We start from the raw sequence: 246,731 nt of genomic DNA on the forward strand, positions 1-246,731 counted from the left end.
CGGTGTCCAAGTCATTTCAAGTGTCAAGAGAGAAGACATGAAGATTTCAACTGTCCCTCTCCGCTAATCGATAAAACCTCTTAAGGCATCACAAACTGTGCATGGTGAGATAAAAAAAGATCATATAATCTTACCTTGAGTGCTTTTCCCTGAATATTGAGGAAGTGTTCGCTGTCTGGGAGGGGGCCGTTCATGCTCTGGACCTCCTGACAGCTGGAAGGCAAATAGCCTTGAAGACAAAGAAGAAAAGTGGAAATAAACACACTGGTGTATTATGAAGAGATTTAACACAGAAGAGACACTGCAGACTGCACACGCACGCGTACACACACACAGGCACACATGCACACTCAAATTTCAGCAGCTAAGTCAAGTGTGGCAAATCGCTGCATCGAATCAAAGAAAACGAAAAGCCACTCACTCTTTGATGTCCCATCCTACTGTAGGGGAGTAAATACATTGGGCAGTTAAATCTTTGATGTTTGCCTTGGATCATAAATATTTCACTGAAGGCCGAATCTCAGAGATGACTGGATCAAGTCGAGCAATACCTAACGCTGGAATTTGAGATGCATTCAGTTGGCCTGCGTGTAACCCGGGTAGCCTTGACCGTCAAGAGCAGCGCTTTGCTTCCAGTACTCACAGCTGGGTTTTCTGCAGACTTGTGTGGCTTCTGGCTTGAAGTCGAGAGAACACCTTCTGCCTTCCTGACCATCTGCTGACACGCACTGCACCGACCTCTCCATTACTCCGTCATCACAGCTCACTGAGCACTGGAGGGGAGGAGGAGAACCGTGACAGGGTGAAAATAAAACTTGTGGGTGATGGTCTGTCAGCACTTTTCATCTGCAAAACAGCCATTTAAAGAAATTCTACGTCCGTGTACATTTTCGTGTTTTCAAGACTTCAATTCAGTTTTGACCCAGGTTCAAGCTGAAGGTACGGTCATTTCTACGTTGGCCTTCATTTATGCAAAACTATGAAACCTCCGTTGTACCATATTCAAGGCTGATTTATTCATTTAAGCAATTACTGGTGACTAATGTACTACATTATACAAGGGCGAATTTAGAAAACAATGAAAAATGAATAGTTTCAGCTTTTAATTAGTCTCAAGAACTGGAGGAAATTGGTAAAAATTTACATTTATTAAGATTACAGCAGTTTTTGACAATTCACAACTCAAAAAATGAATTAGTTTGTTTTAGGAAACCGAGACTACAAACACACATGTCGCATCTTGATGAAACTCTGATAAATGACTGGACAACAAACACAGACTCACTCACCGGTCCCCAGATTCCAACCCTCCACTCCTGTGGCACTGGGCATGGGTCCAGATTACAAGGCATGTAGCTCTCAGGGGGGGTCCCGGGGCAGTTGGACAAAGACTGATGGCCGTACTCATAGTTGTCATTCTCCACATGCACCTCGCTGCAGGAGATCAGGCGCTGGCGGTAGCCCTGGCCACAGCTGGCTGAGCACTGGAGGAGAGAATAAATCACCGGCATGAACGGTATCCCTCACAGGAAACATGGGTGATTTCTGTCATTTCCGCATCACTGGATTCAAAGATGGTGATTTACATCAATAGTTCTTTTGAGGAATAAAGTTCTGCCCTTTTCAACACATTCTGACTTTTCACTATGAAGATCTCCGAGGCTTTGGTAGATGATACGCAGCCTCTTGTGGCTCTCACCTCGGTCCATTCCCCTGTGATCCAGATGAATTCACAGGCGTGAGTGTTGCAGCTCTCTATGGCTGGAGGTCTGATCTGGTTCACACAGTACATCTCATGGACCTCCTGTTGGTTGTGGTCCACACACTGCAGGGCTCGTCGCCTGTGGCCTGATCCACATGACTTACTACACTGTAGTGGAGACAAGACAGAGACTGATGTTTTACAATGATCCCAAATCAAAACAATATGACATTCATTCATTCAGATGGATGGTTCTTTCGATTAAAGTGGACCCCATTATTTATGCACATACAGTATGCAGCAGCACATGCAATAAGGACGCTTCAGTTCAAGAAACCTATCATTCCTCAAAAGTATCAGTGCAATGGAACAAGAACTGTCAGAGGTTTATGTCGTCTTGTTAAAGCAGGACCTTCACAACATGGGGCGACGGGGGAAAGATGTCAAAACAGTGGATGAGAGGCGAGTGCTGTGTTGTTAAGTAGCAGAACCTGAGCTGAGGACATGGCTAAGTCCTGACAAGAGATTATATAACAGCAGTGTGTCTGCTGAAAGATCAGAGCTGAAATTCACAGGCAGAGAGAAACTGCCTGAAGTCTCAGCATCCAGAAGACGAGGATATCGCTAATAAAGTTAGTTTTCGACTAATTAATGAGCTACTCCCTGAGCGTTACACACCCACTATCTTGTTTTATTGATAAAGAGCGGGACCACACAGAGTGCCCTGTGGAATGGCCTCAACATCTTGGGGGATAGACTAACACGTCTCTTGCTAAAAAGAGCTGAATTTATCTAGGATATAAAAATCCTATAATCATTTGGAAAATGGCCACTTTCTCTGGAGTGAATTGAACATTTCTACATAAGAAATACAAAAGAGGCAAAGTAACACCATGAAAATGTTGACCTGTGTTTTCTTAAGCCAAACAGACTTAAACAAAGATATAGGTAAATGTTATCACTAAATTAGAGAAAGTTATCTTATATTTTCTTAAAATCGTACTACTATGAAAACGGTGCCTAAAGCATTTATCTGACTGGAGGCTAAGTTCTGTGTATCCCGGTCCATGAAGGACATCAGCTATTACGACATCCAAGTCTCTAGTATAATTCATGCCCTGAACATTTCAGAGAGAGCTCAGTGAGGCTTTCACTTGCGTCAGAAACACTCGGTGTGTTACGACTACAGCCCATTCCAGCTGGACTTTATCACTCTTAATGCACCGAACACTGTCAAACAACTGAAATACCTGGAACTGCTGTTATTAGTGGTGCTGTGCTGCTGTGCAGTAGAGGAACCTCAAGTTTCAGTATGTTTTTGTACTGGTGTGAGACAACGCTACAGGTAAAGAATCACATCATTTAACTTGTACAGTATGTTGTGCCTGTAGCAACAAGCTAGGCTATGGGAAATCACTGTAAGTGCATCAAACGCGTAGGCATGTTAACTCCTGCCAGGTGAAGTGCTGTAATTACCTCCAGCTGTTAATTCGGACACTTGGGGAGGGAGCTCCAAACACTAATTAGACTCTCCTTTCAGAGAAGACATTTCATGCTGATCAGTGACCCAGATTCAACATCGCTCGAACACAGTCAAGAACAAACTCAACTGCAGCTGCCTGCTTTAATAATCCCAGCTCTCAACAAGGATCTGTAGCCTCTGGCCTACACAAAATTGCTGAATATTATTGAGCAGGAATGCATCCATTAAGTATAGCCTAGGTATGACTGCAACCTGATATTAGGACTCATTCACCCTGAGCAGCCTGAGATTCAAAGCGGCCGATAGATAGATAAATTATATTATGCACAGACTACAAGTGACTATCCTTTTTACCATTCATACTTGTTGTTGGTCCCCCCAAAGATGTGGTTACCCATCAATTTCTCAATAACGTTGATATCAAAATGTAACCTATTGATTGCTTCATCTAGACTGTACCTATATGTGTGTGTGGTTTAAGTAGATTGGATTAATGACCCTGGAAACATGACCAACAACCAAACCAGCCAACATTTACTGAATGTTGAATGTTGATAAATCCCCATGATATAAAAGAATAATCAACATCTCCAAGTCATTACAAGAAATAACTGAATGTAGCCTACTGTAGTGTGTGCTCATGTAGGACCACTTCCCTCATAAAAAGAACTTGGCTGAGAAATGGGTTTTCATAGCCTTTAATCTGGCTTTTAAGTAGCAGCATGTTGAGTACTCTCTTTAAGGTTTAGATAATTAATAGTCATTCCTAACAGGTGTGCATTTACTTTACATTTACTGCCTCTAAAATCCAGTTATTGAATCACCATCGGGGGGCCAGAATTATCCATTTTACAACCAGGCTTAGGCTGAGTTAGAAAAAAAAAAGAAAAGAAAAGAAAATGCCTGATCATCTGATTTTCATCAGGGGCACGCACCACCTCGCCTCCTCCCCTCTGGCCTCCACTGGCTCCGACTGAGACATCAACTCACTTGACCAGAAATGACAGAGTGAGCAAACTCATCCCCTTGGTCCGGTTCAGACAGGTCTTTTGTCTCGGGCACATTGTGTTCAACCGCTCTGGGCTGCGCTGCCTTCCTCAGCTTACCGTCTGCCAGTCTCCTTCTTTCCAGCGGTAGCGGGAGGGGCAGTCCGCGACCCGGCAGCTCTGACTGGACGCCGGTCTGGAGCGCTGCGAGCAGCCGGTCTCCGCCGGGCTGCGTCGGTCCCCAACCAGGCAGAACACCTCCCGTTGCTGGACGCCGTCGCCACATGATGCAGAGCACTGAGAGCAGCACAGGTACGAATTTAGTGTGAGTGAGAGAGATTATTCAACCTTTATAAACACCTTTAATATGTATTACCTCCTGTATTACTGTGTATTAAACCGGATAATCACCGTTAAATATTCCCGCAATAATTGAACCATAGCGATAGACAACGTGCCTCGTGAGCTATAGCCACGTAGTTTCTACTGTACGTTAACCATCTATTCATACAGCTATTTTGTTCCTATGTGGTGTGAAGATTGTAATATATTTAATATAATATAGTAAGATACTTAACTATTTTTAGTTTTATTCTACTCTAATTTAGTTTGCTTTATGCTAATTCTGAAAGTAATTTTAAATGTTTGTTTCTCTAATATCCTAGCATTTTTGCATCAAGCTTTCACATCTGTTTCTATAATGATAGCCTACCTAAATGCACATTATTAAGGAACTAACCAAGCTTAGAACTTTTTTTTTTATAAAATGTTGATATTACATCAAATATTTCTTGGTATTCATAGAAAAGTGAAGAAATATGAATCCTGGAGCATAGAAAGGTGGATTTCCTAATCTGTGCTGCAGCGATGTGTTTAATAAAAGTGTTTTCCTCTCCGCTGTAATACAGAACACATTTCTACAGAGAACACAGACAGCGAGAGAGGGACAAGGAATCTCTTTTGTCTTCTCATACTTCTGCTCTGCTGCTCGTCTAACCCACCGTGGAAATAACCGCACCATATAAACCATGCATGCACGTTCAGATTTTGAATTTTAACAATTGTGTTCCTGCTTTTAAGAATGACATTTTAAAGTAACAATTTTTTGTCTTTTGGTCTTTTCAAACAGATGCTGTTGATCATTGTGGGTGATCTCCTCCATAACGAGGAAATGACAAATTACAGACATAATAATGGTAAATGTGTATGGTTTTGAAGGTTGTGTTTGTGTTTGTGTGCACATGAACACAAGTAAGACCACCATCATACAGCAACTGCTCATGTTTTTTCAGGGTTTAAAGAGCAGGAAATGGTAAACATATCCAGATGACTAACCCTTACCCAGTGGTGAGAAGAGAACCAAAGACTGGGATGTAGTAATACTTTAAGAATTCTACCTGAATCTATACACATATTAATCTGTAGGAGAAATGTACAACATTTCCTATAATGTGTGATGTGACATATTTTACTGCACGTTATCTGTCCTTACATCTTAGCCATTGCACCACTATAGGCAGCCTGTAGCGCCATGGGTAATCTTGCTGTACTTGGCTAAAAGCCTTGTGTGGAGTCTAAGTTTCTCCTGGCATGTGTCCCGCTGCACAGCTGTTGAGAGCACACACACACACATCCTCTCTGACGTATGGAGCACATATGTGGCTCTGTACTCTTGGACACTGATGTGAATACAGTGAAAGAGGACGTGATAAAAGAGAGAGCGTTGGGAGAGAACAGCAACATAGCGAGTAGTATTAGGTAAAGAAAAAGCGAATAAACACAAGGCAGGCTCTCCAGCTGCCCAGGTGCATTTTGTGAGTGGCAATGATGACGTTAGTGAATTGGCTCTTTAGTACTGTAGGTCTTTCAAAGACAAGACCAACATGTGGTTTCCATTGGGGAGGCAGAAGATAGGGAGAAAAAAAGTGAAGGAGTATAGGGGGGCTTGAAAGAAAAGCAAAGGAAAAGAGCAACAGGGAGAGGAAGGATAAAAGGGACAGAGGGGAGAGAAAAGTGAGGGCCAAAGGAAGAGAAAATATAGAGATGAGAGGAGTAGATTTACACTTGGCTGGACCTCAGATCAAAGAGGGGCTGAGGTGTCACAGTCCCAGCATTAACACCACACTACCTCAGACCTCCGTTTGCAGCCGCCCCAGGCCTGTGAACAAACCACCATGTGATGTGTAAAAGCACCCTGCCTTAGTTAGTGGCCTGGCATGGTGCATAAATATAGTCAGGTTTAGCTGCAGATGTTTTCACACATATGCGTGTACTTGCCTGCAAGCTGATAAACATTAAAGTGGAATGAGAGAAGAAAAAAAACAGGCTTAAAGTCTGGCAGCGTGAGAATAAGAGAGGTAGAAGGGTGTTTTATAGCAGGGTCAGAGAGTCCTACCTCTCCCCAGTCACCAGTCTTCCACTTGGGGCATCGTAGACCTCGGCAGCGCCTCCGCTCGCCGGGTTTGGGGGACTGGTGCTGGCAGTTGTCCTCTGGGACTGGACGGCCCGACCCGGTCACGCAGGTCACCTTTCGGGACTTGAACCCTCTTCCACAGGAGGCCGAGCACTGCAGGATGTCAGAAGAAAGAAGCGGTTAAACAGAAAGGTATGTTATGTGGGTGAAAAAAGACTGTAAACCAACGATATTCAGCGAGTGGATGTTTTTTTTGTGTTGTCAGCATTGTTCAAGTCAAAACAGCATTAATGAGATTCATAATGCATGTTTTATTAAATGTCAGGCTTGACTGAAAACACATAAAAGCACAGCTTTAATTGAAAACAAGTTGGGTATGTCGATCATTTTGAAGCTGAACAAAAAAAAAAAAAAAAAGGAAAGAAATGCCGGCAAATAGACCTAGTTCCACGTGGGTAGCTACCAGACCAATGGCAAAGCGTGCCCCATCACCCCAGCAGCATTTTGAATCACGTCCGGGTTCACCGAGTTACCGAAAGTCTAACTCAATGTGACAGGCAGAGACACACACACACACACACACACACAGCAGCAGCAGCATTACAGGAGGGAGTGGAGACGGGCTGGACTGTGCTCGGATAATCAAAGGGGGCGTTGCATGTGGGGATGGATGGGAAGCGACAGGCTCAGAGTTGAACGAGTACGTGGCCCAGCGTGTGGTGCTGTCCTGACCAGCAAGGGACTGTACTGGACAGGAACACGCTGTGACCTCTCACCTCATTCAGGGAGGAGGAAGGGTGTGTGTTGGAGAGGTGTGTGTGTGTGTGTGGGGGGGGGGGGGCAAACTCATGAAAGGAGGGGCTAATAAAATGCTTATTCCCCTTTTCAAATGCAGACATCCTTCACAATCCAGTTCGTTTTGTAATACACTAGATTAATTGAAATCCAATATTGAGTTGTGATTGATTCGTCAATTATTAAACTAAAACAGATGATTCAGTTTTGGTTTTTTTTGCTGAAAAATAAAGAAAATTACACCTATCAACATTGTGCGAGTCTTGTGTGGATATCGTTGTGCATATATTTGAATAAAAAGGACAATGACTGTGTTTCTTATATGTTTGTTCTATGACTTCACTGACAAACCACAGCACAAATGAGTGGCAAACTGACTTCACGATTACTCCTAATGTCGAAATATCAAATGGCACCAATGACCGACATCAGAGACCACGGTTGTTAATGTTATTGTCTGGCGTTAAGACCAGATACAACACATTTGTTTTAGATCAACGGTGGAAACCTGTGTCATCACAGGGGTAAACTGAACGTCCCAGTGAAGGTTCAAATAATTAAAGGAAAACATTTACAGTGCTGCGCTCAAATGTCAGGTCAGTCCTCAAAGGTTTATGTATGTTTTTACAAGAGCTGTCCTGCTGTTGTATTGTGCTGACATGCCCTCAGAATACCTTGGGAGTCAGTGTAAGTGGGGCAAATTAAAACACCATGTATTTCATCAGTATGTGAATGCACACCCCCCACCCCCCCATGCAGGGTTCATTAACTCTTCCCACAAGTTCTCTGAGATTCTGTAATTATCCAGAGCAGTGCACTAATACTTGCTTGCACACACTTGACCTTTACATTTCCAACTTCATCGTGTCATAGTCAGCAGAATTTTATTGACATCAAATAGTGTTACATGCCACAGTGATCTGATCACATGGAGATGTATCCTAACTGCGGTTCGGATGATGAGGAGTTTCAGACATAAATACAGTAACTCATATTTCAAATACAACTTTATTTTTAATATTCAGGGGAGGCACTATGTGAAATGAACCCCTCCTCTAAATGCGCTACTTGCCATTGTCAGCAGAGTGTTAGGGAATCCTATTGATCTCCTCTTTTTGTTTTGTTTTGTTTTCTATCCCTGGATCACAGGCAATTTCCCAGAAGTCTGTCTGTGCTGATGGGATGAACCAGGAAGGGGCCCCTCCCCAGATCAAACGGGACCCTTGACCTGCCACTACACCACTGCATTGTCTCGCTGAAAGCCCCCCTTATTCGAGTCACTGTCACTGGCCCCGGCCCCCACATCGGTACACTGTCATCAACCCGCATTAGACCAGAGTAGAGGGGCCTGACAGAAAGGGGCAAAGGGCGCTGGCAACTTCATAGCCAAGCACGCGTCACCAGGCGTCCCAGAAAAAGCCGCCGGGGTAGGCATTAAGAGTGAATGAACACAGTAAATGAGATGGGAGGTATATTGAGGCATTGTCATCCAGGACAAAGATCTACCTTGATGGAAAGAGCTTTGAACTCCTGACACAGACGGTAAAAGCAGGGTCGCTCAAAGAGGTCAGCAGAGGCCCTGACCACATAAAATAACAAGGATATTGCTCAGTGATTTGTGCATTTTCATTCAGGAAAAACAGCCCATTGAAAAGACTGGCAGGGAGGAATGTGTTATAAGCTATTTGCCAGGAACCTCTTTTTTTTTTTTTAATCTTTCATCCAAAGTCAAAGTTAAAACACTAAATAATATAGGACATTTCCTCTTCCACAAATTCACTGTAATTACCATAAAGTCGGAGATGTAATCTCGAATGAATGTTGTTAACATTTGGTGCTTGTTATTTCAGTTTCTGACTTTTTTGGACAACCAGATGCCAGTTTGTTTGATTTTTTTCATCCTTTTCCTTACTTTGCCATGACAGTGGCCTGTTCACTGCATGTGACAAAAGAGGTTTCGCTCAAATAAGAATGAAAAAAAGCCTTTGATGGTACCTCTACTTCACTTTAATCGTAACCTTTTCTGGAAATGAACAGAAATCCAACAAATCCATAAAAAAATTAAATATTGACATAACATTATAATGAAGTAACAATAAATACAAGTAATTACATAAATATACAGAAATCTTCTTGAAACACAGACTAATACTGCCATTTGTGAATAAGAGACATACAATATTCTTATTTCAAGAGCCTGTTGATATGGTGTTTATGCTGTACTGCTATTTGCATCAGGAGGTTGACCACAAGGAGTTAAACTGCCAAGACTGAAAGAAGAAACTAATAATGGGATGTGCTGTGTTAATACTGTGTCCTACTTTCACTGATTTGATTGTATGCTGCCTTACAGTCACACATGTGGGAGTCATTACAAGCGATAGCTCTCATTAGTAAATTATGTGTGGTAAAAATGTACTCACTGCTGAGTTAACAGGCCCTTAAAATAAGGTGTGATGTCAGTACAGACATTTATGACCAGGAAGAGTCAACTGGGTGGGCTGCAGCCAAAAGTTGCCCCTAACCACAGATTCTGGATCAGTTTTCACTGTCCTCAAAAGAATGGTAAGCAACATGGTGGGAGATGACACACACCTTGGATCTGTGTTTAGGGCCATCAACTGCACTGGGTAGCCTCAACAACTCATGCTTAATCTTAGCCAGCCAAAATCCCTCCAGTGCAAGGGAGAGAAAGATACGGCAGGGGGGCAATCATAACAGAGACTGAGGTAGACACATTAGGTTGGCTCAGAGTAAGAGCTCTGGATACAAAACACTATTAACTTCCCCTGTGGTCACAGGTGTCACGTGTTCAAAATACAACATTTTAACAGCCCATTCTCTTAAAGGTCAAGCAAGTTGTTTGATGGACATTCAGAGACAATTCAACATTGTTTCAACACTTTGCATTTAGCTGATCAATCTGATCAATCCACTAACTGCTTGTGGAAAGAAATAAAACATACAGAAAAGGCAGCATCAAAAAGCAATGTGCCACAATAAACACCTAACCGACCAAAAAAATGTGATGGTTTATTTTTGATATTTATATCTTATATCTCCCTTGTTTGGCCAAAGCACCGTTGTAGTGTAGGTTATCATAGTTTAATGGCTAGTTGAGTTGTGTTTTGTTCCAAGTGAGGTATTGTTGAGCATAGCATATTTAGCAACTCCAAGTACTTACTGTACAAAGCAAACATTAACTAACACAATATAAATACACTCATATCAAGCACCTTTGGAGCAGAGAGCTTTAAACCTATTGTTTTGGCCACACTAAAGAAATCTGGGTCAAAACCCTCTGCCAAACTGGAATACAATGGCTATTAGTTCTAATTACCACAAACTCTGTGAGACACTTTATTTTACAGTGCTAGTACAGCTGCTGTTTGATGGTGTTTACTACTGATACTGGACGTTTCGAGAACTTTTGAGTCAGCAATTTCCTGCTTCAATATCAATGTCATTTTGGGGCAACACCGCCGCTGGTTACGTAACAGAGGGTAAATGCATAAACTGTAAAATAAAGTGTCTAAATAAAATTAGTAACTTCTCTATAAAACCACATGTGCCTTGAGACAAATTGAATTCTTAATACAATAGCCATTTCAAAGATGTATATAGTACAAAGATGTATATATAGTACACAGCCCAAATACAGTCCTATGTAAGTTGGTGCTTTTAATGTTCATAACAGAACACCAAACTATAATATGTAGCACCACATATTTGGAGATTATGGGCCATTCTTTGGATAATATAAGAACAAGGCATCGTACTGTATATTCCTGATATACAAAAACATTCATCAGCATTTGCATATGAACAACGATTGGCTAAATGTGCGAATACAAAGAGCTAAGACACAAAATAAATCACTTTTTAAAGTTAATGCTATATACAAAAGATAAAAAGGAAAAATATCTTAATAAATTATCTTTAAAAACAATATTTTACAAAACTAACTTTGATTGTGATACAAAGTGATCCTGAATTTTTCAAATACTAGTACAAGGCTCATCAACAGTTTTATGGTAACTAGGACTGACAAAAAATGTTCTTATGGTCACAGCTGTCACTGAAGCATTTTGCAATGATAATGTTGTACTTTTTTTGGCGTATTGCAAGTGAGCATATCTTTGCCATTCAAGTGCAACAGAAATTAACTTTCCGAATGTCTTGAGGAAACGTTGACCAATCGCGGGCACCAGAGAGGGCGCAGGAAGTGGAGGGGGTTAAAAGTAAAAGTAGAGAAGTAGGGTGTCATTTCTCCAGTGCGAAAGCACTATATTCATCCAGCCCCTTTCAGATTGTTTATGAAAGCGTAAGACTACAGGTATTTGAAAAAATGTGAGGTTGAAAAACAAGATATAGAGTATTTTTTATGAGCGTACCGAGCTCCATGGGTCTGTGCTCCAGTGGGGACTAGACGGGCATGGCTGAGTATTGCACTGCTCACGATCTGGTGGCTTGTCATGGATCTCGCAGCTCAGATCATTGAAACGCTCTCCGTTTGGACGCTGACACACCACCAGCCTTGTCTTTATTCCACCTCCACATGGCTTGGTGCACTGAAGACAACAAGAGAGGTTGTGTTTTACAGATGTATATGGGGAAAGAGTTCACTGACACAGAGAAACTTCTGCATTAGTCAAAGTAATTATTCAAACACAAATGTGTATCAAAGAGTTTACAGTTTTCTACCTAAGCTAAACAATGAGTCGTCTATATTTGCGCATAGTAAACTGTAATCACATGTACAGTAAAGTGTTGTCTGTCTTACCTCGCCCCAGTTGCCATAGATCCACTGTGGACATGGCCCTGACTCACAGGATCGTTGCTCATTGGGCCGGCTGCGATCCTCACAGCTGTTGGCAGGGTAGCCGTTCTCATCCTGGCACACTACTACACGGCGCTGGAAGCCTCCTGCACATGTGCTGGAGCACTGTTTTTACAGAGAGAGAAGAGTGTGCACTGTCAAATAGATGGTTCTCACAAACAGATTCTCAGTGTATGGGTGTAAATGAGTCCCAGAGGGACAGAGTCCACATTAGCTCCATTTCTATCTACACATGGTGACAAGTAAACACACAAATGTAAAGCTCCCAGCTGCCAACTCATAAATCATTGTGTGTTTTTGTTTTTATAGACACACTGCACACATTTTTATAAATACATTGGCTGTACACGGTATATACCGTACGCACACAGCACACACTCAGAAATTCAGACAACAATTGTTAAGAGACAACCAACGTCAAATAAGCAATGTCTGCTAGTATATTTAAAACAGGACAGAGGAAGGAAGAATCGTCAGAAATAGCTTTGATTACTTCCCAGAATTATTTAAAGGTCAATGTTATTTTTGGGCAGACGTTATCACTAACCCAGTTTTTCTTTCAGTGCTGAACAATACACAGACAGGGATGCACGGAAGGGGGAGCCTGTGGCTCTTTGGTCACACTTTCCTGTGGATTACATCACAAAGGCTTCGTCCTACAGAGGTTACAGCTCTTGGAGCATTGAGCCTCACTTCTAACGTCCAAGTCTGCATCAGTGTCCAAAACACACTGTAGGATGAAAATAACCAACCTTCCATGTTTTTGGAACTATGGATATTCGCTTCACCCTAGAGGAAGATCTGCGCCATACTCTTATGTTCACTAATTAATGCCCCATGTTTGTTTCATCTCTTAACAAAACAAACCAACTACCCACTGTTGCATCATATTCACCATCCAACATGAGAGGGGTGTCAATTGTCTCAATAAAATAATGTACAATCTCGCAATGTTTTCCTTTGATCATTTGGTTTAACTGAGACAGTGATTGTCTGAAACTATGGCAGAGTATTGCTGTAGTGCAAGAGTCATGATTTAAGGTCATCAATGAACTTACTACAGTTCACAAAGAAAATATTGTGCTTGTGATATGAACAGACATGAATAGAATAGATATGGACAAGTAGTTGTTAATGGTTGGAGCATTTACAAAAACAGCCTCAGAGCTGCTTCAGCTCAGCAGCCCTCTCATTTTACCAATTTCCCAGATTTCCTCTACTGCAGTTTAATCTGAGGCTTTAGCCGCACAAATGTCAGGCTGCATAGAAATGGCAGTGTAGTGTATAAAGACGCCTTACCGCGCCCCAGGGTCCAGTCCGCCATTGGTGTGATTGGCTACGGGGCAGGTTGTTCCTGGCGCTGGAGTTTGGTGAGGACGGCAAAGGTCGGGAATCACTGGAGCGGGATGGGCATTGAGACATAGCACAGTCCTGCTCTGTGGTAGGACGATCGTCTGGGTCACACTCACTAGCATTCACTTCTTGGTCGCTGATGACGCACAGTACCTGCCGTGTCGTCTTCCCCTGGCCACAGGTTACTGAGCACTGGAAAAACACACACACACACACACACACACACACACACAGAGTGGATAAAGACATCAGATGTCAGTGTAATACATGCAAATACAAATCCACACACAAACAAAGAGTGTGTTTGTTTCCTGCCTTCCTGAAGGTGTTGATCATATTTACAGCTGTTTGACACCAAACTGGCCAAAAAAACCTCCCACAGCTTGCTCAAGGCGAAAACCAGAGGCAACCATCAGAGCTATGTTAACAACATACAGATGTTAATGTGATGCCACTTAAATCGAAACTCTTCACTCCTCAGCTCATCTTTAAAAACTCCAGAGATTTTATAGACAAAAACAACGACAAGCCACATCCTAACCGAGCTCCTAGATCAGCAGAATGCGAGACTGACTTGGTGTTGAGGATGTCGACACAGCTCTCCTTTTAAATATTTTACCAAAGACCCAAGTACAAACCTTTCTTTTTAGGAAAATAACACAAGGCAGATCCTCCACCAAGCGCTAATGGTGTCTCCCTCAGCTCCTCCCTTTGCATAAAGTGATCTATTATACTTATGCAACAGCTGTCTACTCTAAAACCTCGCCTGGGATTATACTGCACAGAGGTTTACACTGCTCTGTCACAATGTTATGGATTTCACATGATTATAGATACTGTAAGGAGGGTCCACATATATAAAGTCAGTGTGTATGATGTAGCACCAAATTAAGTTGTTGGATAACATGGGTTGTATGGGCTGTGTGGACCCCGAGAACAATAACAAAAATCTGTCATGACAGTGTTCTGACACTGCAAGATATAGAAAGCCATTTTGCCTAGGGTTACTAGATCGAGTGTGTGTGTGTGTTGTGTTTGTGGCTAGGCTAGGCCTCTGAAATCTTTTTTGGCCTTGGGATGAACTATTTCCTTTTCAGGGGTCAATGAGTGTCTTTGGCTTGGTGGTATATGCGTGGGTGTGTTTGCATGTGTGTGTGTGTGTGTGTGTGTGTGTGTGTGTATGGTGACCAGACCTGCAGTCTGGCTGTACTGTATCACCAGGACTCTGATGAGAAACATCTGTAAACAAGACTGGAGCCCCTCACTGCAGCCCCTCGCATCTCCCAGCTCCAGAAACTCCAATTCTCTCTCTCTCTCTCTCTCTTACACACACACACACACACACATGCAGACACAAACACACAGACGTTTTCTGGTATTCCTGTATTTGTGAGGACTATCATTGACATAATGCAGTCTATAACTCCTTACCCAAACCTAAACCTAGTTCCAACCACAACCCTTAAGTCAAGTCTTAACCCTCATGTTGTGAGGTCCGGCCTCAACGTTCTCACTGTGTTGAAATATCTTCACCGCAACGATTTCAAACACACACTTGTCTGCACAACCATAGAAAGACATGTACTGCTTCTCCAGCCTTATTCCACCTCCAGTCTTTGCCTTGCAGCTGCCACCCTGTCTCCGCATCGCTGCTGCTCACACAAACATCTACATTGTGTGCAAAGACACTAATTGTCTGCATAGGTGAAAAATAATGTGGAATATAATGAAATGCAGAAGAAGAAAAACATCTGGATGCTAATATTGATGACACAATTTTTGGTTAATCAATAGTGGTGTCAGAGTAATTAGATGCAGATCTGAGGGGAAATGCTTTATGATTCAACAGGAAACATTCTCCAAATTTCCACTTGTTTGAAACTGTCCTCTACAACACTGGCTGAACACATGTCCACTTAATATGAAATTCATGCGTTTATTATTGTGATTTTGAGATTTTGACAACCGGGTCAGGAACAACTGACTAAACAATGATGACGGGTGATTTCCTTACCACTGTCCATTCCAGCACTTTCCACTGTCCGCAGGCCACTGCTGAGCACACTTCTCTGGCAGGGGGCTTTGGTAGGTGGGCACACGCCGACTCCTCTGCCACACCACCCTGGTTGTCACGGCAGCTCACATAGCGCATCCGTGTCCCTTTGCCGCAGCTGGCAGTACACTGTTGTAAAGACGAAACAGATTAAGAAGCTGGAAACCAACAAAAAGATAAATGGATTGAAGATGTGACAGGACAACCAACCTGGGTCCAGGAACCAAACCGCCACTGGGTTTTGTGGCCCTGGTGGGAGGGGACTTTGGTTCCTGGGGGAACAGGGTGGCTGCTGGGACACTGAGCCAGTTCACAGTCCTGTGCAAGGGAGGACACAAACACCCGTTCATGCAGTGATTAACAAAATGAATATACTGTAACAACATCTGTCCCTGACTACAAAATACCATGAATATCAGAGATAGCTCCTCTGACATGGGACAGTCATTAACAACTTAAACTATATTCCTTCAGCTCTAAGTTTGAGAGCAGTTGTGTTTCCCATCACCCTTTCCCCCCACCTTACCAAAACAACATTAACAGGGTCCGCCCCGTCAGTTCAAACTATGGATTGTGGCAGTAAGCCACTCAGCATAAAGCCCTGATCCCTGTCATAACAGGTCATAGTGGAGTGGTATTCAGGGCTCCAATGCCCATGCTGGCGTGGTTGTAAACTCCACCCCTAATCCACCCCCTTGCCCCTCACCTTCCGCCCTCTCCCCCCCCATGCCCTCTGGTGCCCTCTGACCCCCAGTCCCTAGGAATGAAGGCCCTAATCAGGTCGCACAGGATCTGAGCAGGCTCCACATTCCACACTCCTCCGCCTAACAGAAACAAATAGGCCTCATGGCAGAGCTTAAAGTAGCTCCACGCACACATCACGTCAGTGACATTTGAAATGTTTTTACTCATAAAATATAACAGGCTTTGTGATGATTCTGTGTAAGTGTGTATACTGCTCTGTTACAGCTTTTACAATTACATAGTAGGTCCAACCAGTGTCCATAACTGTTCAGCCTTTCTTCAATCTATGTGAGGACGTGTGCAGCAGCACAGCATCTCTTGCCTCCACCTCTCTCCTCCTGGTACTCAGACAGACCTCCATCCAGCTTTCTGTCCCTCATTTTCAAGTGTTGCCTGGTGGCTGTTGGTGGTGGGACAGGCGGCCTGGTGGCCCACTTCATGGCTGGCTGGTTAGAATCACAACGAGGTGGGGCGACTGCTTCAGGGTCACTGGCTCTGCCGGCCCAGGCACCGGAATTAAGAGCCGCTTCGACTAGAGGGGGCCTCATCCTGAGTCTGCATGCTCAGCCCTCTGAAATGGGTTTACGCCCCATGCTGACCAAACAAAACTCTCATTCAGCTCAAAATAGGTTTCTTTGGGTTTTCTGTGCCTCTTTGTGTTCGTGTGGAACACTTAGCAGATGCGCAAACCGATTTTGACGACACGGCCGTTGCACACTTCAACCCGAGCAAAACAGCACACTTTCTCATCCTGCGTTTCCAAATATTTGAAACTGTAGCATGACTTTTCATACCATGAAGTGATGAAATGTGTGTTTAACGGGGTCTTTTTTCAGGGGCAGCATGCATGAATGTGGATGCTTTCTTCTCTACTTAGTATGAATCAATTCAAGACTAAACCATGGAACAACCGTCGCTGTTACAACAATGAAACCATAAAGAGAGACGATATAAAACAGAGATGTTACAAGGAAGACGAAAAGATGTGAAAAAGATAATGATGACGGCCTTCTTACCTGGGTGTCAGTGGGTCTTGTGGCAGCATTACATTCTGTGTCATCCATGACAGCACCATAAGAGCCAACCACACACTTCACCGCTCGCATCTGGTAGCCTGGCCCACACGAGGTAGTGCACTATGTTCAAAGAGAGGGAAAAAGGGGGTGGTTGGGGAACATTAGTAACAGTCAGCTAAAGACCAAACCGAGAAAACGGCATGGCAAAAAATAGACGGTTCATCTGAGTCTATAAACCCCAAACACAAAGTACACCAAGACACTGTAAACCAGACTTAACGATTCCCTTCCCACAGGAAACATCGAAAGATCTAAGTTTCAAAAACCAAACTCGTGAGGAACTTTTGTTCATATACATTGCATTGTCCTTTTTCCACTGTAGCCAAGTCAGAGCGTACTACCCCGCGTTCTCTTCTGCCTCATTGCCTCCACTGAAACAGGGTCAAACTTGTGTGGCGGCAACTTCAACTACCATTTGACAACGCTTCATTAAACAACTTCAAATATACCTTAACATGCGCACATCCTCTGGTGGGGGGCACAAAAATGTTTCGCATTTTTTGGGTGGCTGTTCAGTCCTCCATGCACACACGAATGGGGCTGAGCACGCACACTCACACACACACAGACAGCATGTACTGTATACATAAACCTATGCAAAGATTTGTAGAAGAACACGCCTACTCAGCTCATCCAACGTTTTTGTATATTTATTTTTGCAGGATGTGCTCAGTGTCCAAACAGGGAAAAGGGGGAAAAAATTAGGAGCCTAGCTTATCTGTGTCCTCCCTTTGGTTTACATCATGGGAGAATTCATCAGAAAATAACCTCAGCCAGTTGATATACAGTATACGGGAAACAGGACTTAGACATTTGGACCAAACTGCATCTTTACTTAACAGTGATATTCTGTCAAACCTCTCCTGGAACATAAACCTAAGATTATCTAGTATAATTTCCATCACAGTGATGAGCACTGGGCACAATAGTGTCTACCGTATACAGGAAGGTGACTCACCTGTCCCCAGGGTCCGACCTGCCAGGAGGCACACTCCTGCTGCTGGCACGTCTGCACAGACTCAGGTTTAGATGAGCCACAAAAGTGATCGTCGAGGCGGTCCTCACCAAACTGACACCACGTCTGACGGTGCTTGTAGCCTTTCCCACAAGTGACGAGGCACTGTAAATATTACAGATTTTTAAGTTCCATACAGTATGTATAAAGGAAATAACATGAATACGGGTATACTATACTGTAATACTGGTACCATTGAGCCTGCTGGAATGTACAGTTTATAGCAGATTAAGATCATCTGGCATTGTGTAAAGCAGAATATGCAGATTTCAAAACCAAGGGTGATTGTAAGGAACCGAAAAATAGGGCAAGTGTGTTTATTTATGTGTGAGCCCAGTGTACACAGTGGGTATACAGTAAAGTGTAGACGTCTGTATTTAGCTGCACCACATGGGAGATTTAAAATATTCCTGGAATGCAGCCCAAAGCTTTTCAAGCCCCTCGCTTCACAATGTGTAACCTGTACGACAGTTAAATAGCATCTTAGCCTGCAATCACAAGTTTCCCAACATTCACTGCAGTGGAAGCAGGGGAGTAACTCTCCCACAGCTGAGACATGCACAATCAACTCTGGGATTTTACATTTGACCCAGATCATCGCTGGCTCAAAACTACAGTATTTACACTAAAGCCTGTGTCTCTTGATACTGAGTTAACCAGGCTCCATAAACACCAGTGCCTGTGTGTGGATCCTCACACATAAATGTGCATAAGCTTTATGTAACTAAATGTCTTAACACAGAGGACACAATAACGTTTTTTAATTACATAATTTCAAAATGGAAACATTTTAAAGTAAACATTAATTGCCTCAACCTCTCCACTTTCATGAGACTGCTAGGTATCGGATTTTCCTCTAAGTGCACAGAGAATCAAATGAGAACTGAACTGACCTCAGACCAGTCACCAGTCTTCCATTGTGGACAGAGGAATTCATTGCAGGGTTGGACGGTCAGCTTGTCCCTTTGACTGCATTTGCTCTCATCACCGCCAGCCTCAGCTGCCTTTCGACACACTGCCCCTCGACGGCGGGTGCCCCCTCCACAGCTCTTGGAGCACTGCAGGGGCAAAACGTTTGAACATGACATCAGCAAGTGTAAACACACGTACACAACCCACAATAAACTTTGACAAACAAGGGGATCGCGCTCGCACTCAGAGCCCACACTCCTTAAAGCAATCCTTACCTCCGACCAAGGAGAGTACTCCCAGCCACCTGGGTTACAGTCACCATGGCAACCTTCCTTGTCATCAGGTTTGCGCTGACCGCTGCAGTATCGGTCATCAACCTTCTGGGTCTTGCCATCTGCACGGCTGATCTTGGCACAGTATATTTCCAGGGTACGATATCCCAGGCCGCACTGAGCCGTGCACTCACTCTTACGGGCCACGTGCCACCTGCGTCCAGGGTGATACATTCTTGTCAGTGTTTTTCAACTAAGTGAAGAATTGGTTCTTCACTGGTTAGGCTTCATGATTGGGTCATACACGGACTAAAGGTCGGTTAAATTGGCAAAACAAACCTGAGTTCACATTCAGTGTTGCAGGGCTCAGTGATGACAGCAGGTCTGGCTGTGCCGTGACACCTCTGGTCTGACACCACCACCCTGTCCGACTCCCTGCTACAGAGAATCTTTCGCTTCCGCTCTCCTACGAAAAGAAAAAATGATGCAGTTCGTCAGTCACAGTCGTCTCTCTTAAAAATCTTAAGCACAATGCATCAAATAAAACTGAACCCGCAGCAGCATTTTTCTGTGATTGTCTCCATTTTATTTTCAAGGATATTAAAGAAATGGTTGCACATTTATGCCTTCAAGTAAAGAAAATTGACTTTTTTCCTTCTGTATGTTGCTCTCTGAAAGGCGATTTACAAAAAAGTATATGCAGGAATTCGTGACTAGAATTACAAAATCTACCTTGGCTTCTGTGAGATCCTGCAAGTAGATGCCTGAGTGAATGCAACAGCTTGCTCAGGCACAATATAGATCACCATAGCATCACTATGAATACTAACAGCTTTGTGTGTGTGTGTGCTTCACCTTGGCTCTTGTCTTGACATCTCTGCACTGAATCACAGTGCACCTACTGTACTGTAGGGGGGGAGAGATTTAAACCTCATGTGGCTCCAGGAAATAGATTCTCTATCAGTACCTCAAGTTATTAAGTTTTGCAGCTCGGTGCTGTGAGAGCTTAGTGTGTCCCATAGTGTCAGAAAAGCCACATAAATCTGAGAATCAAAGGTGCTGAGGGAATTACTTGTTAGCCGTTTATCCTGCCGTGTGAACTCTTTGGTTTCTTTTTGGAATTTTACTGCTGGTTGTTCAAGCAGGGAAGTGTCAGAAAGTAGGGAAAGAGATTCTCAAACAAAGTGTTCGAGTCATAACACACAACAGGTTTTCGAGTTTACCTGCAATCCTCCTCTGCACACCCCCGCACTCTTGACATATCCACTGTCATGCCAAAGAAGGTAAAGTGCCAGAGCATACTATGAAGTTGAGCTTTAATCACTTGTTCCAAAACCTATATGTCTAGCATGGGCTTGTCAAGTTTAGCCAGACAATCTGCTCCCCCTTATGCCTCTGGCTCTGTGGTTCCCCTGTCTCCTCTCTCTGTTCCTTCTCATCTCTGCCCTCACCACTCCATTTATCATCTACTGCTCCCATCGCCTCGCCCTGCCAACCCCGTGTGCCTCCCCCTCACCTTGGCACAGACGGCTGCACTCCTGCCAGGGCCCATAGGCATCCCAGAAGAACTGCTGAGGTTTGTCCTCTATAGGGATATTGAAGGAGTACCTGACATCTGGGTTGTAAAGGTTCCCCACAGACAGCACCTGGGGAAAATGCAAGCAATGTGATATGTGTTATAAGACTGTAAGAGTATCTTTTTTTTCCTACATCAGCGATTTTCCATTTCTTCAAAACTAAAAGCAAAGACTTTTGGGGCCAAGCCTGCAGAAACATTTAAGTTACTGCATCCTAAATATCCTCCAAGTTATGTCTTAGGTTACAGGCTGTATGTTTGACTTGTTATAATGCCTCTAAAATAGTCAAGATTTACACTTCCTGCATGGCAAACTAAGTCACCATGATGCTTTACCTGGACAATGATCTCCTCTTCGATACGGTCAGTACAGTTGATCCTCTCAATGACATGGTCAGAGCCACTGTACTCGATGACGGCATTTCCTACTTTGATTTCCCTTTTGAACATGCTGACCACAAACTCTCCATTAAGCAGGAACTCTCCACGGCTATTTGATATGGCTGCAGAGAGACAGAAAACAGCAGTCACTTTCTGTGCTTGGTCCCACCGGAACAGAGGACAAGAATGAGACGTGTTTGATATCAGATCAAACTGTCTTTGCTTAATTAGTAACAAAAAACAAAAACCTCAAACCGCTGAAAAAATGAGAGGTTTTCTGAGGATGGCTGTTCGTGTGACACAAACCAGCTCACATAAACAAAACAATAGCTTGTTTGCACATGTGACAGTGCAGCTTGGCAACACTGCGGCTCAGATTTTCATTTACAGTAAGGCCACGTGCTGAGGGTTGCAGTAAAGCCTTATTGGGGTAAAATAATCCTCTGTTCCTGGAGAAGTTCCATCCAGGGGCATCCTGTTCTGTTCAAGAGCCAGTCTGCTGCACTCATTCACCCTAATGCGATTATGGAGCTAATTTCCTGCCTTTACTTTCCTCGCCATTTCACACATTGCACTAATATGAGCGTGGAGAGCGGCCCTCATTCCGACAAAACCGTCCCCACTTCGGGCCTCTAATGACTGTACCCATACACAAATACATACAAGTACACACACATACACACACACACACACACACACACACAACAGAGGGTGATAACTGAGAAAACAATGTTCAGAAGTTTGCAGGGTGACATATAGCCAAGCAAACAAACACAATTGGAGAATGGAAGAAATAACAACAAGACATGCAAAACGCACACTTACTGACCTTAATGGAATGGTACCCAGAGGGCTATCTGAGCTCAAGTATTAACATGCTCATGGCAACAAGACATGCACACTATTAGCTGACAAAGCAGCCATATCCAGACCGACAGACAGGTATATTGTATGATACAGACAGACATGCATTCACAGATTAAATGAAAAAAACAAAAACGCACATGAAACACAAAAGCCTGTAAACTACCTCCTAACTGGAATGGTACCCACAGGCCTCGTTCTGGCACACTACATGCCAGCACCTCTGCAGTACAAGACTTCACGCTACAGTCTGAACACTGTCATTCACATAGACAAGCAAGGAGATCTCAAACATGCAGGTCGTCAAACAAGAGGCATTTCCAATAAAATACAACAAAATGTTGGACATCTTACCGAGGTAGTTGTCATCCTCTGGTTTCCCTGAGTAGCTGTGTTGACGCACATCTATATTTGTAGCACCACTGGGTATTCGCACTACTTCATTATAGCCTGCAAATGGTACGAGTGTGGTGTTTAAAACATTAACATACTGTTGGTGCTATTTATTCTGATGTCTAGGCACAAGTTAACGTGTGTTGAAGCAATAAAACATTTGCTGAAAGTTTAAAAATAGACTGTGGCTCACCATAGCGGACAATGTTGAAGGTGCCTGCAACAGTTTTGCAGGAGGAATTGTCACCTCCACACACGCCACATTTGTCCCTCCTGGCTTTAGAGTTCAATACATGGTCACAGCCCGCTTGCTGCTCAGTAAAGAGGTAAGAAAGGAGGGGAGGGTAAAATACAAAATGACAGGAAGAGGGATGGGATTGAGGATAAAGGCGAGAAAGAGGACAGGGATAAAGGGAAAATGAAATCAAAGAGCAGTGCAGTGATAGGCTACAAAAAACAGGCAACTCTGGCTGATTTTTCAAAACAAAATTAAAGGAGTTTCTTCAGCAAACACTTTTTAATTCCAGGCAAAAGTTCAACACTGTGATGTTAACATGTGACAAAAATCCACTTGGCCGTGACTTTATTTCTTGATGATATATTGATCGCGAAGGAATTAAATTAAACCCACTGACCCTTCAAATAGTTACACAAGAACTTATTGAGTTACAGCCATATTACTGACACCCATCTGAAATAAATTTTCCCCGAAAACCACACCAGAAATGGCACGGGTTTTTCTGCTTGTAATTGGTTGTAGGGAGAGACATTTTTGATTTCTACCAAAGATGAAGAGCTAAGTTTCAGTGCAGCAGCACGGATCAAAACTTGCCAAGGCTGGAAGGGAAACTAACTAAACCACAACCTAACCAAAACACTGTGTGTGGTTCAAATTGTACACAGCGCAGCCCACTGCTTCTTTCGAGAAGCATATTGATGTGTATGGTGTGTTAGTAATCAAGCTCTCAAACCAAATCTGTCACAGGGGTGAGGAATATAAACACAGTCTGGTTTGGCAATGCACTGCGTTGCTTTTTGAAAATATTTGCTGTGTTGATGCAGAAAAGATGATATCAAGTTTTTGCTGCCCATATGATTTTAAAACCACAAAGCCAAAGGTTTCTTAAGTGAATAAGCATGAGGAGGCTTACCCTGCACAGGCCCTGGACACAGATGTCGTTGGTATCAGGTCCACACGGCGTGCCATCAATGACCCTGTCCCTGAGCTGATAGTAGGCCGTGCTGCCTGCCACCCTGCAGAACAGCTTACACCTGTCTTTCATCAAGACTGACAGAGAGGGGAACACAGTCATAGATTAATACTTAATACTGATAGAAAACAATACAAAACTTATATTATATCTTCTAATTATGAGCTCAAAAAAAAAAAAAAAAGATCCTCACTTCCGCTGTACTTGGGCACCCAGCGAACATTTGGAGGTAGACCGTTGATGTTGAAGTGCCTGCCATCAAAAGCAGCACACTGCTCCTCCCTGAAGTCCTTCTTCTGCTTGGAGCAGGGCTCAGAGTTACAGGAACGAAACTTCATCCGGCGACCAACACAATACATTCCTCCATTCCTGGGCCTGGGAGTGAATTCGAAGAAGGGAGTGGACAATCATAGGTCTAATTTAGTAAACATTTTAAGTGGATGCTTTAGCGAGCATTTTTTCCCCACTACTGCCTACTTATAGAGATTCATTTTCATCACGCCCAGTTCTTTTCTATCTGTCCATTAAACCAGGATGAAAGGCAACATTCAAGAAGACTCAGTGATCTCTGTATTTCCCAGGAAACAACCAACTGAGCCATCTGAGAGCCTGTCTTGATGAACACTAGCTATGGAAAGAATCCCCTTAAGGAAAATTGATCTATGGAACATTGACTTTGGCAGCTGAGATGGAGACAAGGTCCAGTGGGCATGCATGACTACAAAGAGAGGGACTACTCACACGGGTCGGTTGCACTCTCGCACGGCAATCTTGATGCCCCCGCCACATGTCCGTGAGCAGGTACCGAAAGGGCTCCAAACTCCCCATGCCCCCTCCACAGGTGTGGCATCATGCTCTTTGGCTATACACAGGCCATGTTTGCAGTGCTGCAATGGGAGAGAGGAAGGGAAAAGAGAGAAGACAAATGAATGAAGGCAAGTGAAAGAGAGAAAGATTGAAGAGTAACACAGAGAAAAAGTAGAAAAATAGGCCCAGGAACAGACAGAGTGAGCAGATGAAATCTTATCCATAAAACTGGCAACACATCTATCTGCTTTCCCGTGCTTTGATGCTAATCTGGGAGAAATTATACTCTGAAGCAAATGGAAAAAAGAGTAACCGAAACAGACATTTCATGCCTGGGTCTGGCTGGACAGGAGACAAGAAAACGTCACACATAGAGTCAATAAATGTATCTCAGCTCATAACAGGAGGATATTCTTACGCTGTTCAACAAACAGATTTAAGCTTAAGTGATTTCAGTGTTGTTCACTCTTGTAAAGCATGGGATGAGAGGTTGGTGTAAACACGAAAAGGTTCCAACATGTGTGTGTATCTTTGGACTTTGACGCTTTCATGTCTGCTCAGTCTTTGTGGCAGGAAGCGATGGGGTTAGTAAGAAAGTCCTAATTAAAAGCTACACTAAGACAGTTGCCTAAAAAGTAAGTATCATTCACAACTTCACACCACCTACTTACACCACCAGCCACATGCAATTACTAAAGTTTACACATGTGTCAATAGTGCTCTTATTTTTGGCAAATGTTAGGAAACATGTTTTCTTTTGTCATCATGCACTCTAAGTTAAAAAGCCTGTGAACAATTTAATGGTCATGAGTCACTGGAAACACTGAAAGATCAACACAAGGAGGTGCAGTGAGGATTGTCAGATCAGAGCATAGAACCATATGACGATCAACCCCATAATGTAACGGATAAAAATGTGGCATCCCCATGAAGTACTGCAACGCTTCACAAGCTTTCCACATTCATCCCAGACTTCTGCTCTAATAAAATCCAATCTCGTTACTTCTTGCTCCTGAAAGGTTTTTTTTTATTGTCTAAAATAAAAAGTCTTTCTCCTTTTCATTTTTTTTTTTTTTACTTCACAGTGCTCATGAGTGTATGCCTAGGCATCCGTCTTTATTTCCACATCACACTTACCTTTCCTGGGGAGCAGTCAGTGCCATCCGCCCATGGCATGTGCTGAGTCCTGCAACCCTGCTGGGCACCCTCTGGACTGGTGCACCATAACCTCCGACACTGTGTCTAATAAACACACAAACACATCCACACACACACACACACACACACATACACAAAAACAAACACAGTCAATGCTTCGATTTGAGAAAAATGAACAGGTCACATGTCATGTTAAATAACCTCACTGTAGACATGAACTCAAGTTGGCAGAGATTCCGATTTATCACACATTATCAAACATTAGACTCAGTGCACTAAATTTGCTGTATCAGCCGTCTCATGTGCCAGGTGTTTCTCAGTCAGTCCCTTGCATGCCCTTTTTGTCTGGGCCCAAAATGTGAGCCAAGAAAACTATTTCACGGTGCCAGGTGTTGAGCTTATTATGGAAACACTTCTGCACTGTGCCTCTACAATTCAAGATAAATATGTTATAACTGTGTTATGCTATGGTTTCAGCCTGAATCAATCTTTTTTCTTATTCATACTTTAAAGAATTATTGCCAGTATTTATAGCTGCTGAGATAATTTTACATTTACCATCACTTGCTTAAACAGCAAGTGACTTTAAAGGCTTCGGACTCAGCTGAGAGCCTCTTCAGCACATGATCATAACACAAAGAGCTTCCCTCAGAGACCCACACATGTTACATGACAGTTTAGCTTTGCACAGCGACTCCACTTACCATATAAGGGCACACCTGTGTTCCTGGCCCAAATATCAATTCACACTGTTTATTGACATTGTATATCCGTCCAGGCAGCTGCTGCGAGAGACTGTATGGCCTAGAAACGGGTTCGTCGAGCAAGCATTCACCATATCCTGTGCTATTAAGAAATAAAAATAAAATGACTTAAAGAAAAAAGAGAAAAACAAGAGACACAGACAGAAAACACACTCAGTACAGCCGGAGAGGACAACTTTCTGTGCATATCTAGAACCTCTACTGTACAGACTGCTTATGTGTCTTGACAGGTTTCTGTTTATATGCAGTCAGCTATATGTAGTAAGTGGTGCTGATGTCAGGAGTCGGGCGATAAAGAGAGAATAGTTGGAGGGTATGGAAAGGGGTTTTGGACAGTTTCCAGATTCACTCTTTCCTACAAGAGTTGGTCTCTAGTTTTTTCTCAATGGGTTGAAAAGAGAGAAGAGACTAGAAGCTGCAACAACCTAGAGAAATGATAGCAGTTTGTTTGAATATATTACCTAAAACTTTGGCTGTGGCCTTGAAAAATGGGGGGGGGGACGGCATACTTGTATGCATGTGTTTGTGTGTTTATGGAAACATACTTGTGATAGCTCTATAATACAGCAGCGTTAAAGGATATTTGCCTGCAGCTTTTGAGGTTGTGTTTACTTGATCTCGCAAGTTGGCATATCATGTTTCATTCTGGGCTGTTAGAGTTGTTCAGAGATGTCTCCATATCACTAGTAAAAACATCTACGTGCTCTAATGTCCATGCAGTTTTTGGAACAATGCTAAAGAAAAGAGTGTGACATACTCGAGGAACTCTGTGATGTACTTCCTGCTACACTTGGACCACATCCAAGGATTTGTGTTGTAGTTAAGTGTGGGAGCCATCACATGTTGCTGAATCTTGACGCCATCCTCCTTACACTTGTTACTGTCGTCATGAGGCATGTTGAACCTAGCAGACAAAAGAGAAAAAAATGGGTTGAAGATTGGTTCTCTTTACTTTTTCCTCATAAGAATGATGTTGGATGTTGGTCATTTAGGAGACAAAAATATACTGGTTGGTAAAACCACTGTTTGACTGTGAAAAATGTAAAGGAAGATGATCTTGCGGATACAATGCAGATTAGTGGTTGACAGGTACAGCCTCAAAAAGCCACAACTACTCAGTGCCCATGACAGGTACCATAAAACACTGAGCTCTGGGGCTAAGCACCTATCAAGCATGTTGTCATCACTTGCTGTGGATAAACATGGAATTCAACAATTTAGTGGCTGCAGAGTTAGAGATGGGGGTAGTTAGAGATGATGAGGGCTGTTAAGGTCTGTAACAGTCACCAGTATCGCAGCCCCTCCCCCCATCCCCCCACCAAAGTCTTTTTGGCTCAGGACTTTGGACAATGCAGAGTTTGCTGACAGTCAGTGGTCAAAAAACTGTGTTTGTTTAACTTAAATTATGAGAATTGAATTACAGACTCTTTTCTCTTAAAATGAAAGGGGGGAAAAATAATGAGAGATGTGATCAGATACAAACAAAGGCATCAGAAATTACTGAGAGAAGAAGGAGGAATGTACAAGTGGTGTGTGGTCCAAAGGCGCCAGATACCTTGATCTCCATCTGCTGGTGAGGTATTTTTGGATTCTCAGAAAGACTTTTGAAGCTGTACCAGTGTCTCACTCGGGCCAAAGCTTTCACTGAGGTAAACATTCAGTACCAGCTGAGATATAATGTACTTACACATGGCCAAGTTCATGGGCAATAGTGAAGGCAGTGCTGAGTCCATTGTCCTCACTGATGCTGCAGCTCCTGTATGGATCACACACCGTCCCCAACTCTGCAAGCCCTAAATAACAACAGAGCCATTTCAGTTTCCTGTTAACATAATCACTCTCCATCAGTTTATCAATCAATTTCTTTAAAAACCCCCACTTACCCAAGGTGTCACACTTATCTCTCGCTCTGCAGATGTCCTGCCTGTGGAGGGGACAAAGATAATGGGTCATGGTCAGTGGCAGTAAACAAAAGAAGACCCTCAGGCTGTTTTCCTTATTTAGGTTATTTCCCCCCAAAAAAAGCAGTTCTCCACTCATCAGGCATCTGGACCCCATTTGAAGTCTTTGATGCCATTTATTCTCAAAGTCATTCTATATTTATTGCAGAGCTGAAATCGGGAGAAAGCTTTGATGTCTTTTTGCACCTGGTGATGAGGATTGCAGTGTCGTGGTGGGAATGGTGGTTATCATCCAGGATGTTCTGACTCTGCTGCCAAATGCAGAAGTTCTTTAAAGTGGTCTGTGCATTGAATGAAATGACTGGACCATCCTGACAAAAAGAAGTGAAAACAGGGATCATTGATTTGACAAGTGTGTACTGTACATCATTTACTTGTTGGTACGCATAGAGATAAAAGGAAATGTGGTATTCTTACCAGCTCGTTGTTTATTATGACTAACTTTACAATGACAATGTTAATCAGGTTGCCAATGCTGGGATCCTTGTAGATGGAAGACACCTGAATAGAGGAAACAAAACACACGCTCAAACCTCTGAACCAAATAAAGTAAACGTTCAATTTGAAGACTAGTCTCAATATGTTACAACACTTTCTTTAGCTTAATGCAGCTGAAATCTGACCATCTCTATCAAGGACTACCTTCCTGCGGTTTCAAGCAAGTACAGGAGAATTTGGTTGATTGGAGAATCAAGTTGATAATGGCCTAAGCCCCTGCGGAGAAGGCAGCTTTCGCCAAGAACAAAATATAGGTCATCTCGGTCTCCCCCTGAGGACTGTCGGCCCCAGACGCCTGCGGAAGTTGGTATTTGAAGTGGCCGAGAGTATGCTGCCTATGTGACATACCTGAGCTTATTTTTTAACATTCATCACAGCTGTCAGACAGGCTCTCCCTCAAGCTGCCCTCTCTTCCCCCTGGCTGTTTGAAAGTGGTGTTTACCCCTGCCCTAGGCTGCCCTTTTCCCTCCCATGGCCCACCTCCAAGTGCTGCCTAACTGACTTGCAGCACAAACACCAAAGCGGGACAGGTACATACATTGATCTAACCAATGTGCATATACGTAGCTACAATCCATTCATGTGTGAACAGGAATAAAGACATGCACTGCTCTATCTCCCAGTCAACCACTTCTGCCAGCCAAACAATCTACTAGCAGCCATGAAGCCATTGGCCAGAGCAGAACTTACTATGGACATTAATGTGAGTATGTAGTGCTGTAGGTTGCTGCCATGATGCTCCACCATTTTGCTGTCGGCCACCAGCATGACTTCAACGAAGCGCGGGTAGGAGAGAAAGCGTTTTGATCTCCTGTGAGGTCCTGAGTCACCACTGCTATCATTTGATGGTCTAGCACCAGCGCTGTCACTCTCTGATCTGAGTAAAACATTGTTGGCCAGGCCAGAACTCAATGACTCCACATCACTGAATATACCAGCGCTGACGACAGGGGCTGCGTTGGACACGGTGGTCACCCCAGCTGCTGGCCTTCTCTTCAGCTTGTGCCTCTTATGTCTGTGTTTGTGTCCTAGAAAGAGAAGCCAGAGGGAACGGAGCATGTGTAAATATACAAAGATGCAGTGCTGAGGGGAAATTCATTCACTCGGAAAAACAGACAAGGTATAAATAATTGTTTGTCATGATGAACGTGTTTACAGTAAAGCTAAAGTTGTGGCTTTAAATATGGAGATGCATGAGGTGAGACAGCTTTCTGAAAGTGGGTATTGTTAATATGCTGTTGCCTTTTTCTCCCTTTTGTTTATTGTTACTCAAAGAGTGGGTTGACAAATGAACATGGCCTGGAGTGCCTTTTTTCTCTCTCCCTCCTCTTTCAGAAGAGGGGAGAGAAGAGGGCAAAGAGTTCAGGCTAGGTAAACCTGGCACCCAGCCATAAAAAAATGGAGCACACATACCAAAAGAAGGCAGCCCAAGAACTGAGCAGAAAAACTTCTCAACACTGAGGGGAATTAAGCCTGATTTTAATCGTGACATGGCAACAAAAGTGCTGAATGCTTAACTTTGTTTTGTTTTCTCAGCACATGCAAATCACACTTTCTGGACCACCAGCAAAGCCTCAGTGCGTTTTTTTTTAGTTTTGATTATTTGACAGTTTCAAGTTGGCATCACCTTGCTATTATATTTACACAGCATGTTCATGGCAGTGGGTCTACCAAACTTTCTTATCAAAGAGGCAGAGGAAGTACAAGAGTCAACAGGAAGTTCCGCCAGTAAACTGAGATGGGATGATACAAGGGTGAACTTCCAAATGATTTTTCCTGTGTGTGTGAGAGTTGGACAGCTTCCTCACTACTGTGCTGCAGCTGAAGGTGCTGGGCTGTGCAGGCTATGACATGACATGTGAGGCCAGATAGTTTCACACCAGTCTTTCATTTTAGTCATTGCGTTTCTATTTGTAGCCTACTCATGGGAAAAATGTCAAAATGACATGCTGCCATTTCACAATAAACAGTGCAGATCAACCATATGCGTTAACTATGATATATTATTTTACAACTATAACATTTCCTTTCAAGATTTCCTCATTGTTTTCAGCCTCAATCTATTTAACTCTACAATAAAGAATCCAGCTCTGCAGAGGAATATTCTTCTTCTTTTTAATCTTTCTTTCAAAATCTACCTCACATTTAATGGTTTTGCTTGTTTAAACCAGATAAGCTGCAAATGAATGTACAGTACTATGGTACAATTACAGTAATAGCTCAATAAGGCCAGTTACTATTACATAATCTGTTCCTGTTGTAACTGATAGCGGATACTTTGGGGTGATGCAATGATTACGCCTGCTTACGTCTGTGGGAACCAATTTAAAGGTCATTTAATGTATGCGCGCGGAGAACAATCTCTCAATCCATGTGTATCCCATGAAATCACTCACCCACTCACATGCACATGAACCATCCATTTACACACTGCTTTACAAATATGGGAGGGCTGCTGAGAAATAGGTGGGAAGAGGACACTGGGTGTGACATCTAGACTGATGTCAGCTGATTGGTTAGAGCTCCTTTTTGAGGTGTGAATTTTGGTGGCATATACAGTGACTGTGTATATGTGTGTGTGCAAGTTTAAGTGTAGAGGGAAAGTTGCATCAATGTTCTATATGTGCACAAAATGTATTTGTAAGTATGGTGTCTGTAAATTACATGCATGCATACTAATATCATTGAACACACCATACCTGAAGTGTCACAAGCTGAGTCCTCCCCAGATGACTGTTTCTTGGGCGCACTCTTCCTGTAAACAATATGAGGTTTTGTGTGTTCCTCTTCATAGTGTTCTCCTTGATAGCTATGTAGGGGCTCCACAAAATACTCCCCTTCTGGAGACCTGAAAGTGCCAAGCTGCATAGCAGAGAAAAATGCATAGCAGTTAGTCTTCATCCATCCATCTATTTTCTGTAAATGCTTATTTTATCTTGGGAATCAACATAAACAAACATCTGTAGAACTTGCAAAACCTCCACAGGCAGCACCAATATACTGCAGTTAATGTGTGTGTATGTACATAATCAAGTAAATGTATACTTTATCTAAAGAATATATGATATGATAAGCAACAGTGGAATGTGGCCTGTTAGACTCCAGGGGACTTCATAAATAGGTGAAATAAGTGAATTTGCATGCATGTAAGAATGGTCCCAAAACAGGAGGAAAAGGAAAACAGTGAGACCTGTGATGCCTATCAAGAAACAAAGTAAGACTGCATGCTTTTGGCAAGCATGCTGAAAGACTCATTATGAGCATTTCACATTGCATGATTGCATGTTGTATGTGTGTGAATGGCTAATTTGGATGGGTAATTTGAAGGTTTGTGATGCCAAGCACATTTGACTCGTTGCTCATCAGCTGTGGAGAACCGTCATGGCAACCTTGAGGGCTGATACAAGTTTGGCACAATCTTATCTGTCACAAGTCATATTAACAACCCTGGAAAATACAGTGGGAGAGAAATTATCATTTGGGAAACATTTCTTTTTACTACACGAACAAAACTGTGAAGTCTGTTTTTTTCTTCAATAGCCTGAAGATGAGAAGACTCCTGCTTACATTCCCTTGAGTAAGACACTATTCCTATTGCTGCGCTATGACCTGCACTTTGATTGACCTGTAGAGAGTTGGCAAAGGCAAAATAAAATGTCTCTTCACTCTTTGTCACATTGGTTACAAAGGAATAAAATTGAATTGTGGCCACCAGTAGTAGTACTGCCTGTCTGGCTACAACTGTTCCCTCAGACCTCAGACAAAATATGGTTCATAAATGTCATCTTGGTTTCCCAAACCAGTGGCTTTAAAACATTTGAATTGGATTTGTCATTTGGTAAGAAATTGGCCCTTTACTCGGAGCTGTCACTTCATTGTGGTTTCTATGTATAAACTCAGAGTGCACTTCTGCTCCACTCTAAAACTCATGCTTCAGCAACCCAGGGAGTGGGGCCAATTCGTGATGACGTCAGTACCACCCGCACTCCCGCTGTACTAGCGTGCGTAAAGACGTAACCGACTACCAGGAGACCAGAGAGAAGCATGGGAGTAAGATGTAGTGTTCATTAAACTTGACTGTGGGCAATGGAACTGGGATCCTCACAAGTCAACACAGTTCACTGCTCTTTAGAGATTTAGATCACTTGTATCTGAAAGCGCCCAACAAAAAGATCCTACCACAAATATAAACTTTAAAAAGTTATGCACATAGATAGTTAAAATAAAGATTTAAAAAAAACTGATTAAATATATTGTGTGTAAAATATTAAAATTAAGTTTTACACTAGGAAAGGGCCAGTTCTCTCGAAAAACATGCTTAAAGATGCGATTATGTGTAACTTTTGAAGTTACATGACACATGCACGGCCAATACAGAAAAACAGGTGGCGCGCGCAAGTTTGCAAAACTGGGGGAAAAAAACACACATTTTTAAGGCAGCGGTGGGGCAGCCTTTCAAAGCTTGTGTAAGCAATAATGGCCCCTAAATGCCCATGGTGGAAAAGTAAAACACCCGGTCGTAAAGTCATCACATGCATGGCTGGTCTAACCGTGCGTAAAAACTCACCAGTCCGGAGCACAAACTGATGACCGCGGCGTGTTCTGCTTGTGCATTTACATGTCCTTTATAGAAGCAGTGCCTTAACTCTGTGTCCTCCTCCTCCTCCTCCACCGCCCCATCTGTTGCAAAATCCGTTATGTTATCTTCTCGGGGTACTCCAAGTATTGTCACAGTGTAGAAAGGTGCGATAAATCCCGAATCCAGCGTGAGGTTGAGGTGATAGTTCTGTCCGAAAGCAGATATCCTGTAGTGGATATTTGGCGAGGCCCAGTGATCCGTAGTATTGCCGGTGCTCTCGTCCAAACTTCGTCTTTTCCTCTTGAAGTGCACACTGGTTGGAAACTTGTCACCGGCTTCATTCACTCTCACCGGTGTTACAATCTCATAAGCGCCGAGCTCCTCTTTTACTAGGGAGAAGAAAAAGACAGAATAACAACCATAAAAATGATGCAGTTAAGGTTTAAGTAGCAGTCCGATAGCATTGGTGCAAATCAATGAGCCCAGATGTGTTAATCGAAAGGTTAGAATGTAAATAACAATGTCTTCTTTGTGAAAAAACAGCATTTTTTACAGCATTGCAAGGAAATGATAGTCAGTGAACTTTAGGAATCCAGAAAGCGCTGCAAGTCATGTGCTTGGCTGAATTCAAAACTCATTCATTCTGCGCCCTGGGTGTTACAAAATAACTCCATGAGGGAGACATGCGAGGGTCGTCGGAGCGGATACTTTACCTGTGCTTGAATTCAGAAGCAATCTCCCTGTAGATGCGACCACATTCAAGAAATCAGGGAATAGTAGGAACCCCAAGCCCCAGAAGAGCACATGCATGATTGTCCACGTTCAGAGGAGTGCGGCAGCCTGCGGTCCTGTAGTAATACTGTATTCCTCCGGTCACTCCGGGCTTTCCGCCTCCGGTCCGCCTGCCTCATCCAATTTTATTATCCTCGACTCTTGAGTAGATGGTCTCTGGGCGGTGAAGTACACTGCTGGGACATGAGCGCTTCGCGGAGTCCCTGGCGAACATGCATACTGCTGCTCAAACAGTCAACTGCGATGGGCTCCGCTGTGCACCAGCTCTCTCCCCGACTAGGGGCGGGATCAGCCAGGCAAGGTACACTTGTGCTACAGTGAAGCCAAGCCACTCCCGTTATATACTGTAGTGACAAGGGTGGTCACATACGTCCACTGTGGATGGCATGATTATGATCTATGACTAACACTAAGAAAGTTCATTAACTACTTTGTGCTCCAAATACCTGACTTCATGGAGTAAATAGACACATGAAGTGATTTTTAGGCACCATTGTGCAATTTGACATCTAGTCCACTTTCTATAGCTTTGGGTTAATCAAGTTTCAGAGGAGTGGGCAGTTTGAGATTGGTGACCATGACAGTGAGGTGTGACCCATATAGGAAGTGCCTACCCTGGGGCAACAAGCAAGATAATGATGGCACAGCCATGTACTTAGAAGTTCAAGGGATCACAGAGTGACAAAATGCAAAGTGGCACGCTGCACAGCCATATACTGTGGTGATTTGAGGTCTTGAGTAGGTGCTGTAAAAGGTATTGTGTTGGGATAATGGTAATGATTTTATGAGCTGTAGTCTCCTCAGCAGAACAATGCCACAGACTGTATGGAAGTCTTGTTGGTGTCTTTGTTATGTGGAGGATTAAAGAGAGAGCTTCCCAGTCTACCTCATGCCCCACACGCCCTCCCAAACACACAGCTGAGAATACACAACTTGTTCCATTAACCTTTTTCAAAAAGGTTTCCGGTGGAGCTACAGAGATAAATTGTCTAATGTTAGCATAATGCAGATTTAATGGTGACTGTATCAAGAAATTGTAATTGTGTTGTTGGTATAAGTTTGAATAAAGCATTGTCACTTGTTTGTCTGCCAAAGAGGACCAACAAGTGTATGCTAAATCGTCCTGCTTGGTGCACACTGTTGTTATGAAACAAATGTTGCGTTATATAAAAAGTAACTTCAAACCAAGTATTGATATTGATATTAGCTCAAAACTGTTGTAGCATATACTCACCATAGTATGAGGGCACAATGGAAACATGACAGTTGTCTGGACTTGGCGTAGCAGTAAATGCACAGGTGCAACTAATAATGTTGTTAACGATGTCTTTATTTCTGTTAAGCTTCCTAGCTAGTGTCAATGGACATCAACTGGACCCTGGAACTGGCCAACACGAATGAAATGCAGCTGTTAATTAACGTTATTACTTACACCTGTGCTTTCCCAGCTATGACATAGTGGCCCGATTCATAAAACCATATGAGCCGTTCTTTACAATGATGAACTGATTAAAGATGAGAGCCTCTAAATTAAAGCAATGAAGGCCAGTGAATCATATTTTGATTGACAAAAAATATAGTCTACTGCTACTACTTTTAAGTCAATCCCAAAGTGAAATTGGCTATTTGGTGATTTCGTAACACTTCTGTTAACACTGCTTTAGCTATGCTTGGACCTTAAGCTAACGTTTAAGCCAACTGCACCCACTTAATGGCAGTGTGTCATGTACTTGAAGTTTTTATGACATGTGGCTCATTGGTTTTCATCCTTACAGCCTCTTCTCTTGTAAAAGTTAAAAATATTGTTTAGAAAGTATAAATCTCATTTCCAAGAAAATGAGAAACCAAATGTTTGTGGTGTGACTGGTAACAGCATTAGTTCTTTAGTTCTGTCCATCATCCTATTTGTTCCTGTTTAAAGGCTCAACACAAACATTTTATTTGACTATCAACAGTTTCAGACTCTTTGCGATCATCTTGGCCACTTTTTTGTCTATGCTGTATTGTATTGTGTTGTATGGTATGGTTTTGTATTGTACTGTGTCATAGTATTGGGATGGGTACAGATAAATTCTATGTAGTATGTCTGTTGTCATGACTGTATACGTTGTATGTGATTGGTGTTTTATGTTGCACCCCCTCGAAAATGAGATGGTTGCTCATCTCAAGAGGCTATCCATAAATAAATTGAATTTGACTTTGAAGGGGATGAAACAACAACTTCTATTTCTATCACTTATTTTCTTCTACTGAAGTTAGCGTGTTAAGTAGCTAGCTCCAGCCCAGTTAGTTGTTGTTACCTAGCAGGATTTTCTTAAGTTAGAGTCACCGTCCACATGGTACAAAAAACTCATATGTACTGTATCACTGAGTTAACACATATCAATTACATATTTTTTACAGAAATTACTAATATTCCCCAACATCAGTAGCACATACTGTAGACAACAACTAATTTGCCGCTCTGGTCTGTACAGTCCTGTTGTTAAAACAGTGGTTTGCTCAAGCCAAACTGAAAACATCTTGGATGAGTGGGAAGTGGATGATTAACTTTGGATGGATGTTGTAGTGACTAGATAAATGAGACAGACATACTGTATCTACTGTGTTGTAACACTATAACAGTGTAGGGCAGCGGGTGGCTAAGAGGTTAATAATAACCACAGCAAAGGCTTCAGATCTGCTCATCGTCAACAAAACAGTGTATGCTGGCGCTTTACCCTGCAATACGTGTGTCTGAAAGTATGAACAAAAGGATATAGCCTATTGCTTAAAAAAAAAATTAAGTGCACACCACGGCAAACATACATCGTGAGTATTATCTTAAAGATAAGATTGGGCCTGTTCTCAAACTAACAATCTGACAAATGAAGAAAACATTGCTCACAAATGCAGTCTTGTTCTTAATGATAGTGTGTAGCCAAAACATTTTCACAACTGATAGCTGAGAAGGAGCAAAACTCAGATTAATGTGAGGTTATGACATAAAAAACATTGATAATACAATGATGTATTCTGGTCTGACCTGTCTTTTAAGCCTGTTAGGATTCACTATTAGGATTTATATTCAGATTATAAAATCAATTTTTCAAAAACACATTTGTCTTGATATTTGTCGTCTTAATCTGAATCAGTGACCCTTGACTGTGCACACACAGAACTGGAACCAAAGCAACTGAAGGACAGTTTTTCCAATGCATAAAGATAACCGGTGTTTCTGTCCTGAGTTGTTCTCAACTGGCCTCCATGTCGTCATACAGTTTAGAACCACATCATTGCAGGCATCTGTGGATGTTTCCCGCCCCAAGAGCCGTTATGTGGTGATAAACACTACCAGCTGGCACATGACTGGACAGTTGTGTACAACATGCACCGCCATTAAGCTGGCAAACTTGGATTTGCAGGTGCACATCTAAAACAAAGCCTTGTAAAATATGGTGGCAGCAGGTTCTGCAAATACAAAAAAACTAAACAAACAAAACAAAAAAGCAATGTCTGTAGGATTCTTATTGAGCAAAAACAGGTCTATAAGGTCTGTCACTTGTCACTGTAGTCCATACTATGCAGGCCTATTGTGATGCCAAGAGTCATAATCAGGAGGGAATATCATTTTTATAAATTTCACACCAAATCTTGATTGGTTGCTTGGGTCACTGAAAAGTTAGCATTTGAGATCAATGGTTGTAATGTAATACATACATTTGAGGTGCTCAAAATAGCCTATGTAATCACTGAGAAGAACTCCCAAACGTGCTAACCTTTGCACAGGAGCTGGTTTTCTTCCAATGCTCCTCTGTTATTTGGAAAGTCTTCCCCCGGGTAGAACTTAAACATCCATGCGGGCAGCTGTAGGTCACAAGCCTCTTTAAATACAACCTTTCATTCACAATTAGTCCCCTTTTCCCAGAACTCTCCATAAAACATTTTTACAGCAAAGGGGTCACAGGTAAGTAAAAAGAAGTAGGGAGAAATTGCCCCTTGGCTATGTTTTTATGTGCAGCGACTACAACTTTAAGTGAACCGTATACTCTCTAATGTGTTGTCACAGTAGCTGTATAGTTTATACAGGCACCCCTCATTTCTAACTAAGAATAACTATTTCAAGTTTCTCAATGAAGGGCCATTATACGCCGTGAAGCCAGTGCCAACATGTGGCAATGAGAATGTTTTCAAAAGCTACATCTCCACCTCCATAATCTTCAGTCAACTGAACTTTTTCGATGTTTCTCAATGAAGCAGTCACCGCAGCTGTGGGCATGTCTGTGTGTGTTCTCATTGGATGGTCATTGAGGTCATCAGAGTCACCCTTCCTGAGTTGTGCGCAGGCAGCATCGTTGAGAGCAGCTATCAGCAGAGTAAACTTCACTTCCCCTCCAGATTAGATCACAGGCCGATAGGGAGCGGAAAGCTTGAATGAAGTGGCCAAGCCTGGCCTGGGATTTCAAAGAGATGCACTTTAATTGTGGCGCTTTCAAAATCTCATTTTACTCTGTCTCTCCCTCGGCCCCCACCCTGAAAGACTTTCTCAAACCAGTGAATTTGTCTTCATTACAAGGCAATATCCATGTGCAGCCAGTTGGAAAGGAAGCAAGCACTGGATTTTAAAATGCATAAACCGTTTAGCCATTTGAAGCCATTTGTGTTGTGGTGCTGTATGACACAATGAAGAATAAATGATGGACACTGTGAGAGGAATACTAAAGGCAACGAAGTGGAAGACAAAAGCAACACACAACTGCAACAAGAATTTGCATTTTAATCACAAACACGGAAGGTACTGCTGCTAGCATGGCTAAAAAAGAAAAATTGATCCATCATGTGCACTGTAATTATACTGTGCCAGATGTTTCGCGATGCCATTAATAATGTCATGTTCAGAGTTTTTGTGAAAAAGCAAGTCAAATCTATTTTTTCTGCAAGACGCCTGGCTTGGTAAAGCTTGTATGATCCCTGCCGTTTCATTGCAACAATTTTGTCTCTGATTTGTGAAATGGAAAAACCTTTCTTTTGTAATTACCTCAGAGCCTTTGTTTTCTGCACAGCACAAGAAGTTGAACAGTTTGGCTGCCTGCCTTTTAGTACTGTACACTGACAGAGATTATTTTGTAACACAACACTCAGTCCATGCTATGAGGGGCTTTTCTTATGTGTTGTAAAACACTCGTGTGCGTGTTTGTGTCTGTTTATAATACTTGGCATTGTAACAAGTGAGCCCTGCAGCATTTGTTTCCCTGGGAGACAAAGTATGATTTCTGTGGCTACTCACCTCTTACGTCTTTCAGCATGGGACCACTTGGACTTCCAGCAGTAATTGGGTAAACATCCAGACGCATGGCTCTTTTAGACCTGCAGGCATCCACGTACAACCACACACACATGTTCAAACATCGAGCTATGTCACATGCCCTTACTGTTTTAATTGGTGAAGCAGACAGCAGGCATTGAGAGCTTTAGCAGGAGGGGGGTTGATTCTGTAAATGGGCTTTTAGGATGGTCCTGGGCAAGTTTATGTTGGGTGAGAGCTAAGCAATAACAACACTGAACATCTGAAGTGCAATTAAGGCTTTGGAGGAGCTTTCACAGACCACAAGATAGGGGTCTGGATTCTGCCCAACTAGTACAGCAGCTGTCAGCAGGTCTCTCCAGAATCAGAATGCTTCCCAGATTCTCTGGCTCTCAGTGGAATGGCAACAATAGACTTCATGCCAGAGACCAAATTAATCAGACCCCAGATTGAAGAGAGGAGGAGGAAGAAGTCAGCAGAGGTGTAGTGGAGTGTAGCCTGGATACCAACGTGACATAATATATGCCAAACACTAAGGAGACCCGAAACTCTTTGGCCCTCTGGATTCTGAAAAGCTCTCAGGGCTTCCACGAACTCCCTTGTTTACAGAGGAGTAGGCTAAGTGACTCATTCTCCCTTCACTAAACTTTTGTGGAAAGGCATGTATTATTTCATAACATGATTATGATGAGGGCAGTTGGTGAAGGGCTGGGGCTCCATTTGGTGGGGTTAGAGGGTGGAGGGCACTGTTGGGGGAGCGATAGCATGTGTTTTCAGGACCTCTCCCAGACTGAATGGTGGTACTGATGTTGTGTGGTAGTGATCTTGTTTCTCAGAGTCCTGATGTCATCACTTTGCAGCCTTACCCTGGGCCCCAGCACGTTCCCCCCATCAGCTCACTTGGCATCTCGGTCTTAACAAAAGGACGGCTCGATGACCTAATCACTCCGCGCTGCAAGAAAAGGTGGGAAAAAAAACAGAGAGATATCATGACACCCGTTAGCCACCTGACATTTTGTGTGGACGCAGCACAGCTGGGGCGGCGAACTGACTGTAGAACAGAGGGGGACGAGGAGGTGCGTGGGGAAGAGAGAGACGATCAGTTTCCCTCTGATAACTTTTATTTAAAATTCCTCATTAAATGCGACAGGCATTATCCTCCTGTGCTTTCCGTCCGGGTGTCCCACGCTGTATGAAACAGACGTGTTTAATGAAGGTGTGGGTAGAAGAGGCTAACGCAGATATAAGAACCCATATGTTAATCCAAAACACATGTGCGTTTTCATCACGTGTTGGTTCTCAGGCTTGAACATGTGAAATTCCGCAAAGCATATGCAATGAAAGTGACACTGCCGCTCAAATTTAATTACATGCTACAAAAAACAAGAGCAGGTGGCAATGTGAAAATATATATTCCAAGGGCATGATTTCCCCCTTTATGGCCTATTGAGCAATGCTTGAGCTGAGGTCTGCATCAACTGGAGCAGTTTTAGCTACAGAGCCGGGATCTTTACATTCTCAACCCACACGTCACTGTACTGTAAGAGCGGTTTCTCCTCTGCTCCATCTACCCCTTTGTCATATTGTGTAGTGTTCTGGGTCAAGGACTCTATTTTGTGGCTGTCAGGGCTTGTAGAATAGGCTGGCCCAGGTCCTGCTGGCAGGGACACTGTGTAAATGGGTCGTCTGGGACCAAGAGGAGCCAGAGAGCTGACAGGCGCACAGCAGTGTGCACCGGGACCCCAGCTGGATGTGAGGGGGAAATCTTTACCACAGGGGAAGGCCCGCAGTCACACAAAGGTTGTTAAAATGAAAACGTGTTGTTTTTTTCTATAGATTTCAATGAGATCTGACTACGTCCTTAGCAGCAGACGGAAATCTTTTAGCATCAGGTGGGCTGTGATATAAAAAGAGAGGCATGCGTCTTCCAGAGGATAAAACATTAAACTAATATTGAGGTTACCCATGCTGTGCAGCTCCAACGACCGGAGCAATGACTTCAAAAGTGTCACCTGGAATATTTCCATTGCTGTGAGAGCAGCCGAACGGACGGCTGTGTTTCATTGGTGAGCTTTCGCTGTCTGTCTCAATCTAATCTTTCAGAAGCTACTTAGGATTATCACTTAACAAAGACATTATATTTCACCAAATCTGATATTATGAATCAATAATCGCATTATGGTTTTAACTCAGCAGGGTGAATGGCACTGGGTAATGACTGTGATGGCTCTGACTGACAACATACCCTGTGCAAATAAATATCTTCATATGCACAAGAATCACATGTCTGCATTACACCATAAGTAACACAATGAATTTTAGATGAAGCATGACTGAGACTCTTTGACGTAACCACCTCGTCTAATTAGAAAAATGTTAGAAATGAGATGATCAAGAGCAGTTTATACGTGTTTATATGTGATCACATCAAGTCTGAAACAGTTGTGAAGGGAAGGATTTTGCTTTAAATATATCGCAGATTGGTTTATGTGCAGCTTCAAGCACAGAGAACAAGGAACAGATGAGCTGTTTCTCACAATATGGAAGAACCACAGGAACCTTCTTCTAAAACTGTAAACAACACAATATGGTGTATGCCATAACTATAATCATGAAAACCAACAAAATGTAGCAATATACAATAATCAAGCACTGCGGCCTGTGAAAATGCCGGCTGTTTACACATAAAGGGAAAAAGGATATGAGCAATTTGATGTTAGCTTTGTCTGGCCTCATCATATTGACTTCATAAGCAGATCCTCTTATGAGGCACATTCGTAATCATTTCAAGCTTTTCTCAAACTCAGTGTAAAACACAGCGAGCGAGGCCATAGCTTTGCTGCAACTTTTTTTTGCATCTACTGTAGCATGTCCACGCTTGATTAAACATGTAACATGTAATTACATAAACCTGGCTATATTCAAATGAAATTACACCAGCCAAGAAACCTAAAGTTCAAGTGTCAGATCTTGGCATACAGTAAAGGGAGGTAATGACAGATTGAATGTATGTATTAAAAAAAAAAAAAATCCCCATTTAGTTTGGAAAATGCAATATTCTTGACTGTTGTCATTTGTGTCATGCCAAACAACAGGGGCAGCAGATTAACTTCTTATCCAGCTGTTTATGTAGCGAGACAGCAGAAAGAGTAACAGATCTGACAGCATGTGGACCGATGAATTGATTTGATTCCCCATGACACAGATCAAGACATTTTCTTTTAACTTTTTTTAATGCTGCATTCATGCTCCTGGTCTGGGCAGTCCAAAAACAAAATCCTCTAAGTCAGCATTAAATTAATTTACTATTTGGCTGCAGCAGTAAATTGGACCATCACTCATTGCTCGTCCCGGCCGTGGTTACTTGGTTCATGCTGTTTTTAGTGGTGAAGGTTTGTGCTGCGTCACGCTGTCCTCACTGTCTGTGTGCCTTTGGCCATTCAAACCATACCGTGAGTCTCTTTCTGTGTACATTTCTGTTTAGGAATGGATGCCTTCAGAGGTACAGGAAATATCCCATGTCAGATGGTTAGGATTCCTTTAGATTAAATCCCCAGGAAATAGTCATTCCTTGGTCAGATATAAAAGCAAAGACACCAGTCTATGAGGGGACAGTACAGCCTGAAGTTACATGTCAGTGTTCTTGCTTTAGAATAAAACATTATGTCTGTCAGTGTCAGACCGCAGCAACATTACCCCGCATTTTGTCATTTTTGATAAGGCCTGTGCAGTTCTGCTGTCCATGCAGTTTAAGAGAAATGTCCAGGCTCTCAGTGATATCTCTGGAGTTTCATGCTTCATGGTTCCTTTATACCCAAGCCTGCAGACACATCGGGGAAGGCAAGAAAACTAAAAGAGATCAGCTTTTCTCGCACTTGCTCTTTCTGTCATGTTTTTCACATTTACTCCCACCCAGGTCACCCTGAGGTTCAATTTCAATCCAGTCTGAATCCTGCGTTGGCATCCCACAGCCAAGGTCACATCATCACACATTAGTATAGAGTTTGTTCTCGCCTTCTTTGAGTCACCCATGGGACTTGAATTCTCTGTCGCTCCTCTGGTCAAATGTTTGGATGGTAATTTAACCTGAGCCTCGGTATAAAGTACCTCTTGTTTTTGTAGTGATCCACAGGGCTATTATCAAATCCAGACATTTTGAGTAGTGTGATTTTCCCTTTGACGCTTATACAGCCTCTTTACAGATGATATACCTGCAATAAGAACTGACCTCTGCCTCTGAGCAACAAATACATGATCCTTATCCAACTCAGTGTGGCTCAGATTACAAAAAAAGGACACAATATAAATCAAAACTCCTCTTATGTATAAAAAAAAGACTAAAAACAGACATAGCATAGCACCCAGTGGAGGAGTCAAAGTAATTTCATAAGTGAGCCAAAATGGCGGAAAATTTCATCACGTTCCTCTCTTGTGGCACCTCATTGTTAATCACATCCTCTCAGGTCAGGGTTGTACAAGAATGTTTTAATATTACAGGAATGCCAACTTTGACACAAAAACAATGCTAAAAGTAAAAAGCAGCATGTGAGTCTACTGAGTTAGTGGAGGCAGAAAGCCGCATTGTTGCCTGCGTAGGAGGACTGGAGCTCTGTTTTTGACATTATACAGTAAAAAGGGGTAACACATTTCATATGCAACGTTCATACTCTGAAAATATTACCAATGTATGAAAATCAAAGTTTTGACCCTTCCACAGAGGCACACCACAATCGCCTAAAAGTGGTCAGGTCTGGGCTGGCTTTTAATCAGTGTGGAATGGCAACTAAGGTCTCTGCACAGCTGGGTTTTAACAATGTCTCGCTCAGAGAGAGAAAGAGAAACAACTGGACTGAGTCGCTGGAAAAACATGAGCAGTGAATTTCGTCGGCTTTGCAGACACAAACCAATTCACAGACAATTTAATGTGAAACCCTCTGAGGCATTCAGGACCATAAGACTTCCATAAAGCCATAAGTTGGGAGAAGTGGAGCGTTGACAAAAGCCAGTTCACAAGTGAGATAAAATACATTTGCTAGGTGAAAGAGGATACTCTGCCTTCCTTCAAACGCCAATGTCAAAATGGCCTTGGACTTACTAATGAGTTTGCTGTTTAATGAAACACTGTTGGCTGGAGCTGCCGCAACTCTAAACACTTGTGTGTGTTCCACTTTTGAGTTTTTTCTAAACCTGTAACCTCACAAAGTCATGTACTAGTTAGCTAATGATACAGTCTTGGGTTTGGAGGTAATGCTACTATTCTATTGGTTAATTGGTTGCAGGATAAAAACACACTCTTAAATCCATTTGTGAAACTTTGCTCGTTATTTTTTGTTCATTTGGTTTTGGAAATGCTAAAAAAACACATAATCCCTTGAACTGTAAACTAACTCTTTATTCACTGAATATTGTTCTTGGTGGAACCCGTTGGTTCAGCATGGCAAGTAGGGATGCACATGATTAACCATTTAACCCTTAACTGATAACAATAACTTTGATCGATTAATGCTATAGGCTAATTATTTTTTTTAATTGGCTCCTTATGTCGTCAACTCATGGGGCTGTGTCGATACATGCAGACTTCAACTTGTGTCTTCAGTCATATTTCGCAGCAAAAGGTTACATGGGAGGACTTACAGTATGTGCCAGTTATGCAGTGCAGTTCCCGTGTGTGTCTCCTGTAAGGACGGTGCCGCAAAAAAAACCAAAAAAACGGCTCACCTGCAGCTCGCACAGACGAGCTGTGAGAGGAGCGCTCTGCTGTTCTTCTCTCGTTAGCCTGGTGTTTGGCCACACTTTGTATAAAAAGAGTTCAAAATGTTACGATCTAACCTCCATCTGAGTGCCTATCAGCTGAGAGAGATCACAGTGGACGTGGCACTGTGTGTGTGTTTAACGGCAAGAAAAAAAACATTGTTGATCATCCTCTCAATCGCCGATAGAGCATCGGGTTGGCAATCGCCACAAGCCAAGTCACAGACACTCAGATCTTGTTAGTTATTAATCGCTTAATGAGCATCGGTTATCAGTCACAAAAAATAAAATAAAATGTGCATCCCTATAGTGGCAAGTAATCAAAAGCTGGACAGTCAAGCTATGCTTGGGCAATTGGGGAATCAGGTCTGGTAAATGTTCGACTGATACAGTAGCACCACTGGTGTATAAAAAGAGCTGTATACAGCCGGCAGCTCAGACTTGCTGCCAACTTGTCCCTATGGCCATTCACGGTACTACAAGACGTCTTTAAAGTGGACACCTCAAACGGCAAGCAAATGCAGTTATTATTCTCTGTTGTATAAATGTGTAAACTATAAAGGGTTGGTATACTAGAATTGCCTTCTAGAAGTGCATGTAGAGTGCCATGCCTTAGATTGCCGCAGGGATGATATATTTTTTATAGGGCTACACTGAAATTAGTGTCACCCTGGTTCACCTCAACAAAAAATAGGATTTTGACATCAGCTTTTGAATTAATGCAGGAAATAAGCTCTGACACAAAGGTTTAGGATCACATTCATAAATGAACACCGCTTTTAGTATTTTGGGGGGCTACATGAGGCTAAAAATGAACCCCACTGCCATCTCATGACTTCAGTTAACAGTGCTAAACTTCCAACGCAGCCACAAATAAATTAACGTATGGAAAACAAGTGCGCCGTAAAAGAGACTCGTACGGTCCGTTCAGCACTACAGATGCTAGAGAACTTTTCTGACTCATACTCAGCAAGAAACTTTCATTCAAGTGTCTGGCCACCTTCTTTGGGTCTGGGATCTGTTTATCATAAAACATTAATGATTGACACAATAGATGCCAAGATGGTGGTCATTCATAGTGATTTAACCAGTTTCAATGGATTCATCATGAATGTCAGTTTATGGTCAGTTACTACACTGTTTATCAAACTAACAATTTTTTTTTTCTTTCTATAATATCATTCATTATGGAGGAAGGGGACTCAGTAGTGTATTAGTATGTTCCCTTCTCCTTCATATGTCGGTTTTTGTTCTGCTCTCTCCTCTGCTTGCTCGCAGTCTGTTGGACATCCTGCTGACACTATTTTAGCCCCTTTCACAAGGGTGTGCTGACCGCAGCCTGCCTTTGTAGTTTGTATACTAAATGCACAGCAGAGAGGGATCCCTTTTGGGCCCGTGGTTTCCTGAAACAAGCCATCTGCAACTGCTCCGCTCTCTACTTGGCCTGAGGAAAGAGGACAGGCACAAATAAAGTGGATTCATATACTGTACGGACCTCAACAAAGAATTCATTCATTTTGTTGTCCTGCTGTGGACAGAATTACTTCGACCCATAAAACCTTTTTATGGGTTCCACTCATGCCAATTAGCTTTACTTTTTGATGTTTCATAAAGTCCTCTCTCTCAATTTTTTTTTTCCTTTCAAAAAGAAAAAAGGCAAATGGATTATCACAATCACCTCTCAGGTTTCACTTCTGTGGGCTCTTGTTTCCTTTTTCCTTCCTGTCTTAGTCCTTCATGCTTTCTGTGCATTTAACCTAATGACCCATCTTTAGTATTTACAAGATGGAGTTTTTGGGCGTTGGTGCTGAGGGAATACGATGAGTGTTTAACCTCCAGGAAGCTCCAGGAACAGCCAGATCTCTTTACGAATGATTATCAACAGTTTCAGTAGCTCACTGATGAGCTGCAGGACAATAGCTAACAAGGGTGTTCCTAATCTTCACGTCAGATACTGAGTGTGCTCTGGGAAGTTTCAGTTTGTGATGAGAAGGGAACAGGAAAGACCAAAACGTGGAAGGAAGGGAGAAAGTAGGAGAGGAGAAAAAAGAGCGGAAATTCTATCTGGCAGGACAAGTGCCATTTCACCCCAGAGATTTCCAACGCAACAGGAATCATTTGGAAATGTTATGTGTGAATTCTATGTTAAATCTTTCATTTCCTGAAGCCTGTAATGCTGGAGAGCAGATATTGTTCAAAGTAAGTACCAAATGCCAACAGTAATGCATGCTGTACATAAAATTGCATTGGTTAAAGATGCACCCGCTGTGCAGATGTGCCTCAGGCTAGTGCAACTGCATTTACCATTCAATTTATCATATGCTTTTAACCACGACTTTTACTCCCATTATTTCTAAAGCATGAACACAAACTTGAAAACATTTTTAAAATGTTAACGTATGTTAATGTAAGGGGATGAATTTCACGCTAAGAGCCCCACAAAGCATGATGTAAAATGCAGTGTGCTTTTTAACAAAGCCATGACTGTGAAGGTTTTTGATTCACTGCCACGCACATGCATTAAGTGCATTATGCATCAAGGTCTTTCACACAAGTGGTAATTTATTTACTCGCTACATCAGTTCAAACAACTATACTGTCCAGTCCATTTTACGACTCTGTATACATTTGGCAACAATCATTTCAACTGCTCCTTGAATCCAATGGTGTCACTTTTTATTCCCTTTAAAAACGATAGACAGAAACCTGAACCTTGAGGAGCACAAGAATCACAAACCATCTCATTCTGGAGCACTCAAATGGGAATTTCTTCAAAACCACAACAAAACACTTCAAGCTGACAAAAAGGGGCTGCATTCAGTATCTGCACGATGCTAAAGCCAAATTCCTTTCAACATTGTGGAAATCAGGGTGTATTTCAATAAAGCCAACATACAATTGTAACATAGTAAAATGGCAAAGTCATAAACATGTCATCCCATCTTCCATAGCTGGCTTTACAAAAAAAAAACCAACACACAATATTTTATTATTTTTGATTCGCTTGCCAAGTCAGGCGGGTCTGAACAAGGCTGGAGCTGCTGGGGGGAGACACTGCTGTTCTGCATCAGTGTCAAGAGACAGACTCCAAGTGACCAAACAATCTCCTATAAAGATCTTGTAAAGCACTGTTTGCATGTTGATGATCATGTAGGCTAATAATTGCAATTCACAGCTCAACAGAAAACAGAGTGCATTCTCACTAAATACGAGTGCACATTCAGTACGTTTACATCACACTTAAGAAAACCGAATTATTGCCTTAATCCGACTGTAACTGGACAACTGAGTGCTAAATGCGTTAGTCCAAGTAATACCGAAATTCTCCAACTCCGATTAAGACACCCAGATAATGTGATTGGAATTCGACTTTCTCCGGCATGTAGATGCCGTAATCAGAGTTTAACTGGACAACGCATGTGTGCATGCTCCACATTCCCGCGCTGGTGTAAGACCCCAGAACAAAAAATCCAGGAAAGCCGGTCGCAGAAGCTATTGTTGTAGCGTTACTGTGTTTTTGTCTGCCTTTCGAAATCACCATGACCACGAGGGATAGCGTACACCTTATCTGCACAATAAGTAACACGCACATTACGTACGAGATGAACAAAGCTGTACACTTAATCATCTTGCTGTTGTTTGAAAATGCCGGTCTGCCACCTGGCTAATAGGTGAACCGGAAAAGCACAATCGCCACCTGGTGTTGAGGAGGAGGACACATTCCTCGTCAGTTATTTGATTTTCTCAGTTGAATGTAAACTGGGACAAAGACAGAAGTCCAATTAGATGCCAAAATCGAATTTTGAGCATAGCTCCATTAACTGACTGCGTACCTCAGCACAGTCTGCTGCAGCCTTTTCCCTCTCCCCAATGGATGCAAACTCCACTTCGTCCACCCCACAGAGCCCGAGTGGCTCCACCCCAGGACTGGGCATCAAATGAACAACAGATGAACCTAATTACATCATTTCCATCTCATTAGTTTAAACCTTTTAACCTGATGATTCCTTCAGTTTTTCGTTTTTATCTGATAAGGCAGCCTCAAAGTGCCCTGCAGGCTAAAGGGCAGATTTGAGGCAGCCACACACCCTCCCTAAGATTACCCAGCTTGCCATGCCCTCCCTCGGACATGAAGGCATCTGACAAGAGTTACTTAAATCAGCAGTAATAGATATGTTATGATGTTTTTTTTTCTCATGTTTTGTTGTTGAGGGGTGAACTTGTGTATTATGACAGTTGTGGTGCCACAAATAAGGCTTTAATTACAGTTTTCAAATGTTCATCTAAGGACTCTTTCACACATTTGTTTACCCAAATTTCTGATGGAAAGAAACACACACTAAATAGTAAAAAGATGTTCCATTAATACATTTTTTTTCTTTACATTTTTTCCATCATCATCTTACATAGCCCGTAACAACATAATAAGGGTTTTGCTTTGTTATTTTCCAAGATGTAACATCAAAAGTATGAAAGTCAATCATTGTGTTTAAACAGGAAAAGAGGAAAAAATGAACACTGCCAGATGAAACCACACATCTCATACTTATGTTTGCAATAAAACTGCAGAAATCAGGTCAGCAGTGCCCTGTGAACCTGTGGCATCTGTTTTAGATGCTGAGATAAGCACAGTCTTTCTCTGCAGGCTTTGATGGTGTCGACAAAATATAACACATACTTCTCTTTGGGAGTTTTACATTTTGAACACATAGGAGAGTTATCAGTGGTAAAGATGGAGGAAATAATTATTTCAATTTCTTGTGCCAAAACGGAAGAATAAGAGAATTTTAGATCAGGTATAACAAATGTGATTTTCGCTTAAAATCAAGAAATAATTGCCTTCGGAATAGAGTTTGTCTTTACTTGAAGCTTGTCCTTCATTGTGTCACTTCATCCTGCTGGATCTTGTCAGCATCGGTTTTTCAGTGGGCAGCCATTTCCAGTGTTTTAATCAGTGTTTATAAGAGAGTCCGCCTGACCCTGATACGGGTTGGATGTGGTTGCCCAGGGGAGCAGGGACCGGCACCCTCCCATCCTGCCCGCTCAATGGAAATCAAATGGGAGATTACATCTTCAAACACAACCAAGTATCATACTACTACACACTGAAATCGTAAAGCCAGAGGAACTCTGTATACTCACCATATCCTTTCACAGGAATCATCACCCACTGCCCCCCCCAAACACACACACACACACCACCACCACCACCACCACCACCACCCCTATCCCACCCCCCCACCCCATTGCCTCTTGGCAGGAGTGACAGCACTGCCGGTGAACAAATCGTTTCCAGCTCAGGTCACATTCGGGATGTTTAATCTGAGACAAGTCCAGATGTGCTTCGCCAAAAGCCCCACAAGCAAATGGCGCCTCTTATGTTCACGAGCATCATGATTTTGTTGGAACCTTTCAAGCTCAATGTCTGACTCCATGAGCAGAGATTATTGTTGTTATTGTTGTTCTCGTTGTTGTTGTTGTTGTTATCATAAAAAGGGAGGGAAATAATCCACAAAAACCTACATAGCTAATCTCTACTCACAATATAGTTTGATCACAGAGATAGAGTGTCTGTGTGTATGTATGGTAGGGATCTGTGTGTGTCTGTGTGTGAGAGTGAGAGAAAGAGAGAGGAGACACAACACTATGAATGCTCCAGTGGCAGTGTTTCTGAATGGACCTGGGATCAGCGCCTAAGTGGAGAAGAGTTGAACCATATGGTGTGTCACACTAAAACAAGATATTATGGAAACACAGCCACTCAGGATTTACGCTGCCCACGGGAACACAACAGGCTGTGCCACTGCAGAGACATGTGAATGTGTTGGCGACAGATGTGTGCGTACAACTAGAGCCACCATCAAGTCAAACCTTCAACTCTATCACAGCTCCAGAAACCTCTTGGCTCTATTACTGACTATATTACTGTAATGTCAGGGGTTCAAATGTGGTGAATTGTATGACTCTTGATAAAAGAAACAGCTGGATAAGGACAGATTAACTTTTCAAGCAACACCTTTACTTCTCTCCACACTTCATCAACTTCATAACAACACCTCCTGTCTCTAAGGTCACATGTCCCTAAAGTAAGAAATCACAGGGAAAACAACAGAGGTAGCTTCAGGAGGTTTTATGATAACAACTTTTTATCACAATAATATAAAATCGAATTACGCTGTGGATATATTTCTAGTAAATTAAGTCAAATGCATGAATTAAAACCTGAATCTCACATTATGTCAGGTTTTGTTGGGATCTAGAATTGAAACTAATAACCTAGTGCTCCTTACACTACCATGGTTTCATTGAGGTTTAAAGCAATTTAGGTAAAATAATGGAAAACTTGGTGGCACTCATTTCCTCACGCCTCTGCCTTAATTCCTCTTACATGCTCTACAGGAAACACAATCTTCAACAAAACCATAAGTTTGTGCAAACCTCTACCAACTGATACACAACAAGGATTTACTGTCCAATTACAGCACTAAGCCACTGTGGATTTTTAGATGTATTTTGAGAATGAAGATTGATGACGGCATGTAGCCTGTTTGTCTAAAACTGTTTATATGCAACTGCCTTTTTAACTTCCACTGTTTTGGATCTTAGCAAAGTTAATGTGCCCTACAGTTGGGGTTACTGTACATATGTAAATACAATAAATAAGATCATCTGACAAGGAAAGCATGAAAATAAGAGAGGAAAATGGAGGGATGGCAAACAGGATGCAATTACAATAATAGAAGGGAGACCAGAAGAAAAATAATTCTGCTCCTTAGAAAGGATATAATGCTGGGTATGTGGCATATGACCAGTGAACAACACACAAACAACCGAGGGCGTAAGATGGATGTGTGACATTTTCTGCATCAAAACATTCCAGATTTCTGTCTCAAACAATGTCAAGCACTGGGGTGGAAACATAATAAATTCTAAGACAAGAACAACAAACCTCTGAGAGGGGAAATATAATTTGATTTCTGTGGGTGAGTGGACACCGATTTGTTCACAATCGTAGCGTAGAATAGGTCAGGCAGTGATATTTAGAAAGATTAGGAGAGAGTTTGACCTTTTCTAAAAGACATTTATTTTAGTTACTTGGTTTTATGTCAATGTTGAATGCTGATTATATTTACTTGCTGAGCACTTTATTAGGAACGCCAGACTAAAAACTGAATATGAATCTCCTGTTGTCCTCAAAACAGCCTCACTTCTTTGATGTTGTGAAATCAACAAGATGTTGATTCTGCTTCATGTTAACATGAATGCATCAGCTGCACATTAATGATGCCTTGTGGCGTGTCATAATTGAGATTGGCACAGGTGTAAATACTTTTCTAGTTGCTCAGTGTACAACTTCCAGCCTGCAAACTGGCCTCTGATCAGCACATTGGGACAGCAGCACCATTCATCTGCACCAACATAACAGCCTCCCCTGGACTCAGACCACCACAGCCTGATTTCTCCACCCAACATCCAAGATATACAATTCACCTAACCAACACTTACAAATCAACACAATGTTAGCTTAGCTTATTCAGTTTCTCGGTAAGCACAGAACAAATCGCCCACAAGAAAAACACAACACAACTTATCATAGGAACTGATGACGAATGATCACTTGCATCAATGTGGTTGAGTATCAATAACACAAGGCCACATGTTGTCACACACAGATAAACAACCGGTATCTGCGAGTTCTCCAACAGAGGAGACCTGATAATGGCATTGTCAGGGATCTAAACCCCTGGTCGGGCTCCATAAACACAGAAACCTGTACTCACCCATTAGTGGTTCACCCATTGGGCCTCCCTTCACTTAGAAAAGTCATCCTCAACACCGCTGAAGTCCAAACTGCGGCCTCTGCTGCTCTCTACTGGGAGAGGAGCTAACCCAGCTAACGTTAGCCTCCGGCTGCGCGTAAACGGTGCTAGCTTTCAATGAATTTTACAAAGTTATAACTCGTCCTCTTCTTTTTAGTTCTTCCTCTTCTGAGCGTTGCTTTATTTTTGGGACCTGCTGAACATTTTAGCTGCTGACTGAACCGTCCACTTCCTGAAGAAAACCCGCGTCTTCGTCTTCTTAAAACGTCAAGGGGAAAAAAACAACTGACGTTTACTCACGCAAATTATGTGACGTGACAAGGAACGAGCTGATTGGTCAGAGTACGATTTCCCAGGCAGGCCTTATTTCGTAATTTTTAAGGACAAAGTAACTAAATTAAACAAAATCGTATAGAGAATATTTTATTTTTTCATAAAACATATAGTTTTGTAGTTGTTATGCCGTAAATATATATTTTTAATGTTATGGGGCCTCTGACAGCAAATGGGCTCCTGTTCATAGGGCTGTGTAGCCTATTGAATATGGGGATGATGATGGTGGTGGTGATGATGATATGATATTTTGGGCCACTGTGAACTAGATATTGATATGGGCTATTGCATTTTTATTTCCAAGAGGTTTTTTTTTTTTTAGAAAATAAGAACCCATAATACAGTTGATTTCAGAATTGAGAACAGTTGCACACCTGTACTTCACTATTCCTGTAATACCCAACATCACAGTACCACTTGATGTGCATTGAATTGCCATCAGACAGAGGCTCAAATACAACCCCATCAGCAATGGTCAATAAGATAACTACTGATAACATATTGGCACAGCGCTTCAAAGAATCGATGCTGTATCACGCTGTGAAATATTGTGATATTTTCTTATAGGCTTAATGGGTATCAATGTCTTGTTAACCATTCCTTCTATTAAGATCTGGAGCCAGGGAAGGTCGATTAGGTTCAGTGAGTTCATTGTCATGTTCATGGATTTAAATGACTGAGTTTCAATTTGTGATGAGGTGCATTATTTGGCTGAAAGTAGCCATTTGAAGATGGTATACTGTTGTCATAAATCAATGCAAGTCATCAACAATATTTAAACAACATCACTGATTAGCTACACAGATGTATGTTTGTGATGTAGAGGTATTCATTTGACTTTATAATATGTCTCTGCTTACAGTCATTCTATTCACACACACACTCGTGTCAATAAATCACTCTATGGCTTTGCATCCAACTGAGAAAAGTCAGTGTGACAGCGAGACAGCAGAAACAATCTGATTTCCACCAGATTTCTTGTGTCACCACTGAAGACCCACAAGAGCATTGGAAGCACAAAGAACATAGCTTGAGGTTACAGAAAGGCTCAGCAGTGGTATTTGGCTTATAAACTGCTATTGATGGCTGTCACTTGAAAGCTTCACAAAACTGTTGTTTTGTTGTCTCCAAAACACTGAACAGATTTGAAATGTTTTTAATTCTCAGAGTTCATTTTTAATTGTTAAGGCAGTAAAAGTTTGACAAACCGTGAATGTTCTAACAAGAGAGCATTTGTGGAAATACCATCCAATGAATTTTACTTGCTTCTTTTGTTTCAACTAGTCTCTCTGGTCATGTGCGCGGTGATTTGATTCACTGTCAGATGAGGCTTTCATAAAACCATAATTTTTGGCCATGAATTGATACTGCGTTGGTGGACTACCACCATGACACACTAAATAAAATAAGGAGAAGTTGTATCACCAGATGTTAATTTTTGTTTTTGATGCCTGTCCCTGTCTATCAGTGGAGGCTATAGCACAAATTATGAAGTATCTGGTGTAAACATAGTTGGTTTCTTAAATCTCTTAACCTTAATCAGGCAGTTTTAGTTGCCTTAAAACTTAAAACTTACTTTCCTGTTAAAGCTCAGCCATAATGGTTGGTCTCCACCACATTGCTTGGTGAAAAAGTGCCTCCACAGCTTTAATCTATAACTGAGGTTGTTTATTATAAGATGATCGATCTTCAGTTTATTTTCATTACCTGCTGCTGACCAAGGCAAATGGCTAAAATCTGCTCTGTTACAAAAATGACACAAATGTCAACAAGGATACATTGAAACAGGTTTAAAACACTCACACACAAACAGTCACACTGTGGACAACATTAACATCTATCCCTTTGCCAATAATTCTGTGGTTTCTGCAGTAGTGCTCGGTGTTATCAATAAGTCCTTGGGAATTTATGGAATAGACTAAATAGTCTAGTTCTGTTTGATATACACTGGTTCTTTTTTTTCCTGTTTCTCTACTATTTGATATGTCTAGTCAATGGCCTCATGGCCAGGCGGATGATCAAACCACAGACCAATATTCATCTTTGGATCTGCCCTTATTTAACAACCCACAGCTCCCACACACAATCTTCAATGATGTTACTTTGAATATCAAATTACATGTTGCAGCACTGGTAGAAAAGAAAGAGTCTTAAATTGATTGAGTGAACCGATGTTAAACACTAGAACCCAAAAAACAGAAAGTGGCCTACAAATCACGGAGTCTTGGAACAAGCTCAGTTGAATCTCCACTAATCACACTGGCAAGAAGATGAAAGACAAGTGTCAAAGGGGCAGTATGGTGGAATCTTGTTTGCAATGGCCTGGTATCAATCAATCAGTCTATGTTACTCAACCCCACACCCTGGTTTTGCAAACCCAACATGGTTGGCTTCTGATATGCAAGACATCCCATTGAGCTTCATGTGTTGTTTACAGCCTCAAAACGACTGTGGGCTGCTATTCTCTCATTATCGAATCCTTTTTTTCACAGAAATTCCAACTTCCTTGACAAATACTTTGGTGCATTGCTGATTCAGGGATTTGCTTTAGCCTGCGTGTTGTTTGCATGTGTTTGCAAATATGACTTAAACCACAAAAAGGGTTCAAACAAATAGATTTTTTTTTCAAAGGATCAACAGAACCGAGCCAACCGTTTTATCTTTTCGGACAATCATCGGTGCTAGCAGTTGTCCACATGCGAATGAGTGTGAGCTGAACTGCATTTTAACAACGGCTGCATCTATTTTCGTGATTAAGATGTTTTAATTGGGGTTAGCCTTTCATGTTGGGTTGCATGACCACAGCTGTGCCTCTCACTGTTAGAGTGCAGGCGAGACACAGGATTTAAACAGTGCCAGAAGAGCTGCGGTCAACCAACCACTAACCACTGATGTATTTTATCTGTCTGCAACACTCAGTGAGATCATCCTCAATGGGGTCAAAAGACCACGCTGAACAACAGCCCATCTTCAACCTTTTCTTTGCCATTGAGCATTAATATCACAGCATCCTCTTCTCAGGACTCAAGCTAGCCCTTCTGTCATTGTTGGTGGGCCATGTGAACAAACATGCCTGAATATTAGTGAGCCAAGGAGTGTGGAAAAGCACATAAAGCCCCTTGACTTGCGGTGATAAATTAACCAGGCTTAATTGAATAAACGGATGTGTTATGTGTAACGATACGACGAGCTGGGCCGGGGCTTTCGTGTGGAGGATGTGTTGCTAATTCTTCCTTCCTGGCTTCAGTCGGAGCTGCAGCATTGTGTGAGAGCGGTTTTCATCAGCAGAATCTGGCTTTCACTACCATAGGTGGAGGTATGTGACACATGCCTGAACTGAAGCCCAAGGTCGGCCATAGCGGGTTTGACAGGCTGTACATCGGCCTCATTGTGAGAAAAAGTTCATACAAGCTACAGGCCGCCCTCTCAGGGTATACAGCCTGAAATAGCTGGACACTCTCATTAGTGCCGATAAGTTTCCTTTACCAGGCTGCAAAGAGAAGATAATGATTTGACATTCTTGACCAGCCTGACTGGTCCAGCTGACGCAATCAGAATAACAAATAGACATATATAATACAAATGATATGTTTTAGTTTAAAACATCAGGTGTGACCTTAGAAAGCCCAAGCAAAACATTAAGTCTAAGATTTAATAATTTGACAAAACAAGCAATGTATTGAAAATAAGCTGGTTGTTCTGGGAGTTTCATTAGTTACAATATTGTTCATTTTTACAGTGTTGGCAAAGACATAATGTTACATCTTTACTGGTTCAACTTATCGAAGTGGAAGAATTTCTGTAGAAACTGAAGTTATATTTGCAAGTTCATGATGCACTGATGTATTGCATTAATGATCTGAAACCCGCTTCACATCATTACCTGAGTTCGTCTCAGTGATATCCACTTCTAAAGCGTGTAAAACTTTATTCTCCAAGCCTGTTGACAACTTGTCAGAAAAATCAGCAACAAGGGGAGGCAGATGTGTTCCTGGAGGAAAAGTTGGACTGATAAGAGTTGGGGGAAAACAGAAAGATAGAAATGGGATGTGTGAGTACTAAGAGTAGATTTATTTACCGCTCCAATGGAGGAGGTATGACCTCACAGACCAGCTGCATCTTGTGGGGAGAATTAAAACAGGAGTAAAGACGGAGGAGAGAGGGAGGGAGGGATAAAGAGAGAAGTCAGACCAAAGATCATGCACCATTCCCCAGACTCAGCTTCAAAGTCCTGCAAACACAGCAGGGAGGTAAAGCCACAAAGACAGCCACGGACAGAGGCACATCAAGTCGGTTCTGTACATATCTGCAGCAAAAACACGAGTGTGCACAGTCAGAGGAGCACATGTGTAAACATGCAGACACAGCTTGGAGTCATACACAGGCAGAAACTGGAAGTGTTCTGCTCAGTCTGTAAAATGAGCTCTCTGGGTTGAGATGTGAAGACAGTGGAGGAGCAAGACGGGAGAGGAGAAAGTCAGTATTTGGGAGACTGTGTTATTAAGCGACAGACGATTACACAACCAGTAATTTTCCCGCTCTCCTTGGAGAGTACCTGTTGACAGGTGCCACCTGGCAACTCAGGTCAAAGTGAGTTGCTCTTTATCGCTGGTTTATGGAGCCAACAGGGCTGACTGCAGTATAAAGAAATAGTAGACAACAAGTGTGTGTGTGAAAGTATAAGCCTCAAAACAGACCAATAAGTCGCTGCATGGCTTGGGCGTGAACGGGATGTCTTATCTTAGCAGGAGCATGAAAAAAGCACCTTTAATGGATTGACACGGTGACACATGTTCTGCACACATAATGTAATTGTGATATACTGCTATGCAAACCTTGTAAATGTGTTCACTGCAGACCCCGCCTATCTCCATGCCAGCTTTCACTACAAAACCTGAAAGTAAAAAAAAAAACTCACACATTTTCAACACTGGCAGGAAGCACACAGCAAAAGCTCTTATTTCTAATGAACAGTCCTCCTCCTTCCTCTGCCCCTGTGTAATATTCCCACAGTACATTGTTGTTATTTCGCATTCCACAAAGGTATTGTCCCATTTTTGTGCCGAGGTATACACCAGAGGTTTCCCAGTAAGTGGTGTAATGAGCAGGGGTTGACAGGGGTTGACAGAGGAGAATTAATGCCCACAGAGTCCCTCAGTTGGGGGCAGATGAGGGCCAAAGCCGAGGCCTTTTGTCTCCACCAGCAGCAGGTCCCAGTCACCAGGACCGAGCACTAAGGCAAGCAGCAGCGTCCCAAGCATCGTCTTTATGCTCCGTGGATGGCAGTGCCAGAACAATCCCATAGTCCAACAGGGTTTTTTTCATGATCTCCTCACAAATCCTGGGTTGCGATTAGCTGCGTTTAAAATCTGGATCCCATCTGAACACTTCCTTCTGAAACCCAGTGTGGAGTGGGAGCAAAACAGTTACGCTAACCTCAACCCTTTGCACAAACACAAACACACTGGGTACAACCACAAAAATGTGGCGAGCTTTTTCAGGTTGTTTGAAATCTTCTTATCATAAAAAATGAGCGTTGGAGAAAACAGGGCTGCAAACAGGATTTTAAAAAGTGAGCTAAATCGCAGATTTTGCAGCCCAATTTACGCTCATGTGAGCTAATAACTACGGACTATAGCACATCTAACCTCTACTCTCAGACATTGTTTCGACCCAGATCTGAATGTCCACCCACAAAGATGAAAGATAATTCCTCTAAACAGCTTCGCTCCCAGGGTGGGAGGCTAAACGAGAACCTGGTGGCGTGGCAGAGGACCAGAGAGGCAGATGAAAAGCTCTGTAGGCTGATAAGGAAGCCAAGCAGACTGGATGATGAGAAACCAGAAACCTGGCCTGTAATGGGGAATTGGCGATTTACTGGGTCTGCCTGGCTGTGGTTGACAAGACAGGGCCACCAAGAGAGAGAGAACGAGAGGGGCAGGATCAGAGGAGGGGGTATCTCCATAAGCTGAGGTCAGAGGGAGCTGCAGGGAGAGACTGGTCAGTTTGAAGAGGCAGCTTCACCTCAATGCAGCCTCTGGATTTTACAGATGGATTTTGTTGTTTTTGAAATGTTCTTTTTTTATTAGAAAATAAGACAGAAACTGTAAACGTACAATGTTTTCCCAAAAAATAACTGTGAAGCAACTGGGGATATGTGGTTACGGCTGAGAGACACTGGCCCAGATTGAACAGACTGGAGGTTTATAGACAGATCTGTCTCACCTTCAAAGAACCTCTCAGCGCACTCCTCGTTTCATCACACCTTTTCATACCTTATGGCTGAAAATAAGAGCCAAGTGTTCACACCATATGCCTGGGAAAAAAAGATAAACGTACAGAACAAGCAGGTGTCAATTTATGAGGGCCAGAATAAACAAGAGCACATGTGTGTTCTAAAAGTCCACTAATGAGGGTAGAAGTTGTCAAGATGGTTGCATTATTTTCCTGGAGAGACCATAACACTTTAATATGAAGCCTCAGTAGATACAGAACAAAAACAGAAAAGCGGAAAAAGAGGACGAGGGAGAGAGGGAGATAAGGAGGGAGAGTGGGGAAAGTAAAAGACAAGAAAATAATAAGGTCGCAGCATCTTCCCGGTAAATTCACCCAGAGTTTTCACTCTGATCACGTCTCTATACCTCCACTGTCTCCTCCCACCTCGCTGCGTCTCTGTCTTCACCATCACAGATCTTCAGAGTCTCCTGCCTGCTCGCTCACACACACACACACACACACACACACACTGAACCTCCCACTCACCCCCTATGGCTTGTGCTGCTGGCCCCATTGTACCAAACTGATAGCTTGAGCATCCAGGGAATGTGCCTTCATCAAAACACTCTGCCATCTAATTAAGAGGAAAAGGATGAGATGGTCTTTGATTCCCCCTCATTTTTTCCCCTCTTCTCTGCCCTACCTTTCCTGCCAGGCCTTGTGGAGGATGAAAAGACAAGGAACTGAAACAGTGGCACTGGTAATGGCTAAATGATTCGTGGGATCAGACATCATGAGTTGGACCTAGAGCTACAAATGAAGTCAAAGTCTTGCATCACTGAAATGTGTGGAACTTATAATGACATTAAATGGAGTTTAAATTCTGAATTTTAGATTAAAGTTGATGGTTTCATGCAAAAGCCTGAATAAACTACATTAAAAGTCTTGGCAACACAGCAACGAATATGAAACTTTGGAAAATGGGTGCAAATTATATTTGAAGTGTGAATTTTTGTGTTTTTTCTTTAAACATCCTGAAATTTATGCAGAGTTTGGTTGGTTACTTTTGGGAAAAAAACTTTTCTGATTTGGACTCATGACCTCAGTGTTTCTGTCTACAGCTCTGCCTACAGACAATTAGCAGTAAACTGAAATCTGGAATATAAGAACTGTTGCTGAACATTGGTGAAAAGAGAGAGTTTGTCGTCTTTCCTGTGCTTCTCACAGCCATCTTCAGTTTGCTGATTTGTCACGGAAATATCATTATACTAATATGTTGTACTGTGTTTTTGTTTTTTTGTTTTTTTAATTGAATCACACATTCATTAATCTATTCATTCTTTACCAAGTTGATGTACCGGTATTACACAATCTGATCACAATCTGTTTGAGCCTAATCTTTTTCCTTTTTGGTTCTAAGAGGTTGATAAATGTGCCAATAAATGCCCTTACGGAGTTAATCTAATCTAATCTAATCTAATCTAATCTAATCTAATCTAATCTAATCTAATCTAATCTAATCTAATCTAATAATTCAATCTGCAACTTTCATAAATGCCTCAACGCTAAACAGTTAAACAATGCTCTTGTTTTTCAGTGAATGATTGGATTTGAAACTTCAGAGACCGCTCTCTACAAAACCTGAAGCCCCTAAGAAACCTTAACAATCTTTCTCATAAGCCCTCTACAGGTTTACCAACCAGGCCGCAGAGATGACAAACATCTGAGAGGACTCCTGGAAAACATCATCAACTCTACAGAGACCCTGCTTACATGGAGTTACAGACCAGTAAGGTTAAAGGTCAAATGAAAAAAAAAAATCTTGAGTAAAGTTGACTGCAGACCCTCCATACACACAAACATACACAAAAAACATCTGGGCTTCAGTCTAAAGACACAAAATCTGGAGCTCTGCAAGTGCTCAAGGCCAACTTCATCCCATGTGTGGGTGTGTGTGTTTCTGTGTGTGTGTGTGTGAAGGAGGAAGCTGAGTCAGCGTGGAGTGGCTTATATGACCACTGTCAGTCTGATGGGAATGTTCAAACACTCAAGGCCCCAAAACCGCTCTGATAGCTGATCACGATAACCTATGATGACCTCCGTGTCTGACATCATCTCTGCCAGACAAAGGTCAGCTGGAGGGTCAGACGGGGGGGGGCACAGGGGTGACCAACTGAATATACAAAAGCGAGATGAATGTGTGTGTGTGCGTGTGTGTATGCGTGTTAGAAAAGACTGAGTTAGTATTGCATTTGTAAAGTCACAGTGCCAGGGTTAGCACATGTGTTTGCTAATTCTTATGAAACGTTCCATTGGAAAGTACAGGGAATTCTCTAACAAATGGTCTGAGTCAAATGTCCAAGAACAGTAGCTCCAATAATAACACAAGATAATTTGGCAATCATAAACCCAGTGACATCACACTGATGCTGGACGTGTGTGTCAGACCCTCTACCAGTGGTGAAACCCAGAGCGCAGTTGTAAACTCACAGAGTACAGCAGACGTCACAGTACTTGTGTGCCAGAGAGCGTTCGCAGGCCTGTTACATCAGCAGGATGAAGTATGAGCAGGAAAAACTCGGACATACGCAGCCTCGTGCATGTTGCTGTATAAGAGCTGAGGATCACTATGTGAGTCATACAACTCTGGGAAATATCATTGTGAATGTATTTGTTCAGAACTATATGTTATGTTTGGTACACAAACACGCAGCCACATTCACAGCGTTGGACAAATAAATACAATGAACTGTGAATACAACAATTACACCTCCAAAAAGCATCAATACATCATGCATCGCAAACACACTACTTCTTGAACCGTAAGAATGACAAACTTAAGAATTGTATCTTTTTGAGGAGAACGCTGTCTGAGAAAAAAAAAAGGCGAACGAGACATTGAGGTTTTTTCTTGACATTTCTTTCCTTTTTTTTTTCTCCATACGCAGCAGGCGAAGCCGTGGAGCATCCTCTGGGGTCTCTCCTTGGAGAAGTCCCTTCCAGACTGTGGGGAGGCAGATCAACAGGGGTCACGGAGCATGCTCGGTCCCATTTTCCCACAGAACTGGAGTCGTTTGCGTCTTCGGTCCCTGCTGTGTGACCAACTTTTACTACATACTGTGTCATGCTGCACTGTAAAAAATGGCTGTGAAATCTACAGTTATTTACTGCAGTAAACACAGTAACATTACTGTGTATGATTTTTACAGTAGAATGCTGTACATTTTACAATAAAACCTTGTCCACGTGACAAAATCACAGTACTTTAAGTATTACTGTGAAAATCACAGTAGACAATGGTTACTGTAAAGAAAATCACAATAATACTGTAAATAGTAAAGTAAACTACTGTATTTTTCATTTAGATAAAAAAAAGTGTCTCATAATAAAAAACAATGCTTATCTCTTTTTTTATTATTATCATCATAAGTTTGACCCTTTATATCATAGGCTATTTATGTCTTCTTATCTCATAATTGTGACTTTGAACTCATAATAACTTATGGGACTTTTATTTTCTATCAGTTTTTCTTCTTCCCCTTCACTTTCAATTCATCCAATGAGAATCAAGAGAGTTCAACGGTCGTGCTTCAAATGGGCCAATCACGTCATTGCGAAACGGAAAAAAAAAAAACCGCGAACACAGCACCTGCAGTTCTGATTCCGACCGTTATTGTCAGGAAAGCTCCTTGACTTATCAGAAGCACTTAGGTTCGTTAGCCTACACAAAGCTGTGTTTTGTGCTGGTGTTGATTTTTGTTGCATTTGTGTGCGTTTGCGTCGTCTGTGTTACTTTTTGCCTGAGCGGAATTCAGTGGAAACGTCTCCGAGACAGCTTTTACTAGGATGTCTACACAGCCATTACAGGTAGCTAACGTTAGCTTAATATGTAGTGATAGCCTAGCTGACCAGACGGTCCCTTTTTAGCATTAGCCGAGACAGAGACCTGTTGAAAGCTTGCTCCTGGAGAGTAATGTCGTTTTTATTTTTTTTATTTTTTATTGTTTGGCTGCACCGGAGAAGAGTTTTTTTTTTTTTTTTTTTTTTTCCCCACCCATGGCCTCTGCCGGACTTTCCGTCCTGGAATCGCGGGTCCGCACATCGGAACATCCAGACAATCGGTAAGTAGGATACCATCATTAGCAGCAAAAAAAAGAGAAGAAAGTTTTACACTCCTTGTCAGGCTGTGATGATGAACCACATGTATCCAGCTAAGTATTAACCAGTATAATACATCCATGGTATTAACCAGTTAGCTTGCCATCAAAATGAATTACTCATGCAAGCACTGTAATTTCACCACAACTTAGCCTAACTGCTGCTGCAGCTGACTGAGAGGAACACTCCACGTCGACCTCGTTGTCGTTAACGAGCCGAGCCAGAGGCTCAGCCAGCTGCTGCAGCATGACTGTTAGCTGTTAGCCTAGCTGTTAGCTGTTAGCACGTCGTCCCCTGCAGCATCAGAGCTCCGGATTTAACGTTATGTGAGCCCAGGTGCTTTTATCAGATGTGAAAATGGTCCATTGTTTCATTTTTCAGCATGTAAGGTTCGTGTTCACACGTGTGTTTTCACTCTGGTCCAAAACAGTAGATCAGTGTGACGTTTCCATGTTTAATAGGCTACGTGTTCTCCAGATTGTAAAAAATCTCTGAGGAAAAAAAAAATCTCTGAGAAATTATGCTTGTGTTTTTTTGTTTGTTTTTAGCTGTTGATATTGTTATCATTATTTTTTTTGTGGTTGGTTGAACAGCATTTCAAGAGTGCCTTTCTGTAAGACTCTGCTATAGCTGGTGTTTAACATGACTGTCTTATAATAACACATGATTATGATAATATTTTCAAATTCTGCTGATCCATTAATGAATCTGTTACGTATAGGTCCCTGACATCAGTCAATGGTTATGGTCAGGCCCCGTCACAAAAACAAAAAATAAAAAGCATGCAGTGCCACCGGGCTTAGCAAGTTTTCTGGGGGAATCTATTATTAAAAAAAAAAAGATTTTTGTTTTCTCTGTAAACAGTTATGATTTGCTACCCGGTTACTTGTTAATATGTACAGTACATATTGTCCCACCCTTAACTCCTATACTCTTTTTCATAGGTTTTTAGTCAGGATCGATCCTGACTCCACCAAGTAAGCAGCAGATGAGCCGGAAGACTGGGAGAGTGGTGAAATGGAAGACTTCAACCCCCACGTAACCTCCTTCATCAAGGCCTGAGTTCGACTGGCAAACTGACTAGATACAGGTGAGGTTCTATCTTTGCATTGAAAGTTCAAGATGGTTCATTTAATCATGTTATCTCAAACATTTTATTAAATAATGTGTGTTAAGCAACTGGTGTGTCAGTGATTGAATGGTGATTGAGACTATAATGGTTCACTGTTGAAGGCTCTTGAGTCGACCTCAGCAGGAAAAATCAAACATGCTGTAATTCATGGTCAATTAAAAACATGTTAAAAACACAGTTAATTCAACATCTCTTTAAGCATTTTAACACATTGTTAAACTCAATTGCATCGTGAATCAAAATGTGGGCTATCTTTAACTGAATGCAGCACTGTCATCTTTTGATATTAGACACACTTTCTATCAGGAATAAGTATCTTGACACAACATCACCATCTTAGACCCTCATCACATACGTGGTGCATTACAAAGTAATTGTAAATCAATTTAATTGTTAATGTGTTTTCTTCTTTAATTTCAGGGCTCCAACCCGGATCTGGGTCTCCAAGTTCAGGGCAGGCAAGAGGCCATAGACCTTTAATAGAGGAATGAGAGGATTTCTCTTCTCAAAGAAGTTTATTTTGTGTCCAGATGCATTGTTCATGCAAATCTTAAGTATTTTACATGATATTGCCATTGTGTTTTTAAAAAAATGTATAAATGTGAAGCTTGTCTGTTAATAGTTTGAGCTTTTGGGCTGTTTCCACTCCACTGTCCCTGTAACAAGCTACAAGTCGTTTATCGAACATCACAATTGGTCCGAAGCTGTTTTAATGAAGGTAAAAATGAAATATAAGGTAAATATCCTGCATAGTTCTTCTCCTCTATGTCATCTGATCAGAGCAGCGTCCCCTGGTATCTGAAGTGGTAATTTGTTTTGGTACATAGTGGTCTGAAAAGTTTGGTAACCTGTGCTTTATCATGTTCCTCTTCACCAAATGTCTTAAATAAATAATTGTGGAAACCATTTTCTTGTTTTCTGTAGTTAATTGAAATATTTTAGAATATGGGTTATTATATTGGTGATACAGTATTTAATTTGTACAGTGATGAACTGTTACCTTCTGTTACTGTATTTCCATATACAATACCATAGAAAATAACAGTGCTTAACTGTTTTTATTTGTACAGTAAATAAACCAGCACTGTAAAAACAACTGAAATCACAGTAGTTAATTGGTATTCACTTTACAGTTAAACACCCAATACTGTAAATACAACTAAAATCACAGTAGTTAATTGGTATTTACTTTACAGTTAAACAACCAATACTGTAAATACAACTGAAATCACAGTGTTTAATTGTTTTTTAATTTACAGTAAATAAATTAATACTGTAAATGGAAGTACAGTATGTCTACTGTAAAACATATTTACAGTAACTTGTTGGATACTTGTTGCCAGTAAGTTACTGTAAATTTTAAGGTAATTTTGTTACAGTGTGCCCAGGGAGCTGTCACTTCCTTGAGACTGCTGGGTCAGCCCTGCCCCATTGTGTCGGCCAGCCAAGACAACAGCTCAGCTCTTTTATAACATGTATTTGGCCTTAGTTTATTGAAAGAATACAACCAACAAAAGAGAATTCATCATAGATTCATATTTGTATCTTTCTAATTTAGGGTTGGAAGCTATAAATTAGCCTTTACTCTATTTTATTTGCTCACCCCCTCATCCCCACCCCAGTCTTTTGGCTCCATGGGTTCCTCCAGGATGCACGTCCCCCTCAGACTTCCAGTCAGCATTCATTCAACTCAACCCATCCGGCTTCTCCAGGTATGAGACAACCCCTGTTCTGACAAGACACAGCCCTGTCCTGTTAATGACCAGCCCACCACCCCTGCATTGTCCTACAAGGGGTGGAGTGAAGGTGTTGGTGGTGCTAGAGGAGTGGATGTGAGTAGGGTGGGGGGTCACCTTTCCCCTCACACACACTCACACACCCTTGCATAATCTTCATTCATCCCTTCGGTGTTTAGACGTCAGATCCTGTGTACACGCATGCACTTACTCACACTTACGCTCAGAGGATGCAGAACACGACAGCGAAGAATTCATGGAAGGAACACAGATCACAGACCGGACCAGTCAACGCGGCTCAACACTTGACACATCTTGACTCTAGTCCAGCACTCACGCTCATACGTCATCACTTATTAAATTTAATTGCTCAAGAAGACGTCTTATGAATCAAAGATTTTTGGCTCAAGATACGAACTAGTAAACAGAAGCAGGAAACGCTTCTGTTTGTTCTTCCTGTCTTTGTACATGCAGCTTTTTAATATTTCCCAACTGAAAGAGATCAGTCAGGATTTATGGTCAAAGCTACCCCCACCCCCCACTAAACCCCCCACCCCACCACCACCTCCTCATCCCCCCTTTTCCAGTTATCTTCCAACCCTTTAACACGAGTCAGCCTTCCTTTGGCGATATTAACATACTGGTACAGAAATAGATCAGGGCTTATCTTCACATGCACTATGCAACAACTTTGTAGGAACAACTACTACTCACATTTATCCCCTAAAGAAACCTGAAATATGAACTTTATCTTTTCTCCAACTCCATGACTGTTATTCTGCCTTCCTGCTGTGCCCTTTATTATTGTGCCTCCACAACAACACCCATGACTCCCCATGTAGGAAGAGTAATAAATAGACCGCAGATACTGTTCTGTTGGAGCCCAAGGTGGTAAAAGAGACTCATAATAATGATAAACTTATCAGCAAATGTGGACATAAGCAGGGAGGCCTCATGTATTTTTATGGGGCTTCGGACAGTCTATTTAGTATTGATGATAACTCCACTCCTTTTTTATCTCTTTAATACAGTGAGAGAAGCACAGAAAAACCAAAAGGTCACCTGGCTGTTCTTCTCTGGCAAACACAGAATAAAACACCACACATAATGTACTCAAGGATATCTAAATTCATTGTGCTGTTTGCAGCACCGAGCTCACAAATCACATTGATTGAAGATATTCTCGGTAGCTGCAGTCAAGCAGAGTCAAGAGAGGAGGGGAAGATTAATGAGGAATGTCAGGTTACTGCAGTATCTCACCTGTAAAACTTCTTGACTTCATCCATTCCCCCCAAGAGAAATCAAACCTGCTTCTTCTCTCTTTGAAGCTAAACTGGTGTACTTAGGCCATACCTTGTACCTTGGTGATATTGGCCACTACATTTATTTAGAGATGGACTGATTACAGTAAAAGATGTGTCTGTTGATAGACACCTTGCGCATTTTGACCATTTAAAGATTTAAAGACTCCCTCAGTGTCACATTTTCTGTCACATCTTATCCAGGCAGCATGTCTGTAGTTCCCACCTACAAACATTTGATATCACAGCTGGCCACTTTCTTTAAGGGAAAATTATGTCCCCTTAATATCTCAAGGATGCATTGGCCAAATAAATTTACGAGAAATTGAAAAGGTCAAATTGGAGGTGGAGTTGAGGATTGATCTGAAAAGGCAAGACTTCAGCTCGAAGTACCTACCTGAGAAAGATCAACGTTTCCCCTAAATGTGACATATGTGAGTCAGAGGTTTTGCCTATAACTCACCTCTTCTGGACATGCTCCAAAGGGCATAAGTTCTGGGAAGAGACATTTCAATAGTGCAGTGTAATGCTTGGAGGTAAGTCATCCCTGACATTGGGCATGGTTGAGACAAAAAGGTTTATTTGGAAGGGGATGAAATTACCCCATAAGGACTGAGTGATAAACAGTATATTTTAGAGCAGGGTGCATGTGTAACAAATGCACAGATGCAGGTGTGTGTATATGAGTACACCACACTTTCTTTCCTCCAACTTTCTGTAACTAACAGACTCTGTTTGTCTCTCTGTTCCTGTAATGTTGGTCTCTCTTGGTGACTGTTGTTGGTTTCCTGTGGGATCTGAAGATGTTGTGGATATTGCCTACTCAGCTTTTTAGCTGTGCATTAAGATTCTACACCACTGTAAAATACTTTATATATTCTGGCATTTTTTTTATGGTTGGCTGGGTTGGTCTCATAAGTTGTTTGTTTTTCCTGTTCTTTGTCCTCCTTATCTTCTTGTATGTGTATTTTGCAGATGGAAAAAGCTGTGTATTTTTTGGCCAATTATTTAACAACAAGCTAAACTGGACACACGCATTTGACATATTACGGCTTAAATCTTATGGTAGCAAGCAATTAGCTGGGATGAGCCTGGATAACTGTGTGGGAAAGTTGGCAGAGTTAGTGAGTAGCTGGTAAAGAGCGTGGAGCATTAAGAGGCTAATTAGGCAGGAGTCGGTGGAGACCAAAACAGAGCTGCAAGGAGAGTGAAGACTGGACTCACATTCATCACATGAAACAGATAGAAATTCAACTGGGTACTAATGTTTCTGCTAAGTATCTTTCTGATGTTTAATAGGGAGAAAACTTTATGAACATATTAACTACCACTTCATGAGGTATTTATTGGTCAGTAGTGTTTTTAGAGCTTTTTGAGCTGACCCCAAGGAGACTAACTCATAATGGTTTGGTGGGTTTTGGTGGGTGGCTTTGGTAGGTTTGGTGCCAACATGCACAACTACTGTCATAAATACAACACAAACAGTTAATAAAAAATGTAAAGGAGATGGTGTAGCAGCTGTAGCAGTTATGGCAGTCTACCTAAGAATGAAGCCTGAGTCATCCACCCAGCAGGAAGTTTACGGCCGCCACAGTCCACCCAAAACGTGCCTGTCTTTGTTCATGAGGTCAAACAGCCTTTGTTCTAATAAAACAAAGAAGAAACCCTAAAACAGAGAGCACAGAGAGAGTCTCGGGATTGTTTAGTGCCACTATAGGAATAAGTATCATTCAGAAAACAAACGTCTTACAGAGACTAGCTCTCCACAGCTCAGCCATGCTGACAACAATCGGGCCACACAAGAAAGCTATTGTTTGTAGAAATGTTTATTCCAAATGTACCTTCATTATTTGTACTTTGTTTTCTGCCACAGGCCAGTGCTGAGGTCAAAACACAGATGTATATCTGATTTATGTTTTTCTTGGCAGGCTGGAGGCTTATTAACATGCTGTGGATCTCCTCGCAAGTCCCTCAGTAGTGGAGATCGACAATGTGTGTGTGCCATGCCTCGCTAAAGCAATTCAGGTTGTGTACATTAGATAATGTCGCGGTGGCGTTAATATGCCAAAGACGCGCCTCTGGGACTGAATTAAGTGGGTTAATTTCAACAATGGCCCTATGTTTTCTTGACTCTGTGTGGAATGTACATAGTAACACAGCCACATTGTGTTGTAAGGTGCTCTCTAATAGAAGCTGTCGCTCAACACAAATCTTTGTTGTTAACTATAGCTTATCCAGTTGTTACAGGATGGTTATTACAGAGGAGCTGCTACTAAAAGAGGGGAAAAACGGGCCATGAGAAAACACTTAAATTGTGTTGGCTCAGCATATTTCTGTGCCTGGTTTTGCTGATGACTCTGTGTCCAACCCCTGCAGCTGCTCTTTAACACCACCATGCTATAGATGAGTTGGCACTTTGATGTATTTATGGAAAAAGGGCCAAGAAGAAAACACCATGCAGTGGTCAGATGAAAAGTCAACTTGAAAGTAAACCATGTGTTGTTTGTGTGTTAGTGCGTGTTTGTCGGATAAGACATACAGCGCATAGGGAGGGATGTGAGTCATTCTTTTTCATGTAGTAAACACTGAATCGGCCCACGCACGGCCTCCCATCTTCTCTGCGTCCTTGCTGCAAGACTTTTCATGTCACTCACTAAATCATTTGTCAGTCTCGCAGGCCTCACCAAACCTTTGGCAGTGGGTGAATGTGTGTTTGGGAGTGCACAGAGCTGCCTTAAAAAAGAGAAACAGAGTGTGCTTAACTCCACTGATAAGAATTACCCACTCATCTCCAGCATAACAAAAGAAAGCACTCAAAAGTTTAGTGCTTACACAATATATCAAGATAGAGTGTAAAAAAGAAAGCATTTCTCTTATTTGGATAAGTACTGCAAATGTAACCCCACACACCGATGGGCATGTGTCATTGTGTAAACCCCTTAACCTGTTTAATTCAACAGCAGAGGGCATTTTACCACAGCATCAGCGTGGTACTGTGTGACATCAGCTCACTCTCTGCTGGACTGAATCAATACCACGAACAAAGAAGCTTCAGACCATCATCTCCTCCTGACCCTGACTGTAACAAACGCACAAACACACACGCACGCACAAAGATTCCTCCACCGACACATTGATCGATCTCTCTCTGACAGAGTCCTTGGCCTCAGATGTTGAATGTGTGACACCCTGGCGGGAAACTCGCTGCTTTATAATGGAGAATGTGGGCGGGAAACACAGATTGCTCTCATTTTAGAGCATCGGTTATACTCGAGCTTGTGAGTTATGGCTCGGGAGCTGACAGTTTGTCTGCCACAGGAAGTGGTTTGTTGAATCTGCGAACTGTCTGTTCTCACAGCTTCAAGGCAATCAAAGCTGGAGCTCTGTTGACAGTGATGATGCTCGTGAGGGAGAGTGTGATGTCTTGATCTTACCAGCAGGTGACACTATGGGACACACATTATCTGATATTTTTCCACCAACAATGTGCTGCTGACTCACTAACACATGCTCTTGTGCCTTTTTTGTGGTTTTCTTTTAATATCTGATGTCTGTATTTTAGGAGAATTTAAAAAAAGAAGTTTGACCTATATGAATACAAATGCATCTTTGAGATATCATATTTGATAAGTATTTGTGGTAAGATGTGACCCCCTTTGTTTTTATGCTTTTTAAAGTTTAAAAATGCTACATTTCTCTTCTCACAGTAATCACGGTCTGAATTAGCTTTATATTTCTAAAGGAGTCTTATCATCAATTTAGTATTACACCTCTAAATGCAGACAAACAGTAAATGCTGATCCTTTGGCCTTTCACCATAATGCAGGCAGCATAATTTCACCAAAAGCAGTTTTCAACCCTCCTTGCCAAATAGATGTCCACATCCCTCAAACATCTTACATTGCAGTTTTTTTAAACAAAGGTTTTCCATCCAAACTCTAAAATCTTCTAACACCAACCAACCAAATAAACCTTGTGGCAATACCAGGGTTATTTCTCAGACTGGCAAAGCTAATTGTACAACTGTTTTCACAGGTTTCTTATGACAACTAGGAGATGAAACATGGTGAAAAGTCATTTGGCTTTTAGAAAATTTTGTGCGGAAACATCCTAATTAAATGAAGCACTAATTTAATCTTTTAGCCATGTACAGTAACATACTAATTGAATTTACATTATGCAACTGATTTCAGGGAGGACTGAAATAACGAAGAAGTGGTGAGGATGTTACTTGTTTCTCTCAGCAGCTCATCCAGTAACAACAACACAGACAACATTTCACTGAAGTTTAAATGACAACAACGCAAGATGTTAACATTTACACATAGTCAGTACAGTACTGATGAAAATCGTGAATGTAATTAATCTAGTATCTAATTTATTCTGCTAATCAGTCAAGTTCTGATTGCTGGAATTAAAAGGGTCCTTGTCATAACCTGTGTTAAGTCAGCGTTTTACTTTTCACCTGACATTAGTCAGTACATTTTGTATGTATGTATTCAACCTGCCAGGCTGTCCCAGTCAGACTATAATTTGAATTTAACAGAATAATATAATTTAATGAAGTGTCTTTCCTAATAGACTCTGTACAGCGGTTTCAAAATCTTCACAGTTTTCTGTCTTCGGTTGGTGCCCTCCCCAGACCGGCTCCTCTTCTCCTGCTCTGTCTTTGAATTGTGGCACAAGAATTCTGTGAGTTAAGGATCAAACCTCCCCTCCTCTGCCCCTTCATCATTAAAAAAGAGAACGAACACTCACCCACTCAGGGTGACAATGATGAACCTTCCAGCTGAGTCCTCTGCATCAGCCAGATCAAACTGGAGGGCTTTTATTTTTTATTTTTTACTGTCTTTACTTCTTTGGCCAATCAGAGTCACTCTTTCAGTCAAGGGACCAATTACAGAAGCATCAGTCCACACAGTGCTCTTTTACTGAAAGGCCAGTAAATCAAGAAGGTGGCTTCTTTACCACCATCACATCACCAGACACCCAGTGGCTGTTACCACAGGCCAGCATCTATCAGAACCAGTGGACCACATATTTTGCTACATCTCCTCGCAGCCTGCAGCAGCAGCAGCAGCTGTCTACTGCAGTGCTTACTCCTGTTTACAACCACCATCCACTGCTCAAACACCTGTGAGCCAAAGGCACTTTTCCTGCCACAGTTTTAGCCATCACATTACCGCTGTGCACCAGAGATGCTGGCTCCATTAAGGTGATTCTTCTTCAACATCTGAATGAGAAACAGCAAAGGAAAAGTTGGAGAATTTCAGGTCTGCAAAGCAAAGCTGAGATAATGTTCCTCAAAACAAACTATATTACATGCACATACATGGAATGTGTTCATTTCAATAATTTGTGAATACATATTCGACACAATAACATTTTGGATCTCCAATTGGAACTCCTTTGTTTTTTATTGGGCCTAAATAAATATACAGGTTGCGTCATGGGTCTGAGGGATTTTATTTATGTATTGAGGTTATTTGTGTACACTGTGGCATTGAGCCGTCCAATACTCATCAGGTTTTGTCTGACTACTCAAGTGCTCAATCATTTTTTGACCTTGAGACGCAGCCTTATGCAATATGTTTTTAAGAAGAAACTTCTCTGCTTGTACTTGTGAATTCAGTCCACATCATTTAAACTATACAAGAGCTAATATGCAAGCACCACAACCTATTGCGGTTATGTAACTCTTAAAAGTAATAGATCAAATTTAAAAGCATTAGTTGGCTATGATTTCCTTTGTAATATTTCTGTGAGAGTATAACAGTCCAGGCCTTGATGTGGTAAAATGATGATTGGTTACGTGCATTATCTAATGTCTTTTTCCACTCTTTTCTAAATTACTCACCCAGTTAAGAACATCTCCTTTTGTATGTTGCCAAAGTAACACTCTCCTCCCTCCCACCTCGACTCCTTTGAAGCGACTTCAGAGCATCAATATTTAACCTGACATTGTCAAATCTAAAAAAAGAAATGATGCTTGAAAGGGCTTTGAAGCATGTTTGCCTGAAGACCTCTCTGCTCAACACACGACTGATTTCCTCCTTGAGTTTTACGACAACACAGACACACCGATTACACAGATAGCCATCGCTGCATACACAGATGATAAGATAGGAACCATTGGGAGAGGGCACGAACCTGACGGACAGGTGCAGAGCAGTACTACTTGACACAGGTAACAGATTATCACTATGTGGGCATGCATGGACGACACAGAAGGACCTGACCTTTAAATCCCTTTTTAAAACTTGGCATCGTCTGGCATCGAGTGGAGCCCCGGCAAGCAACCACAGCAATACTTAGCTGAGGATTGTGCTTTTTCTCTTCTGGCTGCATTTATGTTCTCCCTCATTGTAGTTTGTTTTCCTTCTCATTTGCTCACCCTTTAGATCTCTGTTCAGAAGAAGAAGCTCTGTATGCTGCAGAACTACATTCTGCTGAACCAGGAGGATATAATCTATTCATGGACTTTGGAGGTTTTACCACAGGTGCTTTGTTCTTGGACATCCTGGCAGCAATGCAGAGGGTCTCTGACCCCTAGTGTGTATGGACATGGGTGATGTCCATTTTGGGGAGAATGATGGCATTGCAGGGGTACCCATCACTTAGACTGTAGCATTCTCCTGCTCTGTGCCGCCTCTCATCAGTTGGTCTTGCCACATTCCTGCAGGCATGCAGGGATCCTGTGGTGTTCACTGCTACACCGAGAAGTTGTTGCGCTCTACATTTTTCATCACCCTCTTGTCCATTAAATTCTTCTTCCACTGTCTACTGCTGTGCACACAGAGGCAGCAGCCACCCAGCAGGGATCACGGCCCAACAAGTATTCCTTATTAAATAACAAATGAAAAAGAGAACCGTTCTGATTGAATGAAGACTCAACAAGGGTACTGAAATTAGTTTCTACGGCTTTTTGTTGACTGCAATTATTAACATATCGTGAAGAATGGGGGGAAAAAAGCTATTCAGAGGGTCTGTACAGTATTTTCTTCTTGAAATAACCGTGACCGAATGGCCTCACACATAATTCAAAATGAATCATTCAACAGTGCAACAGGCAAAGCCGACATTTCTACATGCATTTCTTATGACAGTATAACTATTTTATTGGCTCAGTCTGACACAGCTTTCAGAGGGCCATTTCTTTTCTAAGAGCGGATGAGTCACTCTTAAAACACAGTCATTCCTACCAGGAGGTGTACAATTTGCCTGTGATCAAGAGGACCATATGCATGATAGAGGATGAGGGATTTAGTTGTCAGACACAGACCTGATGAGAGGAAAGACACTTTCTGAATCCCAACTCCGCATGCAGCACAGGCGGAGGATTTGCTTCCCTACCTGTTAGACATGCTTACATTTCAGAAGAAGGGGAGAGCCAAGAGTGATACCTCTGGGACAGGCAGAAGTTCAGTGTATATAAACCCTCCCACCTGTGGAACAGATCGAGCCACAAGTCGTCTTTTGCTTACTAAACCGCTACTGAGAGGGAACTTGCTTCTGACACATGCCCAGATATCAGAGTTCAAGGTCAAATGAAAAGGCTTGTTTTCAAAGAAGACATTTTGACATGTCACAGCTGTAAATAATCAAAATAATGTTGGCTACGTTCCATTTTGCACTTACAGTTCCTGGCTCCTGTGCGTGATGATGTGCTGTTATGGCCTGTGTGGACATTTGAACAGAACAGAGCCACCATTAATTAGCAACACATGGGCATCTCCAAGTGTGACAAGCCAGAATGCTCGCAGTGGAAAAGGCAACAACAAGCACTAAAGATGAAACACTGATGTGGCCACCGTCAGCAAAAAAAGAACCTATTTATATATCCAGGGGGCAAAGTGTAATATTAGCATTCATCTAGAGTTGTTTCCCAGGCCGTCTATGAATGTAAGTCCAGCAGTCGCTCTTCTTTTGGCCTCCAGTGGAGGAACAGTTAGCTGCTATCTTTCCATCACATGATGCTTACTAGACTCAAACAATGACGATACATGCTATTTGCAAAAAATGCTAAACCAACTAGTACTGAAGGGAACTATAAAGTGTGTGTATTATTTTTCCCCACAACATTGATATGACACAACCACAATGTGACAACCATGTTAGTAGCTGTGCATAGACGCTGTAGCCTACTGTAGCTACATGATGTGATGTTTGCAATGATGTTGACATCCTGAACTTCATCAGGTAGGCTGTTCCCTCTAACACTTGCTGATTGGCTACAAACTGTGTGCAAATACCTATTTTAAAAAAACTAATGAATGGGCCGCAAAACCCCCAATGTCTACTTAGGAAGTGTAAAACAAGCACAAATCTACCAGCTGTTAAGGCTACAAGTCTTAAGTTCTTTTGGGAGTTTTAAGAGGCTTGCCAAAGTTTTATCAAATTAGCACAGGGATGAAAAAAATCTGGATGCTCCAAGAACTGAAAGAAAGACACAGTTTAATTAAAAATAACTAAGCTTATTAGACACTGTGCCTGTGGATTTCTTTCCAGCAGCCGCTGATTGATTAGTGTGACAACTGAGAGTGGCTGGAGCCATTAATCTGCTTAACAAAGCCATCCACCACAATAGCCTCAAGTGTTAAGATTTACATACACCATATCCTATTGATTAGGTTCCTGCTATTGTTACCATAAGAAAACACACTGCATGAAAATGCCATTTGAACAACAGCATATTGCTCCTCTTCACCCCCCTCCTCCCCGGGATGGCAGATTTCCATGCACAGCCGAGCACGAGACAGATTCAGTATTACTACGAAGATCAACCACTACATGACAGCAGCAGCATAGATGTCTATAACATGACAGCAGTGGGAGCCACAACAGGCTTGTTATATAGGATGCTGAGTCTTCTGTGAGAAAAGTAACTTGAAAATTAAAAACTTTTTTCTTCTCTTGAACGAAAGTATCTCAAAATCCTGAGCACACAGCTAAAAATAACCCAGCGCGCTTGTTTTCTTTTCATTTACTTTTCTCCCTGAGCCTTGTTTGCGCATCTCCAACTCTTCTCTGCTCCAGTCAGCTTGAGGAAAGAGCCCCTTGCTTTGGTGTTTCCATGGCAATAAGGGAGCAGGAGGTCTCCAAGGTCGCAGCGAGAGTACCTGGAGCTGAGCTAGTGGGAGAATGGAGGCTTGACCCAGCAGGGCTGTCGTCGGGCTGCGCTCTAGTCATGTTGTTATTGGAGATTTCATTACCGCCTCTCTCGCCTGCCTGGCACTGACATGATAAATTGTCACCAGATATGGGTTGTTAATCATTTCTGGGGTCGCACTAGCAATAAAACATGGAGCTCTGTTCCTGCATTTGATGATGAGACGGAGTGTAGTATGTCCTGATAAAGAGGGGGAGAGAGATTTAAAGAGAGGGGAGGAGAGTGTTTTCGGTGCTGGAAAGTGGATTACATCCATTATTTAGGTGCAGCTTCCCCTTCACTGAGAGAGGAGAGAAAGGAAAGGGGTTTGCAGGATACAAATATCTCCTCCATGTCTCTTTGTAGACTGCAGTGGATAAGACCCATAATAAAACAGTACTTTTGTAAAACTGAAATGATAGTAACATATATACTGATATACTATATGAGTGCACCTGAGAAAGTGCACTCTCCTTGTACTAACAGGGAGCCAGTTTCATAAATGTAGCTGCGTAAAAACACTTTCAGATCATTGCATCAAAAGCAGTGTAATGCATTGAGGCCCTTTTGAATTGCAGAGAAAGTGGGCCAAAAAAAAAAAAAAGCTCTGATATGTTACTGTTTGATCGTGATGCTTCATCTCTGCTTCTTATTTCCTCTTATGAGCTGCACAGATTGTCTCCACAGGGTAATCTTGAATGCACACTTTTGAACATATGGTATTAAGTACCTTGGCATGTTCTGCAGCAACAAGACGAAACTTAATGTAAGCACAGGAACTCTTCACAGTTCTTTGCATTTAAGAGGTAATGCATGCATCCGGTGTTTAAGGGAGACTGTGAGAAAGATGCTGTCAGTGTAAGCTGAACAGACATAGCTGTAAGCTCACATGCCTACTTTGGTTGTATAAGTGCCAGTATATTGAGACAGACATACTGTAAGTAAATGTTATGGAAAAAAGGAGTAAAAAGAGATAAAAATGCAGTTTTCCCGGAGTGAATTCAGCAACATCTCATGCTGCGCCTCATCTCTCTGAACATCAGCATCAGGCAACAGCAAGACAAAATGTTTCATTTTTCTGCAGTATAAAATCCCTGCAGGCGTTCACAGGTCACCAGGAATGACCACTCTGTTCTCTGCTGTTTTTCTCTCATCTTCTCCTCCATCGCCTCCATTCGCAAGTGTAATAAAAAAAATAAATAAAAAAAAACCTCAACCATACAGCCTTCCCCAGCGTCATCACCCACCTACCGCTGTCACTGCCCAGAAATAGGGACACAGCTTCCCTGCTGTCTGTTCTCTGTCAAACTAAAAATCTCTCAGCTAGGAGAGCAGAGAGGATACAGGAGGAGGAATAAGATGGGGAATGGAAGGAGTGTAGAGGACAACAAGAAAAAAAGGGGCATAGATGAAACACAAATCAAAGTAAGCAGTGAGAGGAGTAGAGCAGGAACAATTTTTAAGACTGTCCTATCCAGGCTTTGATGTTTTGAAAAGGATGGAAGCTCTTTGCTTTACTTTTCTTCAAAGGCTTTACCTCCACACACGTACTTTTGGGAGGCCTGCGATAACAATGTCAGCCTCCTCGGTCTTTTGTCTTTTGTTTGTCCAAATGGGAGCTCAGTACCCAGCAGAGTTTTTAGGACACACTCTACTCTCTCCCTGCCACCCAATATCTTTCTTCTCATGACACCACATTTAACTCTAGGGAAATTTGAATGAGCCTCTGTTGTGCTAACCAGATACAGTATACCAACCGAAAGACAAAAAACAAAAACACACACACATATTTGTTCATTTGTTGAATATATTATTTTATTTTAACATCATCATCATCATCATCATCATAGTTTAACTTTTAATTTCCCCTTCATTCATTTAAAATGATCACCTCTGAATGTACACATACTGCAAACTGTCAAAAATATACAAACAAATGCAGGCTTGTGCTATAGTCTGGTCAAATGTCTAAAAAACAGTGGCACTGGGGAGAGAGAGAGAGAGAAAGAGAAAGAGTGAGAGAGAGAGAGAGAGAGAGAGAGAGAGAGAAAGAGAGAGATAGTAAGAGTGAGAGAGAGAGAGAATGGAAGAGGGAGAGAGAGAAAGAGAGAGAGTCAGAGAGAGAAAGAGACATTGAAACCGGTAAAGACATGCACAGCATCATTGTGAGCACCGGTTACAGTGATCCAGGTGCGCCGTACTTCCATGGGATCCTTGTGGAAAAGTACATACATTTCATCATCTGACAGTGCGGCACAAAGTGCCTGGCACATATCAAATCAAAAACAAAATGTCGCTCATTAATGGAACTGTTAGGCACATCATTGTTTTTTATGGTTTTACATTTTCTGGAAAAGTTCTGAGTTACTGTAAATGTTGAATGCTTAACAAAAAACAAGAAAACAAAAATGAAAATAAAACGTACAATAAAAAAGAAAGAAAGAAAAAAAAAACAGCTTTCAAAAGTCATTTTGGAATCACTGTCTTGTTAGTAACTCAACATTGTTACATGATGTGTGTTAGTGTGTGTGTGTAAGTTTGTGTGTATGTGTGTGTGTGTGTGTGTGTGTGTGTGTGTGTGTGTGTAAGTTTGTGTGTGTGTGTGTGTACAGCTGGGTGCATTTCTGTAGAATCAAGTGGTGATGGGAGTGAGTACTTGAGGTGTTCTGTGGGTGGTTGCTGTGATTGGCTGACAGCTGTCCAATCAGATGCTCAGGTCTTTGGGGTTCTCCTTGTAGGTCTTCATCTTGGGCTCAGGGAGCGTGGGCTTGGGCGGCTGGCTGCTGTTGCTCTTGAGCGTGCTGTAGTACTCTCTCACCTTGGCCGCGACGAAATTGTCATCGTCCTCTTCGTCCTCCGAGTCGTCTCTTCTGAAGCTCCTGATCGGGGAGATGTCTCGTCCCAGGCTGCGGGCTCGGTAGTGCGAGGGCTCGGGGGAACTGTCTCGGCTGGCGTAGCGCCCACCCTGCTCCATCCTCTCCGTCGACCGCCCCCTCAGCAGCGAGCTGTACCTCTTGTAGGCTGAATCGGACTCGGGGGTGCGCACCCTGGGCAGGGTCATGTCTCTGTAGGCGTCTCTCTGGCCCCGGGAGGCCACGTCCCTCAGCAGGCTGTCCTTCAGCAGGCTGTCCCCCCTGTAGGCCCTCTCCATGGAGGAGGCTCTCAACAGCAGGCTGTCCTCCCCGTACGGGCGCTCCTCTCTGGGCATCGGTGGCAGCGTGGCCTCTCTGGGCATTGGTAGCAGTGTGGCCTCCCTGTTCAGCCGGTCCAGGGCCGGGGGCTCGCGGAGGACGCTGTCCTCCAGAGGGAAGCTGGGCTCAGGAGACTTGGGTGGCTCCTTCAACAGGGCCTCGGCCCCGTTGGGCTTGTCGTTGCTGCGGCCCTGTCTCCCCGGGGAGCCGTACCTGCGGTAGGGGTCAGAGGAGTGGGCGTGGCGTCTGGGAGAGTGGTGGTGGTGGTGGTGGTGGGGGGAGCGGTGGGGGGACCTGGTGCGGCGAGGCGAGCGGTGAGGGGAGGAGCGGCGTGGGGAGCGGTGAGGAGAGCGGTGGCGGTGATAACCGTGGTGTCTGTCGGGGGAGCGGCCGTGACGGTGTCCCCCGTGGTGTCGACTGTCCAGGGTGTTCTCGGCACTGCGCGACCTGCCGTGCTTCCTGTCCGGGGAGCGATGGCGGCTCCGGTGGTGTCCGCTGGAGTGGTGGCGGTGGCCGTCGCTTCCCTTGTCGTCTTTCTTCTTCTTCCCGAACAGCTTCCCCCCCGTGGACTTCTTCCCCTTGTGTTTTCCGGTGCTGGTTTTCTTGTGAGGGGAGCGGTGGCGGTGGTTGGAATGGTGTTTGCCGGCGCCCGTGGAGTTGTGGCTCGGCTGCTGCTTCTTGCTCCGGGATGGTTGGTGGGTTTCTGGTGGGTAGCTTGACTCCGATGGTGCGTTGGTTGGGGGCATGGTGCTCACTTCCGCAGCGTTTTGTAACCCTGAGGTTGGGTTGGCTGTGCTGCTGCTGTCGTTGGGGCTGCCGTCTGCAACACAATGTGACATACAGACGAAGGGCAGTGGGATCAAACAAACATGTCACACTCTGAGAGATCTGTTTTCCACATTAACCATGCTGCTGAACCACTCAGACATGAAGCTGAGGACATTTCCAATGGAAGCCATTCTGATGTTAAAGCCAGCAGAGATGGCTTGTTAGATGGCACAGCAACAGCCAATGGTACAAAGCATTATTGTGGCTTACACATGAGAATAAAAAAAGGAAGAGACACAGTTGTGAAGCAGCCATTACTTGAAGAGACTTGTTACCGACAACAAACCTGCTCCCAGTTCTACTTGGGGTCGCCTCTTTGAAGCAGAGTGGGACGCCGCCGGTCTGGAGGCTGGTTACAGTCAGTACCAACGTGCTGCATGTTGGTGATGTTGCTTGATTGTACTGATTAGCCATGCTCTTTCATGCGCTGTCATGATGCCTTAGACACTTTGAAAATGTTTAAAGCAAATAAAATGCTCACAATGAGATGCAAAAACCTTTGCCTTATGGCAGCAACATTGCAGTTTAGGTTGTAGGCTACCTACTTTACTAAGAAGCGGACGAATCAAATCTCCTTCATGATTTTACATTCACTCTACCTGCTTTCCTTAAGGGATTTGATACCTTCACTCAACTTATTCAGCCACAATACTATGTCTATTTGGAGATCCCTAACCTTAAACCTTATCCCAGCTCGGTGCCTACATTTTTAGGGAAACTGCAGTAGGAAAAATGATCTTCCCTCACAATCTAAAAGTAGCGTAGATGTCTGAACCAGTTGACTGGAACAATCTAATACTGTGGATTTCACCTTGGGACCTGTTGCCCAGACGCAACTGGCGCAGACATAGACTATGCATGAAGAATCCATAACAACGGTCACGGCAGCGGCGACATTGGCAATGCATTTCGAGGGTGAATGGATTTGTATGCATGGAGTAGAGCACGGGCACAGGTGATTTAAGGCCACACCACACACACATCAGGATGGAGAGAGACGGACAGGGCGAGAGAGTTAAGAGAACGAGAGCCAGACGACAGGGGAGGACAGTTACAAACCGTGGTCTGATTTTGGAGGACAGAGGCCTCCCCCATCTTGTCATTTCTCATACATGCAGTGAGATGGGGAGCGACCATCCCTGAAGGAAGACAAGAGCCCAGCACAATACGGGAAGAGGAGAAGATACACAAAAAAAGAAAAAAAGAGAAAAGCACAGTAGTTTAGAACGCTTGGAACCAACTTGAAGGAAGAAAAGGAGAATTATTGTGTTGATTTTTCAATGAAAAAAAAAGTGTTTATTTGATCATTGAATCATTCAGAATAAGGAGACAGTCCAGGAAATTGCCCAAACCCTTCAGTGGAAATCATCAGTTACAGAGAAAAGCCCTGGAAACAAGCGCACAGACACACACTTACGCACGCAAAACCAACCCCCGCCCCTCCACCACACACTCACACACCTAAAGATGTGGACACAGAAGCAGCAGAAACCCGAACCCAAAAAATAAAGACAGTGAGACTCGCACACCCACAACAACAGCATATGAAGCAGTTTTACATTGCTGACAGAAATCAAAAGAAATACTGGCAAGACTGTCAAAAGGTTGTGCCAACTAAAAAGTACAAACAATGATCCAAAAATATACAAGTTCACATGATGTGGCATCGGTGCAGGTAAAGACAGCACATTCTTAGCCCAAAGAAAAAATTACATTGATGAACTTTTCAAGACAGGCAAATGCATCTCCACTCAAAAAAAGTACAAAAAGAAAAAAAAAACATTAATGATGACTTGTGACTATCAATCAAAACTGGTCAATACGATAAAAAAACTAAACAAACAAAAAAAAAAACAGATGTTCCATAAATATTATGGAAAATAGACAATAGAAGGAAAAAAAAATCCAATTTACACTTTTGACAAGTTCATGCAGCAATAGACTTTTATCCATTAATATGTGGCTTCGTTTCATGGCTCTGTACACAGAACAAAAATACTTGTAAAAATGCCTCTATTCTTTTCATCACTGTACAAAACGTCTATATAATTGGAGCGGCTCTTTTTTTTTCTTTTTGAATGGGCATTGGAGAGTTCCTATTGTCACAGCTTTTCAATGACATTAACAGTGGGTGAAAATAAAACCCATGGATTAGTGAATAATGTCAAGCACAGTATAGTGAGATTTTGTCTTTGAAATGGCAAAAAAAAGCATCAGACTGCCTTTTTCTTCTCAATACAGGTCTCACGTAAAACCCTTAAGTGTTCAGTAGCTTACATTCACCTTCAATAAATATCATAAATATGTTTGTGTCACGTCCTAACCAAAGCTGTGAGATGTCCCATTTTATCATGGGATGCAATGGATCAAAATTTCTCCTCAACCTCAACGCTAAACTAGTGTTTAATGAGGAATTGGAGCCCATTCAATATTACTTCTTACCCACCAGAAACACTGATTTTTTTCCACTACCCTCATTCAAACTCTGTAAACAGTTTCTATTTTCATGTAGCACTGAAATCAGACCCACCACCTTTCTGTTAAGTCCCAGCAGAGTGCTTTTGCTCAGTGGCCAGAAGGTGAAAAGTGACAGCGGGATGACATGGAAACTGAGAGCAGGTGACAGCAGGAGAGGGCAACAGCACCCACAGGAGCATCCTCCAACCCCTGCCCCCGCCCCCCCAAAATCCCAAAGCCCAGGTGTGACCTCCACCAGAAAGAGACCCACCACCACCAACCACACCCGTCTACCCTGGTGGGTTTGTCCCAGGGGTGAGTGAAGGGTCCTGGGAGGGTAATTTTAGTTCCTTTCCCTCTTTCCCCTTCGACCCACCACCGTCCACTGGGCGTCCCCCTCGCTCAGGGTGTGAAGATGGGGGAGAAGGGGATATTTTCGTAGATTGACCCACCATATTCAGGCACCGAGCCGTCACCCCTCTTGAGCACCAGATGGACACGCCGGCCTCCGCTCTTGATGAGCTCGATGGCTCGCGCGTGCTTCATGCCCTTGGTGCTCTCGCCGTTGATCTCCAAGATTTCATCCCCGACCTAAGAATTGGTAGAGGGAAGGAAAAGGGCAAGGACGGAAAAAAAAAGTGGGAGACAGAAGAAGGAAGTCAGAGTGACAGGTGAAGCCAGAGGAGGTAAATCAGAGGGAGAAGGAAGAGACAGCGAGAGAAACAAGTGACAGTGGGAAACAAAGTACACAAGAGGAAAGATGAGGCACAGAGGTACAAAGGGACAAGATGACAGAGGAGGGAGAGGGAAGGGAGGACAGATTGAGGAGAAGTTAAGTTACATATCAAATATTCCAATAGATAAAATGCACATTGGTAACATTTTCCGCTTAATCAACAGTTTGTGGAGAGGCCAGGCTGTTGAAATGCAGCAACTGTAACACCGAAAGAAGGAAATGAGAGGGCGGGGGGAAACAGGACCCACAAAATAACTCTCCTTGCTTCCCGATCCTTTGCCTCCACGCCTCAAGTTATCTGTCAGTGCTGCTTCCACCAAGGGAATTCCTCCAGCAGAGTATGGCTCTCTCACTGACATCTCTCTCTCTCTGCCTCACAGAGCTGCTACTAATAATATCTCTGCTAATAAGGTGCACAAACACAAACGTATGTATTCATATATGCACGTACAAATGTGCTATTCCATGAACGCCCACACGCTTCCTAACTGCAGCAGATTAACTGCCTTACAGCTCACATGTATACTGTATCTGCCAGCAGGCTTTCTGCATATGTCTCACATGCATTGCATACACACATAAGGGAGAATCAATTAACCCTGCATTGTGTATTCTGTCAAGCAGCCCAGGGGAAGAGCTGCTGGTTTACGCAATTTATCAAAATAAAAGGTTAAATATAACAGTTTCCTGACAACTTCTGCGGAGTGTATGAACATCAATTATGAATGCAGAGATGAAGATTAATTCATTAAAACTGGCATAATGAGTCAGTGTGCATACCCCATGACTTTGCAATGTTTGTGCATCTTGTGTTTTGACACTGCACTCAAACAGTGGCCAAGCCTGGAGGCTACCATGTTTATATCCACTCAAGCATGGCATTCTCTAATTGGGAGGTGCATTATGCACAGACAATTATATTGATAGGTAATATTATTCTGATGGATGTTCAGTCTAAGAGGCATTATCATCACCACCGCAGTTAATCAGGACAGTTAACTGACTTAGACTGCTTCTGAAAGGAAAACATCATCTTATCGCCATCCCAACAACACTAACACTATATCTACACAATAATCACTCACAAGATGTTTTATGAGACATATTCGTACACGGGCAGCACGATCTGAGGAAAACCACATCTCAAATTTTAATGGTTTCTCAGAGAAACTGAAACTGAGTCACTTCTTAATCTCAAGTAAATCATTTAAAACCAACTGGATTTTCTGAAAACTGCTGAGTGTCCTCACAAAGCTGAAAACAAGGCTGCTTTTCTTAGCTTGTGAAATGTCAAGAAAATGTCTCTCACACCGTGAAGCCCTATTAGAACTCACTGACTGTCCTCTCTTTGCCATTTGCTAACATTTAGAGTGATGATTAACAAGTGCAGCTCCTCAATGAGAAGTTTACATGGCAGGGTTCAAAGCTACTGCCTAAAAGACCAATGAAGAGTAGAACAAGGTACTGTAAGACAGCTGATCTGTACCTGTCCATTACTAATGTGCTACAATAAGCTGAACAGTCCTAATGGACCGGAGATACCAGGGGACCCTCTGAGTGGCTCTAAAGAATACATTTAAATATTCCTTTAATGTAATTCCTCTGGATTTATTTCAGTTAGAGAGTGATTATTGCTATCACAGCGGCACATAATGGTTATAGAATAATTATAAAGTAATTCCCATTGAGACGTAGATCTCATTTTCAAGGGACTCAAGAATTACATTTCAATTCAATACAATATTAAAAGGGCACTCAAGCAGTTTAGCAGCACCCTTCTACAAACTTGGGGGACATTTGGAGAATAAAATCAATCAAAGCAGATGAAGCCGAGATTCTCTGTAGAGGGGGAACCCTACATTTCCCAGTTTGTAAATCAGGCTTCAAACCAATGCCAAGTTAACCCTGATGACATTGCAGGCTGAGTAGAAGTTCCTAAGATGAAACAAAAACATTGAAGTGGTCCTTTAACAGTCAAACTCTTGTAATGTGTCAGTGGCTGTGGCATCGTCTACATGTTTAACATGTGTGCTGCTGTTGAATGAGTGCTGATATTTTGTGTCCGTACCCTCATCTTCCCGTTGCGGACAGCGGCTCCGTCCTCAGCTAGCCTCAGCACGTACAGGTCCATGTTGTATTCTCTGCCTCCCCGCAGACTGAAGCCAAAGCCTTTGTTGTCTCGCTCCAGGTCCACTGAGTAGAACTCGGCATCCTGATGGAGACCACACACACACCCACGCAGACAGACACACACGCAGAGAGAGATGGAGGGAGAAAGACACAATTGCATCAAGGTCACTTTTGCGATTCAGATTAGAAGCATGTGTCCTTTGAAGTGGACTCCTATTTCAGGAGAACGGGACAAATGCCACCTTCAGAAAAGTCACACCTTTAATAGTTGTGCCAGATTCTGTGTGTGTGAGTGTGTGTGTGTGTGTGTGTGTGTGTGTGTGTGTGTGCATGCATATGCTTGGGTGTAAGGATGCTGAATTATTGATGCCTTGGGCTGTAGGTGGACAAAGAGAGAGGGCACAGGCAGAGAGACAGGACAGAGAGGGGGGGGGGGGGGGCGGGGCGAGGGGGACCGGGCACCACAAGGACAGGCAGACAGCCACAGTAGCTCCTGTCTTCACGCCCTCCTAATCTCCTCTGCTGAAGGATCAATGCTATCTGTGAGAGCAATCTCCACACCGGCAGATTAATTCAGCAGTGAACACAGTGGACTGAGGGGTTACTCTGAAAGCAAACAGGCTTTCCTTAATGCACAGGCTCCGATAACGCCGGCAGGTAGACGTAAAGAGACACAAATAAATAAATAAAGAGCCACCTTGTTTGTCCTTGGGTAGGCGGGTGGGTGGAGTAGTTGATGCATGGTGGGACAGAGGATAAATGGGTTTATGCTGGGAGCTAGAGCAGCTGGATGGATGTGTAAAAAAGATATGGGCAGGAAGTTGACAGGATGGAGTGCAGATTGCTGGGATGTTTGATGGAGACGTGAAGTGGATGGATGTACGAATGAGGTGACAGGAGGATGAATGACTGGAATGTCCCACTTACCTGAGCTGAGACTTGTGTTGGGGGCTGGGGAGGGGGGCCTTGTGGGGGTTTGAATTCAAACGACGACTCCTGTTTTGGTTTGGTGTTGGTCCTGAGACAGAACAGAAGTTTAAGTGAAGATAGGTTCACGGAAACTGAACTCATTAAAGGCGTTTAAACGATGTAATGAGCACATTTTCAACACTTTTCCTTTAAAACTCTCCATTCTACATGTCTACAAGTACTCGGTTTCCCAGTGTGCTCCTCACCTGGCCTCAGGTGCAGCCTGTTGTTGAGGTGTGTGAGTGGTAGTTATAGTGGCAATCTTCTCTGCGTTGGTCAACAAAGATGCATTTGATGACTCTGAGGATGACGGAGGAAAGAAAGATGTCAGCTGACACAGTTTAAGCTAATTTTGAAACTTCTGCTTGAATGAAAATAAATTGGTTGTATAAAAATAACTGAAATGAAAGAAGGAAAAGTGAAAACCATTTCAAAAAATTGATTTGGAAAATTATTACATTTCATGTCAGTAAGACCAACACATTTTTCACACTGTCCAAGACCCTTTTTGCCTCAAGCAAACATCAAAAATGTCTTGCTACACTGCTAAATTTTACTGACATTCGCCTTTTCCATACAGTCCCTAATTCAGTACATTTGAATTTGCATAAACACACTCCAATACAAGCGTCTCTGGAGTCCTCGAAGGCTCTGTGTGTGACGGAATTAAATCCATTTTTCACACGTGGAACATTTTCATTTTTCATTGTGAACCCTGGTCTTGATTCAGCAGCTGTCATTCACAAACATTAGCTGACCTGTGGGGAGCACCGCCGGCCGCCGGCCGCCGGCCGCCCGACATCTCTTGCCACAGAGACGCGCGCAGTGTTTTACATTTGTCAGTCATTTTGTCAAGTCACTTGTCAAAGAGTGTTTCTTTTTCTAGAGAGTCGTGTCTCATTTTGGACTGAAACTCCTCCAGTCTGCCTGTGAACTGTCAAACAGGACACTTACGCACTTGCACCATCTAAGGACATAAAAGCTCCTGGTTTTCTGTCTTTTTCATATTTGATTCAGTCATTTTGTGATATCAATGAGTCACAATGGGCCTTGAGGACAAAAACACACCAATCTTACTCTAATCTCACCACATGAAGAAACCTTTCTTCTCCTTCACCGCCCAGCCGTCTGCAGGTATCCTTTATTTGATTACAACTCTCCACTGCTCTCCTCTTCAGTCACCGCTCCCTATTCCTCTCACGGTCAACCCTTCTCTCATCTATTCATCTCCTCCGCTTCCACCGGTCCCCTCGCAACCTCCTGGCTTTAACTCTTCGATTGCCCGTTCCCCGCGAGGTGCGGAGTCAACCAGTCAAACTGCAGCGTGGGTGGGGCGGGCTTCGTGTCGAACCTGCTGGTTTCTGGGTTTACACAAGCGAGTGATGAATGTTTTACCTGGGCCCACAGGAGGAGGTCTACGCTGAAAAATATTCCCCACGTAAGATTTTCTGGGCATCTGTGTTACTTTCTCACACGTTTTTTCTGTTGCTCATTTTTCACTTTTGCAGCTTGAATTTGTCCCCATAAACCCTACTCGCCCCTCCATCTGCTGATTTGCATAACTCACTCCTTCCATTCTGCTTCCTCACTCCATTTATCTCTCCTCCAACTGTTTTCTGTCTGGAAATTAATCGAATGAGCGCCTGTTTCTCTCTCCTTCCGTTCCACTCACGACCCACAGCCTCTTCTTTCCACTCTTACTTAAAAACATTCACACACCGGGCACCGGAAAAAAAGCCACCGAGCTGTTTCTGTAATTTGTCTCCGGCCCTGGCACTATGCCCTCACGCCCTGAATGGACAGAGTTAGGAAGGAGAGCAGGTACATTCAAAATGAGAAATTCAGGAGGGAGAGAAAGAAAAGGGAGCAGAGAGGGAAAGAAAGGGAGAGGAGATAAGAGAAGCGGGAGGGCTGCACTGCACAATATACCCCAGGTTGTGCTAAAAAATGGCACATCATATCACCTCAGGCACGTCTATCTCCCTTCCCTCACACAATAGAAAGCAATGAGGTGTACTTGGTCTGCGGGCTCCAGACATAAGCTTTGATGAAGGCATTAGCTGCTTGTGCATGCAATACTGCGCACCAGCAGAAGGAGTACCGTGCCTGTCTTCGTTGTCGTCGTGGAAGCGTCGAGCATCAGACGGTACAAACCTCCGTCTGTGTTCCCACACACAGCAGAGGTGAAGCTCAACGTAACGAAGCCGAACCTGTCTCCTCCACCTTGGAAGAAGCTCTCGTGGAGGTATTTATTCACGTGGGGAAGTTTAGACAGGATTGATCCGCACAAAAATAGCCCTGCTCAGCCATGTGTAAACAGCGGCAGGAAGAGCAGTAACTCGGAGACACAACTTGGAAACACGAGCCACAATCTCTGCCTGTCGCTCTCTCTCAGTCTGCGTGTCAGGGAGTTTTCTGTTTGTTTGACACATACACATAAACACAAACCAGAACCTTCCGATAAAGCATATCCAGTTATTTCTCTCAGACGCCTTCTCCCTCTCTTGCTTTCTGCGTCTTCTTGGCAGAGCAATTCAGCCTCACTGTTCTCATCAGAAAACAAAAAACAAAAAAACACTCCTCATCCATGAGAAGTGAGCTGGAAAGCAACGAGCGGCGGACAAATAGCTACAATTTCTGGCAGCATGCAGGTTGACGGAGAGTATCGCCTTCCACACACACACACACACACACACACGCACACACACATTTAATTAAACAGTATTTGTGAAGCATGCTAGGGTGATCTGTCAACACAAAGCAGTGAGAGCTCTCAGCTGCACAGCACAACATACAATGGGCACAGAGTTTGACTTAAAACCACTGTCAGAAAAGACACACCCACATATGCCTAAGAAGTTCAGCATCTCTTTCTGTCACCCACACACACACACACACCGTAACACAAACATACATGCCCACATACACACATGAGGGAACAGACATCTAAATTACTCTTGCATGTTTTCAAAGTGCGGGCATGCTGAAGGCAGGAAACGCAAAGGATGGAAAAGTTCGCAAATATCCTCACAGAGGCACTTCTGTCAACACTGCGGGGGTGTTTCAGTCACTTTGAAAGCAAGTGAAGAAACTGGGAGCTTTATGCAACACTACAGGCATACATAAGCAGTGCTCAGGAAGGCAACGACGCCGACCGAGGGTCCTGCTCCCCAAATACACCCAGAAGACTTAATAATAGGAATAACAGTTGCTGATTGCACTGTTTGACATCCATCAATGTGACAGAGCCAAGCCACTTGTGAAATCTGGGCTCCTCCCGGGACAGCCTTGATGAATCGTTCGAATAAATATGAATTTTTTTTTGGCTGAAGGCTAAAAAGCTGATTGGGATATTGTTTGCATGCGCCTGTTTGCAGGATGCTGCAGCATTTACAAGGACCCTTGAGGGTGCCCCGATTTTTGCAACAATTTATCCAGAGACTGGAAACTATTAGAGGAATAAACGCCAGATAATAACAGAAGTGCCCTGGAAGTCAAAGTCATGGCCTATCATTTTCTACTCACCGTCACCTGGAATGATGCGTAGTGTGACGGTGTTCCCGGCCTCCTTGATGAGGTTCACGATGTCGGAATGGGACTTGTTGGTGATGGAGCAGCTGTTCACCGCCAGGATGCGGTCGCCGACTTTCAGCTTCCCACAGCGGTCCGCCGGGCTCCCCTCGATGATGCGCCCTATTTTGTGGGGCATGGCCACACATGCATTGCCAGCTATGGTCATCATTGACATGTGATGCATGATTCAGTGCGTGTGAATATATATATATATGTATGCGTGTGTGTGGGGTGTTGAATGTTTGTGTTCAGAGAAAGAGAAAGAGAGAGAAGGAAAGAAGATGGGAAAAAGGAGCAGAGAAAGGATCAGAAGGTTTGAGGTTAATTCACCAACAGCCAGCCAAGCAAAAGAGAAGCTGATCAGAATTACAGCGGCACAAAATGCAAGCATTGGCAAAGACGAGGGGCAAATTTAAATGTGCTCTGCGGAGAAATAAGAGAATCTGCCATACTGTAATTCACAGTACTTTTCCTGTAAATTGGTTTTTCAAATTAATCACTGGAGAAACTGAGCTGAACTCCATATCCAGTGTGTCTGCTCTCCTCCAGCCTCTCAAGTCTCCTCTTTTTTCTTAAAGCTGATCCAGCACCATGTTTCTAAAGTGGGGATGATGATTGTATTTGCATGAGAGTCTCTCGGCAGTAAAAAGCTAATAATGAAAAAAGAAGAAGAAAAAAAAAAACTGTGTTGTGTTGTTTGCATCTCAAATAACCTGCACCTGCAGAAAGTTGGAGACGACAAACAAACATCAGAGCAGACATCTCACCAACCACCCTGAGGTCTCTCTGTTTCTCTCTCCCTCGCTCCCTCTCTCTGCAGTCTGACATCAGTCACTGCAGAGACAAGGAGCGTGCAATCCATCCTTTCTTTCTCCACCTTCCTTTTCCCTCATTAGTCATCCATCCCTTCCACTGTCCTTGCTCTATCGTTCCCGTACAAGCTTGCCACACCCTAAACTCTTCCCATCTTTCTAACTGCATCCTGTCATTCTGAGCTCTAAAATATTAATACGGAGTCAGTGAGAGGGAAAAGAAAACAACTACAACCGAGATGCTGTTGCTTCAGTTACCAACGGCATGGGTGGACTGGTTTCTGACGTCATTGCAGCTATTACCGGTGATTTACTGACAAGCAGCGAGTCAATTGCTAACTTTCATGTGGCTATTGGCTTTCTATTAGATATCACATGTTGGGTCGGATCAAATAGAGCTTAACTGCTGACCCCTTGCTTTCCACTACGGCCTTTCAAAAGGAACTGTGCCATTTTATAAAAAGCTGAGCATTTTCAGGTCTTTTCAGTCCACCCCCACTGATGAAGATAAGAGCGGAGAGAATACTGGGAGACCATAGTGTGTAGGCAGGAAGCCATGGCAGTGGGGCAAAGAGTGCGCCACATAGGAAAGACACCACTAACACGTAAACAGAAGAGTCAATTTTAACAGAATCATTTGTGAGGATAAGAGATTAAACAGAGGAACCATTGTAAGGTTAAAAAAACTCTGATATTATGATATTTACAACCAGTCCAAAAGCCAAATGACCTTTACATGAAGTGATTTTGAGTCAATGCATCTCTCTGATCCTACTTTTGAATAAATAAACATTATTCACACCGATCACTTCCCCTATTTATCCTGCTTGCAGCGCTCATTCCCATTAAGTTGTCATTAGGCTTTTAGTGCGAAGCAGAAGCCGTTTAAGTTCATCTGAATAATACAAGTGCCTTATGTAAGACCCGCTTCACTTGTGATCAATTATGAAAGCGTTGTGTGAGCGAAGCAGCATCTGCAGGCGCAGAAAAGGTTTCAGTGTCTTGCTTTGACAGGCTTGGACAAAAATGAGAAAGAAGAACCACTTCTTTTGAAGAGTGTTGGTATTGATCTGTGTGATCTTTAGATAGCCAGAATCTGTCCTGGTTGTCAGGCTATTTAGTCTTCAGTGGGTTTATGGATGATACAAGAGGCAGCCCGTAAGGAAGGCAGGAAGACAAAAGACCCCAGTGATGAGGAAAAGCTGTAGAGTGTGTTTATGTTTTTTCTGTGTGGAACTGATTTTTGGGACATTTGCGTGTATATTCAACAACAATGAGGATATTCTCCATCTTTCAGGACACTCCGACCGTCTCTTACCGAAGGTGGTGCCGGCTTCGGGCCGCGACACGGACGAGACGATGACGAAACCGAAACCTTCGTTCTCGCCGCGTCGGATCTCCACGTCGTAGGGCTGCAGGGTGGAGAGGGGGACGACGGAGGTGGCGTTGGGGGGTTGAGAAGAGGTGGCGGCGGCCGCGGCGGCGACCACGGCGTTGCCGCTGCCCCCCGCCCCGCCGCCTCCCCCGCCGCTGCCGATGCCGGAGGTGGAGCCGCTGCCGGAGCTGACGGTGTTGAGGGAGTTCTGGCTGCCCTGTGGGGTGCGCTTCCCTATCTCCTCCGTCAGGCTGGGGGCCTGGGTGCTGCTGTGGTGGGAGGACGCCGGCGATGGAGGCACGTCTCCCTCTGCTTTCACTGGAGATGACAGAAGAGGATTAGGTGAGAGAGATGCAGGTGCTACCGTGTGGAGTTTTGGGAGGAAATGGTGCGGAGAAAGATTTATGGAAGGAATAAACGGAGACACGTTTTGGGCTGGTCAGGTGAAAGCAAACAGAGGCAGCATATGACACGAGAAGACGAAGGAGGGAATTGAGGAAAAAGACTAAAATTAGGCCAGCCAGTGTTACATAAGTTCAAGAGAGATAATGGAGCAGAAAAGGCTGAGTAAGTAATTGGTGCATACAGAAAACAGATTACATTAAGACTAAACTGTCAGGACATGACAGCTCAGCTAAATGTGAAAATCATCTCTTCAATCTGAAAATAAAAAAGACTGACAATACACACAGACATTATTCTCTCCTAACATGGCCACTTTATGTTGATATGATAAAAACCATATTGGTAGACAGCGTGGGGAGAGCAGCCTCTCCAGCGATCCCATCTCTGATCTGTTTTCAGCATAAGATAAACTGAAGATGCAGCCCGCCTGCTTTATCTGGACATTTCATTCCACATTTCATTTCCTGTACAGCTGCTCGAGGACGGCGCCTCATATTCTCGACGCTCTGAGGCAGACGGGGGGAGCAGCAATGCACTAATGTCTGGCTGCTGTCATCAGGCCGAAGGTTGACCATCCTCTCCATCATATTTATGGGGATTTCTTTATCGCCTGCTGAGGAGCAGAGCAGAGCCGAGCATTGCGAAGGTAGTGATGGGGCGGGGGCGTTTGCACACAGAAGCCGGCCGGGTGCTTCTTACCATTACATACCCAGACTATTAAAGGGGAAGGCAGGGGGAGACTCCTGCATCCAGTAAGCGGGCCCCCGGGCCCCTGGTATAACTGAAATGGAAATAAATGGGAACCTGGGCGCTGTAACTTACAGAGTGCTTTTCTGAATAATGTGCTGTAGCAGCAGAGGTTGCGGTGACAAACTGGAGTCAGATACAAATGAAGAAATCTCATTTTGCTGACAGAATGAATTAAGTCTATAATAAAACACACTGCTAATATAAAATCAAACACAATCACTGACGTGCTCGAGTATGTTAACTGCAACTTCATGACAAACAAATGGAGATTAATGTTTAGGCAAATTAATGTTATAATCCTCAAAGGTTTTCATGAAATCAAACCTCATCTTTGATGCGATTTGTCACCAACATTTATTCTGTAACGGCCATTTAATGAATTTACATTAAGTAATTGCAGCTTTATAAGGTAGTTAAATTGGACATTGCTGATCCACCAGTCCCATGCTGCATTCACAGTCCCTTCACAAGCATAAGTAACTCACTGAAAAACTGGCATGCATGCAATCCAGTGTATTTTATCTCGCTGATAACGCCCTCACTTGTTTTCTGTTTACTACTCGACAGCTGCTCGGCTTTAAATATTGCTGGAAGTGAGCAGTGAGCAGTTGGATGACGAGTTACGTTGGAGTTACAGGCTGCACACTTCCAACATCTCAGCGAGGTAACCAACCTCACTGTGCTCTGCTGCTGTGTGGAAAACAACTTGGCTGTGCACAGCATTAAATTGTAGTTGCTGAGGGCGAGGTAGAATTTTCTTTTTTTTTTTCATTTTCTTTCTCCTTTCCCTTGGCTGATTTCTTTATCGAAACAATGCGAGTTTGTTCGGCTGCACTGTAAACAAATACAACAGTTGCTCTTCTTTTGCTTACCATGTTTCTGTGTCATCTCTACAGTTCTGGGACCTGTAGCACTGACTCACATCTGTCACCAAATCATCCAGGACTGTATTCTGAGGTCTTGACTGCTCTGGTTTTTCCCTCTTGTTGTGTACTATCTAATACATATGCCATATTTCACAAGCCCTGAAGAAGTTTTAAAACTTCAGCCATAAAAAGACACTGTGTGAGACATTCAACATCGACTTTCCTTGTCAGCATCTGTTTAACAAGCTAACCTGCTCCCCCCCACCCCGCCCAATATTCATCCCTCTTGTTTCTTACCGGCGTAGCTGGTTTTGCGTCGCACAGTGAGGTTGACGTGTCCCTGTTTGGCCGCCTGCTGCATCAGTTGCACCACCAGCTGGTGCGACTTGCCCACCACCGCCGTGCCGTCCACGCATATCAGCTCATCTCCAGACCGCAGGCGCCCGTCCTCGTCTGCAGCTCCGTATTTCACTATGTGGCCGATGTAGATCTGTAACACAACCAAAAGCAGGTGGGTGACATTTATGAAACTGTGTGCACAGAGATCAGCGACGGGTAAAGAACTGTCTAGCTTTTTACATGGAAAAAGTTCAAAGATTGCAATTTCCTGAGTCAAAGAATCATAGACAAACATATAAATAATTATGAGAAGGTTTCAAAAGGAAGGATGTTATTTTCCACAGCAGCCTGGCATGCAGCACGTCTGCTACAATTTAAACCTGACTATTACGTCTTTACTCTTCTTCTCAGCGTGCTACAGTAGTCACCCCAGCCAAGATCTAAGGCAAATCATTATTTTTTTCCTGCAGTGCAGACTGGTGAACCAGAACAAACAACTTCGCCTCTCTAAAAAAAAGAAGGAAAGAAAAAAAAGTGGCGTGTATATGTGATACGGATGTTTCTCTTTGGGTTTTTTTTGTTGACTGATTGAGGCTACGTTGGCCAGATCAAAGAGAAACGATGTTGTAGAAATCACTGATCTGAATTTGAGTCCAACACTCAGCTCAGAACTACACAGGAGGAAGTGAAATGGAGAAACAGAGGTGGTGAGGAAAGAACCGTATAGATGCAGCGCTGGGAAAAAGAGCATCCTTCATCAGTCAGGTTACTGAATCTTGTCAGTTGTAGTTTTATACATTTCACGCAAACGTAGACTGAAAATTGAGGAAATTGAAAAGCAAACTGTGGCTGCGAAAGACAGAAATGGTTTGAGAGAGACTCACCGGCTCTCCGGGCTCATTGCCTCCGAGGATCCTGAAGCCGAACCCTGTGTCCTTTCTCCACAGGAAAATATCCTGCTCTTGGAAATCTGGAACTGTGAAACAAACAAAACAACATTAACATTTACTGTATCGAGACTAACAGAGAGTAAAGCCCAAGGGAGCTCCTGCGTTCAGTATTAGCATGCCATTAATCATTTACTTTAACTCTTTCAGTCAAAATGTCATGCTCTGGCTTTGTCATGAAAAGGTCTGCAGGCAATGATGAGGCCATAATGGATCCTCCCTCTGTTCACTGGGAACAAAACCATCCAACATGCATATAAGCTTTTCTACTAAGACTGCACTTTGCACAAACAATCTCTCTGCAAGGCTCTGGGAAAAAGAACAAACAACCAATCTATCAAAAGATTTTTTTTTTTAAAAAGCATCTATTTTGGTATCAAAAGCCAGACAAGCTGCATAAAAAAATCAGAGCATCGTCATTTAATGGTTCCATAATTGGAAATGATCAGGCTGTACAGCTCATCACTGGTGTCTGAAACAGCACAGGTTTCTCTTTTTAAACTATTCTCTATGATGTCCCTGCACAGTGGACATTACTATTCGAATGGACTACACTGTTTCTTTTATGAAGTCATGTGTGACGTGCAACTGCATTTCCACTCTCTCCTACATTGGGGAGCACTTCCCGCCCAACAGAGGTGCTAATACATACTGGAATGAGGCTATACATTATTGAGCAGAGGGTGTGAGTGTGGCTAGTTCATAGTCCACTCCCATCCACAACAGAAAGAAGTGAAATGTGTATGTGTGTGTGTGTGTGTGTCTATGCTCTATTCACCAGAAAGGTGCTGTGCTATAAAAGAAGCATTGCACTGCAGCGACTGACAGCTCATGGTTCATGTAGCAGTGGGAATGAGAAGAGCCTCTGGGGGGTTTACTGGGAGCCGGGGGAGAGAAGGGGTGCACGTGTGTGGCCCCTAATCCCGGTGCACACACACAAGCGTCTTCGCTTTATATGCGTATATTTATTCACATATGCAGGTATGTGAATGTGTTTGTGTGGCCACAGCTGTGTTGTACTGGCTGACAAACATTCACCTCTGAGTAAACCCCCCGGGGAGATTTGCCTTTGCACCAGCGCGGTGCCTCTGCTGCCAAGGCCACTAAAGCCACTAAGAGGTGGCAGGGTGGCAGAAGGCATAAGCAGCCTGCTTCCAATCTGTTCCTTCAGTCAACAGTGAAAATCCCCGCGGAGTGCAGCTATCTCTTCCAATCTATCACAATGTAACTGTGGAGGAACTGGGAAGAGGAAGAGTCAGAGGCTAACCGTCGCAATCTGCACCTGCACCCAGGGAGGGTCAACTGCACAGTTACACCCTGTTCCTGGCGATTAATAGATCCATAAGTGATCCCCCAAAGTGAGACAACCGGGGCGTGAACGGATCAATATTCTACAGAGATGGACGGACCCGAGCAGGGATGTGATTGAGGACTGCAAATAACAAGCACGGATGGTTGGAACAGTGAGCGAATTACACTGGGAACATGTTTAAACCAGAAAATAATCAAAATGAAGCCCAATATAGCACGAATGAGTTCCCAATCCTTGCCAACTTCGGGTTCTTTTTTCGGAAGATTTTAATGCCGAGAGAGATTTTCAGGGGATTTTTTTCCTGCAAATGGAAAATGTTCTCCACATGGTGCATTTGAAGACCTTGATCCCAGCAGAACTTTTCATTACAGTGAATGTTGTGTAGAGAAATGTCTGCCGTATACCCTGTTTGAGCCCTATAGGGTGCATATACTGCAGGATTTTAGGACGAGAGCTCAATGCAGCGTGAAAAGTGAAGGATTTACACCTGCTGCTACAGGTCAGCTGTCCTCCCCTTGTCATTCTCTGTATGTTCCTCCTCTTTCCATACCGCACAGTCCCCCGATTCTGAGGTATTGAAATGCTTTACGCTTCCTTTTATCCCCTCGTTTCTCTCTCTCTCGTCCAGTTTACGTCTCTGTGTCACTTGTGTTTCCGCTAACCGGCTCAGGCAGTTTAGAAAACCTTCATCGCCTTAAGACAAGTATGTGGACATAGTTCCCCCATGGCCTTGGTTTCTTCCACTCTCCATCTTTATTCTTTATTTCCTTTTCTACTCCACTATTGTCCTACCAGCCTTTCACAGGAGCTCACCAACAGGCATCTACACTACTAGCCCACGCTCAGCCCTTCTTCATAGCCAACTAAATAATGAAAATCCTTGACAAGCGGCGCCTGGGAAAGTGATTAGATGTTAAGGTTTCTCAGCCCTTGCATACTTCTGTTTTTTTTTCTCTCTCCTCCTCTGCTCTCCTGTTTTTTCTTTTTTTTTTTTGGGAACTTGACAGTGGATCTGAGGGTTATTCTTTTTAATTGGAGCTACCCCCTTGCTTTGGCAAGGCAAGACAAGGAGGAAGGGGATATGCAATTCTCTGACATCCACTCCACTACTGCTGCTGCTAATTATACGCCCGTGTGTCTCTTTAGGGAAGTCTAGTGTAAAAGTGTGTCAATGGCGCCAGTGTCTGCAGCTGGACCAAAGTGGCATCTGCATCAGCTTTAAAGGACCGGACCAAGAACATGTGGGAGCCTTCTGCTCTTATATTCCTCAGAAATGACAATGCAATCAGAGCTAATGCAGCAGTGTTGAATGGCTTTGAAAGAACTTGACATTTTTGGGAATGTGCTTATTCACTTTCTTGCTGAGAGAAGACATCTGTATGGCTGATAGAAAGCTAGAGCCAGCAGGCAATTAGCTTAGCTTATCAAAAAGACTGGAAGCGAGGGGGAACAGCTAGCCTGTCCGAGTCCAAAAAGCTGCCAACCGGCTTTCAAGCTACATTTAACTAATTAAGACATTTTATCTTCTCTGTAATCTGCACTCAAACAGAAATAGAAAAAAAACTACTTTGAACAAACCCAGGCTAACTGTTTCCCCTGCTCTTTGTGTCAGTTAAGCTGATCGCCTGCTGGTTGTAGCTTTACAGATATGAGCAGTAACAACTTCTTCAAGAAAGCTAATAAGCATATTTTCCTAGAAGTTTTAACTATTTTAAAAAATATATACTCAAGAATTATATTTCGACAATGCTACTCACAAACTCTATGTGAACTGGTGAGGCGCACCTAACTAAAACTTACAGTAATAGTTTGATACAACAGTCCTGTGGTAAATCAACATTAACAACAAAGACTGGAGCTTTTTGTTTTCACGAAGAGAAGTGGTCTAATGCAGGAGTCCACAGAGATCCACATGAAACACCCCCAGGTACCAAACTGAGACCACGTCCCTTTTCAGAAACCAAACCAGAGCACAAGAGGAAAAAAAAAAAAGTTGGGTCATCGTTGCTGTTGTTAGGGAACATGAACCAGTTACTTACATGCACAAGACATACAGTTTCTCGCATCCCAAAAATCCAAAATGCAGGACCCTTTAAAACACACCAAGGGGTCTCCACCGATCCAACAGCCCCATGCAGCCCTCATCCAACCGCCACCAAAAATGAATATACTTACGCCTACTTTCATACATGCTCCTGGACTGGGCCCAGATCTTAAAGGGGTCCGGTTTTCTCTGGATGGTCCCGTCTGCCGGGGAGTCCTGGGGCGGCAGGCCGGGCAGCGGCTGGTTGGGGGGCGGAGGGGCGGCGCTCTCGCTGAGCGGCGGCGCCAGGGACGGGTGCACCGGCGAGTCCGTGTGGGCGCTCCGGTGGCTGGAGACGCTATGCTGGGAGCTGTTCTGACTGTCCTTCCTTGATAACTGCTGTTGGGGGAAAAAAGCAGATCAATATAATTTGACTCTCGAAAAATCAGCTGTGGAGGAGCAACGGGGGCTGAATTCAGATGACAGACAGGTAGAGACATTAAAGGTTATTGCTCAGCGGTGGAGGGAGGGAAACAGAGATGAAGATGTGAGTACAGAGGAATTGGATTCAGAGTTCGAAAACACTGAAGATTGCCGCTCCTTCGGGTAAAATTAAAAACAGGTTCCATGAGCGTGTCATGCCAAACATTGTTGTGCTTCTACTTTATTCAACACAAAGAATAATGAAGCTGGGATTTCTTATCGGAGAGAATCCTTATAGCAAACAAAGGCAGAAAAAAAGACGTCAATGGTTTCTCATGATTAAGTCATTCAGCTGTGGGAGAGGGGAAAAAAAACTGTGGCACAACTTATGAGGGTACATTGCCTATTCCTTTTGTTTAACAGAGTGGAATGTATTAACAAGAAACTGCATCCCCTGCCGCATGTGTGGAGATATTCACAGTGAGTAAAGCACTTGTGGGATTTGAAATGAAGGGAGGATTTTACTGGTGGAGCCAGAAATGTAAAAATCCTCATAAATTGCCACTGGCCCCTCAATAACACGGGCACTTAAGCACCTGCTCAAGGATCTGAGGGGAGCGGTGCTTGAGCAGGGCAAAGCACACACAAGCCTGAGCTCAAGTACAACTAGCCTGTGAGTAAATGTTTAAAAAAAAAAAAAATCTTTTCTGTGACCATTGTCGCCACATGTCTTTCTTTACAGCCACATCCTCACCAAGAATTTGAGCTGCCGTGATGATTTAGAGAAGAAAACAGTGATGTGGAAGGGGTTATAGAGAAGGCATGGGAAAGAAAGGCGCATATTTTAAGACGGTAAGAGAAAATGACAGCCGTTCGCTCTCTTCACGTCATGTGACTTCCCGCTACTTTGTATGTGGTGGTGGACAAAAATACACCATGAAGCAGCTGAGGCAAGTGGCTCATCTGTTCTCAAATATCAAAGTGTTTGGCCTTCAAAGTGCAGCCATGTCTTCAATAAATTCAGACTCATTACTCCCTGAATCAGCCTCCTACACCTCTGCAATTCATGTTTATATTCATCATCCTTGTTAGACATAAAAGAAGCCTGATGCTTTAGCAAATATTAAGTCAGAGCTGTGGCTCCAGCTGGAATGTTTAGTCCACCACTGGCGAGTGGAGCCTCATTGTGCGGTGTGCTGAAGAGAAAAATCAATGGACTCATATAATTAGTCAAATGAAAGCCCTGTTTGGTGCTGAAGTCAGACGTCAAGACAGATGCTTCCCACTGATGACAAATGATTATTATTATTTTTTAATGTCTACTTTCATTCCATCTAACAAAATGGTGCCTCCATTTGCCAGCGAGGCAGCGCCACGTCTTGTCTCTCTCTGAGTTTGATGCACACACCAAGTCCAAATCCTATGCCCCCCCTTTCAAATGAAAACAAATCTCTTGCTCTTGAAGGCTCTATTAGATTTGACCTTCTGCCGTCACTGTGCCCCCCCGCCCCCTCTCCCCGTGCTCCGAGACTGGTCTAATACATTGGTTTCTCCTGCTCCAATAACTTATTAAGGAGACAGAAGATGGGATGGAGGGAAGGGAGGGGGGGCTGGGGGAGACAAGCGGGGGAGGGATGAGACTGGGGCAATGAAAACATATCCTCGCTGCTGCTCCACACAACAGCTCTCAGCTCTGTCCTGCTTTCTCGATGCATCACAGAGATGGAAGCATTTTGTTTGTCGTGTTGCCTCGCACAAACAGACGCTATATTAAAACATCACGTCATTCTTAAGTTATCCATCACCTCTATCATCTAACACAAGACTCAAACCATCACCATTATCACCTACACAGCACCGACACCACCACAACTCAGTCCCCAAAAACTTTCACCCGCCCCCCACCATCTAAACAACATCACATACCCTCCTAGTGTAATCTCTGTATGGAGGAGCCAGATCATAATCATCCTGCAAAACAAAAAAAAAATGGACAAACACAGGTATACAGTCAGAAACAGTCAACAGGGTTTCCTCCCCCCCCCCCCCCATTAATGAAACAGATATCACAGGATGGGGCCGTCCCTCAGCTGTGTGATCATACATTCAACTCTCACACTGCAAGCTTAGCACCCAGCGCGATGCGATCATCAGCGTGTTAGCAAACCAACTCACGCGGTGCATCAAAGCCCCTCGTCCCAGCACCCCCCCCCGCCCCCTCCCACCCCTCGCAGAGAGGAAGAGGGGGAGGGCTGATGAGAAGCTACAAGGATCAACCCCCACATAGCACAGCATCCCTGTGTCTACAAACAGACAGACCCACAACATCAGCACTAGTTACACCTTACAGAGGGGAGTTGGAGATGAGGCAGGAAGAGAGAGATTGGGGGGTGGGGGTGGGAGGGTGAGAATGAGCTGAACATCCCTTTTGCCACATGGAGACGAAAGACAGAGGAGCAATGGATGGCAAGGAAGGAGAGAGAGAGACATCAAAAACAACTACTTACCAGTTTGGGGCTCTTCTTTGCGGGTGCCACCCCTGTGAAGCCGGAGAGAGAAAAGGGAGAAGGTTACCATTGGAGTTACAGTGTGTAGTCCATGTTGAGAAAAAAAAGGAAACATGCGTAAAAAAAAAAGAAGAAGAAAGGGATAAAAACAGATAAAGGAAACTCCGAAACAACGTCAAAGCAGTGCTCATCTAGCCCTCGTCTCCTTCTCCCTTCTTTCCTCTCTTTCCCTGCTTTGGTTCCTTTGCTCGCCCATCCGCGGCTGGTGCTTTCAGGAGGAAGGGAAGGGAAGGGAGGGGAGGAAGAGGAGGGGGAGGAGGTTGAGATGGGGGGGGGAGGTAAAGCAGGCAGCGCGATCTATCTGCATCACTGCCGCGGCCAGCGCTTGGCTTGACTGGTGCAGCGGAAGAGTGGGGCCAGCCCCAAGGGCTAACCCTGCCTCTCCGCTAAGACCCTGGGTACCCGGCGGCGGCGGCAGCAGCAGCAGCAGCAGCAGCAGCAGCAGCAGCAGCGCTCCTGTGTGCGAGTGTGCGTTCGAGGGAGGAAGAGTGAGAGTTAAGAGGAAAGGACAGAATCCTGGAGAGCAACTAAGCTGGAGAATAAAGAAGGAGGAGAGGAGCAGAGAGGAGGAAAGCGAGCTGTGCTCTGGAGTTCCCGGCCGTAGCAGCATTACCCATGGAGAAGGAGTCCAAGATACTGAACATTAAATTATAGGCAACCGTCAGTTCCCCTCTTACTGAGACCATCTTCCTGTGTCCGCTGAGCGCTGCGCTCCGCTGTCGAAGGCTCCAGCATCTATAGGCAGTTGGCGCGTCCTCCCCGTCTCTCCCTTTCCTGCTGTCTTTTCCTTTTTTTTCCCCTTTCTCTCTCTCTCTCTCTCTCTATTTCTCTCTCACCTCACTGCACACTGTCCTCCCTCCCTTTTCTACCCTCAGCATCATCACCCACCCTCCCTCTCTCTCTCCCTCTCTTGTTCTTCTTTCTCTCTCTCTCTCTCCTCCACCTCAGCCTCCCTCCCACCCACACACATGCTGGTAAACATCCACGCAGCTGCATACACACACACACACACAATCACACAAACACACTCAAAGGAATCAGACAGCGCTCCCGACGCAGAGTTTGCTTAAGGTATATGACAGACAGGTTTCTACGTGAGTGAGCAGTGACCACAGATATCATTGCAGGAGCATCACACAGAGCTGTGAAGAAAGAGAGAGAGAGAGAGAGACGAACGACTAAAATAAAATGTGAACACAGTTTTGGATCTGGCTGGGAAATTTGCTCCTTAAGCACATCACAGCCCTCTCCCCCTCCCTCGGCTCAGCATGTAATAAACAGTTGTATGAAGTTATGGAAATGAGAATAGGAGAAGGAATGCATGAAACAAAGAGAAAATGTGTACGAAACACACTCACACACACACCTCATGACATACCATAAGGGTGTGTAACACATGTAAAGCATGAGTGAGAGCAGGCAGTGTCTGATCTAAGAAAATGGGCCGCAATTGTGTGTCAATCCTTTAGAGATGGAGAGAGGATAAGATCTTATGTACACACACACACATACACACATGCACGCACGCAGACACACACCGCTGCACGCTCTTGTCTTCTTTATCTCTCAGACATCTGGGTTCATTCACAACTGACAGCTCCAACTGTGGTGCGTCTGCAGCTTTTTTCTTCTCTCCTTCCTCTCCTCCCCCGCCTCCTCCCTCCTCCTCCTCTCCCTCCTCCTCTCCCTGCTCTCCCCTTTTCACCTTTTTTCAATCAATAGGAATCATTCATTCGGGGGCGTGTAGCAATCCCCTCAATCAGACGTGTATGCATACTTCGCCGTGGCGGTAAGCGCGCTGTCAGTCAGTGTCACGCTGGCTGTTTGATTATTATTCACCGATCCAGTGCAGCTGATCTGCTGCTGCTGTCAGTGTCAGCGACGGCGTCTCTCCGCGTTTTTACAGTGGACACACCCAGGCAGACAATAAACACACTCAGACACAGGTCGACTCAGGTCTTTGTCACATACAGTGCATTTTTGGTTTAACCTTGAAATCTAAATGAGGTACCCCAAAGCAGTGTCACTGAATGATCTATAAGTGAGCTGTTTTTGGTCGGCAATTAATTGTTCACAACATTTTTTGGGGGAAATGCCAAACATTTCCTAAATTAAGCTTCTAAACTGAACATTATTTTCCTTGTGATTGTACGACAGACAGAAAAAAGCCAAATGAAGATGTCACATCAGGCTCTGGGAGCTTCTGACGGGCATTTTTCATTATTTTGTGACATTTACTAGACTAAACAATTAATCTATTAATTAAAAAAACAATTGCCAGATAACTGATGATGAAAACAATCACCGAAATAAACAAAAACTGTGAAAATGCAGCTGTAACAAAAGGTCAAACATTACATTGGTGGGCAGAGGCAACTCAGTGGGGTTTTGTGTGTGTGGTTATGTGAAATGCCAGAGTTTGTGTGCTCTGTGTTTGAAGCTCCCAGATCAAAAGGTATTGTGGATGTTTGGGCCAACCTCCAGTCCTAATTACATACAAGAGGGAGGAGAGAGCAGTTTTGGACAGGTGGGCGATCCGGCCTGGCCGGCGCTCCGACAGCCTGAGTGAAAATCCCCCCGCGCCTCCAGCTCTCTCATAATGGAGCGGCCCGCCCTGGCTCATTTTATTCTGCTTACTAAATCTTAAAATTTGTGCCAGACAATGCATTCTTAGCATTGACTAATGATGGATTATTAAACCTACGGGGAACTACGTTTGTACATGATGTGGTTTTTATGATTAATGATATATCAACAGATGAATATGAATTCCAATGAGGCCAAAATAATACCCGTTATATCTGAGGATTGCAGTAACAAGAAAAAAAAAGAGCTTTTATCAAGCTTGATAGAGTAACCGTCATCTTGTTTCACTGCCTGAGGAGAAAGTCCATGATTTTCGGTGACTTATTTTTCTATGTGACAGCCCCACAGGAAAAATTCCACTGGTGGGTGGACTCTTTTGCAAACACTGGAAATAATGTGTGGCAGAATAAATGCGTCTATACATTTGGAGGCTGTGACACAGTTTTGTGCGCTGAGGAGATGAATTAAGCCAAAACTGCTGTCACAAGACCTATGGTTTAGATTAATTGTATTCTGCTGAACTGGGGTTCAAGCTGACAAGAAGAAAGCACTGCACCCTCAGGTGAACTCTCAGGTGAACACGCTGTACAGTTTCCTTCTGCAGATCCGTGTCGCCGTGGCACCAACAACCTGGCAGCGCAGCAGTCGCTAAATGGAAGCCATTACTAAGTAGATTATGTTGTCTGTCCACGGCGCGCGTGTTTACGTGTCCGTGTTGGTGGATCTCAGCTGAGAGTGATTGCTTCCAACAGGCAGGTCCATCTGTCACCGTGGCGACAGTGCCTTGGTGACCATGGGGGGAACTGACAGACTGTCTCCAAGCAACGGTTGTTGTGGTGAGCCGCTCTCTCTCTCTCTCTCTCTGCTGTACGGTGACGGAGTGAAAGGATCCCATCAGCTGTGTACATCAGCAGCCTGGATGCGACAGCCCCGCGGAGTGTAGCTCTATTTAGCTTCCTCTATGTGTCTGTGTGTAAACTGTGAAATTAAAGGTGACAGAGGAGCATAACAATGTGACTAAACAGACAGTAAAGATGAACAGGCAGAGCAGGCGAGCAAAAAAAAGTTGTGTGGAAAAAAATGTGATGGAATGTCACAGTTTCTTTTGCAATGAATTCCATGGTGCTTTATTATCTAAAGAAGGAAAAAAATCTGCACCATGCTGTGGTTTTCCCTCTGTAACGTGCCTCCCATGGTTTTTGAAAAAAAAAAAAAAGAGGGAGTGAAATCCCCTCCTCCCACAAATTCACACATCCGCCCAGAGGAGACCCCAGCACACACTATCTGCAGAGCATTGTCATGGAAACAAAAGATGGTGCAATAGTGGAGATTTACGACTCGCCCAAATAGCTATGGAGGTGTGAAGACATGGGAGATTGTTGGGGGTGGGGGCTCACCTTGCCCCCCCCCCCCTGTGCAACAAGCAGTGATTCACCGACTCCAGCCTCCCAGCCGGCCAAAACAACCAGCGGAGGTGAATCGTGGGCACCTAGCGGGCAGGCCTCTCCCCTCGTCAATGCTTTTCAGGACTGCAATGCTGTTCGTTATGGTGCCATTGGAACGTGCAGTCAGCAGAATTTTTAATGCGAAGTGGGCAAAAATACGACGCTTCCTGCCCATACAGAGAATTGATTTTCTGCTTTGGTCTGTGCTGGGAGCCATCATCAACGTTTATCTCTTTTCTAAAGGGTGTGTACAAGACGGCCCCGCATTATATTGGCTTTGAATGAATGTGCATGCCAGTAACTGCGAGTTTGTTTATGTGGGTTATGCAAGTTCACATAATTTTGCCTCCGAGTGTACGTCCTCAAAGAACACTGATCCGTGGAGTGCTTTTTGACAGGCGGCATTTACAAGCTGTCGGTGCTCTTTCCCACCATTATGTCAATAAGAGCTATCTAGTGTGCCAATGATCCACTTGGTGTTTTTACCCTCTTTAAGCTGCATGCCCGTGACAAAAAAAAACAAAACAAAACAAAAAGGAAAAAACACACATTTCAACCTCCTGTCTGTCTTCAAGGGTACAATAAATCTCCTTAAAGCTGCACTTTAAAGGCGCCGAGGGGGAAAGCAACGCTATGTAGATGAATGCTCTTAAGAGGTTTCCAAGCTGCCATGCAGATAATCTGAGGTCTCACATGTCTTTGGGTATTTAGCTTCCCATTTATGGAAGAAGACATAAAGGAAGCAGCTGTGCAGTGAAGGGGTTTCATCAAACACACTGACATGTGTGAAATAGTTGAACACTTTCTGTCTGCGCCGGTGCCTCGACCGGCTATTCGCCCATCCAAGGGAGGAGAGACGGAGGTCCATCTCTCATTCCGCAAGAAGAGAAGTGCGAGGCCTGATTGCCTGGCAGGGACTAATGTGACACCGTTGATTTATGAGTCATGAAGTAGAGGCAGAAAGAAGAAGAAGAGAAAGAGAGAGCGGAGCATCATGGGGGTTTCTGCGCTCTTCTTTCATCATCTCTCTGATCCATCCGTCCAACCCTTCTCTTCCTTTCCCTTTGTCCACCGCAGCTTTCAATCCTACCATTTCCTGCACATGGCTACAAACAGTTGCTGCAGTGTAGCGTAAATTACCTTGCATTCATTGCAGCACCTGCCTGGCCTTACAAACAGGTAAAAAAAAAAAACAGTGCAGCACGACTCCGCATCCACACTGAGACAAATGGGCTTCATTTTTCTATAGCTGAATAATGACGTGAGCTGCTGGGCTATTGAGAAGCGGTGTTTCAGAAATCCTACACCCCAAACAAGGTTTCACTGACAATACGCTGCACAGCAGGTGAACGCATCCCCGTGGAGCGGGTAACATTTACACCTTTTTTAAGGCGAAACACGGGAGAGGAAATTAGCGTCTGCGATACAGCAAGACATTGGGGGCAAAAATGAATTATGTCATTGCATCAGTGGGGGCAGGAGAAGACAGGCAGGGGAAAATGAGCACATTAGAGCTGTGTAATTAGACAAATGAAAGAACCGAGTATCATGAAACAGACTTGATTGAAGTAATAAATCATGCCAATGTGCGTACAGACAGTACTTCTCAGAGTACAAAATGTCTGAAACCACTTGGTCCTTCCTCTGTATGTATTAACTTGACCGAGAAGGGTCGGCAGAGGCCATTCTTGGCTAATGCATCTTGCTCACAAAGATGATGAGAGTAAGAAACCTTGAGACTCACACGGTCAGGAATCAGTTTCTGCCCCCATCCTCCAGCACACTGTTGCTGGTGTGGGAGAAAGAAAAAAAACAAAAACAAAAAAAAAAACACATGCTCACATTTTTTTTGTGCGAATTCTCACACACATACACTGTGAGAAAGATAGTGGGAAAGGGGTGAAGAGTGAGGGGGCACACTGTTGCACGTATAGCCCCCTTTAACGAGTGTGTATCTTTTGTGTGTCTGTCTGCAGGGATTGGCTTCTGTCTTCATGTGGGCGAGCGGGTGTGAATCTACATACTGGCAGCAGGGGAATAGAAACAGAAAAAAAGGGGGGATGAACTGGTGGAGGAGGGGTGGATCTCCACCAATTAAGACTGTACTGGGGGTCTTTCTGCAAGGAATCTATAATTGGATGCATGACGGTTCATGTTTGAGACCAACTGTGAGCGTGCACGTACATGTGTGTGTGTGCGCGCACAACCTGTGTTTGCGCGGAGAAGAGGAGATTCTTGATGGATGGAGGAAGAGTGAGAGTAGAGGAGAGCACAAGAGAGAGAAAGATGTATGCGTATGATAAGCAAAGCTGACATCAGGACCCCAATTAGAGGCCAGCGTGGTGGAGCGGCTACTGGTGGAGTGAGAGAGCGGTGAAGAGAATGAGTGCGTGAGAGTAATTAAGAAACCGTGTCCAGAACCTTGTTGTATGTTCTCAGGAGTTTGACTGTGTGTGTATGTTGGCAACACCTGTAGCATGTGAATGATGGCGAGAGACCAGGGCATTGGCACACAGGAAAATGTAAAAAAAAACAAAAAAAAAAAACAAATTGACTATTCAACATGAATGAATGAGAAATGGGAAGGACAGAAGGAAGCGTGGGAATCCAGAAAAGAAGAAGGAATACAATGGTGAACACGCTTCAGTGCCCTGCTATCTGTTCTTCCATTTATTCACTGAAAAGGTACATGGTAAATTAATTCTTCCTTACAGACCCCCATAGGTATAGATTAAATGAGTCGTACACTTTTGGTAATTAGAGCTGGATAAAATTAGCACTGGAGCAATTAAACCAATCAATCAATTAGAAAAGCACGTTGATTAACAGGTGACTGATTATGGGATTAAAAGCACAAATACCAGTCACTCTCTGGTGTGAGGATTTGCTACTTCATGCAAACTTTTTAAATCTTAGTGAAAAGATTTTTTTTAGGGGGAAGACGGTTTAAAAGAAATAGAATAGATAATAGAAAATTATTGTTTACAGCGCTAGATTGAATATTGTTTCGGTTGCATCCTACATGCTAGACTGTGATGGGTTTTATTCAAAATGTTTCAGTATATTTGGTACCAATACCAAAACAATGCTTCATTTGATACTTTTCTTTGAGAAAGAAGGAGCTTTCATTTGTTTAACAAAAGAAATAAAGCAGATATTGTCTGAACAAAAGCAGCTATATCAGATTTTTATCTAAATAAAGCACAGTGTTTAAAGGTACTCAGAGCTAAAGACATTTCTGTTGTTGAAATTCTGGTTTCAGGTTTGATAGCCAGCCAGGAGAAATGAAAGACTTTGACTCTGCACTCCTCCAATTTGTACTTTTGGTTCTCTAATAATCGGCTGTGTTGTGATGTTGGAGTCAACTGGCTCGGCAGTGGGGAAAGGTTCTTTGTGTAATGTACAGGAACCAATGCTTGATTGCTTGTGCTTAGATGTGATAATAAGAGCATTGCGGTGAGCAGACTTCTGTTTTATAGTATTATTTATCAGCATGAAGCATCAAACTGACAGGTGCTGATATGACACAGTTTAAATTGGCTTCTGTAGTTGTTCGTATATGTCTCAGCTTATTTCAAACATTAATACCCAACTATAAGTCAAGACTTTTAATGGTGCTGGTTCAATTAAAATGTCTATATGCAATGTCATCATCCATACCTTTGTGTTTTAGCTCAGTGCTATTCCTTCCATCACAGTCATATCTGTCTGTCTCTGCTGTTTATTGCAGCCCATCTTAACTGCCTTCTGTTTTATTGACAGTCCATTAAGCCCCTGCCCAGGATGACGCTCTATCACTTTATGGGCTTGTGTACACTCGCATGATGAAGAAATGCTCATTAAGAAAAGCCAGAGAGGGAGGAGGGGAACAGTTTGGTGCATGTGTGTCTGTGTGTGTGTGTGTGTGTGTCAAGAAGTAAGACAAAGAAGGAGTGTAACAAAATGTAGAAAGAGACAGAAATACAAACCGAGGTGAAGTCACACATGTGGAGAAAAAGACAGAAAGAAAGACAGAGACTCAATGTGAGACTACAATGTGACTTGGCTGCCATTCATCTGACCAATTTCCCTCCACAGTTCTCAGCACTTAACCCTACTGAGAATATAAACTGCACGTGCGCACACACACATACACATACACAAAAACCTTTTGGTTATTTGAATTAATAAGCCCCAACACAAGCTATGGACAGTCTGACAGAGAAAATGGTCCAATTACTTGTATCACACAGTGCGTTTAGAGCTCTGGAGGTTCTGTGAGTCTGAGGGTGATTGGAGGGAAAAGACTGGAATTCAATCATTTCAGTCATATCCTTCATACACAGCTGCTTTGTCTGCATTTAGTGCTTCTGTGCGACAGCGATTTTCAATCAGAAGCCATGACAAAAGACGAGTGGTATACGTTCAATAGCGGCATTCACATGCCACTGCACTGTGTTTGTAGCAGAGAATGTATGTCAATAACACACTGTACCAAGCCAGGAAAGTAGGCATGCTAGCACATTTGATGGCATCTTTAAAGCAGGAAGTACACTAACAGCCCCAAAATAAACCACACATGTTGTGAAGGAACACACACACGCACACACACTCACACACCGACACTGAAACTGAACCCAGGCGGAGAGAAGCTGAGCGTGAGACTCTCTGACCTGAGACACTGAATAAACCTGTTTCTCTCCTGTGTATCCTCCTTTTCATAAAGCCTCCGTCTCCCTTTTGACTTTCCCTTCCCTCTGCCACCTTTCCATTTCAAGACAACTATAATATTCTGACTGTCGATACCGCTCAGTGTAAACACCTCACTTGCTCTTCCCACTTCACTTTCAGCCACATCCTCAAATGTTATTTCAACTTTCTCTGCAGCTCCCTTTTCCTCCTTCTCTACCATAATTATCCCTCTATCTTGCCTTCTTTGCAATTGCTTTTTGCTTCCAACCTCTATTTACATGAATAAATAAAGACGTGTCAATAAAAGAGCTCTCTCTCTCTCTGTGAGCAGGAACAGCCTCGAAGGCAGAGGCCTACTCTCTTTTGTCAACAGCATCAAGCAGACTCAAGGTTTGTTTTGTTTTGCAGTGCTTCAACATATGGGCACATGAATCAAAGCACCATATAAGTTGACACCTGTTTCCTCCACCTCCCTCATCTCCATCTGTTCTGGTCGGTTACAGTACAAACGAAGAAATGTACTGGAACATCACGCGTTGAAAGGGAAAGACCGCTCTCCACTCACCTCTCTGCACCAGCATGGTGACCTCGCTGCCTTTGGGACACTTGCTGAGCAGGTCGACCACCTGGTTGTGAGACATGCTCTGCACGTTTCTCTTGTTCACTTCCACGATAATGTCCCCCTCCTTGAGGCCGCGGCAGCGAGGGTAGTCCACGATCTGCTTCACCCTCTGCCCCCCGCCCCCGGGGCTGTCGGCGATGGTGAAGCCGAAACCCTTGTCTCCTTTCTCCATGTGTACAGTGATGAGCTCTGGTTGCGTGGCGATGGACGAGGCCAGGGTGACCACGTCGCTGGGGTAGCCGTGCTGGGAAGAGGTATCGGAGGCCACCTCGGCGGAGGGGCTGTGAGGTCGGGGGAGGCCGTTGAGGGGAGCCCCGCCGTTGGTGGAGCTGCTGTTGTTCTGACTGCCGTGGCTGGGCGGCGATTCGTAGCTGTTGGGCACTTCCTGGCCGTTGACGATGATGGGCTCTTTGTTATCGAGGATAGCCACTGAGGTAACCAGGCTGGTGTTGGGGTCGTCGGGGTCAAAGGGCAGTGGATAGCCACGGCACAGTTCCAAGTTGACCATGGAGCCAATGGGAATGGACTGGAAGATCTTCACAACTTGGGCGTGGGTGTAGCCGAGCACACAGGTGTCGTTGACGCTCACGATCACATCACCTTGGAGTCGGAGAGGAAGGGGAAGTTAGTTTCATTTAGGGTTGTTCGGTATACCGGTACTAGAGTGGTACCGGGGTACTGACGCATTTAAAACGGTACCATACTGCGCTTAGATGGGACCGGTACTTTCATTTTGCGGCGCCGGCAGCGGTGACGTCGCGGCGTGAAGTCGCCTCATTGTAATTTGAGCCGCAGCGAGCGAGTGAGCGAGCCACAAACGAAGCAAGGTGCTTTTTTTATTACTGTTACAGCGCCACCTGTCCATGTGCCTGTGTTGTGTGTGTGTGCGAGCGCTGCGCGCGAGAGAGAGACGGCCGCCACAGACTCGTTAATTAATGCAAACACTGCTGGTTAATAAGTTTTGTTTTTACCGCGCACCACCACTGGCATGCATAGTCTCTCTCTCTCTCTCTCTCTCTCTGTCTGTGAGTGAGTGAACACAGCGAAGGAGCGCTACGCAGAGATGAATTAACGGAACGATATTGCGCTGGTGATGGGGGGGGGGCAGAATCAATTTGGTCTACGTATGGGAAACAATAGGTGTGTGTGTTTGAGTAACATGAACGTTTGTGTTTCATTCTATAAACTACTGATAACAATTTCTCCCAAAAATTACAACTGGTCAAAATAACAAAAAAGGATGCAGTGTTTTCAGACCTCATGCAAAGAAAACAAGTTGATATTCAGACCACTAATGTTTCAATTTAGGAAGAGTTTATTAATATAGATGGAATTTTAATCCTGCAGCAGCAGTGACTGTTTACTGATTTACTGATTATTTACTGATGCATAGGTTATAGTTCTAAGATTTTCTATTAAAATAAAGCCAATAATGACATTTTTGTGTTCTCTTTTTATTTGGAAAAGTACCGAAAAGTATCGAAAAGTATCGAAAAACATGTTGGTACCGATACCGGTACCAAAATGTTGGTATCGTGACAACACTAGTTTCATTTTGTTTAGTGAAGCATTCATCTGGGAACTCAAATTAAATCAGTATTGCTTCTTTGCAAACTTCAATACATTGCAGTACACCAACCTGTCTCCATCTTGCCATCAAGGGCAGCAGGTCCATCTAGCACCAGGCTCTTGATCTGCAGGAACTCGTCCGGCTCGTCACCTCCAACGACGGTGAACCCGAATCCCCGGCGACTCTTTTTCAGCTTGGTATTGATGAAGGTTCCCTTCAGCTCGGATCGGTTCCGAGTGAAGAAAGGCTTTCCTCCTGCACACACATACACACAGACAGACGATTCAATTTAAACCAATCTGATTCAACAATGTGGATACTGCCTGATGTTTACTGTGACTGTTGTTTGATTGCTTTAAAGTGCCTGGAGACAAACGCGCTGTCAAAAGAAGCCTGAACGGTGGACATCAAGACTCCAAAAATAGCTTGGACAATTTCCTGTCACCGTGAACCAACACTGGGTGTTCAATCTTTTTCACTTAAAAAGGTGAAGTTGAATTTAAAGATGACAAAGGCGCAGAGTTATATGTTAGAACATCAAATACCTGTGACATCCCTGTAATACATGGAGGTCATATGACAAGTGTATTCACACAAGACAGGGCTCTGCCTTGATAAATGGATACTGAAAGCAAGACGTCTGTTTTATTCAACTGTGGCTGTGAGGATTTAATTACCACAGAAACATCCATGAAGCACATTTCACACCGGTCTTAAGTCATGAGAACTGCTCAAACAGTGCAATCTAAACCCAATTACTCAGTCTTCCCCTCTTTCTTCTTGCCTTCCCTACCTCATTATGTGGCATTAAGAATAAAAGGAAGAAAGATATGAGATGGTATGGGTCTAAATCAAAAAGTGAAGTGAGGTGTTCACAGTTCAGAATGAGAGAAAGAAGGAGCAGCGGTCGAACGCAGGAAAAGACTTGAGCTCTAAATGTCTATTAATAGACAAAATTTCACACAAATGAATGAGAAGACGTCGGCGTCGGAGTGACAGTGAAGGCACCACAGAGGAATCGGCGTTTAGTGACCTGCAGAGCCACATTAGGTTATGGCAGGGCTACAGCTTATGTGTTCAATGAAAAATGCATTACCGTTGGGCTCAGTTGGTGTCCTTGTGTTTGTGGTGTGTGTGTGCGCGTGCGTGTGTGTGTACGTGACAGTGTGTGTTCATGTGCAATGCCTTTGAATAGCATTTTTCAGAACGGGGCGAGATGTAACAGAACTGCAAGCTGAGATGGCGGCTCTATCCACACGGGATCCGGAGATGTAAGAACAGACCAGGAAGCAGGAGAAACATGAAAGCAAGGAGTGAGATAAAGAGATTTCAAATGACGCCGTTCTCTGGAGGAATGTCAAGGCCTAGGACGGCACAGAGCGGTGACGTCAGCCAGGGGGTAGGAGGCAGAAAGAGACAAGTGCGAGAAATATGGAAAGACAGAAAAGATGGACGGAAACAAATAGCCGAACCAAAGCAGACGGTGGCGGGACACGAGACAAAAGCCGGCACGACGGCCAACGTGAGCAATAAAATAAAGAGATCGATGGGGGAAAAGGGAAAAGGCGACTGACTGAGCAGCGAGGGAGAGTTAGAGAGGGAGGCAGGGTGAGGCAGTTAATTCTTTGCCGTGGCAGTGCTAATTAGACAAGCTGCTAGTGGGAGGCTGGTATAAAAGGCGCTGGCAACCAGGAGAAAGAAAGAAACACACTCACACACACACACACTCACATATACACACAATGGCTAGACACTGTGTCTGTAGGTGTGTGTGTTGCTAAATGATGGGTGAAATCAGGCCATTATTTGATCTTAGAACTGAAACAACATAACCAGAGGTTCCATGAGAGTCAACATGTGGCCACAGTAAACACAGATGGTGCACATGTATAAAATAAGAGTTACATTCACTGTCCTCAGAAAAAAGACAAACATTGCCTTGAGTGCCGTCTTAGAGAACATGTAGTCTACTGTACATAATGAAAGAGGTGGATTTTATTTGACTCATTAAGAATATATGATGAAACTTATAGAGGGAGCTGCTTTTAGTGTCAATACATGACTGCTCCTCCGTCATGAAAACTCAAACATGGCCTGAGGCAACAGCTCTGGAAAGCAAACCACACTGTACCAGCTGAATTTGATTAAACTCATAATAAGTTCCCCTGGGTAACACAACTGAAAATCAATGAGTTTAATGTTTTCATTAGGTTTCAGACTTAAATTGTATAGATGAGAACTTACGTTTCTGTCCCATCGCATTGGGCACTGGGGGTCCTGTCTGAGGGTCCCTGTAGGTTTCCTGGTGGTTGGCAGCGTAACTGGCCAGAGGAGCCCCGGCCAATGTTGAATCCTCGATCCATTCTGCAACAGCAAGAGGCACATGTTCTCTAGATGGGGTCAAGACAGGTGCGCAGCTGCCGCACTTGTGGAAGAAATCGGGTCTAAAGGTTTGGGAAGCATGTGTGTGTTGGGGACAATTCCAGTTTGCTGCCTCCATATGAAGCCAGAGGAAGTGGTGATGTAAGACGGGCAAAACCTTTCCTGCTCTGGCATCTGTCTGATATAGCCTACCGTAGGCTACAGTTACAAAAAACTTCTGACAGAGCAACAAGTGAAAATGGTTCATTAAGTCCAACTACCCAGAGATCTCATGAAACCAACATCACAGTTTCAGATCTCCCTACTGAGTAATGATGAGATCATAGGAAAGCGCAGGCTGAATGCGTCACAAAGTAACTCTCTGAAGCTTTTAACACAGTTTCACTGAGTTGAAAATAAACTTAAAGTATTCTGAAAATACAATATAATGGCTACCTTCTTTGATTAATCACCTTGTTACAGCATCATGGCACCGATCAGGCTACAGCCTTCATTAATATTCTAAACAGTAAGATGAAATCAATACAGAGGTAAAAAAAAATGGATAAAAACCCTGCTTGAAGGTATTGAGTTTTCTTTTCTTTTTTTTTTTTGAAGAGAGATTGAGCTTTCAGACGGGAGTAAAGTCAGCAGGTAATCGAGTGGAATCGAATGATTTCTGCTGAATGAGCACAAGGTAGAGCGTGATAGGAGAGTCCCCCTGTAGGCTGGCCTGCATTTACAATTAATCTCTCTGCAGGGCGTCCTGTGAATGCATAAGGTTCAAGACAGGAAGGAGAGGGAACTTAAGGTTACCTATTAGTTGGGCACTGGCAGCTTTGCGAGCAGAAGTCCTCTTGAAAAACGCTACCTAATATTCATTTTAGTACTGGCACCACTTTGGGCTTTATTAAGTCACACAAATTAAGAAGCGGACACTCTTAAGCAGGCGGATCATTTTCATTCGAAGCCAAACTTACCTGTCGTCTCCTTGAGGGGAAAAAAAGGCTATTAAGTTATTACCACCAACAAATATCTGAAGGCAACACAGAAAACAGAAATTAACTTCAAAAAGGCTGCGCGGTGCAGCCGCAAATAATAGTTATGCCTTTATGGAAGGGCACTTAGCAAATCATAAGGCAGTAGCAGGCAACATCAAGTACTTCTGTAGCAATAATTGGAATAAAGACAGACACAATCTCCCAGACACATACGGACACATACGAGTCAGTCACACACATGAATAGAAAGAAAGGAAATGACGCCCTTGGTGGGGGCTTGTGAACGAACCTCGGATGTAGCGCTCACCTTCGGGTGGCTGCTGGCTTTGGGGCTGAGGCTGCTGAGGCTGCTGCTGCTCCAGCTGCCTGCGCCTCTTAGCCTCCAGCACTGGATTCTCATACTGGGTCTTCCTGTTGATATGACTGCGGGACGGGGTGAAAGGAGGGATGCAATGGATGGAAGGTAGTGAACGAATGACAGAGGAGGAAGGATAATAGGGAACACGGAAAATAAGCGTAGAAAACAGGGTGTCGGACAAGAAGTAAACATCGGCAGGAGAGGGAAAGCCCAACGGGGAGGGAAGACAGACACAGAGGAGAGGAGAGGAGAATAGAGAGAGAGAGAGAGAGATTGGGTCAGAACAGGGAGGGGAGACATAACGATAAGCTTTGATTAGTGGCACAATACACATGCATCCATCCGCACAAACACCGGCGCTCCTGTCTCAGACGTGCGTGACACAATCACACCCACAAATCACATCAAATAAATCCTATTAAAACAATGGTTTAATTCAAGGAAACTACAAACACCTTTCACATCTCACACCAACCCTGGGATGTTTCCCACTAACCTGCCAGCTCCCAAATAATTACTCCTGAAAGCGCCACATTATATGGCAAATTAAGGAAATGGTGAATAATGTATATTAGAAAAATTATTGCAGACACAAAGAGTAAAAAAAAAATAGAAATGTCAAAGGCTTGAGCCTGCAGGTGCTGCTTTGAACAGCGTCTAAAATGCATGAAATATTATTCATATTAATGCCGGGGCCCAGGTTCTCACACAAGATGAGAGGCACACACACATACACACATACACATATACACAAACACACTCTGCAATGTTTTCCCAAAACGACACACACACAAAATGGCCTACATTTTCCAGTCTACAAAGGACCAGAATAGCTGAGGTGAAATCTGGCTGTGACGTCACACAGCAAAGCAGTGAGTGTACACACATTAGAGCTGCTCCTATTTACACAGAGGTCAAGAGTTTGTTTTGTTAGACCAAAAAAAATGTGTGAAAGAATCTCTATTTACGTGCATGGAGACAAACGCAAGCCTGGGTGCATGTGCAATTTGCATAATGAGTCTTCGTGTGATGTACAGAGTGAAGCACTTACTCAACATAGTAGACCCCATACACTGGATCATCTATTTTCTCCCATCCAGGTGGAAGTTCTGGAAAAAACAAAGAAAAAACAAAGAGAGAGACAGAGTGAGACAGCAGAAACAAGAAGAGCTCAAGGCTGTGACGTTGTCGGAGGCCGTGTATTGAGCCATTAGTGGCAAGGCCAGTGGAGACCTTTTGCCTCTCCATTGTGTTTGCCTGTCAGTCAGTCTCCAGGGCCGGAGTGACTCAACACCTTCACAGGCTGTCTGGCTGCTGCTGCCCCCTCCGTCCCCTCACACTGCTGACATTTCCCACACATCAGATAGGAACAGAGCAAGACCCCCTTGGGCTGAGATGGATGGATGAATGGAGGGATGGATAGATGAAAGGAGGTGGGAGAAAGGAGTGATGGGGAGGGGTCAGAGAGCTGGAAGGACAGAAAGTAAGAAGAAGGGGGGGAAAGCACAGAGGGAGGGACAGGTGGAGGTGAGGAGAAGACACAGGGGGAGGGAAGAAGGATGAATTCAGGCTTTATAACCTTTGTAAAAAAAAAAAAAAAACCCCACACATGTGTCTGCTTGGACTGAAGGGACTTGACAGTGAATATGACTGGATGAGTTTCTTTTGCATATTGAAATATGACCTTTTTTGCCTTTCCAGTCAACAACATTATAACAAAGACAAACATTTTAGATTAATTCAATGGCCAGATTAGTGAAAGGATATCCATCCTTGGTTTAACACAAGGCCCTGGGAACTCTGTGAGCTTTAAATTAGTGTCCTTCATTTTTGTTTCACAAGTAACCATGGTTTTTATGTGGATTTCCCTGACTTCACCCGTTCTACCTCCTGTTTAATAGCTTGCACCCTGGCTTGAATGAAATCCAGCGTCACATGTGGAGGTGGCATTGAGTGCTGCAGCTGCTTACCCACAATGAGCATGACACGTTTACATAAAGTTTAAGTGAGTTTCATGGTAATCAAGATTGATTAGGGAAAGATGTGAATATGATAAGGACCACTTCAACGCTGTAATTGCCCGATGGTGCAGTCTAGCTGCGTTTCTACCCTGTTTGCCAGAGAGCACCACACCATTGTCTCCAACGTGGCCTTCTCATTTGGTTCTATAGCCTGATTACAGCAGCATTGATTATTGGCTGGCCTCCACATAGATAATGTCAGTAGCTTCTAATTGGCCACAAACGCAAATTGTCCAGTAATCCTCTCCTGTGATGTATACGTTTTACATATTATTACCCTCGGCCAATTATGCCTCGCCCTTTACGCGAGTGGATGGTAATTACAATCATCCAACTTGGAGAGCCTCCCTGCTCTAATGAGGAGGGTCCTTGGTTGGAGTGGAGTCAGCAGTGGATGCTATAAAAATGCACGATGGGGATGTTTAAATTATCTGTAGGCGACACTCACCATACTACAGCTTGGACTGTGGATGACAGTCAGCTGTATTGTCATGCCAGCTGGGGCTTTAAAGTGATTTAAGGTGACAAAGGTTGATTCTGCTTGTGAGCAACGCAAGCTGCTTTTATTCCATAATCTTCACCTGTTAAAATGTGGCTTAGTACAAAAAGCATATGCAGCAGAAAAAAAGGCAGAGCAAGGTTACAGCACTGTGTGTTGTACAGGGTGAACCCCACAAAGCAGGCGTGGTGAATTATCATTCAGATGTTTTGAACTGGAACGTTAAATGGAATGTGGTCCCGCCTCGCCTTGCGCAAAATTTTAATCACCCACTTGATTTCACACTGCACTAGCTCCACTCCTGGAGGAGGCACCTGTGTGCGTGTGTTTGTTTGTCTATGTTTGTGTGTGAGAGAGAGAGAGAGAAAAAGCCAGAGCGTGCAATCGTGCAACCAATCTTAACAGCATGGTATACATTTCAGGGTATGGAAATGCAAATGAGAAAGACAAAGGGAGAGAAATCTGCTGCTCATTAAACAGCGTTTTCTTCCCATCCCGTCGCCCTCCTCTCTCACCTTCCACCATGTATTGTGCTTTTGAGGCGAAGTCAAGCGTGATGAATTACACGTTTAACTGTTTGCATCTCATTCTCCTGATACAGTGCTGTGATTGATTTCTCTGGAGTAGGCATGTGCTACAGAGGGGGACTGCATATGTATGCGTGTGCGTGTGTGTGTGTGTGCTGGTGTTCATAAAATGCCTGAGTCTGCTCCTCCTCTGAGAGCTGAAGTTAATTGCGCTTCTTTGCCCACCTGTATTGGATTTTGCTGATCAATAATTATTGAGCGTGTTCATCCAGTCGAGGGCTGTCTTATGGACAGGGGACTCGTCTGATCTGATGATTATAACATGGCAGCCGTTTAAGATGCTTAACAGTGGCAGCCTGAAAGATACTGGCTCCTTTCTCTCTTCCATTTGTATTCCTGTTTCCTGAAAAAACATCTGTTGTCACCTGCTGGTGAAAAAAAGTGAGAATGGGGCTAAAAGCGAAATGATTTGTGTTTGACACCTTCCACTTCACGTTAGACCCCATGTTGATAGAAAGAATATTGATTAATGCAGCTTTAGCAGCTGATGAAAATACAAGCTCATTTCTGGGAAATAAACAGAATGCCCTAATTTGAGATAATCCCTACACCGGGCTCTAATGAAAATCTTTCCAATCCCATTTACGAATCTGAAAATAATTACCTATTAAGCTAACACAAGCCTTTTTAGAGAGGTGTCATCCTCTGCCATGACAATAGCAATATGCAGTTAGTGTCATTCCATTTTTTTTTTTTAATATGATGAGTGCACAATACAAAATTAGCGCACTTCTTCCTTTCATCCCTGCATTTCTAAGTTTTTCAGGTCAAGTCAAAACAGGTTCATCATAAAGAGCCGAGACAATCATTAATCACTTATCTCCTCTGATGGAATGACATCATTCATTACCAGTGCGTAACGGTGCTCGGCCCAGCCTCCAGACACCATTTATCCCGCACAAGTGGGCCGCGCTGCTGTGTCTGATAGGCTGGTTAGTGTGGCTGATGGGCCTCAGTGAGAGAAGGGCCTGTCGCTGTCTGGCTCAGACGCCCATTAGGAAATCATCATTAATACCATCTTCTCCCAATCAGCTATTGTCTCTTATGTACGAAAGGACAGTTTACTAGGACTGTATGTGTGTGTGTGTGTGTGTGTGTGTTTGGCTAGAAGCATGTGGGCGAGTTGACAGTTGTGTGTCACATTAAGTGTGTGTTTGTCAAAGCCACACACTGAGGGCAGGTTAGATAAAGGTTAAATCTGTCTGAACGCATAATATCTCATTTCCAGATGATTAGAGTCATTGTCAAAGTCACCTCTCACCAACTGTCAGTGGCTCTGTGTGAGTCACTAGCGCTAGCATTGTGCATTTGATTATGTAGATTTGCAGTATTAACTGTGGTCACTCCATTATCTCCACTGACCCAGTTCAACCTCTTTAAATTCAGCTCAAACTGTCTGAATTTCAGCCGTGTTTTAGATGCGTGTAAACCAAGGTGACACTGGCCTGACTCACCACATGTAGGCTGTGGATATAAGCCTGACACTGGGCCATCTATTCCAGCTGTTCTCTTCTATTTCCCCTTTTCCTCTGCCTGTTACCTGCTGCCTCTGATTATACTGGAACACATTGTTTGTCCTCCCTTTCTAACGCTAACTTATTTCTGTCCTGCTTGTGACTATTATTGATTTGTTTGTTAAAGTACTCAGTGGGAACTGTTGTCAAAAAAAGTGCCATATGAATAAAGTCATTATTGTATTGTTGTTGTCAATGTCATTTTCAAAAATTCCATTTTGCTGAAAGAAACGTCACCAAGCTGTCAACCTACACACTGTAAAATGCAATCACTCAATCGACATTATGTCTTTGCATTTTTGTGGTGTTTTGATGACAGTGCTCAATGCTCATTTTCCAACACAAAGAGGTCCCACAAAAAACATTTGCATGATGCAGAGACAGATTTGGCGATGCAAGACTACAGTGACAGTGGTGGTAGGATGACATGATGGATGATGGGTTGACAGAAATGTGTCAGAAAAAAGGGGAGCAAAGACATGGTGCCTACCTAGGTCATTATCCAGCTCTTCTGTGTGGACCCCTTCTGCTCAGTGGGATGGACACCGCCGCCCCACAGGATTGTTGTGGAAAGGGAAAGAGAGGAGGGAAGAAAGGTGCACAACAGTGAGTCAGTTAGATGCATTAACTACATGTGACCACTGGGTGGCAAGAGTTCATCAGAGCCGGAGCCTCAGCTTCATGACACAAAACCATGGTTACAGAAATCTCAAGGTACATTTCTACCACATTACAAGATCTCTGCGGTTTGAGGCAGCAATAGATATATAGATATAGAACTGCTGCAGCATTTTGTCCAACCTGAATGATGGAAACATCAGTCACCATTTATCAACTTTTAAATAAGTGTTCAAGCCGTATGCTTCATTAAAATAGATTATCAGTGTCGGTCAGGGTGGGAGTTAATGGTCAGACCTGGGTGATGCAGTCAGAGCTGTGGAACATGTTGCTGTGACCAACAGCTGAGAGAAGGTGTGTAGCAGAGCAGTGCCACCCCCTTCACTGCTCTCTGTTTTCTATGGCCCAACACTGACACCTTAGGGCTGCTGAGGGAACCACCACTCGGGCATAAAATTATGAGATTGTTTCAAATTTTCAACTTTGAGAAACAACTGAGGCCAGGATGTATTTGGTTTTCACCTGCCCAACATTTCATATTATTCAGTATTTTTCCAAAGCAGCTGGTTCACTTGTATCTAAAAACTATGACGGGGTGGAGTTGAAAGCCAGTGACACAACTGAAACCTTTTGGTCATCTGCAAGTGTTGTGTCTTGAATTGTCTTTTTAAAATAAAATAGCTAAGAAACTATGGACATCAACATTTGAGGAAAACAAAACTCTAACTCATGTGCATCATTCCTCATCATTCACACTCTCACGGGGGCATACCGTCATCTTCACATTCTTCCAGGGGTTTCTGAGGCTTGTCCAGGCACCGAGGGTCTATCCACGAGGTGGTTTTTGTATTGTGGCTAAACAGAACAAGAAAGATAAAATTACCTGGAGGTAACAGCAATACTGGGAAAGTGCGTTTGGTCAAGATGTGTGGTCAATTTACAAAATTCACAAATCGTCTTATTGTATATAAATACAACATCCAAAGAAACATAGAAAGGACAGGAATCCAATTGTAAAGTTGTAAACCACTGAACCTGAACTATTCTTAAACAGCCTTCATAAATGTTTTTAAACACTAAGAACCCACTTCAAACGAGTTACAATACCCATAAGTAACATTTCATCACTATACAATCTAACTAGGTCACTCTAAGCTGTTCTTCTTAAACTTAATATCCTTAAGAATAAATGATCCCAAATCTTTTTTCAAACTCACTTCCATGCCTGAAACAATAGTAGCTACATGAGTCAGATGGTTTATACATCATGATGACACAGACAAAGATTTGTGACAAAGATTTCTTCATGCCTTTGAAAAATATGTAACTTCTACAGAGAAATGCTTTGTTTTTACGCTTCATGTATATAATCATATAAAATATGACTGGATTTTTGGAAAATACTAGCTTGAATAAAACAGTTTTTTAAATGAAAGTGTGTGTTTATCAGTTTAGGATACAAGTGTTGGTATAAATGAATGAACCTGTGTAGAATACAACACCTTTTGACCTTTTCAGTGAGGCTATTTGTCACATTTATACAGACTATTTTCCGTTACTCACTCTATAAAGTAGACCTCTCCGTTCTCGGTGTAGGCCATCTCCCAGTTGTCAGGCAGAGGTCCCAGCGGGTCCTCTGGGGGAGGATGGCTCAGGTGAGAGTGTGTCTGCTGTGTGCTCTCCGTGGTGACCGGTGGTGAGGGGGTCGTCCCAGCGTAGGACGGGTCACTCTGGTGGGGGGCGAAGGGTCGCACCGAGTGATGAATCTCGTCTAATTCACTTGAGTCTCCTGGGGGGATTGAAAACAAACACGGCCTGGTGTTAGGAACACTAAGCTAACAGGAGGCTGGTGATGCGTTCAGGGACAGAAAGAAGCTGTGACAATTTTAATTTTTTTTAAACAAAAGGTGCTAACCAAAGATGTCGACTAAAAATGGCTTTTGCAGAAACAAATGCTTCCTCTCTCTTTTTAGTGTACTAACCAGTTTGCTAATACTAAGGATCAATCTGATTCAGATTATCTGAATACTTCCATTCAAGAGTTTTTCAGACAGCCTCATGCACTGCAGGTCAAAATATTTCCATGTAGTTTTTGAACAAAACAGTCACACAACTACAGAGTAAATTCATTTACCCTCCACAACGTCTTGCAGCTATAGAGACATTTACTTCAGTGAAGGCTGCTGAGTGGGCAGTTCGCACCTACAGCCGTGGCCTATGAGGTGCTAGCAGCTAGCTTCCTGTTATCTCATTTTCACACCCACCCTTGACTGGCACCCTCGCAGCTCTCACAATCACAAATGGCAAATAAACAACTTTTGGTTCCACCTTCTGAAAACACATGGCAGGAACAGCTTCAGGGCTGAGTCAGCCTCCTTACAATACCTACTGACCTACTAGCACACAAGAGGAAATGTGGGAAAAATCAAAAGCGACTAAGTCATTTAATTCTAAGTCATCACAATCAGAGCACTGGTGTCAGCAATTTATCTCTGAACACATTTAAATTAACACAATTGATTGTTTTCTCAAGTTCACAGACACAAATAACCTACCAAATACATATGTGTTCATCATTACAAACAATTTCAGATATGGAGGTTGTGCCGCTTGCAGCCAGATGGCACTATTTTACATTTCAGGACACATGGATACAGGCAGATGTAGTCAATCTCAGAGACCACTTACTCACCAATCAAAGAAGCTCTTGTGCGCTGCAGCCCCTCACCACACCAAAGTGCCCTTTCTCTCTCTCGCTCTCCTCGTCCTTTGTGCTCTTTCTCCTACTTTTTCATTTTCTGAGCTTATCCTCCTTCACAGAAATACCAGCCTCCCTTGCTTCTCCGTCTGGGTCCAATCCTTTTCAGGCTTGCCCACTTTTACCCGCTCACCAGTCACTCCCCCTTTCTCTTTCATTTCCTGCTACCTTGTCTCCACTTCCATCCCCTCCCACTTCATCCATCGCCACTCACATTCTCCTTTTCCTTTCCTTCCAAACAGAACGGCAGAGAAAAACTAAGGTCGCATTCCTGTGTTATACTCCAAGCTAAATAAAACAGCCTGGTTCTCAGGCTGCTGTCGAAGACGGCTCTGCCGGCAGCTGCCTGTGTACTCACTGACTTCAGGTCTGTTTGTTTTAAAGGTGTCTACCACGCCAGCTGAAGGAGTATGCGAGCTGTGGTGCACGTTTCTCAAAACAAGGACTTATCATACAACTACAGCCAGTACGCTGAAGAGCCAGTAAACTAACAATAGGTGGTGTGCAGCTGGTCACATGACAGCTGCTGATGAATTGCAGGCTAAGCCATGGATACATGAAGCGAGCTCGCCTATACACAGAGTTTATTAATGCCAAATGTGGCACTTGGGTTGGGCTGCTGCCTGTGTGAAGCTGCCAAATTTAATTTAGTTTGGGGTATGCTGCCAGCCTTGGGTTGTTCCGGTCTGGTATTTTGTATCCTAATAAATGAAAATTGTGTCTAAATGCATTAGAGACAGATTTTTTTTTTTACACCAGGCCTCAGAACACATTTCAAATGCATCTTAAGTGACCGCTTGTTATTGAATTTCGCCTCCCCACTGGCGGTGTGAAACTACTTAACAAACAAAATGCACGTGTGCTCAAACAAACAACCTGACAACAGGGGTGTGCAGAGCGTTTGTTGCCACAGCTTATCAACAGACTGCAGACAATAATATACGAGGGATCAATTCATATTAGGGTTGCAACAGATTTTCATGGTATGATAACCATCAGAGTGTTTTGCCCCTGTGGCGAAGGAAGTATTCACATCATTTCCTAAGTAAAAACATTAAAACCACATTTTCCAAAGCTTTTTGTTGTGCGTAAATTCTTGCTTTTATGCCAATATTGAATAAAAGTATGAATGGAAAATGCACTTGAAAAATGTCTCCTTTTACTTTTATATATATCACTAGATTTTATTGTTATAGCTGGTAGAAGTTAAGTTATTTTGTGTCTACCTGCAACAGACAACTAATGATATCTTTCACTCTGGACTTATGAAATGTTTAATTTCTTCATTTATTGATTCATAGTTTGGTTTATTAAAATAAATAAATACTGGAAATACTGAGAAAAGCATAATAAGCTCTAAAAAGTTGCCAATTCATCCCTCTGTCTTTCTCCATGGGGTCAGATCAGGGTCAGTGTGTGTCATCGATACAAAAGTAGCTGGAGGCAGCAAAGTGGTCAATTACTTGCATGGCACTTTTATATGTTATGGTAAAAATGTGTCACACACTTTGATCTGCATAACAGAAAGCTTGAGGATGGGCAAACATGTCTGATACTTCCTCATTTGGCAGCCACTTTGCGTACACACTTGTTGCAAACTGCTTATCTCTCCATGAGGACAGCTTTGTGTTCACTTCTGGAATACCTAAAGTGATCCAACTGATCCACTGATAATCAGAGTTTTTCATAGGACAGAACACTCATGCTTCTCTTTGCCATTTTCTCCACTGTGTGCGTGTCTGTGTATATCTGCTCCATTATACTGTAAAACTGCTACAGTGCTGCAACCCTACTTCATATTACACGTTTGACACATTCACACCAACTAATGATGGATTGGTCTGTTAAATATTATTCACATTAATGCAAATGCTCATCACCAGACAGAGCAGTCCTATGTGATATCTTCAGGTTATTTATTTTACCATACTAATTATCTGTAACCAATATTTACATAAATGAATATTCCTGCTATTAACTGTGTCTATATTAAGTTAGGGAACTTGAGAGCTACACATCCTGACTTTAGTGCTTTGTAAAGCTCAAGACCCCAATTTCATTAGACCCAAGAGAGTTCAGTGTGGCACTATAGTACTTCTCAATAAAAGGTTATCTAGACAGCAGCCTCTTTAATATCCAAAACGACAATGGAGACAACCAGTTAGTCTCTCAGTAGATTGACTTTTGCCAATTATTGTCTCTCAAGTTGTCTCCTTGTGATCCAATCATCTAAGATGTACTTCAGTGCAAGGTGTTCATACAGTCTCACTCTTGCTCTTAGAAGTTTGACCCTCCAGGATTTCAGTGTTTTGGGAGAACAAACTCACACTTGCCAACAAATAAAGTTTCTGTTTTCTTCTATTACAGTTTTTAAATAATCTTAAACCACCTAACTGATGACTTTAATTTATAACTAATGTCCTTGTTTTCTGGGATTTGGAGGAACTATCTGTAGAGCATGACTTTAACCCAAATAAAAGATCCATCCACATACTCTGTTTTTCTCTCTCTCTCCCCGCTGCTTGACCCCATGTGCTCGGCACGTACCTGTAAAGCTACTGTTCATGTCAGGGAGGTCCTCGTCGTCCTCCTGCTGCTGCTCTCCAGGCCCTATTCCAGCATTGTGCATGTCATTGTAGGACTTGCTGCGTCTGGGAGTGGAGTGCTGCGAGCCCGGCAGGCTACCGCTGAGCCCGTCTGGCAGTGGGGCATCACCACCGCTACCGCTACGGCTAATCACTTTCCCACCGGGGGGCTGCACCGGCGGCTTGGGCGTCCCATAATAGTTACCTAGGCAACGAAGAAGCAGGCAGGGAGGGGGGGATTAAAAAAATACAGAGAAAAGAAGGGCATTCTAGTAGGAGGACAAGAGAAGAGGGGTCAAAGGGTTGTGTGTGTGTGTGTGTGTGACTGTGAGTATGTGTGTGTGTGTGTTGGTGGGGGTGTAGTTTAGCCTTTGTATGCAAATTTGTCTGTGGGAAAATGTGAATTTGTGAATTTTCATAGAAATTCCACAACAACTCTGTTTTTAACTGATCATAAAGTGATAGATATATTATTCAAATGATATTTCACATAATTTCCCTTTATTATAAAATCAGTTTAGTTATTTTTTTGTGATTAATCAGTGAAAGTTGATACAGTGGATGCCATTTGCCAGTAGGAAGTTTTGTGTACTAGGTAAACAAGGACAGGAGCAGTTTCCATTCCAGTGATTCATAGAATTGTCTGAAGGCATTTTATGAAGCTGCCAAATTATTCTCCAACTAACAATTTCAAAGAGGAGGAGAAATAAAATACTTAAAAAGATACTTTTTCTTTATAAACCAAGTCATTTTCATCCAAACTAAGACAAGGCAAACCTAAAGAGACTGTACCATCAGAGAACCAGAATATAAAGCCAGTATCTAAATGAGACTGAATGCCACAAGCATCCAAAGTATAAAGGCAATGGATAAAAAAAAAACTATGTTTTCCTCCAGGTGGCGAAACTACAATTGAAGGATAAATTGGCAATGTACCTGAAAATTTCAATTTTTAAAATATTCTTTTTATGTCTAACCAGTTGAAATGTTTAGTATGGACCTAAAGTGCCAACATTTAAAGGCCAACACATAATCATATCATTATATTCCTGGACCGAATATAATAGAATTTTACACAGGTTGACTGTCGGTGCATTTGGATGCTGAATAGAATCTTTTAATTGGGAGTTAAGCACATTCGCATGATCTAACAAATGTGGCAAATGCGACTCATTGCCTAAGTTTGCCTGGTTTGCTCTTTGTTTTTTAACTTCCTGCTGGTTTTTGGTGGTTGACAGACAGAGAGGGGTGATAACGCACCACCATGCACCAGTTCACTATGACGCTCGCCTCTGACCCCGTCTTCAAGTTCAGCTGTCAGGAACCTGGCAGCCCGATGTCGTGTCACACAATCAGCCTGTCTGAAGCATGCAGCAACCTTTAGCTCTACTTCCTGACTTCCTGCAAACTGTCAACAATGGAGGTGAGTAAGCTGGCTGCTGATCGTCATCAGTCCGTCGGCTCTGTTTGCGTCTCCTGGCTACGGGAGGGAAATCCATTGTAATGGAAGACTGAATGAGCCGAGCGGACGGAGCAGACACTTCATTAGACATCATCTGTCTGGTGAATGGAGGAGCTACATGGTAGTGTGGTTGTTTACAGTTCTTGCAGTGTGTCACTAATGACTTCGGTTTATCAGGAAAGCGGAGGTGTCGTGTACTGTATGGGGCTCACAGCTTGTTCCGAGTGAGTTTTTGGTTTTGCTGGTGACCGTCTGAGTCAGGAGCAAATTTATATTTAGAAAAAGAACCTTGTTGAGTCTGACGCATGATTTCATTAGATCCAGATCCAGATATAAATATCAAACGTGACTAAAATAACTGATGGGTTAAGAGTGAATGACTGGATAATTTGACAGGCATACATGATTCATGTGTATGTGTGTCAGAGTGACTCATACAAAACATGACAACAAAATGCTAACAGACGATTCCCCAGTTTCTCAGTGAATACATTTTTCATGAAGTTGTTTATATGAGAAACATCCAAAGGTTTTATCATGAACTTCTTAAACTTTCAAACAAATTTCCTTTGTGCCATTCTTCAACTCCTCTCGTCCACTTGATCCAGTTCTTTCCAATATGTTAGCGAGCTAACGGCTCCCTGAGAGGGGAGGTAAACATGTTGCTCTGGGCCATCTGACCTACATTTATGTTGAGGGCAAATAGCAATAGCACACCAAAGAGCAGGAGAACTAGAACAATTTTCCATTTGAGAAAACATACATGTCTTCTCATGTATCCTAGGGGATCGTCCACTGAGACATTAATGCAATAGATTTCGATGTCAATGTAAAGAATGGAGCAGCGGTTGACATTAAAACCTAACTGTGATGGGTGTGTGTTGAGCGCCTGCTGGAGACGGAGCGGGGGGTCTTGGTTTCCTCCTGTCGTGCCTACAGATGCACCTGTACAAGAGTCGTCTGATTGGCCTGGGCAGGGACACGACATGCTGCTTGTTGACAGTGTGCCATGGGTGTGCAACTTGTGTGCTGGCTCAGGTTAAATGCCATTTGTGCCCCCCCTTTACTCCTGTACTGTATTTCCTCCCTAATGTTGAATAATCTCTGATCTGTTTTCACTCACTTTCTATTGTCCGTCCTTGATTTCTCTGTGTCTGAAGTTGTAAAAATGTTTTGAAAGGTGCTACACATGCAAACCTCCACCACACATTTACAGTATACATGTACAATTTTTACACACAACATTGGGTGATTTTCTAATTTACCTTCATACGTTCCGATCTCCAACAGGGTTCCACTCTTCTCCAATTCCAGGAAGTCCTCCACTGAGAGGAAGTTGTAGTCCACGCCACTTACTTCTCCGTCTCGTGGGGCGCGGGTAGTACCTGGACAAACACATGGTAGGAATTAGCAAACTCATTCCACTCCTTGTGCTACATTTGTAAGTGATAAAGATACCAAAAAAAAAAAAAAAACTGTTTACGGCCATTTTTCTTCTTTAAATTACACCTATGACACATGTTCCAGGGTTTACAATAGGACAGGTAATGTACCGTTCTACAGTCTGTTTACACTGCTAATAATAGGTTTTATTGCATGTAAAAATACCATGATAGCAAGAGCATCTCAGAAGGTTTATCACTCTCCTCAGACAGAACACACTGATAGGGAGATGATCCATTGTTGGCTATGATCGTTCCTCACACTGGGGTAGAGTGTGAGGTATCATAGTAGCACTTTAGTGGGATCCTGCCATATGTGTGCGTGCATGTGTGTGTGTGAGTGGGGGGTACGTGAATGTGTGTGGTTTGGCATGTAGCCGGTGAGACTGGAGCACTTATGGCTGTTGACAGTTGGCGTCAGTGGTAAACAGCTTTGTAGCAGAGACAATGGTGAGATGACAACACTGCAAACTGATGCTAAAAGTCATTTCACCTTTTTTTTTTAAATTTATTCTTTTTTTTTTCAAATTTTCTTCATTCCGCCGTCTTTGCCCTCTTCACTGATTTAGTCTTTGCTTTTTTAACTCACAATTTCACACATTTCCCTTGTTGTCTGGCGGTGGTTATGCTCTCTTGCCAGGAATCTCACTCTCTGCTGTTTTTATTATATCCTTCTATGAAAAAAAAAAAAAACTATTCAGTCAGTGGATCAGGCACTGGTTTAGTTTAAGCATCAGTTCCACTGCAGAATATCTTTCTCATCGCTCTTGTTCTGACACACATCCGTGAAATGATGATGACAATGAGGGCTTTCCCTTCCTTCTTCTATCTCTTGATCTATCTGTCCTATCTCCAGTCGGTTGGTAAGCAATAAGCTGGTAAAAATAGATGTGTGGGGATATGGGGAGAGGCTCCCACTGCAGCCACGGCCAGTGACACTGGTGATAAATCACAGATGTGAGGATCCTAACTAAAGCAAGCATACATTACACTCACGTAAGCATATTACATGTAGAGGAATGTGCATGTTGCTACATCCACACTGTGTTTTCATTTTGAAACAGTGTTTTATAACCTCCAGATGACCATTAAAGCTCAGTATCTGATACGATATCCCTCTACACTGACACACCTGAAAACACATATCACATGATCATTCGCTGAGCATGCACATGCCTCTATAAACAGGAAGCAGGTAGTCTCTATTTTGCAGTTGGTTAGTCACAGAAAATACAAGCAAGGCAGTGGTAGGCTGTGATTTATGATGGAGAAGACACAAACAAATAAATACGTTTTAAAATGTAACAGTGTGGATGTTGCCTGAATCTCTGATAACACTGACGCTGCCACTAAACAGCGGGTCAAAGTTTTGTTTGACACATGCCAAGCTACAATGCACTGTAAGCACATCCCAAGGTTTTTAATATTGAATATTGGTCCAAGCCTATTACAGGCTACTGCATGGAGGCACAAAGAAGAGGAAAATCATCCACTAGAATTCATTATTTAGCGCTCATAAACTTCCAAACACTTGTGCATCAAGAGGATATTGATGTCAAGTCGAATCCCTCTCGAGATGTATCAAACAAACTGCATCAGTTCTCTCATTCCCAGGCACCAAGTCTTTTACAGAATGTCAACCTTGGAGAGTCCTCACCCGAGCCCGAGCGTTCAGCCAACTGTCAGTTCACTTTCTACACAAAAGTGTCCATTGATTCAACTCCATTTAGACACTGCTGCTCTTAGAAAACCAAATAGGAAGTGGAATTGTGACCAGTGTTTCAAAAGGGATAGAAAAGCAGAGGCTTGGCTTCGACCCAAGAGACCCGAGACACTGTCATCGCTATAGGCCTAATTAATTCAATACCACCTCCCCACAAAAGCTCCATTGACCAGGCTGTGAAATAGAGTGAGGAGGAAAGACAGGTTGAGAGTTGGGCACAGAGACTAGATTTGGGATTGGAGGAGCCGAACGACACATCTCCGGACGTTGACCTCTAAAATGCAGACGGCAAAGGCAAAGAGTTGCCATAATCCAGCTACTGGTTCATACAATGAAAACTCGGAGATGTGCTGTGAGGGTGTTCGTCTAGTGCTGGCTGCCTCGTGGCTTAACGGCTTTAACATCTTCACCAGCTGAGATGGGTGGGTGGGCGTTAAGAGAAAAAAAAAAACAAAACATCATTAGCATTTCAAGAAGATGATCATGGAAGCGAGGTTTGAGATATTGGCAGGCGTACAGTAGCACTGGGAGCTTGAAGCCGCTTCTGCAGCATCAAAACACACAAGCATACATGCCAACAAAAACACTAGATGTACTGTAGCTTCTAACTGTATAACACACAATAGATGATCCAAGTCTGTGTGTTGAAAAAAACAAAAACATGGTAACAGGAAAATAAATGAGTGATTTCTCCGTTTTCATGCATCATGCCACTGGGTTTTAGCCGTTGCTAGGGACGACCCAGGAAGGCTCGGAAACAGAGAAAGACGTGGGGAAGCCACTGGAAGAAGCGTGTCCTCCGGTGATGACACAGTCCTCTACACTGTCTCATATGGCTTCACAACTCCCTCTTCAATTCCACAACAGAAATATGAGGTAGCAGAGAGGTGTGGCTCAAGGGCCTGCTGCATAAATGATGCATGCGGAGGAAAAATGAGAGAGGGACAAAACAGAAATGGAAAAACATGGAAGAGAGGGACAAACACCAGCACTTTTACATGGTGCGCACTGATCCTGTTCTGATTCAAGGTTTCTTGCAGGGGTGGGGCATTAAACATAGAGACTTACTGAATTGTGTTTGTAATGGTGTGTCATGTTTTTGGATGACTGTTAAACCCAGTTTACTATTCATCATTGACACAGTGCACCGTTTAATTCCTGTGCAGCCCTTTACGTCACGTCAATTTCTCGGTGCCAAAACTCAACTTTCTGTCATGTTGCCATGGCTGCATATTCATATGGTTAGACTGTAAAATGAAGCTGTTATTCAGCACTGCTAAACCTTTATCACCATGGGAGATATTATTCTGTCTTTTCCAAGTCTAACCCATAATTCATTGCAAATATCTGATACATGAAAGACAAAAATATGATCATATACTAAAAAACACCTAAAACATAGAATTCAAACATGGTTGAGGTATTACATTTTGAATAGGCCTACTGAACTGTAAAATATTATATTCAAGACATTCTTCTCCCAAGTATTATCCATGTTTTGGTTTTTTTGTCAGTAAACATCTAAACAACCACAACACTAAATGCTCTTGCTTTGCCTCTGGTTTGTGACTACATGTTGAATACAACTCTGACCAAACTGAAAACTAAAGTCTATGCAGACTTAAACAGCCACGGGCGAATCTACCACGTGTCAGTGAGAGAAATCTCTTACTTCTTCTTATTGACACTACATTTCCCAGCAGCCCTTTCATTAAACTATCAACAATATTGACTAAAAGCATCCAAACTTCAAAAAGATCTGGGGCCGTATTCACAAAGCCTTTTATCTTACCGCTAGGAGTGCTCCTAACTCGCACTAAAAGTTTTTACGTAGGAGTTTTTTCTTAAAAGCTATTCACAAAGCAGCTGAGACCTACTCTTACTAAGGATAAATCACTAAGAGCAAACTAAGAGTGACGCCCCTGGTGACGCCCCGTTGCTATGGATTACGTCAATTCTCGTGCACGAATTCGAGGCGCTCAACACGGTGATTGGTTGTTGAGTGCCGGCGGCGCCCCCCTCCCTCCTCCTCCTCCTCCTCCTCGCCGCCGCCGCTCCGCTACACTTTTTTTTTTTTTTTTTTTGCCGTCAGGTCCGACTGGGCTTTTCAGATTGCTTCGAGTCCAAACCACTCTCTCTGCTGCCAGGTTGGGCTCTGAACTTTCTGACTTTCTCTCTGCCATCTGCATCTTTCTGCTACAGTTTTTGTCGCGTCTCACTTTCTGCAGTTTGACGCTGTGCAAATGCAACTCTATGAGGGTCAGTGCGTCCACTCGCAAAGCAGCCGCTGTTTTTTTTCTTCCCACATTTTAATATTAATTTTTACATTCGTTGACAGCCCTAATATTATATGGTGATCATAATAATGATGAGAAAAGAAAATGCATTACCCACATTTGTGGCCTATAGCAGGATTTGAACCCACACTGACAATAAGTTTAGTTTATTGGGGGAGCAGCCTTATCACGTGAGCTATTACTACTAACATGTGTTTAGCGCACCCACCAACCTTTTAAAAATATTTTTGGCTCACATCAGCACGACTGCATCGCAGCAGTCGCAGTTACCTCGGTCCGACCGTTGTGACGCCTATATTGGACAGTTCGTCACCGTCACTCCTCCCGTTTTATAGCGAAAATGTTGGTGATGACAAAAAAATAAAAAATAAACACCGACAAAAAGACACTTTGGGCATCAACGAGCAAAGGGGCAGGTGCTCCAGCTTCCCCCTCTGCAGCAATTCGCAGTCCTCCATACATTTGCCTGGCTGCAGCCATTTGCGATTCTTTGTGAATAGGTCTTACTGAGTTAGGAGTCCTCACGAGGACTTTTAAGCTCTCCCAGACTTAGGAGCTACTTTTAGGCATAAAATACTTTGTGAATTACTCTTATTTTAAAAAACTAGGAGTCCTAAATTTAAGACTGACACGCCCACTTTTTTTAGGAGTTGCTCCTAAATTCGGCCCTTAGGAGCTACTTTTAACCTTAAGATTCTTTGTGAATACGGCCCCTGAACATTAAGGCAATATTTGGGGAGAGATTTCATTTTTTTCTGAAAACTCACCAATTTTTCCTCAGTGGATGTGAGGGTCTAAAGGCAGAGGATGTTGTTATCATGCCATGTAAAGCCCTTTGAGACAAACTGTTTGTAAAAAAAAAAGGGCTATACAAATAAAATTGCCATATTAAACCACAATATACTGTTATGTGCAGGGGTCTGTGTTATTGTGTCCACTCCCTTCATACAGTACGGTGCAGTAAAATATTCAAAGCTTGTGTTTGCTCTCAGTGTAGCTGCAAATGTTAACTAGCAAGCCAATTAGTCCAATGTTATCTGAGTCTCTATAGAGAGGCAACAGACAGTTGGGAGCCAGAGAGCAGAACTGCTGCTGAACTAAAGGCAAACATTTAGCAGAAACCGCCATGTTTAGAGCATGCTAATGAGCTACATTTGACCACTCAAGGTTTGAAATGCTCTGAGTCAGCAGCCGAAAATTTAGAGCGGTTAGACTTTGACATAACCTTTGGTCCTGTCCCCTCCTCTCCCTCCATCGATCCTCTCATCTGTCCCTTTACACGCTGACACGAGGCGCGGTGTGCTAAGCCACCTTTTCCCTGGGGCAGTCAGTCCGGCAGAGGCTCGACTCAGATGCCAACACTCACGCAGGAGTGTTATGACTCCCTTGTGTGCGTGTGCATGTTTGGCACGCATGCACACTTGGAACGGCCTGTAGTGGTACAAAAGGGTCTGGTAGGAAGCACCTTGTTACAATCAGCAGCTGTTCAACCCCCCCTACTGAGCAGCTCACACGTACATGCGGACACACGGACACACACACACATGCGCGTGCTTGTTTAGTGACAATGGGGAGGAGGTGCATGGCCCCTAATGGCATGGTCTGGGGCTAAACAGGAGCTGTGGGTGAAGGGTAATCACTTAATGGGGCTTTATGCTCACATCTCCCCTGCTACTCCAACACAGTTTCATTACTGTAACAGCGACAGTGGGAGCTCTGTCCAGTCTGCGCTGTGAACCACCAACAGTGACCAGATTAGACACCGACAATGAGGAGAGCAGTTTAAGAGTTCAACACCTCTGCTCTCTATCTACGGTGCGCTCACTCAGCCTGAGTAACCTCATTGTCGTTAGGGCTGCAGTAACGACAACAACAACCACATTAAGGCCGTACCACAAAAGGTCCGTACAGACCACGTTACCACTGTTTCTCCCCCATTGTCTGTGAGTGGAGCTGTCCTGATGTTGTTTATTGTTCAAATGCATCATTAAGCAGCTGATAGTGTCTTTTCTTTGTCCTCTAACACTTCATTGTTCCTGGGTCTGATATCATTTAATTTAACCCATCAGAACCAGCAACACGATGAGAGTTGAGAAGACCACTCTCACACTGACTAGAGCTCTTTGGCATTAAGCAACTTAACATGACTCTAAACTGTTGTGGGTGTTTTCCACCAATTTCCTCCAATCAGGAAGTCCAGTTCCAAGACCGATCAAACATAAAGACAGGCACTGATGCTTTCCGCTGCTCTTGCAAGGTCCAATTACAAGTACACACTTAAGGGGATTTCACCTGGTATGTAAATATTTGCAATCCTGTTAATCCTTAATGGTCAACACAATGCATTGAATACTGTTATTACATTGCACCACAGAAAATGTAGTACACATGAGCAATGTATTTTTTTTGCTTAAACAATAAAGTATAAGGACACCATGCAGGATGTTATTGAGTGAATTCAGCTCATCTTTAAATACTCTCACTGCCTGGAAACCATCCCATATACTGTATACCTCAACAGTCAAGACGTTTAACTTTAGCACCTGGAAATCCAATGTAGTTGAGTGACAACAAACACCTTCAGTTCTCTTAAACTGAGCTCAGCCCATCGCTATTCATGCTCTGACTGGCTTTGTCACTAAAAGAGGTTGTTTGATGAGCTATGTATTTATTGATAAAGAAACCTGATAATAGACTGCTTTGTTTAAATGTTAAAATATTAAAATGTTAAAAATATTGTGCTGAATTATTCATAAGTAATTTGAGAAAAGAAATCATGGGAACATTTGAATTTATTTTTCAAATGTATGTTTTTCCCCTGATGCCAGTTCATGACCAGAGAGTGGAACCACATAACTGAGACTGCTAAATCTTCCAAAATAAAAAAGGAAGAAAAAAAGAAAACACTGTGTTATCATTGAGTGAAATCCAGTTCAAAGCAGGGCGGATGGACCGATCCCTTTCAAGTGAGGAAGCTGCACATTAGTGATGGATAGCTTGACAGTGGAATTGTGGTAGTGAGTGGAACATTAAAAGTCTAGTCTGTTAAGGTAATCAAAACAAGAAAAGAAAAAAAGATGACAATGACCTTCGGCATGGCTGATCCTGACCACACCCTACAGGATGGAGTAAGGAATATCAATTATCTCAGCGTGAACCATACTAAGGGTCGTAGAAAGCATCCTCCGTGGCTAAAAAAAATAAATAAAGTCAGCCGCTCCACTTCCTGCAGCAACTGAAGCAAAACTCCCGACCAAAATCCTGTCAACATTCAACACCGTGTAAAATAAACCGAGTCGTTTTCCGGACGGTGGAATAACCTCAAATCACTCCAGCACACCAAGAGAAGGGGACGACAGAAAATATCACTCCGCTTCTCATTCAGGAGGTTCAGCACCTCCAAAGCTTCCTGCACGACCGGAGACCCCTCTCATCCTTTCATAACGCCCCATCATCCCCACCAACACCATCAGCAAGACCAGCACGGAAGAGCAGCAGAGTCTCTCCCCAGCCTGCTTCTGAACTCACTGACCCCGCTGATCAATGCCTATATGAAGCATCATTGGTATGAATAATGCAGTGTTTCATGTATGGTGGTACACAAAAGAATCTACTGCAATGTTTCCCCCCCTTGCTGTTTTACATGGGTGGATACATGTTGTTTTTAACTGTCCTGTGGCTTTTTAAATAGCTCCCTGTGCACCATGGCCTGGTTCCACACTGATGCATCCTCATTTTTCTTATGCAGATCTAATCTCCTCCAGCCCGTGTCAGTGGCAGAGAAATACTAAAGGTTTGTGTAACTGATCGGAGACAGTGATGCAATCAGCAAAAACAGAGGCGCTGATGGATTAAACAGAGAGAGAGGTACACAAAGAAATATTTGACTTCTGTTTTAATTACGGTTTAATTTGTGAAAGTCACTCTCATTTCAAGCCACAGTATGGCAGGAAAGAGTTGTTGTTGCTGTGGTGGCTGATTTGCTCCTGTAACAAAGACATCTTCAGCAGTGCATTAAGCCTACATTTCAAAGGTGTGCTCGTGTGTGTGCTTGACTATTATCTGTCTTACTATTGTGTATAATTTGAGTGCAAATGACCAACAAAGTGAGGGCATAATAAAACCCTGACTAGAAATAACCCTGAGAATAAAATTTTAATTACTTCAACTTCCTCAGTTTTTCACCTGACACGCAGTTTCCCATGACATACTCTAGTAAAGTGGAGAAATATTTGTGTTCTTGAAGCTAAAACATACCAGCCTTGTTTAGCTGAATCACTCTCGATGCCTGGTCTGTTGCCGAGGAGCAAAAGCTTAACTCAGTTCAAAAAGCATTATATATGAAGAACGTGTTATTGGCCACAACGCCATCTATCTCAACATGAGTCGGAACCATCATTTTGCCTGCATGACTGACATCAACATATACATGAATCCAAATCTCCATTCAGTAACATTCAGTCAGATGCCTCCATGTGCTGTGAATCACACTGCCAGTTCTCAAATCAACACACAACCCTGAAGCTCAGAGCCTTTTGTTTTGTTTACTGGGTCAGTATTTAGAGTGTGTGGTTTCCTCCAACATTTTACTGTGGGCACAGAACCTGTCCCAACATGAAACAGTAGAAAACCAAAGTAAACCAGTCTTTACTGAAGAGAGTTTCATATCCTTAATGCAGGTGACTTCAGTAGCACATATGAGGACTTGTGAATTGACTTGGACGACACTGTTGTTGAACAAGAGTTAATTTACGGTATCTTAACTTGAACTTTCAAGTGGAGAAATGTTAAGTAAAAAAAAAAAGGGTTAGTAGTAGGCTACATAAGACAATAAAAGACAAGCCTTATGCAGCCTGCACCTTAAAATATTTAATAATTAGTATAAATGTTTAAAATGCTTTTGATATAACTTTGGTAAGAAAATGAAAACTTCCACATCATTTGAATAGTCAACTTGCTGAAATCCTTGAATCTTGACTTGCACTCTGACCACTGGGTGTATGTTTGATATTTTGAGATTTGACTTAAACATGCATCAAAACATTCAAACACAGTTCTGCTTAGACCCCAATCATCTAATTTATCAGTCTGTTGAGTTTTGTTTAAAAAAAAAAAAAAGTTTAATTGGCTTTAAAATGCAGCAGTCATCCCTGATATGTAGCTGACAACTGAAGGGGCTGATTACGGGTCAGACAAAAGATTCCTATAGGATGCTATATTGCTGTTTCTTTAAGTGCAGTAACTGCTTAACAGCTGCAACAATTAGTCAATTTACTTGTTTTATTAGTTGATTGTCAGAAAATTGCAAACTTGATCATCATTTTTTTGTTAAATTTAAGAAAAAAGACAGATGTGCTGCTTCTAGCCTCTGACATGTTAATATTTGATTGATTTGTTTTTTTTAGTCAAGGGACGCATGGACTGATCCGCCTCTGATCAGTATCAACATTAATGCTTCTAGTCACCAGTCAACTTAGAACTGATCGACTATGGTTAAAACTCTGGTGTCTGTGGCTGACAGAAGCACTGTGTACTTTGTAGAAAAGTTCTACATCCCACTTCTCTCAAAGCACCAGTGCACAACAGGCAAAAACAAACATGCAGCTGTGTGGGCAAAAAAACATGATTGGCCATCACAAATGTTGCATAAAACAGGATATCTGAGGACATCTTGAACTGTGGTAACAAGCAGGAGCCCTTGATTATTTTCTAACATTTTATATTAGAAAATAATGAATAATGAGATTTATCATTAGTTGAAGAGGTTAGCCTTAGCTTAACAGAGACCTTTTCAAGAACTCAATGGACTCAATAGTACAACGAATATGAATTTGATTTATTTATTTGGATCTTTACTTAACGCTCACCGTGACCTTGGTACCTCCAGTCAAAACGTGCTCCCTGCCACACAGTAGCTCAGGATTAGGCTTATAGAGAGCATCCAGTTACACCGTGATGTCTTTCAAACCACAATCAATACATGACAGCAACTGGTCACAACCCTCACTGTGACCTTGGCCAACCCGGTTTGTCTACTCTGTCACTCAGTTTACAGACGATCAATATCAGATTGTCTCCTTTCTGGTGTCTTCTCATCATCTCCAGTGGACTGACTAAACTGTCTCCCTGGTTAACATCTTGGTTCAAGGACAGCGTATTATCACTTGTGCTGCGATATTGAATACCACTTACGAGCATCAATAACAACATATACCTGCTTTCAGACAGTTACTTAACAAGATGACAACTAACGACAAATCCGCAAAACTATTATCCATAATTTGCTGTCCTATTCATGCTAGACTTTACCTTGAAAAAAACATAAACTCCCTATACTTCCCTGTATATAGTTAGTTACCATGGGTCACATCATTGGAATAATAGAGTTTGGATGTCTCACATTGAAGAGACCACTCAGGCAGAACCTGGGACAGACCTTGTGACTTAATAGCAAATGGATGATACTAATGTTCTTAATATATGGAAGATCCTCAGCTCTTCCCTCTGCGAGCACAACTGACACTCACTGGCAGACAAATCCAAGCACCTCATCTATATTTAATTGATGACAGACTATTTTAAGGGAGCATCTGCCCCTCTAATGGCGTGGTGGTGGTGGACTCAGACTCAGGGTTGCTGACACTCGTGAAGGCAGAAGATGACACTGATTAGATCCTCAAGTACAATGACATTACAGGGTGGACCAAAATGAATACATTATTCACATGATTGAAACATCTTCCACAACACCATGAAAGACTTGAGCGGTAAATTATGATCACATCAGGCACGGTAGACCATGTAGGAGGACACGACAGAAACGCTAGCAAAGCAGAGGAGAGAAAAAAAAAAAACAGCCCAGCTTGGTGGCAACAACTGGGTTGAAGCCAAAGAAGAAAACATATGAATTCAAATGAGACACCTTTTTGAGGGGGGTTAACACAATGGCATCAACACACACATGACAAACGTGAAAAGGAAGGCTGTACAGGCATGCATACAGTCACAACCCAGCTTCTAAAAATAACCGTGTGTGAAAAATCTGTTTATTTCCTACGCTTGCATCCCCCAAGAGCAATAGAGCACCCCCAGGCCCACATATCCCCCAGGCCTGGCCTCGCATTTCAGCTGTGACCTACATTTAATTCCCTCCACAAGGACAACGTTGGGCTTGACTTCTTGGACGACTTTGGATTCGGGGCTGGGAGCTGAGGAGCTGGGCTCTCGTTTGACATCTTCATCAGATCCAGTTTGGTCGAGTGATATGGAATTTGGGAATGTAAATCTCACCGTTCCTTTGCGCTTGAAAGATGCAAGTGACCCAGACTTAACCACCTCCTTCATATTGGTGCCAGGTTTTTTTCTCCTTTTGCGGACTCCAAAACACCCACAAAGCCTAAGAAGAGTGAACATGGCTACGAGCTGGTGTTCCCAAATCAAACAGAGATCCAGGTGAATGTGTCCAAATATCCTTGTATGTCACTGAAAATTGGATCCACAGCATCAAGCTGGAGCAGAAAAATGACCAGTGCCTTTCATGTTTGGTTTAAAGTGTCCGATGATTTTATTTTCCTTTGTGAACAGCGCAGGTACTACATAGTGAAAACACTAAAACATTTTCTTACTTTTAGTGTTTGCTGGACAAACAAGGAGGAGGGTCTTACTCTGACCCCAGGGCACCTGAAACTTAAAAGGGGAGAACCATAAATGATTGTTCCACCCAAAACTAATTGTCCATTTCCATAACAAACTAAGTAGCAGACATACAGATGTCCTGATTGGCTGTGCAGCTTCAATAAGGGCCTAATAATATATAAGGGAACGGCTGAGATGAGTGTTAGAGGTGGAAGATGAAACTATGTCCACATACTACATTTTCACATTTAGACTGGAAGCACACCAGACGTCTAACAGGAAGCAGAATATCTACTCTGCAGATGATTGGTGGAAACATGGTCAGAGCAAGAAACAGCAGAGAAAGCTGCTGCAGTGTTACAAAAAACAAAACAAAACAAAAATTCTGCATAACAGCTGCTTGCAAAAACAACAAGGTCAGTGACACTTGCATTTCATTATTCATGTTGCTTTCATCACTGGTAGTTGAGGATGATGAGACCCAATTAGTGTCTGGCTGAGGGTGTGTACCTCATTGTTTCCAACGCTTTCCGTCTTTTCCCATCCAGACTACAGTGCAACCCCAGAGTTTTCAAACTAGAACAGGATCATCAGCGTTTCCAATTTCCAAATAACATAGTGTGAATGTAGAAACAGGGTTTGTGTGTATTTGTGTGGGTTGGTTAATGGATCTGTTCATCTTTTGACACTTATCACATATAAATAAGACCAATCTGAGTGACAGGTCACATGTTATTCCTAAATAAAAATGAAAACTATACTAACTTTATTTCTCATTATGAAATAGCAGACTAAGTAGTTGTGCTGCGTCACCCAGCCTGTTAAACTTGACATACAGCGAACAAGGGAAGTGACCTGACCAGACCAGTCAGTCAGGCTCTAAAGAAAACACGCCTACCTAAACACTGTGACATTTAGGATGTGTCTGAGAGCGCTGTTGTTTACATAAGTGGACAAAGTAAGATGATGTGTATTCTGGTCATTTGAAACCTGCTGAGACTCAAATGACAAATGAAAAAAACGCCAAATAATCAACACGCGCTCTCATTTCTATCACGACCTGTCTTTCTGAGCGTTTAGAGTGGGCCCACACTACACCAACAGATACACGCACTTCAGTGTGACCTAGATACAAGTTGTCTTCAAAAGTCACAGGGTTCAGAGAGACGACATGCACAGTAAGGTGGAAAACACCTATAATTCAGAGCTTTGTGGGTTCATTTCATGGGCAATTCAAAAAGCAGGAATGAAAATAACACATAAACAAAACAGGGCAGAAAAAAAAATGATGTGTTTCCACATCTTCCTCATGGCAAACTGATCAGTGCCATGAGTGAAAAGTAGGCCATCATAAATGTGTTTGGCAATGATTCATTATCATAATTGTTCTATTAATAGGCCCAGCTATTCTTATTCGGCTTGTGTTCTGGCATTCAGGTCATTCAGGACAGGAGTTATTTGAAAGAGTGCATTTTAAGTAGTTTGTGACCAATGTGGAAAACAATGGCGGCACTCACAAACTGACCGTGTTTTGGGAAATCTTGTTTTTTTTCTCTAAAATGAGTAAAACACATGCATCCCTCTCAAAACACAACAAAACTGCTGTATGCATGCTCCGTTAAGAGAGGAAGCCGTGATCTGCAGAGCTTGATTGCAATTTTCATGAGCGTGACCCTGTGGATAGCACAGTAGACTTGTGGCGCTCACTCCCTCTGCTGCCCTCCCCTCCATCGCCTCCTTTCTGCTTCTCTGACTCCTCCACTTCATTCTTTCCTTTCTGCTCATGTTTTGTTTATTCCCTTTTTTTTTTACTGCTCCTCTCATTTGTTCCAGTGCTTCAAAAATCTATGCCACAAGAAACTCCCCTTCTTTAATCTCTAAGCCATTATTCATCTATCCCTGCTTTCGTACAAAGAATATTAAGAAACTTAATACCAAAGGCTCCTCCACCCATCCTCTGATCTGCTCATTTGTGTTTTCGCTGTCTCCAGTACGTTTGGCACATGGCTCTACTGTCTGTGTGGCCGTGCACAACTCTTCCTGCTTTCGGGTTTGACTGGAGGACAACTGTGGTTTTTCTCAAGCCACTGACTGAGTCCTGCCAAAAGCCCAAACTCCATTTTCCCGCTCTGATGTTGATGATGTCATGCAGTACAAAAGCACACTGAATAACTACCGTCTCACACTTAAATAGCCAGTGATCCCACAAACCAGATGCAAAGGATAATAAAGATTCCTAATATTTGACTGGCAGTGAAACAGGAGAAAAATGTTTAGTGAAGGAACTGTACTTAACAGAGAATATGTGCCACCATCAAAGTGTGCACTTACTAAATTAATAATGCAATCCTTAAACACAGACAGACAACAATGGACAGTTAAAAAAAAGCTATAAAACCAATGCAGGATATCCAGACATGTTGTTATGCTAGTTGCAGCTAACACGGCCTCAAATCACGAGCCTCAAGCAGAGCTGAGGAGCAGCTACAGAGGCTTTTAAAACTTTTAGTCTTCGGTGTCAACAAATACCGATTCAACAGACTTCACACAGCTCCCTCCGAGGCCACTAAAGGCTTTATACAACTTCAACCCTGCTCCTCAACACCTGTAAATAGACTTTGATGTGTAAACAAAATCATCTTAAACATGAAAATGGTGGAAAAAATGTGGAAGGAAACAAAACTATAGGTCAGAGAAAAAATGCCTAAGTCAAGTCAGGATTGTCGGGATCCACTCTTCTGCTTTAAATCTGAGCCTGAGGTATGATGTCTACACCCTCCACAGTCTGTGCACATCTCACGTGAGAGACTGAAGAGCTGAAGCAGTGAGATTCTTTTCTCTATCTCTAATAAAGATATGTGCCTTGATATACAGCAAACAAATATTTTCCCTCAGCTCTTGCCTGCAATTATTAAATGCACAAAAACTGACCCATAAACCGAATCCTGCTGCTGTGAAGTGAAATGAAATGTGATGATTGTGTTAGACTGAATACAGGCCTAGTAGTGGATTGAATTATCCTGCTGTACATCTTCAAGAGTCTAGCCATTTCACTTTCAAGTGAACCTCACCGCATGTGTGCCGTATACAACATTTCCTACACAGAGAGCACGCCACAGTGGGCCATGTTTCCTCGGTAACTCATGCATCGTCACCTCAACTCTGCGATGAATTAATGGTTTGGGAGACTAATGGAGATGAAAACCCACTGAGTTAATACCGAACGGTCATATCTGGTTTTTCTGACTGACCACAGTTTGTTGATTAGATCTGGTTTACTGTAGCATCTGCCTTTGAAATAAGTGGCCGTACCAAGAATATTATATGTGCTGCAGCTGATGGATGGTCATAGAGAAACAACATGGATAATGGCCTTGCTCTGAAAATCTGGCAACATGCACAGACCCAACTGTTGTGCAGAAGCTATTACAGAAGCATTTCTCTAAATCTCCACAATAAACATGCTCTAATGTCAAGCTAGCCAGCTAGTCCACATTTTCCAAGAATATACTGAGGCATGTCCTCATGGATAATTTTCAAGACACGCACTACAGCACGCACGTGCGCACACACAAACACGAGGGGAGGGCGAGCAGACCGCCGTCAGATTCCAAAACCAAAACAGATCCATCCACCATCTTGGCCAGAGTTAGCCTGTCTGTTTTTTTTTTTTTTGGGGGGGGATGAATCACACACACACACACACACACACACACACACACACAAGCTGACAGGGGTTTGTTAGCTCGGCAGGGGGATGGAGCCATCTGTCCCAGCAAAGGGTTAATCCAACCAAAAGCACAGGCCGCAGATTCCAGCATTTTCCAGTCTTCAAATTCCTGGCTATATTCTGGCTACACTATTTTTTTTTTTGGGGGGGGGGGTCTTTTAGTTAGAGGAGGATTGGTTACAATCATCCTACCCGTCCCAGCTGATTATTCAAACCCTAAAAAAAAATCAGCCGAGTCCTCAGCATGTGTTAGTGACAGGGATTTTAATTTCAACGGGGCAGTTTTCTGTTATGGCTTTTTAGAGATTGGCACAGACGCCTATCATTAGAGATGTGTTTTGAGTTGGGGGGGGGGTGTTACTGCTCTGAGTGGCTGAAAGAGGCTTGCAATGAAGAGTCAGCACACACACACGAGCCGGACTACAATGAGATCAAAACAGGCCTTTCTCTGGACCTGTGACGTGCTTCATTTTTATTTTCTTCACAAGCAATGCCTTCAACTCTATCTAATTCCCATACAGAAGAAAGTGTGGTGTGCATATGTGTGTCTATGTGTGTGTGTGTGTGTGTGAGGGGTGGGCATCTGAGGACCGGGGGAAGGGATGAGGGAAAAGAGAGATATTAGAATAAGAAACAAAAAAACCTGAAGGGCCAGTAGTGCAGTGTGAAGCTAAATCAGCCAGAAATCAGCCTGAAAAAGCCCCCCCGCACACACTCACAGCCAGCCTTTGTCTTTTTTATTCAACCCAGAAAAAAAGCACCATGGGCTAGCCTCTACCTACAGCAACATGGAAATGGAAAAGAAAGGCTTTAAAACGATCCATTTAAAGGGGCGGGGAGGGAGCGGGGATGGAGGGACACAGATTGGGGGTGGCAGGAGAAGGAGGAGGAGGAGAGAGGGGGGGGGGGGTCATCCAGACACAAGAAGGATTGATAAAAGAGAGAAAGAGGAAGGGAGAGAAAGAAAAAAGAAAAAGGAGGAAGGATGAAGGAGAGGTAGAGCTGCTAACCTTAGCATCCTGGAAGCTCCAGACAGACAAACAGGCAGACGGCAGCTTGCAGCTGGAGGTAATGGCTTCCAATATGATCAAGCATGTCAACAGATCACACAGCCTTAACACAGCCATCGCAGAGCTGGAGTGCCTCCACCAGAAAACGCACACATACAACACACTGTAGCCACATACACACAGAGGAAGTGACACTTGGCGCCCACACACGGGCATCAAAGCGGGGCACAGACAAACACATGCATCCACGCACACACACACAGAGACGCACGTATACCTGAGACAGACAGACACAGACACACACAGCTTCCTTTTGACCACAACACATCAGCCTCCATTACTGCCAGCGATGTGCCTCCCCGTCTCCCTCGCTCCGCTCCTGATGCCTTCCGCCTGATGCACAGCCATCCTCGCCGCCTGCCTCTCCATCTCTCTCCATCCCCAACCCCCAACCATTAAATCACGGCAAAAAAAACCTTCTCTCATGCAGCGTCCCCCCTTTCTCCAAATTAAAACACACACACAGAAACAAACAAAAAAAAAAATACCTCAGTCAGGGAGCACTGTGAGGGGGGGCTTCTTCTCCTTTTCCCCCTACAGTCCACAGAACAACACCACGTCGACAGGAGACAGAGGGTAAAAAATCCAATCAGGTGTGAATGAGTTGAAGAAAAACCAGTGCAGATTTACAGTTCCTTCTCCTCTTCACCCTCCCCTTCCTCCTCCCATGCGTCTGTCCTCTATCCAGCTTTGGCTTTGTGATGCTAAGCTAATGGCAGCTAAAGCTAAGCAGCATCCACACATTGGCTTATAATGCGCTCCGTCTCATACCCACACACACACACACACCAATGCTGGGCTTCTGTCTGTCTCTCTCTCTCTCTCTCGCTGACTGAGCCCCGCTGTCTCCCATCTCACAGGCACCCACATGCACCCGCCCACCTCCCCCTCTCGCTCGCTCTCTCTCTCTCCCTCTCTCTGTTTCACTCCCTTCCCTTCTCTAGGTTGTTCACCCCTATTCTTTCACAGAACCCATCAGTTTTTTTCCTTCCTTTCGCCCCTACACCTCTGTTTCTTCTCTCTTCCCCCCCGACACTGATGTCCTCACACACACACACACAAACTGATACACATGCTCGGAGCATTTAACAAGTCATCCTTGACCAACAACATAAAGAGGACACAAGTCAGGGGAAGAACTTTGAAAAAACAATGGGAGCTGGGCAAGAGCTGGGCAGGGGGAGGCTATACGGCCGTGTGAATGAGTTTAAACTTGAAGCACAGCAAAATATGGACAAACACCCAAATGGGGCAAATCATTCCAACAAAATCCAAGCTTCAACATGGAAAATGCGAATAAGACCAAAAAAAAAACAACTGAATGAAACTGGCACGGTGTAAAAAGGCAGCTCTGCTTGTGTAGGACAGGTCTTTTCTTCTCTATGGTCAGAGGAGGGGGTTGGGAACAGCAGTGAGAAGATGTAAAAAAGAGGGGTGGGTCAAAGGTCGTGACATGTGCCATTCAATCTCAGACACCCCTTAAATGAATCCCAAATCCACACCATAAACCTATAACACTATGCTGGTAGTCACATTGAAAATGCACAAAGCGCAGAGTTAAGAATATCCAAAGATGTAATTATGCATACCAAATTCTCTTTTCTCGTTTCTGAGTGTGTGTTGACGGACACTATTGTTCCACTATAAGATACACAAAGGAAATAAAAGAGCAACACACAGCGGGAATAGGTTTTAAAAAATAAGGGTGAACAAAGATGAGATGTCTCTGGAAACATGATGCCACAAAACTCAAATATCTACTGTAAATTCTTTGGACAAGATGTTGGCTTCTCTTTGTCAGTAGTCCAAGGTCTACTCTGAGCTTTACAAAGCCACAGTGTAAACACACATTGTGTACAACAGAATACTTCTATCATTTCACTTGGCCAAAACATGTTACTGTGCCTTCTAATACAACACACTAACTCCCACAACAGCACACTAGTTTTCTACAGTGTGTAGTTTATTTGAATGGTGCTTACTTGGACACAGCTCCATTCAAAAGTTGCAGTGACATCCTGTTGCTTTAAGGTTTCAATATCTGCAGCGTACCTGCTTCCTTTTAAAAGCTTTTTCCAGCATCTTAACACACACACACACACACACACTCTCTCTCACACACACACACACACACACAAACACACACACACACAGGCCTCAACTGAAAGTTATAGCAGCAGTTCAGCCAGACTTTTATAATAACCTTTAGTTACAAGTTGAGCTGACATTGAAAGTACTCTATCCACGTCATTCATAAAGGTGACAGTAAATGAAACATTCAAAGCGCACAATACTGGACAACAAACATAACGACCTTCCGAAAGCTTGGATTTATTGCAGGGCTATTGTATGACAATAGTTTAAAGGGATAGTTCAACATTTTGGCAAATTGGCCCATTGCCATAATCCCTATTAGTCATAGCAGTAGGTTTGTTACCTTTATTTGTTGGTGTGACGTATTTTTAGAACGGCGGAGCGGAGCGGTAGGCTACTCAGAGCTATGCTACGGAGGCTAATGGGATTTCTTGGTTTCCCTCATCAAACTCATCAAATACACAATCCAAAAACTCCAAAACGCTCTCGTGGACAAGTTGTGACCTGCACATTCACCACGCTATGAGATAATAACGGAACGTTACGAGACTGAGCTGTTTTAGAGGTAAATTCACAGTATTGTGATCTCAATTGCCATACAGATTGGGATGTAACATACAGTATATTCTATAGACATTCAATGTGACATCATACTTAGTTAACAGAGCCTTTGCGAACTTAAAGGCATCATTATCTGCAAACTCCTTGAGCAGACTAGGAAACGGTTTGAGCTGCCACATCCAAAAATGGAAATTTCCCATATGTCAAAACAGACTTGGTCACAGAGCGGCACAAATAAGCCTCAGCATTCAGAAACAAAACAGCCCATACTGCCTGTACTGCTGCAAAGACGTAACTTACCCCTTTTGCCTCCACCTGTCATGTCTATGAGTGTCAGTGATTGAGTGTGTGCATAGAAAACACCCACATCAGTGTGTGGATGGGGCAGTTGGGGGCTATGTATCTGGAGGTGGGGGGACGACTCCTCCCATCACTCACTCTCTGTCTGACAACATTCCTTTGACTTCTGCTCATAAAAAAAAAAAACTTGCCCACCAGCATCAATTCAGCTCCTATTGTTTCCTTCAAAACCTGTCTGATCTACCTGCAGCAGGGAGGGAGCTGCTGCTCCAAAGGTAATCGAACTGATGTGGGTGTGGCTGTGAAGAAACATTCACACTGAGGGCAGAAAAAACAAACCCCATTCAAAACCACAATATATTACTATTCAGAGAATAACCCAACATGCAGGAAATTATATAGCTTTTTTTTCATAGCACTCTCTCACAAAGCTTGAGATGAGAAGATGGATACCATTCTCATTTCTGTGCAAAGAATGAAGCAGAGGTGCTTATCTTATCATGAAGACCACTACAAAAGCGTAAAACAGCTATGATTCAGCTTCAGAGTAGAGATCATACAAGAGTAGCAAACAAGTTTATTTCCAAAGCAAAACAGAATTCTTTCATATAGAATAGAATTTCTTTCTGATTGTATTATGTGGTAAGAATGTTCAACCATTTATGGAGGAAAACAGGTCCAAACAACATTACTGAATGAAACTAATAGGATTTTTATTACCAATCGTGTCTTCTTCCCTTTACAGTGTCCACTCAGCTTAACAAACACTCAGTAAATGAATTTCATAACTACGACTATACACAGCTTTAAAACACAAGTTGTATCCAGCTGTGGCTGCACAGTGGAGCAAAGCAATCTTTTGTGATCGTGTAATTCAACTAAGAACTGGTAGAACAGGAAGGATTTGTCGTTTCCAAACCTTCATCTAGCCTTGACAAAAACTGAATCCCTTATGTAATACACGTCAGACACATAGAATTTGACTGACATACGTCACATGTCAGTCAGCGACGCTACAGAGTGTAGACGATTCACTCCTAAACCTTCCTTTTGCCATTGTTGTTGTCTTTCTTGATGTGCAGCCCTTTGCTTTTTAGGAAAGGCACAGTCATTGTCACAGTGAGAGCACTGCTTTTGTTCAGGTGACACAGTGTGATTGCATCTGTAGATGTAATCTGGAACTCGCCAAACCCAGCGGCAGGATGACTGCTGACATACTGTAGACACACCGCCAGGCTGACACACACACATATCGGACCACACAGTGAACTGTCACACAACCACAACTCACATGTGCACATATGTTTATGTTAGCTTGGCTGGCTAGCTATAGCCGGCATTGATTGGAGTGTGTGAGAGTGATTTTGCATCTCTCCATCCGCTCTCTCTCTCTCTCTCCTCCTCTCCGCCCATCCCCCCCTTCTTGCCCCCCCCCCCCTCCCTCCCACACCCAAACTCCACCCCACCCCCATCTCCAGCCCCGCGGCTTCAGCCCCCACCTCCCTCTGAGCCGTCCTCTTAGCCTATATACAGGTCGTCCAATCGTCTGTGCTGCTAGCCTCGCAATTCATCACACACACACACTCACGCGCGCACATGAACACACGAGCCTCCTCAAATCTTGCTTATTTGAGAGGTGAAGACCAAGTCATCAGCATCATCACAACAGCCACGGCAGACGACACTGTGCTAATACTTGCCTTGATGCAGGAGAGACCACAGCCCCCTTTTTTTTTCAAGGCTCGCAGGCACAGAATGCCGAGCTTTACATCAGGTATACACCAAACACAGAAATCCTCTCTTCTCCTTCTTCTTCCTCCTCTTGCTACTGCTCCGGAAAAATGAGGAGAGGAGGAGGCGCGATACAGATGGAGAAAGGGAGCAGCAGCAGTGGCAGCGGGAGGACGGGAGGCAGCGGTGTCATGAGTTGGGGGGTTCAGGAATGAGAGTGGGATAGAGAGGGGGGTGGGGGGTGGAGGGTTGGCGCGGGGATAATGGGAGATTGGGAATGCTGAACGTGACGATGGGGTGACCACAAGGGAAGCCGACGGACGCCTTAGCAGATGGGGGAGGGTGGGAGTCCTGTGGCTTCAATTTTTTTTTTTTAAACAGGGTTGTGGGGACGTGGGTTGGTTTATGTTCAGAATGTATTTCATAAAATTTGCAAATTTTAATGAATGGGCAGAGCTGCATGAGACGGTAATATTTTGCATCTGTTCTATTTAAAAAAAAGAAGAAAATCCAACTCCATTGAATGTCAATGAGTATGCTGACTGTGTATGTGAAACAAGCCAAAGATGAACTTGATTTCGAGTTTAAAAACTGCTTCTCAGCATGAAAATAATATCATGGCTTTCGGTTTTGCAGATACTATATTGGAATGGTGATACATGGTGGTTAATGGTGTGCACGTCTGGCACAGAGCAAACATTCACTCACTACGACAGTGTGAGGAAAACAGCACGCCACCCCAGCAAACACAGTTGGCAGTGATCATAGACGGTGCCAATGAGGGATCAGGCACTTATTGCTTCCCTTCTGACTAGTTGTTCAGGGCACCGATGTGAAGGCGGCCCGAAACATCAGGGCAGGTGGAACATACATGATCTGTCGTGTTAAGAGTCAACACATGGCATCTACGCCCTCCCCTGGCCGGCACAGTGTTGTTGGCAGTAGCAATAACTGTAGCACATAGGGAATATATCCATTCCAACACCACACAGATGGCTATATTAATGCCATAGGATTGAAACACTTGAATATGGGAAAATCGCAAATGTGAAAAACAATACATTTAATAGATTTTCTCAGCTCTACAACTGCTGCTCCATGACAGCAGTAAAACAGACCTATTTTCATTTTGATAAACAGATGATACGCTTTCCATCATTATGACAAATCGCTCATTGCACTCATCTAATCTTTAGAAAAACAAACTGGAATTGGATTCATCTCAGACAAAGAGTTGTTTCCGGTTGTTTCGTTTTTTTTACTGGGGAGCAGACATCTACATCCAACACAAACATAAGATGCTTGTAGCCAATCTAGTGGATGTTAATCAGTAACAGAAATGAAAAAACAAATGCTAGACACATTAAAATAAATGAAAAACTAATTAATCAGGAGTAATCTGGCACTTTGGTACATCTGAAGAACCTTGAAGCTCCTAAGCAGCCTCTTCTGCATGGACTGTAGCTCAGCGTGTTTGAGAAGCACTGGATGCAGTGAGTATGAACAAGAGCTGGTATCAGCATCAGCTGAGTCGAGTACGTACAGTTTGTGCAGCTTTGTCCTACTGAATGGTCTCGGCAGTTAAAGCTCACAGCTCAGGTAAGCTGTGAGCCCTATGGTAAAAAATGTGTATCAGTCAGTCTCCACCTGCACTGCTTAAAGCAGGGGAAATTTTGTCACACAGCACTTATGTGAGTATGCAACATTATTTAAAGTTGCGGTTCTTGAGTTTGAATGGCTGAGAGTTAGTTTGTCAACAGTGAAGGTGAATAAGCAGAAGGGCAGAAGCTTCTGTTACTGGATGAAGGTGCAAGCATATGTCCATTTCCTGGGAGCAGCGACTAATGTAAACTACAAAATACAAGCAGAAGAGATCAGGTCAGTCATCTTGGGCCGGTGCACATGGGAACTATGAGACGGCGCAAGAATGTGCAGAAATGTTGCTAACCTCAGTCACCATTATGCCCTCCTTCAGAGGCAGGAGAAGCTCCAGCACCCACACGGACACTTCTCCATCTGTTTCTCCACCTGCTTGCTGTGCATTAATCACACCTACACCTACAGTACACATACGCTTGGACAGTGCTTCTAACAACCTTTGGACATACGTCAACATGGACACACACTGACCTCCCACAATCAAAAGCAGTCCAAGCAAACAGATACACTTTGAGTACATGAATGTAACTGCTGTGATATACAACTGCTGTCGTGTGATTCTTGTTTTATTATTCTGTTAGTGTGAAGGACACATGGGGCTGTTTATTCATGGACTGTACTCACTGTAACATGTGCTATCGTAATAAAAAAAGGGAGAAAAAAATTAAACTATGGCAAAGGATTGTAAATTTAATATTCCAGTGAGAGCCTCGTGCTCCTCTACAAGTGCATGACAACAAAACTTTACAGTCCTATAAAACGTATGGTCTGGGGAACACCTTCATGCTTTGTTTACTGCTAATAACACCAGCATTTTTTTTTTTTTTTTACTGGTGCGCCACTGACCACTCAGTGATTAAAATGGTCATTATGGCCAGACCCCCACCCTGCACCAGTGTCTGGCTGACATATGGCAGTGGAGGTAATGCAGATAAAGGCGGTTAAACAAGCCTCCTGCATACAGGGAGTAATTTGCGTGAGAGGGCCATGAATAAACTAATTGAAACAAAACAACGGATGAGAACCATTAAGGAAAACGCATGGGGGAAATGAGTGCCTCTTTCAAGTCAAAAATTAACACCAAACAAAAAAAAAAACTAAATTTTCTGCAAAGTCTACTATTTCCTACTGTGGGACATGTGATGTCCAGTGTCAGTAGGAAATTATTTTAAAGGGATAGTTCAACATTTTGGCAAATTGGCCCATTGCCATAATCGCTATAGTCATAGCAGTAGGTTCATTACCTTTAATTGTAGGTGTAAGCTATTTTCAGTACGGCGGAGCGCAGCAGCTGGCTGCTCAGAGCTACACTATGGAGGCTAACGGAATTTCTTGGTTTCCCTCATTAAACTCATCAAATTCAACATCCCAAAACTCCACAGCGCTTTTGTAGACAAGTTGTGACCTGCACAACCACCACGCTATGAGATAATGACGGAACGATACGAAACAGAGCCGTTTTCGAGGTAAATACAGGGTAAATACGGAGACTGCTTGCTGAAAAACTGTCCCTGAACGCAACGCGCATCAGCGGTTTTGTATGAATTTACCTCGAAAACGGCTCCGTTTCGTATCGTTCCTTCATTATCTCATAGCGTGGTGGTTGTGCAGGTCACAACTTGTCTACAAAAGCGCTGTGGAGTTTTGGGATGTTGAATTTGATGAGTTTAATGAGGGAAACCAAGAAATTCCGTTAGCCTCCATAGCGTAGCTCTGAGCAGCCAGCTGCTGCGCTCCGCTGTACTAAAAATAGCTTACACCTATAATTAAAGGTAACGAACCTACTGCTATGACTATAGCAATTATGGCAATGGGCCAATTTGCCAAAATGTTGAACTATCCCTTTAACGAAGATGACTGACTCTCATTGGTCAATTCAGTTAATGTCACAGTTGTATGCAAACTGGCAACATGCAGCATAATTCATCAGTAGAACTGTCTTTCTAGGTGTTTTATCTGCTTCCCCCACAGAAGGACTCACTTATTGTGGTGCTAATGTTAACACTCCACATCCTTCATTCTTCAGGGTCTGTTTTTCACAGCAGGGCAGACTACAACATTTCAAATATGTACTTCCATTTTTGAAGGAGCAGCAGTTATGAGGGAGATATGCAGCATCAAAAAAAACAAACAAATGTCTTTTAGATCTTTGCCATACCGACAGTTTGGGAAAGAAAATGTCAACGACACAAGCCTCTATTACACAGCCAGGTCTGGGAGAAGAGAAACCAGTTAGTGCTACAGGGTGATGAGGATGAGGCCGCGGCGTCTAATTATTGGTGCTATTGATCCTGTGGACATTAGATAATCATGAGATAATACTGGCCTTCTCACTATGTCACCAACTTTTCCTCTCAATGAACAGACCATATCAGTAAAAGCACACACTGTGCTGACTGAACAGATAAATAGGTGATGAAGGGTTGGCTAATTTTACATGAGCTCACTGCTTGTTGTCAGCTTAGGGGCCGGTAGAAAAGTCAATTTTAGTATGGAGTTGTATTAGTGAAACAAAAGATCAGCTGTGAGGTTAGTCCTGATAGGCCAACGTTGGTCAAAAGGCAACTGGAGCCATGAGTAGATTAGACTGATAATATGAGGCTTAATTGGATAACCATACAAAGTGTCTGTGGATCTAAAATTGATCATGCCTGCAGCGAAGACAGCGACTCACACTGACCCAACCCAAGTTTTTTTTTTACTTGTCTCTTTTATCTGGACGCTCACATTAAATGTCAGTGTTTTGAGTTACAGCAACGTGTATGTGTGTTTACTCATAAAAACAAAGCATTAAGAGGATTTGGAAGAAAAAAGCTCATATAAATGTGAGGACACGAAGAAGACAGGGCAGGAGGAATGTGAGGAGACAGAGGAAACGGCAGAGCGAGGTGTTAACGCGGTCGTGGACTCACAAGGCACGGCGTGGCGGTAGAGGTTGTCTCGGATGGTCTGCTGCAGTTCGTGGTCAGGCGACGACTTCTGGAAGCGCTGGCTCAGATAATGCTTCAGGTCCTTGTTAAGCTTGCTTCCTGTCATTGTGCACACAAAAAAGAGGAAAACATGTGGTAACTGCATCAAACTACTGAAGGTTAGCAGCAGACACAAGAACAACACAAGAGGCCCTGGTTGTTATCATTCACAGTGGAGTGTCAAATAGTCACACTGTTTGGCTCCCGCAAAAAAGAAAAACACAAGTTTACCCTGCAACCACGGCAAAGCTCGATGCCGAGTGCATAGCTGTGAATTGTACACTTGCCATTGTCACTTAGAGGGGTAACTGGCTGCAGGCTCTCCCTCTCCAGCCAGCCAGGGCTAGCCAATTCTGAGACTGCTAGCGCTCTGGCTAGCACCGCAAATCAGCCCTCCTACTGCTACGCCATCTGGACCTCAGACACACATTAGGCTACTGAAGGGCAGCGCGGCTGGAAAGTGTCCGAGTATGTGCGTGTGTGTGTGTATGTGTGTGGCCACTACAGTGACTGTCCACACTAGCTACATGCATGTGGAAGCACAGCACTAAACAAGACTGATGACATGAGTAACAGAGCAGAGATATGAAACGCATCCTGTCTGCTGTCACACAAAAAAGGAAGGAAAATTGATCATTTACCTAATTAATATGACAATGGCTCGGTCTAAATTAAATAACAACACTCCTCCAGGCAACAATAAACATCTTATCACATTCTATAATAGAAACATGTCCCATTATTTATTACACAAACCATTTATCTCCCATCTTTGCTTTGCTGCTGAGACCATTTTCGGTTGTCTTGGGCAAACAACCAGTCATAAAAGGCCCTGGATCCTGTTTCCATGGAAACTGTGTGTATGTGTGTGTGCGTCTGTATGTGCATGTGCGTGTTTGTGTGTGTGTGTGTTTAATAAGATGATTGAGATTGCTAGCATAGTACAGAGGAGCATTCTGTACGGTTGGCAGAATAATTGTCGGTTCATATGATAAAAAATACATAATTGAAACACAACAGACACATCCCACAGACAATGATAGGACTGCTCTTTGTTTTAATGTGTGACCCAAAATTTTGTCTGTCATGTGTGACAAGAGTGTGGAATGCTAACACTGAATTATGGTCACGCTGATGCTCCTCAGATTGTCAAAGTGTGGGTTTGCAGCCGTCAGACATACACTGAAATAACAAAATGTTAATATGAAACCCATGTAAAAATCTGGAACAAGAAAAAATATTGTTCTGAAATGTCAGATCACACAATATGTATTTAAATGTTTGAATTCAGTTCTTTATTTTAGAAAATTAAAAAAAAGAAAGGATAAAAGAGACATCAGAAACGGATGTTTTAAGTTTCCCTCTCAGGGTTCATCAGAGTCTTTGTGAATCCAGACCCTTGAAATTCTAAGTGATTAATTAGATGCTTTGATCGTGGATAATTGATGAACGATAATAACAAGCCTCACGGCTGCTAGTGAGCGTGGCAGTTTAGTCAACAGTCTGAGCAGAGAGGTTGAGTCTTCTCCCTGCTGCCTAAGCTCTTCCTGGGAAGAAACTCTGCTCCTGGCCCCGTCCCATCTAGACATATCACTGCGTTGTAATCCTCACAACAGGTCACAAGCCAACGCTCAGGCCAACAGAGAGCCTAATACACACCCTGATGTGCTCTGCTACACACCAATTACTGGAGAGCAATGAGCATTCCTCGCTAGCAGATCCCTCAACTGACCATGTGACCCTTTCTGAGTTCAGGACTTCTGGAAATCTGGGAGTGGAAAACATTTACCAACATACCTCCTCTTACTCTTTGTCGTTTTAACGAAGAGTGAATGAAAATCAACACACACCCTTCAAAGACAAATGATGAAAAGGTGATGATCCAGTAATAAGCACTGACACTTTGCAATCATGATGTGCTGCTATGGAATATCATACCGTCTACTAATCACCACCTGGTGTATAGGTTGCATTAACTGTAATTGTATAACACAGCATCTGAAAGCGTGGAACCTGAGTGTCCACTACTCACATAAACAAGGTTGGGGACCAATGAATGACTGACATTAAAAGGACAGCTTATCCTTTTAACTCATCCTTTTCGAAATATGTGGATTATGTCGATGATTCTGTCTTTGGGTCAGCCACGGGAGGCAGTTTAAGTATGTGGGCATTTGCTGTTTCCTCTTGCTCCCACACTGTCATAATCTAAATTCTTGACCCCTTTTTTAAAATGCATAAGAACACAGTTCTTTTGATTGACCTGTACTTAAGTGCTGGCTGGACCCAGAGTACACATGAGCTCCAGGAGTTAACTCATTTTGTGGTTCCCCAACATAATGTGTTGTTGCTGGTCTGAGGTCAAATACCATTCCACCACATTTTCTTTCTCCTTTTCTCTTTCCCCATCCACGAGTTAAAACAACAGCAGACTACTCTGAAACCACTCTCCTTAAGTGGAGCCACAGTGTGTAGATTTTAGTCTTTTGGTTGGCTGCAAATCAAGTCTCGATTGGTCCAACCATAGCACAAACACAGTTATCTTAGAGAGCGATATTCTGTGAATGCACAACCAGCAATCTGTCATTCATCTTATGCACAAGAAAGGTCAGAAAGATCACGACTCACCTCTGTTTAAGCCTTTAAGGCCCCTTCAAACCAGTGCTGAGTATCTTAACACCATAAGCCCATTAACTAAACCCATTAATGTTACCTTGCTCTGTTTTGGTACTGTGTGTATAATGATGCTAGCTCAGATGGCAAAAAGAAAAAACACTGATCCTAAAGATCTGGACCGACTCAATCAATCTAAAACATACAATAATAGTTATTCAAAATATCCAGTCATGCATTTTTGAGACAGGGCCAGGTGTCTGACCGGGTTTCATTCATTCATTAACCAATTAGTTGATTTCAATTGATTCATGGGCAGCAGATACCAGGCAGGCAGGCAGCAGGGCTGGGTTTGAAGAACATTTGGCCCAGCGGCCACCCACACAAATCCCTCTGCAAACAGATAATTAGAAAAGACATATCCTTCAAACACAGCCCACCTGTTATAGATTTTCCATAAGCCCCCTAAAACAAGCAAGATTTTTGGGAAGGAGACACGCAATCCGTGACAGAAGGGAAGTGGGGGTGAAGGGGTTTATGCAAGAGAGAGAGAGAGAGGAGAGAGAAAGAGTGAGAGAGGGAGAAAGAGGCAGAGTCTGTCGCACAAAAAGAGAACATCAGAGTAAGCCAGACAAAACATCAAAAGAGTTTTAGACAAAGCTGAAATGTGAAAAGCCCCACTACTTTCCAGGCATCTCCCATTGAGCCCACTCCTGCACCCCTCAGCTCTGATCAGCCAGCCAAGGCCTTGCTCAGACATGCAGAGCCAGACATGGCACCAGCCAGACCCTCCGCTGGCAGTTGACATCTGTATTCACAGCATGGAAAAACCAAACTTCACTGAAACTGGATCCTCGCTGCTCACTGGGCCACCGTAGTAGGAAAGGAAAGGTTTGACCGATTTCTGCTGACTTGGAGATGGCAGGAGTCGTCGCCTTGTTCGGCTCCTTCACGCTCCAGATGAGCGATGTCATTACATAGTGGAGGGCCCTGGCTGCTTGCGTGAGCTGAAGCTATGTTTATGCTACACCAATATCTCTGTATGGCCTGACTGTTCCTTAAATTAATCTTACTCATCAATCCAGTTGAAAGATACCTGAGGCTCAGGCCAAATTCAATACTGACTTATGCTTGATTACATTAAATTACATTACATTACAGGCAGCTCTGTAATGGAAGTTTATACAGTGTATGTTTGGTTCCAATGCAGCATTCACATGAGTGGTTACTGTTCCAGACTTATATGGAAAATATCATTATGTACAATTTTATTCCATGTTCACACAGGAGAGAAGCTCAATTCATTCTAGACTTTCCATTTCCAAACTTTAGCTATGCCAGTTTGTTTGATTTAAGAGATGACAATGTCTGTCGGTCCATTCCTACCTGCAAAACAAATGACTTCCCAATCACCCTACAACATATGTAGTGTTTAATGGTAGCAAATGTTTGCATATTGATACATAAAACTTAGATTTTAGCTGCTAAACATCAGCATGCCTCAAGCAGCTCTTGTCCACTAAACATGTTGAAAAAAAAGTTTGATGGTGAAGCCAAAAAGCTGGGCGACTGGGTGGAGGCAACCCACCGTGGCTATGGGAGGGGGAGGGGCTACTGCAAGGAATTCACTGCAAAGCACCAGCGACACAAGACTTTTGGAGACTGCAGTGACTTTAAAAGTACAGTATATTTGGGGCGTTGTGTAGCGCAGTTGGTAGAGCAGGCGCCCCATATACAGAGGCTACCTGTGTCTTCGCTGCAGTCAGCTCGGGTTCGAATCCCACATTGGGTGGCCCTTTAATGCATGTCATCCCCCCTCTCTCTGCTGCACCATTTCCTGTCTCTCTACTATACTATCCAAAAATATATACTTAAAAAAAAGTACAGCATATTTACACAAAGCATAATGTTCTACACATTTTTTTTAAAGTTTAATGGGGGTGCACAGACAATAAAGAGACCAGACTAACAAACTAACCTGGCTCTAGACTTTCATTGTTGTTCAGCTAAAATTGAGACAGCAAATAAAAGTCCCCTTATTCAGCGTTCTGTGCAGACCTCTAACAACAGGTAGCATTGGTTATAATAACAATTCATGGCACGTCCAGAAATAAAAACCCCTATTAGATAAGGTCTTCAACAGAAGCTTCTAAGTGATGCTCTGGGCAATGGGCAATACGATCACCCTCTCAAAACAAAGCAACAGTCTAAGTAACAAAGCAGAGAACACAGTCATATGCCAGGGTGCCAGCCTGTTTTACATGTAGCCAAGTCAGATTTGGCAGTATCACCATGTCTGGCTGGGCACTGAATGTTGAATCGATGTAGAATACACAAACAGTCTGGCTTACAAGGTAACATAACTCCACCCCCCCCTCCCCTCTTCAATAGTCTTTTTAACATCAAGGGACACATTTCTCAGGCAGGGGCTATTATTAGAACTAAAAACCTTCTTTCATAGGGCTGTTTATTGTTAAATTTAGTTTCTCCAAAGTGGGACATAGTAAAGAAATTGGGCTTTAAAGTCAAATGGATTTGTGCCATTCAAATCTGACCTACTTCAAGTTAAATTTAGCAATGAGACACACACAGGTTGTCCAAAGTCATGTCTTAAGTGATCAACTCTTAAGCGAGCACAGTCCATCCGTGGCTCTAGTTAATCAGATAATAAGGGCTAATCACCATTTAATTGATTCGAGCGGCATTCAGCAGCAACAACGTGCAGTTAACATTTTCATCAACACTTATCGGAGCTTAACCATATGTCATAATGATTAGGAGGTGATCGGAGGGGAGAGAGAAAGAGCTCTATCTGACCCTTGATCAGTGATTAGGAATCCGATTCACTATCACGCAAATTAGGTGCAGATTCAGTGCAGCCAGCTGAAGGTTGCATCTAGAAGAAATAGTAGATGGCAAGAATGGTTTTCCTTGATCGAGACTGTTGCAAAAACTCACTCTGGGCAGTAAGATCCAAAACTGTACTGCAGAAATGTGAAGGGGTTCAGTCTTTCCTATTCACAGAGCAGATAGGTGTGTGTGCGTGTGTGTGTGCATCCCTATCTCTGAGCTCGACACTACCCCCTATGTTCCTCTATTAAATGTGGCTTGCATCACAGCAATGGCCGGGCTCTGTATCCATAGCAACAGCTGCCAGATGAGCACTGTCTGTACTGAAGGTGTTGATGGTTACAGCCAGGCATAGTCTGCTGCCCCCCTCTGGACTAACAGGGCATTACAAAAACAAAGGCAACACCTAACTATCAGAATTAGACAATGAGGCCTCATCATAGTTGTCAAATTCTTTATAGTCTCTGTATGAATGCCGCCATCAGTTCATACAGTGCATTGTAGGTAGGACCTATGAGACAATAAATAATATCAAGCACACAATTTCTAACAATGCAGTAAAATATCCCATAAAGCGAAGACTAAAAAGATGAACAGTGAATGCATTTTACATGCATTAGGTTAAATTATTCTGTGGCTGAAAGGCTATACGGTGAAAGGTTCTGAGAACTTCTCCAGAAATCAGGTTTACATGATAATTCATGTACAGAGCTGTAGAATTTCTGGTGGCCTTGAATCAGCTGTAATGTGGATACTAAAAAAAAAACCAGACACATTTATGCTAATACACATGTGAATGAAGGGCGCTTTCTCCTGGCCTCTTGTGGCAGGGACAAACGCCTTTCCAATCACTGCCCATATGAGGCAGTGAAGCTCTAAATTAAGGAGGAAATGCACTCAGATAATGAAATGTGTATGTGGAAATGGCTTTCATGGCATGAGCCATCTATTTTTCTCTGAAGGAGAAGGAGATTTCCCCAATGCAGCAAAAACAACACCAATGCTGTCTATGATCCATAAGCTCTACTAGTCGTATCATAAACTCAACATGATCAAACATGAATTGGAGCTTGAACTGAAATGATTCCAAGAGTTGCTTCAGAAGTTGTTATCCACAAAAACACAGAAGAAATACCAGGAGGATTCACTGTTCTACCATTTCAATAGCTTCAAATTATAAATTCCCAAAAGCTGCAGATAATGTGTGAGTCTCAAAACTCAAGGCACAGTGGCAATCACTACTGTATGATTCAATGTGTAGTTAAGGCAGTGGAAAAGCACACAGCACAGGACCAGGTGGAGTCGAGTCAGTACTACTATGGAACGACAAAAACTAATTTTTATCCTCTGGCATCTGCTCTTTGTTGAGTCAAGATAGAAAAACACCAGATCCAACGCAGCCAGGGTTAAATCTCTGATGCATTTCCAGCCCTGTCTATATGGTTGTATGTCCTGAAGCTGCTCGCCTGTTTGCAATGTTCCAGATTGCTTTCATTGATCGTCGTCCTCCACACTGGGAAGAAGAAATCCTCAGAGGATTCATTTCAACACGTACAGTACAAGGGGCCGCAGTAGAGGCGTCAATTTCCCGGCTGCAATCTGACGGTGGATTGAGAGGAGCACAGCAACATACGTGTGACTTTTTATGAAACCATATCTGTGTGTGTGAGATATATTGTATTTCTCTTTCTTTTTTAGAGGCCATTATTTACACAACGCGAGCACTTGTCCAATTAGACCAACATCGGCACGTGCCAGCCAAGGACTCAGGAGCTATAAACAGCAATACAGAGCCTGCATCATGATTTATGTGAGTGCTAAACACACCACTGTACGTTCTGTTATTAATATTCTTGTGATGATACCTATATACAGTATGAGCCTCCATGACTGCCGCTCCCCTCCTGAGAGGCATGTGAATGAGAAAATCCATCATCCGGTGACACGCGCGATGGCTTTGCATTTATTGTCAACAGGTATTATAGAACAGCAGATGTGGCCTTTACTGCTAAAACCTAAAGGCCTAAAATGTGAAAGACAAAGGGTATAAATAAAGCTTCCTGAAGTCATTCACATTCAGCTGCTGCATCTTCACATAACACAAAAAAACAAAGTGAACATCATTAACATAAACCAATAAATTAGAGGTTTCCTTGATGCAAACTTTTCTCTCAGGCCAGGATCAGCCCAGCTAATGATGTGATTATTGATTGACTGATGCATAAGCCAGTGGGACACAAGTATTTTGGAAGTAATTACCTCTCCATCATGGTCTCTCCTCATTGACAGGCGGCATTTCAAGACCAATGGGAGTATTAGTCTCCAGTGACAGGCCAGCTGATTGGCTCAGAGATTTAAAACAGGTCCCCCGGCTAAGAGGGCAGATCAGCACTTTTGTACAAGGAGAGGCTGCGAACGGGAGCACGAGATTGTCAGAAAGATAGAATGGAAGAGGGGAAGAGCAACGGAGAAGTGGAGGATGTCAAGAATTTGTATGAAGACGGACTCTCCGAAGGCTCATGTGACCAGAAAGTGATGTGTTTACAGTGGGTGAGAAATGTGATGCAGACACTGCTCAGCTCAAACCTTCACACATTTCAAATGTCATTTAGCAAAGTGCTTTTCATGTTCAAGCAGCCAAAGTGTTTTTGAAGACAGCAAAAAGGACCAGACTTTAAAAAACAAGTCTTTTCATGAGGCTGCTTTTCTTTATAAATGTGATTAAAGCATCGAATGAAAACAGAATAATTCAATACTCTATTTAATTAATGGTTTATGGAAAATACTGAATCATTCCAATATGAACAAGCTACGAAAGCAGCAAAGTCCTCCTTCTAACACTAATTGTCCAACTGTTATAACAGCAACCCCTGCAATTCCCAACAAACTGAAACATAATTTTGCCAAATTCTATTTGCCTCTTAAAAAATATGTGAAAATAAAATATATGAAAGAGCAAGCAACCCGCTGACATATGGAAGGAAAGAACCTGATTAAAAACCCACAAGCGCCACAGAAAATGCTTTGACATCATCACAATGTTCTTGTCTTAAAGGGCAATTCCATCCTTTTATATGTCATGTGTATGTCATTAAAATTTCATTTTAGCCTCAAGTATGGGTCGGACTCCAAAAACACAGGATCTTACATTTCAAATTCTAATACTGTCTTTCATCAGACCCCAAAAACCTGACACATGTCCTCTTGTTCCACACTCTACATCACCAGTTTGTAAATCTGGATGTTTCACACCCAATCTGACACAACCCGTATTGACAACCACAGGGTTTCTGCCTCTACCAGAGGCACAAACTGTTTTTGCAGGTTGAGAAATATTCCTTGTGATAAAAAAAATACTAATGATATTCACATGTATAAACTGTGAAATCGTTCTTTCCCATAATTATGACTTATAAATCTGAATGTCATGTTCTTATTTTAGAAACTGAGTCTCTCTCAGTAAAATTCACAGGCAAGATGCTCAGATACACAGGCGCCACCTACAGAAACTCAGGGACTAAGACCCCAGAGAAATATGTCCATCTGTATTAAGGCAGTGAAACAACACAATCCAAAAGTAACAATGTCCCACTAAAATAAAAATCAAGCAAACACCATCAGCTAATTACCACCAAAGCTACAAATAAAAGCTCAAGATTGACTCTTGTAAATGTATGACTAAGCTGAAAATTTCTTGGTTTATTAGGCCTTTGCAGTAGTGAGATGTATTACCATAATATCTTCTGGCCTCTCTCCACCCTTATTCCATTTCACGGCAAGATAAATGGGCAACTGCTGGGGTGTAATCAGAAGCAGTGTGCTAAGTCACCCCAGGCCCACAGTGGGTGAACACAACACTGACAGACCAACCACTGGTCACAGGCAGGGAGGGAGGGAGGGCAGGAGAGGTTGAAGGAGGAGGAGGAGGAGGAGGAAATAACATAAACAACAGGAGGAAAGATGGAGAAATTCAATCTGGTTGATATACAGATGTTAAAAGCCATCGGGTGGAGCCTGAACAGGGCTTCAAGAGGTAAAACAAAGTAGAAAGAAAGAAAGAATCAAAGGCAGGAGGTAAATGAGGGGCAGATGAGGGAAGTCCAGTCTAAGTGTGTTCATACTTGACTGACTGACTGTATGAAACAGTTGTTGGGTCTCCATGTCTTCATCACAGATCTCCTGGACTGGACACATTGGGGGGAAGGGGCCGTCACAGTCGGCCTCACCTCAGGACGCAGGGCAAGCTCATTAACTCTGCCACCAGGGGGCACATGTCACTCAGGATCATTAAGCGTGAGGGGACACTGTGTGTATCTGCACTTCTAATGATGAATTTGCTGGTCCCTGTGAGTGGTATCTTTATTCCTATTCTGGTCTTCATTTCATAGAGCTCACTGTCTCTCTTTAAAACCAACAGGTCGAGTCAAACCTCCACCCACCACGAGCTGGGTCCGGCTCAAGGTTTCTGCTTTGTTTACCTCGCCGCTGTGACCAAGCGCTTGCTCATGGGGGGAATGTTGGGTCTCTGTAAATAATATTATAATTGGTCAGTGTAGTCCTGCTCAAGTGGCCTATGATAACCTCTGTTGTGATTCACTGCAATACACATAACACTTATATTCTATTTATTATCCATTCTAAGCTCCAGGTTGTTGTCTGACGTGTTGTATTGACTATTTATGGTGGGCCATGTAGGCTATATATGAACCACGACAACCTGCCGCTCAAAACTAATTGCCCCTTGTGGGATTAATAAAGTTGTTTGAATAAAATTGAATTGAATTGAACTGACTGCTTTGGATATTGCACAGAAGGTGGTGTAGTGGTACAGGAGGGTACATCCACTGATCAGAATGATCAGCTCCTCCAGGTCAAATGTCAAATTGTCAGCTGAAGGTTTAGAAAAGGTGCCGTGTGAATGGGTGAAAAAGGCTTGAAATGAAAAGCATTAGTGATCAAAAAGTGTTCAAATTATATTTTCACATTTAGTTCATTATTTGTCTTGAGTGAGAGAGTGAGAGTGAGTCATATTCATTATGAGTTTATATTGTGAAGCTTCATGCCAGATTTAAAATGAGGCTGAAAATTTCCTCTGCCTTGTGTGTTTGTTATCTATGTGGCTGACTAATTTACATTCCAGTACTTCCCCCTTTTTTTTATTGTCCTCTGATTTTCATCTCAAGGTCTGTTTTCTCCCTCTCATTTCTTTTCTCTCTCTCTCTCTCATCCTGTCTACTTCTCTTCTTATGTAATCCCTAAATTAACCCCCTTTTCCATCCTTAAATTCTTATTTCCTTTCCTCAGCCACACCCTTCAGCTGTCAACATCCACCTCTAGTCATCATCTTCAATCCATCCATCCATCCATCCATCCATCCATCCATCCATCCATCCATCCATCCATCCATCCATCACTCCATCCGGCTCGCTCATGCCTTGAGAGGCATGACTGACCCACTTTCCTGCCCCCGTCACCCTGTCACACTGCTGACTCAAGACGCGTTCAAGATGTGTGAACGCACAAATACAGACATGCAGCCGTGCTCATGCGGATGAATACATTTGGCAACACATGCATACGAAAAGGACACTCAAACACACTACATCTGCTCACTGATCTAATTTTAGTAACCGAATGAGAACACACACACGCACGCACACACAACCACACACCTACACAAGAAACCAACATAAACAGAGATAAGGGGAAGAAAACACTTGAGTGTGTGCATCATTTCCTCTTGACTGTCGGAACAAAATGACCAGAAAATGGAGTAACCACTATACTCATCACCAGCCCTGTGTATATGTGTGTGTGTGTGTGTTGATCTTTAATCCACAGTCATGATGTTATATCAGGACGCCACACTGACACACACACACACAGTGAAAGTTGAATAAAAGTAAACAAAACGCAAAGAGCCTATTGAAATCTATATCGGCACGTACACATTACAGAAGCTGTGTGTGTGTTTCAGGGTTGTGGGCTAATGGGGCAGCAGTCACCACTGGTTACGTCTACAGCCGTTTCTGGGTCAGCATCAGGCAACACTCATCCAGCGCTGCATCCCTTAACAGCTGACTCCAGGCCAGACATGGAGGCGCACACACACACACGCACGCACACACAACACACATACATAAACAGAGTAAAAATAATTGTAGCACTAACTTACTACCAGCAGGGGCAGATGAGTATGAGGGATGCACATACATAGCATCAACAAAAACTCATTGTCACACATGTTAAAAGCAAAGTGGCATGAATGAATCAATGAAATGAATCTAATGCAAAGAGTTATCAGTTTAATCCAAAAGAAGAACCAAATACATCAGATCTATGAATAAGCTGCATGCACTGAGAGACCCACAAATCATTTTGCACAGAAAGACACACACATACGATGAGCCTGAAAACAGCCTGAGTTTCTACAAAGAGAGGATTTCATGCATCAATTACTCCACATCGTAGGCTTCTATCTTTACATTCATGCTTTGCAAGTGCATATGTCTATATAAGGCTGGATGTGTGTACCATGCTATGTGCTGTGTGTGTGAGTGTGCCTGCGAACAGGAGCACACGTTGTAAATGTAGGCTATAGTTAACCACGGTGTCCCTCCACCATAGCATGATGAGCCAGATGAAGCCCAGTGAACCATGGGAAGAGCTTCGTACGCGTTAGAGAGTTGGAGGGCGAGAATATTGTGTCTAACTGGGTTGTTAAGTTCGCTCTGATGAAGTTGTTGCGAGTGAACACGCTCGTTCACACACAAATGTGCAGAATCTGCTTGCATGCATGCAAACACGCACACACATCATCACTCCCTCAAACAGCAGAGTATTACAGCAGCGGCTCAGGTTGGAGTGGGCCCAGGTCTGATGGACTAGGCCGCCAGTTTGCAGCCTTAATCCACGGGGGTGGTGACGACACACTGACGGACAGACACACCTCCCTCTCTGCTTTGACTGTGTCACAGCATGCAAAGCAGTGCTTCCTAAGAAAGCAAACATCTGCTTTGAGTGTGTGTGTGACTGATGCTGGGGAAACACAAAATCATTACATAATTCAAAGTCCAATGTGGAAGCTCTGTTTTCATTTTCATTTAAAGGAATAGTTCAATATTTTTGGAAGTATATGCTGCTCATTTAGTTGATACCCACCCCTCATACAAACTCCTTCTGCTTTCTTATTAAGTAAGTGTGACTTTTGTCTGTATTTTGCAGAAAATCAGCACAAAGGAGTCTAATAATTGGATAACTGGTAATGTGACCACCACGAAAGTAGTAACATTAATTTTATGTATGCTGGGGAGGAGGGCACATCTGCCCGACTCAGCCTGGTGAAAGCAGAGAGGAGCACAGAGCAGTGTGTCACCGAGCCGTGGGAGAATGCCAGCCAAAGAGGAGGATGAAGCCGAGTGTGGAGTAAGGCCGGCCGACGCTCAAGCCAGGCAGAGGGACAGACAGACAGGGGATCAGCTGGATAGGAACCCGGCAGTCAATAATCACTGTCCTCAGCTCACATTGTACTAATCATGTGACTGAACATGGCCATGCAAATGTACACAAACTCTGAAACGCTGAACCACAAGGCAGCATTTTCTTTTATAAGACATCCATCTGTAGTCAAAAGGAGGAGTGATTCTAGATATCTAATAAATGACAACCACAGTAAGGCATGCAACTTAAAGGGATAGTTCAACATTTTGGCAAATTGGCCCATTGCCATATAGTTTTAGGAGTAGGTTTGTTACCTTTAATTGTCGGTGCAGGCTATTTTTAGAACGGCAGAGCAGAGCCGTGAGCTGCTCAGAGCTACGCTACGGAGACTAATGGGATTTCTTGGTTTCCCTCATCGAACTCATCAAATACACAATCCAACAACTCCAAAACGCTCTCGTGGACAAGTTGTGACCTGCATGTTCACCACGCTATGAGATAATAATGGACCATTACGAGTTCTTTTCGAGGCAAATGCAGAGACTGCTTGCTGAAAAACTGCCCCCGACGGGAACACGCATCAGCAGTTTTGCATGAATTTACCTCTAAAACAACTCTGTCTTGTAATGTTCCGTTATTATCTCTTAAAACTATAGGGATTATGGCAATGGGCCAATTTGCCAAAATGTTGAACTATCCCTTTAAGAAAGTATCAGGTCTGATTTTCCTGTTACCACAAACTGGGGCCTATGGACATGTGATGAGGCTCTAGAGCTCAGTTGGAGGTGGACAGAGGCAGGTGAGGCTGACAGGGAAGGGAGGAACATTTCACATAAACTGCAGGATAGAGGATGATGGGATGAGTTCTGGAAGAGAACAAAACAGAAAAGGGATGGAGAGGAGAACATACAGGCAGCACCAAGAGCCACAAAAAAAGGAGGGACACACAAAAAGAGGGGAAGGAGAAAAGGAGGGAGTGAGGGCAGGATGAAGGCATGGAGGCCTGGCGGGGAGCCAGGGCAGGGAGTGTGCCACAGATGTGCCCCCACCACCCCTGGTGGGAATGTGCTGAGTGGACAGGAACGCCCTCCACACACACACACACACACACACACACACACACACACACACACGTGCACACATATATATGCACACAAGCTCCACCAGCTCTCATTTAGCCAAAGTCACCAAATAGAAGAGACCACCCAAGCAACTGCACAGGTTACTGAGACCCTACACAATCAGAGTGTGACGTGGTTTGACCCAAACTTGAGCAACTCTGAGTATGGACTCACTTCTTCACCTGCAAAACTCTTGGTACACTTTTCATCACTCTTTTCGTTATTCATTTCAATTTCACTCTGCTGACCACACTGGATCACAACGATCAATGGTATCGATTTTTCCCTTTTTACTGGGTTGCATAAGAAATGGCCTCGAACATTTGACTGTTCTGTCACCTGTGGATTCTGTGCTGCGGCGAAGCACAGCCAACAGCGTGGTTGAATCCTCCCACTGAGATCTCTATCAACCTACAGTAATAAGCATGGAAATGTATATATGCCTTCAACTGAAGTGCTTAGCAGATGTTAGGATAACAGCTCTATCCCCGTCTACGGGTAGATGTGACAGGTGGCTCACTGTAGTCTTCCATGCACTTAGGAAATGTGTCCACAAGACACATATCTGAGTTAAAATGAGTGAAAATTGCTTTGCAAAACTGCTCTTTTCCTTCAGACGACCACCCGCTGTGAGCTTTATCGTGCCGCCGCTTCACGTTACATTTATCCACAGTCCCTTTGGTGAGCTGTGAAAGCCGGGTCCTTACTGTGGCTCTGGATTTTTTGGGAGATCAGAGGAGCAGAATGGAAAATGTACTAAACGTCAGTAACAGTGACACAGCGAGCTGGGTTGCGGTGAGCGCTCAGGGCTCAGGGGATTGTGGGCCGTTAAATGGGGGTGAGGGGAAAAAGATGTCGTCATTTTCACGAGGAAAAAAAAAAAATTCCATCTGGCTTCCACCTCAGTGTTTTTATATGTGTGTGACAGTGAAGACTGCACCTGTTCACCTCTCAGTAGCCCCTTGTTGTATCACTGTATTATCACCATTGTCGGGCTTCTGGTATGTAGACAGACACAGTCATCTACTGTTCAAATATTATTGTAAACCCCCACTGAACAGACAGCAGTGCGGAAATATCTGCCTCATTCCTCATCCTCATGACTTCCTCCACTCTCCGGTCTACAATTTGTGGAAAAATGGAAATTCCACATTTTTATTCCTGACATGGCAGGTGGGTGAAGAGATGGGAGATCTTGCTGTAGAACAATCCTCTTGCAGATAAAATGCAAATTAAAAAGGGACTACTTTTCTTACCTGATGGAAGAAGGAGTGATGGAAGAAGAGGCATCATCATCATCATGAAGCAACAGCAAGAAAGCCATGATCATGAAAGAGAGAGAGAGAGAGAGAGAGAGAGAGAAGAAGCAAAATGTTAGAAACACTGGAGTCAAGATTTGCAGCTTGAGAGCAAATCAAGAAATGGACAAATTGGACACAAGACAAATAGAGAAATGAGATCCGTTCTAAGCCTCTGGATCAATACGCTCTACATTCTACATACATTTTGCCTAAACACGTCTCCCCAACGGACTGATGTGCTGACTCTGACGCTTGGCATCCAATAATCGCCGTCACAGACAGCAACATCGATTCAAGCTGCTTCTATCTCAATAAGCTCTAGTAAAATCCACTGAAAAGGCCACCTTCAGCAAAACTGCTCTGGTAAATAAAGGGAACACAGAAAGCTGTAAACTGAGATGACACACACGAGCACAACTAAAAGCTTTCTCTGGGTTCTGGTTCAACACAGTGGAGGCTTCATTTCTGAGAAGCAAAAATTAAGAGAGGGGAACAGATCCATCAGAAATCCTCTCAGTAAGTGAATCTAGCCGAAGACGAGGACTTTGTAGGTTGTGCGTTCAACACTGTCACATTGTACCTTCGACTGAGATTCTGGCGCGGCTGAGGAGTCACAGATGAAAATGTGGGTCGTGGTGGAAAATGACTTTGTTTTAATTAGGTGGTGGGGGCTTATGGTGTTGGTGTTAGAGCTCATGCTAAGTCCTGGGCGCAGTCAGGAGCCTTAGCGTTAACTCGGGCAATGTGCGCGAGCCAGACCCAAAGCTAACATTACACAGAGCTGAGGCTGCTGGGGCTTACTGACGTGTTTACCTTGGCGGCCGGCTGGGCAAGCCGAGAAGTGCAACTCGGTACTATTCTGCACTCATAAAAGCTAAAGAGAGACACCAAGACTTACCAGCGCTGATAAAACACAGCGACAAACACCTATAGGCATGACCATGTGCACCCAAAAATATATATATAGACATATAAATATTAAGTTTCACAAAGCAGATGCATCGAGCGCACAAACACCTGCTGCCGTTTAACTTGAACCTTTTCACACATCTTGAAAGTTCATCAATAAAATCAAACTCACACAGAAAGAAGACACAGTGCTTCACATGACTTGCTTTTCAAGATATGCTTTATGTACTTTAAGCACTGTGGGAAAGGCAGTACACCTCTATTTATGTTGCTCTACAATCTGTTTGGGTCAGAAAGTGTGTGTGGGCATGAGTGTAAACGTGATAGGTATCTACAAGATACTGATAGTGGATTTTAAAATAAACACATAAGGACAACATATGTGCTGTGGTGATGACCTCACAAACTCTACGACTTCTAAACAAAAGCGCACAAGCCAGAGAAAGACAGAACATGTTAAATATATTTAAATGTGGCGGCTATTTTGTGAATTTATCGGGGTTATCATCTTAAACCTTCTGTACTTCTTCCTGCAGTGTGAATCTACTGAAAAAGCAGACAGCTGACACCTCTCACAAATCACTTCCACTTAGAAGAGCTAAATAAAAAAAACGGATTAAAAGAAAAAGACCAAACACAGCAGGAGGGAGAGACAATCTGATCAGGAAAAGGTGAGGGCCTTTGTTGATGGGAAGAGGTAATGAGTGTCTGTGAGTGAACGCTTCTTGCAATTAATGATCCCCAAAACTTGAGCGTGCTCGCCGTGTCTGCCCACTCTGAAGCGCTGCGTCATTTATCATTGATTTAAAGAGGGAAGCAATCTTCCATTGCGAGAGAAATAAATCCCCAGGTGAGCTCAGATGATGACGCTGCCTTGTTACGAGAAAGAGAAAGAGAGAGTGAGGAGACGGGTCCTCGCTCACTGAACCCGTTGAGCAGTTGTCTGAAAACTTGTCATGCATACATGCGTTATAATTAATGTAAAGGGATCCCACAAACTGAATACAAATGTTCAATACAACACACTACCTGCATCTAAACAGGGAGGGAGAAACATCACTACCCCTCTCTCTCTCTCTCTTAAACTCTTGCACATACATTTTCTCCATCATTTCTTCGCGGTTGCTGATGCAGCTAAAAATTTTGGAAATGAGAAGTTGTGAGATTGAAAGTGTGTGTGTGTATTTGTGGGTGTGTAGGAGGGAGAGAGAGGCTCTTCTTTTTTTTTTTTGCTGGTGCCGGTGTCAGCTCCAGCTGCTAACTGACAGGACGGGGCAGAGTGAGCACTCAGCCTTTAAGCGACTCTGACATCGACATGTTTAAATTAAATACTCTTTAATAAGGATGAAAACTGCAAAGATTAGATTCCCGCCCAAACAAAATATGTCAGACTAAATGACCAAATAACATCATCCTAAATTATATTTACACTAAAAGTATGTATACCTGTCTGCAAACATGAATAAATCATAATTAAACCTGCGTTTACAGAGAATTTTCCTGTGTCTCCCTGTTAAAATTGTTAATTGCTTTTGATTGGACAGAGCTACATGCATTTCCTAGCAACACATACTCTTAACCCTAACCCTTAAAGGAGAAACCTGATTCAAAAAATAAACTCATGTGAGTAGTTACTAAGAATTTAAGAAAGACTTAACACATAAACTTCAAGATCTGTTTTCCATTTCATATTTCCAACATCATATTAATGAAGACAGCAACAACCCATGATATACTGTAGTTCTACAGTTTAAGAAGTGGTAGGCATGATGAACTGCTGATGTGTTTAGCTCAACACAATGAAGCTTTTCACAAGCTTTTGTATCATCTGACATAGTTTGAAACCTAAAAAAAAAATGATATTTGCAGCATGACTTGATTGAGATGTTTGGAATAGAGTCAAATGACCATATGGCAAACTGTTGACAAACAGCTACTGAAAGCACTCAGCCGTCTGTTTACAAGAACTGAAACTAAAATAGTTTGGATGAGGAAGGGCACAAAAGAAAAAAAACAGAGGATATTGGGTGAGGAACAAGGGGAGGAAAGAGGAGCAGGAACGCAGAGAGGATATGAGTCAGAGAGGAGGGGAGGAGGGTGAGGATGTCAGGAAAAGGGGGGAGGGGTGGGGCAGACGGTAAGAGGAGGAAAGGAGAGGAAGAGAAGAGGAGAGGAAGCGAGGAGAGGAAGAGCCTCATGGTTCCTTCCCTTAAGCAGCCTCCATTTACCCCTTGCTCCCTCCTCCTGCCTTTAATGGACAGATCAAAGATAAGGACCAAAGTGGAAACTGTCTGGAGAGAGTAAAAGGGAGATCCATCTGTCCCCAAATGAGATCTTTGCTGTGCACTCTGGAAGAGAGAGCAGGAGAGCGACAGAAACACCCAGAAAGAGGCAAGAGAGGAAAACACAGAGACAGCAAGGCAAACCAGCACAGCTAGGCCTGATCCACTCCCATTACTGCAATCACATTATCCGCTGCATCTGATGTAGACGCAAAAAAACAACAACAACATTTCCCACAAACAAGTCTTAAGTTTGAATCTAAAAAAAGAAACAACAGACTTCAATTCGAGGTCAAATGTGGAGGCTAAAAACTTTGCAAAAGCTGTTTTTCTTTTGTGTTGAAATCTTTCACCCAAGCACCATTAAGGAGGAGAGAATTAGTTGACCATTTATATGCAAATGAGCTTCAATCAGTGACAGCTCATTGAAAGCGGTGAATGCAGCGAGGTGTGGCAAACCGCTAAATCCAGTGGAGAACTGTTTTACTGTTGGACGGATGTGGTTTGTGTGAGTGATGGGAGATGAAGCTGAGAGCACAGAGAACTGTGAACTGTCTCTCATCAGAGAGGATGGGAAAGTTACATAATCCAACCACACGGTCGAGAAAATAGCCTACTAAATTTATCTCACAAAGCCATATATCAATACACTAAATACAATTATATGAACTATTTGTTATAGTCTGGTGTTTAAAATCATGCCGTTTTAGCAGTTGTAAGTAACCAGGACTTTAACAGTGGTTTATTTCACTTAGCCTATGTGATTCTGGTATTCAAGATTATATACACCACCTTCAGTGTGATGACAGTTGATGTTCCACTCGAGGAAAAGTGTCAGTGGAAAACAGAAAACACCCCAGAGAGCACGTAGCTCCACTCCGGCTGAGAGTGCACAACTATTCCTAAGCAACAACTGAGAAAATAACTGGCAGAATAATCAATGATAAAAATAACCATTAGTTGCTGAACCAAAGGTCACAGAGGCCTCGACAGAACTCTTCACCTGTTTCACCATTTTCAGAGATTTTTATGGCACCTGCATCTGGATTCACATCTGCATCAGAACACACACAGTGAGAGGCAGTCACAAGATACATGTAGCAGATTTTATCTTTCAAGGAAAAGCAGCTGTTCATTGGCCTATGTCCAAACTTTCCAGCGTTTTTTTTCTTTTTCTTTTTTATTGAAAAACTAGACAGAAAACTTCACTCTCCCTGGTATAGGAAAAACAACCAGTATGGCAGGTTATATAATACACTTTTGCAGGTTGTGTTATTTTGAATGTTCTCTCTGCCTTTCACACTGAAACTGTCTTTTTTTTTTTTTTTTTTTTTAAAGGCAACCTTGCAATGATGGGCTTTCTAAAGTTGATTTTGTATAGTGGACTAAATTCTCCACAGCATCCATTCGAGATAGATTGGCTTTGCTGAAAATAAAGCTGAACATGTAGGACCGTATTGAACTGCTTTGTGACCCTCTACAACAGCACTCTAATCAATCACACGGCTCTTAATTTCCTAGAAAACGAGCATTTGCATAACCCGGCGTACAAGATTTAATTGGTGATTTATCGATGACCCACAGCAATAAAACACATCACCATGGATTCTTTATGAACACCAAGCCATCGAAAACAAGGAAGTAGGCTACACATCCTCTTTAGCTAATTGCACCTAATTAAAGTACTCGCAGTAGTTAAAAAGACATGATAAGGCATCTACATCAACATATGTGTTAGAGGTGTGAATCTTTTACTATCTAACGATTCGATTCGATTCTGATTTTTGGGGCTACGATTCGATTCAAAATCGATTTTTGATTCAAAATGATTTGATTCATAATGATTTCTGCTTCAATTTATCAGTGTGCAAAGGATCCTCATGATCAACTCCAGTCTGCTTTGCAAGACAGAATGACTAAAGTGTCTTTAAGCATAAACAACTTTTAAACATGTATCCATGCTTAGATGGAATTGTTGAAAATGTTGCATAAAAGCAATATCACATATTAACAACAAAATTAAACGTGCCTCTTTATTTAGAAAAATAGTGCAGTTAAACATGCTGCCTTTTAAATTCTAAGGAAATGGAGGCCGACAGCCAGCAGATTTGTTTCATTTTTTAAATTTTTTTAAATCGATTTTGGGACATTTTATATCGATTCTGAATCGTATTAAATGAGAATTGCGATTCTTATGTGAATCGATTATTTGGCACACCCTAGTGAAACTGATCTGGACACAGCAAAATGAGCATCACTCTCCCCCACGGATCCAGTGACGTATGTGAATGATGTGACTAATGAAAAGCAGGTTAATCACCTCCTTAAAGTATGCACACTGTAACGGTCGTACATGTTTTCGGCTGAGTCACATACTGTGAGTTTCCAGTAAAACCTGCTGGACAAAAAGTTTTCAGGCAACAGCCAATTAGAGTTGCACCTCAGAGGACACACAGTAGGCACACAGCACTACAGTATATACATTAAGAGACACTGCTGTTCTAACTACACAACATATTGTCAAATATCCCTGGGAATACAAAACTGCAAGGCCAGCATATTGCAAACCAATGGCATGAAACTCATTCTTTTTTTTTTTTTAGTGAGTGGCCAAGAGAGACTCACCCTCCGTGGTCATTACAAAAGGTTCTCATCATTTCTTTTTAAGTGAGCCATACAGGACCACAGGAGGACATGCAAAGGGATTTCATAACATCACAGCATGCAATCCCCCATTACAGCGAAACAGAGCTGATGTCAATATAGCAGCACTTTACGGTGGAAGACTGCAGGGAACTCTGAGGGGGGAAATTGTGCCTGATAACATAAATGTAGGAAAAACAAACACTGAGAAGGAGTGGGTAAACTTAATGATCTGGGTTTGACTCCCCCGGGGAGGTAAAAGAGGTGTGGGTGTGTGCTATATGAGTTTGTGTGTGTGTGTGTGTGTGTGTTGTCAGTGTCAGTGTGGATCAGTCCTCGTGTCGTGCAGCGTCTCATTTGTGCACGCTTGCATGATAAAGCGTGCATTCCAGAGGACCGAGGAGAGCATGCAGCTCTCTGAGGCAAGTTGACGCACAATGACAGAGACGGAGTGAGTTTGAGTCGTACACCATTAAACCACATTAAAACAATTAGTCAGCTGCTGCACCCCCACCCCCCCGAAGCCACCTCCCCTAATACCCCCCCCGCCACTCTACCCCCCCTCCCTTCGCTGCTCTCACCCACCCTGCAGCGGAGTCTGTACGCAAGGCTGCTGAACTAGAAACCCAAACCCCCGAACTCAGCGTCCAGATTAACCCCTCGCCTTCTTCAACTAGCAACGGTCAGGCAATCATGCATCACTCTCCTGTTGTTGTTGTTGTTGTTGTTGTGCCCCCTCGCCCCGCCCCCTCATCCATCCAAATATGTTCAGAAACTGGTTCTGTTAAATGTGGAGGAAAATATTTCCCCAAAAAGTCAAGAACCACTTGCTCTAACGCACCACAACAGAGCTTGAAAGGATTTAACTTCAAAGAAAAAAAAAACAATGTGATGATTAAAAAAGAAAAATCTGTTCAGCCCTTTGGAGGAATTCCGATGAGCCACTCCCCCCAAGGAGTCAAAAGGACTGAAAGCTTTTCAAGGAATATGCGGGAGTGTTGCTGGCACCTCATGTGAGGGAAGTGCATCATTTGGAGGAGCGCTGTTTCTTTGACTTTGTTCCAGTGAAACAGTGGAGGAAGTTGACAAACTCAATCAAACTCAGAGCTCCTCACGCGTACCTGGAAATCTACACATTATGTGCCCTTTATGGCATTCTTCACAATTCACAGAGTCATTAAAAACCCATTGGGCCTGTTAATGATCATTTAGCTATAACCTTGTACAGTGCGTGCGATGATGTTAATGAGCTTGTGAACTGGCAGCTACAGAGCCCGGAGCAGCGGCGGCTCAGTAACTCAAAGATAGAGTCTGATAAATGAATCAACAGGTCGCGGGAGCCGCAGCGTGGGAGCGTGCGGGAATCCCAGTGAGTGATTAATCGGGCAGCATTAGCAAGACATCAGCACGATGGCCTGGCTGCCCCCTCCCCACCTCCTGAACTCCCAGATTCCTGTGAAAGTTACTGAGCTGGAAGAACTGAAGATGGAGTCGTCATTCTTTTTTTATATACTATAAGGCAGCGATGGGAGGGAGTGAGAGAGGGTGGAGGAGGAAGACACAGTAGATTAGACAGGAGAGACAAACTGAGCAAGCAAAAGGAATCTGGACTTTGGTTATCAGAGCAAGAACACTTTGAAACTTTTGAGTTCCTCTACATAACGCCACAGGAACATTTACAAGTGACAAATTGACCAAGTCAAATTTATTATGTGTAGGCCGCAATGCACTGGAAGAAGTTTTCAAGGACTAAGGATGAGGCACACAAAGAAACTATAGCATTCAAACTGATGAGAGGGACATACAGTATTATCACCGTGAACCACTGCTGGTTTTTTCTCTACCTGTCACTCAGTTTTATTATTCATGCGTTCATAAGTTTCCAAGCGCTTTCAGGAACTTCAGCCTTTTGTCGTTTCCAGTGAAGGAACCAGGAACTGATTAAAGTTCTATGGAAAGAGTTTTACCATAATAAAAAGGTCTAATTAAGGTTCAGGAACTTTCAGGGTGGGGGTTGCACTGATGAATGTTGCCGATTGGTCAACGACACTAGCATTGAAAACTGATGAGGTCACAAAACTTGACTTACTGTAGAGCAGTTAGTTACCGTTGATCAAATTCTGTGCAACCACAAGCTTTAACCACTGTGACACATGAACCAGTCATGACTCTTTCTGGAAGGCGGCTCTTAAATGATGTAATTTTCACATCTCCTGGTTTTTAGGGGAGGGTTTATTAACAAAGACAGGTCAGTGGCTGACTTATTTTTTAAATTCAGAACACATGCAGAGAAAAAGGTTTTTGGCAAAAGGACACACTGTTCATGTGTAGCATTTTACGCAGTTCCTTTATTCTGCAAAGAAAGCACTTGCACTCTTAAATGTGCCATAATGTAGCCTAATGGTTTCACATCCATGTCCGTTTTAAAATGACTTACTTATGTGGTGCTAAAATAAATAGTGGACGATGTGAGACGCCATATAACGCAGTGATTTTACCATACTTCCCATGCTAAGTCGAAAAGTGTCATTTACTGTATCATGGTGTGATTTTTTTCCTCTGAATGAAGGAAGAGGATCGACAAAGCCTGGGTGAATCTTAAATTTAAGACGGGTGAATATCCTTCAGAAGAAAAAAATGTAATGTTATAATGCAAAAATTGCACACAACTGCTTTGAATCAACGATGGGGTAAAAGTAAAATCATATAACATATACAAGAGAAGGTCAGAGCATGTGGTCATAATTTGCTTGTGTATTGTACAAGAGCGTAAAAATGCATACCAACAGAGCTACGTTACAGTCTCCCTCTGCCTTTTCTCCTTCAACAAACCTCCAAACCTATGACATCAACAAATGGCAATGTTTAAAATTAAGCACATGTCATTTTAAATCAGCCTTTAATGTAGAAGAGATGTAATGCTTAAGATCCTCTTTTTTCATTTGAACACAATAGCGACTGTTCATTTGGTTATTTTTGCAGTCACTCCACATTTAAACTGAAGTGACAACTTCTTCCTTTTCATTGAGGAACTTTAAGCAGTTTTCTCTTTTCTTTGGCGTCACAGTCTTCACTGTTCACACCAGCTCCCTACCAAACTAAATACTAAACTCTTCTCACTTTAAAAGGGACAAAAATCTGTGTGTTTTTTCAATCATTTCAAATCCAACTTTCATCAGCAGCTGACAGGAAGGTTGGTAGAACAGAGTCAAACCACAGGAAGTGAAGTAGATCCCTTGTAGTAAAGAGGCTTTGGCACGGAAATCCACTGGTATGGTCCTTTAAATTACAGCTGGGGGAATAAAACCCAGGGCCCTTTGAGCCCCATCAGCGCTCCACTCTGAAGAAAAAAAATGCAGCACGCAGGTCTTAATGTTAGTCATCACTCAGCGCCGACCGCATTAGACCATCAGCCTCATACTTGGATAGCAGATCTATGCTAACAATGTAGCTGCAGGGGCCTCGCTGAGGTAAAAAGGTCATCAAAAAACATAAATTAGACTGCAACCAACAGATGTGTAGTGGGAAAAAAAATCAATGACTAATTGAGATGTATAAGGAAAGAGGCTGTGGTGGAGGGAGGTCAGGGTGATATGCTGCTGGAGCTTGACCGAGGGACGAAGCGGAGATGATGAACTGGTGTGGTTGAGGGAGAAATCATAATGTTTGAGAAAAAGCCCCGTGGCAGCAGGCGTCCAAAGAGATCAGAGCAAAGTTAGGAGACGGCAATATGGGTGGCCTCTGTCGTGGAGAGTCGAGGGAGGAATGCCAAAGGAAAGAAAAGGAGGGAGGCAAGGGAAGCATATTTGAACATAAATGAACAGAATAAAAAAAGCTCTGCTCAATCAGCTGCTGACAGAGAAGAGACAGACAGAGAGAGACAGAGATCCAACACTTTTTTACACTATGAATCATGAGAAACTGGAAAAACCACAACTTTGGTTTTTGTTCTTGTCATCCCGAGACCAAATTTGTACTGTCCATAAAATATCGACCTTCACATATCAAAGCATGTGATTTAAAAAGCAGACGTTGGTTCTGCATTATATTAGGATCCAGAAAAATGCACACGTGGTTTTTTTCTCACCTCTGAGACTCACAACCATGAAATAATGTGAATCCGAGCATCGGGAGCCGGCCACCGTGCAGCTTACTGGAGAATACACAACACACAGGCCTACGGAGGCTGACCAATGAAATGCTTCACTCGGCCCATAAAGCCGACTATGGCCTGGTCGTGCCAATGCAAATATCTTCTGCCTTCTCCTTTACATTCTATTGATGGACCAGTATATGTGCTGAAACATTTATTCCTCTGTGGGCTTGAAGCCACGTTCTGAATCTGCCCCTCATGAAATATCATGTCTGTAATGACACACACTAAAGTTGAAGTCAAGTGGGGAGCATGTTTAACACAACAGTCCCGTTTTGGTTCCTGTTCTACTGCATTTCTCGTCGACCTGTGGCCTCGCCAGACTCCAGCAACTTCGACAAGTAAACCCGGCTCCTTTGTGATAAAATTACAGTTACTTCTCTACTCACTGGAAAGTTATTTAATAACTTAACTGGGAAAAACGTGGAAAGGCTGGGGACCGCGGGCCATCTATTAAGTATTCCGAACTCAGTGCTATCAGTGCTATCACGCCCTATTATTTAGGACGCTCAAAGAGGTCTACCGAGGCAAACACCGGCGTCGTTTGCAATTAAGAAAACAATAATGACAAAGACGGCGATAACGCTCTCCATTACAGTCAGTGCCGGAGGAATCTGTCTCCTGATAACCTCCATTTGATTGGACGCTTTAATCAAAAGGACCAAATGTCTGTGTTCCAATCTCATTATGCCACAGAGCAGAGGAGAACACGCTATTGAATTAGCTTCAAAGTCAGCCCGGAGCCTCGGAGCCTGCATCCACAGAGCTGCAGTGCCATGCCTCTTGCTTCATGGTGAGTAATATCTGGCACAAAAGCAAAGGAGACTGAACTCATCTGGGAAACCGGAGTCCACATGCATTCTTGTCCAGGGTCACTCGCTTGTTGCTTTTGCTTCTTCGGCTTCCTTTCCAATGTTGTATAAGCCACTTCAATTGCAAATTCCTCCCCTTTGTCAAATGGTTTCCTCTTCTACTTGAAAGACCAGTGGAGGTTGACTGACGTTTGATTACAAACGACTGAGGGAAAGTTGCATCTCCTAAGCAGGAGCTTTTAATTGCCAGGTTCTAGGTGCTGGTGTTATCATAAAAACACCTCAAGGCGTCTGGAACGCTCTGCAGCCATAAACACAAAACTGATTGAAAGCTGAGGCGGTGGGAAAACGCTGTGAGGACAAAAAATGTTGCTGTCAAAGTTGGAGAGCTGGGCAGTAAATAAAGTTAGATTTGATTTCTGTCCACCGTGCCAGGAGGCTGAACTGCAAACAGTCGCAGAGATAGATTTGTGAACTAAAAAGTTGGGGAATCAATAAAGGGTGAGTGCTAACTCAGGTGCAGCTTGAACAACATTTGTCACTCTGATGTCTCAGTCTGGATGTCTCTTGTAAGGACAGACAAACACAGTGTCTCCATATTAAAAGGATAACGGAGATAAAGAGCTGTTGTTCTCTGCAGCTCTCTGTGTGTGAACATCATCTAGATAATAAACCTGTTTATCATCATCACTGATTTGCTTATTTGCATAAATCCCGAAAGTGAAAGGCTGTGCCTGTGTGACAGCGACGACAGAAAAGAAGGAGGTGGCGAGCACGTCTGGCAACTGACCAATCGCATCGCTCGGCCCTGCGGCAACACGAAAAGAGCCCACGGCAACACAATTCAGCCTGCGCCTGTACCGCTGCTCTGTGACCTCTGTGTATTACTTCTGCAACCTACTGAACACAGGCTTATTACTTGGTCTGAAATATTACTTTCTCCTACCCGCGTATACAAAAGAGGTCTCCTGATACAGCAACATTAATATAGCAAAGAGCATAAAGCAATAAAAAAGTGCATTTCAAATTTTCTCTCATGTTTGTATTTATTATGTTTTGCTCTGTAAATATCTAAACCTGGCTGTATTAAAACCATCTGAACATGCTGAGCTATGAGATCTGATAAAGTGCTATAAACAAATCATTACTGCCCTTCTCCTTTAATGATGTGAGAATCTGCTTCCTGTCTGGCAACCAAAAGAAATCCTAATACACTGAACATAGTGGGGGTGGGGGTGAGGTGGGGCGTGGGGGCATACCAGCTGAGCAGTCACAAGATCCGAGCAAAACCACTTGTAACAAGAACTGTTTGTCAGGAATCAAGCACCGAGGGAGATCAACAACAATCGACCACTGCATTGAGAGAGAAGAATTCATGTCATGATGAGAGACGACAAGATCAGCTGAGGTTCCAATCTCCATGGAAAAAAAAGAAAATGCAAAATGCAAGATTACTTTAGTAGAGTAGAACTACTTTACTTTAGGGGGGGGCGGCTCTCTTTTCATAACTGCGTGGGGCACAGCTCACAGATGACTGGAATTTGTTACAAACACAAAAGTCAGATCTTCCCCCTTTCTGTTGGTTGACCTGCTGCTGACCAGAGTTCTGTGCGCCGGCTGCAGACGTGCTCGCTGGCGCCCACACAAAGCCCTTTGCGTCCCACAAATGAGTGCAGAGCTCCACTGTGGGCCAGATGAGCAGGGCTGGACCGTCTCTGCCCTGCAGACAATCGGCCCCTGCCCTTCTAATGAGGCCCTTTAATTAGTTGTTAAATACGCGGGCCGGCCAGCGCTTTTTTGCCCCTCGCGCTCTCTGATCAATAGCCATGACATTTCTGCTCTCAACTCTTCTAATTACATTTTGGAGGGGGGGGTGGGGGGGTGGAGTTTTCCTCTGCTGCTGTTCCAGCTTAGCTGAAGATTAAATATCACGCAAAAGAACAAACAATATAAAAAGTTACTGGCTAGAAAATTGAAATGCCGGGCAATAAAAAGCTAAGCAATATGACCTTTATGAAGTCCCATTTTTGGTGTTGACACAACCCCAATTTGGACTTGTATGTGATTCAGTTATGTTTAAATGTCTTTCTAATATATATTTTTTTGTTTATCCCCACTTACACACATGGGAAATGTTGCACTTTAAACAAGGTAATACACCAGATCCCTGCTGCAAACAGAAAAAACAGTCCTCTCCGAAAAGATTTCTTTCTAATGATGTATCCAGAAAGAGATGGAGACAAACCTGGAAAAGATACTGGTGAAAGGGGAGGAGCTACACAGGCTATTGATCTGTGCTTGTAGGTGCTGCAACATTCTTTCCTATAGAGTTCCCTGTGTATGAACATGTGTGTGTTGACAGCATGCCGCGCTCCCCATGTGATCAATTAAACCCAGAGCCACCACCAAGATCAGTAGCATCCATCCTAGCCAACGCCCCCGCCCCTCCCCTCTGACGGCGTATCATAGCAACCAGAACTCCTGGGGACACAGCTGCGGGGTCGGCCTCTGGCCTCGTGGCGCGATCACACGGGTATAGGGGTAAACGATCCATCTGTGGTGTGTAGTAGCATTATGGACCCAAACTCATTCATCATCAGCACATGTAGAAACACATTCATTTACTACCTCACAAATGAGACACAAGTGTGAAGCAGTTAAATCATGTTAACGCTAACTCAAACCTTATAAACCTTATTGCTACTGACACCGTGGCAAAGTCAGCCTCCATAGTGACCGCATCTCTCTCTGCATGACATCACTCCCCTCATGAACCTCTCAAGTAATCACGTCTCCATAAAGCAAAGAGGAGTGGGATCAATTACTGTCTCATCTTACAGCGGGACACACACCGCACTGCCTCTTCAGTTTTCGACATGGTGGTGGTAACCTACTCCTGACCTAAGCCTGACTAAATGTACTGAGCTGCTGCCAGCGCTGCAGCCAGAGCACAGCTGGAATAACACGCCATGTTTAATGGCAATGACACAGTCGTCAGAGAGGATGCATGGAGGCGCATGAGAGCAAAGCAAGAGTTCAATGTGTGGTGACAAAAAAATTACGTGCGCACACTAAAGTGTTCAAAATGTGATTTGGAGCCGACAGAAACATTATACCGCCATGTCCACTGATTCTTTCTCACCAGACCTCACATTCATTCCATCGTCATCTTCATCTCTTCCACTGGTCCAGTGATTCCAGAAATGCTGAGGCACCATATGGCAGCACGCTGCTGCTGCTGCTGCTGCTGCCGCTACCACTGGGATGGAGCAGCTGGCCCGCTTCCCCCAGCGTTCAGAGAAGAAGAGCACCAAGTCTGTTCCAACTTTCTACTCTATACATCTAACAGTTTTACTTTGCATTGTTACACTGAGACGTTGAAGTGATTACAGAGGCAAGAAAGTTTGCAAGACGCTTGGCAGACTTTTACTATCCCTTGAATTGCATTTAATATTCACACACAGACAATACTTTATGCTACACAATAGGATACAAGTAGGGATACGCTTTGTTGGATCGGTCCAATCCAGAGCTGAAAGTGATCCTAATTAAGCAGAATTGGTTATTATAAACATCAGTGTTTCCGCTAGAAACAGACCCCTGACTTTTTAGTTCCACAACACATACACCGAGTGTACTGATATCACTATCAGTGGAAGGGAAAACAAGTGGATCCCTAAAACAGATAAGACTTTAAAAAAAGAATGTGCAAAAAAAGTAGTTTTTGCTGCTAAACAAGAAATATCACATGGCAGAGAAAGATGTGCTGCAAGTAGCAACATCCTCTGCAAGAAAAAGCAGCTGGCTTTACGAGGAACGTGATCTAACTTTATAGGCACAACAAAATACCACTGCTGTGAGATAGAGGATACCAATCATCCCTGCAATAGTTTACATGTCTTTCTTCCTTCCTTTTTTTCTCTCCTCACGAGGAGGGCAAGACAAAGTTGATTGAATAACACCAGGTGGAACTGTTCAACTCATACTCTCAAGTTAATTAAGTAAAGTCACTCGTTCCAGTTTGATGTTTCTTGAAAGCAGGACCGACTTTTGCACAACTTCCAAAAGGAAACATGAGATAAAAAGACCCAACAGGCTGTGGGACACAACAAGGAGGGGCTGCACACACCTTTCCTGTATTTGGTTGATTTTTACAGTTACACACTACAGAGGGACAAACACAAAGTACAACAAGCTTACTAAGCAGATGTAGAGTAACACTCCTTACAATACAAAACCTACCTCACAGAACAACTCTGTCATTCTCATCATAAATACAGGCAGGTGAAGTGAGCATTTCTCTACCTTTGAGCGCTTTCATCGCCCACTTCAACAATTACATCAACTTCAGCAATATGACTCGCAATAAAGCTCTCATAAAGAATATATTACAGTGAGGCTTTTATTTCTGTAACATTCCCATCTCGCTTTGAACTGTATAATAATCACAAAGTAGAATGATTGCTCTTAGCAGAGCACTGCCTGCTCCTGCACAATCCTTTAGACCAGAATTAAGAAGCAAGTGAAAAACAGATCCCACCTGAGAGCAGCTATTCAAACTCTGATTGTTTGAGGATGACAAGCACAACTTCCTAATAGTTCTTATTCAGCAGAGAAGGAATTTGCCTGGGAAAAGAGCCAAAGAGTTGATCTTACCTTCATCCGATCTTTCCCAAAAGACATTGCTCGTTTCCGTGCCGTGTGGGAATTTAGGCAGAGATCAGGAGGTTTTTCCTGTCCTCTCAGCAAGTCTATTGTGACTCAACCTGTACGGGACACTTGCTGGTGGCTGTACAAGCATGTACACACACGTTCATTTGTCGCCATGTGACAGTGGGATGGGCCATGGGTATAATCTTGTCACTACCTCTCTCAAAAGACACAAAACAGCAGAGCTGAAGGAGCGATTTGGGATTTGAAGTTTCCATCATCACGCCGACACATGGAACGAGGGCTGACATTACTCAGCCTGATCTAAAGACCACCAATACACTGTTAGGATGCCTCCTTTCTTAGGTTATGTCAAGAGGTTGGAGACATGCCATTCTTTGAAAATGCGGCGGCCTGGGACCAGAGTGCACATCTGTTGTTTGTACAGCTATTTTTTCCCAGAGTCCGGAGGGGTTGGAGGGGGGGGAAAAAGGCCCTTGAAGGCAGCTCTCCGAGTGCCTTAACAGTAGATGTGACGGGAGATCAAAGAACAAACAGATAGGGAATCGAAACACGTGTAGTGTACGCACTGAAACTGAAGCTGGGCCGTGCAGCATGAAAGCAGAAACTGGCTGCATGTGTGAACAATGACATCAGGCCACCCGCAATACAACTGAGCAGGTCCGACCACATATGTGGCATAGAGAGAGCAGCGCGGTCTTGTTTTTCTCTTCGTCATCCTGTCTGCTTCCCGCCGCCAAACTGGACCCAACTGGCCTCCTTTTTACATCAAAGCTAATAAAATCACTTCTTGTTCTATTCCCCCGCGATCATATATGAAAAACAAAGCCCCGGGTCATGCGTGGTGTCTCCCAGAGATATCAAACACATAAGAACATTTGAGCCCTCTGTTATTTAGGTTACATGCTTGTTCAGAGCCAAACAAACCCAAGTTTATTGATAGAGGAAGGGGGGAAGAAAAAAATCATGTTTGTCAAATTATTCAGCAGGAGTGATAAATGCAACACTATTAGCCCAGTAAGAGCGATCCATCACTGCCTGAGAAGACGAAGCAAGGGGGGAAAAGTGCAAAACGTCAGACAGACATGAGCGATTGAGCCCGAGTGATCGGACGACAGGAGAAGACCAACTGGGAAACTAGGGTAGATAAACCGAGGAGTGAGCACGGGAAGGAGTGAGGGAGGAAGGGGAGGAAGTGATAAAGCATGAGACACGAGTAGTGTCAAATGAGACAAACACACACCAAGTCACCATCTGCCTGCCGCAGTGGTGGGTTTGCCTCCGCGTCCTCAGATAACCTCCTGCCTGTGACGGAGCGGTGAGATAGGAGCGTTATGGGGCGGCAATTTATCAGCCAATCAGCCCCATATAAAACAACACACTAAGCTATTCCCACAGTCAATGAGTCGCACTAAAGAGGAACGTGGGGGCTCGGTGCTCAGAGCTTTCATTACTCTACAGATATAACGGCCAAGGACATTGATCATTACTCAGCAATGCTTAGAAGGAAGTGGCTCGTCATCGAATACTATATGATCCAGGAGAAGGAGCCTCTTTTGCTATTTGTGTAAACCATTTGAAGCATCCCTCACTCAGCCATCCCAGCATGCAGTGTGGCTGCTAGCATAGTCATTGTCTGAGGATAATGATCATTTCAAGATATTGTAAATCTGCTTTCTTCCTTTTAATGGGCCTTCTGCACAAATGGCAGCATGACAAATAAAAAAAAAATGACTTGCCATAACTATTTTCCTTCTACAACCTGTTAGACGGTTAGAAAATGGATATTAACTGGAGAAATCTGCCCATTCATCTCCTCTGTTTAACCCCGAGCTCCAGCAGAGGAGATGGGGGTTAAACGTCTTCCTCAAGGGCAACGCAACTGTAATGTGTGGGTCCATTATTCATTCATTTTCTCCCGCAGTTCCGACCGCAAGCTCGCCTTTTTCCAAACTGCTGGGCTCCAGCCTCATCATCAGGTGCGATGTGAACTCGGCTGAAATATAATATTCAATAGGCGAGGTTTGCTGATACGAGGCGTTTCAACCGAGCAAAAAAAAAAAAAAATCAACAACATCGCTAACGGAGTAGCGGCTGTCGTATTACTGGCTGACTGTGGGCAGGAACAGGGTCCAGGTCCCGAGGGGGAGGAATGCAAGGCATATGGTTGTGATTAAAACAGGGGCAGCAGAGCACAGCGTTTACATTAGCATGCTGCCTAAGGGGCTGTGGAGCTTTATGAGGGGCTGTGCCAGTCACAGAGCTCAGTCTGCCATGCTCCCAGTTTACAGAGACACCACTGAGAGCTGAGAGTGTGTTTCCCTACCTGTCTGCTCTACCCAGCAGCTTTATTCCAGTCTTGGTGACTGCTACAGTTACAAAAGGTTTTAGATCACCCAGCCAGGTTCATCCTGAAACTTCAGGAACAGAACAAGAACTTTACAGAGCTGGTGTGGGATGGAAGTGGACACAAAGGTGAAAGCAAAGCAAACCGCCAGATTCTTGGCAACAGTGTTGGGACAAACTTTCTCAAGAATATCTGATTTCCATTAAGTGTGTTCAGCTGCCAAATGAGTGAAGAAATTTGATCAAGAAGACTCCCTGATTGATTGTTTTTAAAAATCTGCTTCCATTTCAGACACAGACAATTATGTAAAGACGCAACTGCACAAAGGGAGATTGTTCAAACACTTTTTGAGCAGTAGTGTGGATGAGGTGTCAGGACAGGAGAGGCAGCAGGAGGACGTCCATGACGACGCAAGAAAAACCTGCAGTTCACATGAATTTACGTCTAACACCTAGTCTATTTCAACTCCTCAAACTTTCACATCCTCGCTTAATAAACCTAGAGACACGAGTTAGAGAGAGAAAGTGGTCAACTGACTTTACAACATGAACACAAATTGAAGGCGAGCGTATCACATGAAGCTGTAACAGTAACTCTGTTAGTGGCACAGGGTCAAACGCAGGAGTGAACTGTGGAGCAACTGAGAAAGAGATGGATGACAGAGGGGAGCAGGAAGACGGAGGAGGAGGAGGGTTTGTTCAAGTGTGTTTACACAATACACACCTCCTCTTTGAGCAGAGTGGGGAGTCGTTACTGCAGACAGGCTCCAGAATCGAACATAACTGAGCATGCAACGTATCCATCACACACACGCACACACACTCTCTCAAACAAAGGGATCAAAGCAAAAAACTCTACCTCAGACACTCTTGTGTATTTGATATCATCAGTCTGTGATCTTCAGTGCATCTGCACATTTAGTTTTTGATGAAATTTCACTCTATTGTTTTACCAAGTGTCCTGCAACCTGTCACTTCCATGTAGAAAAAGAACATTCTGCTGTTTTGTTATGCAAGGGGCCAAGGCAAGCAAGAGTAATGAACACTGAGGAAGTGCCACTCAGACCTGACATTAAAAGCTGATCTCAGGGAGTTATTTTATCATTTGAACCCACGCCAAGCCATTTTAATAGCAAGTACCTTCCCCAGTCTTAATTCCTATTTTAAAGCCTATCAAATGTTCCTTTATACTAAATCAATGAAGCCAATCCAATTTAGATGTTTGACAACTGAACGGCTCTGCAGACAGACAGACAGCCTGCACCACAGCTTTCCTTTCATGGTTTCCAGTGGAGAGGAGACTCAGTCTCAACTGATATTGCAGGATGCTCAGACAGAATTTGTACTCCCTCTCATTATGCCCAGTATGAACAACATTTTGAGAGCGCTTTTTCAACTAACAGCTGCACTTCAGAGGCACGACGCACTGTTCTCTCAACCCAAAGCAACAGTGGATGTGTTTGCTGGGACTGCTGGCTTCTGTTTATCTGCAAGTGCCACTCCAAAGCTTATTTGGCTGCAGTGTCGTGCATTAGGAAACAGTTGTAGTGTTTAAACACGGGGCTGTGGAGCATTTCAGACAGATGGCAAAGCAAAATGAGTTACAATGAACAAATGATCAAAACTGGACCAAATTTGAAAATGCAGACACCAATCTTGAAATTTCGATACACCCATCTGTATCACTTTTAGTGTTCTAGCTGTACACACTCCTTTCTGGGACCAATTTTGTTTGTTATTTATGTAAATACATTGGGCAGAAACATTCCAAATGCCAAATTTCATTTTTATGCTGATGACACGGTTATCTATTGTTGCGGCTCCACTCTTGCTGAGGCCCTTGGCAACTTACAGATTGCTTTTAACCTTGTGGAAAGTCAGCTCATTGAGCTAAGACTTGTCTTAAACGCTGTCAAAACTAAACTGATGATATTTTCTAATGGCAGGGAAGTACCTGTGTCTCCTCCCAGCATTTTGTCATTACAAGGTTGTGAGATTGAACTTCTGACCTGTTACAAGTATCTCGGCATTTTAATCGATGATCGGCTTTCTTTTAAACCACATGTAGAAAACCTGGTAAAAAAATTAAGACTGAAACTGGGATTCTTTTTCCGTCACAGATCTTGTTTTTCTTTTTCTACCAGGAAAAAGTTGGTTGCTGCCACTTTCCTCCCTGTACTTGATTATGGGGACCTCTTGTATATGTATGCCCCTGCAAATTGTCTGCGCTCTCTGGACACCGTGTATCATGGTGCCTTAAGGTTTGTCACTGGATGTAAAGCCCTCACTCACCACTGCACTTTATATGCCCGAGTTGAGTGGCCATCTCTGGCAGCACGCCGCCTTATACATTGGCATATTTTCATTTATAAAGTCATTTTGGGTCTGCTCCCCCTCTATTTATGTAACTATCTCTCCAAATCTCAAAGCAATTACCGCCTACGTTCAAATGAGTTTTATTTATTAAACGTGCCCAAAGTTAACACTGAACTTGGTAAGCACTGTTTTAAGTATGCTGCACCTGCTGCTTGGAATGCACTGCAGAAAACTCTAAAGCTAAAGGAGCTGATCAACCTTGGATCTTTGAAAACTCGTGTGAGAGAAATTGGAGCAGCTTCATATCGCACTTGTTCTTGTTTTAATGTGAATCCGAACTTTTAGTCCTGTTGCTTTTATCTTGTATTGTATTTTATCTGTGTGTTGTGTGATTTCTGTGTTATGTATGTGTAATAACTTTTCTGCTGCTGTCTTGGCCAGGCTTCCCTTGAAAAAGAGGCCATTGTGTCTCAATGGGACCGACCTGGTTAAATAAAGGCAAAATAAAAAATAAAAAATAACTCCTAATGGACGAATCTCATGATCTCTCTTACAGCACAGAGGGAATGCACTCTGCTGGTCCCTATACACTGATACCGCCACACAGCACTCTGCTGCAGACTGTCTGTGTCTCTGTGTCTGCAGATACTCTCCAATTCAGATGTGAGAATTTGTAAAAGAAAGAATGCAACAACAACAACATCAACAACAGCGACCCACCTCACAACAGGAAATGAGAGTGATTTGTGGCTGCTGATTATTGGCCCAGTCCACTTTGGACTTTGCGTTGATTAGACAGGGGGACCGGCGGGGCACGTCCATTCCTCCTGACATGAAATATGGAGGCAATATCTGTTGCCTTCTGTCGGAGGATCCCGACAGCTTAATGATTCAGGCAGCGATGTCTGACAAACACGCACACACACACAGGCACGGAATATAAACAATCGCATCCAGCCCACCATTAGAACTGTCAAAAAAACAACAACAACACACATTTCTGTTCTTGTTCGAAGTTAAACTTAAGTGAACTCACGTTGTTATTTGTGGATTTCACAAAAAACAAGAACAGGCTAATTCAGCCTCTGATTTTCAAAAATACACACAATCATTTCCTTTTCTTTCCAGTCCAAAAACATGCAGGTGGAGTCTCTGAACATGTATGTTTGTGTCCTGAACAAACCAACCTTCAGTTAAAAAAAAAATAAAAAAAGAATCTAAAATCCAGTTAAAACAAACACCGTGCTGTCAACTGACCTCGACCCCCTCCCCCCAGCATCACCGCTGCCATCCTCCGCCCATCCCTGGCCTTGCTTTGGCCTTGTTCTCATTCATGCTTCACCTGCTGTGTGTCAGAAAAACATGACAGCACCACTAGAACAGTGTCAACACAGCCACTGTTTAGTGTGGGAACGCAAAGAAAGCCAGGCACCCAGGGCCCGGAGAGGAGGGGCCTCGAGGTGACACTGACCCAGGGACGGGAGGACAGGGTGACACGCCTTGAGGGCAAATGCCCCCGAGAGGTGGGGGATCCTCCTTGACCCGATGGGAGGAGAAGTGGAAGAAGAAAGGAGAGAGGGATGAGTATGAGAAAGGAAAGAGACTGAAGCAGAGCACATTACCCTGAGTTTGCTCTCATGTGATATAATTGGATTCCTGGCAATATAGTAGGCTTGGGGAAAAAGGATGGAGGACACTGAAGAGAGAGAGAAAGAGGGTGATGAGGGGGGAGGAGGAGGAGGAGGAAGAGGAGGGGCTCAGAGCGACACGGTAGAGGATTGATTTCAGTTTGAACGCTGGAATGAGTCTCATGGGAGGGGTGGTGAGGGGTGGTGGGGTGTGGAGGGTGTGGAGGGGTTGGTTGATGGAAAAGCATGGCCACTTTTGAGTTTGGGTCCTCGGGACTCCCTCGGCTCCATAAGTCCAAGTGAAAGTGACTAAAGCCGCTGCAAGAAACTATCCACACCCAAATTTTATGACCCACAGCAAAGTCTATTCAATCAGTGTAGGAGAAAGACAGATCCCCAGAGAGAGAGAGAGAGAGAGAGACTGAAATGAAGTTACGATGGGTGTGAGCTAAAATGCTAATGAGAGCAGAATGAGGTAATCTCTCCTCGTTTCTTTCTGGTTCCCACGACTCCAGACGCACAACTGCACAACCTCCGCTTGTAATTTCATTTTATGAAATGTAAAAAAAAAAAAATTGACTTGGCTCGACCACAGAAAAAGAGAGAATGCGCTGCTGCAGTGTCGGGCCGATGAGTGTGGTGGTGCAGCGTCTATGGAGCAGGAGCTGTGCAAATGCAGCCTGGCATGAAAATACAGACCATAAATTCACTCAGAATCTTTTATGTGCATGAGATCCTCCAAGCCTTGTTATACTGTAGTTAGTTGCCATCGACATGTCATATTAAAAGGGAAAAGATGTTGTCAGTTTGCGCTCGGAACAGCTGGAGAAAAGCCGACGTTGCCAGGTGAGCAGATCATCAAATGTTAAACATCCACGTCAGATGTTTCTCCATCTGGCAGCGCTCAACATGCACAGTTCCTCTGCAAGGAATCTCAACTATTAAGGGTCAATTTTTTTTTAAGCAAACATGCACATGGACGTATACTCTTGTCCTGCACCGCAATTAAACCTACATTGTCCTCTGCCTGTCATTCAGTCTCCTATAAATAGAGTGATGGGCTCTGTGGTTGACCTGAGCTCGGTGCTGAGCGTCAGGTAGACTGAAATACCTCCATGTACAGCTGGCGCTTAGCAGGGCAGAAACAAGTCAGAGAAATGGACCAGATGAGCAGGTACACAAACACATACACCCACACACACAAACACACATTCATATCTGGCCTCTCATCCTGTGTCTGCTCTAATTCATCTGAGTGTCAGGCAGATGGGAAATGTACAGCGATGTTCATGTGTGTGTTTCCCCTCACGTTTAAATGAAACTTCTAAACACAAGTTGGCTCTACCTCGCAGAGGGCGACTGTCTTAATGGAGACGAGATCTGCAACAATTTTGTGCTCAATCTGCAGAGACAAAGTTCAAACTCTCTAATTGAGAACCAAGGCACAAGTGTTAATGACAAAAAAAAACATATCCGCAGATGGCTGTGGTTGACATTTTGGGGGGCGAACAGTAGTTAAAAGCAGAACTATTGCTGACTCACATCCAACAAAGACACAATCGCCCGTGGAAAAGTGGTATCAAAATACAGAGCTGGCCTATGTTTAGAGCAGCAAAACAAAGTCACTTTAATGACCTTGTTTGTGCCTTTTGGCATACGATGATTTGGGCAACAGTAAAGAGCTGTATTTAGCCCACACACAATCATGTACACCAGGATACAGTTGCCAGCACGCTCACGTACATACACACACACACTGTGGTCAAGAGTCTGGATACTGAGAGAACAAAGCAACACATTTTTCCTCAGCTCTCTTTTACAATGGAGCGCAAAGCTATGACATCATTTGTTTAAAACGGCGTTCAGATATAACTCCCTTCCTAGCAACACTTTTCCTGTGGAAACATTAATGCTACTTTTCCCATATTTCCCCACTGCCCTTTCTGTGCAGCTCAGGCTTCCCTGACATTTGGCAGAGCGTGCTTCACAGTACGGCCTGTAAATGTTACACTTCTCATTGCGTTTCTATCTTGAATGAATTTACAATGGGCATACTGTGGTTGTAGCTTCCCAGCGATGATCACGCCTCTTTGGTTAAGCTTGATAAAAAATATTCACACGTGTATAATGACTGAGGTAAGTCATCATAAAACAGTTTGTCATGCTAATCCCTCGGCCTTCTCTCCTCTGCCGTAGATTAGTCGGAGCTGGGACTGGAGAGCGGCCGCCTGCCTATCGCTTATCTACAAGCAGGGTGAGTCTGTGAGGAACAAAGGTGCTGGGGGGGAGCACAGATGAATCCACTTCCTGAGGCTTTCTGGTAAAACCACATATTTCTGTTCGTGACTGAGAGGAATGGCAGGAAGCTTGTTTTTACTCCGACATACCTGCACAGAAACAAATCAACATATAGAAACATGTACTGTGCATTTTGTGATTGTGTGACTTTTGTTTTGACGCCATAAAACCTCATTTGGATCTACTCAGATGAAACCTACTGACTGCTCTGAACTGCTCAATAGCAGATATCTTATTGTGCTTTAAAGGGATAGTTCAACATTTTGGCAAATTGGCCCATTGCCATAACCCCTATAGTTTTAGGAGTAGGTTCACCTTAAATTGTCAGTGTAAGCTATTTTTAGAACGGCAGAACAGAGCCGCGAGCTGCTCAGAGCTACGCTAGGGAGGCTAATGGGATTTCTTGGTTTCCCTCATCAAACTCATCAAATACACAATCCAACAACTCCAAAACGCTCTCGTGGACAAGTTGTGACCTGCACATTCACCACGCTACGAGATAAGAATGGAACGTTACGAGACAGAGTTGTTTTCGAACTATCCCTTTAAACATACAAATGACTCAACTCTGGCACAGCAACCAACAGTAATCTACATCATCCATCAATCTGCTAATTATTTTCTCACTTAAAGAAGAATGCAAAAGGCAGAAAATGCCTGTTACAATCCCCTAAACCCCAAAGTGATGTTTACAGTTTCCCATATACGACTTAAACAACTAATCCATTATCAAACGATCTGTCACTGACTGTCTGCCACTAATTATTGCTTCATTGTTCCACACAGCCTGTATTAAATGATGCTATTTTTATTTGATAAAAACAAACAACACAAGCTGCAGACACACCAGTGAGTGTGGCAGAGCCTCAACTCCAACCAGATGTGCACAACAAGGCTGTTGTACCTCGCTGCCTGTGCAGAGAGATGGCAGGAATGTGGTCTGTCCGTTCTCAGACAGCTAAACAAAGTTATCTGCCTGCAACATCATGAGACTAAAAGCTTCTCCTCTCCCCACCACTGTTTATCTACCGCTTTCCAAATCTGTGTGTGTGTGTGTACGGGAAGATTTTATTTAGTAATCAGCCAAGCCCCTGGAGATGACCGGCGCCTCGGGATTTAGGACCCCGTTGCTGCGGCAACCAAAAGGTCACCTGACACCAATCACCTCAGACGTCATGTTTACACTCTCCAGATGAACAGAGGGGATAAGAGTGGAGGGACAGAGAGCGCTCAAGTGTGGTATTTAACCAGGGTAAAGACATGTCTGCACAGACTGTGGTTAGATAATCGATCTCTGTGAAGTGCCGTCTACAGTGAACACACACACACACACACACACACACACAAGCGCTGACACTTTACTATTCAAATGTCCGGTCTGCAAAAGGTTTAACTGCCCCCGAAGAATTTGAATACAGAGGGGAAGAGCCAGGATGCAGTGGGAATAAAAACAGGGGCGTGTGTGCGGGCGTGATCACATTTCCAGGAAGTGCAGCAGCAGCAGCAGCAGCAGCAGCAGCAGCCTCTCGTCTCTGATCGTTATCCCGCCCTCGTGACGCGTTCAGCTGCCCCCCCCCCGGTGCACCTGCTGACAGGTGTACTGGAGGTATGCAGCAGTTTCATCCCAACCTGTCTGACTGGTTCGGTTCAGTTATGGGGACAAGTGCCAATATACACCACTCTCACACTCAGACACACACACGAACTGTTTGAGAACAAGCCTGCTTTTCCAGGTGACTGATTAATCACTGATCATTAACGACAACTAATTCAGGAAGTTGCTTACAAAATGGTAAATCCTAATAAATCCTTTTGTCAATATAGTTCAAATCCACACTTGCTACTTCACGGATACCTGTGGCTGAAACTACCACTAAGTTTTAAAGGAACTGAATCCAATCTTTGTCCATTTATTGTGCCTTCATTCATTTTCACAAGAACTCACAAAGAATGGCTGACACTGGCAATGTTCCTCGGCTCGGCTAACTGATGGCAACACAGAGACCCTGTGACGATAAACAGCAAAACAGACCCGACTGGCTGTGTAAGATTCCTCCCATTCCTACCAAAAGGACAATGAACCGGCTGGGGCCACATGTAGCTAATAAAAACACCAACTCACTGGAGTTGCCATTTGTCGTATATGCTCTGGAGGGCAGAATGGAAAATGTGGAGCCTGCTCTAGAAAGTTGAAAATGACGGCGGTGAAAAGCCTGTTATCTGTGGCAGGTATCGTCACATTAAATCGGTCTGGCTCTGCAGAGTGACTGTAAAATACTCATAGAGCGCGATCAGACAAGTTCACGGTAATGGATGTGCATTTTGTAACGCATGCTCTACTTTTTGGAGCTGCAGTGACCACAATTTTGAATTGAAACTGGAAGTAAAATGTAATATGTGTTCAAATTTTGTAAATTGACACCATTAAAGCATGTCGAATTAGCATGAGTGAATTTTATAACTCACTCATGGATGTAGGGAACTTGATTTTCATTGATAATGAAAAGAACAGAAAGTCCCTTTTAAATGATTTCTGAGCAAAATCATTGTTTATGCCATTTCTTCACACATGGAACTTGTGATTGACATTTTCAGAGGATATCATCATGTCTGATGTCAAAGTCTAATACAATCCAGTTGTTTGTTTAGTTGTTATGTAATGTTAAATGTGCCATAAAATAATGTGATGTTATATAAATCTTTGTCTGATTTTTTCTAACTCTCAAACACAATACACATTTCACTGGTCTTAAAGTTCATTTTCTACTGATAGTAACAACACTACAGCAATGCAGGGACTTTTATGTATCTGCACCTTTAAATGAAGAAGAGACAACGCAAGGCAAGGCTGACCAATGAGGCTCACTGTGGTTTAATGGCACAGGCAGGGAGGGTGAACATGAATGGCTTTTTTATTTTATAATCACCAAACAAACAGAGAGTTGCAGGTTTGAGATGATAACCCTGTAATGTGCAGCACTGGTAGCTTTATGTTCGCCCATCTCATTGGCCCATTTGTATTTCTGCACTGAGAACAGAACACACCTCTACCAAACATTGTTGGGCTGCTCAGCACGTTCTCCAATTCCAAGTGTCCCAAACATGAACCTGCTCTACCCTCCAGAGCTGGAAATGTCAAGTGTAGCTCTGAATATCAACCAAAACAAAGAGCAGAGTGCACGCAGGCAACGCGGTGGCTTGAGAAAGGGACGCACGGGAATTAAAAGTTAGACCAACAGAGAGGCAACGGTGAAAATAGATCTAAAAAGAAAACTAAAAAAAACTGAACAATAACACTGAAAATGAGACAAGAACACAACAGTGCAGCTTGGTAACGTGTGACAATGGTGAAAATGACTCTTGCTTATCACAGTCATGCCCACTCTGCTTTTCCAGCTGTTCCCTGTGATAACATTGTTCTGAAGTGTGCGGTGCTTTCTGTGACCCCTGAGAGTCCGGGGACCGACACAATTCGGCGCTTGTAATAAACTCCCCGCAGCAGCAACTTTATCTGCAGCCGTGAGGAGGCCGACATGCCTGTCATCTGCACGGCTACAAAACCCCAGAGTCAGTGTGACAGAAAGAGAGTACTACTTGTCCGGGGTGAGTCAGCATGCAACTAGGCCACAATCCAGTTCCGACCGTCCCCTTATCATCCCATTTACATCACGAAGAATAGAAACATACCGCCCCTGAAAAGAAACAGTGCGGCGTGGCTGTGAGTACTCGGAGCCTAAGAGCCCCACAGGGAAATTAGATTTCTTGTCTAATTTATGAGCTCTGGAGCCCGGTACCGCCGGAGGACATGGGAGGGGGGTGGGGGGGCTTCTGTGTTCACCAGCCATCTTCTGCCTATTTGCGCCAGTGAGTTTTTTAAGAAAATAGGTGATTCTCCTATGTTCAACTGATTGGTACCATACATCAGCGTCATTTCACAGCAAGGTGCATAGAGTAGGTACTTCACAGTGAGGGGAGGGGCAGGTGCGTGGGTTTTTGGATAGGCAGGCAGTAGTAAGATGGATTTCAGTTGTTCACAGTCTAATTTCTGCACAAGCACAAGGCGTAGTTGTCTTAACTCCGACCCAATCTCCAGCGCTGATGAATGATGTCAGGTAGGTAAGTGTACTAGCGCTGGAAAAGTCAGAGTATATATACTGAGAACATGCATTTGAGTGGCAACCTTTAGGACTAGTAGCTAATAGCAGACCAGGTGAGAACAACGTTCCCATGAGTATGAAAATAAACTTCATTAATTTTGAAGTGTATATCAGGACGTTGTGTCCTGATGTAAATCCACAGACAGGGGGAAGTTGTAGGGAAGGTGTAGAGGCATTTGGAGTCACACAGGGGCTAATAAAATAACTGTCAGTGACACACAGCAGACACCTGAGAGACTAAAATACTGATCTGGGCCAGCCCCAGCTATGTAAACAGAGCATTCCTGAACAGTACAGACTGCAGGGAAACAGTGGTGTGTGTGTGTGTGTGTGTGGGAGGGAGAGAAAAGTGAGACGGGGAGACAACATCTCAGCATGTAAACTTTAGGGTACACTATATATCCGTATTCTCTAAGCTTTTAATGTGAAGCTGCAGTGACAGTACCTGGGCAATTACTGACAGACAAATAGCAATTACGAGCCAGCAGACACAGGCCTGCTCAGTTGACCCAACACACATCAATGATGGCCACATAAAAGCCTTGTGAATAGTATCAACAGGGTGCAACGTGTGGTAAACGTCAGCCTTAACAAAACCTCCATCAACAGCGGCGACAGTCAGTCAGTCAGTCAATCAGTCAGTCAGAGCGCTGCTAAACAGTCATTTGATCAACTGAAAATACAGGCATGACAAGTCCTGGAGGGTCTGTTTGGTAGCACAGCAACGGCTAGAAGTTACTGTTTTTTTTCCTGTAGAGTATATTTAAATTTTTATGAGGCCTGTGTTTTGCTTTAATTACAAGTACAAAGTCTGCAGGGACTGCGTCTGGCATTTGTTTACAACACTTTACGCGTGTAATGGCTGTTTCCACTTGAAATATTAAGATTTGAATATAAAGCCAAACTTCTCCATCCTGGAACATTTGTTTTGTGGTCTTGAGTCTCTATATAAGATCAGACATGAAAGAAAACCTCAGAGCAGCAACATACTGCTTATAAAAGATATGTCACCTCATCAAAAACTATAAATGATATTGTTGTGAAGCCACAAACAATTTAAATGAGATTGGGAAACACAATTCTGACAGAACAGCACTAACATGAGCTCCATTACACCTCTCTGCTGCCTAAAAAGTCACCATCATTTACACGAGTTGGCCAAACAGTCCATATCTATATACTATATATAGACATGGAGCTGTATTTGTCTGGTATGTCCTATAAAATAGTAGTAGAAGTATTCTTGAATGAAAGACACAGTAAAATGGCATGTTTTCTTTTAAGTACAGCTTTCTTCTGAATTGGGTTTAACTCCATGTCAGAATCATTCAGGAGAGGCACATGATGGCTGTGAAGTTAAAAGAAACACACTTCCTCCCTCCCAAAGGAAGAGGATTATGATAATTATGTGAGATTGCAAAGTAAAGGTGTGAAGATTTACATAAAGAGTAAACACCGTTTAACTTCAAAAAGAGAATGAGCTCAGACAACAACAAAAAAAAAATCAGCATCAATTGTGTCTTTAGCTGAGCAAACCACCAATTAACACATCAAAGTGATATTAAAGCCAAACATTAATCTTTGCTTCAATGTGTTTTTCATTATTAATTAAAAATATGATACGCCATTACATCATTTACAGGCTGATGGAGTAAACGGTAATCAATCAATAAATTATTTTTTTTGTTTTTGTATTTGCTTCCATACCGTCTGAATCCAGTTAAGGAGCTTGAGAAGTCAGAGTGATGTGGCTCAGCTGCTGACACCGACGTATGCAGGGTGGCAGAGTTGTCACATAAACAGACGTCACTTCAAGACACTAGACATCAACTTCTGTGACTGATGCCAACAGTGGAGGGAGAAGATGGACACCGGTGACCTCTTAATTAAGACTCAATCCTTCCTCTGTCTTTGCTAATTAGTCTCCGCTTGTCTAATTAAGATTCTATCAGTAAGCCGCCACATTTTATTCACTGTACTGGTTTAATGAGGCCTTTACAGTCAATGATGGGTGTGTGGTGCAGAATGAGGACAAAGTCTCTCTATTGTAGTTTTCAAACGATAAGTGTACTGACCTTTAAGTGCTCATATACTGACCTTTATGTTTCATTATCAGACAATCGAAACACACACAATGTAGCAGTGTAAGTCAGTGCTGCCATGGTGCCACCAAGGCTGTTGAAGCAGCCAACCAGTCTCACTGTACTTCCAACACTATAAGTCCAACTACTTGGACTTGGAACAGGTGGCAACACAAACCCCAAGCTGTATGTCCAAATCCAGTTAGTACGAGCCCAGGATGAGAGGAACTCCTCAGACAGACATATTCACCCCAGCGTGGCCCACATTAACTGTATGAAACAAGTCATGAAGGAGGTGGCGATAAAGGATTAGGCCTGCCTCCGTCTTCAGTGTTTTGTCCCTACAGCTTGATATAATCAGGACCACACACACACACACAGACACTCGACAATTTCTGTGGTTTTCGCCATGTAATATATTTCTTTGTGTTTTTTAGCTGGCAGATTACAGAGAAAAGTCAACAAGTCAAAATTATACCAAAACCTCTTCCAAAAATCAGCTTTAAACTTTGCCCAAACTGAGGTTTGCTTTTACTGTGGGAGACAAACTCAGTAGATTTGGACCTATTCTGCGTGCAATTTTCGCCGAAACTCCTGCAGTTTAAATACCTCTGATGGTTAGCAACAATAGCAAATAGGATTTCACATTAAGCCTTAAAAGAACTCATGATAAAAATTGAACAGACAGTCTGTGGAACAGAGAGCTGACATTAACTACACAGCACAATCCCTCGAGTATCTCAAATAAAGAACATTAAGTAAGTAGTGCACAGAACCATTGTCTTCCTACTTTGGAATCTCGATCTCTTCTTTTGTTCTTTTTCTGGCACAAATCAGTCTAAACCACTGAGCCCAATCAGTAAAAAAACTTAAGATTATGTTTGTGCATTTTAGCTGACCAGACGGGCAAGACAGACCAGACCAGTTTTGTGTGTGGTCCCCTCAATAAATCAAATCATTTGGTGTGTACACCACTAAGTTGAGCAGGCATGAAACTACTGGAAACAATAGAGGTTTACTGTGAGTGGTACAAGTGGTGATTGAGTCATGCAGCGAGTGCCCAGCTCTGGGGGGGGGGGGACACACGGGAACAGCTGGTGCGCAGTCATCACGCGGGGGCCACACACTTCGGCACAGTCCGGATATCACATAGTTGTGATAGCAGTTACACACTTGGCCCTTAGCTGCTAACCAGTTATTACTGAACATCTATCAGCACCGGGAGGCCACCTGGGAGGCTGAGGACACAGTATCTACCCTGCCATCAGAAGAGATTACCAAAGCCATTTGGTGTCCTGAAGGCTTCCAGCTAACCGCGGGACATGCATGCTTTTTCAATCAAGGGCTGCTTAAACGATGGTCACCATCACACACACAGGCTGATATTTCCAGATGGGAGAACTGCAGGCATCCTCCTCACTGTGCTCAGGCCGTGCACAGAGAAAAGTTCAGTTTTAAGTTCCACGTCTCATAGCGAGTAACTTTGATGAGAGCAATTTCCTAAACAAACAGTCATTTCTGACACATATATAGCTGTTATCGTCCCAGAGGGAATAAGGGCAGTAATGTATGACTGACCACGTAACCTACACATCAACTGGCCTTAGCAACAGTATCTAGGCATGCCATGGCGGTGCTGCCGAGCTTTGAATGTCTACATATGCTGAAGCAGTGAACAGCAGTCTGCAGAAACAGTGATTCTTCATATGTAGAAGAATCACTATAAAATAAAATAAATAAATAAAACACTAGAGAAAATGTAGCTAATAGGAATTAATGCAACAGTGTTTGTCTGAAAACACACTGAATACAGCCACCTAGATTACAACAGAACTAACTTACCTAACCCATAATTAGCTCTAAGGTCAAGAAGCATTTCATTATCTCCACCAAGGAGGTTATGTTATGATTTTACTCTTGTCTATTTGTCAGCAGAATTACATTTAAAAAAGAAACTTTCTGGAATGATGATCCATATATCCACAATATTAAATATTATTATTAGCTTTGCTGATTTGGCATTTATAGCAAGTTTACAGCAACTTCACTAAACTCATTATCCAGGAGAGATTTGCATTTACACAACACACTGGGCGGTTCTCAAAGTGAGCATCCTTTTATCTCTAATGTTAAATGTTAAGCATAATGTTCTTAATACAAACAGCAAATCTAACCCTTTGTCTTTCGAGTGCGCAAACTATTTCAACTCATGCAGCCAACATTAGCTTTATTAACCTGTCAGCTACCAATAGAATCTGCTAGCATCACCAGAACAAGCTATAACAAACTGCTGATAAGTAAATGCTCCACAGAGGAATCTCTCAACACATCCATCACTTTGCTACCAAACTCTAATGCACACCATCAACCTGTCTTCCCTTTAGATTTCAGCCATAATCCACTACACACTCCCTTCACAGCAACTACCATCCACATAAAGCCATCTTCTAATGCTTTACCACACACTGTCAGCCATAACTGCTGTGAAGTGACCTGTTGAGCGATTTCTTTTCATAAGGGGACTTAAGCAGGGGGAAAAAGGGACAGGGTGGGTGTGGGGGGGGGGGAACTCAGTTAGAGCAAGGCTGCCCCTTAATAAGAGCCACATCACAATTCCTCCTATATTCAGGCGACAATGAGTGTGGAGAGAATAGATGAAGACTTGAGAGGGGAGAGATAAAGAGAGCAAGACAAGATGAATAGAGCGACGACAGATGAGGAGGAGGAGGAGGAATAAGGCTGTGTGGCTCAGCAAGGCATTGTTGTGTGCTGCATAATTGCCACTGCAGGAAGACCCCGGGATTTTGGTGCTTGTGAGTGTGTGTGTGTGTGTGTGTGTGTGTGTGTGTGCATGCGTGCGTGTGTGCGGCTGTGTGGTGTGTGTGTGTGCCTTACAACTGCGGACAAACAAGACTAGTGTCTAAATCCTCTTAATCAGGGCTAGACCGTTCTCTAAACCTGTAGATACTCTCTTGTTTTGTCTGCGCGCACACCAAAATGTGCGTGTGTAAGCTTCCCAAAGACTTTACATTAATGGGATTTGTGTAAACAGAGCCTCAGGCCTCGACCGCAGCGCTATTAAGAAGGTAAAGAAAAGAAAAAAAGAGGCAGACTGGGAAAAGAGATACCTTTATATCTCAAGGAGCCGGAGAGATTGAGTATAGATTTTTTTTGGGATGCAACCACAACTGGAAAGATAACAAGCTGGCAATTGCTTTAACAACAACAAATTAACTCCATGTAAGCTTCTAAGTGTCTTTTTACCATCTTGTAACACAAGAAGTCAAATATGCAGCACAGTAATATAACAGAAACACAAGGCGGAGAGGTCTGGAGATCTGAACTACATGTCTACATTCCCTGCTGATTTACAGAGAACTTATAAAACCTTTAACTTTTCAAGACTCCAGTATAAAGCTTTTTTTTTTAGCACATCCACTTGCTCCTGGGTCTCTAGTCTCAGTCATATTAATAATAATGCCCTCAGCCAGTACCGATCCCATCATTTTGCTGCCTATAGTTCCCTGCTGCAGACATTACCACATCTCATCACAGTTTAACAGTAGCAGAGCTGACAGACAGACTTGGCCACGTCAGCCTGTCTAACACGCACTGAGGCTCACATACATTCACACACACAGACAGACATAGCTATTATCTGCAGGCATGCATCTGATCCCATTCCTGACTTCACACAGTATAAAGCAGAGAGCTGATCATGCTCAAGGACTTCATGCACAATAAAGGCCGGAAGAGAGAGACAGTCAGCTTCTTGCGACGAGGCTGCAGGTTTTGGGTCTTACTATAAAATTTCATCACTCGTCGTCTATATCACATTTGCAGCATTTACCGTTCAAAAAGGTGATCCGTGATTCTGGTTCGAATAGCAGTTGTAAATCTGAAAAACGTATGGTGCTATAAATCGTGAGGAGCAACTCAACACACCCCATTCACAAATTTCAAAAATGCATTGAGAGCCTGAGTCAGATTCCACACCCTCACAGATCCATCAGATTGTTGTTCCACATCCTCCTCTCTACTCCTGTCCTTCCACGCCAACATGTTTCAGCTGTTTTCAACCATTTGAATGCCTGAGTAACACATCCATCTGCTATTTAAAGTTCAAAGATATTAATATAAGTAGCTTCATATATAACATCTGTACCGACAAAGATAGATGCTGTCGTTATTGGACACAGATGTCTTCAAGCAGGATTAGTCCTCGATGGGAAACACCATAATACTTCAGTGTAACGCTTCTAGAAGGGGATGATGATGATGATGATGAGCTTGATATCTCGTGGAAGATCGGATTTTTTCATTTCATTTTGTGAAATTTCTGTGGGCTTTCGAGGGAAATAACTATTTTGCAGCGAGCACAGTAGATCAGTAACGGGATATTGTCGTCAAGTGACTGTACACAAAACCCTCAGAAAGTGGTTGTACCATTCAGTTACTCTTTCAGCAGCTGAAACAACATGAATACTTTCAGGATCTTAATTCTCTGGGAAAAAAAAGAAAAGCCTTTGATTAAGACGTCCACCGCTCTGAGGTTGGAGGCTAATTTCTCTAAAACAGGAACCCGCCGTGCCTCCCAGCCTCAAGGATTATGCTAACCAGGCAGTCAGAAGGCCGCTTGAGAAGATTTGTCAACTCGTCCCACACTTTGACTAGGTTAACAGTTACTTTCAGTACTGAAACCACAGCAGCCTGGTATTAAGCTCAGGGTTTTAATTTCCCTGTGTATTCTGACACACATAAGGGACTCATCGCCTCATGGTCTGACAGATGGGAGAGAAGAAAAAAAAGCGAAGCGCGGTAAAATGCCTCCCTGCTACAAATCCACAAGAACTGACCGCTGAGAGAAGAAAAGAGAGTGGTGACAGATTTCCTCAGGACGGATTTGGTATTATATTGAAAGGGTCTCATGGGGAAACTGTCGGTGATCTCTTCACCTACTTCCTCAGGAATAGCTACAACAGCTATAAAAGCAACAGCTGCCTTAAGGAACTCTGCAGATGTTTTGATTTCATTCAGAAAAACAGCAAATCGGAACATCGTGTAAGAAGTGTTTCGAGGTGAACCTGATGTTCCTGCTCTTCATAACTCTTTTAAGCAACTTCTGGTCTAAATCCCGCTGCTCTGCTGTGTGCACAAAACACACACACACACTATTTGAGGACAGTGAACAGGAGCAGTCTTCAAAGGAAAACCAAAGGGAACAGGCTGACTGCTTCCACCCGCCTAAACCGAACTCTCTATCGTAAATTAGTTGGCCTCTCTCTTCCTCTGACAGAGTGTGTAACTCTGAGTGCCAAGTGTGACCAATTCCCATTCACACTCCATACAGCGGCCCACACTTGAGCTAATTAGGGTAAGAAAGACGATTCTTCCGTAAACAAGAGGAAAGACTGCACACATGTGCATATGCACCTCTTTAGTGGGATTACAAAAAGCAGTGCATTAGTGAGACAGCATTTCATGGTCTATTTAGCTGGTAACTGAGTGTCCCTCCAGTGTATTTAAATGCAGAGCTTAAGCAGAGCGCCGACACACATTAACACAAATTCACCTCAAAGTAGCTTATACTGTACACATGTGACTTCTATCTCTCCCTCTCTCTCCCTCTCTCCCACCGTCAAACACACATACACACACTCGCATAAAAACACACACTCTGAAATTGAAGCCAGAGATCTTTCCTAAAGCCAGGCTATAAGGGAGGAAGTGGAGTCGTTCCACCGGCTGTCAGAGAATACAAAGGTGGAAGAATGGTTGGCGCAAGGAGGGGTGTCCGACTTCCTGCTGAGAGACAGGAAATAAACACTTCCATATGCACTCTCTGCCAGAAACAGTCAAACATACACACACACAGTGTAGAGTTAACGTAGTAACAGTGTTGTAAATCTGAGCAGGGCCTAGTTAGCCACTCAGTCTGCCGCGTGATAAAGAGAATTTTTCCTGCTTCAAAAAATTTATAGTGAGTAAGTCCTCATTCATCATACCAGCTCAATAATATAATGCAGTCGGGAAAGAAATACGCTCCTCCAAAGCTGTAGCATCCTGGTTCCTGATTGGTCAGGATTGGAATCAGGTTTTTACGTGAAGAGGATTCAGATTTTGTGTGTGTGTGTGTGTGTGTTTGAACATTTTCAAATGCAGCAAATCCTGTTGATTTGGGCGACGCGCACACGGCATACCTCCTGCCTGGGGAAACCCATGACCTCTCAGCCACTGTGCCATATTTCATGTCCAGATAACACAAGCACTCATACACACACATTTGTGTGGATCGTTGCAGGCTAGAACTTGATATTATCACAGATAACCCTCAACTAAATTACACTGAAGCTTGAACTTAGGGGATAACAGCGCCCATCCTTCTGTCCACATGAAGATATACAGCACATAAACACACAGACACACACACTATCATCCAAATTTCCCTGATTATTAACACAGCCGACATGTGTGCTACCACCACAGAGAGCATGACACTAATCTGCTCTCAATCTCAAACCTCTCTGTTGTGATTGTGCATTTGCACAAGCATGTGTTCACGCGTGTGTATCCGTGGTGTTAGCCTGAGATCATTTTGCATATGTGGAGCAGTAGGTCATCATCTTATGAAGATTATCCCTAAAGAAGTTCCAGGGGTTTATCAGATTGACAAGTCTTATCATAATGGGAATTTTTCTGTTTGCAAACACGGCACTCGTGTCATTTTAGCACGTATCTGTGTATGTGTAAGTATAAAACACTAACAGCTACATTTGGAGAGCCACTTTGTGACTCTGTTTTTAAAAGTGCTATGCTAATGAAGTTGGTTACTTGTTTGAAAAGCATGCAAAGTAAGAGTGGGTGTCAGTGTTTATGTGTAATTGCCCCTAATGTCTTTTTCCCACAACTTCAATTCAGTCAATGGACTTGTCCTGGTTTGGGATAAGGGTGTGTGTTCGGCAGTGAGTGTGTGTTGTTTCTTTTTCACTGATACCCAAAGTAAACATTACAATCTCTGCAGTAGCACTGGTTACAGCGTCCTATCAGCTCAGTCTCACAGGTCTGAATGGACAGCTGGAGGTCTCCACCTGACACCTCTCAACACGTTTTCTTCTGCTCCGTAGGACTTAGTGAATACATCGCAGCAGTACCTCTCCTCACATCTCCTTTGATGAAAGTGAGAATATGACACAAGCTCCTGGTAAAATTAGGTCACTCAGATTTTTACAGATGGCCCTTGTTGCCAAGCATATTTTCCCAATTAAGGCTGATTAGAGAGGGAAATTCCCAGACAGCGTGAATTATTAAAAGCTTGAAATGGAATCTGGTCATGTGACATCGTATGGGCTCTGACACCCGACATCCCCAGATGGATCCCTAGGAAAAAAAAAAGGGGGTGCTAGCTGGGAGCAATGAGACTTCTGATTGGCTGAAAGTAGGAGTTTCCTCCTTTTGTTTAAAGTCATTTCAAACTGCAGATAGAACAGAAGCGTGCACACAGGATGATGATACATGCACTGAATTTTTTCTGGGCTTGGCAAACAGGCGATTCACTCCAAAGTATTCACAAGACAAGAGTGCTAAACAAAATGACCAAACATTTCCCTGTTTACATTTGCTGGAATAAGAAAGATTCCAGAAAGCTCTCTGAAAGCAGCACGGGCCAACAAAAAAATGCACCACTTGGCAGTGGCACTATGATTTATTTACTGCTGTTTTCCCCCTGTGGCAAGAGTTTCATCAGAAAACATTACCCATGCAGTCCCTGAGAGGGAGAAGGTGAGCTACCTGAAGAATCACCTGGAAACAAGAAAATAAAAGTGCTTTACCATGAACAAAAATACAAAAATAATTTTTGAGCTGTTAAATAAAGCTCCAAAAACTGCAAACCTTACCCACTCAGGTGTCTTTCACTCATTCTGCCTGATCAGATCACCTTACAGGACTGTGTGGGTGCGTACACTCGTCCTGCTGTGACATTTCAAAATGTCACAGTAGGAAAAGCACGGGTGCAAATAATGAAATTAATGACGGTCCTGGTACTGTGCATGCAGGTTGACTGTCACACTGTTGTGACTTACTGGGACACTTGAACTACTGAACCTGAGCAGAGCCGTCCGTAATGTCATTATCAACACCTATAATGAGTCAAAAGGTCTGCTGATAGAGTTCCAATGAGATCAGTGGAATCACTCCATGACTGTACCGCTCAACCTGAGTCCAATTAGTGAAAACACCTGTGAGCTGGAACTTTACATTTCCTTTTGTCTGTGCTTAATTGTGGCTTAAAGGTTAAGTTGCTAAATACAGTATTTCCAACTGCATGACACAGTTAAAGGGATACTTCACCCAAAATCAACAATTCGCCAATTTTCTACTCACCATCATGCCAAGGAAGGGTTCAGAGAACTTTCAGAGTTATCAAAACGCTTTTGGAGTTCCAGGTGGGGTCCGGCTGGCAACAGATTTACATATAATAGCAGTGCATAGTGCTCACTTTTGAATCGTCCAAAACACACACTATGAAACATCCAAATAGCTCCATACTGCTCGTCTGTACTGACCCAAGGCTAAAAACAGAGATCAAATTATTTTTTTACGAACAACTTTTTCATGTGGCGGCTTCAGGACACTTTGGTCAGTACAGACAAGCAGTATGGAGGTATTTGGATGTTTCATAGTGTGTGAAAAGTGAACTCTATCTGCCGCCATATATTGCCAGCCAGACCCCCCCTGGAACTCCAAAAGCGTCTTGATGACTCCGAAAGTTCTCCAAACCCTTCCTTGGCATGAAGGTGAGTAGAAAATTGGTGAATTGTTGATTTTGGGTGAAGTATCCCTTTAAGGATTTTCTTCCATATGAGACAGCAGGTGATTGTACATATCATCAGTCACAAAAGAGGAACTAATCTGTGCTATATGTTGGTGCAGTAACAGTTAGCACACAACTTCTCTGTGTGTTGGCCTCTTATACAACTCTGGTATTGTCAGAGCTGCACTCTGTTTTCCTACTAACTTGATGTTATTCATAACACTGACCTGAAATTAATGTGGCAGCACTTTTATGTTAAATTCTGCCTCCTCAGAACAGGCCCAGTCAACAGAGCTGGAGGCGTTCACAGGTTATAAATATGTGAAACTGTCCTTGAAGAGTTGCTGCTCTTTTGTCCGTCTCTACAGGATGTTAGTGTGGCCCAGGCTGGCTCCGAGCATCCCTTCAGCAGTCTGCTTTACCACGCTGGGAACCTGTCAGGGTGGCTCAGTGTCAAACTGCCAAGCCCTGCTGAGGCTAGCTGACCATAAACGAGCCAGACCAGCCACACTGGCCTGATGTTCAAGTTTCTGCTATAGGTGCTGCCCGATATCCACGCTCCTGTTTCTGTCATTCATGTAAGGTGTCAGACGAATCACCAGTCTAGCCAGTTTGAGGAGATGATAGATAGATGCGGTAAGAAGACGGCTGATAAGACACCACCCAAAGCAAGGCAGGATTTTCTCATCATCTGAATGTTAAGTAGATGATATCTAACATAATCTTTGTTTCATAAGTGTCTGACTTCTTTTTAATATTCTATCCTAAGGAGTCAGGATGTAGCCTAACCAGGATGGCTTATTTCTGTTTAAAGTATTGGGAGTGACACCTGTTCAGGGTTTGGTTATTTCAGGTGGTGACTGGAAGCTAAAATAACCTACCATAAGCTGTCACATTTATTTGGAAAGGATTCTTCACAGTTAAACCATTTCAAAGGGGTTGGTATGGAGACAGGACAAAAAGGAAAGCTGAATAAACACTGTGTGAGCCTATGTTGTTTCCATCTCCCTGGGACCGACAGGTGGCATTTTCTCAACGGAGGACAGTGCAAAACCAAATCTCATTCAAAAATCTGTCAATTCATCGAAGGCTTGCACAGACTTACACAATATCATGACTCCCTGAAGTTTCACCCACAACTCACACCAGTACGATAAATTACATTTCTCTCAACAAATCTTTTTTTTTTTAGTATTTTAACAACTTGAGGGTTGAACTCCTCACTGGAGGCAAAGCCAATTTAAAGTTTCTCTTGTCATACATGTTTAAGCTTATTTGTGCATTGTATCCAGGCCGAAATGAAAAGCCCTTCCTTCTGTTGAAGAAAAAAAAGACTTGGGTCTGAAATTTCCAATCCGTGCCACTTCCCAATAAACTGAGCAGCAATAAAGTGCAAAAGACTAAAGGGAGTTTAGCGCGTCGTCGCCTCCTCTGGTCCTTACCTTGCCTGACAGTTTTCAACCTGACGGGACCTTTGCAGTTCTTTATCACTGTCTGCACGTCGTACAGGGGTAATCCCGAGATGGAGAGGTTCTCCACCTCCAGCAGCAGCTCTCCTTCATTTAATTTTCCACTTTTGTAAACCACCGCATCCTCGTTAAATTGCCCGATGTAGGCGAACTCTCCGTTTTCCGCGCCGCCTCGCAGTGGCACGTTCAAGTCACCACGGGCATCTTTGGAGAGAGAGATCTCGTTCACTCTGGTGGTCCAGTGGTTTTTCTTGAGCGCGGGTTTGGACATTGTTGAACAGTTAAAAGCCGACACCGAACCGAGCGGGCTCTGAAGAAACAGTCACGGCAGAAAAAGTCGACTTGTATCCGAGTGAAGCGCAGCAAACTTTCTTTCTCTTCCACAGAAACATGAGCGCCTCTGACCGCCGAGTCCCACCGCTGTCCCGGGGCGACAAATCAAGCCATTCCCGGTGACACTGAAGTCACTCTGTACTGTCTCAATATTGTTTAATCATTTTTCTTAGCATCCCCAGCACTTTAATCCTCCTTTATCGATGTCATCTTACATCTGCCCCGGTCCCACCTCCACTTATTAAGTCCTCTCTGCTCCTGTAAACTCGCTTTAAATGGTGTTTTCGGTGTCGTGGCCGCTTCACGGTGGCTCTGCTTCCTCCTCTCCCTCCTCTCCGTGTCACTCCGCTCACTTTACCGGCAGCTGTCACCGTCTCTCTGCTCCTTTAACCAGGTACGACGCTCTGGTGTGTTTGGCTGAATCTCATTCCCACTCTGGGCTCTACCGTGGCGCTAATGTGTTGCTGTTCGTGCTGCATTCACGTGCTGTCGGGAATTTAGAGCTCTAGATGGGGGTCACACAAATTACCCACTGCCAGTGAGGCTACAGACTTGTTATGATATCTACATTTTAGTATCTGTAGAATATAAATGTTATTATATTCTATTCTTAAGTGTGAAGTGTGCAGTAGTCTAGGCTATCATACGATAATAATATTTAACTTTATAGGGTAGGCCTAACTGGCATTGTTTCAGACCACAGATCATGTGAATTCATTCATTAAATGTAATGAAACTGAGACTGTGTTTCTTATGATTACAAGTGGCTGAAGTAGATATATTTAGGCTACATGTGAATGGAAAAAATCATGACATCTCATTAAAAATGCAAATAGCCTACATATTATTTTATAAATGATAGCCTATAATAACCCAGGCAAATAATAATAAATAAAAAGAATCAACAGTAAACGCTCATGGATACATGTCCTGGTTGTTATATCTGGTAATTCTAAGTAAAAGCTGTGGTGAAGTCTGTCCAGTGGGAAACAGTGGCAGGTTTAAGTTTGGAGTCCGGGAAGACGGATCCTACAAAGAGCACTGAAAGGCAGCAATATTAACACGCGCATGCGTACGGCTTAAAGCAGAGAGGGCTACTTGGCACTACCTTCCTCACCAATGAGCGTTTGGCTTCCCCTAAAAGTAGTGGCTGGGAGTCATGTGGATATTTTAATCAAACTATTACATTTAAATATAGTTGTTGATTAAATTTTCTCATGAAACAAATACTGTATTGTAAATGTCTTTCTCTGAAATTGTCAGATATCCATTTTGCAAATATTTGCTTGTCTGAGGAAAGTTGTCTTTGAGACTTTGAGCTGATACTCAAATAAAACGAGTCGTCTTTTCAACAGAATTGAGATAATGACTGTGCTGTGTAATTTGGTAATCACCTTCGTCAGTCAAAGTATCGAGGTCTGTGATCTTCCTGCCTGTCTGGATTTTTTGCATTTCAGGTCAGACGGGTGACAGTGACACACGAAGTTGACATGTGAGATAAACCTCCCTACAAACAGAAAGTGTGTTGGTGTTTATGATCTTGGCACAGAAGTTGTACATTATGAGGTCATTAGAAACTATACAATTACCATCCATTCTTGCTCCTCCTGTTCTTCAAGTGAAGGGGAAAGAGGTGGTTAGCGAGTCACAAATAGATAGAGAGAGAGAAAGACCATTATTTTCAGCATGTTTATGATCAATAGCTACCAAGAGGCAATGAAAGCAACATGATAAAGACAATGATACAGATGGACAATCAGCTGGACAGACAGTGAGCTAAAACAGCAGGGATGAATACTCTGCTTCATCAGATGGGCCAGGCCTCTCACCTTGGAAGCAGCAGATGAGCTTTTCCCAACCTAAAAATAGCAGTCAAAGTACTCTTGTTCCCATGGGAAGAAAACCCATTGGCCTGGATGGGACAGGAAATAGTAAGTGAGCTTTTAAGCCTGAAACCTTACAACTTTTCCCTATCTTCATTGGTTATCAGCTGCTCATACATGAAATGCATGTTTAATATTTATTCAGTTCATTGCAGTCCCCATCCTCAGGAAATTCTCCTTGCAGGCAAGTGGCTAACAATAAACATTAATATAGAAAAGTTCTTAAAACATAACACAGGACACAAGCGTCATAAATTATGAATGTCTTCATTCATCTACAGAGCACCATTAACTAAACAGCACTAACACTGCATTTCTAACTATCCTATAAAAAATACATCATACCACTAGGTAAACTATTAAATAGTACAAGACATAAAAGAGCTCCTTACCCTGTGGGGGCTATACTTAAATGTTGTGAACCCTCTGATAACAGGGAAAACAACTTTTGCAGATGAAGAGGATGGTAGATGGTAACTACTACTCATATCATGATTTGACGAAGGTTTGGAAATATAAGTATTCCAACAAATTCTTAATTTCAGGTATGCTAAGAGCATGGCTCAGACCACTGGTGTACTGTACACTTAAAGGGATAGTTCACCCTAGAATGATATTTCGCTCATTATCTACTCACCCTCATGTTGACTAAGGGCTGGAAGAATTTCCAGAGTCCACCGTCCCTTCTCTGAGTTACAGGGGGTCTCGGCATAGCAGTGCATGTCCATATAACGGTTGCAAAGGGACACCAGAGCTCTTCGTAAAAAAACACACACAAAAAAACATCCAAATACCTCCATGATGCTCGTATGTAATGTCCGTCTTGTGCTGAAGCCCCAAATTGCGTAATTGTCCCTGCGTGATTCGCAGTAACCGCACTGACGCCGGCGCAAATCACGCGAGATTTGGACGGACCAGGAAGAGGAGCTTCGAGAAGCTTCCGCTACAAACAAGCTTAAAATATAGACTTATTTAATTTTTTTCGGGACAATTACGCAATTTGGGGCTTCAGCACAAGACGGACATTACATACGAGCATCATGGAGGTATTTGGATGTTTTTTTGTGTGTGTTTTTTTACGAAGAGCTCTGGTGTCCCTTTGCAACCGTTATATGGACATGCACTGCTACGCCAAGACCCCCTGTAACTCAGAGAAGGGACGGTGGACTCTGGAAATTCTTCCAGCCCTTAGTCAACATGAGGGTGAGTAGATAATGAGCGAAATATCATTCTAGGGTGAACTATCCCTTTAAGCCCAGATCGACTGCTTTTTATGACTCTGCACTATTATGAATGGGTCCAATATCTCACCACTGATTTGATGGATTACCATGAATTCTACTGAAGACGTTTGCACTCTCATCAGGATGAACTATGATTTCAGATTTTCCAGTTCAATGCTGAAGACATTCAGCCTCAGCTCCACTTTGTGTCAAGTGCTAGTAAGCAGCTGCAGCAACTGTTAGCAACCTAACACATGAAACCAAGATGGTGAACATGGTAAAGATTATAGCCGGAGGCTTTGCAACAGGGCAGGCAACCCAGGCAATTGCCTAGGGCCCCGAGCTGGAAGGGGGCCCCCAGAGACGGCTGACATTGGTACATATCAGTGACAGCATGATGGAACCCCTTTAGACAGTGGGAATGTCCCTAATGGGGCCCCTTACCTGCCTCTCCAATGCGTGCCTCCAAAGTGTGTTGAGTGTCTACAAATGCCCCTGATTATAGCTATACCTCAGCAATGTCATTGGGAGGTGTTACAGTACCATGATGATGTTAGTGTTGAAGCACCACAGTGCCTTAATGCAGGGTAGCATGGCTGCGGACTGTTCATTTCTGGAAACTTGGAGTTAAGGAAAAAAAACCTCTTGTTTTGATTTGACTCACCAATTACAGGCTAATCACCTAATTCTTGGCATTTTCTATGGTTTAATACTTTACCCTCATATAAAATCGTAAAATAACCTCATACTGAGGGCAGTTTGATTGAGAGGCAACCTTTCTTTTACAGGAAAAACCACAGTCCGACCCTCTGGCCATAAGCAGCAGCACTACAGTAGTTGGGGTTAAGGCGTTTGCTGGAGGGTATCAGTGGTGGTGATGGAGGTGCTTTTTCACTCCTCCAACCCAGATTTAATCCCACTGTTGTGGTGATTGAACAAGTGACCACAAGCTCTTCTCTTTAACCTTTAGGGCCCCACTGCCCCAGCATTTGGGGGTGGGGGGGGGTTGCTACAGGATTATGCCAGTCTGAAGTCCAGAGTGGATTGAGAGGTTGGTGAAGAGCCGAGGAAGTTCTGCAACTGTAGACTGGGTTTTATTTGTGTGTGTTTGTGTGCATGCGTGTCTTTCTTTAAACATGTATAGGTGCCAGTCTCTTCCATCGTGACCTGCAGTGGGTGGGGGGAGTCTCCCAGCTCCTCTGCCAGCTTCTTGTCACACAGTGTCACCCAAATCAGATCGACAGAGGCAGACACACTGCCATGGGCCCAAAATTTCCCATTCCCTCTCCACCCACCCATCAGTCTGTATGTGTCAGTGTCTTTTTGTTGGTGTTTGCTGCCTTACTGAATTTCATTGTCATGTTCTCTCTGGCTGCGTGCACAGTGGAACAGTGAATATGTACACACACAAACACACACACACACACACACACACACACACACACACACACACACACACACACAGCTGCAGGTTGTGTTTTATCCACATTAGTCAAACCACAATCACATGAGTGTTCGACAGTAGATTGCATATAGTAGAAAATGTCAGTAGTCCTCAGCCATTATCACTATGAGAGGACGTTGGCATTATGATTACAATGCTGTCTCTTTTTTTAAGCTTGTATTATGGTTATATAACATATTCTTTGTCACACATATCATATTACATTAGATGGCTCTATAGGATCTACACATTAAACCCGGCCCCACAGAACATGTTATAAATGTCAGTGTTGATCTTGACGAGTTATATAGGAAAGTCAGGACCTTGTCATGGAGAGCTCTCATTAAAGCACCGCTCTCACATTATCACTTTCCGCAAGTGTGCAGGTGTGTTATGACAGCATATGTCATGTGGATGAGAATGGTTTGTTTATTATAAGTTATTATTAGCCAACCATTTCCATTCACTCTGCCTGATGCGCCTGGTGGCACCACTGACAAGTAACGACAGAGTGAACTTAATGGCCAACAGTAATAATGTAGCCTTCAAATCTGACAGCTGAGCTCGGATGACTTTGTGTGCTGCAGTCAGGCAGTCCTCTGCCATTAGAGGCTTTCATGACGTGCACGGTGGTGGCCAACTCATCCATCACTGCTCTTTGTCAATTGTGAAATGCATGCATCACGACACATAGGGCTTGTCCCTGCATTCACAACCGCTGTATTTACAAGAAGTCAAATGTTTAATTGCTGTGACATAGTTCCACTAATTACTAACAGTGCACAGGTGTGTGTTGATGTTGCCAGAGGGAGATTTTCAGAGCTCGCTGTGATACACTTTGTTAATAATGACTTCACAAATGGATGTTGCATAAATTATTTTAAGGTGTCTGAAAACAAGAAGAGAAGAAATATTAAGTCTTGCACCTGGACTATGTTGAGAAGAATTTGTATTGAAATCAAAATATGAAATATACACAATAGGATTCTTTTGATAATATGTATGGGCTAATATTTTTGAAGGTCCTAAGAATTTTTATAAATGTTTAAAAGAGAAGGAATGACACTGAAGTGTGTTATGTCTGTACAAGTGGGCTGGTGTGGCAGCATAAACAAACAGTGACAGTAGATCTCGAGTTTGGTTTCTTCATATTTTAAGTTCCTGACTCTCTCACTTCCTGCCCTCCTGTGTTTACTGCCTGTGTGATTACCTGCTCCTCCCCTAATCTGTTACACCTGTGTCTCATTGTCTCCCCTCCCCCTCTGTGTGTTTTCTCCTCTCTCTCTCTGCCAGTTCCTCTTTCTACCTTGTGTCTCAGTCCTTTGTTCTCGGTGTTTTGAGCAGTTAGAGAGTTTTTTTTTTTCTTTGACCCAGTCTTTTTCTGCACCCCTGTCTGCCTGCTTTCTGTGCACCAAACTCTGACTTTAAAGACCATTGAAGTTTTGGAAACCTTTGTCCACTGTTTGTGCTTAATCTGATATCATGTAATACTTTTAGAAAATAATAGGTGTTGTTGTCTTTAGGGGGAAGATGTAAGAAAACAAAAGCTGATGGAAAAAAAAGAAAAAGGGAGGAATTTGAGGCAATGCAGCTTTGAATTAACCATGGCTGTCATAGATGTAGAAACATGGAGGACTGTATAATGTGATGTGGAGAGACAGTTTGACCTTTTAACATATCCATCCTGGAAGGGTCCTCTTTTCTTTTCCTACAAGTCAAACCTCAAAGCTTCCTTGTGTTTAGAAACTTCCACAGCTTTTCCTCTGACATTTCATATCTCAATCTTTAATGCTTCTGCTATCTTTACAGGCTTCTGGTGTATCAAATGACATGAAGTGAACTTTGTATAAATATTTAAGCGAACTCCATATTTCTTTTTAATTCTTAGGAACTCTAATGGATGACTGTAGCCACAAAACCAAAACTGTTTTTTTCGAGGGCTTTTTTAAGGTTTGTCTCTTCCAACTGATGCTCTGATGAATGAGATCAGACTGTTGGGAGCTGCCATTTCAACCATCTTCTACATCAAAAGATGCAAGAATATGTATAAATGGATGAGAACCTCAATGCTGTGAACACATATCTGTGTGATCTTATATACAACCTGCAGGCTACACACGACGTCATATCATCTGTGACGTGAGATTGTATTGATGCTGCATTTTGTGCACATGAAAGGCAACATCTGCATCATTCATAAGTCATTAAAAGCATATGAACATTTCATTTCTGAAGCCTATTGGTGCAGCGTAGCATAACCCCCCCAGTGGCCTCAAATACTGTGCATCAAACGTGTTTTGTTCGGGTCGCGTTTGCTGACCCATGACTTATGTATGCTCATCACTTAACACAGGCTGTGTAAATGAGGAGGGTCATTTTTCTGCTTTAGATGTCACTTTAATCTACTTTACCTCTGTGCCCTGATAATGCCTCATTCATCATAATATCCACAAAGGGTTAGAGAGACATAGAGGGAGAGAGAGAGTAGTAGATTGAGAGAGTGAGAGAGAAAAAAGTCAAATCCTTCTTTTAACTAAAGCACTGCTGCAAAGCTCAGTGTTGCCCTGGAAGATTAAGGATGAATGGCTCGGCACAAAACGGCCATCAGATTATGTGACTGTGCTGTGGAGAGCTGTCACATCACAGCCAATGACAGAGGGGGGGTTCATAACAGGGACTAATGAGGTGCTTGGTATAGTTAGGACTCTTTTACTGTAAGCTTTACTGTACTAAAATGCCCTCTAAAGAGAGCTTCATTCAGTTTTTAAATCCGAATCAGGGGGCAAGCAACAGAGCCCTGAGCCTTTTTAGCTAAGGGCCAGGACAGGAGTGGGACATTGAGTGAATTATACACATTATTCAGCATATTTAACTGCCTACATTCACGTCAGCACATTCTCTGAGCTGGCTGTGATCCCGAAGCAATAAAACATCAGCTGGTTCTGGATGCTCCGAATGTTTGGCTCCCCCTTAACTTTGATAGAGCACAGACCAAGCCATCCAACCCTGCTCTTCTTTTTCTCTAAGTTATAGCTGTGCTTAACAAAAATGGCCATATCTGTATACTGTATATTCTTGAAGGTATAAAGTAATGTCATGTTGCATAGAGACAGTTAAATATTAATGTAACCATCTAGAATACAATATAGCCTGTAGTGCATTTGTTCATGCGTATTTGTGCCGTTGCTATAGCAAATAAACCTCTGCTTTAACACAGGTTTACACACTTGAGCATCTTTTCCTTGGCTGTGAATACAAGAAAGCTCACTCACTGTCACCATACAGCACTAAACACACCTCCCCTACACTGCTGCTGGCTTTGATGATGCCTTCAAACGTGTGACATATGGGTCATCGTGTCAGGAGTGCTCCCAATTGCCCTCCAAAGCTCCTCACGTCAGCGTGAGGACCCAGAGAGGATCATCTCCTTTTTTGGAATGGCAGCTGAGCAGACTTAAGTAACGTTTTTATCTGCGTTTTCAGAGCCTCGGGGAGAGGATTGGCTGTATTTAGATGAAGACTGGTGGACATTTGTGCATTTATGTAACATGTGAGAAGTTCCTGGTTTTTCTTGTGTCTAGATGGAGAGAAGAATGCAGACACTTAATCCTACATAAGACACAAGATTTAATTTCATTCTGCTTACGCTGAAATGTCATTAATAATGTTTCTGTGATACACACATGGATATTAAATAGTGCTGGCCATTGATGTTAGCCAATCATAGTCTGCCTAAAATGTTATCTTCACAAAAAATGTAGTATAAGAGCTAAGATTTGAGGTTTCTTATTTAAGTTAACAACACAATTATAAAATGTTTGTTTTTTGCATTTTATAATAACAATGGATCAAATAACTATTTTAAATGTGAAATAGATGAAGTGATCCACAGAAAATGATCATCAGTGGATCAGTGGCCTTATCTCATTATTTTCATCTACTGTCTTGCAGCAGTGTTGCTTCTCAGTTGCCACATTTTACACACATTTACAGAGAGACATACAGAAAATTGACTCTAGCCTTACAGCTGAGCACCAAAAGTTTGCATTTCGCTAGTAAGCAAAGTTAGCACCTACGGTATACACAACATAGCATAGTTAGAAACCGGTTTGTAATCATAACATATAGGAGTAGGAAAAGAGTAAAGAGTAAAAGAGTAAAGAGAGAGAAAAGAGAGAAAAGAGTAAAAGAGTAGATGGGGTTCATGCAGACAACTCAAGCTGCGCCAATCCTGATCAGCTGATCAGTCACATGCTCTCCTCATCTAATTATGGCGGGATATTTAAACCCCCTGCTTACCTGATCGCTCATGGCTACTCTGCTGCTCATTGCTGCTGCTCCTGCTGCCCATGAGCTTTCTCAATCTATTTTTCTCAGTCTGACTCTGTTTTTGTACATGTTTTTATGATGAAGTGACGATAGACCAGTAATGGGTTCACACCTTGATGATGTTAACCATGTGGTCATAATCACAACCCCAAATGAACGCTACGCTGTTGCTCCATGTTTAATGTGTAAGTTCTCGACTGTGTCAGTGTTAATGGCGACTATATGTCAGTGTTTTGTGTGCAGTTTGATGCCTCTGACCTTTTCAAAATCAGGCTTTAAAAAACTACAAGCAAAACTGAAAACATCACTCTGGGCATGGTGCATGTGCACCATAACCTTATTGGACTCTCAGTTTTGCTCTAACTCACATTATACAAAGTGAAGCCTCACTTCCAAATACTGTTTCACAATAGATTCATGCTTTCAACTGCTGCTTTGAATTTGAACATCTTACTCAGAAAGACCACAGAGAGGAAGTGAAAAGATGGGATGGAAGGAGCGAAGAAAGAGAGGAGGAGAGAGAGGACGATGATACATGATGATTAGCTGGGTATGACTGGGTTAGGTCACGTGTGCCATGTTGAAGCATAACTGAATAATTCAAAGCAACACAACACAACATCTGCACAGAGCAGGGTTTTTCTTAGTGTGCTCTCTCCCACGCCAGATTCACAACCCCACTGCCTGGAATAAAACAGAAGCAAGTCAAGTGGACACTCTAGGGTTATAGTCCATCTGCACAAGCTGACAGTTCGCTCTATTTGACATCTTCCATGTACTGCTATGTTCGAATACAGAATATGAGGGACAACCTCTAAAGTATACCATATATTGATGTCTTTTAAAAATATATGGTCAATTGTCACTGCTTTTACTTTGGCACACTCACATCTAAGACTGTGATATTCTAAGGACAACAAAAGACATCACAGGAGACATGAATTAATAAAAAGACTAAATGAAGGGAGTGCGACAGTGTGCTGCACAGATGGATGGTTCATGTTAGGACCATATGAGCTGCCGGCTCATCCTCTGTCCTCTCCCTCTTGCCTTAAGCAAATGGTTTGCGTTTCTCCTGATTTCAGATGTGATTACTTGAGTATGCTTGATCAGGCCACATGGGCGATGCTGGTCTCTCTCCTCTCTCTTTCTCTTTCTACTTGTTTCCCTGTCTCTCTTTTAACTGTTTTAACATAGCAGTGTGTTGGCCTGTATGTTATGGCCCGTATGTTATCATGTTATTATCACACCAATAAAATAAAATGTATTAGTCAAACCCAAATTCCACATGACATTTTGGACTTTAGCTTTAGAATTTTAAAGGTATTACAAAAAAAAAAAGGATCTGCGATATAGCCTTGATACTTCACCAGTGTCGATCTTTGAGAATGGGTGAAGTGTAGTCAGACTGCTCTCATTTCTAAAAGGACCAGGGCAGGATTTTAGGATACTCTGCAGTGTGTAGGGGCAGTAAGACAGATTTAAGACTGAGATGTGTTTAATAAGAACCTCTATTCATAATTTTGCAATAACTTGTCATGCTAGCTCCCATACAGTTTGGGGCGTACAGTCCTGCTTGCGCTATTTCCTGCCCCGCCTTCTTCTTTTTTTTTGAATTGATGACTAAACAAGCAATAATCCCAGTCAGCTGATCCGCCTCATCAGGACCGTGTGGGTGTGATCCGATCACATTTTATTAACATCAGATGACAACATAAGCCAACCACCACTCAACTATCATCAGATTTTCATTCTCATGGTGCTAAATTCTTGGTACGTGACCTCAGCTGTTTTTCCATATGAGCCCCACCCACTTTGAACCATCTGTGTTCATATAGAGCCCTTGTCTTCTCTGATCTCCAGTGAAGCTGAAATTCTCACCTTGCTGCAGCGATGCTAAGTGTACTCAGGGCGTTCTCAGTGCACTCTGACATCACTGTTTGTGTGGTTGCAGGTTCAGCAAAGCCAGACTTCCGACTACAACCATCCTCTCCTTTGGGTGTGACCGCTGCAAGAGGCCGGCGAAACAATGCTTTTCAGCTTTTTGTTGCAGCCCTGAAAGATGAAACTGCACTGGTTGTAAATGCCACTGAGAGTTTAAGTAGTATACTGTGCGTGTTTGACAGATCACAGCTAATGTATTTACAGTGCTCGTGTGGGATGTGAGCCAGTAGTGACAGACAGTAGAATAAAATCAGAGTGAGCACAACCAAACAGTGTCAGTGATTTCAAAGCACCTCTTCTCCTGCTTGTTCCCGGTGACAGGCCTGAAATACCTGTCATGCTGTCAGACAGTGGCAAACAAGGCGGCTATTGTGTCCAGGTGCTCCTTTGTTTGCTCGATCTAGCTGGCCTGCTTGGCATGACGAAAGAGTAAAGCACACAAGAAGGGGGAGAGGGGGAGAGGGTGCTGGTGGCCTTGGTAAATTCCTCATCACATCAGGCGTGACTTCATTCCCCTCCGCTGCTCTGTTTGGATTCTGTGGGAAACTTGCCTCGGAGTCCTTGGGATTATAATGATTGACATTTTCAAATGTGTTTTGAACATTACACACAGCCTTTAAGAGGTAGTACTGTATCTGTTTTGCTGATTTTACATTTCATGCTACGTGTTTGTGCTACATTTTGGTATCAGCTTTCTTTCAAAATGTAACAGATCCTGTTTCTGATCACATTTAAAAAAAAAAAAAAAAAATCTGTAAATGTCATACTGTTACACAGACCGACAGACACAGATTTTTTGCAGCATCCCTGCAGACTTAACAAGGAAACCAGTGGAATCTGGATGGGATCCAAAGCACATCCATACTTTCTTCCTCTCTAATAGTTATTCCCTATGGGTGGACCAGATGACTTTAAAATCATAAGTAAACTAAAGGTATTTTTTACATCAGTGTTGCTTTGTTGTTCTCAAGCAGTGGGAAAAAAAACATCTGGGTTCCTCCATAGCAATGCGACTGATTGGCTAGAATATAGTCTCAAATGAAATCATTTGGTCTGGGTTACGATGACTCCACAAGTTGGCATGATTTCAGCCGGGGCACAAGACAGGTTTGCCTGGATTAAACCCGAGTGGAGGAAGCATATGGGCCCTCGTCGTCAGAGTGCAGGTGGTTCCCCTCTCACTGACTCAAGCAGAATGGACCCGCTGCATCAAACAACCAACAAAGAGCTTTGTTCAACAGCACTGGAAACTGATATGGCCACATCCGTTCTGTGCACCATGAAAACCACAGGTTTGAGTGTGCTCCAGGTTTGAGGAGTTGATAACTCTCTGCGTAGCACTGATACCTTGTGTGCGCTTGTTGCTGCATAAAATCAGTACATGCATGCTGCGAGGATGCTTGTGTAGAAAAAGCATATTTAAACTCATCATTAAAACTTGATGAAAGCTCAGGATGAATAGAATGTTGCATTTTAAACATTCACACACTTTCATGCAAAATCTATATTTTTCTGCAAACAGGATGCAGTGAAATAATTTAATATCTTAGCTTTGTCAATGAAAACAGTGTATAGCTATAATATGCACATGATTACTTCATGCACTGATGTACACAAATGCAAATATATACAATATACAACAAAAACACACTTGTACACACACTTTATGGTCCCTCACCACTCACCAGGGAGACAGTAGCAACACAGAAACCAGCAAGTAACAACAGCTACAGATTTGCAAACAAAAATATACATAGTAAATTATTGATAGGACAGAAAGCATAAACAGAGGCAGGCAGACGAACAAATGCATCAACAGACCGACCATGACCCCAACTCCACTCAAAGCCAGCTGACCTGCTTCAGTCTGCAGTGCAGCACAGAGCAAGGCTTTGTGCCTGAACCCAACGCTGATTACAAGAAGGTGGAGTCAAAATGAAAAAAAAAAAAAATGGTTTCATGGGTTCACTGTCTGGGGCACTGTGTTGTTGTTGTTTATGATGATTATCAAGCTATGTAGCTACTGCTGTCTGTAAACAAAAGGTCAGTGGCTGGGATATGAGTGTTGTGGTATTTTGATCTCACAAAATGCTCAGATATTTTTAGCAAAGAGAGATCCGAACCAATATCAATCAGTACGATACCGTGCCACACACAATGGGCTTGAAATAACAGACACACCGTACGATACAATGCATTCAAGTACAAGAGCCTGATAAGATATCCAACTGTAGCTTTGGGAATAATGGAATTGAGGTTAGTGAGGTGTCGATTCAACTTAATATCTCTCAGTTTGTATAACATGTGCCATCATGTAGACATTAGTGTAAAGGAACTATCTTTCAGGTGATTGATTGCTCAACGGCTACTGTTATAGCAGTTTACTCTCCGGACTAGAGGAAATGCTACAAACGTCACATTTACCTTTACTTGCTGAGAGTGGTCCACAGCAGTGGAAAGCAAAACCAATGTCAAATCTGGTCTATATCCTTCTATAGGTTTTTTTTCCATAGTAGCTAGCATGTTAACCATTACTTTTCAATCATGATTCCCTATAGCCTCAAATCTGCCCTGAAGACAAAGTGCTGCTCAGAGGATGTATTATAACCTCTTCTCTTGTAAACTCAATGAGGCCCAAAGCTCTTGTCAAGTGTCAATCACCACCATCCACCCCCGGCAACAGAGACGACTTAAAAATGACCCTTTCAAAGCACTGGACACATGTTTGTGGTCACTTAATGGGTGGAATGGGATTTAATCCTCATTTCCCTTTTCTTGAATCGGTCTTAAACAATTTTTTGCGACACTTAAGAACAGTGGAGTGAGTATTGTCACCTCATAAAGTAGTTAGGCCTATGGCTAAAGTAACAAACAGTTCATTATCTTGTTGCTAACTCTGTCATGTACTATAGGAGGGGTTGGCATAAACAAGAACTTTTTTTCTCTCTAAGGGCAACTATAGCTGCTTGATGAGTGACAGTGCCCAAAAATGTGGACTAAAAACGACTGTAGTTGAAAGATGCTACAACACTGTCTATTTAAATAAGTACATGTTTGTCTTTGATTTTTGTTTACATATCCAGAGAGAGGTAATGTTCTCATAGGGGCCTTATCCCCATGGTGAATCAAGCCTTGGCAGAGGTCCAGGAGATTTAGAGGCAGATACAGAAAGTTGTCCCTCTGAGAGAGCATCTGTGGGCTCACAGGGCGAGGGCCACAGGACCCGGGAGTGCCTGGTTGTTACTATGCTCCAGTTATGTATGTCAAGGCTGTATAAGGTTTCACATGGAGAAGCAGGGAACTAGCCTGGGAGAACAGTCAGGAAGTGGACAATAATTCAAAACAGAAGTCCAACAAAAGAGGGCCTTCAAATGTGTTGACTTTAAACCATATCATTTATCCACACATTCATGGTATCCCTGTGGAAAGACACTTATATAAATACGAAAAGGTCATGGGTGAGGCTGAGATGGAAACACTGCATTTAACTTTATCTTGGGGAAAATATGACTTTTGGAGCCTGTGGAGTTTGGAAGAAGATCATAATGTAGAAGTGGTTTAATGCATTGCTGCATATGTTGTCTCTACTACTGTCCATTGTGATTTATAGGAATACAGACATACTTGCTGTACTAAGAACATTGGAGTATCACTTGGGACTGGAGCCTACCTATAAAAGCCATGCTGTTCACCTATTACATGACTTGTGTCATGTTTTCATCCAACAAATCATTACCTGCAACAGGGTTGCATGCAGCATCCACCTCATTCTCATGGTGATTGATAGAGAGTTCCTAAGGATGACATTGTAAAAGTGCAATACTTCCCCCGTCCAGGGGCTGAGGTTGAATGTGGACCCTCACATCAGGTTTTAGACTTCATGTCCTTATACTTTTCTGATGTCTCAAGACTTCATTTAACAACACCACAACGGGGCTGCAAAGCCATTTACGTCCAGTTTGACACCATGGCAGCTAAATATTTTATGATTTTCTATTTTCGAAAGCGTTTAAGTTTATAGGTTTCTGAAATGCATTCCAAAGAGAGACATGCTCATGCATACATGTGCCAGAGTACACACGCACCCGTAATTGTAACATCTGCACACAAACCATGCACACACACTGGCACAACCTTCTTGTCATGCTTGTTGTATAACTCTGGAAACAAAGTGATACAATTCAGTGAGCAGTCAGTAAAGCGTGAGCTGCTTTATGGGTTGGGAAAACTGAGTTACTCTGTTCTGAGCTGGATCTGTCTGCTATGCCACACTGTGCTGTGCTGCGTTTACTGTACTCAGCAGGAAGCTACTTTGCTTCGAGGCTGATTCTCTGCCATGGTCTCCCAAGCTGCAGGTCTTCATTGGCTTTTCACTGTGATTCAATGTGGCAGTGCTGCTGCTCTGACTCAGGCACATACAACATGTGTACGAGCTCTTGTACATTTATATGAAAGGAGAGGACAGTGTGTGAAGTATAATGTAAGCCGGGAGAGATTTAGTTAGAGGTTGTGTGTTTCTCTGTGTGCTGAGAGTATGAACATACACAGACAGGATTTGTGTTTCTGTGTGGGTGCAGTGTCCTCAGATGTGTTTAAGTTGTTTAGGTCAGGGTTCATAAAGATGACAGATTGAGAGACTGTATTATCACTGTCAGGCAAGTTGTAATGACTGTGTCATTTCTTGAAGGAACACCACTCTCATTATCAGTTCTGGGATCCTTTTGGGAGGCAGCCTGCGCAGACTGGGGCCCTGTCAGCCTCAGTGGCACACTAACCCACAAGACAGTACAGGCCCTGGCACTATGCTTTTTAAAAGAAAAGTCCACACAATGATCTAGATTATTTTAGATGTTAGATAAAACAAAATAAGCCTTCTTTCTTATATACTACATCCACATTCCCTCAGTCTGACTTATCTGTTTCTATTTCCGCCAGTGATTTCTGGCTTTCCCCAAAATACCTTCACCTCACAGTGAATGGGCGTGAACGTGTTGTATCCATGTACAGTATGGCTTTTTTTGCATGATAGCTGTAATTGTAGCTGGAAAAATTCAGTTACACCCATTTATCAAATCATGACATACTGTATACTATGGCCTCTAATGAACTCTACAGGCATTTCTCAGTGAAAGGTTGGTATCTCCCATCTCTTCCTCAGAGGATCTCTTCCTGTGTGATTGCTGTTATTTGGTCAGCCGAAAAAATAATGAGGCCAGCAAAAGCTGTTGCTCTTTGACCCTAAGGGAAGATCTTATTCAGTTAAAGTGAATTTGTCGCTGTGGCTGAAAATATTTTGACATGGCCTGAGGTCATTTATGTTTGGTCTGTTATCTACAGTATGGGAGTGAACAAGACTTTATTCAACAACAGTACAGGGTACATAGCTGAAATCATCTAAATCATGTAACTGTGGTACATGGTATGCAAGCTATGAAGTTGTTGTTTATCTGAGAAATCTTTAGCTTTTAGGTTACATTGGGGCACAAACTTATCTTAAACAATGAGTCAACAACCAATATAAAAGTGACAAACAGAGAATTATCCAACAACTTTGTTCCCAACTCTACAAAGTTAGTCAGTTACTGCAGCTAGGGGACATAATTGTGCAGCATTAAAGGAGACATATTATTCTCCCTTTCCACAAATTAAAATAGTTCCCAGGTGTCTTAAAGACATGTCTGTGACATGCTGTGGTCAAAATACCCCAACCATCAAACATCACAACTCTTTTTTCATCCTCTCAAAACAGCCCTGTTCAGAACAGCTGGTTTCAGAGCCTGTCCCTTTAACACTAGAACGGCCATGGCGGTCATTTTGACCGTTTTGATATTTATATGTGCAATAACTTTGTTGAAAAAAAACATACAATCCTGCTGGTACCTGACTTTTCCTAAAAGTGTCTGTATTCTGTTTTTTAAATAAATCACACAAAAGGCAAAGAAAATAATGGTCACTTTTACCTATTTCGGCCATACGCGGTCATTCTGACCGCACGGATTTCCCCGCGATTAATGTTACAATTTTGGTTGCTCGGCAACTAGCCTACCATTGTTTATGTCAAGTGCCAGTCTCGAGTGATTGTATTTATCAACATTGGAGTGACTTCAGACAATGGCTGCAAATAAAGAGAAGAGAAATATGACGGCTGCATGACGCACCAGGTGAGCTCCGCTGTCCTGTCCTGATCACCAGCTGAGCTGCATAATGTCCCACTGATAGATTCTGTCCTGTATAGGGCTGTAAAGTCGACTGGTCGATATTTCTGGCTCATCTTCATCTTCCTCATATCACATGCTCTCCTCACTGTGCTGTCGGACCCATGTCTATGGTCGGACCTGGCTCTGTCTCCGTTGCGCACGCTATAGCGCTTCATGTCAGAGCATTTCACGTTGTGTGCTCCAGTCCGTCCGGTCCCGACCGGGTTACGGACACGTGTCCGGGTTACGGACACGGAGCACGGAGCAGAGACCAGGTCCGACAGTGCAAGGCTGTCCCTCTCTGAAGCAGAGGATCAAGTCTGCGTCACTCCAGTCCCGTCAGTCTTCACAGACAGTCCGCAGACTTGAAAGAGTTTCTGATCATATCGTTGTCAGTTTGTTCCAGGCGACAGAGTTTGTTCTTTGTTGTAATGTGAATTAGTTTAAGTTATTACCTTTTTGAAATATATGTGTTGGTGTTATGTTGTTTAAAAAAGATATTACAACACAATAAATTAATTAACTTTTCAACTTAGTATTTTTTGTGAGAGATGACAAGGTTTTGAATCAAACGGTCATTTTGACCGCTTATGGCCGTTCTAGTAGGTTTGGAATTCTGGCACTTCTAGTGTTAACTGCAATCAGCCACTGCTCACCCCGCCCCACCCCTTCTACTGTTACCAGGTAGGGGTGGGGTTATGCAAATTCGAAAACTAGTTACATCACTGGAAGACAACTGAGGGAACAGCTCAATAAGCAACATGGATTTCAATCTACGGACCCTGCAAATTACAGATTTATTTTGTCAATTCTCGCATTTTGGGCAAGACAAACACCCAAAAGAGTCTTTATAAAGTGATATTTCCATAATATGTCCCCTTTTAAGTACCGCAAAGTATAACTTAATTGTTCATGATATTATAGTGATGTATCAGGCTGGGACATTCAAGCAGTCATATAATTAAATGATAAGTATTCAGTATCCAACTTTTTTTCAGTTCTCCTACCCTGTCATCCTTGGAAAGTATCATTTCTCAAAAGGTTCCAGCTCTACATGAACTTTAAAACTTGTTGGATGGAGTGAATAATAGTTCATTCGAGGCAGAACAAATAAAACCTTTCAACAGCCTCACCATGAGGCTGTTGCAGCTGCCTCCAGACAAAACAGCAATCTCACCGATGCCTTTGCACTCAGTCCCCCGCCACTGTAGCTTACACATATTGATCTCCATAAACATGCTCATAAACTACCTTTAACACCTCTCGGCCTGGCGGCTTACATAGTACCACTGGGGCTGGGACTGGAGATTATGTGGTTTATCTAATAACCTCTTGGCAGCATCTGTCCAATCGTCCCGTGTGTGTGTGTGTGTGTGTGTGTGTATTATACTTTGTATGTGTAGCTGTATGTATCCACTTCCCTATACAGACCCATGGCTCTTCTTTGATTTACAACTTCTGTTTTTCTTTTTGCTTCATCCACCCACCATCCTAGTACAACACTTTACAGGTAAGTGGCTGCTCAACATATAGGCAAATAATTGCTGCTGTGACTGATATAAATCTGCCTGACACACACACTCATTCTCACATGCACTGAAACTCCACCCATGAGTTCACATGGCAGGGCACAGGCAGTGGAAGACAAACAACAGACACATAATGGATGTGTGTGAAAGGCTAGTGTGTGTGCGCACTATGTCTTTCCATCATGATGTTGCTACTGAGTGAATGTGCTTGTGTGTGTTTTTGCATATTATGTATATGTGTTTTTCCCATTCCCATTAAAATATTTTATACCCATACCACTAATCTAGAGGGCCTTTACATCCAGGTGTGACTGCATAAATAAACAATGATGTTCTGTGCATTTTGTTATTCATGATTTACATACACTGGATTGCAGGTGTACATCCATGTGTAATGGAGATGACTGGGGGGAAAAGGAAGCAATTGATATTCCCAAGCGTTAGTGGAAACTCTAGAGAAGTGGTGTAAATGAGATCCCCGAGGACTGAATTTACTGAGATTGGTCATATTTGTGGATATACGCACAGAGTCAAGCAATTCCTCTGTGATGTGGAAACAATTACATGGAGTTGAACAGTGAAAGTGTGAGTGACTACTGGGCTTTTTACTTTCCATGGTCACTGCTCAGCATGGTGTGTTCTTTTATGACAGAATATATAATATAAGAGGTTTAACATTAAACATAACTGAATTAATCAAATGTTGTAGCCTGCTGCACAGATGAGCTTTCATAGAGAGATAATTTTTTGCATAATGTAGCAGTAACAGATAGGTGTGGGCTAACTGTCAGGTAGTTACTGTAACTATAGACCTTTTCAGAGAGAAACAACAAAGACAGGTGTGGCTCATTAGAAAAAGCTCTGCTACACTAAATGGAATGGAGCCTTAATTGGTATCCTTGGTAACACCTGTATTTGTTTATACTCTCTGAAAAGTGATCTGATGAAGCTCACGTTAGCTTGCTAACATTATAACCCAGTCAGAATGAACAGTGAAAGAATTACTGGACAAATTCAGATATTTTAATATGGAGGAAAAGTGGAAATCGAGCAAAACAATAATAACACAATATGTCTCCATTTGCCATGTTGTACCAATGTTCACCAGGTTCTCATCTGCAACATCTAGAGGTGTTTGGCCCTACAAGGACATTCGCAGCGTTAGGATCGGTCACGGTGCGATCAAAGGCTTCAGAAAGCAGAAAAAAGCAGCACAGAAAAGCAGAGGATTGTTCAAGTTGTTTGTCTCCCGCTCACCACGTTGTTGACGGCGCCCATGTCGCACATGTTGTCGGCGAGCAGGCTGCACACCTCCTCCTGCCCCCAGTGAGCGGCTGCGTGCAGGGGCGTCCAGCCGTCCGTGTCCCTGCTGTCCACGTCCACCCCGCACTGCAACAGCACCCTGAACGGGGTGAGGGGGAGGAGAGAGATTTATTTGTCATTGTGCATTTACAATGAAATATTGTTGGAACAAAACCTCCACATGCCTAAAAAAAGAAGAAAGAGAAAAAGAAAAGCAAAAGTAATCGCTCACTAAAAAAAGTGCTTAGACCACTATACAATACAAGCACAGTAAAAGATAGAGTAAAAATAAAATGCAGATGGAATCTCAGGTTATATAAAGGGAGACGATGTAGAAGACTATGAATAAAAGATGTTTGACTTGGTGTGGCACCAAAATAAGACAAAAAGCTAACAAGCTGTCATTGCTGTCTGTTGTGCTTATAAAATCGGTGTAACACTGCAAATATTTCACTCTCACTCAATGTTTTTCAAATAATTTTTGAAACATGCATATCTTCGATGTATGCAAATAACCCGATAGCTTTCCTGCATTTACAAAGGATTAGCAATTCATTACACTGACCTGCTTGTTACAGAGACTACAGGGAAGGTGCTCGTCAAGTCTGTTGACTAAAGTCATGCCTTAGGTTTTAATGATACAATCTAATTTTTTATCAAACCACTACTGGATATTCAAAACGAATATGAGAACATGAGAACTAGCCCTAGACACTAGCCGATTGACAAAAGCTGGTGCAACCAGGTCCTTCTTGAGATAAATAACAAAGCTTGTACTTTGTTGAAATCAAGGTGCTGCCATCTGCTGCCACACAATGAACAATATGAACAAGTAATCACATGCTAATATCCCAAACGAATCAACTCTGACTGGATAACTCTCAAATCCAACGGCCATTATGTTGGCTTATTTTGAAGACAATTTATCCCAAATCCTGACAGCGCTCTCAAGTGGAAATACATTAGGGTATCAGTTGGGGACAATCCAGCATGACAGACTGGTGAAAGAGAGGACCACATTCCCCTCTTTGTCCACAGGCTTTTGATAGGATTACAATGTGAACCAGTGGAGGGGGGGTCACTGCATATATTTACTATAGAAGTTGTTTAATAAGATTAACTTTATTGTGTCCAATCGCTGTCAGATGTAAAGCATCACCGGCTCATTCCTTGCACAATCTGATTATCCACTGATGCAATCTTAACAAGCCAAAGCCCTTGAAATCAAAGGAGTCAACCATACGGCAAGAGAGCATGAGAAAGTTTTTTGCTCAAACACTTTTTGCTTTTGAATATTTAAATGAGTTCCTGGAACATACAAAAATGGACAACCTGTGCAATGAGCTGCATTCCTCTACATGAGAGATGATGACAAGCTATGGAGCTCGAGAGAGTTTATCAGGCCTGGGGTTAGCATCATCATCAGGCCAAACTTTCAATTGTGCTAACATACTAAACTGACAAAGTAAGCATGATGCTTACTTTGCTAATATTACACTCTTACTCTTGGGTTGTTTACTTTGTATTTTCAATTATAGCTGCCATTGGGTTTAGCCAGCTTCTTACTTTCTTATTTTCAAACGAACAGCACACAAAAACTTCTTCACCCTGAACAAAAAGCCTCAGAGGAAAGTAGAGCAAAGATCAGAATGATTAATCTCTTAACATTTCACAGAACCTATTACATTACAGAAAAGTATCTCATCGGGTAAACTTAACCTTATTTCACATGTCCTGGGTTGTCAGCCACTGCCTCTCCTTCCTGTAAATAAAACCAGAGAAACAAATTGGTAAGGAAGAAAGCTTACTTTGGCACAACAAACATGTGGCTGGAACATGAAAGCATCATGGTTTTCAGACTTTATTTCAGCATGTGAACACACAAACTAACTCTCCAACTCGAGAACAGGCTGGTGACGACTCTGTCATACCATTAAAAAGATCAGCTTTTGGCATATCCATTCATCTCTCCTTCTCGGCCTCTCTTTTACTGTGTCTCTGGGCAGGTAAAAAATAATCCTCATATCCAGGCTATTAGTCACAGAGGATTAGACCCCTGGCAGAGACGGGCAGAGATGGGAGGTGAGCAGAGAAAGAGAGACAGATTAAATACCTACAGTATTACGAAGTAATGCTCACGAGGAAAAGTGTCCTCCATAAACCACCACATGTAGATCCAGAGATAGAATTTGATGAATGAAAATATTTCTAACATGATGCTGAGTAGTGTTGCTCCACGTGTAATTGGAAACACATGCACTGTACCTGTGGGCAGGCCTTGGCTGCATAGTGTATGTGTCTTCCATTTGCACAACTGCACTTCAGCACTGAGACAGAGAGCATGTAGTGTTTGTAAACAGATCCATCCCGGTCTTGTACAGATTCCCTGATGAATCGCGGACGTGGGCCAAGTTTATTAACAGCATGGATAGAGATCTCTCCACCTCCAACCCTTTCAGAGGCTCATTTAAAAGTCAAGACTCATTTATCAGCTTTTGATCTAATTAAACAACCTGAAGGGACCAGCCATTATCTGACTCCATTAGCCACGGGCGCAGCATAAAAATCACTCCCAATCCTTCACAACTTTGAGCCAACTTTCTCACTGTTTCTGCTACAGCTGTTAAGAAATTTGATCTTGTTTTAATGTCAGATTTTATTGCTGTATTCTCATCTTTTTTCTCTCTCTTATATCACACCTCTATCTCTCATGAGACATGCCAGCTCTGTAGTTTTTCTTGCATGGGAAAATGTTGACTGACATGTAGATGAAAGAATACGATCAAGTTATTTTTGCATTATTTTTGTGTGTGAGACCACCATTCACGTGCAGCAGACAGAGCTTCCTGTTTGTTTGATGTCAACAGCCCTAGGGAAAAAACATGTATCTCGACCTGAGGATTGATTGACTGTTTCATTCAAGGCAATTTTAACATTGGAAAGGAATGACATGTGCCCACTCTGCTGGTACATTTAGGTATTACACCTTAAAAGCAGCTTGGGGTGGATATTGAAATATGAAGCAATAAACATTAGGAAGGCATAGTGCTAAAGTGAAAATATTGAAAAATGTATTTAAATAGTATTCTTAAAAAGCTGTGTTGTAAAAACCACAACATTTACAGATGTTAGCTCCTGGTGTCACCAAATCACCCAACTACATGCGTTATTACTACCATGCACAATTACCCAGCCACCAAAGAAATGTTATATAGCTTGCCTCTCATGCTGATTGCTCATATCCAACCATTTTGCAGTCCCTAGCATATTCAGTAATCACTGAGCACATCACTAGAGTCATTTTCAGTAGGCCTGCAGGCGTCTAGGAACATTACCATTGGGAAAATTAGGTGGCAGCAGTTTCCTAAGATGAGAAATGATGAGAAGACCAATTAGGATGGGAAGACACATGGCAGTCCCTCAGTGAAATAAGATAACATTGGAGGAAATGTACTGGTGGAGTGTAATTAGCCATGTTTACTGTCCAAGCTATTAACACTAATTTGTGATGCTTGCAAACAGGCAGTTTAAGGTAATGGGGCCTGGTCTTGTTCAATAGAGTTAATGATACCACTGCTGTATAGTTGCACAATTCAACAAACAGAATGCTGACCTGATATCATGGATTCACTTTGTGGGAAACAAAAATGAAAATAATAATAAGGTCACAGTTTGGTAGTGTGCACTGGTGGAGAAAATATTCAAATGCTTTATTTAAATAAGTACCAACTCCTTACTGTAAAGATCATCCAGTATTAGTCCTTCATTTGTAAAAATGCAGAATGTACAACACTTTCAAATATAGAAAATGGAGGTTATGCCGTAAAATATCCCCCATGACTCAGATATTGTTGCATTGGCAGTGGTACAGTAGCCTATATTGTGTAATACTCATGGATCAATGCATAGCTTAATTTCACTGTTGGGGTTTATTGGGCTGAAGCTAGTTTTAGTGACTTTAAATACACTTTAGTACAGTGCGCTCCACAAGGTCTTACAAGATAAATGTGAGAGGCTGCAAGATGATTAATGGCAGAAGAAAGAAATAAAATTCTGCATTTTTCTGTATAATTGGGTAATTTTACCTGCTGAATTCATGTCAGAGGTTTCTGTAAAGTAAAATCTTACTCTTACTTAAACCAAAAAAATAACTACTGCATAAGCAAATTTGTGATTAGGCCAATTTGTACATCATAAAATGTGCTCTTCCACAACTGGAATGGGGTCCACTGTCACTATCACTCTATCAGGTATACTATGTACAAAGGTGTACCTTTTATCTAGAAACATTTCTTTACAATTTATAATTTCACTGTATAAAGGTTTTTAAAGTTTTCACTTTTATTTGGAAACCTATCTGGTAAAATAGTTTTTTGCTACATTCAGCATTTATATGGTATTTTATAGCTGACACTGTGACACTATAGACTGCTTCAATATGGTTGATTTCACATGCATAATGGCCTCTGGTGTGCTGATCTCTTCTTTTTTTTTCTTCTTCGTTTTTTTTTTACTGATTTAAAATCGGTTAGTATGCATTGTGCCAACCAGTACATCCTCAGTGAATTGATTTGTCAGCATAATTTGAATAATGGCAGGATATGAACCACAAATTGAGCCTGGATGTCTGGCTAAGCCTTCCCCTTTATCATCACATTTATCTACTTACTAGATGTATGATGTAATATATTGTATGCATATGAATGATACGGATTTGATGCGTGTTTACTGAGGCTGTAACTTACATAAATACAAATGAGTGTCGCACACACACGCGCACACACTGTACACACATATTTGATCCCACACGGTAATAATTTACAAAAAGATATTGCTATAACTCCAGATAGTAAATGTGTTCAATTTGCTCAAAGAAGTTGCCTTCATTATTCACATTTGCAGGGCACAGTGCTATATGTCATGAAAAGGACTTTCATGGTATGTTGCTGTTGACATCCTACAGCCATTTGCACCTGGGTAGAAGCTCAGATCACATGTGTCTTCACATTGCACTTATTGAGTGGACTACCTCCTTAGAGACCTCAATCCAGTGGATCCCGGATTTCAGAGATGATAAGCTCTTGAGCAGCTCTGGAGCACCCCGGGGAGCTGCTCCTTCAACCTTCCTATCTGCTCTCATACGGAGAATTTCCAGCCCAGCACACTGCATGGCTCTGTGTTAGTGAGGATACTAACACTTGACATTGATTTTATGGTTGGAACTGTAAACTCTTGATTCGCTGAGATTTTAGAATTAAATGTAAATGCTACCTGTTACCTTTTGACATATGAGCTCTGAGTTGAAGTGAAACTCTCTTTCTCTCTTTTTTTTTGCAATTTCTGTGCAATTTCTGACATACAGTATGATGTAATGTATGTATCAAATCAGTGAGATTCATAATCCTGGCAACATATGATGTGAATGAGTTATTTTTTAGTGTCAACTTGATCTCAGAGAATTACATTTGCTGTGCTCAATACAGGAAATCCCACTTAAAAAGGTTGTGAGGCTTTCTATTTCCACTCATCCATCATCTGTAAGTGCTGGGTCTGTACTCGACCCAGTAAGAGAGATCAGATGAAATCAAACTAAAAGACACAAAGAACATCAAATGAAGTTATCAAGGATTGCATTAAAACAGGAGAAGTTGCAACACTCAAAATCCCAGTGCAAGCATGAAACTCACTTTGACATTAGCAGTTGTTTGATATTAAAGCCAAAGTTTAAACCTGGTAAAGTGAACGGTTTCTTTTATGTATTTGAAAAGATTACACAATGACTTCAGTGGTCACGGGGGGAAGCGAGACTTTCTGATGTCACCCTGGATGAGTTTGAAAGGAAGACACAGGACCGAAAGTTTAGATGCTGATCAGGAAGAGGTCATATGTGAGTTTAGTCACTCACTGGATGAGTCCACCAAACATTTAGAGAAGCCTTTACTTTGCAAGATGACAGGAAGCAGTAATCAACAGAGGGGTGGTAACTAAATGAAGCCCATACTGAGCAGGAGCTGCATGAATGTTGATGGAGTCATTTAAAAGGAAGAGAATCACAGTATTCAAGCTCTCCTTAATGATCCAGAGGTCAAAGATCACAGGAAAGCAACCAAGATGGCTGATTCTCATGAGCTCACACGTTGTGACCTGACTTGGAGAAGGAGGTCATGTAAACAAGAAAACATAGGTGTAAAGGTCAACGAGACTTCCACAGGGGTCACAGCCACCCCCAATGGATCCCCCAGGTCATCATCAGAGATGGTTCACTGGCTCTGTTGCTTCACTGCTTTTGGTATTTTCAGTTACAACTGTTGCATATGTAACGTTTCAAGTTGTAGAAAATAAACAAGCTTTGTCTTCACCTTGACTGAAAGTTTGTTTCTTTAATGCTCGTGTGGAATATTCTCCATACATACAAAACCATCATTCTATGGTGCTAACCACAAAACTGTCTCATTATTAATCAAAAATCCAAAAAACAATGTTTCTACAAATGAAGGGTACACTGTCTCACTTCATATTGATGGAGGCAATTATTGGGAAGATAAATTATGAAATTAGCATGCTAATGAGTTATTATCACACAATCACGTACATTGGTCCCAAAAGAGTCTCTTGCCATCAGTGGCTTGATGGGAACATTTCCCTGTGTTGAAGGGGAGACAAGCACAATACATAATGCTTGACAGTTGATTAATTGTAAGAATATGAATTATACACACAGAGTTCATGAAGTCACATAAGACACGTTAGACAGGTTCTACTGTGAAAACTGAATTTGTTTTGTATTGCAGTTGTTTCTGTTTTTAATTGTACAGCATTATTATGTATTTTCTAGAATGTGAATTCAATGTGAATTAATTAAGAGTAAAAAAAAAAAAAAAGGTAATTGTTCCATTTTGCCTGATTTAATATATCCTATTTGTCATCCAGTAGACGGCCCATGTTCAGCCCACCATTTGGCCACTAGGTGGCACTCTGATACCATGGTAAAGCAGCCCTAGCTGCCCAGATGTTATTCAAATCTAAAGGTTATCTTCTCCCTCAGTGCTCACTTTTTGCTATCTGAAAAAGGTCATCATTTGCAAGCAGAAGACAATCTGATGTAACATTTATGTAGCTGAATCATAATTATCGTCTGCAACACGGGTGTGGAGTTGATCACTATCACAGTTTTCAATGATCCTCACAAAGTTCTCCATGTACACTGAAGGTGAATGTGGTGAGAGGAGGTGTGCTAATGTTTACAATACAAGCTCTCCTGATAGTCAGTCTCCTTTATAGATTCCCCAGCAGCATGAAAACGTTTTTCACCTTCATGGTAACAATTTGTCTGAGTTCTCCTGTGACTAAAAGCGTCACAAAAGTGTCAATGTGTCACATTGATGCCGGACATGGGGCCAGTGTATCAGCTCGTGAAGGGATGAATCAAATGTCAGTGTGACAGGAAGCATATGAGAGAAGATCTATATTTCCATTAGGCTCCACAGACAGAACAGATATAGGGCCGGATTGCCAAGCATGTTTGTGCATATTTTACAGTAATGCAGCTCCTCCATCTTCATTGACCTACAGAGGAGGTGATGGAGACGCCCCCACGGAGTTAACACATATATAGACAGGCATAGGCTACACACATACTCTCGCAACACGCACTATCCCCGTCCTCCTCTCTCATTTGATGTGCGTGTCCTGAATCGATCCATACAAAGCGAATATTTCTGTACATGCTTTTGCCACAAGAGCCACTCCAGGACTTCTCATTCTGGCTGTGACAGGGGACCGGTATTATTGATCCATCTGCAGCTGCCTGAAGGGAATGACTGCCAGTGAAGATGAAATCTACTTGTTCACATCTGGTCCCTCTGCTGCAGAGGCCTGTAGCACAGTGCGGACTATTGGCAGACCACACATCAACTATGAGCTCTCAGACCCAGATGACACCGGTGGATATTGACTGAGCTGTGCACTCTGAGGTGCAGTAATAGAAATTACATGTGGTGCACCTCAGGTGAAGTTTTAGCCTTGTGTGGTCAAAAGGAAAATAATAAGCAGAGGATGCCCTTGTCTTTTTCTTTCTCCAGTGTCCTACATTTGCATCTGGATGGTTGTAGCATAGATAAAGGGCTGACTGGGGTCATGTGTTATGCTGAGTGCAATTTGTGTGACGGTTTTTCTATAAAGACCTGAGAGGCTGGGGGTGGAGAGGCCAGTGGTTTTGAAGGCAGTTTATATAAAAGCAGACAGTATATGAAACAATTTTCTCCAGGTGGAGACAGTATGGCAAAGATGAAGGAGAGTGATGATAAGGACTGAAATATTCTTTTGTAGAAAATCGCTCTGGGAAGTTTGAGGACTTTAGTTCGTAATGGCAATAACTGATTTTTATGTTTTTGGCCACATGGGGGCAGTGAAAAACAAGCTTTGAACACAACACTGCCATATTAACATACTGACAAACAGTACCTTTTTTTTTTATTTTTTTTTTTTACAAATCTAGCTGATATTCAGTGCAACATTATCATTCATTTGAGGTTGGTGTTTGAGTCCACTTTAGGAATGGAAGTCCGATATTCCTCTTCTCCTTCCTCTTCCTCTTCCTCTTCCTCTTCACTTTCTCTGCTCTCTCCCGACTCGGCTCTTTCTGTTTGTGTGTTGTGTTGTGCTGAGCAGGCTTTTTCAGCTTTTTGCTGACAATATCTGCCAGTTATGCCTGAAAACTGAGAGCAATGATAGTGAACCGAAACAGCAAAGTTGTGCATGTGATGCAACATATAGGCAGGCATCGCAAACCAATCCAACCCTGTTGGCAACAACTTTTTTGTCTTTGTTACCCCGTGTTTGGTTTCCACTAGCTACATCTGTGATTGGCAACTACTTTATAACAACAGGAGTTTTCTGTCCTCTGGCCTCAGGAGGCAGAAATGAGTCAATTATGGTTTGACAGACCAGGGTGAGATGATGAAAACAAGGCTGTTTGGGGGCTAAATGAATGACTGTGTTGCTGTGAAGCAATCAAAACAATTTTTTTTATTGTTCTGTATGATTCCAGGGTGTTGAAAACTTTCTAAAGGCTCAACTAAAGCATCAATTATTAGCAATTATCATGAGTTGCCTTTGTTCACACAAGGGAATTTAGCAGTATAATCATAGAGAGGAAATAAAAACACTAAAGGCGTTGAGTGCAAATGTCTCTGTCAAGTGCAGTGTGGATATGAGAGAGAGACAGAGGCAGCGAGCGAGACATAAAAGAGACAAAGCCATCCACGAGAAAGCTGTGCACTGTTGCACCAGGTTTTGCAGAGCGTTAAAGTAGCGCTCAGACATCAGCCACTAGAGGGCAATCAGGCTTGGCAGGGATATCTGTCACCGCGGCCACAAAGACAGAGAGACATTAGTGGAGTCAACGAGGTGTGTTGAGCTCACATCACACTAAAATGTTCTCTAATGGGAAAGGAGCACATTTAAGCCCACAATAGAATCCAGAAAAAAGTTTAAAGAACATTTCGCGTTTCAGGGTTTGAATCTTTTGTCATTTGAATTCCGTTGTTTTAGCAGCCGTGCATTTGAAACCGTCCTCCATTCTTCTCTACCAGACCATCACCCATTGAATGTGTGAACTTATCTATAAAACAGTGTGTTTGTGAAAATGTGAATAGTGTGAATTACAAATGATGAGACTTGGTGAAGTGATCTATCAAAGGCAAACTCTTTTTGCACCTTTTTGTGTGACATTGTTGTTTGGGGGCTGTCACCCTCACCTCCTAAAACCTTTCTATTTAAAAGCTGTTTTCTATAATAGGTACATTCACTTATTGTTTCTTGTAAAAGCTCATGTCTAGTGTAGTTCCTCAGATTTCTTTGTTTGTGTTATATCATACATGACTGTGAATGAGCCACAAACTCAATCACAGGCACAAATCAGGCATTTTACCAACACAAATTTAAATGTGTACAAGAAATAAACGCCTTCATATTGAATATGAGTGCATTTAACAATTAACAGAGCAAGGCAATTCAGCTCGTCAGCACAGATCAAAGTCAGAAATTGAGTTTTCATGAGCACTGATGGGCTGACTGACCAATGGGAAACACTGATACGTCTCTGGTCAGTCAGTTATTGGGCACAAGAGGATTTATGCAATACATAATGATATGTTCACACGATAATATATTCACCTCATTTGAATTAGCTGCAGATGGATTCTTACTATAATTCTTGATATGACATTACTGTCTTTCAAACCAAAGACTCAACAGTTACTTTGAGCTAAATGCATGGTAATGCCTCCATCTTAATTTAGTCTGTTAGCACACCAACATTTGCTAATTAGCTCTAACCCCAACTGAGTGTCTTTGCACCAGAGACATTCTGCCTTTGCGATGATAATATCTGCGTCAAAATCAGCATTTGACATTTGAGAAGTATTTAAATCTTTATCCTCAATAATTTTCTCCACGGTGTGAAAAAGGTTTGACAGCTGATGCCTCTATTGTGGCCACGGGACAGCTGTATAACACAGAGGTGATTACACACATCCTGACCAATCTAAGGCCATTGCAGTTCCACTTGTGACAGCCGCTCCATCAGCTCACCTTCTCTTACTGAGACAACGACAACCAGAGCACAGAATCCATCAGCGTGCATTGTGGTGAAATTGATCACTGCAGTCAATACCAACTAGTGAAGCCATTGGCACTGCTGCTGCTGCTGCTGCTGCTGCTGTTGCAGCAGAGGAGAAGGCATCAGGAGTGCTTTGCCTTGTCTGTGATCTATCTATCTTTAGGCAAGAGCTAGGCATGGGATCAATATGCTACAGGCAGCTCATATTTCACTGGTGGCCCAGCAGGAATGAGAGGGCAGAGCGGGGAGAGAGGGGAAGTGGAAGATGGGATGATGCCATGGCTTTGCAAGGCTTTCGGGGGTCAATCCAAAAAGCAGATAGCGTGGAGCAGAAACAGGTGATATGAATGCAAGCAAAGGTGAGAAAAGGAAAGAGAAGTTTTGTGTGTGACGTAGGAGTCAATAGTGCAGCAGAGGCTTATACGCTATATGGACGGCAGCGCAGCCTGACAGCTTGTCGATTCAGTGAATTTATAATGAATGTTCTTTTATTCTCCGTTTTCTCTCTAACCTTTCTTTTCTTCCTCACCCCCTTTATCTCACCTCCCTCCTTCATCTACTCCTGTCACCTCCCCCCTCTCCATTCGGAGCATCATTCCCACCCTCGCTCCATCCCCTCTCTGCTCTCCCTCCCTGTCACAGACTCATGTAACCTATCATCCCGAGAGTAAAAACAAAGAGTTATATGAAAGGCGCTTAGTCGCATTTCCTCCTACCCCTGCTGTTGTGGTGTCCTAATGATGCAAATGTTAGGCCGGCTAATGAGCAGGAGTTATGTTTCGGCTGAAGTTTACCACCCTGCTCGACCACCCTGTCTCATGAATAATATCACCGTGTCAGAGTCAAGATGTGTGTTCCTCTCGGCTCACATATAATGACCATTACAGATGGTGCTTACATACAAGAAAAAAATGACAATTGTTGGTCCGTTACAGTGTCCAAAGGAGCAACTGGGCATCTTAAAGCAATAATGAAAATTCATAATGAAGGAGTCAAATGTAAGCAATGTGCCTTGTCTGAATTAGCACACACACACACACACACACACACACACACACACCCACACGCACAATGCAGGCAGAAGAAGTGTCTAAAAACTTCAGAGGGAACTCTAAGCACCCTCTCACCTGTGAGAGTCACATAACCTTTTGACTCAGAGTTCATTCTGGCTGTCACCTAACACACATGCCTCTAAAGCAGAGCCAAGCCAATAGATGTGAGCTCTGTGTTATTACAATAACCCTTATAGCTGCTTGCATTTTGCTCTCTCCCCGCCTCGTGGCTTAATCCACCATGCTTTTGCCCTTGAGTTTTTCAAAGACAGCCTGCGGGCTAGAATTGCCCTTTGCTGACTTGTGGCTGACAGTGAATAAGTTCCATTCTCGTCTCCTCCCTTTTATCTCTGAGATCATACTCTGAGTGGGTCAAGATCAATGGTGCTCCCTGCAAATCTGCCCAGACTCCGGGTGCTTCTCATTGACCTTACACAGGGGTAACTGAGCACTCCTACTCTCATCCAGCCGGCTTTTACATTCACTTCTATGGAGACATTCACCTACTACTCATAGGTCTCTCATCAAAAAGTCAGAGGCCACGCCGGTGCCAAATGGTCTATTTAAGTTCTTTCTTAAACTCAATCATTCAGGAACATATTAAGTGAGAGTGGCAAGCAGCTTGTAGGTGTTAAAAGGTGAAATTATCATCACTATTGAAGAAATAAATAACAAGTCCAGGAAGCTAGTGAAGCTCCACAAGAATCTTTCAGAAGTAACACACTGAAAACTGATGTCCTCAGTCGTCCAGTATTCAGTGATTTATGCAATTTTAATGCCACCGTAGAGTTTGCAAAGAGTCCATCGAGACCTACAGGAACAGAGCATTTGGAGCACAAATGACAAAAATCCCAATAACCAAGGACGTGTTGTGACAGGGTGATAAATGGCTTTACATGATGGAACAGACAGGATTCTGGACACTGGCAAACTTCTTGACAACAACACAAAGGGGGAAGAAAAAATCAATTTCAGGTATGGTATAGAATTAATGTTCTGTATTGACTGAGCCGGGGGACAACAACATAAGTCTGTCTCAGCGATGGGCTGTAACGTAGAATTACTAGCACAAAGTCACTGTCACAATAAATCATAATCATTGCATACCAGTGAGTAAAACAGAACTAAATAAATGGCTAAAAGAGACCATAGCACAATAGAAAACCTTCGACATTCCTCCTCTGAACTCTGTCTTCTGCTGTGCTGCACCAAGACAATAAAATAATGAAAAGTAGAGTGTAAGTGATGCTATTGCCATCCTAAGGCCTAATACAGATCGAGACAGCAGAGACAGCAGCCCAGTCGAGATCCAGCTGGGGCTCACATCCAATGGGATCCCTGTGAGACCCGCTTCAACAAGATGGATGACGGGCACCGAGCTTCAAACTGGGCGCACTCAGCCCAGACATCATTGGGTCCGGGCTGAATAAAGAGGTGATGGCCCCTTGCCTGCTCTTTCCTAATAGGAAGAGCTGCCTGGCTGATATCAGCCCATAAATAACCCAGTCGGCGTGTCACTGGAAAAGAACACACTCACCTGAGCACACTCAGTCCACAGCATCACAAGGGAGAGGGTTTGATGCAAGACTATAAGGTCCTACGGTTATGAAATGGCAACACAAGTTTATGTGAAGGTAGGTCACAGAATCACATTTTGACTTCTATACATAGTTTTAAGAGAAAACAAGAATACATAGGCTATAGACAACGCTACCTAATGGCAATAATAAATAATATTTCATTTAATAAATAAAAATGTATATTCATGTAAAAGAAACAGAAAACAATTCCAAGACCAAAGTAGTTTCAGGTTTTTCTGTGTTTTCACAAAATTATAAGATAGGAAAAGAAAAGAAAAACGAAATGAAATGAATGAAAAATATATGATATACA

The 246,731-nt window shown here is 43.0% G+C and overlaps 2 protein-coding genes across 22 annotated transcripts in view; both read right to left on the bottom strand.

The window, feature by feature from the left end:
* adamts9 (ADAM metallopeptidase with thrombospondin type 1 motif, 9) overlaps window positions 1–34,867 on the bottom strand; it is a 41,289-nt gene extending 6,422 nt beyond the window's left edge. Inside the window, exons 1-34 of the mRNA XM_085776118.1 lie at window positions 34,550–34,867; window positions 33,825–34,225; window positions 31,957–32,119; window positions 29,948–30,285; window positions 29,177–29,260; window positions 28,946–29,070; window positions 28,682–28,722; window positions 28,486–28,591; window positions 27,556–27,702; window positions 26,739–26,880; window positions 26,014–26,118; window positions 24,811–24,956; window positions 24,263–24,444; window positions 24,010–24,146; window positions 23,052–23,169; window positions 22,820–22,915; window positions 21,557–21,723; window positions 21,161–21,290; window positions 19,984–20,110; window positions 19,648–19,858; window positions 19,354–19,518; window positions 18,404–18,565; window positions 17,386–17,505; window positions 15,836–15,943; window positions 15,587–15,754; window positions 13,519–13,764; window positions 12,163–12,324; window positions 11,774–11,950; window positions 6,567–6,737; window positions 4,292–4,468; window positions 1,700–1,870; window positions 1,290–1,484; window positions 644–773; window positions 135–229 (exon numbers count right to left, since the gene is read on the bottom strand). Coding sequence (XP_085632244.1) covers window positions 135–229; window positions 644–773; window positions 1,290–1,484; window positions 1,700–1,870; window positions 4,292–4,468; window positions 6,567–6,737; window positions 11,774–11,950; window positions 12,163–12,324; window positions 13,519–13,764; window positions 15,587–15,754; window positions 15,836–15,943; window positions 17,386–17,505; window positions 18,404–18,565; window positions 19,354–19,518; window positions 19,648–19,858; window positions 19,984–20,110; window positions 21,161–21,290; window positions 21,557–21,723; window positions 22,820–22,915; window positions 23,052–23,169; window positions 24,010–24,146; window positions 24,263–24,444; window positions 24,811–24,956; window positions 26,014–26,118; window positions 26,739–26,880; window positions 27,556–27,702; window positions 28,486–28,591; window positions 28,682–28,722; window positions 28,946–29,070; window positions 29,177–29,260; window positions 29,948–30,285; window positions 31,957–32,119; window positions 33,825–34,225; window positions 34,550–34,646 — 5,310 coding nt within the window. The 5' untranslated portion in view covers window positions 34,647–34,867. The remainder of the gene's footprint in view (window positions 1–134; window positions 230–643; window positions 774–1,289; window positions 1,485–1,699; window positions 1,871–4,291; window positions 4,469–6,566; window positions 6,738–11,773; window positions 11,951–12,162; window positions 12,325–13,518; window positions 13,765–15,586; window positions 15,755–15,835; window positions 15,944–17,385; window positions 17,506–18,403; window positions 18,566–19,353; window positions 19,519–19,647; window positions 19,859–19,983; window positions 20,111–21,160; window positions 21,291–21,556; window positions 21,724–22,819; window positions 22,916–23,051; window positions 23,170–24,009; window positions 24,147–24,262; window positions 24,445–24,810; window positions 24,957–26,013; window positions 26,119–26,738; window positions 26,881–27,555; window positions 27,703–28,485; window positions 28,592–28,681; window positions 28,723–28,945; window positions 29,071–29,176; window positions 29,261–29,947; window positions 30,286–31,956; window positions 32,120–33,824; window positions 34,226–34,549) is intronic.
* A 44,517-nt stretch (window positions 34,868–79,384) lies between these two features.
* Window positions 79,385–213,751, bottom strand: magi1b (membrane associated guanylate kinase, WW and PDZ domain containing 1b). 21 transcript variants are annotated; one of them, XR_015035832.1, is made up of 25 exons: window positions 212,955–213,751; window positions 157,023–157,139; window positions 131,134–131,253; window positions 128,369–128,611; window positions 124,627–124,852; window positions 123,836–123,918; window positions 122,936–122,971; window positions 118,876–118,933; window positions 117,756–117,889; window positions 116,349–116,468; window positions 114,174–114,359; window positions 112,478–113,134; window positions 103,151–103,182; window positions 102,570–102,614; window positions 100,373–100,619; window positions 96,823–96,914; window positions 95,897–96,089; window positions 93,522–93,896; window positions 91,344–91,547; window positions 88,025–88,118; window positions 87,777–87,867; window positions 86,788–86,931; window positions 84,436–84,574; window positions 80,120–81,518; window positions 79,839–80,079 (listed from the first exon to the last, which is right to left on the bottom strand). XR_015035832.1 is itself a non-coding variant. In XM_085776134.1 (24 exons), the coding sequence occupies exons 1-24, from the start codon at window positions 213,250–213,252 to the stop codon at window positions 80,212–80,214; spliced, it is 5,184 nt and encodes a 1,727-aa protein (XP_085632260.1). In that variant the 5' UTR covers window positions 213,253–213,751; the 3' UTR covers window positions 79,385–80,211. The 21 variants fall into 21 exon arrangements, 19 of the variants coding, with proteins under 19 accessions (XP_085632260.1, XP_085632253.1, XP_085632261.1 ...); XR_015035833.1 differs by having other exon boundaries at window positions 79,870–80,075; XM_085776134.1 differs by having other exon boundaries at window positions 79,385–81,518; window positions 91,344–91,511; window positions 100,373–100,616; window positions 117,774–117,889.
* Window positions 213,752–246,731: the final 32,980 nt, after the last annotated feature.

Source organism: Trachurus japonicus, chromosome 5, assembly GCF_045865225.1.
Source record: "Trachurus japonicus isolate A0001 chromosome 5, Traja_1.0".
Lineage (NCBI taxonomy): Eukaryota > Metazoa > Chordata > Actinopteri > Carangiformes > Carangidae > Trachurus > Trachurus japonicus.

What these genes read in the sequence shown, in the direction of transcription:
- magi1b (XM_085776123.1), bottom strand. Translation starts at nt 213,252, where the DNA reads ATGTCCAAACCCGCGCTCAAGAAAAACCACTGGACCACCAGAGTGAAC. An exon ending in CATGAACAGTAGCTTTACAG is followed by an intron (nt 124,853 to 128,368) that starts GTACGTGCCGAG and finishes CAATCCCCCCAG; the next exon opens with GAGACTCAAGTGAATTAGAC. An exon ending in AGGTGAGCGCTACATCCGAG is followed by an intron (nt 116,469 to 117,755) that starts GTTCGTTCACAA and finishes TTGCTGTTGCAG; the next exon opens with AATGGATCGAGGATTCAACA.